The 271,315-nt window shown below is 40.4% G+C and overlaps 2 protein-coding genes, 1 long non-coding RNA gene and 1 pseudogene across 5 annotated transcripts; all 4 read left to right on the top strand.

Annotated features, from left to right (window-relative positions):
* Nucleotides 1-2,988: 2,988 nt before the first annotated feature.
* Nucleotides 2,989-20,045, top strand: tmem248 (transmembrane protein 248). Of its 2 annotated transcripts, none has more exons than XM_086309487.1 (7): nt 2,989-3,342; nt 5,163-5,321; nt 6,037-6,325; nt 10,471-10,621; nt 11,640-11,823; nt 12,814-12,995; nt 15,199-20,045. In XM_086309487.1, exons 1-7 carry the CDS (start codon nt 3,340-3,342, stop codon nt 15,251-15,253), a joined length of 1,023 nt encoding a protein of 340 aa, XP_086165613.1. In that variant the 5' UTR covers nt 2,989-3,339; the 3' UTR covers nt 15,254-20,045. The 2 variants fall into 2 exon arrangements, with proteins under 2 accessions (XP_086165613.1, XP_086165614.1); XM_086309488.1 differs by having other exon boundaries at nt 2,990-3,342; nt 12,814-12,957.
* A 20,716-nt stretch (nt 20,046-40,761) lies between these two features.
* On the top strand, nt 40,762-257,005 carry doc2b (double C2-like domains, beta). Of its 2 annotated transcripts, XM_086309485.1 has the most exons (10): nt 40,762-41,450; nt 138,662-138,741; nt 169,394-169,417; nt 187,722-187,796; nt 208,800-208,909; nt 214,998-215,124; nt 237,603-237,757; nt 249,705-249,786; nt 252,537-252,633; nt 255,637-257,005. In XM_086309485.1, the coding sequence occupies exons 1-10, from the start codon at nt 41,120-41,122 to the stop codon at nt 255,768-255,770; spliced, it is 1,215 nt and encodes a 404-aa protein (XP_086165611.1). In that variant the 5' UTR covers nt 40,762-41,119; the 3' UTR covers nt 255,771-257,005. The 2 variants fall into 2 exon arrangements, with proteins under 2 accessions (XP_086165611.1, XP_086165612.1); XM_086309486.1 differs by lacking the exon at nt 169,394-169,417.
* On the top strand, nt 61,339-64,673 carry LOC147321176 (uncharacterized; annotated as a pseudogene).
* Nucleotides 87,728-92,233, top strand: LOC147321175 (uncharacterized). Its single transcript, XR_015131321.1, has 3 exons — nt 87,728-87,867; nt 90,021-90,120; nt 92,100-92,233. It is a non-coding gene; the product is annotated as an uncharacterized LOC147321175 (long non-coding RNA).
* Nucleotides 257,006-271,315: the final 14,310 nt, after the last annotated feature.

The following is a 271,315-nucleotide window of genomic DNA, read 5'->3' as shown; positions in this document are numbered from 1 at the left end:
CAAGTACTGTTAGGGTCGTTGCCGCCGTTTTAGTTTTCGAATCTCATCTATGCTAAAACTAAAGAATGATATCCATTAAAAATATACCAACATTTTTTTTAATTGATTTTATTTTTCCTACATGAAACGTCCCCAGAATTATCAGAAACTTCGCTAGAAAACAAATGTTCACAAAATAAAACAGCTGTATCACAAAACATGGGCATTTTACCTGTTTTTTGTTTTGTTTTTTTAATTAAAAACTATTGCACATTAATCCCGCATATTTTGGAATACATATACTAACAAAATAAATGAGAAATAGTTTATTTATTTAAATCACAGAAATAATCAATATTCAGTTTAAACCTTCCCAGGCTTTAAATTACTATTGCTATTTTAAAGTATTATTATTATTATTATTATTATTATTATTTCAGTCACAAGGCAGTATTTGTCTGATATGTCTGGTCCATGTTCTATATTTGTAACATGGAATTCATTATAAGATAACAACCTATGGACTGTGGACTTCAGGAAGCACACAGCCCCACTCCCCCCCCCATCATCCTGACTGACACCCTCATCACCTCTGTGGACTCATTCCGCTTCCTGGGTACCACCATCACCCAGGACCTGAAGTGGGAGCCCACCATCACCTCCGTCATAAAGAAAGCCCAGCAGAGGATGTACTTCCTGAGGCAGCTGAAGAAATTCAACCTGCCAACACGGACGATGATGCAATTCTACACTGCAATCATCGAGTCCATCCTCACCTCCTCCATCACCGTATGGTTGTCAGGGACAATCAGAGGCTGCAGCGTGTTGTGCGCTCTGCTGAGAAGGTGATTGGCTGCAGACTCCCATCTCTGCAGGACCTGTACACCTCCAGGACACTGGGGCGTGCAGCTCGGATCAGAGCTGACCCTTCTCACCCTGGACACAGTCTGTTTGACCTGCTCTCCTCAGGCAGGAGGCTCCGGTCCATTCGCACCAGAACCTCTCGCCATAAGAACAGTTTCTTCCCCTCTGCTGTTGGACTCATGAACAATAACCATATGACTGTTCCCACCACTAACACATGACCCTACACTGTGTTCACTGCATCATTCCATGTTTGCACTGATCACCACCTGCACTTATGTATATATCTATCTACTTAGCACTTTTAATTTTTATTTTTATGTTTATGTAAGCGTTGTCTGACAGTATGTTTGCACTAAGTACCGCAGCAATTTCCTAATGTTGTAAACCTGCTCAACATTTGGCAATAAAACCCTTTCTGATTCTGATTCTATCTTCGAACTTGGATGACATCATTGTAGATGATCCATTTCTGGATTAAAATAATTTTGTGTTTTAGTTGAATAACTTTATTGTTCCATATGTAAGATCTGTGTGTTGAGAAGTTGTGTTTAGAGGCCTAGGTCAATGTTCCCTGTTTATGGAAATGATGTGTAATTTCTGGAGTAGTTGCTAAGTTGATAGGCTGCAAACTGCAGTTATGGGGAAAAGATCCATTCAGCAACAGGCTTCTGGTAGCAGTCATTTTTCAAGCACCAGCCGCTTTAAAAAAAAAATAAAAATAAAAAATACACATGTGCAAGTTCGTCTTTTGGTTTAACACCGTTTGTAACCTCCATCGCTTCTCAACGTGTGCCATCAACGAGTTTACCTTGTCGTAAATCCTTTACAGGATCAACTGCTTTAGCAAAACAGTAGCGCTTTATGGGCAAACTTGACTTTGCTGTAAGATAAACGAAAGCATGTAAAAAGCGATTTATTTCAGTTCTGGCCAACTGCATTTGCCATATTTGCGAAAACTGAAAAGCTTGTTTTGGCTAGAAACAGGAGTTTCTAGTCCTTTAGCGACCTCTGCTGCGCCTAAGGCTGAACTGCAGGAGGCAGTATATTTTCTGTCCAGGCACGAATTTAAGACTAATCCATGCAGAAAATACTAAAACATATATTTGGTGTGTAAATGACACCTGTCCTGAGACAGGTGTAATTATACAAAATATTAATTAAAATGCAAAATGTCTCTTAAAACTATTTTCTCTTGTTCCAGCTTCGTGATCACTAAATTGTATTTCAAATGTTATTATTCAAATAAGTTATAAATCCACGTTTTTATTCTGATTTTGTGTCTGATTGTTGAACCACTGTTCAACATATTTTAAAAAGTCAACGGTAGACCGAACATATAAATCAAACATTCTCTTCTGTTTATCCTTTTCAGCGTAGCGTGAGGCGAGGGCTTGGAGGCTTCCCAGCTTAAATCAAACATTCCAAACATTAAAAAAAACCCCAACAAAAATAAAACATTCTGCTTTTCTGAGTATTTATTTGTTATATGCCACGACTCTACATCTAAAATGAAATATATCAATTCAACCTGTTATCTTGTGCAACCCCGTTACTCTAATTTTAGCCCTGTTACCGTAACAGTTAAATGTTTTTATTAGCCCACAATAGTGTATTTGAGCAAAGATTTGAAAATAAGTGCTGAAAACTTTTTTTTTTTTTTTTTTTAAAGAACAAAGCAAAATGTGTGTCTATTAAAAAGTAGGGCTTATTTTGATGGTAATATAAGTTAAACAATATTAATATTGACTTTTTCAGGTTTTAGAGTATTAGTTGTACCAATACTTGCATGACAGACGCCAATAAAATATCTTACTAAAGGTGTACCTTTGATGCCTGAGTTGGAACAAGCTATTTTCTTGATGGTTTATTATTTGGTTTTCGTAAATACATAACATAAATAACGGATCAGTTTTTTACGACTTTTCAACCCTTTACAATGGGACATTTGGAAACATGACAAAAGAAAGAAGAAAAAAGAAAACGTCAGACGTTCCGTTTCAAACCTTTCGTTTCCTATGGTACCTTAACGCTGCAAAATCGCTTGTACTCTACGTAAATTACGTAAGCCTGCGCATCACCGACGTACTGACGTCTATTTTCAGGCGCAGGTTCTATGAAAATAACGCGACGGCGGCGGTGCGACGTTTTTACTACGCAGTGCGGGGGCGCGGACGATATGTCGGCAGAGGGAGGACCCGGAGACATTGACGTTGTTCCAGGCTGTACGAGAAAAAATACTTCTCATTAGTGCAGCGGTGAGCTATAGAGCAAAGAATGGGAAGCAGTACACACGGTGTTTGGTGTGCTGAAAGCCCGGCTGTCTCAAGCGAACACCGATTTTTGCTGTTCCGCGGGATATTCAGCAGGGACTAGCTTCAGGAAAGCGAGTAAGCTAGCAGCACAGGCTAGCTTCGCAGAGAGCTAGCTGCCTTGTTATTGTGATACCGAAACGAACCTTCCAGCTAGCATCCGTCAGAGGAACACACGGGAAAAATGGTAAGGACAGCTTGTGCGTGCTTTCCATCTAATTTAGCCAGCTTTGTCACTTTGTCGAGGTAGCTAGCGACCCGAGTCGTAGTATGTTACCGAGAGCTTGTCACCTGCCTGTCGTTTAAACACAGGGCTGAATTAACGCACGTCTGCAGTTTTAAACGATTTTCTGTCATATTATCGACGGTTTCTTCTGGTAGGGCGTTAATTGTAGAATTAGATGTTCACACTATCTTCCCAATTCTGTTGCATCAACATTTTGCATTAATTCTTTGAAATATTTCAGTATACAGTTGGATGTTTTGACAACTTTAGAGAACGATAAAGTCACATGGCTCCAGCAAATACGCGGAAATGTCCTTGCTTACTGTACTGCATACTCGGTACAGGGCAATGAGTTCAATAAACATGCATAAAAAGCTCACACGGGATCCTTGAATGATGTAGAGGTGCTGTAATTATTTGAGCCAACGGTTTATCTTAGTTCCTCATCGTGGTAAACATCATGTCAAAGGCCGTGAGCATATTGCCTGCATAGTTCCATCTGACTGGGTGTGTATATATATATATATATATATATATATATATATATATATATATATATGTGTATATATATATATATGTGTATATATATGTGTATATATATATATATGTGTATATATATGTGTATATATATATGTGTATATATATATACTCTGTTCCAAAGCATCAGTGCAATTTTCAAAGTTTTATTTGATTGAGTGAGAGGATTTTTTTTTTAAAGGTAGCTCTGCTGCTAAATGTCCTGTTTAAATAATTCCACAGCCAAAGCAACTTGCTGAACCAGTTAAGTGCCGTTTTCGAAGAACCTGTGGGCAATTTGTGTATACCAGTCTGATTTGACTCCGGTGTCATTTAACAACATTAATTCCGTCTTAGTTTATTATCCGAATATGATGAACTGTATCAGTGGGTCTTAACCAGATACAATGCTGAATAATTTTTTTTAGTGTTATTTCATGCTGATGATACGCAGTATTTATATGATGCACAGTTGTACAACAAAATACACAATAAACCATAATCATAAGTTAAGTGTGATTGCAGAGTTGGCGTGTTTGAAATTGGTTGAAATATGTAGCACATTACTTTATTACAACTGGTAATTTAAGTATTCACTTCCCTATGCTTCCCTATGTGTGATGTGTAAAGTACCAAAATAACACCTATATGTGAGACATTCTTAGATTCTAATGTTAGAGATCCTGCAACTGCCGTTGGGCTGTGCAGGGCTCTCTCTCTTCCGGAAGATGATTGAATAAAGAATTATAAATGTTTTGACCACTATGAGTCGGGTTTTCTCTGTTCTATCATGGGGATCAAAGAATCTGGTTTTAATACAAGACAGATCATCTAAATGTGGTTTGCCTAGAATGCTTCACTAGTGATGACTCTGGTGGCGAACTGTCTGCCAGAGATGGCCTCATTTGCTTAAATTTCAGACAATGTAATTGTATGGTGCAGAGTAACTCTGAAGCATAATTTTTAAAGGTAGATTTAAGTGTGAGCCCAGCATATTTGTTGCTGTTTAGTCTGTGCACAATCTTAAACTGGACTCTAAAGCAAACGTCTTTTTTTTTTTTCTTCATTTGAAACTGTGATCACTGCTAATGCTGTGTTTAAAGCATTTAATGCATCACTTTGTCATCGTGAGTGACACGTATGCTCATATGCCTTGTATCAGTCATTTAAGTTGGGTTTGTCTCTTAGTGCAAACCTCGATGCAAAGCAAGTCACACTCTCTCTCATACTTAAATATTAGCTAATCTGTGCTTGTCTGTGTGCAGGTGTACTTGTTAAATCCTATAGAGAACCTGAGAAGCTACATCAACAACCGTCCACCTCTGGTCATTTTTATGATCAGTGTAAGTGCAGTGGCCATCGCCTTCCTGACCATCGGTTATTTCTTCAAGATTAAAGAGATCAAGTCTCCAGAGTTAACCGAGGTAAGGCACACCCGTGCAGTTTTTTGAAGTAGATGAAATTATGTGGTCCTAAAACGGTAAAGTGTGATCACTGCTAATGCTGAATGTCAGGTGGTGGCCTTTGTTGCCTGCTTTATAACTAAAGGGTGCTTTTTTTTTTTCTTTTATTAAAACCATGCTTCAACTGCACTACAGGATGTAAGGCTGAGAACAGCTTTCTTGTAGGATAAAGTGGGATATATATGTATCTGACCCCTTTTCACCTGGCTCTGATGTGAGTCAGATTTAAGGGGCATTTGGAGCACATGGTGCTCTGCCAAGCCCAGTTCAAAAGAAAATGATTTGGATCTGCACATTTCATGGATTCTTCTTTTGGTCATGCACCATCTCTCAGTCAGGATTTATGAAGTTTGATCAGGTAGCTTTTAGATGATAAAGCTGACAATCAAACAACCTGCACTAAGCAACTAGCTCTGCCCTAGCTCTCGGCATGCAGAGGGAACAAGTTATGATATAATATACACATTCTCTGCACAGTGTGCAGCATGTAAATCTGAAAGGAGGCATATGCAAATGAAAAAGGTTGTTCTAGTTAAATAATTGGATGCATTGTAACCAAACTAAATATTGCACATAGGTTAAATATTGTCTACAAATACATACAGTAACAGCAACATTGTACATGAATTTCTGTTGTCATGTCTGGCAGTTAAAAACATATTCACTGTTTTCACAGGACTGGAACACCTTTCTGTTGCGCTTCAATGAGCTGGACTTTTGTGTGTCAGAGAATGAAACGATAAAGCACGGCCTGAACGAGTCGACCACGCCGGAGAGCATGGTGGTGACTAGCGGCCAGGCTCGTTCCAGCACTCAGGTTCCCCTACTGCTGGAGGACTCGGGGTCCATTAACATCTCAGTCCCCATCACCCTCACGCTGGACCCTCAGCGTCCATTTGGAGGGTATTCTCGCAATATCACTCACCTGTATGCCACGGTGCTGGGGCAGCAAGTAGGCCTCTCAGGTAGGTTCTCATATTTCTTTGCTAGGTTTGATTGCTCTTGTAGCTTCGATTAAGGAAGAAGAAAGATTGTTACTTGCCACTGCAGGTGGTAGATGTACGCCTAATACACGCCAGCTCATACAGATGTAGAGTAGCCTAAAAACAATGTTTCACAACAATATGTTGGTGTTTAGGGGTCGTTTAAAGGTTTGAAATCAAAATCGGTCAAGTTCTTAATTGCCTCTATATTTCCCCTAAATTTGTAAGAGGTATTAAATGTGTACAAGGTATTTTAAGACTGGTTAAAAAGCAGACCCTTTTGTCGAAAATCAATAGGATACAGCTAAGTCAGCTGTGGCTCAAACGGCTGTAAGTGTACTATACATCTTCAACTTCCTTGTTTAGTTTGGCCAGCATCCAAAAGTTCAGCGATTCGCTTTAATTTCATGTAAAGGCGAGCCTTAAATACTGTGCTGTTGGGATGATTTTACAGTTAGCTGTATACCAAGCAGCAAAAATATAATACCTTATATCAGTGTTATTTTCTCTTATTTCTTAATTTTCAGGTATTAAAAAGCATTTGTTTCGATTGTTTAAAATGGTGCAGGAGTCTTGATGTGACAGGTGGTGATCAGGCCTTTCAGGCATTGCTTAGCAGAGGATATCTTTGTATCTAACAAATTAGGAATTCCGCATTTGCTCTGAACCCTTTCATGGAAAGGCAAGTTTGGAAACTCGGATGAATTCTACACTCGTTGCTCGTGCTATGCAACAGGTGTTTTCTTTAATTATCATGGGAGAAACCTGTGTTCTCTATAGTGTGGAGAGTTTTTGCGTTGTGGCTGCCTTTTTCTGATGTCAGATGCATCTTCTGTTGGGCTTTTTACTTTACCTCTCAGTGCTGTGACTTTACTTCAACATGGTGAGCAAACAGCAGAGGTGTTGTGTAACGTTAAGCTGATCCCGGCGAGCCCACCAAGTGAAACATGAATTCCTAAAATGCTGTGAAGCTTCTGAATATGTCTGCGGGCTTATCTGAGTGTGCGTTAGCAAACTTTTCCTGATGATGCCCTCAGGGGTCGGTGCGTTGGTGGTTCTTGGTGTCCGGGGCTGGGCGCTCAGGTATGTACCAGCTCACTCCCAGTGACTATTTGGCCTGGTGCCTGTTGCTCGGTCAGGCCTCTTCCGGGGCAAAGGGGGCCCTCGGGACTCCGGCCTCTGGGCCTGCGGCTCGGTTCACTCTGGCACAGCTGGCTGCCGGCAGAGCCGGCGGGCACGCCACTGCAGCCCCCTCTGGCTTCTGTTCTGTGGCTACTGGGTGACCCCTCATCTGGGGCTCTCCTCAGCTCTTCCCAGGAGGGTGGCACGGATGCCCCTCCGGTGGTCCTCCTTGGGCTCTCGCACTCTGGGGCCTCTGGATGTCTGGAGCCTGGATCTCCTCCATGCCTGCTTCATGCCCTGGGGGACAGGGCTATGGCTCTCTACATCCTCTAGCAGACCATTGCATGGGGAAACCTTTTGAATACAAGCGCGCTGATCCACACAGGTGTGCACACGGGTGTTCACTCTTCATAGACATAAACTACACCTTTATTGGCTGCTGTTTCCAAGCAGCCAATAAAGGTGTAGTTGGAATGCTGCACAACAGCATTCAATATTTAGTGTTTACTGCTGTTTACACTTAGCTAGATTAACGTGATGGTGTTGTGTTTAGTAAGTTGCTGTTTTTTTGCTTGTTTTCTCTTCTTTTTCTCTCAACAGGTGATCCAGGAGATTTGTTTTCTCTTCTTTCTCTATTTAAGTGCCCTTTCTCACTGTCCCTCTTCCCTTCTGTTTTTCTTTTCCTTCATCTTTCTTTCTCCCTTTCCTATCCCTCAGTCAGGTCTGTCCCGTCTGTAACAACTGAAAATAAAATAAAATAAATAATAACAACAAAGGTTGATCAAATGGACCAATACGGCAAGGTCTTGATGATCCATTTGGCAAAGTAAATCCATTGGGTATCCTTGTTGGTCTTCAGACATCAATTCTGACGGCTAAAGAACCAAATGGGACAGGCAAAAAAAAAGAAGCAAACTTTTCCTTTTGTCTAAAGTGCTCATACACACTGAAAGACCATGTGTGTTTTCTTGCTGCTTCACTTCTGAGGTGCTGCATGTTGGAATTAGGAAGGCATGTTAAAAAAATGTGTGAAACATTACACTTGGCAGATTTCTGGCTAACAGACTCTGCTTAATGTTGCCAACTTTCAAAGTTCAGGATTTACTATGTCCACATGAAGTCCAATTTTTTAAAATTTTTTTCTATTACTTAGAGGCAAAGTTTTTAGTCAAATGAATTTTTTATATTACTTTAATGCAGCGCTTGTTTGGAGAGAGTGTAAGCCTGGTTATTTGGAAATGGCTACAGTTTACAGAATGTCACATGCAGTCAGAACGCGGTGCTTTTAAACAAGGACAGCTATCAGGAAACGGCTGTTATTAGTGTGTAAGAGGGAGTGTGTTTGTGATTGTGCTTGTTGAAAAAGGGAAGATTGTGGCTTCCTTGCATTTTGATTGTTCTAATTATATGAGTGAATTAAGTCTTTTATCACAGGAAACCAAAACAAATGATGATAAAACAACCGAAAATGTACTTTGTACATGTCCAACTGTATGAGGCTGGGGATACATTAATGTTAATCAGTATTCTCATAAAGAGAGTCAAGCAAACATACCTGTATGTGCATGTTTTCTGACAGTGTAGGTGAAACATTGGCAACAAATAACAGTTTTTACCCAAATTATAAGAGCTGCTCATCCAAACTACATCACACTCAGCACTGAACTTTGTCACAAATTTGCATTTGGGTAAGCAGCAGTGTGCGTGTGAGTACCTGCCAGGTCTGGAGTGAAACAGACGAATGGCGGTGAAAATTGTCAAAGACGTCTGTTGAATTGTCAGTAAGGTCAATTTTGCATTTAAAATAAATAACGGTGATTCAAGTTTTGCTGTGTCTGTTCGGAGTGACCCATTCTCTCCTTTTAAGGTTTCTGGTTGCAGGTTCCTGTTGCCTCAGTCACTTTGCGTCATTGACTGTAGTGTTGAACGTGTCATTTTAGATTCAAATTCACCCTTAAAAAACAAGTAGTCATCTGCAATTCTCTATTCAAAGAAAGTGATTTAGTTCCTGCTTACACAAACCAAAAATTATTGTTATTGTCGATGTTAATGGATAATGATGAACTATTATTGTCACGCATACAGCTGGTTGGAGTAACTTTCTCAGACTTTATGCTGTTATTTCTTGTTGGAAAGTGGAGGGTGGGGTTTGCTTGAGTCTTTCTTGAGGGCAGAGATCCAAACGCTGGCATGACTTTCTGAATGAAAGCGATTGTGTAACATAACATCAAAATATACTCATCTGAACTGTACTGTCTTACCTCAATTCTCGTTTAAAATTATATACTGCAGCCTTATTTTGTAAATTACATTTCATAAAGAGGCCCTAGTTTGTGTTTTATTTTATTGTGCCGGAGTTGTGATTGGCTGAGCTGTTAGCCAGGAACAGCATTATCTTGAATTTGAATGGCAACAAATGTATTACTCGGAGAGAAAAATCAAATGCAAATGCTGCATATTAGTTCTATGACAGGTTTTTTTTTTTTTTTAGTATAAATGCTTATTTTTATCATTGTACATCAAAGTTTCTCATCTGTTTAAACTAGAGTTTATAAAGCACGAGTTGCCTAGTAGAACAGTTTTTGGACTTGGTGAGAATTTCTTTTGTTTTCTCTATTGTCTCCTCCATCTGGATGAACACGTCAGTCCTAAATCACACCCAGGAGTCCACTCAGTTTGACTGATAATCCTCTAATCTCCTTTGCAGTTTGAAAAATATTGCATAAGCCTACAAAATCAGCCTGTCATTAGTTATCAGGGGGTAGCTTGGTATGAGCCTCCTGCTGCAGGAATTGCATTCATACTGTTTGGACTGTTCATACCTCTGATATTCGCTTTAGAGCTCAGAGGTTTTTAGCTTGATCTTGGGGTCATGGAAATGCAACACGAGGTTGCCTTAAAAACATTACATTGTGATTAAAATGTAAAAGAAATGAGTTGGTGACATCTTGTCGTGAAAAGTTTAAAACAATCTGCTGCTCTCGTTGTCTTTGTTTTGCCTGTAGGCCGAGAAGCTCATGAAGAAATAAACATCACGTTTACTCTGCCCGTATCCTGGAACTCGGACGACTGTGTTCTGCACGGTCACTGCGAGCAGGTGGTGTTCAGCACTTGCATGACCATCACAGCGGCCAGCAATATCTTCCCAGTCACAGTGTGAGTTGGACTGCCTCCATAACTCAAGGGAACAAGCGCACTAAATTAGTCTTGAGCTTTCTGATGCAGACTAAATGAAATGCAGCTTTGAGGAGTTTATCATTCAGTAAAGGCAATAAGTCTGCGTTGCCTTGTTTTACAGAAACATGCATTTTTGTTGTTGTTGTTGTTTGTTATTTTGAACCATTTGAGAAACCACAAAATGTGCAGTAATGTGCAGCTTCCTTTTGTAGCTCTGCAGTTAAAGTGATTTGCAAGTACTTTGTTACTACAGCGTTACATTTTGCAAATGATTGACTCACAAATATTTTTGCAGGGCTTGTGCATGCCCATGCATGGAACAGACGTATGCCGCTCAATTTGATTAATTGAATCTGTCAAGATAAGCAAGAGGTAGTCAAGGTGCAAATTGCATCACCTTGCATGTTGCAAATATGATGAAATGTGGGTCTTGTTAAAGTGTAGAGGCAGTGTGAGTGAGGCTCCATCAGACAAATTAAGCTTCATTTGTTATCTTTTACTGAACTATGCCAATTATCAGTGTAGTAGCAGTATTTTTATTATTATTTGTAGACAGTCATATTGTTTCATTGGATCAGTTGCCTTGGATACTGCTTTAGATCCCTCTGGTGGCCCAGTTGTAAACTGCATAATATGAAATTATACATTAAAAAGTTATAAATTGTTATCCACAATTTTTACTTTACTTATTTATTACTATAATTATTTAAAATTGATCAAAACCTCTTGATATGTCTGCTCTTGTGCTTTTTTTCCCCCCCCCTGTCAGCAGCTGTGGCATCTGTGTGTTGCATTTGTTTTCCTTCCTGTCCTGATGGATAATCTGTTGTCACCCAAATAAGCAATTTTTCATAATAAGGCTGTTTGACACAAATAAACATAAGAAAATATACAGAGCAGATAAACAGCAACAACATCTGTACGTTTCTCTGCTATAATATGGTGTGAACAATTCCACTGCACCAGTTAACAAAAGCCCCTGTGTTTTTGTTTGCAGGCAGCCACCACACTGCGTGCCAGAGACGTACACCAATGCCACATCTTGGTACAAGGTGTTCACCACGGTCCGCGACTCAGATACCAAGTACAGTCAGGACTACAACCCCTTCTGGTGTTACAAAGGAGCCATTGGCAAAGTGTACCACGCACTCAACCCAAAACTTACCGTGATTGTTCCAGATGTGAGTCACCACAGCTCCTCAGTTTTTGAATTTCAACAGTAGTTCTTTATGTCTCATTTCATTTAAATACGTAAAGGTAAAAAACAAAGTTTCTGTGATATGCATCCTTTTAGTGTAATTTCCCCATGATTTAAACAAGTAGGATGACTGAGAATAAGAATGGTATACTTTGTTGATAGTATTTTTTTAACCCATTGTAACACAGAGAGATCATTTAGAGGTAAATGTTCCTAAACCTGTAGTTTATTCTGAAAGGCATTTAGATCTGTACTGATGGGCGTAGGTTGTTCCAGGAACAGTGAGCTGCATTTGAGCTGCAAATGTACCAGCAAGGCTGGAATTAAATTATCATTAGAGTGGACCTAATATGCTTTTCCCCAATATATGTACTGGTACAATGTTATAGGCTCACGTTACATACCGCCAGAGTTTCAGATTAATCAGGTTATCGTACGTGTGAGTAATCCATGTGAACCAAAAGCTCAGGCCTCAGACTGCTATAAACACTCTCTCACATCAGTCTTTTGCACATTAGTCCCCCCCCAACGGTTCAAAACTTTTTATAAGGGGCAGCCAATCAAAGAAAGTTGGGGTTAAAGAACAGGAAGTTTTGATGATGCATTTTGAGGAGGAGGCGCAAAGTGAAGTTCAGAGGAAAATCGTATACTGTTGTCTGAGGTATTGACGCAGGCACCACAGTAAGTATGAGCAGCAGCTGAAGAATACACCTGAAAACTGCAGACATGTTAAGACCTCTTCTAATGAGAAATGGCTGATCTGTTTAACATGGAGCTGCAGCTGTTATGAGAAAACACACATGCATGCAGTAACTATTATACGTATTTTTTTTAGTGTACCACCTTCACCAAAAACTACAGGTAACTTGTGCAGTGAGCAATAAAGAAATCAAGCTTGTAGCCTTCTGCTTGAAATAAAACCCGAAGTTACTCTGTGACATTAAACTGTGTCTTTTAACGCTTGTCTTACTAGGACGACCGTTCCCTCATCAACCTTCACCTGATGCACACTAGCTACTTCCTGTTTGTCATGGTCATCACTATGTTCTGCTATGCAGTCATAAAGGGGCGGCCTGGCAAAGTGCGACAAACCAACCCTGACTTCTGTCCTGAGAAGGTACAACAGACACCAGCAGTGCTATATGACTTCAACAGGTAGTTTCAGTCAAGTATCAACTGACCAGTGATCGGTCAAAGACTCGCTCCAATCAATGACTCTGCTGATTTCCTGCTATCTCTGCTTTTTGTTTGTTTGTTTTGGCACATGAACTCCTTACAAACTCCAAACCAAATGAAAGAATATTTAAGCTTCCCTTGAGAGCATAATAAAGACGTCCGAATGCTGTAAGATTTGGTGTAAAAGTCTGGGTGAACATTATGGTAATGATCCTTGACTGTGCCTGGTATATGAAGTAGTTGCATCTCGCTTACAGAGGTGAAGGGAGTTCATCCTCCTTGATCTTATTGTTTGTTGCATGTAGCACAGTTCGTTTTCCCCATACACATAGCGAGTTCACACCAGTTGAGAGAGAGTGTATTTTAACATAGCTGTTATTTTTGTTTGCTTGGATAAGGAAGGTGGGGCAACAGCTGCAGATTTCTTTATCTAAGAGCTCATGTTGGGACTCTTAGTTTGAAATATTGAAGGGAGGAGCAAAACAAACAGAGTGCAGTTTGTCTGTCTTCTTGGTGTGTTTACCTCTGCATGACTCTGCCTTGGTTACACCCAAACTGGCACTCCAGTAACTGGCAGTTTCCCGCATATTCATTGGTCTGTGTGTTTTGTTCTGAAGTGGAGACCACCAGCAAGCAAACAGATGGACTCTTTGATGTCTCTAACGTAACAAACATAAGGAAAAATAATATGTGTGTTTATGTAGCATCGTCTCCAGGTTAGATTGTTGGAGCTTAAATTTGTGAGGCACATAAATGTCGAACACTCAGATCACAGAGACTATAAGCCACATTTAACCACACATTCATAACTATACAAGCAGCATACAAGGTTCTGTTCAACCTCTCATCTACTGACGATTCACCAGATAATTTGAGATCCATGTCTTTGCACTGTGGGAGGAAGCTGGAGGAACCCCACACAGGCACGGGGTGTAGCCCCAGCTTGGGTCTAAACCAGTGATGACCATTACACTGGTGCTTAACATCAACTATGCACTGCTACCTCTCCACACTGCTGTATTTGGTGTTCACACATAGGGACCTGATATTTTGATTGCGCACCTGTCTCGTTTTGCACTTACAAAGCTTGATCTGTGACAGCGTGCTGACCTGCGGGCAAAGCTGTTCAGTTCAGTCTTGCTCTGTTTATTTTCCCTTCATTGCCGGTGGGAAGACAACAGCAAACAAACAGCAGTTTGGAAGGATTTCACAAATGCAGCACCATGTTTGCAGTTTTTTTTTTTTTTTTTTTCTTGGTGGTCCAGTGGTTTAACACAGAGCTTGTCCTGTTTGCTTCTCTTGCTCACTTTCCCCACTGCTTATGTTTGCTATAACAATTGCTGGGAAACTTTACTGCACTTATGGGATCTTAATCATTTTCTATCAATTTATTTACTGTTGTTGTTATTAATATTGTTAAAGTTCCCCTATATGTCATCACTTCTATTTCACATGTGGAAGTGAGACTAGAACAAAAAAGTAGAGTTGAGTAGCAGAAATAGTTCATGTTATTTGTCATTATTTTACTAATGACTTCCTGTTAAGTGAAATTATCTTCTCAATTGTATTTGCTAGCGATAATTTAGCTTCTATTGTTTGGAAAGCAATGTGAAAGGGGAACCTAATGTTGCCTTATACATAAAGGAAAGGTTCATACTCAGAGTAGCAGGAAGTCCAGCTTACTAATTTGATTTGTTAACTTAATTTCACTCTGGCATCATGTCTGTTCTCTGTATCAACAGATAAAGAAGCCAGAGTATCTGTATCATATCAGAACTGGGGAAAAAAACCCATGGATAGTTGCATCCCGAGACAGATATGATGAGAATTGGATACTGTCTGTGTACCACTTTCTTAAGGATGCTGAGATGTAAATTTTCAAAATAAAATAGCACAAAACACTCAAAATATTGCAGCAGAAAACAACAGGGGATGCATTGGAACAGTCACCAATAGCTGATAAAGTCCAGTCGTGTTTCCCAAATAAACATCAGTGAAGTGCATCGATCAGCTGGGGGTGGGGGGTTAAATGCTTGCAAAATGCGTCTGTGTGTAAACAGACAAGTAAACAAGACTCTTGTCTTCCTCTGTCACACTTTCACCGCTCTTTGCTACATCACCAGATTTTGGTACCATAAATTTCTGTAATTACTGAAACTGAATTCCGTTTCTTTTGTTGCAGGTGGCGTTGTCAGAGGGTTAAAAAGACATCAGAGAATGGCAGGACTTACCTGTAACATGGACACAATTAAAGAAAGAGAAGAAATTAATTAAAAAAACAAAAACACGACTTACCAGTTGCCTAGTGGACCCTGGAAATACAATAAGGGACACAAAAGCTCTGTGAATGCATTACTCTTGCAATGTTGGGTTTCTCCAACCAAAGATATACAAGTGCCTGTATCTGTGGTGTAAATATTTCTAGGAACTCTTTAGTTTTGTTTTTTTCCCTTTTTGTTATTTCTTTTGATTTTTGCCTGAGCCCCCCAGTGCCATGTCCAAACATGCAGTACAGAAACAAAGCAGAAGGCCACATCCAAGAGCTACTTCTTTTTTCTGGGGCGATTGGGACTCACCTTATGAAGCACGATAGACAGAAGTGTTTTATCAAAGTGGTAAATGTTTAGATATCTTAAGGTCAAAGTGGTTTTGTCGCCCTGATAACAAAGCGTGATGTTTAATCACCTGGAACATGTTTAAGGAAACAGAAAAGCAGGTAAATAATGATTAAATCCTCAGCGTGCGCTCACCATAGCAGCTTAAGCGAGGAATGGAATAAAGTAGTACTTTTCTCTGCACCAAATTTGATGGTTTAATTAAAATTCTAGTTAGAATCGGGTTCTTTAAAGTCCATTTAGACATCTAAGTGACATTTAAGTGATTTAAGAATTTCACATCTTCCTTTTACGAACTGCTTTTGATTAGCAGTTAAAGAATTACCAGAACTTCCTGTTGTTTGTTGTTGAAATTTGTCACATATTCTTTTCTTCTTCTTTTTTGGCCTTATGCTTTCCTCTGTCAGTTGCTTCTTCACTCACCTGCCTCTTGAATTTAATTTGCTGCCAGTCACTGTGCAGCAGTTTTGGTGTTTGATCCAGTCCTCTCTGTCGCACCCAGGAGATACAGAACATTTGATCTTGCCTTACCTACGGTGGACTTGCTTGCTTGAAAATAGGCGTGGGTCATCACTTTTGTCCCTTTCCCCACATTAACTCTCCGCCCCTTTCTTCCACAGCCAAATATCACATTTTATTTGTTCTGGTATGATGAGCCTGTGGTTTGAAATAAAGCTTGTGCTCTTTGTCCTGTTATTGTAAATGTCGGGTGACCCTTGAGTTACTTTATATCAGACACTTTAGTTACGTCACCTTTTTGAAATGATAAATTATATGAGTTGCACATGTTAAAGTGTTTTCATAGATAGTGCACCTTTGGATGTCTTGCACATTTTGTTATTATCTCCTGTGATTATTTCTTTTCATGTAAATAAACTAATTGGCCTCCATGTAAAAAATAAATATAATTAATTCTGCTGCTCAGACGTTTACAATAACCATCCTTGTTTGTTTTAAAGAAAAGTTTTCATCTAATATAATGTGAAATGATAAAAAATACTGTAAATCATTTAGTGAATCCTTTGGTTATTAATAACTTGTCATTTTTAATACATCTATGTAGGTGTTCAGAAGCCCAATTTCAGCAACCATTACTCCTGTGCTCTTGGGACTCCATATATTAACAAATGCAAGTTAATCATGGTAAAAGTTTGACGTTTCTATTATATGTAAGGCATCAGTCGCAGAGTCATAGTGACTGAAAAATGTGTACTCTGACTGGTTGGCAAGTGGTTTCAGGAGGTTGCTGGCTGATGATCGGTGAAATTGATCGCAAAGGGAGTGCTGCACCAGAACCTGGCAGATCACTTTGGTCTGCTATAGCTTACATGAAGTAGGGAGATTTCACAAGGTGCAGCTTTTAGTTTGACGGTGGACTGTTTCCATTTTCAGTTTGCATCATACTGTTTGGTTTCACTACCATTTGGCAGTTAGTTGGCAAGTGTTTACAGACATGTTGTTGTTCTCCATGCAAACTACAGGCAATTCTTTGACTCTGCTTGCAACCAGCAAGGTAGTTTTTGGTGTTGCACTGTATACCTTGGTGCAGTTTCACCTAATGACAGGCAGCCTCAGGCAATCATTTGCTAACCAATAAAAGAATACACGTTTTTCTCTGTTAGCCAGTGGTTAACGAAGGTTGCTGACACCTCTTTCATACGACAGTGTGCACTACTCCCCCTAGAGGACAACTTAAAATGCCTCCAAGCAGAAGAGAAAGAAGTAGGAGGAGTTGGTCCACCACTGAGTGCATCAGAGTTTGAGAAACGCTGAAGTGGCAGTTTCATTAAATGTGTTTTTGTAAGAGCGAGGTGCTGCTGGTCTCTGAAGGGAGTAGTAAACACCAATGGTCTTCCTGTTCTTAAAACAGGAACACTGAGTTTCACAATAAAATTGTGTTTTTTAAGGAGGCATCCAAAGCACTCTACTAGCCAAGTGTAATACTGGTTTTTGGATGTAATGTATAACAAACAATTTGCGTTTTACCAGAACATACTTTCATTTGAGAATACATTATACCATCAGAACAGAGGGACTATTGCAACATTTCACTATTAAGAACTGTAGCAAATAAGAATGTACTTTTCTTTCAAAAAACAAGGGCAAACTTCTGAGCAGCAGTGAGAATACCATTATCATATTTATCCATTTATTATATATTAATTATTAAACTAACATTTGTATTATTTTGAATGACATGAAACTGTGCAAAGACTCATTTTGTGTGTGAATGTATGAGAGTGAGTTTTGGATGAAGTGTAGCTGCAGACTGCAATTCTCTGAAATCTCGTTTCCGAGTGTCTGATTTTTGAAAAGGATTCTGTTTCAGAGACAAAACAAGTCACCTCCCCCGACTTCCACCTGCAAAACTTTCAATCTGTTGCTGTTTGTTTGCGTTTCTCTCTGAGAGCAGCACATATTAGATCTGCAAAAACAAAAAGACAGTGCTGTATGTCTGCTGGTTTGTTGCATTGGTCTGTGTCCAGAGAATTGAGTAAAAACCTTCCTACAGAAGTAAAGATTGCCTGTTTGTAATTACGTATTTTGTTTCCTTTTCAATAGCATTTACCGATACATTTAACTTACCTCTGCTATATTTTTGCTCCATAATTGATGTACTTGTTGAATGTACTGTTTTTATAAGCAGCGTAATCTAAATCTGAGATGCAAGAATTCCAAGTGATTCAAAATATGTTATATAAATATATAATTTTTTTTTTTCCAGTTTGGGAGGCTTTACTTGAATTGTGTTGTTTGTTTTGATTGGTTTTCCCGTCATGTTGTTGTATGAAACGCTGTACTTAACATTTGCGTTTTTCGTGTGTATGTCAGTGAATGACTGGTTTTGGTTGTAATGGTTACGATACCCCCCAAACATACACACAGAAAATGATGCTAGAAAAAGTCTTCCTAATTCTATTGTTCAGATGATGAGCATGGATCTGTTGCGTTCTCTCATCCATCTATTGTGCTCCCACCTGCTTTTGTTTGTTTTTGTCTTCTTCTTTTGGAAGATCTGGCAGCTCTTATTGGTCTGTTTGGGTATGGATGGGTAGCCGGGATTGATTTAAAGGAACTTGAAGTTGTGAATGAAGCTGTCTTAACACGTATCACTTGCATTTACCTGCTTCATATCCTTTTCTCTGCGATTTTCACCCCCCTCCCTTGGGTTAAATTTGCATCTCTGACTGCAAAAAATGCCTTAACATTGTCTTTGCTTCATCTATCACATATTGTAAATCGCACAGGAAAAACTAAAGCAAATCTTAACTATTGTGAAGTGTACATTTAAAGGATTTTAAAGGAGCAGATGCTTGCTGTTGTAGTTTTCAAATTACTCCACTATATCACTAATGACGTGAAAACAGTTGCGCCATATTCACCTTAAGTTGCACCATGTCGCTGTGTATGGAGGACTGAAACTGCCAAAAAAAACACAAAGCTCAGTGAAAGAAGGTCTTAGTCATGCAGTTTGCTGAGAAAAAAACAAGGAAATTTGAGATGAAATTGGTTGCAAAGACTTATGCGGTGCTGCATTACAAACCTTGCGATTGCTTTGCACCCTAATAGATTGCCACAGTTGCCCATATCTTAGAGGGAAGATGCAAACTTGCCAACTTACTACTGGGTTTCTTACCAACCACAACAGGTTGCAGCGGTAAGGTAAGGCAACTAAAGCAATTGAAAGTTTTTCAGTGGAGTTTGCAATCAGTTGTACCTCCTGGTTGCCAGCAACCACTTGCCAACCAGTTAGGGAATGCAAATTGTTCCCTAGCGACTGGACGGTTGACATGGCTTTGCCAACCAGTTTCCACGCCTTTGTCACATCTATATGCCGCCTGATTGGAGGGAGCTGTTTGTGCAGAAAGTTTACCTAGTAACACGCACTGTATGACTCCTTCAGATGTATATTAAAGCAAAAAATGACTAAAAATAAGAAAATAAAAAAGTAAATTATGAAACAGGTGGCAAATGAAAAATACAAATAATATAAAAGGAAAAGCAAAAAAAGTGAAATTAATTCAAAGAATACAAAATGACAAAAACATTTAAACAAATCAGCACATTTAACTAAACGACGCCTACATTTATTTTAATTTGTTTCATCTGTGCTGTTGGCAGTTTCAAGCTACCATACCAGTGTTTTGTGTTTTTTGCTATAACATGACTCCAATAAAAGGTGCCCTTCCTCCTCTCTGTCATCCTTTTTGTCATGTTAGCAGCGCTTACAGGCAAATATTAAGCCAACTCTGTGCCTTCTGCACTGTCGAGCTGCATCCTCCTCCCTGTACATACAGTAGATAGGACCATAGGTTTTAATGTGGCTAGGATGTCATTCAGACCCTTTTCCTCCCCAGTGGAACTGCTGTAAATGAATTCAAGTTTAAATAAACAGTCTCTGAAGTTCAACCGCTCTTCGTCTCTGACTCTCCCTTTATCCCCAACACCACAGCATTTATTAATTTAGATTAGGGAGATTAATGATCTCCCAGGGAAAATAAACTAATTTGGCTCTACCTAAAATAAGAGGTCAGAGAAATATTAAGATCTGTAAGCTCTAGCTCTCTCTGCATGAAATAAGGATTGTACTGGTGATGTTAACGTATTTCCATGGCATCAAGACACTTTAGCATTACGATAAAGTACATGGCATCAGTTTTTCCAAGTTCTTCACATTATCTGTGTGACTTAAAGGGCAGATGGCAGCAAGGCAGAATTACCAAGTAGGGCCTGACCGCTGGAGATGAAGAAATGCCAAACTAGCCCTCGAGACCCAAATTGCCAAGCAATCCCCTGAATGGACAACTCATGAAGAAGGTGAGGCTCCAAGAATATTTAAAGCAGAGCTGAAGTTCAGCCAATCATTTCGTTTCAATGGTTCATTCATGTAAAGCAGGGATGGGCAACTCCAGGCCTTGAGTGCCGATGTCCTGCAGGTTTTAGATGCAAAGCCACAGTTGGATGTAGAGGACTTTTACTCATGGAGGTAATATAAGTATTGTTCTGTGATGTACCAGTATAGATGTGCCTAGTCATCATATATGTTCTCTTGGCTTCTCTGGTGACTAGAAAGTGCTATGTGAACTGGTATTGGTGTCATCCTAAGGGAAACTCCATTTACTTATTACCAATTCACCTATGTTAACAGTGCATACAGAAAGTATTCAGTGCTTCTCGCTTCCACATTTTGTCATGTTATAGCCTTATTCCAAAATGGATTCAATTCATTTTCACTTCAGAAATCTACACACAATATCCCATAATGATAAAGTAAATCTTGCAAATTCAGTTAATGCAGTTAAAACCACCCCCATCACCTCTGTGGACTCATTCCGCTTCCTGGGTACTACCATCACCTAGGACCTGAAGTGGGAGCCCACCATCACCTCCGTCATCAAGAAAGCCCAGCAGAGGATGTACTTCCTGAGGCAGCTGAAGAAATTCAACCTGCCAACACGGACGATGATGCAATTCTACACTGCAATCATCGAGTCCATCCTCACCTCCTCCATCACCGTGTGGTACGCTGGAGCCACTATCAGGGACAAACAGAGACTGCAGCGTGTTGTGCGCTCTGCTGAGAAGGTGATTGGCTGCAGACTCCCATCTCTGCAGGACCTGTACACCTCCAGGACACTGGGGCGTGCAGCTCGGATCTCAGCTGACCCTTCTCACCCTGGACACAGTCTGTTTGACCTGCTCCCCTCAGGCAGGAGGCTCCGGTCCATTCGCACCAGAACCTCTCGCCATAAGAACAGTTTCTTCCCCTCTGCTGTTGGACACATGAACAATAACCGTATGACTGTTCCCACCACTAACACATGACCCTACGCTGTGTCACTGCATCATTCCATGTTTGGCACTGATCACCACCTGCACTCATGTATATATCATGTATATATCTATCTATCTACTTAGCACTTTTAATTCTTATTCTCATTTTTATTTTCATGTCTATTTAAGCTTAATTTATAACAGTATTTATAACAGTATGTTTGCACTGAAGCACCGCAGCAATTTCCTAATGTTGTAAACCCGCTCAACATTTGGCAATAAAACCCTTTCTGATTCTGATTCTGATTCTAAAAGGACTAGATGTTAAAATAAAAAAACAAAATATAACATCCACCACATTCATAGCCTCTGATCACTACTTTGTTGAAGGACCTTTCCCAGATGTTAAAGCCTTTTTGTGTCTCTTTGCGTATGGTCCTAGAGAATTGGCAACACCTATTTTGGGGCAGTTTGTTCCTCTTTGCAGAAACTTTCAAGCTCCATCAGGTCGGATGGGGTGCATGCATTCACAGCCATTTCCAGATCTCTCTAAAAATGTTCAGTTTTATTCAAGTCTGGGCTCTAACTGAGCCATTCAAGGTAGTGATCCCCAGTCTGAGGTTAAGCCTGGAGCAGGTTATTATCAAGGATGTTTATGTGCATTCATCTTTCATTTCCTGCTGCCGAAAAACATCCCCACAGCATGATACTGTGACCACCATGCTTCACTGTAACAATGATTTCGACCAAACGATGGGCACTGCCTGGTTTTCCCCAAACATGATGCTCGACATTCAGGCCAAAGAGTTCAATCTTTTGGATGGTCTGAGAACCCTCCTGGTGCCTCTTGGCAAACTCCAAGCCGGCTGTCATGTGCCTCTTACTGAGGAGTGGCTTCCATCTGTCCACTCTGTCATACAGGCCTAATTGGTCGAGTGCTGCAGAAATGGTTGTCCTTCTCTCCACAGAGAAATTATGAAGCTCTGTCAGAGTGATCATAGTCACCTCCCTTCTATGCCGTTTGCTCAGATTTGCCAGTTGGCCAGCTCTAAAAGAGTTCTGGTGGTTCCAAACAACTTCAATTTACACATGATGGAGGTCACCGTGCTCCTTTAGTGCTGCAGAAATATTTCTGTACCCTTTTCCATAAACCAACATCCATTGGACAGACACAATACAAACACTAACCTTTTGTCAGTGTACTCCTCAGTCATATGTTGGCCATGTAAACTGGAACTGGCCATCAAAAGAGTATGATTGGATATTTTCTCTCTCTTTTCACACCATTCTCTGTAAATCCTAGAGATGCTTGTGTGGGAAAATTGCAATAGATCAGCAGATTCTGAAATACTCAGACCAGCGGGCGCCAACCATGCCACAAAGTCACTTAAATCACAATTTTGTTTCTTTTTCAACTTCAGCAGATCTACTTGATCTTCTCTGCATGCCTACATGCATTTAGCTGCTACCGTGTGAAGTGCAGAATGGATGTTTGCGCTATCGAGAAGTGGCCAGTGAGTGTATATTTAGTCTTTGTTAAGATCACAGAGCTGCTTGGAGCTGTGCGATGGTAAAATCTACAGCGTGTTCATCATCGGTGCTCAGCCTGACCCTAATTCAAAGGACAAAGAAAAACAAAATAATTCTAACTGACAAAAAGTGTGATTGGAAAACATAGGGTTAGGTTTAGGATTCTTTCCCCTTTAAGTACCCACCACCTGCATTCATGTCACTTTTCCATCAGAACCAACTCTGAGACCAGCACAGTGTTTCAGGACCACTTACATCCTGTGCAGCTTTCCATGCGCCTCTTTTCCTCATTTGCACCTATTTTTGCAGAAATTCAAACTTGCATTCAAAACCTGGACAGATAGAAGCTCATAAGTATTGGAGAACATTTGGCTCCATTGATTTCCTCCTGTCAGTAATATAATCAGAAACAGCAACAGCGTGCTTACCCAGCTCCGGACAGTCTACCAGCAGGAACAACGCATAGTGCATAAGCCCAACATGCGTCAGTGCTGACAAAAGCTTATTCTTATTTTGTTGTGCATAAACTATTTAAAGTGCATAAATGAGTCTTTTTATTACACTGGGTGATGTTCTGTCTTCACAAACAAACAACGCCACTGTGTTTATTTTGAGTCCTCATGCGCCATCCTGCTGTCGTAAATGCTCAACAGAGCACAGTTTGTGTGGGCTTTGGTATCATCCAGGGATTTTCAGACAATAAGAAAAAGAAAAAAAATGCCAGACTTGTGTTTAGAGGAAAGGATGAACACTTTATTTTTTAATTCAAGAAGGCAAGGCATCACATCCCGTGTCGATGAATGCAATTTATATGAAAAAATGGCAAATATGATTCATGCAGTATCAACCACAACACGGAAACTAATCCGTGCAAACAAGGAGGAGGCACAGACTGTCCAGCAACAGAGATGTGATACATAAAAAACGTGTAATTGGATGAAATAACATGTAATTTTAGTCTAAGGCGGATGACTATAAATCAACCACTTAGCAATGCTGAGAAAACAGTATGTTTACTGCTGTTTATGGAGTGGGAGGAGGCAGAGAAAAGCTACACAGTCAAGAAAGACATTAAGAGGCGGTTATTATCCATCATCTGTTTGTGAAGCTCAGTGCTTGTCATGAGGTCCTTAATGGGAATGAAAGTCAGTAAACAAGGAGTGATTAATGTTTTAAATTCACATCCTGTTACTTATTCTGATAAATTCCCACAAAATTAAGAGGGAAAGCCAAATGTCTGCACAGGAGCCAAATGAATGACTACTATGATATGGTGTAATGTGGCGAAACCTCCCTACAAAGTGTGTTTCATCTATTATCAATAGTCATAACCTGAAACTCCAAAACACTGCCAGGCATAGAGCCAGAAGGTCTAAAGCACCATGTCAGTTTTGATGCCAAGTGTTCCCACTCTGCTCTCATTCACGAGCACAGCAAAGAAGCAAATGAAGCTGGTTGGCTCTAAGCAAAAGAAATCTGGCATGTATTTGCACACCTGTAGGAAAGAAAATTTCTGGGGAAAAACTAACAGAAAATCATTGCCGTCCTCCTTAGTACCACTCGTCTTTTCATTTTTAGCTCATTATTTTAGTTTCCTGTCCTGAAACTTTGCTCACAAAACAGCAGGCAGCAGCTGTTTTCAGCAGAAAAGCTCAGATAAGAGTCGTGCACTACAACTAGACCATGCAAGAAACCGTTTTGCAGGAAATGAGATAAACTGTTTTTCTCAGGAGTTACTGACGTGCAAAACAGAGGTCAAATGTGAGTGAATATCGGGTAGGCAGTAGAGTTGCCAAAAACACAACTCCAGATGCATAATGATTTAGCTCCACGTCTGCTGGATGAATAGGCAGCTGCATGAGGTCATAGATTTCACCGTCATGTTTTCAGCTTGTTCTGCTGCCTTAAAGTTGCCAATCAAAGTTGCCAATCAAATGCATATTTAGTAAATGCTACAGGAGACATTATTTTCTTACCTGTGCAAAATAGATAAATAATAATAAAATATCAGATGACTGAGGGCTCACAACCACACAGGAAGCAAGTGACGATAAAAATGTAACAAAAACAGAGCTCGGGTATTGTAATTATAATCAGATCCGGAGAGACAGCTGCACGAAAAACAAAATAAAGAAATCATAAACCACCATGCCTCTCGACATTTAATTCTGGTGTTTCATTCTGTGGCAAAAATGAGGATATTTACCAGTAATTTGTTATGATAAATAAAAAAAAACCCCAGTACACCACATTTATAAGTCACCCATTTTTAACTAGAGATATAGCAATCAACTGGGCATGGACAGCGTGGTCGACATGGAAACAGGCCAGTCAGCAAAGACATAAAGTTTGCTAGTTGTGAATATTTTTGTGAATGAACTGAACAGCAAGAAGTCTTAGCAGACTCAAGTCACTCTCACCTAACTGAACACAGACATAAAGAATCTAACAAAGGCTCGGAGCCAGAAACATGCTAGCAGCCTCGGTATTAGCAATGCATCAAAGCAGTTACAAAACAAGAAAAAGGAAAAAAAGAGTTGGTGTCTTCTTATTTGGGGAAGTTATAAACCAAATACCAGAAAATAACAGAACAGATATTTGTTTTCTTTAATAAAGCTGTGGCACCTGCTTTAGTTCAGTGGGTAAAGTACAGTATGTCCAGTAAAGGCGGAGCAAGTCAATATCTGCTAATTATTTCAGAGCAGAGCACTTTAGTCAGTTATTTCAGTGACAGAAGATTTTTAAAATTTAGTGCAATTTAATAAAATGTATTTAATTATGATTATATAGTTATTAGAAAGAATCAAATCAGGAATCAGTCAAGAAAATCACAGTTGGTGCATCTCTACTTTTAACTCTGTTAAAGCTTTAGGTCTGCATTATTAGAGGCGTGGCCTTTCTGAGTTACAGGTAGGTGCTGACTCAGCTGGCCTTATTCGTAGTTGCACTAAAAGGCTATCCAGTCTTTATTTAAGTCGATGAGAGAAAATCTAGCAATTTAATTGTACGTAACTAAAAGGTATCTGTGTCTGTACCATACACAGTCTGTGGTTGCAGCTTGATAACCAAGCTAGCAAGAGACAACTTACTGGAGATAACGTTTTGTCCAAATGTGATCCACAACAGCAACACTGTGATGGACACGATGCAAAACTGGGATCCTCAAATTTAATGAGTGGCAACATCATAGCTGCTACGTCCATCTTTTGTATACAGTCAAGTAGGGAAGCAAGCACAATAGGCCTGTGTTCTGGTCTTACAAAGCCTATAATGGTCTGCTGTAAAAGCTCCCTCAGTAAATAACAGTTGTGCTGTACCGAACGTTTTTCTGATATTCATCTTTTCTCATATCTGTAAACTTTGCAGGTAAAATACTGGAAAACACACTTTAGCCTCTGCAACCATAATAATATTGTTAAATCAGTAGCTTTGGCAGTCGTAACTGAACATTACTACCTCAATTTACTAAAAATATAATGTTAAGCCCAGGTCATTTTTCTGAAAGGGGGTAATTCTCTTCATCTGTAGCTTGCCGCTGCACTGTGAAGTTAATGTTGCTCTCTTCTATAGTCTAATCTTTGATTTATACGTTGCTCTCTTATGGGAATTACATGAAACACGAGCTTCTTGCAACATTATGCTTTCACAGGGGAAGCAAAGCAATCTCTGTGGAGAGTAGAGTTCAATTTACACCACCAGAGGGCAGGGTTAGCAGATAAAGAGTTGAGAGACTGGATCAAAAGAACCTGAGCTCCAATTTCTTTGCCTTTCAGACGCTGTCCTTCAAGGTCTGAGTGTTGAGTGTTTTATAGCACTAAAATCCTGGAGAATAACACTAACATATATAAAAAGACATAAAAATGAGACACTCCAATCAATAAAAGCTGTAGTGCTGAAATGGATGCAAGTGCTTGCATTCAGACATTTTTCACTGACTCTTTGCCCTCCTGGTTTAATCTGATGAGTTGGTTAATATTCAGCCAAAGTGTAGGGATGAAATTTAGGCGTCAGCGCGAACCATTATGAACAAGAACGTTTGTAAAGGTCACTCTTACTCTTGACTCCCTCATTTGCACGGAGTTTCTGGGTGACTGGAGAGTTGGAGTCTCCTTGCAACGCTTGTTAAGAGACCATTAATCAGATTTCTCCAGGCTCGGTATGCAATTTGAGATTGTTTATCCTTTTGTCATTTGCACCCCTACTCTGAATCAGGGCGGCGTAAACAAAGGGCTCAGTTCTGTTCAAAGCTGCTTGTTAGTGCCCAATATAGCTGACTGCTGCTTAATGGAGAAATCAAGACAGTCCAACACACATTTCCTTCTCTCTCCAGATAAATTTAATCAGAAGTTAACGATCGACGGCACAGCTGGTTAAAGAAAAAAGCCTTTTTTGTTTCAAATATGGACCAAATATAATAATGCAAATGAAAGTTGCAATGAGAATTAATAAGCTTGTACAAAGAACTACAAATTGCTAGATGGAGCCACTTTGCTCTTGTGGGTCGATTTTCACTTAATTTGGCCTAAATTGGCCTAAACTTTTTAACTTTTAACATTTTAACTTTAAGAAAAAAAAAACTTTTTCTTGTTTTCCTTAAGCTCAGAGAGTGAAATGGGTGCAGAATTACCAACCAAATGAACAAAGCACGCTCTACCAGCCGTTAATTTAAGAATAATTCAGATTTAGTGAAATGTAGGTCTCATTTGTCTGGTCTGTCATTACAGTGTCACGGTTAAACATCAACTGCCAGACAGTTCACAAAAGAGAAAATATTGTATCGTGAGTATGTTGGACCGATGCTTTAGCCATGAGATCATTATTGTGTTTGTCATGGGTGGTTTTAAACAGATCAGAACACTTCACCTCACTCACGGTCGTTCAGTTCCAGTGGGGTTCATTTCGAAGCATTTTTAATGCGACCGTCTGCCAAATAAACCATAATGTGGCTTGGTGTGTGTTATAAACCACGTCCTTGACTGTGTTCCAGTTTTCGTGACTAAAATTCTCAGATTTAATTAGTCTGTTGCTTAGCACTAATTAGCAGGAATCGTGTTGATGCACTCATAGAGTTTATGCTTGGTAAACAAGCTTGTTAGCTGATAACTAACATCACAGTGTCTTTTGTAAACAGCCTGTGGTTCAAAACCATTTCAGCAATTGGGCTGCATGATCTGATCAATGTATTTTGATAATCACCTGTTATTTAGCACTATCTACCCATGATCTGAGTGTCACTACTGGCAAAGGTAATGTTGCACAGGTAGTCCAGCTCGTTCAGGATGCACGACATGGCATGGCCTCATGTGGCGAGAGTATGGATGCAGTTCCTTGAGGATGAAGGAAATGATACCACTGACTGGCCCCCATGCTTGGACCACCTGTATGGCATTACTTTTCAGGCCATCCGACACTGCCAGGTTGAACCTGTCCAGGATCCCTCACGACACCATCCGTCATCTCATTAGGAGGGTGCCCTAATGACATCATGTTGTCAGGCATGCATCCAAGAACTTGGAGGTCATACAAACTACTAAGTAACATTTTGAGTTGCTGCAATTAAATTCAGTAAATGGACCAGCTTGCTGAAGCGTCTTTAACTGTGATTTCTGGGGTGTTTTTGAATTCAGCCCTGTGTAGGTTGATAATTTTCACTTCCATCAAACAACTTGGCATCCTTTCATTCTCAGCACATTACCCAGTCCATATCAGTATAGATATGGCACATTTTATTTTCTCATTGAGACTGATATGTTTTCAAAGTGTTCCTTTAGCTTTTTTTGAGCGGTGTACAGAGCCCAACCCAAGAGACTGTGTCGACTGAAACAGGTGGTAAATATTCTTTCATGATAGGAAATGATCTTGAAATCAAAGTACAAATATTCAAAAAGAACTGAACTGATGCTGTTAACAGTTAACAGAGCTGGAAAAGCTCTGTTCTTCCATTTGCGACATGTACACATACATGTATTCTAAACACTGCTACTATAATTATCATGTTCATAATGTATGCAAATAAAAATGCTGGCGTCATCCACTCGAATGACAGGGATGCACTCTGCCACATTAACAAAAATCTGGAAACATGGTAATTCTCACGAGGAAAAGTCGAATTTTCTCTATTTGGTAATTTTATGGTGCATCATGTCATTGCTAAAAATCAACACTTGAAGGGAGAGTGAATACAAATTGTGGGTCGTGGTGTAATTTTGGTGTCCCTCTCATATCATCTCTCAGAGCAGCTGCAGGCATTCGGTGCATTTTTAGTAACTTAAAGGGAAAGTTCACCCCAAAGTCAAACGGTGACAAAACACCGGCTGTACAGATGAAGCTGCAGGAGCTCCTTGGAGTGCAGCAGTAATATCTCTTTTCAGAAGTGATGACTTTGCTGATGCAAAACTTTGTTGTGAGCAGATTTATGGTGGGCCAGTGTCATTGGTGCCTTCACCGGAAGGCAGAAAGAAAGAGATTAGGAAGTGAATCTGGCTTAAGAGTTGTTTTAAAATGATGCTCTTGTGAAACTTGAGTCAGTCATCGACTGACGGTTTGCTCTTCCTCTGTGGCTCAGCAAATAAACTCCTCACCCTGCAGTTGTTTGGTGTGAGGATCAATCTGTTTTCAAATTCTGCTAGATGTCTTTTTGATCCAGCACCCATCCTGTGGAACACTGGATGTGCCCATCTTTTTCATCTTTTCTTTTTTTGGGAGGGGGGTTACAAATGTGAGATATCAGAGGCCTGGCGTGATTTTGGAACATCTTTGCATTGAACATTATTGTGCATGAATCATACCTAAGCTCTCTTGCTCAATAATCAGGTGAATACAAAGGAAAACCTGAAAGAAAGCTGCCAGTCGCTTCAATTAAACAACAAAACACAATGAAGTCATTTTACAGAGGCATATCTGAGTCTGTAGAAAACTCATTACCTGTAACAAAAGGTTCAGACATTATTTATAACTCCACTGAGGGGACAGTGTGCTATCAGCATCCAGAGTAAAACTGCCAGTATGCATCATTACCCACAGAAAACACGGTCACCAAGGTGTTTGGAGTAAATGGAGTATTTATTATGCACTGCGTTTTATATTCAACCTTTGGACCCAGGGGTGCACTGAAGCAATAATTCAAGCTGGGAGTTTAAATCCACCCGTGGCCACTCGGTGCTCTCACCTCATGCGAATCGACTAACCCGATGTGTTATTTAAACCGTCACAGCTCAGTTTGTCTTCTGGCCAAAAAGAATTCACTTTGGAAAACAAGCTTGAATAAACACGGAGAGATAACACACAGCTGAGTGATACACTCAGCTGTGTGTTATCTCTCTTTTTGACAAATGAATTAAACTTAAGTTAGAAAGGAAATCTGTATATATAGCTATATATGGGAAAATGACACCTTTTATTAAGATATTACCGTATTTTTCGGACTACAAGGGGCACTTAAAATCCTTTAATTTTCTCAAAAATCGACAGTGCGCCTTTTGTATAAATTCTGGTTGTACTTACTGACCTGTAAGCACAACCACAACCACAATCTGTCAAAAAATGTTTTAGTATGACTTTGGTAAGCTATGAAGCAGCACTGCTTGATGGATTGTCAGAGCATTACGGCTACCGTAGTCAGGAGCCTCCTGGAGTAATCTGGGTCCAAAACGCCGTCCGCTTCAGGTTCCAAAGTCAAACGAACACTGCAGCATCACTGAGAGTTAAAAACTTTCATCTTTAATAAAATAATCAGTATTTACCAGGTGTAACAATTAAGTTTAACATCCAGGCATCCATGAAAACAGAATTTATTAAATTTAACAGAGTTAGAAGTTAGCAGGAAGTTAGCTCGCTAGTTTCCGCCTAAACATGATATAGCATGTTCTGACTGAGAGATTTCTGAAAAAATTAAAACGTACAGCTCTGCTATCACTTCAAACATAAATGAAAACAGAAAACTAAACAGCAGTGACGTTTGTAGGGTTACTGAAGTTGGACAGCTGGTATATAATGATGCGCTATGTCGCTAGCAACACAGCTATGTTAGCATAACATAAACACAGTGAAGCTGGAGGATGAATGCTAACTTTTTTCCACTCAATAAAAGTTAACGCTAGGGTTTCTGGTGGTTAGGGACAAATGCAATCGCATGGCAGGATGCTGTAAACAGACCAAACTTCAGTCAGGAGAACAACTGAGATAATCCATCCACAATACGAGGTTAGTCATTAATATACTGCAACAACATGGGGATAGAGCAGCTGCAAGAGAATTCAGCATTAATGAATCAATGGTACAGAAGTGGAGGAAGCAAGAAGAATGAGTTGAGTAAAGTTTGACTTATCTGACTGCTTTGTTTCGCTTAATGTGCCTTATAATCCAGTGCGCCTTATGGTCCCAAAAATACAGCATAAGTGTTATTAACATAATATCTTTAACTCTGATTTTGACCACACTTTTCAACAGTTTGAACGTTATTTGGATGACAAATTAAGACATATTAAGCCTATTAAGCTATGGGATCCACCAATCATTACATAAACAGATGCACCGACCAGACAAGAACAACAGAATTAGCTCATGTAAAGACAGCTCTGTATCTGTGGCAAAAGCTTAAAGAAATAACTTTGTGTGTGTGCATGTGCATGTTTTACCTTGTGCTTTTTACTGACCTGCTCCCTGACTGGCACTTATCTTTTAGCACTTAGCTCCATCTTATTCTCTGCCTCTCTCCTCCACCTTTCCTTGTGACAATCCATTTTGTCAGGCATCTATTATGTTTAGAGAGGCAGGCAGACATTGGCTGCTGCGCTGATAGAGAGAGAGGGTGTGATGCCTGAATTCTGTTGATTCATTCCTTGTTTTTATGTTATGGCTGTTCTGACCCTCAGGCCATGAGAAAAAGTCCAGTTTGGACCTCAGGAACATTTATGATGCGGGGGTTTTCCTTAAAGGTGAGTCACTGCAGAAACCGCCCCTAATTTTAAATTCAAATTCAAATTCAAATTTTTATTTGTCACGTACACAGTCATACACAGTACGATATGTAGTGAAATGCTTGGACAACTGCTCGTGACCTAAAGAAAACAAAAAAGGAAAAGGCTATGAATAAGAAAGGAAATAAATATGAAAAATTAAAAAGGGTAAATTTAACTAGGAAGGAATAAAATATAAATTAAGGTTAAAAATGAAATAACTGTACAACACAAATTAGAATGAAGGGTAAATTTAACTGGGAAGAATAAGATAAAGATAAATATATAAATTAAAGTTGAAAATAAAATAACTGTACAACAAAATACACAATACACAATATAGAACTATATAAGAATGTATGAAGAAATCTAAATATAAATAAATATATACACAATAACAGCAGCTGTACAAGTATTAACCGGAAATGAAGAATATAGTGACCAGTGTTGTGCAAAACCAAAGTCCAGAAAGTCCAGTGTGTGTGTAAAAAAGGACTGAAGGCTTTATCTCCCTCTCAGCTCTGCCTTTTTGAGCTGCCATTAGTCTCAGTAACAAATAACCAAAATATTTAAATGGAAATGGCACCAATGGCAGGCCATCCATTGTGTGCACTGCATTTTTCATATGGCCGTCGTCCAGTTGAAAAATGTAGGAAAACATTGCTCACCTGATTTTCACCTCGTATGCACTAACGGGAAGGAAAACACATTTTTTACATTGTAGGTAAGCATCGCTTTTTAGTTCTTGCTTGTCATCTGATTTCATCAGTGTTGGTCAAGTTACTTGAAAAAAGTAATCAGTAACTAATTACTGATTACTTCCCCCAAAAAGTAATCCTGTTACTTTACTGATTACTTATTTTCAAAAGTAATTAATTACTTAGTTACTTTTTAAAAACACGATTTACAACCTGAATAGGTGATAAAGAAATAGATCTTTCAGCCCAATTCTACTTTTTCTACATAATCCATCATACAAAATGTAATCAAATGGAAAAGTCCCTTTTTAAAACTTGTTTTATTAGTTTTAATCTTTTAACTTTATGCATCAAGCAAAAATTTAATTAGATGCAACATTTTCTGGCTGGAAGAAATTTGTTTAATATTTAAACCTATTTTCTGCACATTCCAGCACATAAAATATTTTTTTTGTGTGTTTACACTCAGTCTTTCAAATAGATGCAAGTAAAACACAGCAGAAAATAAATAAAGTCAAAGACTAGCGGTCCTGTTGCTCTATTTTCACCTGTAAAGCAGGAGTGGGGTAGGCGGAGGTTTACCCTGGTGCAGGTGTGCCGCAGCGGTCAGTGGAAGAATCCGCGAGTTTCTCTGTGAATTTCCCATTACGTCGTAGCGCACTCGGTGCTTGCTTGGAAGTTTAGGGGGGTTTTTTCGCTGTAAAAAGAAGTTTTCTTCCCACGCACAACAGACGCTAATGTTTTTGTCACTTTTTTATGGAATCAAACTCAAAGTAAGGTCAGTACTTCCACGCTTTAAACGCTGCACGCATACTCTCTCCCGTACTCGATATGTGATCCATTGTTGATCTGTACACAGCTGTTGTCACAAACGTCACACTCGCTTACGTCACTGTCATGAGACACTCTCGCAAGAAAATCACGGTTTTAGTAACGCAGTAACGCAGCGTTCCTACGGGAAAGTAACGGTAATCTAATTACCGTTTTTGCAATAGTAATCCCTTACTTTACTCGTTACTTGAAAAAAGTAATCGGATTACAGTAACGCGTTACTGCCCATCTCTGGATTTCATCTGTTGTGTAAATTGGACTATGTTTGCTTACTAAGAAGTTGTAGATTATATATCCAAATAGTCATGTTTACATTGTTGGATCTTTCACTCAGATGGTAAAGGTACTGAAATGAAGCCAACTGTGTGTTTATGTGTCCTACAACACTTAAATCATCAGCCTGAGGGTTAACGGTTTTTCTCGGCTGCAATGTGACACAAAGCTAACGAGCACATACAGAGATATGCAGAGATTTACAGTAACTTAGTTCATGTTAAGTTTCCCAGAAGAAAATGTTAGAAGACAGAGACCGACAGCAAAGAAGAGACATCCAGGGTTTTGCAGCTGTCGTTTCAGACTTTGACAGGATTGGACAGCCAGCTTGTTTTAGATGATGACATTTTACTGTCTTTAGAGGTTGATGTCACAAATATTAGAGTAGTAGTGTTACATTTTTAATATCTCTTGTAATCGAATTATACTGGCTTCTATTTATTTCAAACAATAATTTAAAATCATAAATATGTTTCTGGCATTTGTAACAAAGCAAACAGCATGAATCACGGAGAACTGAATGAAATATAAAGTAATACGTCCATGGCTTCAACTTTGTAATGAACTCAGATGGTAAATGGTAAATGGCCTGTATTTGTATAGCGCTTTTATAACTCAGTTGCTTGTAAAATATAATGTACTGATTTTTACTCAGAAGACGGGGAAAGAATACTATCCACACACTAAAAAGGATGCTATTTATACGATAAGGCTTGTATTATGTTTAGAGTAGCTATCATTGTTATCCCAAGCAACAGACTGGGAAAGCAAGAGGTGAAGAAGGAGAGCAGCAAGAGTGAAAGGGAAGGTTTGCAAGATGGTAGTGACCTGCTATGATGTTTGGGTTGGAGATGATAGCACTGATAAAAAGCAATGAAGCCAAGTTGGAGGTGGCAGAGTTGAAGATGTTAAGTTTTTCATTGGGAGTGACCAGGATGGACGGTATTAGACATAAGCACATCAGTGGGACAGCTCAGGTTGAGCATTTTGGAGACAAAGTTAGAGAAGCAAGGCTGAGAGGGTTTGGATATGTGCAGAGGAGGGATGGTGGATATGATGGACATGAAGGTGGAACTTCCAGGCCGGAGGAAAAGAGGACGACCACAGAGAAGATTCATGGATTTTGTGAAGGAGGAAATGCAGAGTGGTGGGAAGGAGGTGGATGCTAGTAGAAGGGTGAGACGGAGGCAGATTATCTAAAGGGAACAGCAGACCACCACTGAGACTGTATCTGTTGAACCAGAAACCCTGGCTGAATGCAGAGGTTCGCTGACAGACAGGGATGCTGCATCTAGGTCCACTGATGCTACGAGCAGGCTTGAGATGGGCAAAAGCCACAAAGACCCAGAAGATTAAGAGACACTTCTCCCACAACAACTAAAGGGATTTATGGAAAGGCACAGGTCCCAAAGTCAAACATTCACTGCAGCATCACTGAGAGTTGAAAGAATTTAGACAGTTTTTATCTTCCAGGTGTAAAAATTAAGTTTAACATCCAGGCATCCATGAAAACAGAACTTATTAAATTTAACAGAGTTTGAAGTTAGCATGGCGTTAGCTTGCTAGCTTCCATCTAAATATAATATAGCATGTTCTGACTGAGAGATTTCTGAAACAAATGAAGACGTACAGCTCTGCTGTCACTTCAAACATAAATGAAGACAGGAAACTAAACAGCAGTGACGTTTGTAGGGTTACTGAAGTTGGGCTAGCTGGTATATAATGATGCGTTACGTGATCGCTAGCGACACAGCTATGTTAGCATAACATAAACACAGTGAAGCTGGAGGATGGAGGATTTTTCCACTCGATAAAATTTAATGTGAGGGTTCCTGATGGTTAGGGACAAATATAATCGCATGGCAGGATGCTGTAAACAGACCAAACTTCAGTCAGGAGAACAACTGAGATAATCCATCCACAATACGAGGTTAGTCATTAATATACTGCTGCATGAGCTGGGCTGTAGTTACATGTAAGGTTTTAAAAACTGAGCTTTAAAATGAATAGCGGTAATTAAAACTGAGAGAGGCCGACAGTGATCACTGACTGTTTTTAGGGGCTCTTTGAGATTAAATAGAACAAGATACAAAGCATTAAAACATGTTAAAAACACAAAAGCCTTATTAAACGCAGGGTAGTTTGGGCCCGGAAGCAGGATTCATCACGTCATCACTTAAAGGGACCTGATTTCTTCCTGATGCTCTTTGAGGACTCAAACACCTCCCCTGCATCAGACTTACTCTAACACCAGATGACCTACTGCTCAGTGATAGTTCGTTAAACGAGGCCCTCATAAAGCTGCAGGCACTGACGCTATTCCAGGACAGGTACCAGAGACTGTCCACATCAGCTGTTAGCGCCATGCATCTCCGCTTTGATCATGTGCTCAGATTCTGGGTGAAAGTGGTGTCAGCTCTAGTGGATGCTCTTTTCCAAAAATATTTTGACTTCATCTTCATGCGTCCCACTCACATTTTCTGTCTTTCCCACAGGAGCCAGTCGCTAATCAGTGAACTCTCGGTTAACCCATTCAGCAGCGCCCGACTGTGATGCTCCTAGCTGCCTTTTCTACTTGTCTCAAGAGAGCCACCAAGTTAAATTACATTCCTTTACTCCGAATGCTCTAGCGGACCTCTTTTGAGTTATCGACCCCGCATGCTGGAGTGGCTGTGAGTGCCGGCATTGATTGATGCTAGAAAAACGTCTTTCATATTTAAATGGTGCTTTTAAACAAGTTGTAGAAAAGTAAATCAGAATCAGAATCAGAATACTTTATTGATCCCTGGGGGAAATTATTTTTTGTTACAGTGCTCCATTTTAAACCAACATTAAGACAAGACAGACAATACACTAACTAAGAATAGTACAATATATACATATATATATACACACACACATACATACATACATAAGTCACTCATAAATAAATGATATAATAATAATAATTCACTTGTCTGCTCTTTAAGGTGGAAATTTGGAGGCAGCAGAAATAACTTGTGACATATCACTTTCTAAATAACTGTGTTGAATTCATTAGCTATAAGCAACTTTTAGAAAAACATTAGCCTTTATTGGAGTTGTGTTTCTGGCAACCTAATGAATGGAAATCCAATACTGACTCTGCTTCAGGTTGGTTTTTGTCTCCTGAGAGAAATGCCTGTCTCCACTGTGTACACCAGCCAATCTCTCAGAGTATCAATGAACTGCTTCATAATTTAGTGATATTTACGGTGTCTGCTGGATGCCAGCGAGTGCCTTCAATTTAAATTCTAAAGCTCTCCTTGGATGCTGCCACTCATTAATGCTTCGTGCTATTCAATATCAGGAGCTGAGCAAACGGTTATTTCAAAGCACCACGGGACTTCATAATGAAATGTAAAACACTGAGTAAGGTTTAAATGACTGCTTAAAGGGTATCAAGGTGATGCTGCAGGGGAAAACAGTGGTTGGAGCCTGTGGCATAACCAAAAATTACTAGCAATTACTAGCGTACTTAAAATCTCCTTACGTTTGGTCGGCTCGAAGAGGGGACCGAGTCTGCAACCACTTGTGTGACTTTGGTGAATCAAGAACAGCAATAAGACTGAATCAGTTCGCTGTCAGTTTACAGTCGAATATGTTAAAGTTGGCAATTACCGTATTTCCCGGACTACAAAGCGCACCTGAATATTAGCCGCACAAGCTAAAATCAGGGGAAAATCCTGTTTTGTACATACATTAGCCGCACCTGACCAAAAGCCGCAGGTGTTTCAATATTGACTTATCATATGTAAGAGAATATGCACAAAGCGAATTGTCAGGAAAGAGATGGCTGTTTGGAGACACACCCCTTTTATTAATATTTTGAAAATCAAGTTATGGGTACATATTTGCACATGTGCTGTGCTTCATAAATGAGTAACAAATGTAGTACATAACAGTAACCTACAGCACACCAGAAAAATAGATTCAGACTACCTTTTAGGCTCAGGTGCAGTGACACGGCTTTAACAAGAAGAAAAGTCAGTCATTCACCACCATCTTCCTGCGCACTAAAACCACCAAAGTCCTCTTCTCCAGTGTCGGATACGAACAGGCTCAGGATGGCTTCGTCATCCACTCTCAGCTTCTTTCCTTCGTTGTCACTTTCAAAACCAAAGATAATCCTCATTGTCATTGTCAGTGTCGGAGTCGAACACCCTCTGAAGGGCCGTGGCGGTGTCCTCCTCTTCATCATGCAGCAGTCCAGCCCTTCGAAATCCGTTGGTGATCGTGGATGTTTGCACACTTTTCCACGCTGTCAGAATCCACCGGTAGAGTTGAGCACAACTTGCTTTTCGCAAGTTTATCGCCGCTCATCATCCACGCCTCCCGCTGAATGCGTAGCGCTACTTTGAAGTTTGTTTTTCGCGCTACTTGTACGGCACTATGTTGCCTGGCGGATGGACATGTGACCAACATACCACTCTTGAACCCCGATCCTTCCGCCAGGCAACGTAGTGCCGTACAACAGCGGAACAAACAAAACAAATCGTCTTATGATATCACAAAAATCATGGACAATCTATAGAAAAGCCGCACCTGACTAAAAGCCGCAGGGTTCAAAGCTTGTGCAAAAAGTAGCGGCTTATAGCCCGACAATTACGGTACATGCAATCTGTTTGTAACGATGATAAAATAGTGAAAATAGCAAATCTGTTGTGGGAAATGACCAAATTATGACCAAAGCCTAGACTTTTATTTAAATCTTACATTCTTGTTTGCTGAATTAAACTAAGATAATCCTCTTGAGCTGATAATCACTGTTTATCTGAACTGCTTTGGTTCTGATAGTGAGGAGATCTTTGGCACATATCCTGCGGGGATACTCTGCTTTTTTATTAGAGGAAGGACATAATCGAGGACACCTGTTCAGACGGCGCAAAATGAGGTGAGGAATGAAATCTCTTTGAAGGCATTGTTGTCGAGCATCGTTGATGACACATAAAGGAGGCATTTTCCTGTAGAACTGAACAAATAATTGATGTGCAGCACTTGTGTCAAATAATCATGTGAAATTAATACAGTTAACGAATGCAAAGGACCGGCCTCTGAACCCCAAAGCTACATTTAGTTACTCACGACTGACACAAGAGGGTGCTACATCATCTGTTCACTGCAGGAATGTTTGTTTTGTTTGTGAATGGGTGAAGGCTGAGCTGCAGAGGCTGGAGTAAATCTGCAGCCAGAATGATTTTCTGTTATGTAATGTGACAAAGCATTGAGCTCATGCTTGGGGTGTCTGAGGGTGAAAGTCAGCTTTGACATGTTGTGAACTGCACTCCTGGATATAGAGATTCACATACACGTAAGGGATTTTTTTTTAACATCACAACTGCTTGGACTTACTTACACATAAATCCTGTAGCTAATGCTTTCTCTATGTGTGGCTCTCTGTAAACACTGATGTGCTATGACAGGAAGGGTCTCACCTAGTCTGGCATCAACATCACCGGGTCACGGTGTCAGCCAGATCCATACACAGTAATGATATAAGCGATCTGAGAGTGTACATATTTCCACCGCCACCTATAATTGTGTAACAGGTGGTAAGGAATTAAATAACATGTGAAAACATCAGGGTGTATAATTTGTACTCGGGGATGGGTGTATATGCACATTTAAACAGGTGGGCCTGCACAAATGAAACAATAAATGGGAAATAGTCTGCACTTGGATAGCTGCGTTTAACTAAAGCGAATTCTAATGTTTCTCATAGAGACACAAACAATTACCAGCTCAGCTGCCACACAAGGTGTTTGTGTGGCATCTGGAGAAACTTGGGATTCAGCGTCAACACTTAAAGGATCTGGAGATCAAACCGTCGAACACTGTAGTCAACAATGTTTCAGTCTATCACCTGAGCCGCATCCGCCCCAACAACATGCTTATGAAAATAAGATCAGGCCTTAAATCGAACCCTGGGGCACTCCACATGTAATGGAAATTAACAGGAAGGACATAACTGAGGGCAGCTGAATGATGTGTAGCAGTTAAAATAAAGCAATATGACACACGATCAGGTTTCCACCAGGATAACTGTTGCAGCTGCCGCAGCTGAGGCACAGTGGTTATGTGGTGCACTCAGTTCACGTAGCTCCATCTGTCCACTTTAACCTCTGATACTTGTAGTGCTTTGTTACTTAAAAAACAGTCCTTCATAGTTTTTAGTACTGTTTATGTGTAAAAATGGTTAACGAAAAATGAGGTACCTTATATAGCTTATAGCTAGTTGTTCATTATTATTATTATTATTATTATTATTATTATAGCCCAGCCAATAATCTAAAGTTTGTAATAAGCTGGTGAAAACAAATCCAATTCACTGCTTTGGCTGTTCATATAGCACCAGTTCACGGCGATAGTCACCTGAGGGGCTTTATATTGTAAGGTAACAACATTACCATCTTACCAGCCTTGCAATATTTGTATAATATTGCAGGGTATTAAGATATATGTGTTGATTAGTGTAATGGAAACAAATTAAACAACGAATTAAAATCTGAATGCAATGGCAGTAGCAGGAGCACATTTAGATATTTTGGGGCCTGAGGGGAGAACTCGCCTTGGTCGGCCCCTCTACTCTTATTGTTTTCTCACTCTGAAAAACCAAATCAGTGTCTGGTGGTACGCTGAAATTTTAGAAAACAGGTGAAATCAGTTTTCTCATTTGGGTGTTTGCAGTTGAGAATTAATCGAGTGAGACTGATTTTCAGCACTAAAACATCCTGGAAGGGATTCACAAAGCGTCAATTCATGCCTCATTGTCCAGGTTATCACAGCACGTGACACGCACAGACACACACGCACGCACGCCCACGCGCTCAAGGAGACACAAATTCACATGCGTCTGGCATGGCTGTGGATCGTCCCTCCCACTGACAGATGGATGGGGTTAATATCATAATTAAGCACCTCGGCCGACGGTTCCTGTTTACTGCTTGGTTGCTAGGCAGTGACATCAGCTGATCCCTCCCTCCTTCCTCTCTAATCCCTTCCCTCTCCCTCACAGTCCCTCTCTCTCTTTCACACACACACCACTCTTATGCTCTCTCTCTCTGATAGGCAGCGCAGACGTGGGCAGAGTGTGGGGGTATAGGAAGAGGAGAGAGCGGGAGGGTAGGTAGTAGTGTGTGTGAGGCTGTCAGACAGCATGGTCTGGGTCTGAGGACAGCACTGGAAGACAAAACAGCCGCCTACTGAACTCCATGTAGACCAGAGTGGTGCCATCCACAGATCACCTGGACCTGTCCACTCATCAGCACCCACCCAAGACAACACCTGCCTCTTCTAGAGAAGTAAGCGGAGTAGGACCAGGGAGGTGGGTCTGTTTATATTCTTTTTCTTTTATTATTTTCTCAGTTTTTTGGTTTTTGGAGTTGGCTCCTGGCTGGACCGCATGCATGACACAACGCAAAGGCGAGAAACCCACCATCAGCATCCAGGAGCACATGGCCATTGACGTGTGCCCTGGCCCCATCCAGCCCATCAAGCAGATCTCTGACTACTTTCCCCGGTACCCACGGGGCCTTCCCCCTACTCTGCCCCACGTTGGGCCCCTCCGCTCTGCCCTCTCCACCTCCTCAGCTTCTGCCTCCACGACTGCTGCTGCTGAGAGTGACCGCCCCAATGAGGATAACCCAGACCGGGCTCTTGCCGGAGCCTCCGCCTCCTTACAGGCCACCAAAAAGGACGAGGAGCCTGATGTGGAGGGATACGACTCAGATGACTCCAGTGAGTGATGATTTCCCCACTTGTCTCCATGCCACTGTTTACCACGGTGTTTCCTAACATTTCTACGTGTGTGTGTGTGTGTGTATCCCTTTCAGCTCTTTCTCTCTGCCTTTCTCTTATTACTGCATCTCCATTTTTGCCACCGGTTGCCAGGCATCCCTCCAGCCTTGTGGCTTTGTGGCTTTATCTGTCACCTTTCTCTTCTCTCAGCTCCCCCGTCCATCTCTTTCTATCTCCAGTCGTCTGGCGTATGTGCGCATGCTAACTCTTTGCCTCTCAGTCGACAGACAGCCAACTGTTGCTGCTGCAAAGAATACCGCTCCCCCTCCTTCTCCACCTCTTCAGCTCTCCTCCAACTGAAAGGATGTGTGATGTTATTGAAGTGAATGATTGCAGTCGTTGTGTGTGCATTTTCCTCTTCCCAGCGTCTACAGGGTGCCTGATCTATACTGTCGATCAGTCTCACCAGACTGCGTTTTCTCGGCTCCTTGATGAAGCCTCAAATTAGTCGCAGTTTTGAGCTCAGTGGGCTGCATCTGTAAAGCCCATCCACATTTTATACTGACTAGTGGCAAGACGGCCACAAAGTTCCTTTCATGTGACTGTATTGTCCATTCGTTGGCTTGTTTTGTGTTAGTTTCTAAAGCATGAAGATATGTGCGTGTCTGTGCGTGCATGTATGTGTGTGTGTGTTTGCATATCTCTCTCCATCACAGAGGGGAGGCTCCTTTTGAGAAAGCTTTTTGCCGAATGTCATTTCTTTTAATCTAACAGCTTTGAGTGGCCGAATAATAATAGGAATTAATATGCAGCACTGCTATTGCAAGTGACAGAGACAGAGCAAGATTCCAGCATCCTGCAAAAACCATTTTCACTCACAGCATAGATCTTGATGAGAAGATAACGTGACAGTCTTCACAACTCGAGTAAATGTACTGCCAAAATAAAAGCTGTTGCTACCTTCTTCTTTTTTTAAAGGAACCTCTGGATCCGCCTGATTAATCAGTGAGACAGCAATGGTAGCTTTCTTCCTTTTTTCTGTTATTGGTAGTGAACTTGTCCTGCCTCGCATCACTCTGAATTACATGTTGCTCTCGCAGCGCACAAAAACAGAACAAATGCTTCCCGGTTGGTTTTTGTCAGACTCTAACAACACACGGAGGTTTGTGTCCTTTGCACAAGAGACTTCTGATTGCAGGTTAATGTGTGACAGCAGTGTAGCTTCTGTGAGAGTTAATCCATGCAGAGCAGCATGCAAGGGGGGGCTTAGGCCAGCTCTAATCCAGAACTGGACAGGAGTAGGAGAGTGGTGTAAGAGAGGGGGTTGGTAGAGAGCAGGGTAGGCAGATGTTGGTCAATGAACTCTGCCAGGCAACCAGAATTTCACTCAGTGTGCAAAAATAGATGGAGGAAGACATTCTTCAAATCTATGAAGGACGGCTTCATTAGAAAAAGAAATGACTCCTGCCATGTTTTCCTTTCTTCAGCCATCACCACCTAGAGTTTTAAGATGTTTTGTGTGGGAATTCATACTATAAACTGCAAAGTGACTCTTATCATTACATGCTTATGAAAACTGCTTTTGTTTTTAGATATTGAAAACTGATTGTGGCTCCTTATACACATAATAAAATACTTTGTCTTTGCACATTGCTACAAATTCTACCTCAATTTTGTGCTTGCTCAGTCCAATAAGTTAGCAGCAGAAGCAGAAGTGCAGCATAATTATATGACCGCAACCACGGGAAACTGCCTTCTGATTGTTATAGTGTAGCTAATTTAGCACTTACTGCTATTTTAAGTGAATACTTTACCAGGAAACTGACGTTGTAGGGATTTGAAGGAGCGAATAGCTCAATAGGCAAACCTTAGAGGACTTACTAGGTTGACTGAAAGCATCTGAAGACACTTTTCTGTCTGTGGAGTCCACAAGGTGGGGCTGTATCGGCCAATTTCAGTCATTTTGTGAAAGAGGCAGTATGAGGATTGTACCTGCTTTGCATTTGCACAGGGACTGGACTGCGGAGGTGTGTAAGAGTAGGCAGCGTTTCAACGTCTCTATAAGGTGCTTGTAATTGCTTCTAGTGTAAAAATGCAACACAAAGAATTCCTTGTGTGACTGTTTGAAAGTGTGCACCATTATATCCGACTTTACGGCTCATCATCCAGAAACTTGAAAGACTTGATAAAGTTAGTGTGGAAAGAGATTAGAGAATCAGCAGAATGCAGGGCGAGCAGATATGTCACCGAGCTTTTCACTCCTTAAGCAAACGCTGTGTGATCCTGGGCAGTCCCAGAGAAAGATGACCAACTGTGACAATGTCTTTGCTCGTGGCTCTAACACTGCGGTCCCGCGTTACACCGTGAGAGAGCTTAAAAGTTAGCCGTTCCAACGGTCTTGTGATGTAAGACAGCCTGGAACAATATTCTAACAGTGTTAAATTTAGGAGGGCTTTCGCACAGTGTTGTTACAGCTATGACCTGTTAAGCAACCATTAACAATGCAGCATGAAATGACTTGAAGATCATTGAGTCTTTATGTAAGATCAGAAATATATAAAGTCTATATAAAGTTATATAAGGTCAGAAAAGTGAAGCCAGTGCCGAAGTGCTTTAAACTTGCATTTTTCCAGCAGTGAATGAGTCTTCTGGTGGTCAGAAGAAATCAGATTTTTAAAATAAATCTATGAGAAAATGACCCTGCGGTGACTTTTTGGTCTCTTCCACTAGTTTCTCGTCTTGTTTAAAGCAAGAAAATGCTCATTGTATGAACTAAGAGTGCATAATGGGTTAAACAGAAGATAAAGAAGCGTATGCTTTAGTGGTTTGCTATGATATTAACATACAGCGTCCATTGGTTTCTCACTAAGGTCCACTCATCACTCACCCCACTCAGTGTCAAAACACCAAGATGGGGATCTCAAAAATGCTTCTTTCAAGACTTCAAAACACAACTTTATAAATCAAGTATGTAATATGTGGCTTCACCTGCAGTCCTTAAAAAAGTCATTGTACTGATTCATTAATACTGATAATAACTGCTGCTTTTACTGCCTGCAGATTGTGCAGCGATCCCTTCATGAAAGCAATCATAGGCGGTGTACAGTGTTGCACACTTAACTTTTGAACTGTTAAGAGTATTTGTAGATCACTCCATGTAACTGATACTTGATAGGATGCATATACTTAAAATAGTGAATCTGCAAAATATGGAAGTATGTGTACGAACTGGTCATGATTACCTTTACCACCTAAACGAAAGATCCACCCGCTCGGACCCGCTCTAATCCTCATATCCAAAGATGTTCTGCTCAAGGCTTCAGAACAAGACTTTGAATCCAGTGAGTGAAGTTTATCGGGTTACATCCATCTTTGATATACAGTCAGTGGAAAACCTGTGCCACTGAAAAACCAACAAAAAGCACAATATACGGGGGTAAAATGAAATAAGAGTCCAAATTGCAAGAAAATGTAGTTGTGATGTGTCAACAGAAGCCTGGCTTCTCCGATGTGTTTTCCAGCTGTTATTATGACCTAGCATCAACTCATAAGACTACTGAACTCTCCATATGTAATGCCTTTGAAGTAAGACCATTCAGAATGAATTCATTTTGGAAGTCGATGAATAAAAAGCGATACGTCTAAGACTTACCGGAGTCTCACAGATTATCTATGCGACTCTGAAAAACAGATGCAACCCTTACAACATCTGGACTGAATGTGTGTTAGTTTTAATCTCTAATGCTTCTCGGTGATATTTGCATAGATTTGCTATCCAATCTGTCCGAGATGCATGAAAAAGCTGCGGTGTGTTTGCTCTGTGCAACAGGTGGCGTGTTGCGGCATGCGTGTTACTGCAAGTTTATCAAAGAGGACTGGGTGCACGGTTCTAATCATGTCAGCTGAGGATTGGTCACACTGCAGGTTTATTCAAACATCAAACCCCAGCTTCCCTCCACCCTCCCTCCTAATAGGGCAATTAGACCCAAACATCTGCCGGTGTAGTCTTAATGATTTTGCAATCACCTGAAGAGTCATCAGTGATGCACGATAATTACAATGTCAGCTCCACTTTGAAAAAAGAAAAAGAAAAAAGAGAAAGGCCAAACAAGGAAGGAGTATGAAAAGTATAAAGTATGTTGAATGCGTTATCCAAAGTATGTATGCTTGTCACCAGCCTCAACTACTCTCTAATGAACGTAGGCACTAAAATATATAATTAAGAAATGAATAACAAGTAGCTGTTTGGGTCTGATGCAATGTCTTAAATAATCCCAAGCTGCTTCTTCTGCTGCTGCCATGGGAGTTTCAAAGGAGATAAAGAAGCATAATACTGCTGCAGCGGCTCACAATCTGCTTTTAGAAAATGCGTCATGGGTTCTGTATAGTGTATAGAAAAAGACACACCAAAACACTGCAACAGTACAGGTGATGAATGCATGTGCTGTCTGGCTCCGATCTGCTGTTGCGTATGAAAGTTAATTCCGAGGTGACATTTTCAAACATGGAAAACGATGACCCCATACTGGGATGCCTGCAGCAGCTCCAGTGATGATTCATATTGGAAATAACTCAGCAGGTTTTGGTGTCAATCTCAGAATCGCCGTTTCGGTGTTGTCAGTCACAGCCACAAGACAAATTATAGTTTACTGCAGCCGCGTGTGTTTTGGATTAAGATGAAAAACTGACTTTTTTTTTCCGTGTCTGGCAGCAAAAGCTACTGTAAATGCTCTTCACGAACTTGTGGCATTATGCTATAGGAAAGCATTTTGCTGGATATTAATTTTCTAGTCCAGTCAAGGCCTTGTGTGCAAAGAAAATGAAAGGACATTCATAAAAGCGAATGTGAATCTCGAAAATGTTAATCAACGTGCAATGACAAATAAGCCCTTGAACACCGTACAAACATCATGGATTGATGTGCATCGCTGTGGATGGATTTTTGCTTTAAGCTACCCTGCTACCCTCATTTGTTTGTGTTGAAAGACTTACTGAAGGACAGCTTAACCCAGGCTATATAATAAAAGCTATCTATAAAAGCAGAGAACATATTATTTTTGCAGACCTAACAGCTTCTACTAGCATATAGGAATAAAACTAATTAAAATCTACTTTCTCCTGTGTTGTCTGCTTTGCTTATGTGTGTTTCCTGCCTTATTCCATCTTGGGTGGTGGCTGACATTTTATCGCACCTGTTGCGAGGCTGATCTGATAACGCTTGGACTCATACATATGAAGCGCGCACTGAGGTAAAGTAATTTCTCCCTCCTGGCAGTGAAGCGAGCACCGCTGTGATCCAAATGAAAACGCTGCTTTACTTTGAGTTTGTTCGTCTAGCAGTTGGAACTTTTGCTCTGCTGCTGCACAAAATTCAAGCCTCTCTTTCTCTTTGCTGTTTGTAATTTAAAAGAGCCAGCGCTGCCCCAAATTGGCTCTTCATTGTCCTGCGGGACTTGATCCAGTATCTGCATGGTTCCTCTTGGGGGTGGGTGGAGCAGCGTGGCAGTGTTCTCCCTTATGAACCAAATCACACAGGGACCTCTCAATCCTTGCTAAGAACCTGCTGGCTAATCTGCATAACGGCAACATTTTCTGATTCGCTGTGACTCAACCTTGATTTTAATTGAAACGGAAAAGTGCATCACCCACCAAGGGTCCCCTGCAAAAGGGGGGGAGGGGGTAATCAAAAGCATTTGAACATCCGGATCCTTGCCACATTAATTAATGATTGTTCGTAGTGAGAGCCATGTCCCTGTCAGAGCCCAAAGAAGTGACCCACATTGGAGAGCTTGTGTTTCTGAGAGATAAGCTTCCAAGCCTTGCTATGTGTTGACGAAACTAACACGGGGTGGCCGGGGGCGCTGGGCGGGGTCGGGTCCACAGTGTCTGCACACACAGGTCTCCCCCGAGATGTCTTGCTCTGGCAGTGCAGTGCTGTCTGCTGTTGTCTCCTCAGCACAAGTTTTGAGCTACAGCATTTGCTTGTAGTTGTCAGACGGTGAAGAGACGGTGTCGGAGCAGAAGAGAAGAGTCTAAAACAGGACAGTAACGCACCAGAAGAAGCAAATCTCTAAGTGTAGTTTATGTTTTGTTGCAGTGAATGTGGAATTAATTTCTTTTTTATTTATGTATGTGACAGAATTAGCACAAACTGTGTGTTTCCTGAGATTGCAGCAGTTCAGCTGTTGGAGCTACTGATATCAAAGGTGCCGAGGATCGAGCTTGAGGACTGTGGTGGTCCACTGACTTGCACAAGGCACTTCTCTGCTTTGTTGAATTTGATCTCTTAATTGTAACTCAACCACCTCAACCTGTCTCCTAATAATCGTGGTCTGACTCTGGCTGACTGCAGTCACCCTCAGACAGATTGGCAAAGGTGTGTAAATAACTGTGGATTTTTATTTATTAAAGGAGTCATTCTTTGCTGATGAGTGCAACTTATCTGTGAAGCATCTCTTTGCAATCTGGGACTCGACTCAACCGGTTGCCAACTGGCTGTATTCTATAAAAGCAAGGTTACCAGGGTTACTGTGCGAGTAAATCACCATCCTTCAACAACTCTTTCCTATTATGTCCTGGTCTTGACTTTGAATGTAAACCTTTGTGTGTATGTTTAGCAACAGATCTGCAATTTTTGTTGATTTATCACAGTTGATCAGCATTTTATCTTAAAGAGTTGCCGTGTTATTGCCAGCTTGACCCTAGTAGACCACAGTCTGACTCTGTCTTATTGCCATTTCGTTGTTATCTTGACTCATAAAAGTCGGTGTGAAGATGACTGTGAATGTTTGCACACCTATTTCCTGTCTTTGACTGTATTAAAGGAACCCTAATTTGCAAAATTAGCATCGTGTTGCCAAAAAAGAGAAGCTAAGACCATAAAATCATCCAGAAAAAGTGTACTATGATCACCAATTAAATAAGAAAGACAGCTTTTTAACTCATGGACTTTTATATAGTCTCATTTTTTTGTTTGAATTTATTTTGTATTTTGTAATTAGAGTTGCCCCCTTACAAGCTTTAATACAAGCTTTAGACTTTTTAAACTTGCCGTGTCCATCTTTTACATGCAGTCTGGTTTCAGTGTAATATAACATCTGCGTGTGGTCAAACGTTTACATCAAGGTCTGTGTCAAAACTTATCAGTGTTAAACAAATTAAAATTATACTATTAACTCAGCAGTGCCTTTCATGCAGAATTTAACATGACTTTCCTTTTTAAAGTTCAGCAGTACTCTGGGGCTCTGCCACGTCGTGCCTTGTAGTTAATTAAAACAATTTTAAGACCGATTCTAAAACAAACTGGGGGACTGAATAACGAGGCTAAAACTGAGGTAATTTTCTTTTTAAAGCCTACAGAACCTTCTCAGGGGCCCAGTGAGAGCACACACAACCCTGCTAAAGCCAGAAAAATAAATGGCAGCACAGTTATCAGGTAGGAGAGTTGAGATGAAGTTATTTCCCTATGCACCATTCCAATTTGCATTCAGATGATGAGGATTACTCAAATATTTGTTGTCTTTTATGAGTAGTATAAGTGCAAAAGTTTGCATGCTCAGTCAGAGAATAAGTTAAGGAGATTTACTGGCAATGCGGCATATTGTAGAGTGACACGTAAGCTAACGAGGATTCTACCAAATTCAATAAACAACCATTTTTAAACACACCGAGTAACAATTTTCCAAAGTTGCTACTATTTGGCGGGCAGTTCAACAGCAATGTTTAAATGCTTCTGGTATTTAGCCAGAGAGATAATCACCTAAAAACTCTGCGTGGTACTTTAAGGACGAGTGCAGGGGAGGCCTTGAGCCATCTGTTGCCTCTCTTAGACCAAAAGCCATTTCCAAACCTTTGATAAACACAGGGCTGCCGCAATCCACTTGAAAACATCCCCCGAGCCTCATAATGCTCAGTTCAATGTAAAGAGTGAGTTCAGCACTGCCATGCCCTGCACACCAGAATCCTATTAAGCGTCTATCTGCAAGCTGTCATGCAGTAGTAATGACTCACTGTAGTGTTCCATGTTTTCCTGTGACTAACCCAGCACTAACAAAGCAGGCCAGATTGTCAGCCTGGTCACATTATGGGTTATTATTACTGGTGCTGTCTCTCAACAGGAGCCACTGAGTGTTTTAAGTTAGCAGCAGCCCCGCTTCATCAGATATAAATTCTGCTCTGCCCTCCCTTCATCCCAGTAAGCACATTATGTAATGATAATGCCGCTATTACACAGATACATTTGGCTTCTGGGGCTGTCATCAATAGGGAGAAATGCTGTTTGGCTTTAGTTTGTCGCACTTCATATGCACGTATTGAGGATGTGTGTGCTCATTGCTGGTGATGCACGGGCTTTTTAAAAGCTTCAGCGTTTTTAAAAAGCTGAATCCACCTGTGTTTAAACCCCACAGAGAGGGGCTAAGAGTAGTACTTCATCGTCCTCCACTGAGAAGCCAAAGACCCACTCCATTTGCCGAAATTAAATCCTGGTGTCTGATCATTTCCCTGCCCACACAATGTGATGAATCAAAACATAACTAACTTAACCACAACTTTATTGAGTGGGCACTCGGTAAGCTCAGTTCACCGATAGCCTTCCATCTCTTTAGGATCCTTTGGTGTGTGCAGTTTAATGAGGCAACATAAGGGATAACTGGAGATGAAAGTTCAAAGCTTTCAACTTGTTACTTCTGACTGCCACGCGAAATTAAGGGTGAAGTTACACAGTGCACTTGTTGATTATATTTACATGCCTGCCTTATTCCATCTTGCCCATATTTAGATGAAAAAAAAAAGTTTCCATTGTAAGTGCTGAAGAGTAGCTTGGCTTTGGAATTACATCCCCTATGTTAAAAATAAGACTGAATACAATTAGCTGCTGATTTTTAAGCTGATTTTATTGGCTATATTATTGAACTCCAGCTGGTTTCACTTCCTGTAGCTACAGCCATGTCTGTTCCTGTTGAATAAGCTGTGGTGAGACCGCCAAGAGCTAGCAAAGGGTGTAAAAAGTTAGCAGCTAGCAGGTGAAAAACAACAAGCATTCCACTTTGCATTGGGCAGCGACAAGCATGGCACATCATCAACATCAGAAGTGTAGTCAGAGTGTTGACAAGCTATAGATTTACATGTTACAGTTTACACAGGGTACTGCATGAGAGTGAATGAACTGAGGTATCTAAACTGAGATACAGTAATTGCACGTGATTTGTCACAACCCGGCTCATAAACTGCAACAAAACAGAGGGAGATTCAACGAGTAGTAAAGTATAATTAACTCTATGCAACATAATAGATAATGATAATGTGTTTCTCAGTGTGCATGGATCTGTGGCAGTGTGTGCAGAAAGCAAAACTTTGGAACACATGCTAAGCTAAGCTAAGTTGATCCAATTCAGTAAGCTGGTTTCCAAATCAGGACAGTGATCAGAAGAGAACAGCTAGCTAAAGAAAGAAGAGAGCTTTATAACCAGACTCACTGGGCCTAGGTGTAGCTCAAACAGCAAATTACTTCCCATGCATATCAAAGCATAGCAAAAACCACAACACAAAACCAAAATAGAGAAAACTAGTGCCCTAGGCCATCACAGTGTTTAGCTGCTTTAAAGTTCTTCTTCCTCTAGTGGCCAAGTGTAGTCAGCGCAAAGTACAGTTTTAATGTTCTTTTAATGTTGTATCTGCATAAATATTTGGACATTATATGTATTTTTGACAATATAGTTTACTTTCACCTGTAGGGGCTACTACAAGAACTGCAGTACAGACACAAATCGATGGCTTTTAAATGTAGTTGCTGCCGCTTGACTGATGCTGAAATTATACTTTTCATGTCTGTGTAACTGTGATTTATCACTACGCATATGAAGACACACTCAGTGCAGTAAAAACAGACTGATAAATACCAAACATGTCCCTATCTGTTAGGGAGTTTGAAATGACACATAGTGTACATTACATAAGTGCTAATGACCCTACCAGATGTCTAGGAAGTCCTACCTAACCTCCGCTTATTCCTACCATATGCTTTAGTTTTAAATAGCTCAAAAATCAAATCAAATGAAAAATCCTCACACTTTCAGTGTGTTTACTGGGACGACTCCAGATTCCATAACAGTGATAAGGAACTGCACATGTCCCTGGATAACATGGTTTTCAATGCCCTAAATACTTGTAGTTAATTGGTCATCTGATCTTAAGGTTCTTTTTCCAGTTGTTCCAACACTTGACCTCTACTGTAACATCTACTGCTGTATTATTTCTCTACTACACACACACACACACACACACACACACACACACACAACCCCACAACGTGTTTTTGTTTCCTCAGTGGACTGAAGCTTGCAGAGCCAAACACTTTCAACCCTCTTACTTGGCTAAAGAGGCTTCACTTCTGTCCTCTGACTTCTTCTAGTTACTCTCTGAGAAGATGCTGAACTCGTGTTTTTCAACCAGGTTTCTGCATCCCACCTCAGAAGGATCAATAAAAGGTCTCTGCCCTGCTGCTTTTGACTCCTGGAAGCGGCATCTTTCAGTATTTCACTCTTGTGCTCTCTTGTCCCGTAGGGGAGAACTCAATGAGTTGTACAATACAGCTCTGCTTAGACAGACCACAATGTCAGGCCTTAGAGAGGAGTGCTGGACAGAGTACGCTTGCTGAGCTCACCTGGACTAATACCAGCGAGGAAGGAGGATTTCCTTTTGTATCTGTATTGTGTGATTGCTTCATTGTCAGCTAAAGTGGATTTGATTTCCTTGGAGTGGGCGATGTCAGTCTTGCCAAGTGGTTTCCAGAAAACTGTAATCTTAAAGATTATGTATGTAATCTCTGATCATACTGTATTATAGTTACAAGGAATTTACATTTTCTAATACATGCAATACATTTTGATTTTGAATAGGAAGAAAACGTAAAGTGATTTGCTAATGTCACAGAGTCATCAAACAAGAAAGGTTTATTTATTTGGGAAAATGCCGGTTCTTAGAAAATATTGCTGATATCGACTTCTGATTTTGAAGTCCCATGATTTGCCTTTCACGAGATAATTTATGTTTTGAATGAATCTGAGGAGTTTGGGCATCAGTTCTAATGATTTACTGAATTTGAAAGAACATTACCCCATGATAAGAAAACTTTCCAGAACTATATTCACAATGTTTGCATGTGACCATAAATATTTCTAGCTTTTTGTAGGTATTTTGGATCAGTCAGCTGAGAAACACAGGCTGTATGTAAAAGGTAGGCACTGATTTATGGATCATTACTTTGAAGCTTATGTGATTATACTTGGACGAGGGTAATCATCTTAGTTATCAGGCAGAGTTACCTTAGTTTGAAAGATAGATTGTTTGGATGACAGACACAAATACTTCTTTTTTGATCCCTTGTTCTCTGTTTGGGTCATAGTTTGTTTCTTCCTAGATTTTCATGTATCCTAAGCTTTGGATTCTTAGTCACCGTTAGTATTAGAGTTAATTTTTTCCCCTCATTCTTTCCTGTCTATTTTCCTAAGTTCATTCAAGTGACCCCCACCCCCCGTCCCCTCACAGACCGACACCACCACCATGTTAATGTCGCTGATTACAATTACCTATGTTTTGTTACCCTCCCGTGTCCACTTCCCTGATTACCCTTTTGTGCGTAAACAGTGCCCCTCTCGCTCTGTCTCAGTGTCTGTTTATTGAATAAAGAGAATTTAGTTTACATTTTCACCGCGGACTCTCTCTTTCGTCTGAACGAGTCTGCATTTAATAATCTTAGAATTCACTCAAAGAAAAAAATCAACTTCTCAGATGGTCTGTTGCTAAATGCACAACACATTAAACGCATTAAAATCTTCTAAATGGAACAAAGACGACAGAGACTCAAATTCGCTGAGGTAGCATTTGGCAGACAGCTAGTGCCGGTAACCACTTTGGCTGAAATCCACTGAGGTCGACCAAATTATATAACTTTGTAGAAAATATGTTTGTTGTTGGTCATTTTCACATGGGAGTCTGACTTGCTTTGTGAGACTAGCCTCGAGTAGCCACTCACAATTTTTTTTGCACATCCACTTCAGCCCTACAGGTTGCAAAACAGTGTTGTGAAGTTCATAATCAATAGGTTCATCCTCTTGAGAGTATACTACTGCTTTCTGTTCCTGTTAAGTGTATCCATCTCAGCTCACAGGGATTAAATATTTGACTATGGAACTCTGTTACTTTCAGTTGTTCTGTTTGCTTGATTTGTATTCTGGTGTGAACTTTATCAGCTTGAATATGGATAGAGGTCCATAACAAGCAGCCCCGCACTGCCGCTTACTGCTCGTTCTGTAACTCCGAAGTGTCTGCAGCAGTGTTGCATTTCTGTATGTGATGTTTCAACACCAGTATTGTGAGCTGGTGTACTACTTTCTAATGCGTTAGGATGTGCATTCAGTTTCAATCTGCACCATGAAACCTTCTAGTTGTATTGTTATTTATTTCTTTGTGTTTTGTGTGTCTGTCAGCATTGTGTTGCTCCATTAAAAATTGTATTCATTAGTATCACGCAATTAATTTGAACTAATTTTCACACATTTCTTTATCTAAATTTGACTATCTTGTTCTTTTCTTCATTTTCATGAGAATCCAAAAGATGGCGGTGGAAAGTATAGGCAGTCAGACGAGGCTGTGCTCATCATTAGTGCCTTAGCTGCCTCATTTGCATTACAAGCTAGCAAATGAGTCCTCAGATTTGTTGGTGCTGCAGTGTGAGGGACTCTTTAAACTACTTCTACAGGCCTCTGAGATACTTCAGTTTCTTGGTTATTAACCCTGTTCTTTGCTTTAATAAATATTGACAGTCTTGCTCCAGTTTTATTTATGATGAAGCCTGATGAAGGTGCTCATCAGGCTCACATCCTCAGTGCTGCCTTGGGAAGACCACCAAACCCTAAAATATCCTGTACAGCATTCATGACAGTTTTGAGGCATCATTTGAAGCTAAACTTCAATGCTTTTTGCTGTTAAAGACGACCACAGGGAATCCCTTCCTCAGATGAAGCCAGGTGCTGTTGCACAAAGCTCTCTTTTCTTCATACCTGGTTGTGGTGGCTGTGATAAAGAATGGATGGTTCTGCCTAAAACTATTGTTCTCCATCCAAGTGAGCGGGTAAATCTGTCAATACAGAATGAGTCATAGTTTAACAAGAATGCGGCTGAAGAAAAAAAGCTTGTCAGAGCAAGCGGTAAGGGTTTTCAGAGAAACAAACCCTGACCTCCGGCATCTGTGCAGTAAAGATTCTCTTTCTGATGATCCATGGATGGAAAATATGTTGCCTGTGAATGTAATCCTGGCAGCAAGTGGTTTTCCTCCATATCAAAGATGCATTTCCATTTCCTAAACAGCTAGGTGCGGACTCAACAAGTGAAAATTTAACTGGATTTTAGCCTTTGGCTGTTTGCCAGTTAGATATATTTCAGGCCTCTAATCAAGAGAAAATTGCTCAATGGGATATTGGTGAATGGCTGAAATTAGGTTGAATTAAAGTCTTTTGTAGCTTGAAAAGGCAACTGTTTAACCTTTCATCTAAATTTAGACTAAAAGGATGTCTTTTTAAAGGCTGTGAGTGGATGAACAAATTTAGCCTGGAAAACAACATCTGTGGATGTTTGGTGTGTGGGGGTGTGCGTATATGTGTCTTACAATTTTCAGGGTGAATGAGTGGGTCAGTTTTTACCAAAACGGTTCATGTGACAAACAGTTTAGGAAGCAGTGGGTAATGTTAGTTTCTACTGCATTTTATAAGATTGGAGGTGTATTTTGCAACTGTAGGCTAACTGAGTAAATATACTTGCCACCACTTCTCAAAAGTAAACTTGAACATAAGGAGGGGGACACGCCTGCAGCACTTTGCTCATCTCAACTCGATTAGCATTTGTTCTCATCCCACCAGGTAGAAATCTGAGTGTTACTGAGCAGAGCAGCAGAACAAAAATCCCACACAGGGCTCCAAAGAATATATCGGGGAGCTACATCATCGCACCATTTCCAAGAACCGATGCAGTGATTTTCAAAGGTTTGCCTCCCTGCAGGTTCTTATCTTTCTGTGTGTGTTCTGACTCATGTTGTCTCTGCAAGTGTCTTTTTAATTGTTTTAGTTTTAAATCTGCAGTTTATATTACTCACCCACAACCTAAATCTGTCTGCAAAAAGTCCTTTATAGTGATCGCCGATCAGAGCTTTCAAACTCTGTATTCTGCCTGTTTATTATTTATTTAGTTTTTTCAGGGAGAGTGGGTTGCTCCTGGACTTCTATCTAAAAGTGAAATAATTTTTAGGCTAAGAAATTTGTCTTCACACACTACTTTTTAAAAAAATATCTCATCAAATGTACGCCAAAGAGGGATTGGGAATATTGCCCCATCCTGTAGGCGGGTAAACTAAGACCTAAAAATATATCCAGTATATGTATACAAAATGAAGCAAAATTAAGGACACTTGGCCGCAGCTTTGGAAGCATCTTAGCGAGTCTGATTGCTGCACAAATGTTGCTCTGCAAATTCCCATTATCGCTTATGTAAACCTCTTCATTTAATAGAGTGGGATTAGAGAATTGTGTAATATGGCGTATGTTTTAGATTGACGTAACCGAGGGATTTCTTTTACTTACCAAGGTAGTCCAGCTCTCGGAAGCTCTGTCGATAAAAACAATAAAATCTACACGTACAAAAAAAATTTATATTCATGTCAAGTGCATGGTACAGCGTTACACATAGACCTCAAAGCTGGCAGCACATGAATTAGTAGAGAAATTAAGTTCTTTCATCTTCTAATTTACCCACCCTGCTCTCTCAAAGTCAGACGCTTATCACAGAGAGACTCAATGCAGATGAAGACCACTTGGTGATGCAGTGGACTTCAAGATATAACTTGGGCACGTAGCCCATATCAACCAGCTGATATTCAAAGCAAATCAGACTGGTTTTATCTACTGTGCTCCGTTGAGAGAGAAGCGGTCGATTGTTAGAATATGAGGTGTGATAAATAAAGTGCGCTGCTTGGGTGAATCATACATGAATCCTCACTCAGCAGGGTAAAAGTACCGAATCGACTCTTCACTGACCAAATGTGCTTCGTAAACTGACAGCTACTCTGCTGCTTTATGCTTAATATTCCTGGAGTTACTTCCTTCTTTGACTGTTGCACTATGTTTACTTCCAGTTCGTGTCCCAAGTTCCCCACAAATGTCCCGAGGAAGAAAACTAGCAGCAGATGGTCTGCTGACAGCAACAGCATTTTGTGAATAAGGAAATCTTTTCCCATAGAAAAACATGCCACAGAGCCTGTGTGAAAATGAGTCTGGCTTTAGCAGTTTTCCTGCTTTGTTCCTTTTGTTATGTCACTGATTTCTCGCCTGAACTACCAATCAGAAAGCCGTCTGTCCCTGACTTCAGTATAGGATTGCAGCAACAACACACAGCAGGGAGTGTTTCCAGTTGTGGTTTAGAAAAATATGCTGATATATGTTTGGGCATATAAAAAAATAACGAAGTTCAGTAACTGTGTTTCTATGAATTCTGGTTGCCTCATAGATGAATTACCGTAGCCATTAACCAACAACTGTTTATTAAGAATGGGTATAATCTGTTTGATTGTATAATAATCTGTGGGAAAACTATTATTTCTCACTTGATTTGTGCCTTAATAAATATTTCCCCAGTTAATTCATGGTCTCAGTCACTAAAGTAGTCACAACATTATTCATTTTGGTCACATAATTAAATGAAACTCTCTAACATACCCATGTATATTTGTTCAATTACAAAACCTTCATCAGGTGTATGGACTCCACATATTTATGTAATCATAAGCGAAGGAGTACTGAGATAAGTCTGACTAATGAAGATTGTAAGTACATTTGTTGTGTCTAAATACTATAAATGTACACAGCATAGGGATTTTTTAAATTAAACAATCAAGATGTGATTGAAGTGAAGACTTAGCTTCAATTTAAGAAATGGCCATTTTTATGCACAGCACCGAACAAAGTTTCCTCCCTTGAGATTCTCTGCCTGCGCGTTGCTGCAGCCACCTTCAGCTGCTGCTTGTTTGTGGATCTCTCTGCAACTCAGTGCTGTCTTCTGTAACTGAAAAGCATGCTCTATTGGGCTCAGATCAGGTGACTGACTTGGCTGTTGAAGAATATCCTATTTCCTTGCCTCGAGAAACTCTTGTGTTGCTTTTGTAGCTTTGGGTCATTTTTCATTTGCATCATGCACAGAATCACATCTGTAATGTCTGGGTTTAAAAACTGGAATAGTGAAGATTAAAATGCCAAATTCAAGTATTCCATAACCTTGGGGTTTCTTCAGTGTCTACCACACAATGTAATGCTGACAGTATTTTTTTTTCTTTGTTAATGTAATGGTTAATCTAATCCATGAGCAAGCTCTTGAATTAAGTTTATAGGTCTAAAATATAATTATTGTTGTTATCCAATAATTGTCAAATTTAATGTTTTACAAAAAACCCTCCATTATTATTTTTTGATTAAGATGCTAATTTAGTTATTTACTTCCATTCCTGAACAGAAAAACTAATTTCACTGGACGAATGTTGTGCTTGATTAATTTCTAACTTCTCAGTAAAGTCGGCCCAGATTTGGGTATATATAAAAAAAAGAATTCAGTTTATTTGCCTAATAAATAACACATGTTTTTGTAACGCTAAGTTATTTAAGGACTAGTTTATGTCAATGGATGAATTTACTGACTGACGCGCAGAAGAAATAGTTCTTTATGGAGCCCAGATGGTGTGAATGATGAGACCAAAAACTGCAATGTCTTGTACCAAAAATATATTGAATAAATAGGGGAAAGGGGAAATGGAACAAAATAATTAACACAACACACAACGTAAATGTCCACAATTAAATAATAAATCAGTGCTGTGATTTTTCTGTGCAAGAGTCCTTTTGCTAAGAGTCCTTTTTTTGGTCCTTTTCTTTTTAAAGTTCACTTTTAAGGTATTCCTCCTTAGGGTCCAGCTTCATAGAAGGGGGAAATATGTCCGTAATCCAAAGACGGCTAAGTGGGGGAAAAGAAAGAATGGTCCTACCGGCTCGCCACTTCAATATGAAGAAGATCAATTCAAAGAGGGAAAAAAAACCTGACCTGTAGGTCAGAAAAATGTCCATTAGCACATCAAGTTCGATTCAGTTTACCGGTAAACAAGTATATTCTTCTGCATGTCTAGGTAACAATGCAAACCATAAATCATCATCAATCCATGTACAACAGTTAAATCATTAATCATCTTAGCTACGTAGCTTAATCTATACAGTCCAGTAGCGTTCGCTACAAACAATACAAAAACAACAATAAAGGAAAACAACTGTCTAACAGACAGCATAGCCGAATTCAAGGCAACACATAACAATAATCATTCAATCGCACTTTGTTTCAAAGTAAGCCCATAAAAATGCTTAAGTAAAGAAAGTGTTCAAAAACAGCGGTTTTTGAACCGGAGTTCTGCTTGCGGTGGGAGCGCTGCCGCACAAAGTCATTTTTTAATCGCGAAAACGATCGGCTGGTTACTGACAACCAAAGGTTGAAAGATATTAAGGACACTTACCGCTGAGTTTAAAGTTTAAAGATGAATTGAGGGGAGAAAACGCTTTGTTTTCCAACACCGTTCTAAATGCCATAAGCTCACAGCCACAGCAGGAGTCGAACCCGGAAGTATCCCTCCACAGCCGGTTTTCAGAGTTGCCGCGACGTGGGAGGAGCCAATCAGAAGAGGGACCTCAAATCAGCTGACGTGGGTCATGTGACAGGGAGTAGTTGATATGGGTTACATTTTAGTTAGTGGTCTAATAAATTTGTTGAGCGCTGCACATCCATCTTTTATACCTGCTCATTGGCTTTAACCAGCCTAAATCCACTTGATGGATATCATATCATAAAATCATCAACCCAACTTTGAGGGAACTGTCACATGCAATAATAATCATATTCTCTAATACTTTCTTTGAAGATATTGAGAAGCACTTGCCTTCAGCCTCGCTGATATTAGCTGCATAGAGTAACTTTTTCTTTTTCTTTTTTTGGAGAAAAGCCGGTTACTGCTGATGTCATTAACTAGTAGTTTTAAAGGTCATACGAGTAAATGAAACTGCATGGAAACCTGTCAAACACAAAGAGCAGGGAGCTGTGATGAAAAGAGGCTGTGAAATGTGGTTACATGCATTTCATTATAAAGGCGACTTTTTCTATCAACAAGCTGATAGAAAACCGAAGTCTTGCAGTCTGTTCAAAGATTCAAGCTGCTTTGCTGTATAGCTCTGTTGTCAAACATCATTTTATCAGCTTTCATCAAAGTCAACTGCCCCCACTCTCCCCTCCACTAGACCCCCACCTCTCTCTTCACTGTGCCTGTAGAGATTGTGGTTTCTCTGAAAAAGCTCCATTTGTATAGATCTGAGTGCAGTTTGATCGGATCCTGCTGGCTCTAATGAGTCGGCAAGACCTCAGTAAGCTGGCCCTTGAGCCCTTGAGAGATGCATTTACACACAATACCAAATAAGGTCCAAAAGTAGCGTGATGGTGCCATGCTGCTGTTTGACAGGGGATTCAGGTTATTTTGTAGGTTTCAGTCTCACTTTTATTCACCTCTCGCCGCAGCAGGCATGTGCAGCTTTTTTGCATTGGTAAACAAAAATGCTGAATGCTACGCTTGCAAACAAAACCAGCTATCAAAAAATAAATAAATAAATAACAAGGTTTAGATGGCATTAAAAACTGATTTTGGCTGCTTACTGCATTTTAAGAGGGATCCCGTTAAAGGCCGGGATAGAGACACGAAAAGATTTCCTCAGTCTCTCTGAAGATGGATTGTTTATACTCTGTGTTCTCTAAAACGCCTCAATGACCTTTATGTTTGCTTTGACTCAGGAATTGAAGTATTGGGTAAAGGGCCTACATTAAATCCTGTGGTATTCTAGCAAGCCCGCTTATTCAAATGTAAAACCAAACCTCATAATATAGTTGTCTCACTTTGGAAGGCTTGCTGGTACGGGCTGAGTAAAACCTCCTACAGGCTGTATGACATTTAGAATCAAAGCAAACTCACTTGGCAGCAGCAAACCAGGGCTCTTCTTTGTTGGATTGTTAGAACGTTAGATTGATTGCTTGGTAAAGTAAGTCATTTTATTCCATTGTAATGCATATTCAACAAAGGGCCACGCTGACACTGATTGTTTAGATATTCTAAAACTGTAGATGTGATTTATGACCATTTAAGATGAAACGGAATCTTTTGTAAATTTGTAACAAATTTACTGTTTGTCATGGTCCGAAGTCTGCGACTCCGTGTTTATGTTTAGTCTATTAGTATTCTGTGGTTTTGGTTACCTTGGGTGTTTGTATTCTTCTGTTCATGTTCCTATGTTCTGTGTCCCCCAGTCTGTGTTTAGTTGGTGTGTTATGTCATTGCGTGTATGTGTTTCCTGTTTTATTGTGAAGGTCTGCGTCTTATGTGAGTGTTTCAGTTTGCCTCCCTAGTCTCGTCACGATAATCACTCCCAGCTGTGTTCCCCACCTGCGTGTAATCTCCCTGTGTTCTCTGGGTGTATTTAAGTTGTGTCTTCTGTCATGGTAGTTGCTGGTTCGTCTGTGTTATTTCCCTTCCACCCTTCTGTGTTGATTCTCTGGTCATTCTCCCTGCATGTCACGTTCGTATTCCGGTTAGTGTTTTATTTCGTTTTCCCAGTTTAGAGTTTTCACCGTTCTGTTCCTCGCCACCCTGTCTGTTGTACCTTTTAGTTGCCAATAAACTCACCCTCCACTTCAGCAGCCTGCAGTTTGGATCCATTATTATTCACACGGCTTGCCCCGGCAAACCGTGACAGTACGAACCAGCCACAACATGGATCCAGCAGACTTGCCCGGGGAGAGGGATCTGATGCAAGTCCAACGCCTGGTCGACTGGATAACCCACACCTCGAATACGAGAGCAAGGATCGTTGGGATAAATGGTATCGAGGCGATCCTCAACAGAAATCCCTATCTCCGCCAGGTCAGAGGATGTTTGGACTTATTGGCCAACTTGTATGAAGCCCGGGAGGCGGCGCAAGCTCGGGAACTGTCGGACTGGGTCCTGCAGCAACAAACTACAGCCACCCCGGAGCAGCCGCGTCTGCCTCACCTATCGGATGCGGTTTTTCCAGGCCCGTCGGAGCCCTCTGCGGGGAGGAGACGCCGATCGCGCCGCGGGCGCGCCACCCCACAGCCGGACGTTCGGACTTCTAATTCGCCGGCTGTGGTGAGTGAGGACTCTGTGTCTGTTCCAGACTTTGTGACTGTTCATTCAGGGGCTGTGTTTTGTGTGGCGGATGTCAACATGAGCTGCTTATCGCCTGTCCAGCCTCTCTCAGCTCAGTTAGCTCCCCCGCAGCCATTCTCAGCTCAGTCTCCAGTGTCACTTTCAGCTCAGTCTCCAGTGTCACTTTCAGCTCAGTCTCCAGTGTCACTTTCAGCTCAGTCTCCAGTGTCACTTTCAGCTCAGTCTCCTGTGCCCCCTTCAGTTCAGTCTCCTGTGTCCCCTTCAGTTCAGTCTCCAGTGTCCCCTTCAGTTCAGTCTCCAGTGTCCCCCTCAGTTCAGTCTCCAGTGTCCCCCTCAGTTCAGTCTCCAGTGTCCCCCTCAGTTCAGTCTCCAGTGTCCCCCTCAGTTCAGTCTCCTGTAGCTCCAGTGCCGCCTGTGGCGCGGGCCCCTGTAGCTCCAGTGCCGCCTGTGGCGCGGGCCCCAGTGGCTCCAGTGCCGCCTGTGGCGCGGGCCCCAGTGGCTCCGGTGCCCCCGCTACCCGTAGCTCTGGCTCCAGCAGTACCGGTTCCACTCATTCACTCCATGCAGGGAGAAAATTTAAGGTCCAGTCAGGGAGTTTCTCGCGCTTTAGCTGCTTCAGGCACCGTTCTGCACTCCAGGGCTTCCCCAGAGGCTAGGTCTCAGTCCCCAGCTGATTCTGGACCCCTGAAGATTAAGCAGCCCTCAGAGAACAACTCCGTGTCAGTGCTGTCTGAGCAGGGCCAGTGCTCAGCACAGCACCCATTGCCTTCATGTCTGCCAGAGGACTCCATGCCTGCTGGCTTTGTGATGGCTTCTGCTGGAGGGTCCAAGGGGCCCGTCCAGCCTTCGTCTCGTGTCTCCGCTGGAGGGTCCGAGGGACCGCTCCGGCCTTCGTCTCGTGTCTCCACTGGAGGGTCCGAGGGGCCCGTCCGGCCTTTGTTTCCTGTCTCCGCTGGAGGGTCCGAGGGACCGCTCCGGCCTTTGTTTCCTGTTTCCGCTGGAGGGTCCGAGGGACCGCTTCGGCCTTTGTTTCCTGTTTCCGCTGGAGGGTCCAAGGGACCGCTTCGGCCTTTGTCTCCAGTCTCCGCTGGGGGGCCCGAGGAGCCCGTTCAGCCACCTGTCTCAGCTGGAGGGCCCGAGGAGCCCGTCCAGCCTCATGCCACGTCAGCTGGAGGGCCCGAGGAGCCCGTCCAGCCTCATGCCTCGTCGGCTGGAGGGCCCGAGGGGCCCGTTCAGCCACCTGCTGCAGCTTCATCATCATCCTCGCCGGCTGCATCATCATCATCATCATCATCCTCGCCTGCTGCAGCATCATCATCATCCTCGCCTGCTGCAGCATCATCATCATCCTCGCCTGCTGCAGCATCATCATCATCCTCGCCGGCTGCAGCATCATCATCATCATCATCATCATCCTCGCCTGCTGCAGCATCATCATCATCCTCGCCTGCTGCAGCATCATCATCATCCTCGCCTGCTGCAGCATCATCATCATCCTCGCCGGCTGCAGCATCATCATCATCCTCGCCGGCTGCAGCATCATCATCATCCTCACCGGCTGCAGCAGCATCATCATCATCCTCACCGGCTGCAGCAGCATCATCATCATCCTCACCGGCTGCAGCAGCATCATCAGCCTCGTCTGGTCCAGCCTCGGAGCCTTCATCCTCGCCTGGTCCAGCTTCATCCGAGTCTTCATCCTCGCCTGGTCCAGCCTCTGCAGCCTCGCCTGGTCCGGACCGCCATCGCCTGAGTGGCTGCCGTTGCCGTCCGCACGGCCGGCCCCCGGACCAGCGCTGCCGTCGCCGCCGTTGCCGTCCGCACGGCCGGCCTCCGGACCAGCGCTGTCGTCGCCGCCGTTGCCGTCCGCACGGCCGGCCTCCCGAACTGTATCCACGTCGCCGCCATTGCCATCCGCACGGTCGGCCCCCTGAACTCTTTTTGTCTTGGACTCCTATGCTGTCGGCCTCCTGGCCGGCCCCCTGACCTCTTCTGTTTTGGACTCTGTTTTCCTGTGCTCTGGTGTGCTTTTCTTTTGGTTTTGGACTCGTGTTTTTGTTTTTCTTTTTGTCTTTTGACCTTCTGGTGCTCCTGTTTTTGTTTTGCCCCGAGCCCGCCGTCCTGGACCCCCGCCGCCCGCCCTGGTCGGGTTGTTTTCTGTTTTTTCTGGCTGTTTTTTTTTTTTTTTTTTTTTTTTTTGTTGGGCTGTCTGGGGCCAGCCTTTGAGGGGGGGGTCCTGTCATGGTCCGGAGTCTGCGACTCCGTGTTTATGTTTAGTCTATTAGTATTCTGTGGTTTTGGTTACCTTGGGTGTTTGTATTCTTCTGTTCGTGTTCCTATGTTCTGTGTCCCCCAGTCTGTTTAGTTGGTGTGTTATGTCATTGCGTGTATGTGTTTCCTGTTTTATTGTGAAGGTCTGCGTCTTATGTGAGTGTTTCAGTTTGCCTCCCTAGTCTCGTCACGATAATCACTCCCAGCTGTGTTCCCCACCTGCGTGTAATCTCCCTGTGTTCTCTGGGTGTATTTAAGTTGTGTCTTCTGTCATGGTAGTTGCTGGTTCGTCTGTGTTATTTCCCTTCCACCCTTCTGTGTTGATTCTCTGGTCATTCTCCCTGCATGTCACGTTCGTATTCCGGTTAGTGTTTTATTTCGTTTTCCCAGTTTAGAGTTTTCACCGTTCTGTTCCTCGCCACCCTGTCTGTTGTACCTTTTAGTTGCCAATAAACTCACCCTCCACTTCAGCAGCCTGCAGTTTGGATCCATTATTATTCACACGGCTTGACACTGTTAATAATTACTTTCGACACTACTGGTGTAAACATGTCACACTGACATACTGATGTCGTGTCATCCAAGACGATGTTGTTCACATAGGCCAGAGATCGGCTGGCAACCAGCTGGTGCCCACCAGTCGCTAGGGACAAAAGTGTATTCTCTGACTGGTTGGTGAGTGTTTGCTGGCAGTTGCTATTGTCTTAATTCATTGCTAAATCAGTTGCTAAAGACTGGTTCTTTGGTGTGTTCCAGTATCCATATTGATAAAATATATCTGAACTGCAGGGTTGCTTTTTTTTTTTTCCTTTGGGAAATTTTATTTATGAAAAATTATTTATGGATTTTTCTGACTGGAAAGAAAAAAAACATAATTTATCCAAATTGAGCACTTTGAAAAAACTGGAAAATGTTAGTCACTAAGTATAAGAGACGTGTCCTCATCACCAGGCAAAAAAATTCAGTTAAAAAAGAAAAAGAAAACCGTGGCTCATCATCCAAATAGTAAATTTGAAATTTAATTTACCTTTATCGCAATGAACCAAACTCACGGATGCTTTCAAATCTTTCTCAGCTACAATTAGAATCTGACGTGAAAGAAATGGAACACAACAATCACATTACACAGAGCTGGATGGTCTTTTGTAAAAAAAAAAATATATTTTTTTGGAGCTAAAGTTGTAACAATCATCTTTGGCATCCTGATAACAACCCCTCAGGCACAAATACTGTCAAGTCAGCATAGTTTTACTGTATCTGCACTTTTATCTGCATTCAGAACGTGTGTGTGTGTGTGTGTGTGTGTGTGTGTGTGTGTGTGTGTGTGTGTGTGTACCTGTTTAGACGTCTTGGTGGGATCAAAAAATTGGAATGTTCCTATACTTGTGGGGACCAACAATTACTTATTAGGACAAAAGTGCCCGTGCTCACAAGTTTGAAGGCATTACTGCGACTCAAAATGTGGTTTTAGTGTCAGGGTTAGGTTTAGGCTAAAGGTTAGGGTTAGGCATTTATTTTTGATGGTTAGGGTCAGGGTAAGTTGCTTGGGAAAGTAATATGTCAATTCAATGTCCTCACTAAGATAGCAAAACGAGAATGTGTGTGTGTGTTTCAATCCAGCTTTGCATCCACGAAAGTCTAACATAAAGTTATAGGTTTACACCAGAATATTGGCAGCAGAATAATAATAATAAGTGACCCCTTTCATCTTACCCATTTCAAGTACTTTAGCATGTTAATTGCAGTTTTTTTTCCAAAGACTTTGAATGCGACTTTAAGGGTCTCTAAACTGCTGTTGTGGTTTTACTCTAGTTGGGCTTATTAGCTCAGTAACCGTTATACTGTTAACTACAGCGCCAGGAGGGAAAGCAGAAGGGGGATACTGCTGTTACACTGCATCGGCAATGTACATAACATTTAGATTACTGTTACACTGAGACCTGGGCACAGCTACACATTGTTTTGGGTAATTACATTAACTTGGCATCTGCAACCATCACACACAAACACACACATTGTCATTACAAAATTCCTGTGAGTGGGCAAATTCTGAACTTTAAAAGGAGTTTTGGGAGGTCAGATCTGGATTTTAAGACTAATGCTCCCAACTTTGAGGAGGCAGCTCTACCATTTCTCCTTCTTTTGCTCTTAGTGTACATTTAACTCATTTACTTTTCCAATAAAGAATAATTATTGAATAACTATTTTCCTCCAGGCATGCTGGTTTCCTGTCACAGTCCAAAGAGATGCCCCTTCCAACCTTAAGTTGTAATCTTAGTAACTTGCTTAAAAAAGGCCATTTAAAAGAAATTTTTTTTTTTGAAATGGCCTTTTTTATTTGCTAATTCTTTTAAAACCTTACCATCAATTTAACCTTTTAGATTCATAATAGCAGAGTTTTCTGGAAGTAAAACTTTACCGACAGCCTGGAAAATGTTTCCTGTTTGCATCCAGCAAGTAGTAAATGATTTCTTTAAAAAGAGTAAAGCTTACGATGCAAAAACTGCACTATAAAGTGGCACCGACATGACAGAAGATGTACGGAGGGAGGCAGGGGATGGGGTGTAACTCTGAAAACAAATATCTTCTAGCATCGAGGCAGTCTCTCTACAATCAGGAACATGAAAAAAAACCCAAGTGGCCTTTCACATTGTGCAGCTGACTCGTCTTGCTTGAATGCACTCCATGATGGAGCCCAGCCTCTAAATGCTTTTGCAGGGTTCGTGTGTGTGTGAATGTCTCAGGCTGTGGCATTGTCTTGCTTTTATTGCTGCGTTTGCTGTGTTTATTTCATGGTTTTTTATCAATGAATCTCCCAGCCCGTGTTTTCTGTCATTACTAGTGCACAGTTTATGGCTGATATGCTCTGGGTGGTTTGATTTTTCAAGCAGAAACTACACATTCTAAAACTATAGCCAATCTGCTCTTGGGTGGGCCTCTGGCATTTTAGCTTTTTTTTTGGGATTGATCTCAAGGTAGGAAGACAGTGAACATTATGAAAGGGAGACAGAAGAGCACAGGGAGGAGGAGGAGGAGGCCATGCGGTGTGGTTGATGCCTGAACAGGCTCGGTATGTTGTGTTTACATCCCCTCAGGCATCAGGATGCACTCGGAGTTTAAAAACACGACATGTACTTCCCTCTAGAAGTCTGACCACAGATCATTTCAAGGGTCAGATAATGTCCCAGAGTTCTGACATCACATAGCCTGAAGCTATGTTTGACCCTCAAAGAAGCACTGCATGAATAATGACCAGTGCTTTATAAAGCACATATTCTCTACGTTTCACATTTAGATTATGTAGATGTGAGACTTGGTTTGTTCCACCACTACTGGAGGGATTGGCACACACTTGCATTTGTTTTTTCTAGGAATAAATCCTGTGTATTCAGGATTTCCCTCAAGCAACACAAGTTTTCATTGATCAAGCAGAATGTGTCACAAACTGCTGACAGATTAATGCACAATTATACATTCGTCCCCCACAACATTAAAGCTATCTGCCTTATTCTGTGTGCAGCTCTGATGGATCGTGGTGGTTACGCACGGGCTCATTTAGTTTTGGATCTGCACAGCTGTAAGGTTAGGGCTGTGCTTCTTTCTGAGCTGTTCTTGCAGCGTGGCAGGGTGCATTACTGCTGGAGGAGACTGTTGCCACTGGGGAGTGCCATTTGCTATTGAGCTTGGGTTAAGAAAAAGTTTGGGTAAGCAATACATGCAGAGAAGAGCCACTAGGATGAGGGATGGTCCGGTCTCTATTCAGATTACACGGCTGGCATGATAAAGGACACATGTGCTATGAATGAACTCATTTTCCCACTGAGTAAATATTCAATTCAGTTTTATTTAAACAGCACCAAATCACAACAACAGTCGCCTCAAGGTGCTTTATATTGTAAGGTAGACCCTACAATAATACATACAGAGAAAAACCCAACAATCATATGACCCCCTATGAGCAAGCACATTGGCGACAGTGGGAAGGAAAAACTCCCTTTTAACAGGAAGAAACCTCCGACAGAACCAGGCTCAGGGAGGGGCGGGGCCATCTGCTGCGACCGGTTGGGGTGAGAGAAGGAAGACAGGATAAAGACATGCTGTGGAAGAGAGACAGAGATTAATAGCAGGTACGATTCAATGCAGAGAGGTCTGTTAACACATAGTGACTGAGAAAGGTGACTGGAAAGGGAAAAACTCAATGCATCATGGGAATTCCCCGGCAGCCTACATCTATTGCAGCATAACTAAGGGAGGATTCAGGGTCACCTGATCTAGCCCTAATTATATGCTTTAGCAAAAAGGAAAGAGAGTGTCTGTCTCCCGAATGCAAACTGGAAGCTGGTTCCACAGAAAGGGGGCTGAAGGGAGCTTTATATGTACAAATATAGTACATATAAATTTGAGCTAAAGTTTGTTTTTATTGTTTTCATCTTATTTCTGTTATTTCCGCCCAGCTTTGGGTTTTAGAAAGGATTCATCCATAGATCTGCATCTCTTTTTGATCCATGTGTGTGTGTTGGCTTCAGTAAACGTGAGAAACAATCAGAAATGCAGGACAGTGCCTCAATATGTGGGGCGTGAGGAAGAAGGGTATAAAATGCTGTGCAGTTACAAGTAAATTTTGACACCTGGTCGCCCTACCTGAACAGCAGGGCCTACAGTTTTCAAGAAGAATATGACATCGTAGCAAGATGATCATTCACTCCACCTGTCAGAGGTTTCAAAAGAAAATTCAAGTAAATTCACACAACAAGAGAGGCACGGCGTATTGGGAGCACTGGGACGTTTCCCAGTGGGAACTTTGACGGGTGATATTATGTCAAACACAAGTGAGTTGGCAGATCTGTCAGAATCAGAATGATGTTCCTGCCACAGCGTTCTTGGTGGATGAGAACAAAAAAAGAGAGATGTGCACATGCAGCCTCTGTCTCTCTTTGCCTCTTGGCAAGAAAGTATTTTCCACATATAATCGGAAATAACCACAAAAATGCCAAAGAAATAAATTTATACTGTTGTAATTTGTGCCAGTTTTACTGAGTGTGTCAATCTTTTTTGACATCTTGCGCTTGGATATAGAAATACTGATTTTATAGTTTGTACCGGATCTGTGTCTCAGTCTCTGTGTCAGTGTCACACCTTGTAAATCTGTGAGCTGAGCCTTAACAGGCGATAACCCAAAACCAACCCCATGCTAATACTTTGGGGAAAAATGAAAGTTTACTCTTAGATTAAATGTTTCTTTGTTCCCTGATTTCCAAGAACAATTTAATAAATACAAAAATGGCATTTTCTGATAGACTTTTGTTTGTTTGTTGTTTATTTGTTTTTGTAACCACATGGACTTGGACTTGCAGGAAAGACACATTGCCAGCCAAATATGCAGAACAGGTGGCACACTAAAAATGTATAACTGAAGGTATTACTCGGCAGGTCTCCAGCCTTCCGTGTCCGCATCTGCAATGGAGTGTAACTGAGGCACTCGACCTAAGAGGGTTAAAAAGCTTAAAGGTATTGGCAATAATGTTGATATCACATAATATTGTCGCCAGAGTCTCGGTGAACACACTCAGACTGACAGACCAAAATGTTCTTATGAATGAGTGGACAGTCGTTAATGATTTAATCAACAGCTGAATTTATGTAGGAGCTCACACTGTTTAAACGGGATCTCAGTGGATATTTGTTCTTGGCTGGTGAAGGACTTCAGGAGATTTAATAAAAAGGCAATGAGCAGAGTCTGTTCCTTCCCTTGTTGCATTCAGCGCTTGCCCCGAGGCACAAGCTTAGTAGCTGCCAAACCAGCAAATTACAAATCACTGCTTTCACGTGAAATCCTTGCAGCTCAGAGAACCTCTACCGCTCAGAAGCCTATACTTTAGATTATAGCGAGAACACTTCAAAAGCAGACACATGCACAGACACAAATTTGCTTTCCTGTGATCCCAGCAAATAGGAGAAGCCATTATCAGAGAGCCGTCACAAGGAAGAGTACGAGGATGAGAGTGAAGCTACAAAGAATTGAATGTGACTGCCAAAATAAAAAAAAAACCTCACAAATTCAATCACTTCTTGAGCTTTGAATCTCCGCCCCATATACAGCGTTTGCAGTAGTGCACATCATTTCATGCACACTACCCACCAGACATCACAAGGTTTTAAATAAAGTTCACTGAGTTTGAACAACGATTCACCATGTGACACGTGGCAGCTCTTCTGCTATAATTTTGTTCGTATTGTATTATATTTCTTCACGTCAATATACGGGCCGCAAGTAGGAGTGACGTGGGGCTCAAGTGGTCCCCGGGCCCCCTGTTGAGATTCCTCTTCCAGAAGAAAGTCTTGCCGCCAGACAGCCATGATGGAAAATGCCTCAGGGTAGTTATTTGTGCGGCTATTTTGAAGCTCCTACCTAAATATGAGTGAATAATCACTTCATCTTTGATGGTCACTGGAATTACATGTAAAGAATCACCAACAAGTCAAATCTTATCAAAAAAACACTTAATGTTATGGCTTGGCCCCAAAATGTGATAATTACTGTGCATGTGGAACATAATATTTTCTTTAATGTTCTAATTAAGAGTGCGTGAACAACGTCCAGAACAAATTTCACGCTAATTCATGTTACAGTCAGACAAGAAAAACAATAAGCACACTTACCTACATCTTCATCCTACAGTAACAAGTAGATACGGCTTCTGTGATACAATTCAGACAGTCGTGCGTGTGCCACTGCAACTAAACATATGAATCAATGCTCATTGTTGAGTGGCACATATCAGTTCTTTCAAAGCAATAGAAAGCAACACCCCAAGTATATCACATCAGTTTACAAGCTCTGCAGCTTGACATGAATGACGTTAAAAATTGTGTTATGAGATAGAATATGACATCTGTAATGTAATGTAGCATACAATAACAATTGAATTGGCATGTATAGCAGTCCATGTGTTTAGAGCTTGAAAAACTAGTCTTCTCTAAGTTGGCAATTCCAAAGTTCAGCTGCTTTCTATTTTTAAGCTCTCAAGACTAAGATTAAGGGAATTCACTCAGACCTCGAAATGTAAATGTCAAGATACATCTTCTGATTATCATTCACCAACCCATTCGTAGCCACTTCCCCAAGCCCTGCCACGCCATAAAGATTGCTCAGCAAAGGTTTGAGAAAGACAGCAATGAGCCAAAGGTGTGCACCCGATATACGAACTCCCCAGAACACAATCTCATCGAGGGGCTGCAGACTGCACCAAAGCCAGATGGATCTCTTGAGACTACAAGCCTCAGAACTGAATGGATAGGCTGCCAGCGTGTTAGTGCCAGACACCGGTGCCACAAAAAATTGCCAGAGGTCTATTATTCCTGCCTCAGTGAGTCAGAAGTCTTTTGACAGCATGAGGGGGGCTGCACAATGTTTGGCCCTGATCAGTTGAAAAACATCTTTTTTGTGTGTGTGTGTCACTAGAAAGTAAACTGTCCTGCAACTTTTAGAGATACCCACTTTATTTGTGTAACTTGTGTAAAGTTGGCAATTGTAATGACTGAAAAGAAAAGCAATTAAAGTGACCAGTAAGTCTCTGAACAGATCAATGAGAAGACATATTGATTTAAGATTTGGAGAAATAGCATCCCATTCTGAAGTACACTTTATTTTGTCACTTTTAAACAGATTAGCTCTTGAAGGCTCATCTCGACGAGCTCCTCAGTAAAGTGAAAGCCTGCCTCCCTCCACATGACTGAATGTTTGGCCTGGATCAGTTGTTACTTTGTCTCCTGCAGGTTGTACAAAATGCAACTTTTGACAGGAAAGAAATCGCATGTTCACATCACACCTGTACTCACCTCTCTACACCGGCTTGTAGTCCATTTCATTTAACAGGAAGTAACCTTTGTCAGAACCAGGCTCAGGGAGGGGCGCCTATCAGCCTATCAGAGGGGAGGAAGACGGGACAAAAGATACACTTTCAGGAGAGACAGAGATTAATAATAACCGCAGAGTGTTGTATAAACACATACTCAGCAAAAAAGGTGAGTGAAGAAGAAACAGTGCATAATGGGACCCCCCAGGCAGCCTCGGCCTATTACAGCGTGACTAAAGAAGGATTTAGGGTCGCCTGATCCACCCCTAAGTATACGCTTTGTCAAAAAAAAACTAAGTTCGAAGGCTCATCTTAAAAATACAGAGGGTGTCTGTCTCTTGAAGCCAAACTGGGAGCTGGTTCCACAGAAGAGGGGCCTGAAAGCTGAAGGCTCTGCCTCCCATTCTACTTTTAAAGGACCCACAAGTAAGCCCGCAGTCTGAGAGCAACGTGCTCTATTGGGGTGATACAGTGCAGTGAAGTCTTCAAGCTAAGATGGGGCCTGATTATTCAAGACCTTGTATGTCAGGAGGAGGATTTTAAATTTGAGTCTACATTTAACAGGGAGCCGATGAAGGGAAGCCAATATGGGACAGAAAGGCTCTCTCTTTCTAGTCCCTGTCAGTACTCTGGCTGGATCAGATAGAGGCTTTTAGGACAACCCAATAATAATGAATTATAATAGTTGAGTCTAGAAGTAATAAATGCATGAACTAGTTTTTCAGCTTTACACTGAGATGGGATGTTTCTCATTTTAGAGATATTGCACAAAAGCCGAGGCAGCAGAGCCTTTTTGGTGGCGTCCCCTAAAATTTGGAACAACCTCACCCTTTCATGTGAGAGCTTCGCAGTCACTCACTCAATCATTTTAAATCCTTGTTTAAAAAAACAACAACAACTCATGCTTGCCAGCTTTCAGTGTTGATGCAGCAGGATATCCTGGCTTTTATTGTGAAAACAGAGCTCATTTACTTCTACCATTGTTTCATTTGATTTTGTTAAATCAAGGTTTATGTTTTTGTGTGTTTTAGTGCACATTTATTGTTAATTTCAGATATATCCTGTGCAGCACTTTGCTGAGGTGATATTGCTTCAAACGTGATCTAGAAATAATCTTTGACTTGATTTTCCAGTGCTAATGCTAGATACTCGAAATACAGTGAAATCTGTGTAAGCATGTCACTGAAACCCTGTAAATTAAATCGCACAAATGCAGCTTCACTTCAGGAAGCGAGGACATTGTATCCACCGTTGCCCTCTGCTATACGTGCTGTCAGAGATCGTATCTTGCGGCTGACGGCGTCTGTTTAGTGGAGATTCAATAAGGTGTGGCAGTGACGGCTTCATCTTCACTCTGTAGACTCGGTGAGAGGCACCACGAGTCAAACAGCACACTGCTCGCCTGCTCTCACAAATGTACAAAATGGATCCGGAGGATAAAAGCAATTAGAGGTTATTTTTTCTCTCTTCTTGGCTGTCTCTCATTTGCTCTCTTGTTCAGAGTGAAAGAATAATCTTTTCTTTGTGCAATCCCCTCCTGATTTCTCACTTTCTGGAAGATGAATTGTGCTAATAATTGGAATTGAAGTGCTGAAAATTCTAATGAGCCCCTGCATATATTTTGTTGCTCATGCTAATTTTTCATGGGCTAAAGCGCTTTTTTTTTTTCTTCCGGTTATTTTCAATTAATCCTGAGGCTCACTGTAATTGGCTTCCACACCCAGATTTAAGACTAAGAAAATCTATTATTTATTTGCTTTTCTCCCACCCTTCCCACTTGCAGCCTATCCTGCTCACTGCCAATAAAAAAAGGCCTCCCGTGTCTTAATTTATTACAAGTGAAGTGAAGAAGCATTAGTAATCATGAGTCATGTCCCCATCTTTTCACCCCAACAGCTCTGCTGTCACTGTGCGGTCACCAACCACCAGGTTTTTAGGGCTAACATCCAATGTGAGCTCAGGAGATTACCTGACTGACTAAAATAGTCTTCTGAGAAGATGTGAAATTAAGATAGAAAACCAGACAGCACCCCTACCACCCTTTACTTCTGCAAAAAATGGGTAGAACCTGTGAAATCCATTCATATTTCTTTGGAAGAACCCTGCAGCCACAGGTATACTGTGCATTAAAAATAAACCTAAAAGCAAGCAATTCGATTCCATATGGAAGACATTTTTATTACAGACAACACACGTGAAGAAGAAAATAGAATTCAGTAGGTGTATCTATGGAGAAAATCTAGTACAGCCCTGCAGAAACACTCAGCAGGCATTTTCCTGCTGGCTCATACAACACAGTGTCTGACCACAGACTCCTGCTGGCTAACATAATGTAATCCGTCTGTCTCCTCCTCGCCGCACACTCAAACCTCTTTGTCCCCCTCTATTTAATCAGAAAACAACGAAAACAACAGCTTCCCTTTATTTTTCACATCTCTGCGCACACGGTATGCACGCTCACACACCTGCTTCTCTTCCTTAAACCTCTAGTATAAAATCTAATCTGGTGGTTGGTATAGCAACAGGATGACAAGGTGTTTAAAATAAATTCTGTTCTTAGCCATCTTTGGTACCAGATGAGTTTTTTTTTGTTTTTTTTTTAAGTCACATCATCAACAGGTGCTGTGTTCTCTGAGGAAAATGATGGCAGGCATCTCGCTGATCCTCAGACAGCAAAGGCAACTGAATCTTTGAGGGACACATCTGGACAGAGGTGGGTTTGTTTCCTGAAAGGTGGATGCTGCTCCAAAGTTGTTCCCCCACATGAACCAAATGCCGTGTTGCAAAATGGGCTCCACTTTAATCAAATAAATGTAAAAAAACAAAAACAAAAACCATAAAAGCAGAGAAAACAACCTTAAAATCATTTAAAATTTTAGTTTCAATCAAATAAATAAATAAATAAATCAGCCATGGGCTACATTCTGACATAATGGGAATCTTTGTTTATCTTAGAAGCACAGTTTTGGGAATTTACAATTATGATGTTAATTTATCATAACTGTGTTCACGGATCTTAAAAGACTTCCCTCATATTGAAACATGTCATGCCACTTTAAAGCCTTCTTGAAAAGCTTTAATTTCAGTTGTCACCAGGATAAAAAACAAACAACAACAACAAAAACAGCATGTATACAACCCCCACCAACACCACCTCCTTTAATTTTTTGAAATTTGCCCTGACCTTTCATTGCTGCACATTTATGTTTTCTTACATTCCATATTGAAAAAATGAACATCACAGTGCATCAATATTTAACATGCCGTACTCGTTACTTTAAGTTTTATGTACATTTTGGACCAAATGAGCTAAAATGAGTCTTTAATTGGTTCTTCTAATACCGTTGTACTTAAACCCTTGTAAGGGAACAAAACCTTCACTCCTGTTTCTGTTTCTTATTGGCAATATTCACTAAACTATTACTTTGTCACTGTGAATGTACTTTGTGTTGATTCAATACAGCTTTTTGTTAAAAAAAGCCCCACCAATGTGTCATGTGGCTCATAGCGATAACCTTTGCTATCTATGCAGCTATACTGAATGCTAGCGTACAGATAACAACACACTTAAAATTATACTCCTGCCATCATCTTTACTGAATGAGAAGGCTACAGATTTCAAGTCTGTGTCCTGTAAGTGCCCTGACTCTATATTTTGTGTTTAGTTTAGCATGGCAGGATGCTAATACTAATTAGCTCTATACATTGTATCCTATCCATTAGGCTGATGGCAAAATCGTTTGCCTTCCAGCACCTCATTTTTATAGAGTGTCTGATTTAATAATAGGCATATCTGTTATCTTCAATGCTTGCTTTTTATGCACTTTAAGTCTTGCTGCTGCACTTCTTGCCTGTGGATGTCACGATCCTGGCTCTCTGACCCAGCGTTTTCAGTTTACGTTTTGAGTTCACAAGTTATTCCTTGAAATATGTTGAGTAATAGGATTATAATTTGGTTCCCTTACATTTGGTCTAGTTGTGTTTCACTTAGTTCTTCTGTGTCAGTTTGTCATGTTTCTTGTCTTCTTGTTCATGTTATCATGGTTGTGTTATCATGCCTATGCTGTTTCCTGTTTTATTTTGAAAGTCTGTGTCCTATGTCAGTATAGTCGGCTTTGCTTCCTTTTCTCGTTGAGTCAGATTAGCCTTAGCTGTTTCCCCATGTGTTTCCACTTCCCCTGATCACCTTCTGTGTGTATTTAGTCTGTGTGTTTCTTGCTGTGGTTCCAAGTTTCGTGTCAGAGTTCTTCATGTTGTTTTTTTTAAGTTCTTCCACTTTAGGTTAATGTTTAGTTTTGGCTCGCCTTTTGTTAATATCAAGTCTTGTTCCACATTCTTTTGTGTCTGCATTTGATCTGCTATTCACAATTCATACAGTCTGCTTCGGCACACTGTTCCCTGTAGGTGCAGACCCATACCATGAAACATAAATTGCTGCAGACAGAAATAACAATTTTCCTTTGACTAAAGTGGACCCAGCTGAAATAAGACTTTGAGTTAGTGATGCTGCTTGATTAAAGGGATAATCAGTGTGGTTGCAGTGCATCCCAAGGGGAGCATGAATGTGAGTTTTCACAACAAGTCATCCAGATGTTATTTGATCCATCTTTCCATGTATCCAATTCAGGGTCATATCCCAGCTGTCACAGAGGCACACCTCTGGGTACACCCTCGAAAGGTCACCAGTCTGTCGCAGGCTAACACACAGTGATAGACAACCATTCACACCTACAGTCAATGTAGAATCACCAGTTAACCTAACCCCACTAACTGCATGTGTTCAGAACCCACTTTATTTGATGTTTTACAAAATATCAAAGTCGTCAACCAATCCATGGCACTAAAGCAGGGTTAGGGAACGTAGAGAGAGAGAGAAAGAGAGAGATGGTGTCCTGCAGGTTTTAGATGTCACCCTGGGTCACCACACCTGAATCAAATGATTAGTTCATTACCAGGCCTCTGGAGAACTTCAAGACATGCTGAGGAGCTAATTTATCCATTTAAATCAGCTGTGTTGGATCAAGGACACATCTAAAACCTGCAGGACACCGGCTCTCGAGGCCTGGAGTTGCCGACCCCTGCACTAAAGGAACGGTCTAAGTCATGACGATCAATCCAGCTAATCCAGTTTGAACCAGTGGACTGGTCTAAAGACCAACAAACCTTACAGTGTTACCAAACCTAAAGCCCCTTTGACAGGGCCAAAACCCTGTAATTATGAAACAGACTTTTATTAATCATCCTTTTATCTCAATAAATCTTTATTGTGCTATGTGCCATGCATCTTTGCTTCCTGACTGAAATGTTAAAGGTACAGAGAACAGCCATCTCTCTGGGTTAGAAATTGAGATGATTAATTAACTCTCTGATGTCTCCAAAGGAAGCAGTTTCAAGCTATCAGTGATGATATATTGGCGCATCTGAGCACCCTCAAATTCTGGTACAATCAAGCGTCTCAAACTGTGAGCTGAGCAGTAGTTCATTGCTAGCCAGAGGATTCAGTACTGCTGTGCTGTCAGTTCTACACTGATCGTTACCATAGACAGCGATGAGGCCTTTTAAACCTTACTGTATACTAACATCAATCTCATCAGTTTATCATGCTATATGTTATGTGTCACTCTGTAACTCTTACAGAGTGACACATGCTGCACGTGTGCTGTGAGGTGTGTGATGAAATAGGCCTGTGAACAGAACAAAAGCTCTAACACAAAGTAAAGTATTATCATGGAGTCCAATCCTTTATTCTATACTAGCATAAGTATACGCTGCATTTCATCACAGAGGTAATGCATCACCTGAGCATGCTCAGGACCACCAATCAAACACGCCAACCTTGTTTAAAGACCAACAGGTGCATGGTGGTGGACATGCTCAAGCTGGGTGATAGGTTTGTAGCTTGAACCCATCCGCTGGAACGTTGAAGACAATATAATTACACTGCTAAGCAAGACACAAATAGGCAAAGTTCTTCATGTTACTCGTGCACGGGAGAGACCGGACAGAGCGCCGTCCCTTCGCTTGACCCCAGTTGCTCTCGTCCGTCCTCCCGTAACACTGTCCTTTTATTGAGGTTACATGAATATGCATAGGTTCATTAACATACGACGTCTACATACAAACAAAGAGTACCTTGCCTGTGTGTGTGTGTGTGTGTGTGTGTGTGTGTGTGTGTTGCTGATCAAAGGGTCAAACATCCTTGGTCAGGAAGAGGGTAGACTAGACCCCCCCCGGTGAGGAAGTCCAGCAGTTCATCTAAACAGAAAAGCACTTAGACTAGAACAGACGTAGCTACGTTAATCCTACCATAAAACAATTAAAACAAGATGCGACCTCTTCCCGTGCTCCCAGGATGTAGGTGTGCATTCTAGTGTGGAATGCACACCAAGCCTCTGTAGCCTGTTAAAGATCACACAACTTATCACTACACAATTGATTATACACCTCTAAGCATCTATGGTTAAATATTTCTAAGCATAAATAACAATCAACAATACAAACTCTAACATTCCCCCGTTTTTGACCTTTATGCTAGAAAGTTCCCAGTTATGCATACCTCATGTCTGACAGTTTCAATGCAAACATTTTTTTTACTCAGCATATGTCAAATCACCCTAAATTACTGTAAAAGTTACACAGTTTAATAAATGTATTAGCAGTTACCCCATTCATTGAGCTCATCTCATGGCAAACTGCATCTTACGAGCAACCAAAGAAATTGTTAATTTAATAGTGAAACTAAGAAAGTAACATTTTCAAAAACTCAGCTTGGTGATGCTTCCTCCGGGTGTGCAAATCACATGTCTCTCTGCAGAGTGGTTTGAGTTCTGCAGGGCGTCATGAATGTCTCTTCTAGTTGTTTCGTTGTCCATAGGACCAGAGTCCAAATGTATGTAGAATAAACATTCAAACATACCAGTTAGTTTTGTTGTTTGTCAACATGGGTCTCAGCTATTTCCAAAGCTGCAGACCTCTCAGCACTCTAGTTTTATGGCCTCCCATCACCTCACTTCAGGCCTTCATCCTGCGAGGGGGATATTTATGACTCCTTCATTGTCCACGCTCTGCAGAGAAACACCTCTGTGGAAAGGGTGCAGGGTTCAGTTGTCTTACTGCTGTTATGATCCCAGCAGCCTTCAGAGTGTCATCGTATGCACAGTATAGTGGCACAGCATTAGGTGATGTTCATAGGAAATTGCTGTCATCACCACCATAGCTTCTGGTTCCTGTGCTTTCACAGAATCATGATGTCATCCTCGAACTCCTTCTGCGCTGTCGATGGAGCTTGGCACGCTCCCCTCATCCCACGAGTTTTCATGTTCCAACGCTGCTGAAGGTTTAAGGCAGAGCACGTCGTACACCTTAGTTGTCTTCCTCAGCGTCAATATTGAATCTTTCATTTTATTTAAAATCTCCTGGAAGCTCAGTAGCACAGCTCTCAGTGTGATGTCTGCTGTGCTGAAGATGATCTCTGATCCTCCTGAAGCCTCTCTCCTGGCCTCAGCTCCCATCTTGTGGACGATCCTCTCCTCTATTTTGCAGGCAGTTTCATGGTCCTTGCTGTGGCTCCAAGGTCTGATCTCATGATGGGCCCCAACCAGCTTGACCTTTGACCTCAACCACTGCCTGGCTGTCAGCTATGCCTGGAATGGTTCACGCTTCTCACTGGGCCTCTGAAGATTTCTCAGGAGATTACTGCTGCACCTGTATTTCCTTGCTAAGAAGAAAAACTTCTATTTGGAGAGCATGTCAACAATCATCAAACCACATTCTTTAGTTCAGTGAACTTCACTTATAGGCCATCAAAGCCTCATCTGAACATGGATGCACCACTTGCATAGGTTTAATACTTGTAAATAAACGGCTAATCACACAAATCACTGCAACAATAATAGTAAACATTGTTTAATGTTAATCCTTGCACTCCACCTCTTGACGCATGGACATTTCCATGCGTCAACTCACCAAACCTGGATCCCTGTCTTAAAGAAAAAGATTAGCTAGATCATGTCCCAGGCAACATCAGGGCACCTCCTCCGGAGTAGCTCCGTAACCCTGCAATAAAAGATGTTAGCGTGTGTTGCATATTAAGTTTGCTTAACACCTGGCTCTCCCAGGAGCCTGCATACACACCATCACGGCCTGGAAAGCAAAATCTGGAAGTGAAATCAAACTTCATACCTGTAAACAATTGTATCATAAGAGTAATAAGCATTCAACATCAGCAAGACAAGTGTCATGTGCAGGTTTTCTCAAATCAGTAACTACAACTATTACCCTAATTCACCTCAGACATGGATTATCCCATGTACTCTGTTAACATTAATGTAATCAGTGACTTCTCTTAAGCAAAGTCACTCCACTCATATATTATTATTATGGGTTCAAAAGTGGCCAGCAAATGAGCCCATAATAAACTATTCCATAATTACCGTAATCTCTTATTTGTTTTACTCATGTCACTTGTCCGCTTCAGCTGAATCTTCTAAATGCAGTCTCAGAAAAACAAACATTAGCAATACACATTGACCATCCTGGTGGGCAGGCGTCGGCCATCCACATTCCAGAGGTGCCATAAAACACCATAAAGTTAACACTCGCTGTGGAAAAAGTAACACTGGTCTCATCACAGTATGTCTCAAACTATATTAATTTCTCCATCAACATATGCCTGTAACTACAGTTTTCTTCACACATAAACCCAGAAATCTTGTAGTAGAGAAACATTAGCCAGTATTCCTATAAATCACATGATCAAACACATGAAGAACCGTAATGCTGTAAAAACGAAAATGCAAATGTTAGCGCTTGCGCAGGCGTATGCATACTTTGTCACAGTTATCTCTGTGAGCACACAAGCTAGTGAATGACACACACATAGTAAATTCACAGACACAGAAAATGGCATTTAAAATGTTAAATCATCACGCAACCTCGAGTGTTGCTGTCATCTTTCTGCTTCTGTAAAGGGAAGCACACACAGACTCATCTGCACCCCTGCCAGGCGGGGGTCAACTTCACACAGTCGTGTTACATCAGTAAAGTCTTGTCAGCTTTTGTCAGCTTTTACCAGTCAGTCAGTTTGTTTTCCTTTCACTCACTCATTCATGCATTCATTCTTTCTTTCTTTGCTGATAGTGGAACCTATCGTCGCATTTAGTTTCCACTCTCAGCAAAATGACGTCATTTCAAAAAGAAAAAGAAGAACTTTAGTTTGGATTACATCGCTGAATCCTTTTGGACTGGGACTGTCATTTAATAATTGTCCCAAATAAGTGGCTTTCTCCAGAGTCCATTTAAATGTGGAGAACTCACTTGGCACAATTTTCTCGACGACGTGTAGCGCTTTTAATTCCCGACGTGCAGATCTGCTTAAAGAACAGAGATTATCAAACAAAACTTTCAGTGCACTGTGAAAGTATCAAAATAAAAAGGCCTTGTTAAGTCATGACACAAGCTCCTCATCTCAGGAGGGTAAATCATACCATTAGCATGGTTCATCATACCATCATACTAATCGGCAGGCTCAACTTCACAACAAAAGAAAAATCATCAGCTAGATTCACTCCAAATCAACCATCAGCTGCACAAAACAACATAACCTTAATGCCTTATTAGCTATGAGTTTAATCCCCAGGTCTGTGCTCTTCACTCATTTAGGTCACAGATCTATTTTATTCAATTTTCCTTTTCCCTTCATCATAAAACATGTGACATGCTGTCATGCACTTCACAAAACAGTCTGTTCTGACGTATTCAGAGTTGTGTATCTAAATACAGGATTCACTCGCACATCAAAGCAGGAAACTCAGTGTTTTAGAGTCTCCACTCAACACACAACAACTCCAACACATCTCATTCACTCATACTAGAATTCAGTCACCTTTCATTAATCTAAAACCGATCAACTAATTTGCATATCAGCTATTAACCCACTAAGTTGACAGGACGACAGAAAAGCATGTTCAAAATAGTATCACAAAAGACAATTTCCCTCATACAGTAAATCACTTGTGCTGCATTAATCAAGCAGGAAGCTTCTCCCAATTTACTATATTAACAACTAAATTTATTGTCTGATCACTGGTTGGTGGTCAACCCAGGATCAAAGGTTAAACTGTTGTCCTGCAACCCAGAGAGTCAGTTTTTTTGCATTGGATACATTCAGTATTTAATAACAAGTGTCTGCTAAATTGACACTAATTTAACACTGATGAAAGATAACAAGCTAATTTTCATTACATGTGTTTGTGTTATTAGGCAGGTCTAATGCATGTCTGTGGAGCTGCATCTCCAGCAGAGCATGTTCTTAAAGCTGCCTTTCCTACACACTTCTCTGCTATTATTTAATCATTTCTTAACTAATGTGCTATGAGTCCACTGGTCTTTGCATCACACTAAGTGACTTGGACAAGATGATAAACAGACTCACATGCTGAAGATGTTGTCTAATCTTCATGAGCTCTCTTGTGTTTGTGTTAGTAGGGTTAATGCATGTTCTGCTTGTGTGTGTGTGTGATTTTGTATATGTTTCTATTTTCGCAATGTTTCAGACTCCGTCTCAATTTTCCAACTTAAGCAGTCAGTTTTCTTTTCCCCAGGTTTGCTAACCCAAATTTTGATTTCCCACATTAAATAATTCCTATGTGTTCTCACCTAGTCTTCTCACTCTGTTGTCCTCTCACTCTTTTGTCCTCTCCCACTTCAACAGTCCCGGCAGTTCTCCTTCAGCTTTGTCCTGTCTAGTAGCTGAAGTGCTGCTGCTGCCTTCTTGGGCGACTTCTTAGCAGCTGCTGCCGGTTTCTTGGCTTTGGCCGCGGCGGGCGTCTTAGCTTTGGTCTCAGTAACCCTGTTCATCTTGAAGGATCCGGAGGCCCCGGTGCCCTTGGTCTGCACCAGAGTGCCCTTCGCCACCAGACTCTTGATGGCGGTCTTGACACGGGCCTTGTTCTTGTCCACATCGTAGCCTCCGGCAGCCAGAGCCTTCTTGAGGGCGGCCACGGCTTTCACAATCAGCTCGCCCACACTGGGGCCGCCCTTCTTGGGATTGGAAGTCGTCGTCTTCTTCTTCTTGGCCTGAACCTCTGCACAGGGCGCAGGGCGTGTTTATGATGGAGCCTTTCCCACCACAGCGCCGGCACGTTGAGCGCATCATGAAGGGTCCATTTCTTTCATGTAGCTATGGTCGCTAGCCAGCATGCTAGCCGCATGTGGCTTGCCCGAGTCACTCAGTCCTTTCTGAGCATTTCGACATGCTGCCGCCGCAGAACCTGGCCTCAGATCCAGCAAGCTTAGCGCGCTGATCTCCAAAAAAGTCCCGAAAGCCAGAAAGACGTCAAATAAGTGTCTCGTGCTAAGCGCTCGAACAAAAACTCCTCTTCACGCCGCCATCTTGCTCGCCCTTCCGTGGAATTCATTCAATCAGACAGGAAGATGGGTTTGCTTTCTTCTTCTGCTGCTTTTGCTTCTGCAGCCTCTGCTCCGATACTGCCGCTGCTGATCAGGTTTTTTCAGGGAAGAGTGAGAGTTTTGAGACAGATCGTGCTGTAAATAAGTCAGCCAGAAACTTGGCTTGAACGTTTCCAATTGTTAAACTATAACTTTTCTTCTGACCGCTGCATGTGGAAAATTGATTCAGGTCTGCTTTTCACCTGAAAGTGACAAACTAAGACATTTTCATTATTATCATCAATGCTTAATCAACACATCTCTCTCTCTCTCTCTCGCTCTGTGTTTTTGTGAACAATCCTTTCTTAAAAGCAGAAAATGAAATTATAGTTGTTTTTTTGGTTGATCAACACAAAACCTTTTTCCTATGATTATTTTTTTTCTACAATATAAATTCTCCCTCTTATTCACTCTTTTTTTTTTTATTTACAATAGCTGGTGACCTGCAAAATCACCGCTGTCACTCACAATCAAAGGCAATTACTCTTGCACAGTGCACAAAAACACTGTGATGTCAGACACATTCACACTCACTTTGTCATCTGCATAAATAAATCATATGGCTGGAGATATGTGCCATGGTGATCCATAGGCATGATCACACGTTTATTTAATTATTTTCAACCCAACAAAACAAATAAACAAAAACATGATGCTGATGCTATGAACACTCCACACACAAGAGTCAAGATTCAGGAAAACTGCTCATGGAAACGCTGCACACTCCAGTTATCACAGTTATCATAGCGCTGTTTCCCTCTCTTAGAGTAGTTCTCAGACAGCTCTCGATCTGATAATGTGTAGCCTGCTCATCAGCTCAGAAGAAAAAAAAACAAACTGCAACGCAACATCACACAGTAGTTGCTCTGCCCACAGCGGCAAAGTCTTACACTTTCATATTCAACTCAGCTTCTCCATCATGTACTTTTAGATGTTTCATACAGGGTTCAGCATATTAGTTGTTTTCACAGGTGTGCTCTACATCTCAACAATGGTTCATAATAAGACGAAAGTCTTCCACACAGGTCAAGTGCCTCTATGCACTTCATTAGTTTTAATATGTACCTATATCACTTCACCTCACATGTCATCGTACTGAATTTAAGCAACCACAAGCGTAATGTAGATGACTTTTAACAACTATCCACCTCAATTACGTCTATGGTCTGGCACACAGGCTGAAGAGTTAACGTTTTGTGTCAGCAAGGGGTGGGGGGACAGCCACCCACCAGAGCATAGCTGCTGATGTGGGCTGGCCTTCTCCACACGCTCTTCAAGGCTGGTGTGTTTTCTGAAAACTTCTAACATTTTAATCTCTTCCATTTTTAAGCCTGCGATTAACCGCACGGCTCAGGTCCGCGTGAAACGCGCGTGACCGCGCTCGCGTGAACCCGCGCAGCTGTGGAGCCGTCGCTCCCTCTCTTTTTTACATAAATACTTTGTGCTGCCAGGAGCAAAGTCCAGCACAAACGTCTGTCTCCCTCCGACTCACTCTTGGTTGCTTAGAAACCCATGATAACAACAACAGTCGGTGTCACAGACCACGTGTTCTGCTCCGCACACACCCACACAACAACAACAACGATGACAACAAAAACAACACAAAATAGGCCTATCGTCCAGCACAGTCTGGACCCCGCGGAACCTCTCAACTCCCCACAAAGTGGCGGAGAACTCACCTCTCGCCACACAAAGTAGTGAGGAACCTCTTGCTCCACAAAGTAGCAAGGAACCTCTTGCTCCACAAAGTAGCAAGGAACCCGGGTATCGCTCCACAAAGTAGCGAACTTCTCAACGCCTCACACAGTGGCGGAGACTGCACAACCACACGGTTATAGAGTCGGGCTCTTCTCAACGCCTCACACAGTGGCGGAGACTGCACAACGACACGGTTATAGAGTCGGCCTCTTTAAACTTACTTGGCGTTGCTTAGAGTGTAATATCAGCCCAAATCCCGCCGACCGTCATTCATTGAGGAGAAAAGACAGACCGCGAATCCACAGGAACTTCCTGGCTGACGTCAGTCTTTCAGCGTGCCTCTCCTCCCCTCGGTGAATGCGATTCCAGGGCTCCGGCATCGAAGGACCAATTAATGATAGGTTTGTAGCTTGAACCCATCCGCTGGAACGTTGAAGACAATATAATTACACTGCTAAGCAAGACACAAATAGGCAAAGTTCTTCATGTTACTCGTGCACGGGAGAGACCGGACAGAGCGCCGTCCCTTCGCTTGACCCCAGTTGCTCTCGTCCGTCCTCCCGTAACACTGTCCTTTTATTGAGGTTACATGAATATGCATAGGTTCATTAACATACGACGTCTACATACAAACAAAGAGTACCTTGCCTGTGTGTGTGTGTGTGTGTGTGTGTGTGTGTGTGTGTGTGTGTGTGTGTGTGTGTTGCTGATCAAAGGGTCAAACATCCTTGGTCAGGAAGAGGGTAGACTAGACCCCCCCCCGGTGAGGAAGTCCAGCAGTTCATCTAAACAGAAAAGCACTTAGACTAGAACAGACGTAGCTACGTTAATCCTACCATAAAACAATCAAAACAAGATGCGACCTCTTCCCGTGCTCCCAGGATGTAGGTGTGCATTCTAGTGTGGAATGCACACCAAGCCTCTGTAGCCTGTTAAAGATCACACAACTTATCACTACACAATTGATTATACACCTCTAAGCATCTATGGTTAAATATTTCTAAGCATAAATAACAATCAACAATACAAACTCTAACACTGGGATTTCTACATTTATTGAGATGCTGCCTCAGTTGTGCATGTTTCTAGATAAATGAGGAGCACAGAGAGAACTTTTAAATGAGTCATGTATGGATGTAACATAATTTAAAGAGCCAACTTTCAAGAAGATATAAAGTGCCTGGTGTCTAAAAAAAATTTAAGGAAATATTATTGGTTTGCCCTGAAATGCCTCTTACCAGACACAGTGAGAGGTTTTAGTGGCCTATAGAGCTGTATCATCACAGTGTATAGTTTTTGGTCACTCTTTACTTTATGGCACACTAATAAAGGTACCGACTTATACTTTGTATTAACCCTTTAAGGCCTGAACCATAAATTTATAGCTAGAAAATTCAAATTTTTTTATTGAACCTACTAACAAATTAAAAAATTAAAAGAAATTAAATATAAATTTAATACATCTGGAGTTTGTGCAAAAAGATTGCTCGCAGTTTATCTTACATAAAAACATAAGGGAGTTAGGATTTAAAAAAAGTCACACTCATGTTATAAATGTCTCAAAAACTGATGTCAACTAAGATACACGTGGCATTACAGGGTTAAATTAGACAAAACTAGAAATAGGTTCTTTATTATACATAAGCGCACACAGGAAATCCCTAGCTAGACACTTTACAGCTAAATTAGCGACTGTTTGGAAAGTGCATGCTATTAGAACTGTCGCAGCAGTGCATGTAGCATGCAGAGAGCAGCCACTGGTTGTCTCTACATGCTCTAGCACTGGTCTGCTAAATGGATAACTATGTTAGCCCAAGCGACAACCTCCAGAGCTGAAAGCTGAAGCTAGTAAGCTAGTAAGGAAATGCTAGCATGTTAGCTTTGCTAGCGAACACTGGAGGCTGACTCAAAATGCGAGTCATTTGATTCAAAATCATGTTTACAGCCGGGCATAACAATCATTTTCAGCCCCTATGGATAATTTCCCCATTTATAACAACTCTAGTGGAGCTGAAGCTTTATTTATCTCATCATCCTGACGACTGGGGTTGTCGGTGTGGCCTCGTTAACTGACAAGTGTCCACACACGGAAAATGTGGCTGATTAGTGTCTGCTAGGCCTCACCTTCACTAATTAGAGTCACTGCACTAGACATTTTTGTGGTGTTTTTGCTGTGTGTAATATGTTTTGTCATTCATATTACACACAGTGTCAACGGGACACTGAATTTAAATCCTCTCATTTATTTTGTTGATTTTTTTTTCATCTGCAGCTTCAAGGCTTTAGAATTTGCAGATTACCTGCAATCACTGTAGCTACTGTGGAAAAAACATAAAAGGTGACCACTTATTAGGTGTTTCATTTGCACACTTAAGAGTTAATTAATTTAGGAACTATCCGTTTCAATGAGTTGAAGTGCTTTGATTTCTTTTTTCACATTTTTTCTTTGCTCGTTGTCGCTTGTGATTTCAGTTTCGTGAGCAGATGAAAGCAGTGTAGGTTGGTACTGAGGCAGTGTTGGTTTGGATGATTGGAGGGCTAAGAGAACAGCATTTCTTCAGGGAATAGCTTGCGTGAGCTTGGGAACAGAAACCAGATTCCCTTTTCCAGATTGTGGCAGTATGTACAAATTGAGGTTCAATGATTGACAGTAAAAACAGGAGGTCAAGGGCCAATCAAACGATCGCAGGAAAGGGTATTTCTATGGTTTCATTTGTCCAGAATCTCTCGCTGCTATACGTTTTTTTTTTTAAACAGGAAAGCACGACAGATGAAAAGACTCCCCTTTCACGTTTTATTCAAAAGGGTCCTTGAGGAGAAAACAGCCTGTTGTTTGGAGGTATGTGCTTTGCAGAGTGTTTATGAGGTTGGAGGAAAAAAAATCAAGATGTTTAGCCTTGCTATTGACTGGGTTCATCTCATTGTTCAGTTAGAAGTCATTTACGCAGGTCCTGCTTTTGTTAAAATAGCGGGGGAGCAGGTCAGCGAGAAAATGAAACACTAATTTTCAAAAGAAAATCAGCTTTTTTGTCTGGCTTTATCTCAGTAATTGATGCAGTCTTAGAAAAAAAATCGTGCACTGACCAACAAGATAAACTTACTTACCGTGACAATGATGGCAGGTAATCATGAGTGTCTTCATATCTATCTGTCTATCTATAAATTTTGGATTAGCCAGCCCTTATTCACAAAATATAATTACTACTGTAATTATATTTTCAATAAACTCATCAATGACTTTCTATCCTTGACATTTTAGTGCTGCATGTGCGTCATTCCATTTCCATTTGCTTCCAAGACCCAGTGTAGCAGCATTGCAGAAGATACGTCCAATTATCTGCAGCCAAACTTAGAAGGGCAAGGGCCAATCAAATAATCAGTGTGAAGAACCCTTGTCCACATTAATTTTGCCTGAGGATCTCACCTGAGGGCTATTGCTTTTTCAACATGAGAGCCTCTCTGAAGGGGCTCTGAGAGACGGAGTCATCCTGTTTGATGGGTTCTTTGGGGAGTGATGGAGAGATGTGGCTGGTCTGTCAGTATAGCACTTCTGGTAATGTTTGTTTGCATTGTTTCAGTCAGTCAAATTATATATTTAGATCCTGACATTTTACCGTCCATACTCCCATCAGTGGAGAGTACCGTTGGGCTATTAAGCCACAACATTTAAACCACAGATGGTAAGTGAACAGTGGCTTAGGAGGTAGAGTAGGCCTGATCTATGACCACAGTAAACACTTTCCTGACAAGCTAGTGGTCTCAATCAGTAGTTTCAAGACTTACTGGAAACAACATGGTGTTCATTTTTTGGTCCTTAGTAGAGTCAAAAACAGAGTTGAACTTATGACTGACAAGTAGCTACTGTGGGAGCATGCAGTGCACCCTGTTTTGTCAGTCAGATCCATTGCTTGCTTGAAAGCTCCACTTTTAAATTCTGCACAATACAAAGCACTCAGAATGGGAGTTCAGTAACTGATGAGTGGTTGAGGAACCCAGTAAGAGACCAAGTCATTACCCTGGTCTCCAAATCCAGTTGCCCATTAACAAGATGGGGTTGTGTGCGTTTGCATTCACAGAGGCCTTTACACGTGAATCACAGGTGCCAAAGCCATCCACTATCAATGTGTAGTTATGAACCAGTGTTGGGAAGGTTACTTTAATTCACGTTACTCAGTGAATACTTTGGATTACTTAAAACACTGTCATGCTTTTTACAACTACATGAATGTACTATTGCTGTGTGATTTATTAGTATTACTGAAGGATACTCACCATACCAATACCAACTAGATTTATAAATCTTAATATAAAATGAGTAACAGTAGGGTGGACATTAGGTAAGGCTGCACTTTTTGCAGCGATCTCATATAGAAAACTATTCTGTGCGTATATATGCTTAAGATGGAAAAACAACTATAATGCTCAGAGCTTTGCATGGAGGACAAAAATAAGTACAAAAAAAGTCAAAAGGAAGATTTTGTGCAAAAAGGGCAAAGAGCTGGCGTTTGATAAGCACAACTGTACAAACCCTGATTTAGGGGAAAAAATAACCCATTTCAAACAGAAAAGAGCTGTAGTAATCGCAGTGTCAGACAGTCAGGAAATGCAGCGAAATTGCAGTACAGTGTTTGTCAGGACTACCTGTCTTCAGGTCCCTGCTTTTAAGCAGTTGTCCAGGTAAGTCGAAAACAGCAGCGGAAAAGTTTTTCACGTCCTTGTACAAACAAGTCTGATAACTGTTTGAATAATCTGTGTGTTCACGAGGACCAAGACGTCACTGCTTTTGGTTGTAACATCCATGGAAGCAGGAGGCTGCACTCAGACCAGGTGTAAACATGTTTTTGAAAAGCCAGCAATCAGTGACATGAATCACTTGTCTCTGCAGCCTACACAGCAATGTCCAAAGTGTCGCTAAAAGCCTTGTTTACTGTATAAACCTTATTGTTGCATTGTAGCTAACATTATTAAAGAGGACCTGTTATCTTTTTTAAGGTGCCTTCCTTGTAATTTCCTTTTTGGTGAACTAGTTGGTGGGATGACAAAGAACGGCAAGCATGCACCTGAGGAGTGAGTTACAGCAGCACTAAATGAGGTGGGACAGAAAGACACACCTGCAAATTTCACCACAGGCTTGGATACATATGCGTCACATATTTAGTGGGAAAATGACTCAGGCAAGCCTAGAATTTGTCAAAGTAATCTCAGAGTTTCAACTGGAGGAACAGCTAAAAGAAAAAGAGGTTTTCTTCTCACCCCTCATATATCCATACTGCTCTACAAGATTAGGAAATAACAGCATAACACACAGTGCAGATTGAGATTATTGTAGCAGAGGGAGCAACGCGCCACCTCAAGTTATCTTATGGGAAAGCAGAAGGAGTTTGTGGTGCAAGACGTTGCTGCAACACTGGAGAAAATAAAGCTGAAGAAGTCTAGATGAGAAGGTGTCTGGGGAACATGCTCAGCACATGCTGTCCATTCTTCAGAGACAAGTGAAAGTGATACTAGAAGCTGTCAGTCATGTCAGTTAACAGTAGTATGCTTGCTAATGTTGGCAGACACATTACAAGTGACAGACATGGCACGCAGAGAAACTTGAATTGTAAGCTGTGGGAGAAATTTACAACAGCAGGGATGGTGGAATCTCTGCTGTTCTTCGGGGGGGGGACCGTTGAAACCTTATTTGGGGGAAAAGTGAGCAAACATGTTGAGGAGTTTTATCAGAGCTGATTGGAGAGCCTGCACATGCAGTGAATTTGGATATTGCTTCTCACATAAGCATCTGCAGGTGTGTCAGGATGGCTGATGAGAGGTGACGTGCTTCTAGGTTTCTGACTATAGTCATTTGTGCTACACATATACACAATTGTTGCTTCCAAAAGCTCTTGTTTCATTTTTATGTAATCCTCACTATTAGTATTTGATCTGTTTCTTACGCGCCTTGATATTTACGCTCCTTGCCCTGTTAGCATGATTCTGCTCTGAACATTAATAATGTTAATGTTTAGACAAGGCAATACATGTAAATGACTGCATTCCACATAAAAGCACACATACAGCACTTAACTTGGACATGACATGGGTGTATTTTCACCACTATAATCTAATAAAAACATTTAAAATTAGTTAGTAAGCCTACGTCCACACAACCCTGGATAAACCTGAAAACGGCGCTTTCGTCTGAAAACGCTCCACGTCCACACTATCGTTTTCAGTCATTTTCACAGAGTTGTGCGTCCACATTGAAACGGCTGAAAACGCTTACGTTCCAGTACTGCGCATGTGTGAAACGCAAGACGATTCGACCTGCCTCATTTCTGTCTGCCGTTTATTTACTTTCCTGCTCTTTGAAACATTGCTGCAAACAATGAGGCGGAGTTGTTGCTGCGAGTATCACAAACGTAAAAAGTTTGAGGAAAGGAATTTGAGGAATAGCTATCTGGAGCATGTAGAACCTGATATTAATCTTTAATAGGGCTGTCAAAATTGCGAGCAAACAAAACAACTGCTGTGTAATGCCCTCCGCTATCTTAGTTTAGTTGGTCACATGACTGCATCACATGACTAAAATGTGTCATTGTTTTCGAAAAGGCTCCGGGTTCGCTGACCACACTGCGACGCGAAAACGGCATTTTCAAATGTATCCGCTTTGGAGAGCGTTTTCAAAATGCTGCGTTTTCCTTGAACGAAAATGCCGTCTCAGTGTGGACGGACGGCCAAAACGGAGAGAAAAAGATGCGTTTTCGTTTGAAAACGCATTAGTGTGGACATGGCCTAAAAGAGCAGCTAACTAGATCTCACAGGCCTAGAGGTCAATCAGTGATCCCTAGCGTACCTAGATGCAAGGGAAAAGTGTGTATTCCTCACCTCTTAGGCAAGTGGTCTGTCTGCATAATTGATTGAAAGTCTCAGTCATGCAGGCCTAGAGGCTGGTGAGTCATCCCCCTGGGAAATATGTTCTCCACTTAAGGGGATAAAAGTTTCGCCTTTTGAAATGTGTTGGTCTAAGCGATGAGGCTCAACTTTTACTTTGAAACCAAGTGGTCTCAGTTTGCTTTTCACCTTTCACAGCGTTGCTGCCGCTCGGCTAGCAGTCTCCGATGCAAACAATAGGTGACCGCTGCCAACCTGCTAGAAACCAACGCGAAGAGGCTTTCCTTGCAGCATCACATACCTCATTGCAACCAGTTTGAACTAGTGACTGCCTTCAAGCTCAAGCAGCCATTCTCCAACAGACTTGGAGTTTTCCCTAGCGACCAGTGGTTGCTAGGGGTGGTCCACTTGGAAAGTCAGTTTTAGTGATGCTTGATTGATAACCACTTGCCACCCATCCTATACTGACATGCTGAAAGATATTATTTATTTTTCACAACTATAATGAATTCTTTCACACTGTTGTCACCCTTTATAGTGTCATAAGTATCACAATAATAAATGCTGCATCAGTAACTGATTTTGAATCTTGGCACAGATTATGGTGATGGTCTCATCTGAAGGTTAGGCCAGAGCCAGATTCACAGTTCTCTAAATAAAGTCTTATTTGGTTTTCTGATTAAGTCATAGCTGCAATCAAATTTTATTGTCAGTCCATTTTATAAATGAAGCTCTGGGACTTCCTTGCCATTCCTTTCACTGACAGGTCTAATGAGCAGTGAAGCAGACATAATTATCAATATGCAAATTGATATCGGGCCAGTGAATTTGCACCCACACCAACAAAGGCAGAGATTCATAAAATGCAACTGTGTGTATTCACGGCTTCATAAATCTGATTGAAAGAATGCGAAAGCGACAATTGCTATGAGAACATCTGGTGCAATTACCTGCCTCATCAGTGAAGACAAAGTCATTTTTAGACAAGCCCAGTGTTTCCGTATTACATCCGACTTCACCGAATTGTCATCTGTGTAACATACAGACCTGATCATGAACCACAGAGAGGCCACTCTCATCCGCTGTCTGTCTGTATACATCAAAGCCCGATGTGCCATCTGTTATTTTAATATATCGCTAAAGGATTATGTAAACACCAAGAAAATGAAGAAAACTGGTGTAAGATTGGCAAAACTCAAAATGCTCAGGGTCAGAATTTTATTAAACCTACATCTGTAAAATGTCTGCTGAATATGTCTTTATCCACCTGTGCTTTCATGGTAGAAACACAACAGGTGTTTTGTCTTTATTGTCTTCTTATCTGCCTACTTCTATTCCAACTACTTTGCTGGAACTATTTAAAACAAATCAGTGGATACAGTCTGTGAGGCTGTCTCAGTGTTTTTAACAGCTTCAGATTAGACCGTATCAACAATGCAGAGCCTCCATTTTTAGTTAATATTACAATGTAATCAGAATTTCCATTATACTGATTATTACAGACTATTGCAGGCCTTTAAAAACACCTACACAGCTATAACCAGACTAAAAGGAAGAGATGGTTTTAACTAATAAGGCCGATCACACAAGCTGGCATATTTACTCAGTTTCTTTTATTTCTAAATTATTTTTTTCCTCCAAAGCAACACATAGAGGCACTACACAAAGACTAAATCATCTCACAGTAAAAATGTATAAATGCTGTTATGTAGAGCAAACTGAAACTACTTTAAACTGTTGTGACAAAAAGAATGAAAAGCGGCCAGTCAACATAAAAAGATCCACAGACTTTGAGCCCCAGGTGACATTATAGTAGCTTTATAGGCTGATGACTCCCTTTGAGCACAGACACGAGATTTATGTTGCATTTTGGCTGAATGAATGAGCCTCAAAAGGCATATCCACCAGGGGAAAGAGCACTCCTAACATCCATTAGCAGCCTAGATGGCTAATTAGCAGCTAGTCAGCAGTGGCACATCGTCCCTTGGCTTGTAAGTTCCAGTTAGCAGCACAGGTGCTAATAAGCCCATGTGCTAGAAGACATTTTGACATGTCATCGCAGGAAAACCACAGGTGTAACTAATAACACAGATAATGGCTGCATGCACTCCATTTAGGTTAACTAATTACAAGGTCCTGTTGCTGTGCATGCTGAGTGTGGCTGTGTGCGCTCGCTCGTGATATGTATTCTGCCTATATGGTTGAACAGTCAAAGAAATGACCTCCTCTGTATTTTTCCTAAACACTTTTCATTGACCACAGTGGAACACACTATGAGGTCATGGAAAGGAAAAACAATAATTATGTAAGAAAAGACAAACATGGTGTCAGTGCAATCTGGCTGCACTTACACCGGGATGCTTATTATGCAACGGTGGACGTTGTTGATGCGCTTCTGGCTGCATTTTCCACTACATTTTGATGCTTCGCCCTGTGCATTCTCTCCGTGTTATTTCTTACAGAAAATGTAAATGGCTATAACACGGTGAAAAATATGAGTGAGTTTCAGGATGAATAAATACAGCACCAGAGTTAAGTAAATACAGGGGCACACCTGTTAGTCTTTGAATTGAGCTGTTTTCTGTCCCATGGCCACAGGTGTATAAAATCAAACACCTAGCCGTGCAGTATGCATTTGGAAAGAGTGGATCGTCCTAAAGAGCCCGAAACATAGTTATGGGCGGATCAAGGTGACCCTGAACCATCCTTTAGTCACACTGTAATAGACCTAGGCTGCTAGAAGCTGATGCACCTCTTATTCACTCTCTGTTTATACACCATTTAATCATTAATAATTAATTTAAAGCTCCGGCTCTCTCCCATGTGTCTTTTGTCCTGTCTGTTTCTACTCTCTTCTCATTCCCCTCACCCCTAACTGGTCACAGCAGATGGCTTCCCCTCTCTGTGCGCGGTTCTACTGGAGATTTCTTCATGTTGAAAGGGAGTTTTTCCTTCCTACTGTCACAAACTGGTTACTCACAGGTGATTGTTGAGGTTTTCTCTCAGCCTGTAATATTGTAGGGTCTTTAATATACCTTGAGTGCCTTGAGGTGACAGTTTGTGATGTGGAACTGGTATTATCAAGAAGTGTTGAGGAACCACAGCAACTCAATAACTGCAGAGGTCCAAACCATCCATCCATCTTCTTCCGCTTTATCCGGGGCCGGGTCGCGGGGGCAGAAGCCTAAGCAGAGAAGCCCAGACCTCCCTCTCCCCAGCCACCTCCTCTAGCTTATCCGGGGAAACACCAAGGCATTCCCAGGCCAGCCGAGAGATATAATCTCTCCAGCGTGTCCTGGGCCTGCCCCGGGGGCCTCCTCCCGGTGGGACATGCCCGGAACCCCTCACCCAGGAGGCGCATCCTTGTCAGATGCCCGAACCATCTCACCTGGCTCCTTTCGATCCAAACTCTGGTATTAATATCAGCTCCAGGAGCTTCATAGCATGGGTTACAATGCCCGAGCAGCTCCCAGAGGTCTGATATGGAGGTGGTCCAGCTCTTTTGTTCTAAGTTGTTACAACTCTAAGTAGTTGCTCACCCTCCAGTCCACTCATACTTTGTCTTCTTCTTCCTAAAGTCTTTGAAGTCAAGTTAATGATAATCCCAAAGGCCAGGAATACAGCCATGCTGTATGATGACAAACTGAGTTATGTTACAGTGCTGACTTCACTTTGATCATTTCAGTGTCGCTTTCTCAATCCAGGACATCAAACACTGTCACATACTTCTGTGGCTGCAGATACACAAAAACTCTTTTGGTCTTGACCTGTCACTTTTGACAGTGTTGGACACTGAGAGATACCAGTCATCTTTTAAAGTGAGGCAAAGCCCTCTGAGATGAGCTTCATTTTCACTTGTTAGTTTGTATCCTTTGCTCTTTTTTCACTTTCTATCACTGGTTAAGTTTAGGGACAAAAAGATTCCAGACAAGAATATGTTTTTTGGCAAAAATGAGATAGGTTTAATTTTGTCATCTATATACTGGGAAAACTGGGGTTTCCCACGCATTTAAATGGTCTTCTATTCTGTCCATTACTGATTTCGTTCCACTGTATAAATATGATGATACAAAGTTTGTCCCACATGATAACTAAATGGACTGGAGCAATAATTTCTGTCTCTGAATATATCTGGACTTTTAACTGCTAAGTCATTTTTAAGTCATCATGGTTTTATACCTTCTTGCCAGTCATAGTGATGGCCTAAGGAGTTCTATCTTGGAGTTTTTCATATTTCAAGGATGAACTGTGCAGTGTTTCTGGACTTAACTCAGTTTGGTAGCTTACAATTAAATTAGATGTGCATGTAAAATGCAACTGGCCTGTAAATGCAAGAATTGCAAGGCAGTAATGACACCTTGATGGATTCGCTAATGTTAAATCACTGAAAGCTACTCTGACACAACAAAACGGCCATTTCAAATGAACTTTTGAGTTTTTGTCACATTTTGAGTATCTTCTGTCATCACACACAAATGCCCGTTTTAACATCAAAAACACATTCACTCATGTTCCAACACATTGATCTTGCGATCACGTTGCAGAGAACGACAAGGTCACACAAAGATAAGCTTGTCCTCTGAGCATACGTTTTATCGTCCTCCTCCCTTAATTTGCCTCCCAATTAAAAGAATGCATCCAGCGGCCTGCTCAGTGTACCATGACATGTTTTGCTATTCAACCTGCGGATAAGCGCAAAATCACTCAAGTCATGTCTGACAGCAGGTTATCGATCTGGAGGCAATTTTATTCCCCCATCAGGAGAAACTAACACCCACCTAATACACCGTGTGACCTACTCCTATCAGCCTGCAAATCTCTAATCCGCTGGATGGCTGGCTCGGGGTAGAACACAGTCGAGATGTGAAAGCGATGTTTGGCATTTTGTCGTTACCGCTGCAGGGCTGATACACTTTGGAGCTTCATTCAAGGATACCTACTGTACACAAAGACACGCACACAAACAACGCTCTGCTTCCTGAATCTACACTCCCACATCATACATTTTGTGGGCAGTTTCCAGACATCAGATTTTTTTTTTGTCCTGTGGACCTTCTGACCGTGACAGTCACGTGATTTCGATTTGCTTTGAAACTATTTTTACTTGAAGCTTTTTAAATAGATGATGTGGGTTTTTGCATTCACTGACTGTCCATTGGACTGGAAAATGTGCAAACAACCTCCACAAGTTCAAATACTGCTCAGCAAAGAAGTGACAGCATCTAAATTTGAATCGTCTGAACATTAAAAAAAGCTACCATCATGTGGTTTGCTTTGTTTTCCCTTTCTTTTCACTGGCTGGTTATGTTTGGACATCCACAAATATTTGGATATTTGGAAAAGATAGTAGTTTTTGGTTAAAATACATCACCCATCAAATAAAGCCTTTACATCCTGAAAAGACAACTCGTGACTAGGGATGGGTATCATTTAGGTTTTATCCGATACCAGTGCTAAATCGGTACTTTTGAAACGATGTCGGTGCTTAAACAGTGCTCGAACCGGTGCTTAAAGAATTTTAGCATATAACCCTTTTAAAAATATGCCTCAGTTCACATTTCATTACAGAAATTCAGTAACAAACATATAAACATCATCTGTGCAAAGATTTATGTTTTTAAAGTGAAACAGTGAAAAATTACAGCCCTGTCAATACATGAATATCCAGACGTTGTACAAAAATGTCGAATTTTGGCACACAATTGGACACCATGCCAGTTGAATTTTTTAGGTATTTAAGAGCAGAAATTAATTAATTTTATTAACATGCCTAAACATGCTTTTTAAAAAATACATTTTTGAAGAATTAACCACACATTTACATGGTAATGGGCCTTTTCTGCCATGCGCATGGAGCGCTTAATTGGCCTCTGGCCCTTTAAACTCTGCGGGGCTGTAACTTTGGTTTCCTTTGGTCAATTTGCATGATTGACACCTTTTTTTAATTGTTTGAGCCAATAGAATCACAGTAACGATGCCATGTCCACGTTACTTCAACCAATGATACTTCCAAGGCCAAAACCCACGAGGGCCCAAATTTACTACATGTGACGTGTGTCCAGTCATGTGTCTATAGGTGGGTCTAAAATGAAGGTTGTTGACGGAAAACGGCTCTGATGCGACTAAGTAGGCGTGGTAACTGCTGATAATCACGTGGCTACTGGCTACCTGCGAAAATAACGAGGAAATCTGGATGGTAAGCCAATTTCTGTCTTAGCGCATTTGCGCCGCTGTGTGTTTTTGTGGTCTTCTTTTGCGGCTCATTCAGTGAATTTTGGTCAGAGTGTAGTGAAACTTGGTGATTGGAGTCAGTGGTAGCTCTGGAAGATAACCAGCCTGTCTTTAGCTGGTGTGAACACCGGTTACATGAAGTCTGGAGAATTTCTGGTTCGCCTTGTTTGTTTAGCGGATTTGTGCGCATTTACCATAACTGCTTGTTTAATCACGGCTTGTTTTCGTTGAGTTTGGTGGTTGTAGAAATGGTTCATATGAGATTTTAGCTGAGAGTCAGAGGTTTCTGTGGATACCACACATGTCTGGACTTATATTTCTCACCCCCTGTTATAACCGATTAAACGTGATCTCCTCCTTTTTGCTCCCGGTACTGGGGGCATGGGGCTTAAAGCACTTGTTCCAGGCTGCTGAGTTTGCATCCTTTGCCGTGGAGTACAGCCAGACTTTTGACCACTTCGCCTTGGGCATTTTTAATCTGTAGCTCTGCTCTAAAAGAACGTACGTACCTGGGCCCACCTACTATCCTTGTAAAGGTAAAATGATCGGCTAGAATCCAAAGTGTATGACATCTCATGAAATAAAAGCACCGAAATGTGGCTTTTCGGTCTCGTTTATGTCAGAACTGGTGCCATAATGGCACCGGACACCGGTACCCATCCCTATTCGTGACAGAACGGAATTATCTGGCACCCTGGGAATGAGATCAAAATGCAATCTTTGCAAATCCTAGAGCATACAAACCGTTTTAATTGTACTTTTTTCAGAGCAGGAATGGCTATGGTCTAAAATATTTCACACTTGTTGGTGAAAGAAGGCACGTCTGACGCTCACAGCTGGTTAGGACAGATTTACTAATTACAACAGCAGTGTTTTTGTTTTATTTTAGGCCTGGTAGCTGCTAGCTGTTAAAACACAATGATGCAGTAACTAGCCTGCGGGTGGTCTTCACGCTGGCATAATGGCAGAAAATTACATCATCTATTTTGAGTGAAACAGAGGCTTTTCACTCTTTTCTGAAGATAGTCATCTCAAAGGAAAACACAAGGCGCCACAGTGGGCCAGCTTTGGCTTTTTGGCAACCAATCCTTATTTAAAATGTGAAACAGAGAGGAGACTCAGCAGATTTAACCCTTTAAGGGACTTCCGGTTTGGCGGGTCGTGTGATGGCTGTGTAGGATAGTTGCTCCCGACATTTTTTCTACCCCAATTTACCTAACTCGAAACATAAAAAGTTTGGATTTATCTTTGTGGGGTACTATACCAAGGAATAGAAATGCCCAGAAAATCCAAGAAAAAGGATGTAGGAGAACATACTGAAGCGGAAGAAGATGCTTCGTCGCAAGCTAGCAGCAATATGGAAGAAGACCAGCAACCCGATGCTAACGCCACAGCGAAGGACCACCCAGCTACGATGGACATGATATTAAAAGAATTACGTGCTTTTAGAAAAGACACAAATGATCAGTTTAATGCTATAAGGGAGAAGGTCGTCGGCATTGGTATAAGACTCGACGAAGCAGAGGGACGCATAGACGTAATGGAGACTCGAATCCAGGCCTCGGAGGAGCTGCTAATTGAAATGGCAAATTTTCAGTTGCGATGCGAATCTAAGCTACTGGAATTAGAGGGACGGTCACGTCGCAAGAATCTTAGAATATATGGCGTGAGGGAAGGGGAAGAGGACAAATTTCCATCCGTTGTCAATTTTGTAGAGGTTCTATTTGAAAAGACAATGAGTCTCTCCCGCCCCACGGTGTTGGGAATTGAAAGAGCACATCGAGCCGGTGGCAAAAAACCCCCGGAAGGAGCCCCTCCACGCTCAATTGTAGTTAAACTCGCAAGTTATCGTAACAAAGAAGACATTATTAAGAAGGCCTGGCAGGCTAAGGGCTTCAACTTTATGGATTCTAGGATATATGTGGACAATGACTATGCCCCGGAGATACAAAGAAGAAGAAAGGAATATGCGACAGCGAAGAAGGTGCTTAAAGAGAACAATATTCGCTTCCAGACGCCTTTTCCGGCCAAGCTAAGGGTGTTCTACAGAGAGGGAATTGTGACATACAACACGGCGCACGAAGCGACTACCGATATGGTGAAGAGGGGATTATCGGTAGAAGTTGTGAAAGACAGAGACTCATTCTTGGATCAAATAAAACAGCACACTTGGCAAACAAGTACGAAGAAGAAAGGTGGAAACTCGACTCCAAAGCTGGGTTTCAAGGAACGCCTTCAGATATTTAGGCACCAAGATGACAGTGGATAAACAGCAAGTGTGTGACGGAGCACTATACTAGAGGTAAACTCAAGAATATTGAGACCTAAGATGAACTGAGAATATGAATTTTATTTCGATTTACTTGTTTTGTTATATAATTAGTTAATCTTATAAAGAGGGCATATAAAATTACATTAAAGTCGGGTCATTTATTTGCACAATAAGTTGGACCCTACAGACCACTGGGCTTTCGGCCTGTGTGCCGGAGAGGGCACTCTTCCACAAGTGGACAGAAGAGTTTTTCCCTCACCAAATATAGCTAATATAGCGATTATGTTTTTGGAAGTCAACATGATTATATGTTTTCGTTGTATAATGTTTTTTTTTTGGGGGGTTTTTTTTTTTTTTTCTTCTTTTCTTTTTTCTCTTTTTTTTCTGTTTTGGGGGAGTACCTTTCGATCTTTGGCTATGTACAGAGATTGGAATTATATAAGGTCGTACATCAATGCCCTGTAAGGTAACTAAAATAGTGTCATTTAATGTAAATGGTCTGGGGAGCCATATTAAAAGAAGTAAAATTATGTCAAAAATAAAAAGAGAACAAATAGAAGTTGCCTTTATACAGGAATCTCACTTATCGAAGCTCGAACATGATAAATTAAAGAAATGGAAATTTAATCAGTATTCCTCTTCCTGCCCTCAGAGTCCTAAAAGGGGTGTGGTAATTCTAATCTCTAGTAGGTTAAATTTTGAATGCATCCAAGAAATCAGTGATAAGGAGGGGAGGTTTGTGTTAGTCAAAGGGTACCTGGAGGGTATACTGATTACTCTTATAAATGTATATGCTCCCCCAGGATCAGAGATAAAATTTTTCAAAAAGGTTTTTGAATTGATTGTTGGAGAGGCACAAGGTACTCTGATTTTGGGAGGAGATTGGAATGTTCGCCTCAACCCGTCCTTGGACTCATCAAACCCACACGCTCCGGGATTGAATAAAACAACCAAAAACATCAAATTAATCTTAAAGGACGTAGGGCTCATAGATGTATGGAGAGAACTAAACCCCAACAAGAAGGATTATACCTTTTTTTCTCACCCTCATTCATTTTATTCTAGATTGGATTATTTTTTTATGTACCAAAAAGATTTTAGCAGGGTGATCAATTGCAGGATAGGAGTGATGGATTTATCAGACCATGCCCCATTGTACCTGGAAGTAGTGCTTGGATACGAAAGAAGAGTTACATCCTGGAGATTAAATACAAGTATTCTAAGCACGATGAAAGAACAAATTAGTCAAGATATAATAGATTATATAGCGGAAAATAATAATGAAGAAGTTTCCCCAAGTATTCTATGGGATGCCCTAAAAGCAGTGATAAGAGGAAAACTCATAGGTTACAGCGCTAATTTAAAAAAGAAGAGAAATGAGCATTTAAGAAAACTCCAGACACAACTACAATATCTTGAAGATGCCCATAAAATAAGCGCAGTTACAAACTTACAATTAGAAATACAAAAGAAGAAAAACGAAATCGATGAAATTTTTTCAAGTGAAATACAAAAAAATATGTTTTTTTTAAAACAAAGATACTATGAGGTAGGAGGCAAATCTGCTAAATTACTGGCTTATAAATTAAAAAAACAACAATTAAAAATACAATATATAAAATAAAGGACCCTCAAACAAATAACATTGTGTATAAACTTGAAGATATACAGTCAGCCTTCCTAAAATTCTACAAAGAACTATATACACAACCTAGAGTGGATATTAAAGGTATGATATCTTTTTTAGATTCATTCGACTTACCAAAGTTGAATGAAAAACAGAATATAACCCTAATCAAGGACATATCTGAATTTGAAATTAAAAAAGCTATTACAAAATTGAAACCGAATAAATGCCCAGGCCCAGATGGATTCCCATCAGACTGGTATAAAGAAATGAAAGAGGTACTGATTCCTTTGATGAGAACATCATTCAACTATATTTTAAAGACAGGAGTAATTCCCCCATCTTGGAATGAGGCTTCTATCTCTATAATAGCTAAAGAAGGAAAGGACAGGCTTGACTGTGGAAATTACCGCCCCATTAGTGTTCTTAACCAGGACTTTAAGATATTTACATACATTCTTGCCAAAAGAATTGAAAATATTCTTGTTCAGATAATTAGTTTGGATCAGACTGGTTTTATTAAGCAGAGACAAACGCAAGATAATGTTCGCCGAACACTACACCTTATTGATTATGTTAAGAAAAATAAAATTCAGATGGCCCTTATGAGCTTAGATGCAGAAAAGGCCTTCGATCGGGTTAATTGGGAATTTTTATACAAAGTCATGGATAAATTCGGATTTCATCAATCGTTTATCAGGATTATACAAGCATTATATAAATCACCAAAGGCAAGAATCAAAGTTAACGGGGCGCTTTCAAATGTTTTTAACCTACAGAGAGGGACACGTCAGGGTTGTCCTCTAAGCCCCTCACTCTTTGCTCTCTTCATAGAGGCCCTGAGTCAAAGTGTAATACAAAGCAATACTATTACTGGAGTCAAGATTAGGGGTCGAGAGCATAAGATTTCCTTGTTTGCTGACGATATTTTGATTTATTTGACAAATCCAAACACTACTTTCCCCAAGCTATTGTCACTTCTGGAGATCTTTAGTTCAATATCAGGTTATAAACTAAATATATCGAAGACTCAGATATTAACTTTTAACTATGAGCCCAATTATGAAATTAAGGCTAAAGCCAATTTGAAATGGGAAACGGAGCAGATGAAGTATCTTGGAGTAAATATTACTAAAGATCTGTCTAAGATATACAATGCAAACTTTAATCCTTTAAGTTATAAAATAAATGAGGATATTAAAAGATGGAATTTATTACCATTTTTAAATTTTGAATCACGTATAGATACAGTTAAAATGAATATCTTGCCCAGGATGCTCTACCTATTCCAAACACTCCCTGTAGAAATAACTGACAAACAATTTCGGGAATGGGACAAAATAATCTCTAGGTTTATATGGCAGGGGAAAAAACCACGGATTAAGTACCAAACTATTCAGTTGGCTAAAGACAAAGGAGGGTTGGGGTTCCCATGTTTGAAAGACTATTATATTTCTGCTCAATTGAGGACATTAGTGTGTTGGTGTAATGTAGATTATCAAGCGAGATGGAAAGAACTAGAAACAGTGACCTTAAAAGATTCTCCAATTCAGGCAATTCTAGGGGATGTGACACTTATTAAAAAACAAATTCATCAAGGAAACCAATGGATTAACCTACCTTTAAAACTCTGGTTACAATTTCTTAATAAGAATGATTGGATTGAAGAGGTTAGGATTTTAAGATGGTGCGCTTTTGACAGTGATTTTTTTACCTAATGAATTAGACGTAAGATATAAAAAATGGTCTGGACAAGGTTTAACGGCATATTGTATGTTTTACGATAAGGGAATTCTTAGGGACTTCCAATCAATAAAAGATCAATACCAGTTAAGTAAAACGGACTTTTTTAGGTTCTTACAAATTAGGCATCATCTATATAATTTTATACCTAAGAGAACAGATCTTTTTTCTTTACCTGTTCTGAGTATATTTGTCAAGGCTTATCAGGCTGACACAGGCCTTAAGGTGATTTCAAGATTGTACAAGGGTATACAAGAGGTTAAGAAGTGGAATACTACCTACATCAAAAAAAAATGGGAAAATGAAACAAATATAGCAATATCAGATAACATTTGGTATGAGCAGTGCGCTTTTCAGTGGAGAATTTCTAGTTCTAATACATGGAGATGTTACGGTTGGAAGAGTATCTGTAGGTTTTTTATTACCCCTGCACAAAGTAAACATTATTTTAATCACTCTAATTGCTGGAGAAATTGTGGGGCCCAAGGAGTAAAACATTTTCATCTGTTCTGGTCTTGCCCAAGGATCAACATTTTTTGGGTATTGATCCACTCTGAGTTGCAGATTATTTTTGGTATGCAGCTTCCCTTTAATTGGGACGAACTTTTGTTTGGATATTTATACTCAGTAAATGTAGATAAAATGTCTAAGCAGTTGTATGGTATCCTGAGTTTGGCTGCCCGTAAAATTATTACCAAGAAATGGCTTAGTGTGAAAATTCCATCACTGGGTGATTGGCATGAGACTGTACATGGGATGTTTAAAATGGAAAGAATTACCTTCATTAAAAGACTCCAGTTTGATATATTTAGTGAAATTTGGGGTAAATGGAAACACTACATCCAGTTAAGGAGACCCGATCTTGTTTGAATCTCTGTAACTATATATGCCACATTTCTGAATCGTTATGTGTTTATATGTATATGTTAGTATGTATGAGACTACAAGTGAACACATATGTAAGTAGGTATGTGTATGTATGCTTAAGAATATGGGTGTGTGAGTGAATATGTGTGTGCGAGTACATACACACTAGAGGGTACACCCGTCTGTTTTTCTTATTTTTATTTTTATTTTTTTTTATTATTTACGTCTGTTCTTGATTATATGTTTATTTTGGATTATTTGTGTTTATATAGGTTGTTTAATAAAAAGAGAATAACAAAAAAATAAAATAAAATGTGAAACAATTATCTAGCTGATGTGGTTGCAGACCTGTAAGTCAGCCTTTCTCTGCTGTCTTAAAATGTGCATCAACAACATAGATGTCTCTGTGCTGTGGTGAGATAGACCACACATTATAAGAAGGAGGATGGCTATAAAGGTTGTATAGTTGTGTTGCAGAATGTTACTGGTAGTGAGTCACATTGTCACTTAATTATTAACCGGCTGCAGCTACTCCAGAGTGCAGCTGCCAGAGTTTTAGTTAAAAGAGCAGAAAAGAAACTAAATGTGACCGTCTAACACGTGTTCTGAGGTCATTACATTGATTTCCAGCTAGTTTTATAATTGATTTTAAATTTTTAATGCTCCTCTTTAAGAACCTGCATGCCCAGGCGCTCTCTGGCATGGTTTTAAGCTCTGAACCACCTGGTTAATACTCAGGTCTCCACAGATACTGGCGAAGCTGATTTGACCTTTTCTGCTCCCCAATGCTGAACAAAATGGGATATTAAGTGTGCAACGAAGTTTCAACACAAAGTAAAAACATTCCCGTTGCTGCCGAGACTTTTGGTGGTCCAGTTCTTACTTTTTGTTTTATTTTTTCTTTATTATTTTGTTTTTTTATTGATTTTACTGGACAATTAGTCCTAATTATTGTATCTTGTACTCATTTTTTCTTGTAATTAATGTCTTTTCCATCCTGCTGTTGTCTTTTTTTAACAACCAATCATTTTTATGATGATTGGTTGGTTATTTGTTTAACAGATTTACCTTTATATGCATCTTCTGATTTAGTTTTACATCATCTATGTAACTCTGTGGTAGCTTATGTTTTGTGCAGCATGCTGTGCTTCCACCAAGCATGAAATGGGCTATATAAAGAATGTTTTCCTTACTTGCTAGACTTATGTGATTTCCATTTAGCTAAGCTGTTAACGAGCAGTGTGTACAGCAAAGTGTTTAATAGGAGGACTGCTCAGGAACAGTCCATTTCTGAAGAAACAAAACCATGATCTGTTAAGAGGATTAAAATGCAGATTCAGACAGTTTGAAAAAGAAGCTTTTAGTGGACTGAAAGTTCAAAAGGGACGCACCAAAGTTTTCCAGAAATAAAAAAAAAAAAAAAAAAAGTGTGAAGCGGGGTTTGCGTTTCAAAGCAGGATTTAATCATATTCAGGTAACTTAACACCTGTACTAGGAAGCCAGTTCACTTCTACTATGTATCGCTAGGGCTGTGCGATGACGCATATTCTGTTATGGATCCAATATCGAGTAAATTCAGAGCTAGTATTGCTGACACCAATACCGATACTTTGAACTTACAAAGGCAGCTTATGTTGGAGAGTGTGTCGTGAATCATCGTCGATTTGTATTTGAGTGACCGTTAAATGAATGATTTGTGTTTTTAAGAAATGTGTAATTTAAAGGTGCCTGTCTTTAAATGACAACTGGGTCTGTTCTTTAAGTGTGCTATAAGCTACAGATAAAATACATGTGACAGTCAACACAAAAGGTTCAGACAGTTTTCATAGTGCATGTCTGAGATATGTCTTTTCAGTTCCAAAAAATAATAAAATAATAATAATAATAATAATAAAAACAACAACACATTTCAGTGGGCTACATATTAAACTTGGAGGATTTTTAGTCCAGACACTTTTCTCTCCAAGCTCCTGACACTACAATGACCTGCATGACTGAGAACCTTCACACATGGTTCAGACCTAACCCTGAAGGCAATGTCCAAGATTAGAGGTTATCATGTACTACTAAAGAGGCTGGTTTTCTGGAAAACAGTGTTACATTCATGGAAGATTCTTCATACCTTTGAGCATGGATTTCCCTGATGAGTATCTGTACTAAATATAGATTCTTAGACGCAACTTCATTCCTCGATTCAAATTCTGCAGTGTTACAGATCTGTAAGCATTAATAAACCTGTTTAGAAAAGTAATTGTGACATTTGTGTCGATGAATGGGATGTCATCCCACAGCAGTGTGTGATCACGCTGGTGACCAGCACGAGGAGAAGGTGCCAGGCTTTTGTGGCTCTGGTTCTTCCATGGTTTGTCACATGAAAAATTGTTAAATGTTTTAAATTGAACTCATTTTTAACAGTTTTGTTAAAGATGTTGTGGTTTTTTTTTTGTTTTTTTTTTTCAGAATTTAATTGTGAAATCAAGTAAACTACACCAAACAGTAGCAGAATAAGCTGTTTGGCATTGACAGAGAAGATTTGGAAAGTTTTTCATAAGTACAACCCACATGCTCAGGTCTGCTGCTCAACCCACAAATGCATTTTCCTTACTAATGTCGCACCATTTAAGGGGAAATAATCCGGTGTCTTAATGATTAACAAAGCATCCAAAACTCAGACACGATCAGGAAACATGCTCCACTGCTCACTAAAGGACTGTTTTCAGATCTCCGCCTGTCTGCTTAGGCTGTCAGCTCTGTGATTGTAGATCGGATACGCTGTAAAGGTGTAAAATATAAACAACCAGGACACAGAGTGTTTCAAAGTTTTAAAAAAGGGAAATAAAGCTCATTTTCTTAATTAGTAGTTTGTGGGAGGAAATCCTCTCGGGATCAGCCATGTAGGAGTTGTACTATGCTGTGCCGCTGAATTTAGTGTAAATGGAAGGAGAGACACATAAAAGAAGTATTTTCATAGTGAGGGGATATCTGAGACATGACTGAGTATTGAAGTGATGAACAAGAGGGTTTCAATCAAACCCCCTCCAACAGGTGGGAGGAACACCTTGGAAGTCTTTGCCCAGGAAAGAAGACAGAAAACCAGAGACGTTAAAAAAGAGATAAACCTTAGTTTCTCCATCACGTGTAACATTTTTCAGCACTATCTTAATTATTTTGTTTTTGCATCCAAATCCTGACAGCTAATTAAATCACAGTCTTCTTGTTGCACGAGGGTACATGATGCAGATTGGAAGGCATGGGTGTTGGTTCATTTGTAGCTACCCATAAAACCCTTTGCTTGTTAGTAACTCTACCATATTTTGTCTCTACATGTTTGTTATAGCAAAGAGTGGAAACCCTTCCCCTCATTTTTTTTCTTCATTCAACTCTCCTCTGTCCTCAACAAGAGAGTGACAGCCCAGTTGGTTTGTTTCAGAAAACCCACAATTTGTAGCAGTTTAAAAATGTCCGGCCCTCTCATGAAAGGCACACATGAAAGTAGTGATAAAAATATAAAATTAAAGCAATGTCAGCCCATGGGGTAATTTGTAATCATTACTTGTGCTTCACGATAAAAATATTTGAAGAAAGAGAGAAAAATGTACACATTCCTAAAGTTTTTGCTGTCTCTCTGATGGGCTGTTTTTGGTTTTCCAGCCTTATGATGGCCTCCCTCATTTGTACCAACATCTCTGCATTAACTAAAAAAAAAAAAACAGTTTCAATGCTCCAGATCTTCTGTCTGCTTAATGTGTTAAAAATAATAACTGAATGGAGGTCAACTGGTCTTGAAATTGTTTGTTCGTCGATCCAATTACTTTTGAGTATCTGAAAGTGGGGAGCTGCATAAAATTGCTTGTATTGTCTAAAATGTTAATGCGATACTTCTGCTAAAATCCTTATAAATTTAAAGCCGAAAGGCACTTCATTCACGTCCTGTTCGATTTAAAATCCTCTGTGGTGCTGTGCAGAAGCAAAATGTGTCTTTGTCCAACTAACTGTGGAGCTCACTGTGTATTTCAACCATTTATCCACCGATATTTATGGAAATTGAACATATGAACAAATGCAAAAAGTATCAGTGTTACTGGCAAAGCTTAAGTGTCATTGTCACCCTGAAAGCCTGCGTTCATCTCCATGCATCTCTGACCACCATTAGCTTTCAATCATTCAGCCACACAGTGACCACATGCAGCCACAGTGCATTTTCTAATATGATTGTTCCCACCCAAATGCATATCCTCCTTCCACTGCCACCCATTTATCCCTCCCTTGATATTAGATCAAGTCCAGTTCAATGTGGGAAGCTATTTGATGGGGATACGATGGATGTCTGTCTCATCCATTCCCCAGCTTGCCCAGTTCCTAGCAACCAACAAGATTAGACTCTCTGTTTCTCAGTGGTTTGGAAAGACCCGTAGCACAGGCAGATACGATAATCTCATTATACTGATTTAATGCATGCATGCATGCATGCAAGCACACCAGATAAACCCATATTGTATATGCCTGCACACACACACACACACACACACACACACACACACACACACACACACACACAGACTGCATCGACCCCCCCCCCCCACACACACACACACACACACACACACACACACACACACACACACACACACACACACACACACACACACACACACACAACCAAAACATCACAAGAAGATAATTTAAAAAAGACAAAAGTCTAGCAAACTTGTTGCAGGCTGTCCCCGTTTTCTTCTGTGGGTGATGTTTGATTAGCTGAATGTAGGATACCGGAGAAGCATCCTTTAGGGCATGTTTGTGATAAACAGCTATAAAAGTAAATGAACTTGAAATCACCACCTCGCCTAGTGGCCGTTCAGGCGTTGGTTTGATCGACAACGCTATCGTCCAACCCAGAGACCACATCAAGGAGCACATCGTTCAGTGGAGCAGGCAGAGAAACATTAGGGCCCAGGCCTGAAGAAACTGATCTAAACCTGGTAGCTGTAGGAAAAAAACAGCATAATAACATGGAGATAAGACAAAAAGGCAGAGAAATAGAAACATGACGATAGGTAGATGGTACTGCTCTCAGTTAGGCTGATACGAAGTAAAATCATACGTGAGTGATATATGTATTCAACAGCATTATACTTGTAGAAAGCTATAATGTTCTGAAATTTGGCATGATGTTTAGGTACTCTGCTTCTAAACACTTATTAGCAGGGACTTTGCTTTTTGAAACAAGCAACAGGTATATGTGTTTTATAAAGGACACTTAATAAAAAGGCAGAATAGAAATGGATAGAATAGGGCTGGAAGCAACCTGTGGGCCATCTCAATCCAGCCTGCAGCATCCTGAAAAAGGACATGAAACGACATGCTAAAAATCAATAAAAAGCACCCTTAGGTTGATGACACTTGAGATGAATGACTGCAGAGTCTGCTATTTCACTCAATCCCATGGAGGGCAGTCTCCTTAATGTGTGCAAATAAACTTTTTCTATGATGGACTGCAGCAATTTCCAGAGTTTATACAATAATGTTGTCTGCTGTGCTGCATATTCAACACCAGGCCTGGCTTTAATAGTTTTAAAACGTCTTTAATATTTCCTCATTAGGTAAACAACATACAGTGTCATTTTGTGAAGTTGAGTTACAACTTATAAACAATCTACAGTGCAAACCACAATAACATCAGAAGTTAACTTTCATTTAAGTTCACTTCCTTTCACTTTCACAGTACTCATTTTCCTTCTGACAGTAAAGAAAACACTGTGAGCTAAAAATTTAAATGAAAAGAATTGAGAGCATCCGATATTTCAGCAGACTCACAAGAAAATTCCAGAAACACTCCTACATTCCCACATGCCAGTGTACGTCTAGTGCCGGACCCAAGCCTGAGAACAAGAATTCCATATTGGATTGGTAGTGACAGATGGTTTTCAAGTGGAGGTGGGATTACATCAGAGATTGACTTGGAGCCACTTCTTCTACAGTGATGATGAACAGGCTGACAGATGAGCGCAGACGGGAGCCTTCATGGACTAAAATGTTTGTAGACAATGTTGTGATCTGTAATGAGAGTAGGAAGCAGGAGAAAAGGGGGCCTGGAGAGGTGGAGGTATGCACTCGAGAGAAGAGGAATGAAAGTTGATAGAATGGTATGGTTAACCTGGGGTAAACCATCCAAAGCAATGGGCAGTGCAGAAGAGAGGTGAAGAAGAAAGCACAGACAGGGTGGAGTGGGTGAAGACGAGTGTCAGGGTTGATTTGCGACAGAAGGATAACAGCTGTCATGAGCAGCTGTGTGCAGGCAGGAGGAGAGGACCCAAATGCAGACTTCACAGAGGCGAAAACATAAACTCAAAAATGGCTTTATTGCTGACACTAGAGAAAAGGTACAAAACTAAACTAGGCTGGGAAACTCTAGGAACTAGCACACGGGGAAGAGCATGGGAAACGCACACAACTATGAGGGAGAACGCAACACTGCACGAAGGGAGACAAAGGCTTAAATACATAGTACAATGATGAGGGAGCAGAAACACATGGGGACAGAATTAGACATGACGAGACCTAGGAAGCTACACAAAGCACACTGACATGGAACATAAGACCTTCACAATAAAACAGGAAATGAATGAACGCAAGACTGACACAAGAGTTAGATACAGGAGTGGAGGAGAGGAAAGGAAGCGAGTGAGGGAACACGATGGAGACACCGAGGGCGAAGACACAAGGGGAAGTCTAATAACCCAAACAAAGCAGAATAACCCAGGCACAACAGAATAAACCTTTAGAATAACAAAGTGACTTAAACATAATACAAAATGACAGAAAACACGAGAAAACTCAAAACGCTGTGTCAAAATGACAAAGGACCGTGACAAGCAGCAAGAGTGAGAGGGAAGGTTTGCAAGGAGGTTGTGAGGCCTGCTGTGATGTATGGGTTGGAGACTGTGGCATCGGACAAAGGAGTTCCAGTATATCCACGATCCCTGGAAATGACAGGAGGGATAGGATGAGATGGCAGCAGATGATCCTTTGTGGCAACGGAGAATGGGAGCAACTGAAATGAGAAAAGAAGAAGATTCCTACTGGGTGTCACCTACCTCGTCATCTACATTACCTGCAAAAGTGAACTCGGCACCTTCATATTTCAACTTGCTGAAATTGCACTTGTTTCATATCTCACAAAGCATTGATACGACTGGGTTTTCTGAAGAAACCCACAAGGTTTGTTGGCTTTGCAATTGGTAGAGCAGCCTCACTCCTTTGAGTTTTAACTCAAAGTTAAAAAGTTAGAGCACACCAAACTAGCACATGCAGCTGAAGGTGGAAAAAGCAATGATACATCCAGCAAACTCAGTTTAGCATAATTCTGCACTATCTAATGTTTTGCTCCAGTTGTCCAATGTGTGGCCCTTTGTGTTTTTCTGCCATAGATAAAGAAAGCAAAACTCATCAATACATGTTATTCAGCATGACAACGATAAGCCCTATGCTGACTCTTGAGGTTTGCTCTTTGTTCTACTTTGTGTCTGTAGGAACTCTCAGCTCTGGTGAAGGTGCTTCACAGTTGATGCCCGGCACTGATCAGGCAAAGATTAAGCACTGCATCAATCAGGCAGTGCTCCATCACACAGACACACACTGTCTTCTCTGTGGTACATCTCAGTCTGTTGCATGCATTTTTATTCGACATACATCTTGTTAATGGAACACATTCCGGCATTACTTTATTATCTGCAGATCTCTCCATAATGTGGTGAGACTCGATTTTCTTTGACTTGATGAGACAAAAAAAACGAGCAGTGCATTAAGAATTTTGCTGAAGTTGGCAGGTGATTTATTATTAAGGCATGGTTAGATTTAAAAAAAAAAAAAAAAAAAAAAAAAAAGTGGAGCAGTGGAGTTAATGATTTGATTAGAGATTTATTTGTAGTTGCTGAGGGCTACTTGTTGAACTGCCGAAGCAGAGGAAGTAACAAACACTGTCACCAATTACACTGAGTGTACAAACCTTATTCTGTACTGCTCTCTTTAGGCTCCCCTTGCAATTCAGTGCATAAAGTAATTTATCTAAGAGGGCAAGACATTTCATTAGCTCAATCTGTAATGAGGAAATAAGCAAACACCGTTTATCAAAAGTATCTTCCCATCTCACAGCTGTCTGAAAACTAGAGTTAAAGTGAAATGTTAAAATGCATATACATACATTTTTATTGCATTCTCAAAAATCACACAAGTGATGCCTAATATGTTGCACGTAAACATAACTGTTTATAATAAACACTGATCATAAATGGTAAATTAAAAGTTAGTTAAGCGTCAGTTACTACAGTAGTTTTCATAGTGGTAACAAATAGTTAAAAATAATAGCTGGTTTGTAAACCATTGTGTTAACATTATAGTAGTTATTTAAATGTGGTTAACTGGTTGTTACGGAATCTATAAGCATTATTTGGGCAGTTACATTAAATTTGTGACTGACACTAATCATTTAAACCGTGTGTCAACGGAAAGGTGAGATGGTATGAGAATGGAGATTATGGTTTGATTTGTCTTTGCTTTCATTTTCTTTTAAAGATAATTTTATTGTTTAAGTGTACAAATACTACCATTATCGTTAGAAAACTTTAATTTGTTTGATTTAATTAATTTTTATTGATTTGTGATTATTATTATTATTATTGTTAGTAGTACTATCTATGTAGCTTTAAAGAGTGAATTGGTAGGATTCTGGTGTGAAAAAGTTACTCTAAAGGCTAGTGTGCATCATTTAAAGAAGTTTTAGTGACGTAAAAGGGCCATGATATTGAAAGGTCTTATGTGGCTAATGAGCTATATGCTATATGTTAGCATACTCTAGTTGGAGTATCTGGATTTCAGTTTGTTAAATTCTCAGGTGTATTTTACAGCTACTAGCAGCACAGATTAAATGTCCCATCCCATTTTTATTTAGTTCCAGTGTGTAAACAGATTGTTAGATCCATGTAAAGAATAACAGACAGCATTAGCAAGGAAACAAGCTTGGCTAACTTTGCCAGCTAGCTGTCATTTATTGCCACTGGAAATTAAGTCTATATGAAAGTCATGCAACACATATTTTAAACAAAAAGTGTAATATTTTTGTGGAAAAAAGAACAAAAAGAAAAGAAGAAAAAAATATATTTAAGGTGATAATAGATTAGCTTAATTATGCATTAAGAAAAATAATGTATATTTTTTTCTGATTTACACCTAGCATTATAGATGTGAATGGTCCTGCAATTTTCAATAATTTCAAGACAATGCTGAGACACAGAGAATGCCAACATTGTATTAAATATAATTTCTCTAAGTGATAGCGGTGGCAGAACGTAGGCATATTTTCGCACTGTGCCTGGTAGCAGCTAACAATTCTGCTGCGTTAACAGGTAAGCGAACAGAAGCTAGCCAGAAGAAAGCCAGTTTTATTGAAGACTGTCTTAAGAAAATGTCATTGACATGGAAGTTTAAATCTTTAACTAAATCAATTTCTACTACTTTCAAATACTTCTCACACAATTCGATTTTTACTGTCTGACAGTTTTTTAAAGATGGTACTTCAAACTGCTCTCAAATGTCTGTATACAGTTTTGACATGCTAGCTTTATGTGCCAGGTTTTGCATTCGATGTTTGTACAAAATCATTAAATCTCACAGCGCTTCGTATGCTTTGTTGGTCTGCTGCGTGGTAGCTAGCTGTGTGTTTTTCTTTTGTTTCTATTGTTTCATGGTACAGTAAAATATAAACAACGGACAGATATTAAGAGTACCAGTTGTTGCAAAACCTACTACTTTTAATGTCCCCTTCAGATGTTTGTATGTTGTTGTTGTTTTTTGTTTTTTTTAATATGATGGTTATAGGAGGTATTTTTCTTACTACAAGCCAATTCGGCACATCATTTTTAACAACAAAAATATGTCTCTGTGCCCTTTGGCTTGTTCTTTCATGTTAAGTTCCTCCTACTTTTCTCATTAAACATTTTGATATATAATAGATATTCATAAAATAGCCCGCAGCTTACACTAAAATATATCACAGCCAACTGAAAGTGGAGACAGGGCCTGTAAGTCATACATCATCTACCTGCTGCAGACTCCCTCAGACTTCAGGAACTAAATATCACTCTGAAATTAGTTCACCAGTGTCCAAAGTCATTTTGCAGAGTCTCGTCACTCTGCTGTATCATATTGTTCAGATTTTGTACCCAGTTGGGGGAATCTTTGACTTATTATGTTGCATATTGCTGTCTGGCAGATGCTTGCTGGGTTGTGATTGCATTCTTTAATAGATGATGGCAACAGCAGATGCTCAGCATCTCATAATAATGTTCCTATCGTGGCATTTTTTATCACCTGATGTATAAATATCTGCTCTGCTGTGCTTTATCAGTATGGACTATAACATCTTGTCCTTTATTTTGAAGTAACATTAGCCTAATAAAAACACTGTAATGTGGAGATAGACTCCAGTAAATATTATATCCTGACTACAAAAGGTGGCAGCTGTGTGTGTGTTCTTATCAAGAAGTCTTTTCTAGCCTTCATTCTGTTGTCACTTGTGTCGACAGAATTTCATATTGCAGGGAGAAAGATAAGAAAAAGTAAAAAAGCCCTCCTCCTTCCGGTTTGATCCACTGGGCTGCAACAGTGAATGTACAGCAGGGTGGAAAAGATAAGTTCTCTTAGGGGAGGTTGCCAAGCAAAACTCTTGATCACAACCTCCCTCCATCTTTGTTCCTGTCTCAAATTTGTGGGGGGAAAAAAAACTGCTGTCAAAGTTTTCCCAGTAGCTGAACGGCGTTTTATCTTCTACAGCCTAGAATGAAGGTTTGACTGTTAACTCCAAAGGGATGATGGATTTTCTATATGCCCACTTAAGTGGATTAACACAGTGTGACAACAGTATCATGGAGGTGTTACACAGGCCAGTGTCTTCAAAGTCACCTTTTTGTTCCTGTAAGTCAGTAGACAACCTGACAGCTTAATCCTACTAAAGGAACGGATGAAGTTACATCTTACTGAATTAAAGAGTGAAAATCCTGTGCAAGCTTTTGCAATAACCCACAGTTTGTGGACGTGCTTTGTTTGAGCACTTATTATTTCACTATTTGCCCGTGAGTAGGTTAAGACAGAAAGCGCAACCATTGTGAACTTAGAGGTCAATTTTAAGGCTGGTTGTTTGTGTTCTTATAAATCACAGTTATGTAGTAAAACTAAGCAATCACAGAAGGCAGAAAATGCAGAAAACGCATCTAAAATTCAGACTAGTGTGTTCATTGTAAAAGAGTGCATTTTACCCCAAACTATTAGGTTGTCTTTTCCTAATATTAACCAAGTGTGCCTAAATTTAATTAGTTAACCAGTGAAAACAAAAGCAAAACAAATTTTTTTTAACTCTGGTGTCATAACTTAGGCGCGTTGTGCCACAACTGTTCTGTCTATTGATTAAATGATTTTAAAAACTGAGAAAATAGCTGGAAGCTGTTCTTTGTAACAAATACCTGCTCACTTTGGCAGTTTGGCAGGAGGCTGAGCATCTATTAACTGCAATATTCTCGCATGGCACCGATTACACCACAACAGTTATTATAGTTTTGTATCTCAGTGATCTCCATCTCATGGTCAAAGTCAGAGATCAACTTTCCTCAAAATCGCCCGTATTTTTAGTTTAGTTTTAGTTAGATAACCTTGTATCACACAGACTTGGGCAACAGGCATGATGAAGATCGTTTATCTGAATACTAGTTTTTTACTAGTATTAATTTTTCGGACTATAAGGGGCACTTAATAATCCTTTAATTGGCTAAAAAAATCGACAGTGCACTTCTCACTTCCAGCATGAATGAAGACAGAAAACTAAACAGCAGTGAGTTTTGCAGGGTTACTGAAGTTGGACTAGCTGGTATATAATGATGTGCTACGTGGTCGCTAGCGACAGAGCTATTTTAGCATAACATAAACAGTGAAGCTGGAGGAGGAATGCTAACTTTTTTCCACTCGATAAAAGTTAACGTGAGGGTTCCCGATGGTTAGGGACAAATGCAATGGCATGGTAGGATGCTGTAAACGGACCAAATTTCAGTCGGGAGAACAACTGAGCTAATCCATCCACAATACAAACAAACACAAACAGACCCGTTCATCGACAGTGCGCCTTATGGTCCAAAAACTAGATAATCTGATTGACAGGTGTAGCAAACAGCTGCGTTCTAGTCCTTGTTTCTGTTAATGTTTGTGGTTTTGTTGCCTTTTGGAGTATTTAATTTGGATTTATTTTACTATGTTAGTATGTTACTTGGGCTTATTAAGTACATCAATTAGCAGATATTTATCTGTTTGTTGCACCAATATAGCTACAATTTGCTATAGCCTCACCTGAAAAATTCAGCTTACATCTGGCATTTTTGAGCAATTTATTTAGATTTTTCAGGAACAAAAATCACTATTGAAGTTGAGGTGTCAAAAACAATATAATACCTTTGGTGTTACAGGAATAACGGTAACTCAACAGTTTCCAGTAACAAGAGCAGCACCTCAAAGTAAAAAGCAAATGCTTTAAAAAAAAAAAAAAAAAAGACGAGATTAAAGATTGAAATTACACAACAGAATTGTCATGTAAGCACAGGGATGGGGTAAAATTTGCCATCTTCCTCTGAAAAGCTAATTAAGCAGCCTTACGGCATGATAATTATATAATATTTTTTGGAAAAAGAGCAGACACGTTGCATAATGTATGAAGGAAAATCTAATTAAAATATCATATCATATAAAAATATGGACAAATTATCCGATAACAGTTCTTAATAAATCACAATAATTGCAGCCAATATTGTATAAATGTAGAATGCATTATCTCAGTACTTGCATGACTTCTGATTTGTTGTGACAAATAATTAAATTTGCATTTGCATGTAGGAAATATAGGCTTGTCTCATATTGTTAACTCAGTGAAACAAGCTGGACCAGGTTCATGTTTCACTGAGCAAACCAAACATTAAGAGGAATAACAATCTTAAGAATTGTGACTCCCTGGATAACAGAGAGTGGACTGATAAATCAAAGAACTGTGTGTGAAGTGTTAATGAGTACACTATAGACTGTTCTTGCAGTAGCAAGATTAAAATCAATAGATGTTGCATTTAACTGAAGCTGAACTGAGGAATTGTTTTATTTTTTCTGTTCTAGAGACATTATAGATGTTAAACAATTGACTGTTATGGTAAACATGAACAGCAAAAGGACATAACTAATATTCATCTTAAAATTGCATACTGAAACATTAGATCAGTACCAAAAACAAAACCCACAAGGTTGCGATTATAGGGTGAACCACTGCACCAAACACCACTGGCATGACTGTCAACAGAGTACAGTGAGAAGTGTGAAGTTATAATAACCACTCCATGATTGGGAATTTTTGCACCTTTTGTTTTTAACTGATCAACCCTTTATCACCCAATGATCATACAGGCTGGATTTATTTTGTAATTCTGGCTGTAAAACTACAAAATAATTCTCATCTTTTCACCAACCATTTAAATTTTCCCTCCAGTCCAAAACGGTCGAAGACTTAAAGTAATATGAAGCAGAAATCTAGGTGGAGCTGATTTTTCTATCTGTGTTCAAACAGCAGTGCCAGTTTGTGCTTCAGTGATACACCAAATATCTCTACAGAGTTCGTCTTCTCTTCTTTCTTTTGTCTCTACCACAAACAGAAATGGAGTTATGGTCATTTCAAGCGCCCATGGTAAAAAAACTACCAATACCTGAAAAAAAAAAGATATGATATACTGGTCACCTGGGATGCTTCAGAAAATTGAGGTCTATGGACCATTGTTATTGATCCTTCAGTACAACAGCTTGGTTGGCATTATCAGTAGAAAGTCTCATCCACTTCCTGTGGCTGTTGGACCATCAGGAGTTGATCTCCCATAGAGACAGGGTGAGGAGCTCAGATTAGAGATGCTACTCTCCTCCAAATCAAAAGGAGCCAGCTGAGGTAGTTCGGGTATCTTCCAAGGATGCCTTGTAGTCACCTCCAGTTTAAGGCATGTCCTACCAGGAAGAGGCTGTAGGACAAACCCAGGACAACCTGGTGAGATTAAATTTCTTGGCTGGTTTAGGAATACCTTGGTGCTCCCTCTCTGGGACAGCAGGAGGTAGTGGCCAAAAAGAGGGAAGTCTAGTCATCTCTCCTTAGACTGCTTCTCTTATGGACTAATAAGCTACGGACGATGGATTAATTTGTCCAACAAGTTGCCATTCTGTTCAGTCTATATATAGATCATGCTCTTTTTAAGTAGATGATCAATAACAATGCTGGTAGATGACGAATAAATACCAGAAGTAAAATAATGAAGCATGTAAATAATGAAGCATGTTCATGGAAGTCAGTGATGATTGTGTTGGAGGGATTTGCACTTTGAGCTGTGGCAGACTTTGCCTTCATATATGCACATTTGAGTGACTTGACACTCGCTGCTGTCCATTAAGTAATAACTGGTGTTAGACTTCTGGCAAATCTTTCAATAATTCTCTATTTAGCTCATTTGAGCTTTTAGTTAGTGAAGGAATTTGCACTATCTTCGTGCGCCCTCTGGCACTGCACTGATCTCACTCATACACTCACAGCAGTCCGCTCCTCCCACACAGAGATTTGGACGCTTGCTTAGTTCATTTGCAGGGCCAGGGGGCAGGCTACAGCAAGACATTTGTTATTATTGTAAATAAAGAGAGCTGTAATATGTCCATGTGAAAGCCTCTGTCTGAAATGGGTAATTAAACATCCTAGCAGCCAAGGTCACTGGAAGGACAGAGCTGCCACAATGGAAGTGATAATTTTCTGTAAACTAAAGAAGGCACCTCTAGAAAAATCTAGATACAACCATTACTGCATAATGATGAAACAATTAAACTTAGAGTTTTATCTGCATTCCAATCTTTAGTCTCAATTGTGTTTAATCTAATCAGCAGATTTATTGAAATGAGGGATCCAGTCTGAATATAGATTCTGCTTCCAATCAAAGTGAGATTATTTAGCATTTGCCTGATTCATTATGATGGGATTTTCAGGATAGAGGGCTTCTCCTAATCAGAATCGGTCTCCATCCACATACATAATCAGTTGCCCTTTACTCTAACCAATCTGTGGCAAGTATTGATGGGGCCAGGTTGGAGCATTGTCAAAACAACCAAAAAACTCTGAGAAAAAAAGTCAGTGAAAATGATCTGAAGTTGTCAGGGACTGTTTGTAGCCCTGTGGCATGATATAAATTGAGAAGTAGAATTTACACATGTAATCAAACACTCTTTCAGCACTCTTATACTTGTAAGCCTCTCCCCTGAGTTATTTGTCATATTGAATACAACACGCTGGGATTTAGAGGGAGGCACTCCAGACAGCCCCAGGAACTGTCTGGAGAAAATCTTCACTAGTGCCAGTTGTGTTTTTGTGTCTAAACATAATGAATACGTCTTGCCGGTTAAAAATGCATTTTTAGAAATATTAGCTAGTCACTTTGGCCACACCTGAATTAATGTAAAATTTTATACAAATTAATGTTTCATGATCCTTGGTGACTGATTTTCAAGTATTCAGTGACCTGTATTGATAACATCTAAAATATACATTGTCATGATTTAGTATAAAAATGTATTTTAGCCATGAAGGAAGCATTATATTTACTAAACATAATGAGCAATGTTTGGATTGTAAGGTTACCATTGTGGTCCGAACACAAACTATATATAATTATACCCACAGCATATCAGTTCGGAGCTGTGATTTTAAAGTGTCTAGTTGTAGTGAGTTTCAAAAATGAGGCACAGCTCTGGCACCCATGGTGTGAAGTCCGAAATGAGGGGCAGTCAGGAGAGAAGCTGAAGATGAGTGCAGAGCACAGGAAGGGGTTTGAGCGTGAAAAGCAGAATCTTCATTTGGACCCATTGGGTAATGGGTCACCAGTGAATCTAAATGATCCGTGGACTTTTGTGGATGATTGTTGGTGCACAATTATGTACCATATGAAGCTGATTAAGGAGTTTTGGGGGGCGAGACCAGAGAGAATGGCATTACAATATTTCCAAAGGAGACGTGTCCAGGGCATGAACCAGAACGTGTGTTGAGAACAAATAAAGGTACCAAGAAAGAGTCCAGAAATGTTACTTACTTGGAACTAGGATGAACGCAAGAAATGATTATTATATGGCCGATAAAGAAGAGCGTGTTGCCAAAGATAACTCCAAGACTTTTAACACTGGAAGAAATGTACAGAGGTGGGACCAAGTCATTGTTTTGCAAGTCTCAAGTAAGTCTCAAGTCTTTATCCTCAAGTCTCAAGTCAAGTCTCAAGTAATGTCAGGCAAGTCAGAGTCGAGTCTCAAGTCACTGGTGTAAAAGTCCGAGTCAAGTCACAAGTCTGAAACTTTGAATTTCAAGTCCTTTCGAGTCTTTAAAAAAAAGAAAAAAGAAAAAATAATGTTGCAGTTATGCTAAATGTAAATATTAGACCATGTAATTTTAAAATCTGTGTTTTTCTCAACACATGACAAAATAGTGAACTTAGAAAATATACACAAATTGTGAAATTGCACCTCTTTAAAATGCAGCTCAACCTAGCTCCAAGAATTATTTTCACCGACAGTTCTGAGATAAGCTGCATGTTATTCTTGGATGCGGTTGTAGGACCGGCTTTAAAATCGCATGACAAAAATATCATACACATTAAAAAAAACTGTATCACCAACGTAGCCTGGACAACATTTGCTAGTTAGATGAAGTCAGCTATCTCATCTTAGCATATTTATATGCATATTTATAATTATACGGTTCTTGGAGTGAGTGCATACACTCATGAAGTTTAGTAACTTCCGGTCACTGCAACAAGCCCAGGTACAGTTTACCGACGGATGGGTGCAGGACCTTGAAATGCACCGTGTAGAACGAAAGACCATCGTACATATCATAAGTTTACCAGTCTCACAAATTGTCGTCATAAATACACATTCCTTAACCGTTTATTAATAGGACCTTTGAGCTCAACGGTAATTAATTAGTAGTGGAAATAATTTCTGGTACCCATCACAGAAATGTAGCAGTGACAATAATACTGTATGCTGTAATCGTACTGGGCAATTAGTGATACAAAAAACCTGTTTTATCCTGTGAATAAAAGTATATGTTTTTGTCAATGTACCATAATAACAGAAGCGAAACGCAATATTGTGTCAGGACAATTCACTATTTATGCACAATAAATAAAGGAGCATAGCGCAACAATTTCTGTTCAGCGCCAGACTTGCTTGTAACCTATCACTAATTATGTTATGAAAATGACGTATTAACTACTAAAAGACACTGACCTTCGTGTAAATGCTTGGAGCAGACTAACATGTGAGCTGGAGTGTTCTGGGACGTTATATTTGATCTTTGAATGGCTGCAATCCAGGCCATCCGTCGCGTCTTTGTTACTTCGGAAACATGGCTTGAACAATTTCTCTTCAACGACGTAATCCGATAACAACCGATCTCTTTACCCGTCGGCTTCCCGTGGCTGTCATGCGACCGGCTATTGCAGTTAATAATACAACAGCTTCTTGACATTTTTGTGTTTCTTTTTATCGCTGTATAACTGATTTCAATTGAAAGCCTGCGTGCGCTAGTACCGCTTGCCACGAGTTCCCAGAATCCTTTGCGGTTCTACCCGTGAATGACGTCACATTTTCAATCTCTATATAATATGCATGTTAAATTTTATATTTGGGGTAAAATATCAAGTCTTTTCAAGTAAACCGGTTCAAGTCCAATTCAAGTCCCAAGTCATTGGTGTAAAAGTCCAAGTCAAGTCACAAGTCTTAGAACATTTTTTCAAGTCAAGTCTAAAGTCATAAAATTAATGACTCGAGTCTGACTCGAGTCCAAGTCATGTGACTCGAGTCCACACCTCTGGAAATGTAGACTTGACAACCAACTTTAGAGACAAGTATATGGGCTCAAAATGTGGTCATAAATATTTTGTACTTGTAAAAAAGATTTGTATGTGTAAAAAAGATTTGTGTGTGCGTAAAAAAGATTTGTGTGTGTGTAAAAAGAGATTTGTGTGTGCGTAAAAAAGATTTGTGTGTGCGTAAAAAAGATTTGTGTATGTGTAAAAAAAGATTTGTATGTGTAAAAAAAGATTTGTGTGTGTAAAAAAGATTTGTGTGTGCGTAAAAAAGGTTAATAGATATATATATATCCTTTTAAAATGTCATTGTAGTCTTAAGAAATGTGACATTGCTCATGTTTCAGTTGTGTGTGACAGAAGACTTCAAGTTATTATTTAATGGTTTTGATTTATTGGCATTAATGCAGATTGGCTTTTCCTATTTTTGGAATAAGACTCTAAATACAGCTTGCAAAAATGACTTTGGGGTTTAAGATGTTGCTTGTGTGAATCTGTGATTTGTACACAGTGACAGAGTGTAAGAATAAGAGCTGATGTCTGGAGATTTGGCTCTGAATGTGAAGTGGTGACAGGATACATACAGTTTTGAGGGAGTTGTTTTTCCTGCGTGTATTTCAAAACGCCTCCTCCATCTGCAGCACATTCAGTATTCGGAGCAGATACAGTAACATTATGCATTCAACAAATGGTTTCCTTCTTCTGTTTTGAAAAAGATGTAGTGACAGAATCCGCCTGGGAAACTTCCAAGTTTAATGATTAACAACTTCACCACAACATTGCTCATTTAACATTTCCTGTTTTTAAACATGCTATGCTGCTGTGAGTCTCCTCATTGATTTTAGCGGTGAGAAGAAAAATAAGGCTATCAAGGAAAAGCAGTATCTGCACAGACCCATACTGGATGCATCAGAGTTCTGGAAGTTAAGGTTTAATCTTAATTTTCCACACACCATCGCAATTATCTCTTGCTCATGGCTATGAGCAACTGTCTTTAGAAATATAGATGTAAAAGCATAATTAAAAACTAGCTATAACTCTCAGTGTGGCATTTCGGCAATAAACATCCACTGGTTTAGATTTTCTGGAAATGCTCTACAAGCAATAGTGAGAAGATGGTTTTATGAATTATGAAGCAATAGTCTGCTTCGTAATTAATAGCTTTAGCACAATACATCCTTACAGGATTGCCTATGGAGTAAGGAGTATCATTGTACTAGAATTTCAAACCAATACCCAGGAAAATACTTGATACAAAAAAAGGACAAAGCATTATTTTTGTGAAGATTGGAACAATCGGTGACACTGTTTGTGTCTGTCATAGTGAAAAAATACTGCAAGGTATACTTTTCACATCTTGGGAGATAAAGTCCAAAGTGGTCCCGGTGGTAATAGGAGGATTAGGAGGCCTAATCCCAAAAGTGGAAGACTGACTCCGGCAAACTGTAGGCATCAGAGCTCCCTGTCCAGAGGGAGCATCTGTTCTAGCAACATCTAAGATACAGTACAGAACTATCAAATTCTCAGGCCTCTGGTAGAGGACCTGAGCTTGAGGAACACACATATCATATAGACCCTCCAGAGGGTGAGGTTTTATATAAATACTGCCTAAAACAATAAAGGAATGCTTTTTTAAGTAGAGCATCAAATCAGTTAAACGTCTGTGATATTGATCTGGTCAGTTGTGTAGTGTGAGGTGATACCGGGACCCTATAAAGGTTGCACAGGTAGTCCAACTCTACCAGGGTGACACATCAATACATGCCAATGCCAGAATGTTTGCTGTGTCTCCCAGCACAGTCTCAAGAGCATGGCAGAGATTCCGGGACATAGTAGTTACTATAGCAGAGCTGCACACGGCTGTAGAAACTCCTTAACCCATCAGTAGAACTGGTATCTGCTCGTTTGTGCAGGGAGGAACAGGATGAGCACTGCAAAGCCCAACAAATTTGCCAAAGAATACCAGAATTGGCCGGTTCCTCCGACGGCACCCTGTGCTTTTCCCACATGAAAGAAGGTTCCCTCTGAGCACATGTGACAGAGGTGAAAGGGTCTGCTGCCTGTACCATCGTTCAGCATGACCAGGATAGTGGTGGATCAGTGATGATGTGAGGAGCCATATCGATGGAGGGATGCATGTAACTCTGAAGGCTGGGCAATCCTGGTGCAGTGGGTCCTGGTGCACCACCATTCCCAGCCTCATGTGGCAAGAGTATGCAGGCAGTTCCAAGAGGATAAAGGAACCCCACCCTTGCCAGATATAAATCCAATAGAGCACGTCTGGGACATCATGTTTTGGTCGCCAGGTTGCATTTCAGAATTTTCAGGAGCTCTGTGATGCCTTGGTCCAGATCAGGGAGGACATGCCCGTGACGCCATCCGTTATCTCATTAGGAGCATGCCCTGATGTTGTTGAGCAGTGTGCACGTTTGCCATATTATTTGTCAGATAATTCAAATGCTCCAACAGGTATTAACACCACAAACATAGTTGAAAGATCCAGTGTGATTCAAATTAGCTGAGGCAGGGCCTAAAGATAAAGATGGGATACACTTTCATCTGTCTGTAGTTCAAAGCAGGCTCGTCTCACACCTTAAGTCTTGATAGTATTCATAAAAAGTTCAAGTGTACACAAATACCTAATAAAAGTGTCGTCCATAGCTGTTTTTTTGTATCATGCTTTTAAAATGTTTTTTTTTTCCTTGTATGAAGCTGGACATTTTTAATCTGGCGCACATGCCACTTGGAACGATTACATGTCCTGTGTCTTTATGGAGGATCTGGGAGTTTCAAAGACAGCCCTTTCCTGTTTCCCAGAAATCAGCCATAAACAAGCCATAGTAATGCTCCATGTAAACAGGAAACAAACCAAATCCTTGAGTTGCCTCTTGCAGCCAGGCTCAGATGGCCACTCAAGGAACTGAAGTGTTTGCTGCTTATGTGTTGGCTTCATTTTCCGGCCCTGGTTGTTTCCACTTGCTTTTACCAGGTTCTTTAAGCCAAAATACCGGAAAGCTAGAGGCTCGCTGCACATCTAGCCACTCAGTTTGGTCACAGCTGCTATCAGAGCATTTTTAATTGCACTACCTGCAAAAACACTAACTCTGCCCTACGAGTGTGCAAGACCAATCAGATAAATCCTTTTGTTTGTTAACATTAGCTAATTAGCACTCACTTTTGCTTTGACAGTGAATAATGTTGTTGTCCTTTACCTCCCAAACAGCAGCATTATTGACTCAACCAGATGCTTATTATTCATTTGTAGTGATTCTTTGCAAGATATGTGTAAACACCCGTAAAGCAGAGCTTGGAAATTCAGGTTTTAGTGATTCATGCACTGCAACGAGTGCTTTAAATGCCTCAGAAGCAGTTTGCTTTGTTTCACTCTTCTTTTGAGAGGTTGTGTAAATATTTTCATGGCTTGAATCTGATGGAAAATTGATAGGCCTGTGCCGCAGTGCAGTGGAGTGTCCAGCGTTGACCGGAGTGTTGTAACATCTTTTCTGTCAGTCATTTAACTGAAAAATATATATAGAACTCTGAAAAAAACACCAAAATATTAAAGAAAAGTATTCTTTAAAAGGATGCTGTATAACATTCTCTGTTTACAGTTAAGACATTATTTTAGGGCCCCATGCTGCCTCACATATAGAGGAATGATTGCATCAGTTCCACACAGTGTGGCAGCATATTGATAGTGAAATAGAGTACAGAGCACTGATATCAGCTTGCTTCTTCTATCAGCCAGTATTCTGACTTTGGGCTGTTCTCAGCCAACGTGATAGGGGAGTGTTTTGCTAGATCTGGATCATGTTGTTTTGGATACTTTTATTTTGTTTCCAGCAATTTAGAATTTGTTAAAAAATAATTTAGCTGATGGTAAAATATCAGAAAATGTGAAAAGAAATCTATTTACCTTCTAGGCAAGAAATTATAATTAGAATCATGTATTAGAATCATTACACTGATGTAAAACTACTAACCACACTGTTATAATAGTTAATGAGCTTTACTCGATGTGCTCTCATAATTGTCATATGTTAAACACAACCAGTTGAGTCGGTGCTCTCGTTACATTACAGTTAAGTAAATGTTCTCATTGTCACAATACTTCACACAACACATGAGTTGGTCTTTTCATTAACATGCAAATGTGCGCAGTCATGAGCTCCAAAATCTAATAATTTCCTCTTTCTGCTAAAGCTACCTTGATAAGGTTGGAAGTTTCTATCATGTTTCAGCAAATAACCCCTGATGTTAAAAACAGATTACTAAAGTGTGCAGATCCGAGCAGCGTCGCCGTGTTCACATTACATGTCGGGTCAAAATCCTTCTTTTCCTTTCATAAGACAACAAATCAGCCCTGTGACAAAAAACCAAAACAAATAACATCTTTACTGAACCCGTCATCCCCCATGAGAGTTTTCCACTCTAATGAGAGGCACACAATGGGATGCTGAAGCAAAGCGTGCAGTCTAATTGTTCATTCAAGCACTGCATAAGCAGACAAATTAACACTTGGGCAATTTGTCCCTTAGACTACAGTAACATAATGTGCAAAGTGGGACCCCCCCCCACTCCCCCTCCACTCCCATCCTTTCAAACGCTGCTCAGCTCTCTCTGATTCATGGTCAGATTTTGAGGGGATTAGAAACCGTGCACGCTACATGAACTTTCAGTTCTTTTGTTCATCAATTCAAACGCGCATTCAGATATTCAGACTTGCTCTGTACTATATTATATTTGTGAAGATTAAGTGATCTTTAAAGCGGAGCTAATATTCTTTTCTTTATTTTCTGTCATATCTAAACTGTTACAAATGTAACAAATGTGGACCAAAAGCACAGGCTGCAGACTGCTCTAAACACAATTTCAGACATTTTTCTACTTTCGGTTTTGTATCGTTTCAATGAAAGCATATATTTCTAATTCAAGCCTTTAAAATGAGGGGTGTTTTTTTTTTTTTATCAGAAAGTGGGCTGAACTGAGGAGATGCCCCCCTACCCGGGATAAGATAAGTAAGGTTTTGAAAAATGAATCATGTAAAGCTGCAGTAGTGGAGTGCAGGAGTTGGACACTTGCTTAATTATTTCCTTTTACAGGAATTTGCTTGTTTTATCTTTACAAAGAATCAGATGAGAAGATTGAAATAATTCTTCTGCCGTAGCTCAGCACAACTAGTGTCTCTAAAGTTCAGAATTTAGCAGTATAAGCTAACTGCTGATAGGGGTTCATGCATCAAACTCTTGTGCACAAGACACATCTACTCAGTTATTCAATTCAATTCAATTCAATTCAATTCAATTTCTTTATTGTCCCACAATAAATTATTCTTCTGTTAAAACAAAAAGTACTTCATTTTTGAATAATTTCATTTGGAAATCTGATATTTTCCAGCCTTTGTCTGTGGGTATTTTTCATATCACAACCTTGAATTCAAAGAATATTAGATGGAAGAGAAATATACGTATTCCTCTTAGGAGTAGTTCAAAAATGTGACTTTGAAGTGTTTAGTGGTGATAAAGTGAGAATAACATAAAAGAACTCTTGTACCAAACATGAGCGAGTAAAAAAAATTCAACTCTAATTTGAACTGAGGAAATACTAGTTGAATTACAATCTGCTGGTCAATTTCAGTCCAGATGGTTTGTTACTCAGAACCATCTGGGAAGTCATCCTTGGAGGCTGCTTGGAAAAGTTCAGGTACTCTGAGAAATACTTGGCAGGTTATTGGATGAACCATCTGTTTAGCACTGTGTAGTGTAGGCTAACTTTAACCAACCAGATCAACACACAACTGGACATTTAAAGCGCCACAGAGGAACAACAAACATCACTCTGAGGAGCACTACCTAACTTTGTACTTCAAATACCAGTCATTGTTTTGATGCACACTTACTGGACACTTTATGTCATGGTCCTGGGTCGGTGACCCAGCGCTTTTAGTTATCATTTTCTAGTTTATGATGATGATTATTATTGTTTGAGTTCTGTGTGTTATATTTGGTCTGCCTTTGAGTCTGTGTCTCTGTCTATGGTGTCACCCCATCTGTTTGTGAATCTGTCTGTTTAGTTCAATGTCTTGTCTGGTTCCATGTGTCTGAGTTTCCTGTTTTATTGTGAAGGTCCGCGTCGTATGTGAGTGTGATCAGTTTACGTTTCCCCTGTCCCGTCAGCCCAGATTCCTCCCAGCTGTGTTGCCCTCCTGTCTCTCATCCCCTGATTACTGGTGTGTGTATTTAAGCCCTGTGTGTTCTCCTGCCTGTTGCCGGTTCGTCTGTGTAACTCCGTGTCAGTCTGCGTTACCCTGTGTTCCACGGTGTCCTGTTCCTCGTCTGCGTCTCTCTGCTTCTCATCCCGTTGTCATATGCTCCCAGGTCTGTTATTTTTAGTTCTCCCAGTTTAGGTGTCTTTAGTTATTTGTTATGCCCCACTGTTTGTTTGCCACTACACCTCTGTAAATAAAACCACCGGTATCTCATCCACTGCCTGCATCTTGGGTCCTTCTTCCAACTCCACACGGCTCGCCTCGGCAGCCGTGACACTTTATTGGTTACAGCTCTCTAGTAAAAGGTTGGCTTTCTTTTGCCTTCACAACTGTTTACATTTTTTGTGTCATAGAGTCAAAACAGTGCTGTAGACATTCCCGTATACAATACTCAAGTAAGCTGTGGAGCTTAAAGAATGCTCAGTTGGTACTAAAGGGTGCCAAGGATATTACTCACTCCATTACACCACCAGCGGCAGCCTGCACCGTTGATATGAGGCTGGATGAATCCATGCTTTCATTACATTTATGCCAAATTCTGACCCTACGATCCAAATGTCACAGCAGAAACAGAGACTCATCACCACAAAAGTGAATTGCTGCTTCTGTTTCCTGTTCTTAGCTGACAGGAGTGGCACCTACTGTGGTCTTCTGGATTCAGAGATGCTCTTCTGCATACCTTGGTTGCAGTGATTGGTTATTTGAGTTACTGTTGCTTTCCCATATTATAGTCTTTCCAATTGGATCTCTGACATCTACAAGGCATGCTCACTGGATCATTCTCTATAAATCCTAGAGATGGACCTGCTGAGCCCAGAGGCTTAGTCAGAACACTAGCTGATGGATTCCTCGCCTGACATGGTGAAATCAGCCTGATTTTAGTTCAGTTTTAGTTTATTTATATAGCACAGAATCACAACAACAGTTGCCTCAAGATGGTTTAGATTGTAGGGTAAAGCTACATAAAGGCACTTGTAAGCAGTCGCTTTCAGTAAAAACTCTGCAGGCAACAGGATGAACTATTTATCTACATGACAGTAGCTGCAACTGGAACATTATTTTGCCAGTAGTTCCTCATAAGATGCTGATTTATCTGGACAAATTGTTGTTCAGCTACAAGTGCATAACTTGAGCCCTTCAAAGATTCTGGCTTTTTCATTGAGGCATTTTAATCTTGGGTAATCTGTAGATAAAAAAACAGTCCGTCAAACTTTATTATAGGTAAAGGGAAAAAATGTGTGTTTATTAATTTCGATTCCTTTCCAGCTGAGTGATGTGAGGAAATCAGAAGGTGTTTGACCTAGTTTTGCAAAATGCATTACTTTGCACTCAATTTATTCAACTTGACTTTGAGCAATTTATTACTAATGTCTCTCTAAGTGCGTCTTTATTCCACTTCACTGTGTCCAAAACATCGCTGGTGCTAATGTTCACAGGGTGTACTGATTATTTCCTGCATGCGCTCATAGTGGCTTTATTTCAGTTGCTGCTTGAGCAATGTTCAAATTAAGATTTTTTTCAGATGCCATCCAAATAATAGCTTTGAATTTTTATGATTGTGCACAGATGATATTAGTGTGTGCATTTAAGTGCGCAATGTGCACAGAATCGCAGCGTATCATGAACGTGGCTCTCAGCTGGGAGGTGACTGCTCGGCCAGCGTCACTCAGTGGGAATTGCCTCTGCTTTTTTGCCTGCAGGCATGTAATCGAGCTAGTGTGGTGCTCCCCTTAACTGAGCATTGTGGTTGCCACTTTGATAACAGTCATCGCTCAGATATCCTCCCGTCCCTGTCGGCTGTTTCTCCTTCAGCAGCTCCATTAACACTATAATCGCCAGCCAGATCATTAATATAAAAAGCACTCTGTGTTCATCACGCTGCTTGGCCATGTTGTCATGTCAGGCACAGATGTATGAATGTGTAAAAGCTATCCTCCCCCGCGTAACCCTGTGCTCGAGGCCAGAGGCTGTTTCATAGTTGTACCCATCTTTGTATGGCTCTCTCAGATCTCTTTTGAAATCAGATTTGCAAAATGTCACTCCATTCGCTAGTTGTGTGGAGCCATGTGTGACTCAGGGCTATCTACCTTTGTATTGTTTGATGTCCGGTTTTTGCCACACTTCGCCAATTTTCTCAGGTTAAAGTGTCTTCTCAGATGAGCCCACGTAAATGGAATGTGAAATAGATGCTATAATTTAGTGCATATTCATAGGTTAATGAGCAGTGCTGCTTCTGGCAACACTTAAAGGCTCATAACTATTAAAATGTTACAAAATATACACTTACTACACTTTTTTAAAGTACACCTTGCTAGTACTGGGCTGGACCCTCTTTTGCCTTCAGACTTGGTTTAATTCTTCAGATTCAGCACAGTGCTGGGAGCTTTCCTCTGAGATTCTGGTCCAGAGTCACATGACAGCGTCACAGTTTCTATAGATTTGTTGGCTGAACGTCTATGATCAGAATCTCCCATTCCACCACATCCCAAAGATTCCCTATTGGATTAAAATCTGGTGACTGTGGAGGCCATTCGAGTACAGAGAAGTCCTTGTCATGTTCAAGAAACCAGTTTGAAGAGATTCAATTTTCTACCATCTGCATGTTGCAGTAGAAATCGAGACTCATCACACCATCAACAGCAACAGTTTTACCAAATTCTGGTGAAAGTGTACAAATTGTAGCCTCTGTTTCCTGTTCTTAGCTGACAGGAGTGGAACCTAGTGTGGTCTTCTGCATACCGTAGTTACGATAAGTGGTTATCTGAGTTACTGTTGCCTTCTTCTCAGCTCAAAGCAGTCTGACAGTTCCCCTCTGACCTCTGGTATCAACTAAACATTTTGTCCAAGAGAACTGACGCACTCGGGATAATTTCTCTGTTTTTGGACCATTCTCTGTAAACCTTACAGATGGTCGTGTGGGAAAATCCCAGAAGATCAGCAGTTTCTGAAATACTCACACCAGTCCATCTGTTACCAACAACTATGCCACATTCAAAGTCCCTTATATCTGTTTTCTTCTCCACATTGAAGCTCAGGTTTAAACCAGGTCATGTTGACCGTGTGTCTACATGTCTAAATGTATTGATCTGTATTAGCAAGCATTTGAAGAGGCATATCTAATAGATTATCTTTGTTTTCTGATTTTCTTTTTTTCATAACACAGTTTATGTCCACACAAGGAATGTGATTAAACTTTAATGTTTGAAAGTGATAAAGTGGTGCTGACACATAAAGTGTGATGTGGTTTTGCGCTTGACTTTTAATCGATGGCCTGACTAGCAAATGTTCCCTCTATAAATGCCCATGTCACTTCAAAGCCTTAATCCATTGTTTTAGAAAATAAAAAGAAAGAAAGGAGCAAAGGTAGATGCGTCTTCTTCAAAACATTGCTTCGAGCGCTATCTTTGATAACAGGCAGTGTGATCGCTCTGTACATAAATCATTAGACACAGCAGGAACAACATACTTGGTAGAGGAAATGATGACGCTGTAAACATTTTAACAGCCTTTCAGCACTTGTCATCATTCACTCACTTGGAAACAATCACATCACCTGATTCAGCCTCTGTTTTCAGTATTTCAGCATCTCATTGATTCAGCATATTTACTGGCATCGCACAGACAATATTTCTTTCTGTGCTCAGAAATCAGGAAACTAAAGAAAGTGTTTCGGCTTCTAATAAAAGACTGCGCTATCAATAACTGTTACATTCATTAATTCTTTTCTTTACTGGCAATTATGTAATTAATTAATCTTTTCAGATAATTGCGTAATGATCGCTTTCAGTGCTGCTAAGTAGCTACTTGAAATTGAATTAGACCTATCACCTTTTTTCCTGAGAGCCACAGAAATTAGGGCACGCAGCAAGACTGGAACATGATTCTGCCGCACGAAAAAAATGACTCCACTTTATTATACTCCTGTTGAGTTCACAGCACTGTTGCATCTTAGTGGGCTGTACCCCACAGCTAGCCAGATGGCTCATGCATCTGGGGTGCAAAGTAGTGTTACAAGCACCACCTTTACAAAGTGGCTAATAGAATCCTACTGTTAGCCTGAATTTAGAGACAAACGCAGGCAATGTCACAGTAAATTAAACATTAATGTCCTGACGGAGGTCATGGGAGGACAAACCGTGTGTTGTTCTTTCGGCTCCGTAAAGATCCTCCTGTAAAGTACACCTCTGTTTGTCTTCATGTCACAGTGAAACTCGTTGACTCATTAAATCTGTTTAACTATCCATTAAGAAACGGAAGAGACCCTTTTAAAGGAGGATCACAACTGTGTCGCCACTGAAGACCTAATTTATAATACTGTGTAGCCTGCTGTCATAAAAATATTATATCACAGTGTCATTCCAGGGTGGTGAGGCATAATGTAATATAATCTTCTACAGATTTCACATCACACAGCTGCAAACATGATCTTTTCCAAAAAGCAGCTAAGTAGTTTTGCTGCCTAAATCTGACCAAACCCCAAATAATAGTAAAAACTAAGGTTATTATAGTTAACTGAAACTAATCTCAAAGCTAAAACTAGATGTTTAAAAAACCTTAACGAAAACAAAAATGGGGAAAAATAAAGTAACTATAATGATTTTTGTGAACTTTAAAAAGAAGCTACAATTAAATTAAAATACAAGAAATAAAAAAATAAAATTTTATTACAAGTTCCCTGATGTGGCTTTGATGGACGTGTGTATTAACACTGATTTTCCTAAATCTCACCTCTGACATATACCCTCCATGCAATAATAATTAAAAGAGACTAAAACTAACACTAATAAAAAAAACTTCACTAAAACTGAGCATTTTAAAACAATAAAAACTAAACTTAAACAAGAAAATCCATGCTGGAAACTAAACCGACCCCCAAAAAACAACCAACCAACCAACCAGCCAGCCAACCAACCAAAACAAAACAAAACTAGAACATACAAAAATTTTGTAACTCTGGTAAAAACTACTTGACTTACTCTAAAAACAGTGAGATCTGTGTGTGATTTGAGCTGCAAGAATTTGTTGGTCTTCATGGCTGTTGCAACACCATGACAAAGGCCTGAACAGACTTAATTTGAACACATCAGAAAGTGCCTTCATGTACTTTTTGTAAAATCTATCTATTATTGCACTTTACAATAACTAAATGAAGGAATTTTCAAAGTGTTAAGTCTTGTTAAAGTGTTCATTATAACTCATGACACAAATGTTTGGAAACAAGGCCGTAACACTACTCGATTTTCACTACTCGTAGAAGATTTCACGATGATGTTGATATTGCGATATCTAGAAAAAATGTCCAAAAATGCATGCTGGTGTTCTTTTTTTTTTTTTGAAACATTTTTTTCTGTGTGTGGCTTTTTTGGTTTGTTTTTTTTGTTTTTTTTTAAATAAATGAAGCTACTTTTGGGTGCTTGCTTATTCACAAAGGGTCGTCACAGTGGGTAGCTCAGCGTGTTTGAGTTGGCACATTTTACATCAGATGCCCTTCCTGACACAACCCCAAAGGGATTCGTGTCTCCTGCTGGGATCGAACCAGGATATAAATGAATAATTAAATAAAACTGGGACTTGGTTATTTATTTTAACTTGCAATATTTCAGTTTTTGAAATGTTGTTTTTATTGTCAATAATATTGCGATGCGCACTTACCGGCCATGCTAATACCAGGTTGGGCCCGTTTTTCCGTTCAGATCAGCTTTAATTCTTTCTGGCATAGATTCAGAAATGTTCTGGAACCATTCATCGGTCATGACAGCATCACACAGTTGCTGCTGATTTGAAATCTGGTGACTGACGACGAGTTCATTGATACTGAAGACGTAATTCATAATACTGTGTAGCCCGGTGTCATAAAGAAAGCCGTTTAAGATGATTTGAGCTTTGCTGACATGCAGTGTTAACCTGCTGGAAGCAGCAATCAGATCAAGGGATGGACACAGTCATCGCCAATTCTCAGAGAGGCTGTGGCATTGGAAAAATGCTCAGCTGGTATAAAGATGTCCAAAATGTGCTAAGAAAATATGTCCGACAACATGAGACATTAGACGCTTTCATGTTGTTTAAGCCGATTCCTGATGTGTCCATTCAAATGTTACAGCAGAAACTGAGTCTCGTCAGACCAGGCGATGGTTTTCTAGTCTGTTTTCCAGTTTTGATGAATGGTAGCTGCAATTTCCTCTTCTTAATTGACTGGAGTGGTACCCAGTGTGTTCGTCTGCTGCTGTAGCTCATCTCTGACATCACCAAGACACTGTCACCCAGAAAGGTGGATCACTGGGTGCTTTCTCTTTTGCAGTGGTTGTTTAGGAAAATTCCAGAAGATCAGCAGTTTCTGAAATATTCAAACCAAACCATGGTGCAAATAAGTAATATGTTGTATGATGAGTGTTTATTGTGACACTAATATTTGGGAAGAACACCATAACTTTTAATCTTCTTAGATAAAAAAAAACCACATTGTGTCCAGGACTTTTTCAGCATTAAAAGTACATCAGATGTCCCTTCAGTGTCTGAATGTTTCTCCATGTAATGAAACAATCTGACAAATCAGTGCTTGGATTGATAAAAACAGGGAGGTTACAGCCTGACTCAATTGAGAAAATGTATGCGCATGAAAAAATATTTAGTTTAAGATCACTGCAGCTGCATCGTTTTCAAGCTACAAAATGGCATCACTTAAATTTTCTTCAAAGTACATGACAAACGTTGACTGTTTGACAGTTAAGGTAAAAGGAAAGCACAAACTGACTGCGTATTTAGCTCAGCTCTGCAACATTAATTTGGTGAATCCTCTAATGTTTGCACATCGGCTGATATTTTCCAGGATGTCGTGGACACAAGTCGAAGCTTCAGTGGGCAGTTTTGCAGTTTGGCATCGCAAAGCAACAATGACTGTACACAGTGATTGTAGAACAATCCCCATTAATCATGTCGGTAAACTAAAAGGAAGCTAAATGCCTTCATCTTTGTGTGTGTTGGGGTGGGAGGCGGTAAAGAGGCTCAGTCACTGCTGATGAGCTCAGCTTTCTCTGGAGCAGCATTGATTCTCTGCCCTTTAGGAGAGTGCTCTTATCACAAACTGGAACTTAATTCCTAACTCGTTGTATTTAATGCTTTGGAAACTAACCAGCTATTGATAGCAAAATCTCTTAAGGGGTAATAATGTTGATAGCAATCCTAGCCATGTTGTCCGCTGGTTTAAAAAAATGAAAAGCATCCTGCATCTTATCAGCTTAGTCGAGCTTCATTTGAGAAATATGAAGAAATGAAATTCTGTAAACAGGTTTAAAATAAAGGGCTCGTTTCCAACTCTTTCATTTTATTCTTGGCTTCTACAGGAATAGTTTTACATAATTCAGAATTAATAGTAGTCTTTATTTATCCTACAGTCGGCCTTTGAATCAAGCCATTTTAGCTTCTCTTTCTTTAAACCAGCTTTCCTTTGATTGGCTGCCCCTCACAGCTAGTATTGACCATATTAGTGATATCTGCTCTCTGACATCATATATTGCTGATACTTTTTCGGAAAAAAAAATGAACTTGAGAATTTAGAGCACTCTGCAGCGTGGATTACACTAATTTCATTATTTGGCATGCTGGTTACGTTTAACGTTAGCACGCAACATCGCAATTGCGATCGTGGCTCAAGAGTTGGGAGGTCGCCTTGTAATCGGAAGGTTGCCGGTTCGAGCCCCGGCTTGGACAGTCTCGGTCGTTGTGTCCTTGGGCAAGACACTTCACCCGTTGCCTACTGGTGGTGGTCAGAGGGCCCGGTGGCGCCAGTGTCCGGCAGCCTCGCCTCTGTCATTGCGCCCCAGGGTGGCTGTGGCTACAATGTAGCTGCCATCACCAGTGTGTGAATGGGTGGATGATTGTGTAAAGCAGGATTAAGGATGAGGAACAAAATAAGTTTTGACAAACACATTAATGCTGTCGTTAAAACTAGCTGCTTTTATCTCACAAAAGGGAAGCTATTCCTCTGTTTCAGAGACTTTGAGAGAGCACATGATGTTTTTATGTCATCTCGAGTTGATTATTGCAATAGTTTGCTTCAGGTGTCGGTTTGTCTCTGTTTAGCCGACTGCAGCTGGTCCAAAAACACTTCAGCACGGTTATTAAAAGGCACATGCAAGTGAAATTACATATGCATGGCATGGGTTGGCACCTTTTTAAACTCTCTGATCATTTAAGTTTGCACACTTCCTCTATATCCCTGAGGTCTGTTGAGCGAATGCTCCTAGCTGTCCCGAGGCCCAGAGGAGATCGGGCGTTTGCAGTTGCTGCTCCGAGACGGTGGAACAAAGTGCCCTTTCACATGTGGACGTCTCCAGCATTAGCCGCTTTTATTCTTCAGCAGAGTTCTGTATAGTTTTATTTGAGTTGTTTTACACAACTTTTCTCACTTTTATGTTTTCATTCTTAAACTCTGGTTAAATATTTGGATAAATAAGTGTGTTTCCATGTGGTAGCTGAGAATCAGGTGTTGCTGTTGTCATTTCTGGTGTGTTCGGTTTGACAGCACTACCCTGTCAAGCTCACAAACCATGCAATGGAGTGGATACTGTACCACATGGAAGTGTGCTGAAAGTATCCACATTCAGACACAATGTGGATTTTTTTAATTTTCATTTATCTGATATTATTGTGTAAACATAATCATACAGTTTTGGGTAAATAAAAATTCATCCACAGTTTATGATGTAGTGAAAAAAAAAATCAACAGTGAACACAAATGGTTAAACAAAAGTTAAATTTTTCTGTCTAAAATCCCAGAATGCTGTTTTTCCAATGTCCCGCCGCTGACTGGCGGTGGTTGTGATAAGGACATTACAGTTCTTTAATCAAGATGTTATTGGCTGAGCCCAACAATGCCGATACAAAACTCCTTATCCCTCTCACTGCAGTTGCGATATCGCGGTTCAGTGCGTCCATCCGTGGATATAAAATCATTCTAGAAAAGCCGGCTTGTGTTTCTTCCCACATAGCACGAGTTTGTAAGAGGAGGTAAAGTGTGGGGGAGGTGGTAATACTTAAAAGTACAATTGCAAAACCATGAAACTAATGTTCCCTGCTCATAAATATCAAAGTGTGACTGAATTTATTCCTTACGAACTGCTCAATCATTTAGAGTGTGTGAGGTCTCTTGAAACCCACACACGCCTCAAATCTGCTTCACCCAGAAAGCCCATTTTATCCGAGACGTCAACTGAAATACGCACGCTGATTTTCGCATTTTTGTTTCTTTACACTTGAGCTGCCCACCTGCAAAGAAGAGATGTTGTTTTTTAGCTTTCTGCACTTGGCAGCTTTCTGCTCCACTTTCTCTAATTAAACACATATTTTCTCACCCTTCCTCTTCACTTTCTTACAATGTGGTCAACTTGTGAAGAGTACACTCACGGGTCAGCAGGATATGAGTTTTTGCTCTATTAAGAGCAACAGGTTGGACCACATTGGATGGGAATTGCAAAGTAAAACGATGCTAGCCCAGGGTTTATCCTCAGTTCTCCAATCAAACTAAATTGGGATTATGAAATCTAAAATATTTTTGTTAACAGGATTAAGGCGTGGCCCTGAGTACATAACTGGATCCCCCTCAGATTCATGCTGCTTTCTTTTATGTTTACTTCTGTGTTGCTTCTTACAGTTACATGTTGAAGAAGAAATTAGTGGCTGAAATGCGTTCTTTTCTTCATAATGATCAAATCAAAGCAAAGCTGAATGTCTTCTCTCCCCCGGCAACTCTGTTTATGTGCCATTAAGACTAATTTCCTGCTTCTTTCTCTGTCTTTACAGCTACACTGGGAACCTTGGAATTCAGTTTGCTGTATGACCAGGAGAACAATGCACTGCACTGCACCATTAACAAAGCCAAGGTGAGCTACCAAGACGATGCTGATGATGATGACTATTACAAGATTTTGCAGTCTTTGCATGCACACTCGCAGTCGAGTGTCTCTGCTTTGTTGGTGTTTGCCTTGCATTTGGTTTATATTTAGATGAACAGATGATTCACTGCGCAGCCATCCGTCACTACTTTCTAACGAGGTTATAAAGGGCAGATCGATACAAACCAGCTGACGTGTTTTCAGTATTTTCTCAGGTTCGGTAAGATAACTGTCGAGTTAAATATTTTTGAAGAAGCCGCCTCTCGTGTCAACCTACACATACTGGCAAAAAGGCTGTGGAATAGCAACTTAACACATCCCACTGTTAAAAAAAGTGAAAGAGATACTTACAACTATTTTTATCCCAGAAGTATTTCTAAAGCATATTGCTAAAAACCAGATCATAAATGGTACCACGCCAATAAATGTCGTCTTCTTTTTTTTTTCTGAAGTAATTTGCTACTATTCAGTTGATTAATGGGGATTTAGGCAGCTAAAGAGTCCGATATGTTTGTTATTGGTGGAGATCAAACCTACGGAGCCCCTCTGATGACATGGTCCAAAAAATAAATAAATTGTGGCCACAAAATACTACTTCATGGGCACGAAATGGGTATAATGTGCCCACGAAATACTTATTTGTGCCCACAAAATACTATTTCGAGAGCACGAAATAGGTATAACGTGCGCACGAAATGCTAATTTGTGGGCACGAAACACTTGACCGATAACCGTGATCCTTCCCAGGCCCTTGCAGTTGGTTGACAATAAAATCTATCCCGGCATCCAGGTCGTACTTACGTCTAAAATAAAACTCAATCATACCGTCTCTTATGCTTATGTCTCTACGCAGCTGTCCAGGAATTGTATCAATATGGTGTGCACACGTTATGTATTTCGTTGCCACAAATGCGTAACTCGTTGCCACGTTATACACAATTCGTGCACACAAATTAGCATTTCGTGCGCACGTTATACTTATTTCGTGCCCTCGAAATAGTATTTCGTGGCCACAAATAAGTATTTCGAGGGCACGAAGTAGTATTTTCGCCCTTGGTGGCCTTTAGTGTTAAAAAACCCCAACATATTAAAAAATGCTAATATTAGAGCAGACCTTTACTTTTTATTTCCTCCTATTCCTGGGTAAATTTTAATATACTGCACTGTAAATCCTTTGTTTTCTGAGGTGCTCCCGTTTTTCTCATCTCATTTTCTTGCTGTTTGCTGGGAATGCAGGTTTTACCTTCCACATCCAGCTGTTTTCCTGGTAAATTCAGGGCATACCTTCAGGAGTTCACCATACTTGTCTCTCAATTGTTGGAAGTTTCTTAAATACTGCTTTTCTCACTAATTAACTCCTGTGTCTTTCCATTGAGCTTCTGTCAATTCAGCTCAACTCTTCCTGCAGATTTTCCAAATGACCGATAAAAAAAAAAAAACGCAGCTTTTCCTATTTTTGTTCTTAATTACAAAATTTTTGATTATATTTTACACATCCCTAAAAAATCTTTATATCGTGTATCTCTATAGCCTTGTATTTCCTTGTATATTAATGTTGTAGCTGTGAGAATACTGTGAAAATGCTTGCAGGGACCGCCGCAGTGGCATTGATAAATTTTTCGATAACTACATAATTACCAAACATAGCAAACTGAGATAAACCATATCTCATTTTTAATAAAAGCACCATTTTTATCTGATGTATAAAGGTTGAGCGAAGAGGTGTCGTCCTCGCTCGATCCCTTGCTTGTGGTTGTTGTGATGAAGTGATGGTTTTGACAGCCATGGCTGCTGTCAGCAGCTATAACTCTTCCTATCTGTCTGTGTGAATAGCTGGTATGGAGGAAAGTGGGCATCAGAGGAGCCTGTCTTGGCGGGAGTGTTGGACAGCAGAGTGGGCATCAGGCCATCTTGATTTATGGTGTTTATTTTCTATACCGCTCGGCTCCTAGGCTTCAGCTGCCGACCAGCCAAGCAGAGGAAACGATTTTTCTCCCTTGAATAGTGTGTATATAGCAATTTCCATGATTTAATTTGTTTTCTAAACCCCTTACTGATCCTTCTAACCACAGATTGTTTTGTTGGGTTTTCTGCCAAAGCTTCAAGCTTCAAGCTTCAATAGCAACTTCAGCTTCAGCCTCAATTGAGGATTTTTCTAATGAGATGTTATGGATTGTGGCTTAATGAAGATTAGGAGATTCATACAAAATCAACACTGGGAAACTTTCTTAAACTTCTGTGGATTGATGTTGGCGGCTAAAGAGGCAGAGTGCAGCAGGCACAGGGTTTTTTTTTTTCTGTGCAGCCGTGACAGCGCACGTGACAGTGCCTATTATCACAGACGAGCTGGCATTTGGTCAGAAAAATAAATGCCATTCATTGCCGAAGCTGACAAAAGGTCACCTGACAACATGACACAAACAAACAAAACAGGTTGAAGAAAGTGGAAAAGGCTGCTGATCAGATAATTATTCTAACATAGCAAAAGATCTGAATTTAACTGGTATAAAAAGGCTTTTATAGAGGAACAGGTCAAATGTAGAAAATTCAGAAGGGCTCAACTCTACCTGCTCAACTACTCTTAATCACATTGAACCTCTCAAGAGAGGAAAACAAAGGAGGCTGAAGTAGAGCCAAAGAACCTGATGCAAATAAAAGATCAGTACTGTAGAGTCGAACTGTAAAACTGTGAAACTGTTTACAATTTCATCCTGTGTGCACTACAGAGGCATTTCTAAAGGATTCTCACTTAGTTTTAAAGAGAGTGGTACATTCTCTGGGTTTTTATCAGCTTCAAATTATATCCTCAAATTTAATTTAATTTAATTGGCAAACTACAAGCTGTTAGCCAATGAGCATGTGGTTTCACAGTCAGACCATCCCTTCTTTGTCGCCCGAGGCTTAAGAATGAGACATCAGAAACCAATGGGTGAGCTCACAGTAGCTGCATCCATATTTTATATTATCTATGGTCATTAACCAGTGGAGATAAACTTGATAACCCTCCTTTCCCAAACACAGAATTAAGCAGAATTTACAAAATTGGCTGGATTTTATTCAGTGCAATCCAAACCGAGTGACTGAGTCCATGAACTCATCATGAAAGTGCTTATGGAAGTCAAAGTCAAGTTCAAGAGCCGTTTTCCTTTAGACTTTGACAGGACCAGAAGTCTTTTGCAGCCAAAGCAGCCACAGTTTCAAAGCAGGCCTTATTCCAGAAATTTGTTCTCTGAAATTGTTGTAATTCTATCCAACTCAGAGTAGCAGGGGAAGGGCTAGAGCTCATCCCAGCTGTCATAGTGTCACACACTCACACCTTCAGTCAATTTAGAAATACCAGTTAATCTAGCATGCATGTCTTTGACTGTGAGAGGAAGCTGTGTTACCCATGCAGGCACAGGGAGAACAAGGAAGCTCTGCACGGAAAAGCCCCGGCAGGCTGGTGGATTTGAAACCTGCACTGTCTGTGCTGTCTTCATAGCTCCTCATAGCTTTTTTGATTAGAGAGGCCTCGCCCTGCAGCTCAATCAGCAGACGGAAACCTTCCCACAGTATTTTAAGATATTATTCACTTACCCAGCACAAAAGCAACAAAACGCTATCTGCATAATTTCCCATCCATTAAGTCACTAATCATTACCATGGCATTTTTTTCTATCTCCTCACGCTCCTATCACAAAGCAAACTAGAAAAATTTGCATTTCCTGCGAAAATGCAGTGTGGATGCTTAAAGCTGAAGCTGTATGCAAAAAGTAGCTGAAAAAGCTGAAAAGTTGCAGAAATTGTAAAAACTTTGCAGAAGCAAAAGAAGTTTGCTAAAATGGAATAACTTAGCAGAACTGCAATATCTTAGAGGAAACATAATACTTGGCAGAAATACAATAGCATAGCAGAATTTAGCAGAAATATTGTAACTTACCAGAAACATGATAACTTCTCAAAAATACAAGAATTTAGGAGAAATAGTATAAGATAACAGAAAGAATATATTTAGCCAAAAATACTTAAACATTACAGAAACACTATGATTTAGAAAAATAGTACAACAGAGCAGAAATATTGTGATTTACCAGAGACACTGTGATGAACTATGAATATTGTAATTTTAAATTGAGACTATGTTTTAGCACAAATATTATAATTTGGCAGAAATACTATAATTTAGCAGAAATACTATATTAAGCACAAATCCTATAAAAAGCAGAAATGGTATGATTTAGCAGAAATACTGTATTTAGCACAAGTACCGAAAAGTACCAGAAATACTATGATTTAGCAGAATAGTAATAACTTATTGAAACACAAATGCACAGAGGGACACACAAACACAGGCTCTAATCCAGTCAACCAGTCTAACTATGTTCAATTTAAATCCTACAATGACATGCTGTCAAATAAGGGCAGGGTCCTCTCTCTCCCACTAAACACACACACACACACACACCAAAACAGGTGCATCTTTTTACACACGCAGCACAGAGACATAGACCTGCTTCTTTCAGTTTATTTCACATAGTGAGGATTCCCCTCAAACAAATGACCGTAATTTCCTAACCGTAGGGGCTAGAACGGTCATTCTTACACCGTTTTGTTCAGAAGAGATGGGGGAATCTTCAAGTGTTGACAATTTAATATTAAAATATGAATTTTTAGAGATATATGACATGGATGACTTGTTGACTTAGAAGCCACGAATTCCCCAATATGCAAATTTGAATGCCTGAGACCACATATGTGATTGGCTGGCTGGGAAGCCGTGCAGGCCCTGATTTGTGGATTTGAATTCCTCAGCCCTCAGATATGATTGGCTGGCTTAGAAGCCACGAAGGCCCCAATATGCAAATTTGAATGCCTCAGGACACTTATTTGATTGGCTGGGAAACTGTGCAGGCCCTGATTTGAAAATTTGAATGTCTCAGTCCTCACAGAGGATTGGCTGCCTGGGGACCTGGCAGAAATATATAGAAATACTATTATTAAGCATAAATACTACATTTAGTAGAAATACTATGTTTTAGCACAAATATTATAAAAAGAAGAAAAACTATAATTTAGCAGAAATACTATATTAAGCACAAATCCTATAAAAAGCAGAAATACTATAATTTAGCAGAAATACTATGTTAGGCACAAATCCTATAAAAAGCAGAAATACTATAATTTAGCAGAAATACTATATTAGGCATAAATCCTATGAAAAGCAGAAATAGTATGATTTAGCAGAAATACTGTATTTAGCACAAGTACCGAAAAGTACCAGAAATACTATGATTTAGCAGAATAGTAATAACTTATTGAAACACAAATGCACAGAGGGACACACAAACACAGGCTCTAATCCAGTCAACCAGTCTAACTATGTTCAATTTAAATCCTACAATGACATGCTGTCAAATAAGGGCAGGGTCCTCTCTCTCCCACTAAACACACACACACACACACACACACACACACACAGGGAGAGAGGACTAAGTTTCTAGGTCAGCCTGGGAGCTGCTGAATTTGAATCCACCAATCAGAGAGGCTGTTTACGTTTTCCCGCCAAAACAGGTGCATCTTTTTACACACGCAGCACAGAGAGGCACAGGATTATTGCAGCCTATTTCTCATAGTGAGGACTCCCCTCAAACAAATGACCATAATTTCCAAACCGTAGGGGCTAGAGCGGTCATTCTTACACCGTTTTGTTCAGAAGAGATGGGGGAATCTTCAAGTGTTGATAATTTATCATTAAAATATGAATTTTTAGAGATATATGACATGGATGACTTGTTGACTTAGAAGCCACGAATTCCCCAATATGCAAATTTGAATACCTGGAGCCCACATACATGATTGGCTGGCTGGGAAGCTGTGCAGGCCCTGATTTGTGGATTTGAATTCCTCAGCCCTCAGATATGATTGGCTGGCTTAGAAGCCATGAAGGCCCCAATATGCAAATTTGAATGCCTCAGGACACATATATGATTGGCTGGGAAACCGTGCAGGCCCTGATTTGAAAATTTGAATGTCTAAGTCCTCACAGAGGATTGGCTGCCTGGGGACCTGGCAGAAATATATAGAAATACTATGATTAAGCACAAATACTATAAAAAGCAGAAATACTATAATTTAGCAGAAATACTATATTAAGCACAAATCCTATAAAAAGCAGAAATAGGATGATTAAGCATAAACACTACATTTAGTAGAAATATGTTTGAGCAAAAATCCTATAAAAAGCAGAAATACTATATTAGGCACAAATCCCATAAAAAGCAGAAATAGTATGATTAAGCATAAATACTACATTTAGTAGAAATACTATGTTTTAGCACAAATAGTATAAAAAGCAGAAATACTGTAATTTAGCAGAAATACTATATTAGGCACAAATCTTATAAAATAGCAGAAATAGTATGATTTAGCACAATAGTAATCAGTTAAACAGAAAAATTGGAAAAGCAAAATGGACAGCTGAAAAAATGCTGAACATGCTGAGGGTCCCTCAAATATACTTGTTAAATGACAAAAATCAGCAAAAAAATGCACAGGGAGAGAGAAGTAAGTTTCTAGGTCAGCCTGGGAGCTGCTGAATTTGAATCCACCAATCAGAGAGCCTGTGTACTTTTTCCCGCCAAAACATGTGCCTCTTTTTACACACGCAGCACAGAGAGGCACAGGATTATTGCAGCCTATTTCTCATAGTGAGGACTCCCCTCAAACAAATGACCATAATTTCCAAACCGTAGGGGCTAGAGCGGTCATTCTTACACCGTTTTGTTCAGAAGAGATGGGGGAATCTTCCAGTGTTTACAATTTATCATTAAAATATGAATTATTAAAGATATTTGACTTCTAATGCACCATAACTGAGTAGAGCGAAGCAAAAACTGCCTTGACTTGCCCTCAAACAACGCTTTGTAACTCGAAATCTATTTGGAGTATCGATATCATTCTTTCACCGTAAGAGACAGCAGGCTTTGGTGAACAGTCATGGAAATTTTCAGGTCTCTGTGGAAATCCAAAAAAAAGTTATGACGAGAGAAAAAAGTGGTTCATTTCCAGAGATTGAAATCTGAAGAAATCTGAGCGAAGGACGAATTTCCTACCCTCAAACAAGTCCAACTCATTTCAGAACGGTAATACGTGAGAAAGAAATTCTTGAATTGTGAGCGTCAGGGGTGTCTGAAGATATTCGGGGACAAGCCTCATGTCTTAAAGTCGCTTCGTTAAGGAGATATGACGATTCGAATATGCCTCTCATTACAGAAATCCAGCGATGATTTTGAACAAGCTCTCCATTGACTTTATATGGAGAGTTTTGAGACCTTGTGTTGGTCTGAGGAGATTTGCAAAAATTCTATAAATCACACAACAATGATAGTGACATTTTCTGAAAGCCAGCAAAAATACCTACGTTTTGATGTATAATTTGTGGAAGTTGAGTGAAAATTGAGCAAGTAGCAAGAAGTTGTTCGGACATGAAGTGAAAATTGCAAAACCTTCAGTGGCACACTGGAAGCCAAGAGCATAGCAACCATAACAACGCATGTATTTTGTGAAAAATCACAATTTTGCAACTCAAAACTTTAAGAGGCATAAAAGTAAAACAGTAAAAGATTTCAAAAAGCTGAATCATACCTGAATAGCCCAATAATTTATGAACATTTTAAAGTTTGAATGGTTGTTCTAGGTGAAAATATGAGGAAGTAGTTAAGTTTCAAAAACAAGCAAATTTTAGCAGAATTGCAGAAGTTTCCCATTCATTTCAATGGGACAAATTAAAGGAAAAAAGTGGAATATTTTAAAAAGTATAATAGTTAAAAATAGCAAAAATCGTAGCAAGAAAGAGCAAAAATAGCAGAATAGTTTAAAATTTGAACGGTGAAAATCGGCTGAAAATTGTGGAAGTAGTTAAGTGCCAAAAAGTGTACGGAAGCAACTAGAATAATAATAATAATAACTAGAAAAATTTGCATTTCCTGCGAAAATGCAGTGTGGATGCTTAAAGCTGAAGCTGTATGCAAAAAGTAGCTGAAAAAGCTGAAAAGTTGCAGAAATTGTAAAAACTTTGCAGAAGCAAAAGAAGTTTGCTAAAATGGAATAACTTAGCAGAACTACAATATCTTAGAGGAAACATAATACTTGGCAGAAATACAATAGCATAGCAGAATTTAGCAGAAATATTGTAACTTACCAGAAACATGATAACTTCTCAAAAATACAAGAATTTAGGAGAAATAGTATAAGATAACAGAAAGAATATATTTAGCCAAAAATACTTAAACATTACAGAAACACTATGATTTAGAAAAATAGTACAACAGAGCAGAAATATTGTGATTTACCAGAGACACTGTGATGAACTATGAATATTGTAATTTTAAATTGAGACTATGTTTTAGCACAAATATTATAATTTGGCAGAAATACTATAATTTAGCAGAAATACTATATTAAGCACAAATCCTATAAAAAGCAGAAATGGTATGATTAAGCACAAATACTACATTTAGTAGAAATACTTTGTTTTAGCACAAATCCCATAAAAAGCAGAAATACTGTACTATGATTTAGTAGAAAAACTATAATTAATCAGAAATACTAAATTTAGCAGAAATACTATATTAAGCACAAATACTATGAAAAGCAGAAATAGTATGATTAAGCATAAATACTACATTTAGCAGAAATACTATATTAAGCACAAATCCTATAAAAGCAGAAATAGTATATTAAGCACAAATCTTATAAAATAGCAGAAACAGTATGATTTAGCACAATAGTAATAAGTTAAATAGAAAAATTGGAAAAGCAAAATGGACAGCTGAAAAAATGCTGAACATGCTGAGGGTCCCTCAAATATACTTGTTAAATGACAAAAATCTGCAAAAAAATTTATTACAGCCACACAATCACAAATATGTACACATGAGGAAACACACATGCACAGAGAGACCCACACACAAGATCCAATTCAGTCAACCAGTCTAAATATATTGAATTTAAATCTTAGAATGAGATCATCCCATTAAAAGCCTTTCTCTCTCTCTCTCTCTCTCTCTGTCACACACACACACACACACACACAGGGAGAGAGAAGTAAGTTTCTAGGTCAGCCTGGGAGCTGGTGAATTTGAATCCACCAATCAGAGAGGCTGTGCACTTTTCCCCACCAAAACAGGTGCATCTGTTTACACACGCAGCAGCACAGAGAGACACAGGATTTTTGCAGTCTATTTCTCATAGTGACGACTCCCCTCAAACAAATGACCATAATTTCCTAACCGTAGGGGCTAGAACGGTCATTCTTACACCGTTTTGTTCAGAAGAGATGGGGGAATCTTCAAGTGTTGACAATTTAATATTAAAATATGAATTTTTAGAGATATATGACATGGATGACTTGTTGACTTAGAAGCCACGAATTCCCCAATATGCAAATTTGAATGCCTGAGACCACATATGTGATTGGCTGGCTGGGAAGCCGTGCAGGCCCTGATTTGTGGATTTGAATTCCTCAGCCCTCAGATATGATTGGCTGGCTTAGAAGCCACGAAGGCCCCAATATGCAAATTTGAATGCCTCAGGACACTTATTTGATTGGCTGGGAAACTGTGCAGGCCCTGATTTGAAAATTTGAATGTCTCAGTCCTCACAGAGGATTGGCTGCCTGGGGACCTGGCAGAAATATATAGAAATACTATTATTAAGCATAAATACTACATTTAGTAGAAATACTATGTTTTAGCACAAATATTATAAAAAGAAGAAAAACTATAATTTAGCAGAAATACTATATTAAGCACAAATCCTATAAAAAGCAGAAATACTATAATTTAGAACAAATAGTATAAAAAGCAGAAATACTATAATTTAGCAGAAATACTATGTTAGGCACAAATCCTATAAAAAGCAGAAATACTATAATTTAGCAGAAATACTATGTTAGGCACAAATCCTATAAAAAGCAGAAATACTATAATTTAGCAGAAATACTATATTAGGCATAAATCCTATGAAAAGCAGAAATAGTATGATTTAGCAGAAATACTGTATTTAGCACAAGTACCGAAAAGTATCAGAAATACTATGATTTAGCAGAATAGTAATAACTTATTGAAACACAAATGCACAGAGGGACACACAAACACAGGCTCTAATCCAGTCAACCAGTCTAACTATGTTCAATTTAAATCCTACAATGACATGCTGCCAAATAAGGGCAGGGTCCTCTCTCTCCCACTAAACACACACACACACACACACACACACACACACACACACACACACACACACACACACACACACAGGGAGAGAGGACTAAGTTTCTAGGTCAGCCTGGGAGCTGCTGAATTTGAATCCACCAATCAGAGAGGCTGTTTACGTTTTCCCGCCAAAACAGGTGCATCTTTTTACACACGCAGCACAGAGACATAGACCTGCTTCTTTCAGTTTATTTCACATAGTGAGGATTCCCCTCAAACAAATGACCATAATTTCCTAACCATAGGGGCTAGAGCGGTCATTCTTACACCGTTTTGTTCAGAAGAGATGGGGGAATCTTCAAGTGTTGACAATTTATCATTAAAATATGAATTTTTAGAGATATATGACATGGATGACTTGTTGACTTAGAAGCCACGAATTCCCCAATATGCAAATTTGAATACCTGGAGCCCACATACATGATTGGCTGGCTGGGAAGCTGTGCAGGCCCTGATTTGTGGATTTGAATTCCTCAGCCCTCAGATATGATTGGCTGGCTTAGAAGCCATGAAGGCCCCAATATGCAAATTTGAATGCCTCAGGACACATATATGATTGGCTGGGAAACCGTGCAGGCCCTGATTTGAAAATTTGAATGTCTAAGTCCTCACAGAGGATTGGCTGCCTGGGGACCTGGCAGAAATATATAGAAATATATAGAAATACTATGATTAAGCATAAATACTACATTTAGTAGAAATACTATGTTTTAGCACAAATACTATAAAAAGCAGAAATACTATAATTTAGCAGAAATACTATATTAAGCACAAATCCTATAAAAAGCAGAAATAGGATGATTAAGCATAAACACTACATTTAGTAGAAATATTATGTTTGAGCAAAAATCCTATAAAAAGCAGAAATACTATATTAGGCACAAATCCCATAAAAAGCAGAAATAGTATGATTAAGCATAAATACTACATTTAGTAGAAATACTATGTTTTAGCACAAATAGTATAAAAAGCAGAAATACTGTAATTTAGCAGAAATACTATATTAGGCACAAATCTTATAAAATAGCAGAAATAGTATGATTTAGCACAATAGTAATCAGTTAAACAGAAAAATTGGAAAAGCAAAATGGACAGCTGAAAAAATGCTGAACATGCTGAGGGTCCCTCAAATATACTTGTTAAATGAAAAAATCAGCAAAAAAATGCACAGGGAGAGAGAAGTAAGTTTCTAGGTCAGCCTGGGAGCTGCTGAATTTGAATCCACCAATCAGAGAGCCTGTGTACTTTTTCCCGCCAAAACATGTGCCTCTTTTTACACACGCAGCACAGAGAGGCACAGGATTATTGCAGCCTATTTCTCATAGTGAGGACTCCCCTCAAACAAATGACCATAATTCCCAAACCGTAGGGGCTAGAGCGGTCATTCTTACACCGTTTTGTTCAGAAGAGATTGGGGAATCTTCCAGTGTTTACAATTTATCATTAAAATATGAATTATTAAAGATATTTGACTTCTAATGCACCATAACTGAGTAGAGCGAAGCAAAAACTGCCTTGACTTGCCCTCAAACAACGCTTTGTAACTCGAAATCTATTTGGAGTATCGATATCATTCTTTCACCGTAAGAGACAGCAGGCTTTGGTGAACAGTCATGGAAATTTTCAGGTCTCTGTGGAAATCCAAAAAAAAATTATGACGAGAGAAAAAAGTGGTTCATTTCCAGAGTTTTAAATCTGAAGAAATCTGAGCGAAGGACGAATTTCCTACCCTCAAACAAGTCCAACTCATTTCAGAACGGTAATAGGTGAGAAAGAAATTCTTGAATTGTGAGCGTCAGGGGTGTCTGAAGATATTCGGGGACAAGCCTCATGTCTTAAAGTCGCTTCATTAAGGAGATATGATGATTCGAATATGCCTCTCATTACAGAAATCCAGCGATGATTTTGAACAAGCTCTCCATTGACTTTATATGGAGAGTTTTGAGACCTTGTGTTGGTCTGAGGGGATTTGCAAAAGTTCTATAAATCCCACAACAATGATAGTGACATTTTCTGAAAGCCAGCAAAAATACCTACGTTTTGATGTATAATTTGTGGAAGTTGAGTGAAAATTGAGCAAGTAGCAAGAAGTTGTTCGGACATGAAGTGAAAATTGCAAAACCTTCAGTGGCACACTGGAAGCCAAGAGCATAGCAACCATAACAACGCATGTATTTTGTGAAAAATCACAATTTTGCAACTCAAAACTTTAAGAGGCATAAAAGTAAAACAGTAAAAGATTTCAAAAAGCTGAATCATACCTGAATAGCCCAATAATTTATGAACATTTTAAAGTTTGAATGGTTGTTCTAGGTGAAAATATGAGGAAGTAGTTAAGTTTCAAAAACAAGCAAATTTTAGCAGAATTGCAGAAGTTTCCCATTCATTTCAATGGGACAAATTAAAGGAAAAAAGCTTAATATTTTAAAAAGTATAATAGTTAAAAATAGCAAAAATCGTAGCGTAAATTAGCAGAAATAGCAGAATAGTTTAAAATTTGAACGGTGAAAATCGGCTGAAAATTGTGGAAGTAGTTAAGTGCCAAAAAGTGTACGGAAGCAACTAGAATAATAATAATAACTAGAAAAATTTGCATTTCCTGCGAAAATGCAGTGTGGATGCTTAAAGCTGAAGCTGTATGCAAAAAGTAGCTGAAAAAGCTGAAAAGTTGCAGAAATTGTAAAAACTTTGCAGAAGCAAAGGAACTTTGCTAAAATGGAATAACTTAGCAGAACTGCAATATCTTAGAGGAAACATAATACTTGGCAGAAATACAATAGCATAGCAGAACTTAGCAGAAATATTGTAACTTACCAGAAACATAACTTCTCAAAAATACAAGAATTTAGGAGAAATAGTATAAGATAACAGAAAGAATATATTTAGACAAAAATACTTAAGCATTACAGAAACACTATGATTTAGAAAAATAGTACAACAGAGCAGAAATACTGTGATTTACCAGAGACACTGTGATGAACTATGAATATTGTAATTTTAAATCAATACTATGTTTTAGCACAAATACTATAATTTGACAGAAATACTATGATACAGCACAAATACTCTGGTTTAGCACAAATATTATAACATAGCAGAAATACAATTATATAGCAGAAATGCTATATTTAGAAAGAAAAATATAATATAGTAGTACTTAAACATTACAGAAACACTATGATTTAGAAAAATAGTACAACAGTGCAGAAATATTGTGATTTACCAGAGACACTGTGATGAACTATGAATATTGTAATTTTAAATTGAGACTATGTTTTAGCACAAATATTATAATTTGGCAGAAATACTATAATTTAGCAGAAATACTATATTAAGCACAAATCCTATAAAAAGCAGAAATGGTATGATTAAGCACAAATACTACATTTAGTAGAAATACTTTGTTTTAGCACAAATCCCATAAAAAGCAGAAATACTGTACTATGATTTAGTAGAAAACCTATAATTAATCAGAAATACTAAATTTAGGAGAAATACTATATTAAGCACAAATCCTATGAAAAGCAGAAATAATATGATTAAGCATAAATACTACATTTAGCAGAAATACTATATTAAGCACAAATCCTATAAAAGCAGAAATAGTATATGAAGCACAAATCTTATAAAATAGCAGAAATAGTATGATTTAGCACAATAGTAATAAGTTAAACAGAAAAATTGGAAAAGCAAAATGGACAGCTGAAAAAATGCTGAACATGCTGAGGGTCCCTCAAATATACTTGTTAAATGACAAAAATCTGCAAAAAAATTTATTACAGCCACACAATCACAAATATGTACACATGAGGAAACACACATGCACAGAGAGACCCACACACAAGATCCAATTCAGTCAACCAGTCTAAATATATTGAATTTAAATCTTAGAATGAGATCATCCCATTAAAAGCCTTTCTCTCTCTCTCTCTCTCTCTCTCTCTCTCTCTCTCTCTCTCTGTCACACACACACACACACACACACACACACACACACACACACACACACACACACAGGGAGAGAGAAGTAAGTTTCTAGGTCAGCCTGGGAGCTGGTGAATTTGAATCCACCAATCAGAGAGGCTGTGCACTTTTCCCCACCAAAACAGGTGCATCTGTTTACACACGCAGCAGCACAGAGAGACACAGGATTTTTGCAGTCTATTTCTCATAGTGACGACTCCCCTCAAACAAATGACCGTAATTTCCTAACCGTAGGGGCTAGAACGGTCATTCTTACACCGTTTTGTTCAGAAGAGATGGGGGGATCTTCAAGTGTTGACAATTTAATATTAAAATATGAATTTTTAGAGATATATGACATGGATGACTTGTTGACTTAGAAGCCACGAATTCCCCAATATGCAAATTTGAATGCCTGAGACCACATATGTGATTGGCTGGCTGGGAAGCCGTGCAGGCCCTGATTTGTGGATTTGAATTCCTCAGCCCTCAGATATGATTGGCTGGCTTAGAAGCCACGAAGGCCCCAATATGCAAATTTGAATGCCTCAGGACACTTATTTGATTGGCTGGGAAACTGTGCAGGCCCTGATTTGAAAATTTGAATGTCTCAGTCCTCACAGAGGATTGGCTGCCTGGGGACCTGGCAGAAATATATAGAAATACTATTATTAAGCATAAATACTACATTTAGTAGAAATACTATGTTTTAGCACAAATATTATAAAAAGAAGAAAAATTATAATTTAGCAGAAATACTATGTTAAGCACAAATCCTATAAAAAGCAGAAATACTATAATTTAGAACAAATAGTATAAAAAGCAGAAATACTATAATTTAGCAGAAATACTATGTTAGGCACAAATCCTATAAAAAGCAGAAATACTATAATTTAGCAGAAATACTATATTAGGCATAAATCCTATGAAAAGCAGAAATAGTATGATTTAGCAGAAATACTGTATTTAGCACAAGTACCGAAAAGTACCAGAAATACTATGATTTAGCAGAATAGTAATAACTTATTGAAACACAAATGCACAGAGGGACACACAAACACAGGCTCTAATCCAGTCAACCAGTCTAACTATGTTCAATTTAAATCCTACAATGACATGCTGTCAAATAAGGGCAGGGTCCTCTCTCTCCCACTAAACACACACACACACACACACACACACACACACACACACACACAGAGGGAGAGAGCTGCCGAATTTAAATCCACCAATCAGAGTGGCTGTTTACGTTTTCCCGCCAAAACAGGTGCATCTTTTTACACACGCAGCAGCACAGAGAGGCACAGGATTATTGCAGCCTATTTCTCATAGTGAGGACTCCCCTCAAACAAATGACCATAATTTCCTAACCGTAGGGGCTAGAGCGGTCATTCTTACACTGTTTTGTTCAGAAGAGATGGGGGAATCTTCCAGTGTTAACAATTTATCATTAAAATGTGAATTTTTAGAGATATATGACATGGATGACTTGTTGACTTAGAAGCCACGAATTCCCCAATATGCAAATATGAATGCCTTAGACCACATATATGATTGGCTGGCTGGGAAGCCGTGCAGGCCCTGATTTGTGGATTTGAATTCCTCAGCCCTCAGATATGATTGGCTGGCTTAGAAGCCATGAAGGCCCCAATATGCAAATTTGAATGCCTCAGGACACATATATGATTGGCTGGGAAGCCGTGCAGGCCCTGATTTGAAAATTTGAATTTCTCAGTCCTCACAGAGGATTGGCTGCCTGGGGACCTGGCAGAAATATATAGAAATACTATGATTAAGCATAAATACTACATTTAGTAGAAATACTATGTTTTAGCACAAATACTATAAAAAGCAGAAATACTATAATTTAGCAGAAATACTATATTAAGCACAAATCCTATAAAAAGCAGAAATACTATATTAGGCACAAATCCCATAAAAAGCAGAAATAGTATGATTAAGCATAAATACTACATTTAGTAGAAATACTATGTTTTAGCACAAATAGTATAAAAAGCAGAAATATTGTAATTTAGCAGAAATACTATATTAGGCACAAATCTTATAAAATAGCAGAAATAGTATTATTTAGCACAATAGTAATAAGTTAAACAGAAAAATTGGAAAAGCAAAATGGACAGCTGAAAAAATGCTGAACATGCTGAGGGTCCCTCAAATATACTTGTTAAATGAAAAAATCAGCAAAAAAATGCACAGGGAGAGAGAAGTAAGTTTCTAGGTCAGCCTGGGAGCTGCTGAATTTGAATCCACCAATCAGAGAGCCTGTGTACTTTTTCCCGCCAAAACATGTGCCTCTTTTTACACACGCAGCACAGAGAGGCACAGGATTATTGCAGCCTATTTCTCATAGTGAGGACTCCCCTCAAACAAATGACCATAATTTCCAAACCGTAGGGGCTAGAGCGGTCATTCTTACACCGTTTTGTTCAGAAGAGATGGGGGAATCTTCCAGTGTTTACAATTTATCATTAAAATATGAATTATTAAAGATATTTGACTTCTAATGCACCATAACTGAGTAGAGCGAAGCAAAAACTGCCTTGACTTGCCCTCAAACAACGCTTTGTGACTTGAAATCTATTTGGAGTATCGATATCATTCTTTCACCGTAAGAGACAGCAGGCTTTGGTGAACAATCATGGAAATTTTCAGGTCTCTGTGGAAATCCAACAAAAAGTTATGACGAGAGAAAAAAGTGGTTCATTTCCACAGTTTGAAATCTGAAGAAATCTGAGCGAAGGACGAATTTCCTACCCTCAAACAAGTCCAACTCATTTCAGAACGGTAATAGGTGAGAAAGAAATTCTTGAATTGTGAGCGTCACGAGTGTCTGAAGATATACCGGGACAAGCCTCATGTCTTAACTTTGCTTCGTTAAGGAGATATGACGATTCGAATATGCCTCTCATTACAGAAATCCAGCGATGATTTTGAACAAGCTCTCCATTGACTTTCTATGCAGAGTTTTGAGACCTTGTGTTGGTCTGAGGAGATTTGCCAAAATTCTATAAATCCCACAACAATGATGGTGACATTTTCTGAAAGCCAGCAAAAATACCTACGTTTTGATGTATAATTTGTGGAAGTTGAGTGAAAATTGAGCAAGTAGCAAACAGTTGTTCGGACATGAAGAGAAGGCTGCAAAAGCTTCAGTGTCACACTGGAAGCCAAGAGCATAGCAACCATAACAACGCATGTATTTTGTGAAAAATCACAATTTTGCAACTCAAAACTTTAAGAGGCATAAAAGTAAAACGGTAAAATATTTGAAAAAGCTGAAACATACATGAATAGCCCAATAATTTGTGAACATTTTAAAGTTTGAATGGTTGTTCTAGGTGAAAATTTGAGGAAGTAGTTAAGTTTCAAAAACAAGCAAAATTTAGCAGAATTGCTGAAGTTTCCCATTAATTTCAATGGGACAAATTAAAGGAAAAAAGTGGAATATTTTAAAAAGTATAATAGTTAAAAATACCAAAAGATATAGCCGGCATTAGCAAAAATAGCAGAATAGTTTAAAATTTGAATGGTGAAAATCGGCTGAAAATTGTGGAAGTAGTTAAGTGCCAAAAAGTGTACGGAAGCAACTAGAATAAAGTATAAAGAATAAAGAGAAACAGGAACTCAATAGTGTGGATGCTTAAAGCATCCACACAATAATAATAATAAAGAATAAAGAGAAACAGGAACTCAATAGTGTGGATGCTTAAAGCATCCACACAATAATAATAATAAAGAATAAAGAGAAACAGGAACTCAATAGTGTGGATGCTTAAAGCATCCACACAATAATCTATCATCTTCAGTCACTTGTTTTCTGGGACTCAAAAAGGATGAATGAGTTATCCACTGTACCTCCACTGCACAGAAACAAGTTACCACGCAGTGTGAAGTTCCTTTTTCTACTAATTAATTCACTCATTAATGCTTATAGAGGCTGCTGCAGAGCCGTTTTCAGTTAAACTGTACACATAATATAAGAGGTCTGTGGGTTTCTTGGCCGCTACACATAGTAATCTACTTTTAATTTGTAAGTGGACCTGAAAGGCTCTGAACCAAGCAATAAGTATGAAGGTAATAGGACACAAAAGCCCACAGACTCTCTCTTATTAACATTTAATTAAATTCTTGCCGTGACATGTCAACAAGAAGAGAGCCAGACCTATTTGATAGGATTACCTTTATGAAAGCTACTTTTACAAGGCAAAATTACTGTGATTAAAAACCTTTTTCTCTCTTTTTTTTTTTTATACCATTGAAGAAAAAAAAACCCACTGATCTTTTGGCATTACGCCTTGAATCTTCAGACTGTTAATAAAACCATGTGTGAGTTCACCTTTCTGATTTCTATCATGTTGAAGTGAACTTAATTTCCATATGGCAGGCATGTCACTAAGCAAAAGGGGAGGGAAACTAGCACTTACTCAAACCAGAAATGTGCTGACTTCAAATAGTATTTCCATTAAGTTCCAGGTATAGATACAGATGTTATAGCAAGAAGCAATGATGACTCTCTGGGCTGTTATTGGTTGGTTATTGATTTTATAAAGACCTGTAGCCCTTCTAAACGAGGGAAATTCATCTACTGTCAACCATATGTTAGACTTCTTTGTACTTGTCCATCAGTTATGGATATATTTGTCAAATTTCTTACACTGAACTGGAAGTTTTACAAGGTTTTCACAAGGTAACTTTCACGTCATCAGCAAAGCATCAAACCTCTAACCCACTGCAGGTTTAACCTTTCCTACGCATGAGCAAAGCTACACAACAGCTGTGTCCCAATTCCTAGGCCGCATCGTTGGTAGGCCACTATTAAAGGCAAGGCAAGGCAAGGCAAGTTTATTTGTATAGCACAATTCAACAACAAGGTGATTCAAAGTGCTTTACAGAGACATTAGAAACAAGAACAAATAAAAAGCATGATTTAAAATTGAATAAAACAAGCAAATAAACTAACTAACTAGTTAACAAACAAACAAACAAACAACAGTATATAAAATCAAAACAGATAAAATCAGAACAGTAGATAAAATCAGTAGTTAAATGTAAGTTTTGAAATTTAAGCTTAAAGTGTGGATTTGGTGCTTTATTCAAATGCAGCTGAGAACAGGTGAGTCTTCAACCTGGATTTAAATAAACTGAGTGTTTCAGCTGATCTGAGGCTTTCTGGGAGTTTGTTCCAGATATAAGGAGCATAAAAGCTGAATGCAGCTTCTCCGTGTCTGGTTCTGACTCTGGGAACTGATAAAAGACCGGATCCAGATGACCTGAGGGATCTGGATGGTTCATACTGGGTCAGGAGGTCATTGATGTATTTTGGTCCTAAACCATTCAGAGCTTTATAGGCCAGCATCAGAACTTTAAAGTCTATCCTCTGACGGACAGGCAGCCAGTGTAAGGACCTCAGAGCTGGACTGATGTGGTCCACTTTTTTGGTCTTAGTGAGGACTCGAGCAGCAGAGTTCTGAATGAGCTGTAGTTGTCTGACTGATTTTTTAGGTAGACCTGTAAAGATGCTGTTACAGTAATCAAGCCTACTAAAGATGAATGCATGGACTAGTTGGACATTAAAGGCCGATTACATCACAGCCAGGCGACGAAGGCTGTCCAAATTCGAAGGCTGCTCCAAATGCGGCCGACAAATGCGTCCTTCATTTCCCCGGATTTGAAGGATGGGCCGGGTGTATCCTTCTTGGCCCAACCTATCCCAGAATGCATAGCGTGGCCCAGCCAATTCCAGTTTCCAATAATGGCGGCAGCTACTTAGTTTTATCTGCTCCATTTATCAAGAGATCACATAATTGCAATAGCGCTCCGACGTTTTCAGAGACGTCTGGATGGTCAAGGCTCACTATAGCCGCCGAGAACACGGGACTCCCGGGACGTCATTTTCAGACCCCCCGCAGTCTTTTTCTACTCAGGTTAAACATGATATATAAGTCACTTAGATAATTACAAATGTTATTGTTTGGCTTTTTTCAGTGTTTTATTTGTTCCTCAGTAAATCGGTTTGGCTGAGATTAAAGTTATAGTTTTCACACAGCTGAATAAATGTTGAACAGAAAACCGATTAAACAGAAGTGCGAGATGTTCGAGACTTTACGCCGGTGTCCTGTTATATTTTAGATAGCAAGGAGCAGACGGCTGAGTTTATTAAACTCCACCGAGACACCTGGTGACGCAAATCTGAAGGCTAGACTGTCCAATTTTACAGCCGCTCACTTCCACCCTTCTTGGTCTTCGAAGGACCCCGCCCACATAGACTGCGAGGGCAGGGTCCTTGGATGGATGCGGCCTAGGTTTTGGGACACAGCTAACATTAAAGCTTCTTTAATGGCTGAGACAGCATGATTGGCTTGTATTACTGCAGGTTAAGCTGGTGATTGGGTCTTTGGGAGAAGGGGTGGAAAAACTAACATGCTTGCTACAGTGAAATTTTGGATTTAGGTTTGCGCAGTGCAGGGTGACGACCATAGTCTCTCGAATAAGACACAGCCGTTGTAGAAAACATATTCATACACCAGTTTGGCCTTTGAGTTGTGGAACTGTTGAAGATTTATTTTGGGTCATTTTTGCAGACATAAATGTCAACAGCCAGGAGCTAAAGGGCGGGGAAATAATTATTTTATGGGACTGGATTGTGTAATGTTATATTGATCAGTTCCTCATTAAGGTTTATGTAAGTATATGATAGCCATTCCATAACTGTATATTTATCAGGGGTGTTAGTAGGCTTTATTAAAATGTTTTGCTCATTTTTCATGTTTTTTATAATGTGACAACACAATAACTTAACCTTTTGTCCCATCCTCAAGAAGTTTTGCATTGTAAGTGCTGCAAATCCTGTTTTTGAGGTAAAAACAATACATAGTGGATTCCTTATATGGCTCATGAGAAGTCCAACGTGGTACAAGGTGGAAGCAATATACTTGAGTTTGAGGAAACAGGGGAAGATATGTGTGTAAACAGCATGAGAAGCGTACTGAAGCAAGCTAAATGCTACACTAGCACGTGTCAGTGACAACAGCCAGTACACGAATCAGCGAGTACACAACACAAAATGAAGGAACTGGGGTTGTGATGGGTTGCAAAGCAGCTTGCAGATGCACAGGTAATTAAAAAACGTGACTCGTGGGAGATTCACTAAAAAGGTTATCGCCTGATCTGACGGGAGTTCACCATTACTGTACATTATCAGTGCAGTGGTGGGCTACAACATCACAGGATCAGGCTTTAACATTTGTGAAAGAAGCTATTAAGTTTTAGGTCTTACATCGTTAACTTCTCTCCTTTCCTTCCCTCAGCAGAACCAGCATCCCAGGAAGCTTACTAAGCCAAGTGCATCAGAACACATCCATTATCTCACTTGAGAGAAATAAATTAATTTAGCCTGCTTGGGCTTTAATGCATTATAAGAGAGTGCATACATGTAGATGGCCAGAAAGACAAAAATAGCTCAGAGCTGGGAATTCTTCCTCTACATGGTTGTTGGCTGAAGCAGTCAGAATGTGTGGCATCATGATGACTCAAGTACTGACAAATAAGTTCTCTAAATCTCTTTCTTTGGAGTGTTTCATTTCCATCACCCCTGGTGAGACTTTAGCAAATGGCACAGAATGACTCAGTTTTCATCTCCGAGACCTTGGCCATCAACAGTGTTGGTCAAGTTACTTGAAAAAAGTAATCAGTAACTAATTACTGATTACTCCCCCCAAAAAGTAATCCCGTTACTTTACTGATTACTTATTTTCAAAAGTAATTAATTACTTAGTTACTTAGTTACTTAGTTACTTTTTAAAAACACGATTTACAACCTGAAGAGGTGATAAAGTGATAGATCTTTCAGCCCAATTCTACTTTTTCTACATAATCCATCATACAAAATGTAATCAAATGGAAAAGTCTCTTTTTTTAACTTGTTTTATCAGTTTTAATCTTTTAACTTTATGCATCAAGCAAAACATTTAATTATATGCAACATTCTCTGACTTGAATAAATTAGTTTAACATTTAAACCTATTTTCTACACATTCCAGCACATAAAATAAAATATTTTTTGTGTTTACACTCACTCTTTCAAACAGATGCAAGTAAAACACAGCAGAAAATAAATAAAGTCAAAGACTCAGCGGTCCTTTTGCTCTATTTTCACCTGTAAAGCAGGAGCAGGGTAGGCGGAGGGTTACCCTGGTGTAGGTGTGCTGCGGTCAGTTGAAGAATCCGCGCGAGTGTCTCTGTGAGTTTCCCATCACGTCGTAGCTACTCGGTGCTTGCTCGGAAGTTTAGGGGTTTTTTTCGCTGTAAAAAGAAGTTTTCTTCCCACGCACGATGGACGCTAATGTTTTTGTCACTTTTTATGGAATCAAACTCAAAGTAAGGTCAGTACTTCCACACTTTAAACGCTGCACGCTCATACTCTCTCCCGCACTCGATATATTATCCATTGTTGATCTGCACACAGCTGCTGTCACCAACGTCGCACTTGCTTACGTCACTGTCATGAGACATTCTCGCAAAAAAAATCACGGTTTTAGTAACGCAGTAACGCAGCGTTCCTACGGGAAAGTAACGGTAATCTAATTACCGATTTTGCAATAGTAATCCCTTACTTTACTCGTTACTTGGAAAAAGTAATCAGATTACAGTAACGCGTTACAAGTAACGCGTTACTGCCCATCTCTGGCCATCAATAGAGATGCTCTTTGTTTTACAGCTAGTTGATACTGATAAAGCTCAGTAAGGTCACTACTTTTAAAGCCACAAAGGAAATGTGCAATTTTTGTGTCTTACTTTGGTATTTGAGATTGTAAATTTCCTCCTCAGAAGAAGTTCATACCAACACGTCGACAGCCTAAACAGTAGAAGAGGTAGAATGTCAGTGCCCACCCAAAATATGTGACTGTTTCCATCCATATTTGAAACTCTACCTCCTGTAGTGAGGATGTATACAGAACAAATCTGTTTTCAGATGTCGAGATGTTTTTATTACTACTTTCATTTTCAGACACTGCTTGGTTACATTTAAGCATCCAGTTGAATGGTAAGTTCTGGTAAAACAGACTGATTTGGGTTAAAATATATCATACTACAACACTGACTACAGGATGTCACCAGAACTGATACTCACAGTTCCATTCGATATTCTGAAAACACAACAAGAATTGTTTTTCTGTGGTACCATACCATCATAGGCAGTATAAGTACTGAAGCAGCTCTTCTACCAGAACTGAAGGGGCCAATATACGCCTACAAATGTTCTGGTCCTTACATGCTGAACAAAAACAGAAGGAAGCCTGCAAGCCCATGAAAAAAAACTACAAATGGTGCTGTAGAAACTACATATGGAAGATGGCAGTTAGTTCAGCTGCCGAGATAGCGCCGCTTTAACTCTAATAAAATCACTGTGTCCTATCAACAAAATATAATTCTAACATTTTAAATAAATGACCCATGAAGATGTCAGTAATTTAATATAACTTTCTGATAAAGCAGTTTTTGTTTAAATACTTGAGATAAACATATTATTAAGAATCGTCTACTCATATGGGTACCTACTACTAAGTTTTTGGTATCGTGTTTTCTCTAATGCTGACTACATCTGACCACTATTGTTTGACTAGTTCCAGCAGAGGCAGACTGGGTAATGTTACACTTAGAATTCAGAACAGGCGTTTTTATTTATATTAACATTTTAGTACATCTACTTTGCCTAAAATAAGATGCGGTAATGTTATAAAAGTGCCATTTTAAACATCTTTTTAAGTTCTTACTGCCCTCGTGTAAGAGAACACTTATAATATTATAACATAATAATAGACAAATAATTTGTCTTTCACAGTTTCATGAGTGTTTCCTTCCCACTCTTGCTAAAGTGCTTGCCCATAGGGGTCATATGATTGTTGGGGTTTTCTCTGTTTCTCTATATTTTTGTAAGGTCTTTACTTTACTATATAAACCACCTTAAGGCAACTGCTATTGTAGATTGGCACTATAAAACTGAATTGAACTGAAACTTTAATTATTCTATAACATATCACATTTTACAACATTATTTTGTGTACTGGAAAAGCACAGAAGCTAAATAAAAGTATGTGACAATGCATTAGTTGTGTAATCAAATCAGGGGTGGCTCTACAGGGGGGCAAGGGGGGGGGGGCAACTGCCCACCTCCTATATAGCCCTGCCCCCTTAGCTGGCCCCTCAACTTTTATGTCCTTACAATACTTGTAAAAACGAATTGCTTGTTTGTTCAAAAGTCTCTCATAGCCTTTATTTTTTTAGAAGAGATGATTATACTTTTTGATTATACTTCGCTGAATATGAGAAACAATCTATTAGCACCTGAAAACTGAGTGCTGTTTCAGCTTTTGATCTCCCCGACTTCAGACACAGCAGGCCGGACGGCTGCTGGAATCCACAATCACTGCTTCTTAGTGCTTCCACTCACACCTGACTCTTCCAATTTATTATCTTAGCAGGTAACAGTCACAGTTGATCTGGGTTATTTCTTTCAGATCTAAAAGGTTCTTGCACCTCGTTGCCTGCTAGAATGATCTGCAGGCCCATGGGCAAAGCACAACACGAGCCACACATGTTCAGAGTTTAAAAATGAATCAACGCCTTTGTTCCTTTTTGTCCTTGTAGTAGCACGTCATACCAGGCGGTCTATCAGCTTGTCTATCCATCTGTCCGAAGATTTGGCACATGGTAGGAAATGCCGGTCAGATTGTCCTCAGATTTGCTGCAGATTCTTCTCGACTTCATATAGATAGCAGCATCCAATTTGCCATCTGAAAGAATGTTGCACATCAAACTTCAGTGCAATATTTTGTCCCCATCCTTTTAACCAAGCAAAGTGCATGTGTAGGTTCCTGCAGGAACTGGATTTCCAGAGTTCTTGAAAACCTGCTTTCATGGAAAGGTTACTATAGCCAAAAGGGGCTGTTTGCTTTCTTCACTGCTGGCTTCATCTCTGGGTTGCTGTACTGCTTTATCAAATCTTTGCCATCAGTGTTATTTTCACGGTACATCATATTCCTCGAGTCACTCAGAGCGGTATTGCAAGTTATTGCAAATGCATATTGTTTAGAAAGCACAGAGGGTTTAAAGAAAATATATTTCTCCTGCTTTTGTTGTATATTAAAGAACCGCTAGTCATGCTTGCACTTCTGTAAGACTTCCTCATTTTTCTTGTTTTGAAACAGTAGTATATTCCCCCTTTAATATTTGCAGAGAATGGTTTACTTTGTCAGCAATCTACATCTAGTCAGTTTCTCTCACACTAGAAAACAGTCAGTTAGCCAAAAGTCAGAGATAAAGGGAAAAGAGGTAAAGTGTGAAGGAAGAGTGGAGAGACAAGTCTCAGCCTGCACAGAGCAGGGTCGAACAGGCTAGATGAAAGGGAGGGAGACACAGCGGCCGCCTTGGAATCAGAGCATCAGGTGGACAACTTTAACACATTAAAGTGGGGAATGATGGCATATCTCTTGTATGATTGAATTTCAGTGTTGGGGCCCACTCTTTTAGTTAGCCTGTATTTGGGTGTGTGTGTGTGTGTGTGTGTGTGTGTGTGTGTGTGTGTGTGTGTGTGTGTGTTTGGATCATCTTTTGAGATCATCTTTTCCCAGGCATGAGAAAGACACACAGTGAGTCTGAGCGCATCATCGAACAAAATCCATAGTTAGATGAAAAGTCAGAGGATCACAAATTTCACAACACTCCAATTCACTCAGCAAGGAAGTGTAGTCAAAGCGTAGATTTAAATCCTGTTTCAAATCCTGCACTTGCAAAAAAACCCCCACAAAAATCTAGGAAATTAAGGAATTTGTTACTGAAGTGTGTTTCGAAACAGTGGTGGAGAATAAATAAATACTGAAAGCATCGTCAGTCGGGGTTTCCCCAACTGTTTTCCCAGGTCTAAGCCGACCTCCTCCTGTGCAATACAAATTTATGTGTTTTGTTTCTTTTTTAGAGATACAACTATTATCTCAGCTTACACATAATGTTATCCTGGTGTTTCTGTGAACCATTTTAAAATGTAAATACACTAAAATTACAATAAAAAGGAGTAAAAATAGAGAATAATTAACTGGACAGATGTAGCCTGTTCTCATTATTGGGATGCCAATTTAAACCACTATGTCAAAGGCACTTTGAGGAACAAACCTGTTTGTCTACAGACGGTGACTTAGTGTGTCTATTATTTAGTTTTGTATTTCTTGCTCTAGCTCTTTGCTCTGTGATTTCTAGTTCTTCAGTTTTGCTAATAATAATAATAATTGAAACAATCTTTGAAAAAATGACTTACCAAGCATGGCAAACAACTCAAATATGTAGAGCAAAATGTTCTGAAACTGCTTCACTTCAGCTTCGATTGGAGCCTATGGTGCTGGGGGCGGAGTCTGTGAATTTACTCTGTTGGTGTCATAGCCCCTGTAGGAGTTCAGAGTTAAGAGGTCAAGAGTTAATGTTTCCATTGTAACACCTCCAGATTTGACATAGAAACACTCATTTTTAACACTCGGTTTTAACTACTATCATTTTACACCTCAGAGTTACATTAAAAGAATGTGACTCTACTTAGATTAAAATTAACTCTACTTTTGCAAGAAGACTACTAACACCAAAACATTTAACACTTTTGAATTTGCTGTGTATGTTGTGATCTCCCTCATCCCATACTGTGTGTTCCATCAGCCTGCCTGTTTAGTTGTCTGTATTCTCAGTTTAGCCAGTTGTTTGTTTTTTTGCTATCCAGCAATAAAGCTGCATTTGAGTTCACCTTTTTGCCTCTGTGAGTCTGCACTTTGGGTCCACCATTCCTGCCTACTCCACTCAGACATGACACTCGCATGGTTCAGTTGCAAACAAGGTGTCCTTTCTGGAGTGTGCCGTGATGCACTGAGTGGCCAATCACTCTCAGGGAAACTGATCGGTCACTCCTAGGTCATCACTTGTCAGTGATCAGGGTTACCGCTGTGTGTGCAGTGTGTTTTAAAGGTCCAAATGGGATGTGCACCATGGCATGCTAGCTGCAAATTACGCCAACACAACCCCTCCAATCTCCTTATAAAGACTCCACATGTCAGCTAAATGTGGACAGTGGCATTTTTGGTGAAAACACAGCACAGTGGTGGAGGGCTTGATTTGCAGCCTGGGTACCTTCCAGTCATTCAGCAACAATGTGAGAAACTGATAAAGTCATAAAGAAAATGATGACTTCGGGTTACTGCTGCTCAAGGTGGTTTTACAAGCTGCTGAATCATTTTCACATCACTGTGAGGAAGAAACACAGTTGGTGATTTTTCTGGAGTTTTTTGCACTTATCAGTGAGCCTCACATTGTCTTACAATGCAGTTGCAAAACCCAGACCTGCTAATTTACCACGACCTACACTAAAACCTACATTAACACTCCACATAATCTTCCAGTCTCTTCTTTCTGCTGCAGAGACTCCTTTTATTTCCTAGTACACACACTCATGTGAGAGCACACACACACTTGGTTTCTTAGAGATATTTTTGGTCTTTTTCAAAAATTCATTATCAATAATTGCAACTGTTTTCATGTCACAGCTTTTACATAATAAGGGTTTATGAAACAACTTGTCTTCATTTTTATTCCCCACATCACAGTAAACGGAGGAACATCAGAAACATTAGAGAAATTATTCATTTCGTACTTTTCAACTTGTCATATTTCAGCTGTAAATATTGATAAAGTGTCCGGCAGACATTCCCACAAGACTATTCAGAAAGGATGGAGTAAGAAGCTGCTATATCATGGCTGCAGCAAAATCAATTGTTATTCATATCTGGTGCTGTAAAGCCTTAGACCGCAAGTGTCTGCTAGCTAAATGATAAATTATAAATGTTATTTGTCAATGAAGGCTTTTAAGGTCATTTATTGTTTGTGCGTCATCATCCTTAGAATAACTTAGAATAACCCCCCAAAGATTAATATCAGTCTTCTTTCTGTTAAGTATAAATTAGGAGCCAGGAGATAAATACCTTAGCTTAACGTAATGACTGAAAACAGGAGGTTGCAGCATGCCTTCTTGATGTTCAGAATTATATCCTTACTCAATGCATCCATAATCAAAATCATGAAATATGCACTAATATTTAAAAAGTAAACTACAATCTGCCTCTGAAGGGAGAGACTAATGCTTATTGATTGTCTGCAAATACATACTAACTATGAGCGACATTGCAACTTGAAAAAGTGCAAACCAGAATTGAAAATGTTAACTTTCAAAGTAAAAGCTGTGCCTCAGCGCTCCAGTGAACATGTTAACATGTTTAAAAGGTGCAGCTTTTACTTTGAAACTGAACCTCCTCTATTTTCGGTGTGTGTGGCACCTTTCACATTTCACAACAGCTAACAGAGTAGCTGGACCGTGTTTGTAGACAAGTCCATCACATCCATTCACACTGCTGCCGTAGCAATATGCAATATGTCAAACCCATCACAAAGAGGGTTTTGCCAACTGGTTGGGGAGTACACATTTTGCAGAGCTACAGGTGGCTGCCAAGGGTTCACCGACTGATCCAATATTGTCATCATGCTGACAAGTCAATGAAACCTAGTTAGTGGACACAGAATCTGCAAAACCTCAAAAGAAAAGACTGTTCAATGCAGCTGGTGGATATGCAGATTTGATATGGTGTCTTTATACAGGAACGAGGGCTCATCGTACAAAGATACCCAGAGTCAAAACACAAGTTAGAGCATAATATGTTGCTTTTACATTTCTGCTCCTTTTAAGCTTAAAAATGTCCTGTGGTAAACAGCTTAGGAATACCCAGGGTAGGTGTCCATACATACCTTAGCTAACCAGATCCCAGCTCTGGCCAAAGAAACAAACAAGCAAACAAAGAAGCAACTTTTACTTACTGTGAGCTTGGATAGATTTATTTGTTCTCTGTGGAGCAATATTAAGATTGTTATCAGATTAATCATACTCCTATTTCATGCCATGCTTTTCAATGCAAGTTTGAATTCAAGCTGGTAACTGCTACTCTTAAACAAACAGTGAATATGTCCTACCCCATCAAAGTGCCATGTTATTACTACAAGAGTCACCAAAATACTGTAAGCAGCTTGGTTCTGCAGCCTGCTCTAATTGCAGTGTCCAGGATTCTCACACAGCTTTTAACTAACACATTCTTTAATGTCAAGTACATTTAACAACATGAATTAACAAGATACCTTTTCAGGGTGATCTTTTAACTTTGACTTAACTAAACTAAATTAACAAATTTGTAACTAAACAAACTTTCTTTTTGTCATGTCTGACAATGAAGCGATCACCTGTTCATATTGAACGTGTTCTCTCTAACTAGGAATATAGCTCTGTGTCAGTAGCTAGCAAAACAAAGATATCCTAATCTTTTGTTTTAGTGATCCCACTTCATCGACCTGCACATATGAATGCATGACAGGGATGAGAATCAAAATGTGAGAATGCATGTCTTTTAGGAGGATTATGGGTTGAGTGTGCCCATAGTATTGACTGGAAGGCATGTCCAGCGGTAGCAGATAGAAAGTGCAGCACATTTTCATCCAGGGTGTTGTGAAATCCTTCCTTGGTTTTTTTGTTGAGGCACAAAAGTCTTGCTGGTTAGGTTAGCAAACGATCAAACAGACCTTGTCACAACAGCGGCATTAATGAGGGGTTATGAAATGAGTGACCCGCTCACAAAAGAGCCACGCCAGAAAAGAAATGAGCTGAAAAATAAACTCACTTAAATTACAGAGCATGAATCAACCGCTCAGACTTATTTACTTATTAATAACATAGTCTTAAATAGTTCCAGCCCACTTTAACTCCTGACTGTGAGAAACAGCCATGAGTGCCACTGAAGGTGTCCCTCTCACCATATGGACGTGTTTTCATGTTGCATGTGTTGAAATCCTATTTTTCTCTACTATGATCTGGATACTGTGTGAGCTGTTGTGTTAAAGTCTCCAGCAGCACAACAACACAGAGCTGTTTGCGTAACTCAGACTTGTCTCAAACTGTCACTAACTATTGTCTCAAATCCAATTAACATAGCCAAATATAAACAAATAAATTAATGGATTTTCAATTATATTCACTGTATCAACAGGCCATTCAAAGCCACTATTGCTTTAATCATTTATTTTCCACTCAGACTGTTTCCACATTTGGCATTTCAGCAGCGCTCTGAGCTGTGTAAACCAAAAAATCTTTCTGAAACACTGCAGACTGCTTTGTTTTTGTTTTTCTCCTCTGTTGTTTGCACGTTTTTGTTTTTTTGTCACCTATAACTTTAATTTCATATGATCAATGTTTTCTTTTTTTTCTTCTCCACCTTACTCTTTTGCATGCTGTCATCGACTCTGTGTCTTGGTGCTTTATGTTTTCTGGAACAAAACAGCTTCCTGTCCCCAGATACAAAAAGGTAAGCCAATGAAATGAGCCCAGATCCCAACCAGTCCCTGCTAATCAATGCCTACTTTATCCCTCCTGCGTCCAATCCCAGTGATCCCCGACTGAAACAATCACCAACCCTGGCTCCCTCTGATTCCGTTTCTTTGGAACAACAAATCTAATCCTGAGTGAATGTTGAATGCTTTGTCTGTATTTGGCCTGTTCTTCTGTAGATGCACACTGGTGCTTAAAGAATCAAGTCAACTAGTTAAAGGTGAACGCCTAGAAAACAAAGACAGAAGCATGTAAACCAATGTGGTGAATGACTACACTATAGTCAAAGGTCAACCAGTTTACTGACTGAAAGTAAATTCCATCTTTAAATGCAGGATGCTGTTACATATCATGAATCTGTCACGGTCTGGTTGGCAGACTGTGGAGATGTGGGAAAGGAGGACCCAGGCGTGGAGCTCTGTGTGTAGACAGTGCGTTTATTTAAAGTGTGGTAAATATAGATGCACAATTAATCCCCGTGCTCCCCAAGGCTCCCGCGTGTGTCTTCCAGTGGCGTCCGTGTTCGTGCTCCCCGCTGTCGTGACTCTGTACACCCTGTGCATGCTGCCCTTCCTCTCCACGTTCCTCCTGTAGGAACAAAATAGAGGCAGCCGTTAAACACTGACCCCCGCGGGCACACACACGATCTGCACTTCCTAAACACACACACGGACTTGGGAGTCTAACGTAATGATCCTGCGTCGGTGGGAGCGCCAAGACTCTCCTAAGTAGCTCTCCCGACAAGCCCTGATCAGCAGCAGGTGTGTGGCTTCGGGTGTGGCCAGTCCTCTAGCAGGGCCACACCCACCAGGCCTGAAGGCGCCTGTAAACAAGAGTTCAGACACACCTGCACCCACCCACACACACACTCATATCTACAAACATGGAGAAGAGGGGCAGCAACACCAAAAATACATATAATATAACCAGTCCATAACTGCTCAGGGATCCTGGGTCGCTCAGACCCAGGATCCCTGACAGAATTAGTGTTATTCACATAATTGTATCTGAGTTAGTTTTTTTTTAATCTACCTTTTCTCAACTGAAGTTCTACTACTTTTCTTAAAAAGCTTATCAGTAATAGTCAATTAAGTAGCTGGCTTTGCACATCTGTAATAATCTCTACAATCAGATTGTGCATAGGAAAAATGCGCAACCTGGTTGCAACCCAAAAGGGAAGTTAGATTTATTTGAAATGCATTGGATTGGTTGTGATCTAACGATTATTTATATTTATATTCACTTTAAAAAAAACAAAAAAACAAACAATGATGCTTCACACTCAGGAAAACAGTGGCTGTGACCACTTGCAACTCATTGTTGTCTTCAAAGTAACTTTAGTGCATCAAAACTGCAATAAAATGGTAATAAGACAGAGTCTGGTATCAGTTTGTGATTGAATAGGATCAAGTTGGCAATTATATGGAATCTGTTTGTGATAATGTGGCAATTAACTGATAAACTGTCAACAATTGCAACTCTGTTAGCAACTGCATACTCGGAAATTCACATTAGTCACTTAAATATTAGAGTCTGGCCAGAAACTTGTAGATTTAAAATTGAAATCTAGAAAATCCTCCACAAATAGTGAAACAGATGCTGCAGGAATCAGATTAAACTGCTTGATGTCACAGGAGCTAGACAAGCTTGATTTTATATAGGAATGTAACCAGAGTGCAACCACCTCAAGTGGCCCTTGAAGCATTAACCCCCTTCTTTAACATGACTTTGGTTTAGCCCCCCAAGGATTCAATCAATGCTTCTCTCCCATCCATTCTGTTATCTGCTGCTCCTGGTGATTGATGCTTCCTCCACCTGCGTGTTAGCGGGCCAGTCAGATATGGTAATGAAGACATATGCCCCAGTGATGAAGAGGCTGATAGCACTGCAGAAAAACAAGCAGCCATGTGGGACATACAGCTTGGAGAACACACACTCAAAATAGACGTATGTTCTTAGTTCTTAGGCGTCATACAAAAAAGATGAAACTGACTTGTTGGATCACAACATCAGTGACAGGGGATTGTTATTTTATTAGCTACTTACCAGTCTTATCAAAATCAGTTTTAGCGAATGTGCTTAAAATGTCAGTGATGTCTGCAAAGACAAAAAAAACCTGCATTAAACTCACAATGATTCTCCAACTGTTTTTTATTTTTGACTTCTTCGACTTATTTATATCTTCCCACACATCAGCAATAACCTTTCACACCAAGACAACACAAATAAGACTCAAGTTTTAATGCTTTCTTTTTGTTTAGGTAGTTTGGCACTAAGTTTTGGTTTCACTGTCATGTAATAACAAAAACGCTAAAGCTAAAGAAAGTGAAATGATTACATCTCTAGCTAGTGTTTGCGCTCAAATTTAACACATACAGTACTGTGCAGAAGTCTTGTATTAGCTCTTATACTTTGCTAGAATTGCACTTCTGTGCTGACATCATTTGCCAGGCATGTATGTTGCTGTTTGAATATAAAAGTAACTCAGACTCGTTGGTGTAAATTTACAGTAGATCTAAAGTCTAAGGAGCTTGGAAAGAAAAGCGTCTGGACTTCTCTAAGTTGCTTGAAGACGTTTCACCTCTCATCCGAGAAGCTTCTTCAGTTCTAAGGTCAAATGGTGGAGAGTCCCAGATTTAAACCCTGTGGAAGTTTCCCCCAAGAGGGACAAAAGGACCCCTTAATGATCCTCTACCTAATCACATGAGCCAAGGTGTGAAAACGGGTGTAGGTCACAATCAGCCAAGGTTTCGGGTGAGCTCGTGCAACCTAGCCCCACCATATCATGTGATTTCCTGAGTGGGCGTTAAGGCGTCTGGGAAGGGATCTCAAAACTGGATTATAGATGGCAGACGGTGGGTGGGGGTGGATTCCCATTCATTTTCTATGGCGGTCACTTTTGACTGGGAACACCACAGATGTAACAAAGTTGATTAAAACACTCAAAATTTAACAAAAGAGGTGCTCACCACTTTTATATGTTCAAGTGTGTAGTGTTGAGGATGTCATAAGGTCTCGAGGCAATTGGATGTAAAACACAATATTTATGAGTTTTTAAAGTTGTAAATCGGTCGGTTTTGACCTGAACACGACAGGAAGGTGCAGCTATGTACACACATCTTATTTAAAGTCCACACTCTTTTCTTTTCATTCAGATGTTTTTCACAAATGCCAAGCACGACTTCTTCTGAACACAGATTCTAATGATCTCACCCAAAGGAACTCGACTTCATTTAAAATCATTTAAGGCTGTTGTTCAGGAGGGCTGTTATGAATGAGTGTGAGATGGGAGGTGTGTGGATACACTCCCATCTGCCTTTCGCAGTGGTCATTTTTCTCCAACCCCTCAGTAATTATGATCAACCGAGTATTCACAGCGTGCTCGCGCAATCAGCAGCATGATGCAGCTGTCTGTTTATCCCGGTCCAACCCCACAAAACATGCCTGAGCTCACTGACGGTTCAAGTGTTGAAGACAACAATAGAAGCAGATGAGGATGGCACGTCAGCCTCTCCAATCAGCTTTCGCTGTGCCATCTTAATAACTTGTTTTTGCAGGAAACACGGTTTAAAAGTGGGGCTAAATATCAGCAAGAGATTCCAACATCCAGTGACGCATATAATGATAGAAAATGAAAAGCAGTGAAGTGGAAGTTTCAGGGGAGGTTACAATTTTAGAGGCCGTTAAGCTTTAAGCTGGTTTCTGTTTCTACTTTTTGCACATACATAAAAGAAAAACTTTACAGTGTTTTTATTTCAAATCAAGCTTTTTTCTTCAGTGCTGACTATTTTACACGCGTAGTTCACTCAGGCCTCTTTGGCTGAAGGAAGAGAAAATAAAAAGGAAGATTGAGGAGAGGGGATCACGGCTCGGTCACAGCAGAGACTTGTGGTTGTTTCGTGTTGCCTTTTTCTGTAGGCAGCATTTTTTCTGTACATCTCAGCTTTTCCTTGCATTTGCATGGAGCATTATCTCTGCTATCTAAATGCACGTCTCTTTGTAGCATATAACAATTTATATAACAAAGTATATAACAAAGAAATACTGATATATTTATATATTTATGTGATGCATGTTTCTTGTATCAGTAGCCTTATTTATACTATGATGCATTAAATGGTACCATTTAAAAACTTTAAAAATAAATAATGAATTCCTAGCAGCTCAGTTCACCCCTCTGGCAGCTCACGACTTGGCTATCAAACCAAATTTCAATAGACATGGGTTATATTTATTTTATATTTGTGTGGGAAGTCATCGTTTTACCACTGCACTCTCTCAGAAAACAAATAAAAGCCTTTGGCAGTATTTGAATCTGCTTTTGAGAAACCATGAGTGAAAGGAAAAAGAAAAAAATAGCTATCCCCTTTGTGAGTGTGGACGCTTCATCTCTTTGCTCTTGAATGCTTTGCTTCTTATATTGATTTTTATTGATTTTTATGCTGATTTTTTCCCTTTTTTCCGTGTGAGCTTACCTGCGATAACTTCTGGACACTTGTAGATCATTAGGACTAGAGTGTTCTTAACAGAAACAGCAACATTTTATGGTTACCTTGTCCTCAGCGCTCCGTGTGTCTGTGGCCTAGACACAGCTGAAGCCTGATTACAGGGTCTGGGCACCGAGCAGCCTCAATAGCCTGGAAAGGTGCTAACCGCTAGGCTAACTAGCAACAAGATGCCTTCCCTCTCCACAGATGACTACCACAGCCTCCTGCAGAAGATTGCAGTACTGGAGACAAAAATTCATCGCTTAGAAGTAAACGTGGAGGTAAATGGACTGTGTGGAAATGAAACAACCTTGCCTTTGATTCAAAACAATGGCGATGAGCAAGCTAGTACACAGCTAAGGAGCACAGATAACATGACCAAGAAAGTAGACTCTGTGCATTATTATAAATCCTCAAGTGATAATCCCCCCTTAGACTGTCTTGGTGCAAAACCAAGACATAAATCATGTCTCCTGGAAGGGGGAGGACGTATCACAGGCAGGGCACAGCGAGCTGAAATCTCTGAAACCGACTGGCCTTCACTTCCTACGAGACAGAGAAGCTCTTCTACCCCTGTATACGGGAGGAAACAGGACTGGACAACCGTGAATAGGAAGGTTAACAACAAACCTCCAAAACAACTGAATGTGAAACTGCAGAACAGATTTGCTCCACTATCAAAGGACCCTGGATCTATATCGGACAACCATCCATCTAAAAGCAGCGAAATAAGGTCTGAAAATCTGTTGAAAAGTGAAAGGCCACAGGGAAAGCTAAAGGCTAGGCCTGAAACTCTGATTGTGGGTGACTCTGCCGTAAAGGATGTACAAAGGATGTGCGGTAAGAACACTAAAGTCCTCTGCTTTCCTAACGATATGGTCAACAACCTGAAGGAGAGAATTCTTCAAATTGCAGATGAATATCCAACTGTGACAAACATTGTTCTGCATACAGGGTCAAACGATGTGTCCAAACAACAGTCGGAGGTTCTGAAACGGGACTTTACTGGATTATTAAATACTGTAAACTCTCTGAATGCAGCTGTATTCATCAGTGGACCTGTACCGCCGGTCAGAGGAGGAGACGAGAGATTCAGCAGGTTGTTTACACTGAATAAATGGCTTATATCAGCATGTGCTGACCACTCAGTGCATTTTATCGACAACTTTAATATTTTTTGGGAACGCAGGCATCTGTTCAAAGCAAATGGATTTAATTTTAACAAGTCAGGGGTGAAACTGTTCACCTCCAACTTGTTTTATTCCATACGTCATCCATCCGTGCTTGGTGCCAAGGCTGAGATAAACGAGGAGTTATCTCATAAAGAGGAACAAACAGTACTCCAAGAACAGACAAAGCCCAGCAGAAACCTTGAGGAGGAGCTCCATTTGCCCCCACCCGGGAAGAGCCTCAGAAAGGAGAGACATCCATGGCATCTGAGGAAGAGCCTCAGAAAGGAGAGACATCTAAGGCAAGAAGAGGGGTCCCTATTTGCCTCCAACTCTCTCAACAACACCAACGACCAGGACAAGGGACCACGACCTTCCCCAGTCCCCCAAACCCCTGACAGGCCATCACCCTCCTCCCCCTCCCTTTCTCCCTCCTCCCCACACCTGAAATTCACTGAGGACATGATGGAGCGGGTCAATGCTGGGCTCAGATCTACCCCCCGTCCCAATCCCTTTTTGTCCCCCATAAACCCCCCACCAGAGCGGCCAAAGGTTCGCCATCGAGCCCCACCCTCAACAGAGCAATCGAAGTCACATTGCCCAGCCTCGCCCCCCTTAGTTCCTCTTCATGCCCTGTCTCCGCAGTCTGATGCGTGATGTGTGAAGGGTCCGGGCTGTGAGGATTATGGCAGTGATGACTTTTCCCAGGAGAAGCTGGGACCCTGTTTACTAGAAGGTTTTAAAATTTCTGTACTTTTAGGTGACAGGAGACATGTGGCCTGGTCAAAACACAGAGAGCTGCACTCTAAAAGATCTTTAAACATAGTAAACATACCTTGTGTGCCACAGACTGCTCCCAAACACGAGGGGACAAGTAATACCTCTAAAACACTTAAGTTGGCTTTATTAAACATTAGATCTCTAGCTGGGAAAACATTTTTAATTAATGATTTAATCACTGAGCACAGCCTTGATTTTATGTTTTTAACTGAAACTTGGTTGGACCAAAGTAACAGTGGAGCTGTTCTCATCGAGACGACCCCTCCTAACTACAGTTTTATCAGTGAGGTCAGGGCGAGCAGGAGAGGAGGAGGGGTTGCTGTCTTATTTAATGAATCATTTCAATGTAAGCAGCTATCTCCTGGAAGTTTTCAGTCTTTTGAATATGTGGCTTTACAGCTGAAGGCCCCATCCAAAGTTGTGTTTCTTAATGTTTACAGGCCTCCCAAATACTGCACAGACTTTTTTAATGACCTCAGTGAACTGCTGTCTGTGATCTGTGTTGATTTTGACTGTGTAATTATTGCTGGGGATTTTAACATTCATGTGGACAACCCTCAGGACAAAGGGACTAAAGACCTGAGTAACACTCTGGGCAACTTTGGGCTGACTCAGCATGTAACAGAGGCCACACATAATAGAGGACACACTCTTGACCTACTGATCTCCAAAGGCCTGAGCATTTCAAAGGTTACTGTGTCTGATGTGGGCCTGTCTGATCATTACTGTGTTTTCTTTGAAAGTAAAATCTCAGCCCACACAAATATATCAACAACAGTGATCACAAAACGGTGTATAACTGAACACAGTAGTGAGATCTTTAACCAGGTCTTCCCATTAACACCTGACCTGTCCAGAGGGTCAGTCAATGAGCTCGTCAATAGCTTCAATGCTAACATGTTAAATGTAATGGACACTATTGCTCCCATTAAGGTGAAGGTTATCTCTGGAAGGAAAAAGTCTCCATGGAGAAACTCCACACTGGTGAAAAATGAAAAAAGAGAGTGTAGGAAAGCTGAGCGCAGATGGAGAAAAACAAACCTCCAGGTTCATTATGACATTTATAAAGAGAAACTTCACAATTATAATTTACAACTGAGGAATGCAAGGAGGTCCTACTTCTCTGACATCATCACTAAAAACAGCCATAATGCTCGGGTCTTATTTTCTACAGTTGACAGGCTAACAAACCCCCCTGTGTCAGTGGCAGCTGAACTTCATTCGACCATGGCCTGCAATGACTTTGCCAAATTCTTCACTGAAAAAATCCAAAAAATTAGACAAGCAATTGGTACATCAACAGCAGATCCAGGATATGTACTGTGTCCACCAAAAAACTGTTTAAACACCATGAAACAGTTTCAACCTATTAACAGCAAAGACCTGGAGGACATCTTAGGTCAACTGAACTCCTCCTCCTGCTGTTTAGATGTCCTGCCAACAAGTTTTTTCAAAAAGGTCTCAAAGACTTTAGAGTCAGACCTGTTACAGATCGTCAACTTTTCTTTATTATCAGGTGTGTTTCCAGAATCACTAAAAACTGCTGTAATCAAACCTATACTGAAAAAGGACAATCTTGACAAGACACAAATGAACAACTACAGGCCGATCTCAAATCTCCCGTTTTTAAGTAAGATCATTGAAAAAGCAGTTTCTCAACAGCTCAGTTACTTCTTAAAACAGAATAATTGCTACGATGCCTTCCAGTCAGGTTTTAGACAGAACCACAGCACTGAAACCGCTCTGACCAAAGTGTTTAATGACATATGTCTGAATACAGACAGTGGAAAAATGTCAGTCCTAGTTTTTACTGGATCTCAGTGCAGCATTTGATACAGTTGACCACAACATATTACTCAAACGACTGGAGAACTGGACAGGTCTTTCAGGAACTGTACTAAACTGGTTCAAAACATACGTAGAAAACAGGAAATACTTTGTATCAATAGGTAACTTCACATCTGAGCAGACAAGTATCACATGTGGAGTTCCCCAAGGTTCCATCTTGGGACCCCTTCTGTTTAACATCTACATGCTCCCACTGGCACAGATTATAAACAACAACAAAATAAACTATCACAGCTATGCAGATGACACACAAATATATATCACAATGTCACCAGGAGACCGAGGCCCTGTACAGGCTCTTGGTAAATGCATTGAGGAAATCAATGACTGGTTGTGCCACAATTTTCTCCAGCTAAACAAAAACAAAACTGAGGTAATAGTCTTTGGCGCCAAAGAAAAACGATTACAGGTCACCAGAGAACTTCAATCTATACATCTAAAAACCACAAACCAGGCGAGAAATTTGGGTGTAGTGATGGATGCAGACCTAAACTTAGAAAAACACATTAAGACAATAACAAAGTCAGCTTACTATCACCTCAAGAATATATCAAGGATAAAAGATCTGATGTCTCAACAGGACCTGGAAAAACTAGTCCATGCATTCATCTTTAGTAGGCTTGATTACTGTAACAGCATCTTTACAGGTCTACCTAAAAAATCAGTCAGACAACTACAGCTCATTCAGAACTCTGCTACTCGAGTCCTCACTAAGACCAAAAAAGTGGACCACATCAGTCCAGCTCTGAGGTCTTTACACTGGCTGCCTGTCCGTCAGAGGATAGACTTTAAAGTTCTGATGCTGGCCTATAAAGCTCTGAATGGTTTAGGACCAAAATACATCAATGACCTCCTGACCCAGTATGAACCATCCAGATCCCTCAGGTCATCTGGATCCGGTCTTTTATCAGTTCCCAGAGTCAGAACCAGACACGGAGAAGCTGCATTCAGCTTTTATGCTCCTTATATCTGGAACAAACTCCCAGAAAGCCTCAGATCAGCTGAAACACTCAGTTTATTTAAATCCAGGTTGAAGACTCACCTGTTCTCAGCTGCATTTGAATAAAGCACCAAATCCACACTTTAAGCTTAAATTTCAAAACTTACATTTAACTACTGATTTTATCTACTGTTCTGATTTTATCTGTTTTGATTTTATATACTGTTGTTTGTTTGTTTGTTTGTTAATTAGTTAGTTAGTTTATTTGCTTGTTTTAATCAATTTTAAATCATGCTTTTTATTTGTTCTTGTTTCTAATGTCTCTGTAAAGCACTTTGAATCACCTTGTTGTTGAATTGTGCTATACAAATAAACTTGCCTTGCCTTGCCTTGCCTATCCAAGAAGCTCCTTTATTGTTTTTTGTACTTCTTAGGGTAAATAAAAGGTTCCCTAACAAGGTGTATGGCGACACCCCACTGTATAATAAGTATTCTGGTATATTTCAGGTGATCTGAATGGGACTTTTACATGTTGTCACAAAAAATCTGGATTTACACTGCAATTGCGTTAATGCAGCAAACTGATATAACTGCACATACTGCTGCCCAAGCGAAAACCTGTAGTGATCCCGTATGTGTCAGGAGTATCGGAGCAGTTGAGATGCATTTTTTCTAAACACCGGGTCTCTGTGGCTTTTAAAGCCCAAAACACGCTGCGCCAAAAATTGGGCCTCACCAAGGATCGGGTCCCCCGACACAAACAGAGTAACATAGTGTACGCTGTTAAGTGCCAGGAGGATTGGCAGGATTTATACATCGGGGAAACCAAACAACCTCTGGCGAAGCAGATGGCACAACACAGAAGAGCTACCTCGTCAGGCCAGGACTCTGCAGTCTATTTACACCTACAGGCCAGTGGACACTCTTTAAATGATGAGGATGTACACATCCTGGACAGGGAGGAACGCTGGTTTGAGCGCGGAGTTAAGGAGGCCATTTACGTAAAAAGGGAAAGACCATCTCTGAATCGAGGAGGGGGCTAAGGGTACATCTTTCGCCATCTTACAATGCTGTGATTGCAGCCATTCCCCAACTCTCTGTGAATGGTACTCATGGCCACTGATCAGTGGGTTTTGGTCAGTGGTTGTTGATCAATGGTCATGAGAATTTGCATAATTAAAGATTAAGGAACTGACCTCCCAGCCGATTGTCCCTTCAGTGGGCTGGTTTCAGTCATTATGCATTAGTCATTTATAAGATTGGGGGAACCTGCAGTCAGCTGAGACTGAAGAAGTCACTCGGATGAGTGACGAAACGTTTCTCCCACAAAACGCTACGTCCAGATGAACAGAATCAATTTTTTGGAGATTTACTTTCCTGGATGATTGAGAATGCATCAAGACATAACTGCACATAAATGCAGAAAGTAACATTTGGTCAAAATTAGAGTATTTTCCTTTCTATAGTTCTTTCTGGTCCAAATCAGATGAGTTTTCCCAGCAGTTTTGGTTTATTTTCACACAGACATCACTTCAGATCACATGAGTGTTCAGTCTGCTTACAGGGCAGCTGTGACTGATGAAAGATTAACAGGAGTGAAAGCAGGAAGAAGGTGTGCGTTCGGCACTCTGCCTCATCACCGTACACATGTTAGTTGTCTCCGATTGAGTTTGAATCCCATTCTCGCCACAAATGAACCACTCAGGAGTTTGTTTGGAACCACACTGAGGCCACCACCTCCAAAGGGATCTCAGATTATCGCATTCACATCTGCACAAAGGAAACCAAACCTTGAGCTGGATTTAAACCGACTAAACATCACATGTGTGAAAACACTGAGTTATGGTTCTTCTTTCATTATACTTCCAGCTTCATTTTGAAGATTAGTTCCTCGTGTGGATTTCTGTGTTCTTCACTTACCTCCTTGATCCTTTCCCAGCCTCATTATTGTGTTGACTGAGTTCACCTGTGCTTTTATATCCCTCCCCCTGCTGTGCATTTACTCTGCACTTTCTCCTTCACTCTTTGCCCCTTCTCAAACTGCACATACTGGATTCCTCTCCTCAACTCCTCTCTCCTCTCCTTGCATTTTAGTCCTTCCACCCTAAGATGTAATTGAAGGAGGAGAGGACGCGATATGAAGGGGACAAGATGAGGCAAAAGGGATTCAACAAAATGAGACCCTCTTGCTGTGGAGGCTCATTTTAAAGCAATGTCGATTAAATTTAGCATCTACCAGAGTGTTTTCATGAGGAGAAATACTCTCTGTCAGGTCATTGCCTAGCCTCTGTCTTGTTCTTGTATCATCTTTGTGACCTTACATTATAGTCACACTATGGAAAATAGCGATTGGAGATTGGGACATCGCAGTTATTGCAACTATATGCAATGATTCTCATTTCCTTTGCAGTGGTTGCTTTAAAGACGGCAATCAGTCTGCTCTTAGTCTTTTTGGGGGTTTAAGTTGGCACTTACATGCAATCTGTCTGTGACAATATGATGATTAACGCTTACAACTCTATTGCCATCCAGGTACACAAAAATCAGACCCATCCAGAACAGAAACTCGTGAATTTCTCCTCAAACAGCGACAGCAATTTAATTTCAAAACGACATAAGTGCTCGACAACTATGCTTTTATTTATTTATTTACTTTCTTAGTTGGCAACCAGTTGAGTAGAGTCCCCCACTGCAAAGAAACGCAGACTACACAGGCTGACTGAGACTGATTGTTGGCATTTCAGGGCTTATAAATTAGGCGATTATTTGCAGACCTTCTGCAGTCTGTCTGAGAATGTTTGCAGTCAGCCCGAGTTGTCCCAGAACTGTTTGGACACAGTTTTCCTTCCACCGAACAACCTGTGAAATCTTTTGAGATCAAAAGCTGTCACCCAGATGTTGAGGATGTTGCACGTTCAACTTCTGGGTGACCTGTTGGTCACCTTGATTAATTAAATGCAGTCGCCAGGCAACAGGGCTTTTTTTTTTTTTGCTGTCCTATTTTTACTCTAGTGTAATTGAGTGTATGGAAGCAGAAATCTTGGGTTGAATATCCACTAGATACAGTGATAGCCTCATAAAATTGACCTTTGCTCCAAGAGGCAGAGCAAACAACTAGCCAATCACAGTCACCGAGCAACCGCTAATTTTTTTGTAGTAACGGGCCTATTTTTAGTCAGTGTGACTGATCCGTTAGTGTTTTCTGTGCTGTCACTGTGTTTTTGATGATTTGCTTTTTAAAGAAATGTCTCTATGCCTGTTACTCATATTGTCAGGCATACGGTGTGTGAGACGTAAATGGTAAATAAACTGCATTTAAATAACAAATTTTATAGTCTCATCAACCACTTAAAGACACCTTTATGCATACAGAGCTTCGCCATCATAAAAATACTCCTAATGTAAGTGAAGGATAAAAATAATAGTAAAAACCTGACACATTGGATTAGTTATATTTATCTAGTCCACACAAAGTGGAGTTTAATACCATATTACGTGAGCAACCTTGTCAGCGACATTTCGGTTTTTGTAGTATGGTCACAGCAAATAAACCACGAGAGCGACGACAAAATCCTCAAAAGGCAGAGAAGTCTTATCCAATCGGAGCGTAAACAAATTAAATGTTGAATTGTTATGTAGACGTATCTATGTCTGTGTAATGAAAGGAGAAAGACCTGAAGGAAGCAGCACTCGTCTCCTTCGTCTTTGTAACTGTAACTTCGGTCGTTGCTGTGCTTTTTGGAAGTCGAATTTCCCAGAGGAACCCACCCGAGGGATTAATAAAGTTCTATCTTATCTCTTATCTTCTTATCTTTCCCCTTAAACTGATTACATTATAACAGCAGACAATGAAATCTATTCCGTCTGGGCGTTCAGCGTCCGTTCTTCAGATGTCAGAGAACTAAGTGTGTCCGGCACATCAAAATGTGGACATGTTTATGAGAGTCAGCTAAAGAAATTAGTGTCACTATGGTTCTATTCTGTGACAGGCAGGATCTAAAGCAGCAGTGTTGCCTTATTAGAGACACAGTTGAGTGTGTCATTTTGCTGCCAGTAATTCCTGCTGAGTGCTGGGCTTGGTGCCGAGTGCCTCTATTAAGCCTGATAATTGTGGGAGAATAGACATCGTATTTGTTTTATTTTTCCATTTTTGGTCCATTAAAGAAAAAACACAGACGGGAAGCGATTAAAATAATGGTGCTAGGCTCATAATAAAGTATTCTTTCCTTTGCGTGATGGCTGTTCTCTGTGATAGGGGATCTTTATTGTTACTCAGATGAGAAATAAAAACTTTGTATTGCGTGATCCTTAGGCCGTGGGGTTTTTAAGCCTTATTGTCCTTTATTACTCAAGATGGTTTATTATTTGGGCTGGCTTTCTTTACTGTGAGTGTTTGTGTGGGATTCAGAAGCACGTCCAGGGCAAAGACAAACTGGAGATCATTATTATCTGTTTCACTTCACATGTTCTCTGTTTTCCGCACTATAAGGCGCACTTAAAATCCTTTAATTTTCTCAAAAATCGACAGTGCGCCTTATGTATGAATTCTGGTTGTGCTCACTGACCTCGAACCGATTTATGTGGTAAACAGTGCTCAAAAATGGCTACCGTAGTCAGGAGCCTCGCGGAGTAATCTGGGTCCAAAACTCCGTCTTCTTCAGGTCCCAAAGTCAAACGAACACTGCAGCATCACTGTTCAAAAAAGCCTAAATTCTATAATCTTTAATAAAACGATCAGTATTGCTGCTTTACCAGGTGTAACAATTAAGTTTATCATCTAGGCATCGATGAAAACAGAATGCCTTAAATTTAACTGAGTTAAGTTAGCAGGAAGTTAGCTCGCTAGTTTCCGCTAACTTGATATAGCATGTTCTGACTGAGAGATTTCTGAAAAAATTCAAACGTACAGCTCTGCTATCACTTCCAACATAAATGAAGACAGAAAACTAAACAGCAATGACGTTTGTAGGGTTACTGAAGTTGGGCTAGCGGGTACATAATGATGGGCTACGTGACCGCTAGCGACACAGCTATATTAGCATAACATAAACACAGTGAAGCTGGAGGATGAACGCTAACTTTTTTCTACTCGATAAAAGTTAACGTGAGGGTTCCCGATGGTTAGGGACCAATGCAATCGCATGGCAGGATGCTGTAAATGGACCAAACTTCAGTCAGGAGAACAACTGAGGTAATCCATCCACAATACGAGGTTAGTCATTCAAATTTGTAAAATTTGACTTAACTGATTGTGTTTTGTTTTGCTTAGTGTGCCTTATAATCCGGTGCTCCTTATGGTCCGAAAAATACACATTTATTTATGACCTTACATTTAATTATTTTCTATCATTTATGCACCAAGAGCAACATTAAATAAAAACTTGAGTAACCAGCCTTTGAATGTGGCATTATATCAAACCAAGCAGCAATCTCCACAGGCTTTAAAATTAAGCAACTGCAATTCCTTTAGCAGCCACTTGGGGCTAGCTTGAAAAGTGAGTCAGTGCTATGAAATTAGCGTGTTTGATGCTGTGTACAAGTAACAGTTATGCCAAACTTCACAAGAACTGGACTGAAAAATCAGTGTAAACAGGTCTGATGCAGAGATTAATCAACTTTGAATGTTTTGATGTAAGTCATCAGTATGTACAGAGGAGATCAGGAGAAAGAGGCTACAGTGGGTGTCTGAATCCATCTGTAAAACACGGTGGAGGCACTGTCATAGTTTGGGGCTAGTTATCAATCTGTGGTGTTGTGGATCTTCTTAACACTCATGAAATTATGAACTCGGAAAAGTAACATCAGATTTTGATCCATCTGGAAAGCATCTGATTAGCAGCAGCTTTATTTTTCAGCATGACAATGATTCCAAACACACCGTCAATGCAGTAACAGCATGCCTGGATACAAAAAGAAGAAACACATTTGAACACTAACAGTCATGGACTGCCTTCACTAGAGCCAGGCCTCCTATTTTTAATATGAATAAAGCCATGGGTCTTGGTAATTAGCATCATTGGTTATAAATCCAGTGAGCTGTTGTTGCATGTCGGATACTTTTCTCTCCAAATGAAGATGCGAGCTCATGACTCATCTGGTCGAGTGAAAAGGAAGTGATGCTGCGGACCTCTCCGTTTCCTCCACTGGCTTTTCAGCAGTCTTTGACATGTACATATGCATCCTCTAATCTGTCATTAATCTTATTTTTGGTGCAAACCCTTCACCATATTGGTTACGACAGAAACAACACGTTAAACAATAATTCTTGTATATTAATGACTTCATTAATATAGAGACTTTTTTGTGTGAAATGTATACTTTGAAGTCATTATAAGCAGCTGATATTCAGAAGAACTGGGGAATAAAAAGCACATTTTCAGATGGTTCAGGAACAAGCTGTAATATACTGAATATTACACTTTTTAAAATAAACCGGTGTTCGGCAATCACACAGGTGAAATTGTTTCTTTGAAGAGTCACAGATAATTTCACATGAGTAGAAATTTCAGACGATTAACTTTTGTAAGAGACTCCTCCTTATTTTCTTCCTGCGTGATTACTAAACGACTACAGGAAGGACAATTTACGGCAAAAGAGTTTAGTTACTGATGAAAACCGCAGACAGAACTGCTGATATCAAGCTTATACGCCTTCCTATGAGCTACTCATTAAAATGTAGAAGAAAGAGCACCTCAAAAAACTAAAAAAAATTACCTTGGACTTCCTATTTTCTTATTTTTCAGTAAGAGATAATAGCCTTGCAGATTCAAACTGTAATGTCAAAGTAGCAATCATTATTAGACTGTACTTGTCTCTTAGAGGGGGATTGCTTTCAGGCACTAAGTGTGATGTTTGCTGCTTTAATCCATTTTGTCTTGGAAAAAATAAAGTAAAACTTAAAGCTTAATGAGTGGAAAACAAGCACGTTTTGCTGATATTTATTTAATCAAAGTTCAGTCCTGATATTTTCTTGTTTTTCTGTTATGGATTAAAATTGTGATGTGTTTTTTTTTTTTAGCTTAAGGCAAAAGAATACATTTTTTTTAAAAAATGTTACCAGGACATCTTCTCCACTGCTTCGATTTTGATCAGTTCTAAATCTGAACTTTATGAACTAAATCCAGAGTTCAATTTTAAAGGGATTTCCATTCCTTTTACACATAAAGGTCAGTTTAGTCATGAGGATAGTCACTCAGACTGAAAATCTGATGTATAATATCCTTGGGGGTACTTCCTCAGGCCTCAAAACAACGCAGCAACCAAACTTTAATCATCTCGTGGATTGTGTCGTGCAGGATTCGTGCAGGCTTATTGTGTGCATGTTTTCAAAAGGCCCATAGATCAACCCACTGATCTGTCCACCAAAGTTTGTGGAAAATTAGAATTGAAAACTGCAAATAGTGAGAGTTTGCTCGAGAAGAGGAACCTGAAAAAATGAAAATAATATGGAATCCAGCATTATTTAGGCTGAATCCACCCTTCTTCTCACAAGAATTGCTATTTCTCTGAGTGTACTGGTCAGATTTTAATGAAACCTAATAACGTGAATACGATTTATGCTGATGTTAAAATAAAATATCCAAACTGCTGCTCAGCTACTTCAAGGACTTCAGTTTAAACTTTTATCTCAGGAGGAGTCGGCAGTGTGAACAGTTCCGTCTCCAGAGGAGGTCAAAGACGACTTGCTTGAGGTTTTAACAACTTCTTTGTGTTCGTACCGCATTTGATTCAGGAAACACTTTAGGTCCTTTCACTTCATGAAGCGGGCACCCACATGGTGCGGTGTTGTCCTGCTTTGGTCATTGAATGAGTGGCCTTTACATCTCCTGCTCTCTCTAAGCCTCATTGATTTGCTCTTCAAAGAAATAAAACATTTCTTTTTTTAGTAAGTTCCCTTCAGCATTCCTCAGCAACCTTCCAGCTGATGTGGCACTGCGCTGGATCTCTCAGGCACTACAGATTTTATGCAATGATTAAAAGTGTAAGAAGCAGCATGCAGAAGATTTTTTGCAGATTTCCAGGTTTCAGTAAGACATGTTAATGGTCTTCATGGTCTATTCTCATCCTCAGAGCATGCAGCTTTTACATTTTTGTGATTTTGCATATTTACATGCTAGTTTAGCAACATATTCGGAGATTTCCCTTTTACTGGATTATTGGATATCATTTTTCTTCCAGAGAGCAAATCATAATCTTTTGGATCACCTCCATAAAAAGCACCTTTCAGAGTATTCACAGACGGCCCCTTAGTTGGCTCTTTCCCCCCGTGTTTCATTTACACTGCAGTAATGTTCCAACAGCTTTGACAGCATGAATGAGCAACTTTGAGCACCTAAATAAAAACAATTGAAGTAACTGCATTAGTTGCTGGATTGTAGCTTGTTGTCTCACTGAGTATGGTGAATTTTACACTTTCCATCAAAAGAGCTCTTCAAACTTTTCTGAGACTATTAGACTGAAACTATTTAAAATGTTCCTTCAGACAAACGGTTGTATGAATTTTCAGTGCAGCCTATTTACACTTCATTGGTCTTTTTGACACATTGATCTACTCCGGCACAGTATGTGGCGGTAATGCAGAAGAATAGGCAAAATGACACCATATGACTCAGGGGACAGTAAGACTGCAAAACAGTGTAGTATGAATAAGATTTGAGTCATTCTGTTGCTGATTTACTGCTTGGTAAAAGGGATCCTAGCTCTGTTCCTGCTTTCACTCATCAGTAGACATAAAGTAAGCAAATGGATTTAATGTGGTACTGACTGTGATATAATTAAAATGCGGCAGGGTTCCGATAATTCAAATTTATAATGTTGCTGCAGGAAACATCCCAAAAATTTCAGAATTTTCAAAAAGTATCCCCTCCAAAAAGAGGTGTAAAATAATTCCAGTTTAATATAATTTAATGCTGCAATGCCCTGAGCTCCTTTAAAGATCCCTAATTTTTGGGAAATCTTCACCGGTGGAAATTTGACTGTCAAAAACAGGAGTAGTGTCCAAAACAAGGAAGTGCTAAATGTCATTTTTATTACCATGATTCTTCTTTTCTTTCACAGGGGCTCAAGCCAATGGACCACAATGGGCTGTCAGATCCCTACGTCAAGTTGCACCTACTGCCAGGCGCCAGCAAGGTGTGTTTTTTTGTTTTTTGTCTGTTTCCTTTAAAACAACAGGCTTGCACATTTGTCACCACACAGCCTGGTCAGTATTGAGTTTGCTTGTTCTTCACTGGACTTCCTTTTTCAGGTTTGCATGCAAACACTAGCTCGCCTACACATACTGCATCTGTAATCATAATATCTCATTTGTTAATTCTGTACACAAAGAAAAGAAAAAAACATTCGTCACAAGTATAGAGTACCCTGACATCACCCGTTAGCTTTGGGCCTGTCGTTTTCAGGGCTTGGAGCCGCCTTACCCCTGCACTCTCAGGTCATGTGACCAGTTGCTACTACATATACAGCAATCTAAGTTGAAGCTCAGGTGGGACTGAGCATTCTTTATTGGTGCGCCTAGGTTATGGAATCAATTGTCTTTGCACATTAGACAGTCACCTACATTCTCCTTTTTTAAAAACTAGTCTTAAAACACACTTGCACTCTCTGACTTTTGACCCAGCATGTGACAATGGTCTTACTTGTTTCTGTTGTTTTATTGTGGTTTGTTTCTGCTTTTATTTTATTATTGTTGTTTTTATTCTTCATCGTTGAAATGGATTTATTCGTTTTTATTTACAGCACTTTGCTTTTAAAGCACTGTGTAAATAGAGTTGGTATGGTACAGGATTTCTCTAAATCTTTGAAAGGGAATGTGAGTTAAGATCTCAAAGAAATTTAACAAATCGTTCTTTTTCTGCATAAAATGTTTGTTTTACAGACGTTTATCGAGAGATCTTTGTTTTTATGAAACTGTTCATTCAAGCATTCAGGATAAAGTGGCATTAGAGCATAAAACTTAATAACACATAAAGGAACAAAAATATACTCCCTATAAAAAAGTCACAAGTAATTAGCAAAGGGATGTAAAATGTTGCCTCTATAACATAGTCGCACTGCAATACTATATATGAATACTTCTCAAAATGCAAATCCCTCTAGGTCACAATTTAACGTTTGCAAACACACAAAGGAAGAGATAACACGAGCAAGCAGAAGAAGTTGTGATGAGAAAGAATAAAAAGAGATTAACAATGACCACTCTCTGCATTTCAAGAATTACAGAAACAGATTTTTTTTACACTCTAAGCCGATCACGCTTTTACACGAGCTTTGATGGGTCAGCAGTGTTCCCTACTGCACATACAGTCTGTCCTGAGGCATTCTTGTGGTTTTCTCAGACCCGCAATAAAAGGAGACGAGGTCTAATAATCTATTTCATGATTCATGGAGCACCGCAGTGTGGATATGTCAGCGCAAGGCTTCATCAGTGTAAACATTAACTGACTGACCTAACGTACCCGCTTACCAGTGACGTGCTCTGCTTTTAAAGCTCTTGCTGATCTGCTCAGAGTCGCGGAAGCACTCGTACAGGCGTAAGATTTAAGTTTTAAACTGTTGCAGAAAAGCTGTTGGAGCTCTCACAGTTTGCAGACAAAATGATCTCAAACCCATACATATAAATTAAAGACTGAAATGTTTCAACACATGAAATGACTCACCGGTTGTTTGTGAGAACTGGTGACTTCTTTAACTCTCTTGCACCTCACAGTCGTCCTTGAGGGTGACGTAATCCTTTCATTAAAACTATCAAATCTTATATAGATCCTGTGAATACGTACATTCTACAAAAGCAGCTTAATGAAAGCCAAAGCTGTGATTATCCAGCTATCTGACTCACATCTTCCTTTCTTACAATACCTTTTCAAACTCATCTCTGTTGAAATGACCTTTGTAATTGGCTCTGCTCTTGCTGCGTAACTTCAGCTTTGATTTCACTCTGCTGTTACGTTTGTAGTTATGTCTGTGTGAAAGAAGGAACAATGTGAACTTGGATGAAGCTCATGACCTGGTCCTTTGGGGGATTCTGCAGAAGTTTAGGGCCATCAGATCTGTGTCTCAGTCCTTGACACAATGTCAAAAACTATTTTGGTTCTGGCTTCTGCTCAGGAGGTAGAGCAGGTCATCTACTAATCATAAGGTTTGTCACTTGATCTCTGGCTGCTCCAGTCTGCATGCCAAAGTATCCTTGGATATGTGATAGGTGAACAGTGGGAATGTTAAATAGAAAAGTGCTTAGGAATGGGGAAGTTGTAAAAAAATAACTGTGAGGGCTCCAGTAGAGTAGAAAATAAAGGTGCAGTCCATTTTGTGGGTACTGGAATTTGTCACTGTTGCCGCTTGTCCCCAATCCTGTTTGTGATATGCAGGAACTCCAGTTAGTTTCCACTTTGGGGTGAGAGTCAGCACCTCCAACTCTGGGGCTATGGTCCACTGCAGGAGAGCAGTGGATGCTTGCTCTGTGTTGGGTGGGAGGTTTCTGGATGATGGATGTAGAAGCTGAAATGAGTTTCCTTTGTAGAGCTGCTGGTTTCAGCCTTTGAGGCATCTCAAGGTCCACTTGGGTGCAAATGACGTAAGTTTTAGTATCACAGTGAGGCAGATAATGCCCATAGATACATCCCAAGTTTTTGTGACCATGTGGATTTGACAATGAGATATTAGCTTACACTTCGCCAATAACGCATGCACCCTTCAGGTGGAGTTCAAGCAGATTTCAAAGAGCTGCAAAGCAAATAAATACTCATTCAATTCAATTCAATTTATTTATACAGCGCCAAATCACAACATCAATCACCTCAAGGTGCTTTATATTGTAAGGTAGACCCTACAATAGTACATACATCCATGCTGTGTACAGCTGTCTGTATCTGCAAGTATAAGCACCACTTTGGACATATAGTGAGGTGCTCACAGTCATCAAAAGGAGTAAGCTGAGGAGGTTTATGCTTTTGATCTGGATCATGGGCACTTCCTCTTGGAGGTTTTCTGGGTTGGCCCCACTGGGGGGAGACCCCAAAGTGAGCCCGGAGGTTTCTGGCCCATTGGGATCTGCCAGGAAGAACTGGACAACATAAAATATCTGGTTAGCATGGTGCTAACGTGATCATACTTTAGACAAGCAGGGATGGATGACTAGATGGATGGTTTATGGATGGAGTTATATGAAAAAAGTCATAAATAGCCATGTAGCTATTGTACCACCAGTAGTTAGAGGAACACTACTTAACTATTGTTTCCATCAGGTGTTGATTTCCTGGGAAAATTCTGTACTTTCTGATATTTAAAGTACCATGAAAGACGAAAACACAGAGCTGACACACAACTGTATTGAGTTTGCTCAGTAACAATGAGAAACTGTAAACGATGAACGACTTCTCATCTTCCTCCTATAATGGTCAAAAAATAATCAAAATCTAAACACATGAAAAAGCATCTTAGGGCTTCAACACATAAGATTCAGTGGCACCAGGGTAAGGGCATGTTGTGAACTCCTATATCCGGCTGTCGGTGGACATTTTTGACGAGTTACTTTTGAACTTGTCTTGGGAGCTTTTCGGGCTCAGTTTTCATCAGTGTAAGATTTGTTTTGTCAGCTTCAGCATTAGTTGAGCTCTGCTGTGCTTTGAGTTGATTTCTAAAGTTGATTGATAGTTCAAACTTTGTGCTTTCCACTTTGTGTTACACAGCACGATTTATTGAAGTGTGCAGGAGCTACTTTAGTGTCGCATCATATGGCCTCCTGCAGTCTGCAGACCGTCGAAGAAGTTTGTACCTTAATGAGAGTTAATTACAGTCACTGACAGTCACTCCTGTTCAGAGGTTTTCTTTGGAAAGGACCACACTGACAGATAATTTAAATTCTGTTACAGACATGTTGTAGGCATTTTACCAGAAGATAAGAAAGAACTTTTTGTTTCTAAATGTTGATTCATACCTCTTGCAATGTTGCAATGAAAAGATTACTTATAGCTACTTATAGCAAGATCTCACCTAAATGCTGCATCAACTTTTATATTAGTCTACATCTTACAAACTATCTGGGATAATCACTGTATAGACCAGTGATAAGCACATTTGGAAATCTGAGAAGTAAAGCCAAAGCAGCAGTTACTAATTATTCTCTTCAGTGGTTGCCAGTTCAGTGACTCTTTTCCAGTCATTTTGAATAAAGCTTTGGTCATTTAGTGTCAGAAAGGAGGGTGTGCTCATTGGCTAATGACTTGTGATTGACAAGTTGTTAGCCAATCAACGTGCAGTGTCCCAGATACACCCTTTACTCAATGTCTCCTGTTTCAAAACCTCAATGAAGCTTTATTACGGTACTTCACTAACCAATGACATCATAATAACTAAGTCCATGTTTTATAACAGGGACTGTTGTGGAAGGCCATGCACATGCACAGGGTCCTCCACAACAGTCCCAGTTTTCCATGCAGCCTCTTAGGGAAAATTAATTACCCATCCCTGTTTTATAGTGTACATGACGCGTGCATTGTCAGGTTTGACATTTTTTTTAACTCGGCTTGTATTATTTTCTATTATTAGACATGAGTCAGAATTGCATTGCTGAAAAAAGAAAAGATTGCACTTATAGTTATTATTTATGAGCAAACATATATTTTACGTGAGTAAATGAACAATAAATGATATGAGGCAGTGAGCTACACTGTGGTCATTAATCATCTCCATCAGCACAGGATTGTTTCAGCATATCATATCAATAGTGGAGAAGCACGAAATGCTTTCAGCATCCTAAAATGCAAATGTCTGCTGTTAGCTTAATGTAACATGTATGCTAAACATGTCTGAATTTCCACTGAAGGCTACTGTACACAGAGGAGAGAACAGCTCTGCTTTTCTATTTGCTTATGAAATGTTTTCATTATGAAAGTGTAAAGGACTATTTTTTCTTGTTTGTCAGAGCTCAGGAGAGTCATGCCTACAGGGGTGTCAGCGCCTCTGAAACTGGATTTGTGAAATTTTGGAGGAGTCTCTAAATTACTGACAATGCGCTGTCTTTTGTCCATGCACTACTTTTCTGCATCTTCCTTTTGTATTGATAATGAATACAATTAGGTTGTTATCAGTGTATGACTCATGCATGAGGGTGATTCATCACTAATTTACTAATTCTGTTTTTGCCAAGCTTGGTTTTCCTTCTCAACCTTTTGTGAAACCGAAAATAAAATAGTTAACTAATGTACGAACCACAACATTCAAAACAAAGGTGTGCTGCATTTTACACAGGAGGGTGCATTAGTAAACTGCTCTCTCTATAGGAGCAATAATGGTAGTACTATTATTTCAGAAGTAATTAGCCTTTCTCTCCTCACGCTTCACAGAGGCAACAGCAGCTACTTTGTGTTTCTTGTTATTATTTGTATTCACATTAATAGAGATTGCAAAAATTCAGCGCTAAATCTAGCACACTAAAAAGATTGTCTGTTTTTTCTGGCTAAAAAAAGGGAAAAATGGAGAGGATCGTTAAAGCTATGCTATAGAGTATTTTCTATACCCCCATGCCAACATGCACAGATGGCAACTTGTCGTGAACAGCAACTGATTTAAGTTGAAAGTGTCACATCAAGGAGTAGCCATTACTGATAAACACCTGAGAATGTAGTTCAATCATGATCTAACACGGTCAGAAATTGCATTGTCGCTGCATTCAGATTGGTCCAACTCGTTTAAAGCAAAGACGGGCCCAACAGATCAGAGACTTCTTCAGTAACTAGATAAGGGCAGAGCCGAAACTACTTTTTACTACGTTTTCGATACAGACACATTTTAAAATAATACTAACTATATTATACACTTTGAAAAAAAACGAATACCTTTTAAATTGTTCAGTGAGGATTACAAAATATGCGTATTATACAAGCATGTATAATGCCTACTTAAGTGATAAGACTAAGTGACTTGTAAAATGGACTATTACCATTCAGAGATCTGACACAATGTAAATAAAAATAAATAAATACAAAAATAATCAATTTCTTCCAGTAGTTATCCCAAAATATGAAAACAAAAATCACGTTTTCATTATAAAAATTCCTATTATACTTTTTTCAAGATGGAAAAAAGGTAGTTACCAAATCTGACTGTAATAATTTGAGTGTAATAAAATAATAACTACATACTGAGACAATAGCAAGAAAATAAAATTACATGTCTCCCTCCTAATTACATTTTACAATGAAAAGCTTCATCAGTGTGACAATGTTGCACATTGGGATTAAGTAATAGCAGTTTTTCATATTCATATTCACCATACAGTAACCATAAGTGTACAGTAGGCTGTTATTTTAGTTGATAATATTGCCTTAAGGCTGCACAAAGGCTACTAATTGAGAAAACTAATTTGATTGATTTAATTAATTAATTAAATTGCTTATGATTTGCCCATGAATCTAATAATTTTAATGCTAAATACCCATAGTAGACCTACAAGCATTAGAAAATTGAAGGTTTAAAATTGTCACCAGGATTAATTCGTTGGCTACCACATAATTTTGTGATTTAGATATTTAACCAAAGACCAAAGTGTTGGAAGGACAGATGTCCCAAGATCTAAGGACTGGTCTGGAGAGCCAGTACCTGCAACCCTGTTGCCTTCACACTATGATTTAACACACCGCCTGAACACCAAGAGCCATTCTGTTGGGATATTCTGAATTTAAACTCTTAATAAAACACTCTAACTAAAACGAGTCTGCTATCATATCAGCCATGCATGTGAATGCCATCTCAGCTACGACACTTTGTCCACTGTGTGCTCAGATAGCGTGCAGTCTGCACAAACATAGTGTTTTCCATCTCTTCATAACAAACCCGAATCAATAACTGACTGCTCCTGTGTGAGGATAGCGAGGCGATGGTGTTGAACTGAATTAATTAATGCTTTAATTCTTGTGATGAGTAGGGATGGGTATTGATAAGATTTTAACGATTCCGATTCCATTTTCGATTCTGTTTAACGATTCGATTCCTTATCGATTCTCTTACCGATTCTTTTTTTTTTAAAAAGGAGAACACTAAAGTCGATTAGCTTAGAACTGTGTTTTATATCTTCTCTTTGAACAAGATAGAAATTTAGGGGTAACATGGCCTTACAAACCCAACAGTGAGATCTTAAGAGATCCACAGCCTACGGCTCTTCAATGGGGTGTCACAGGGTCCCCAGGAAAAAAAATGTATATGTAAAATAATAAAATAAATATTCTCCTGTAGCAATAACAAAGTTTAACATAAATTATTCTGTAGCAATTACACAAGAATATCCAGTAATGTCCCTGCCTACAATTAAACACATTCACTTACCAAAGTGAAATCGGGGGCATCTGCTGTGGCAAATGGGTGCAAGCCTTTGACCACAAACTTAGACACTGCTGGGTGACATTCGTCTATCCTGGCCTGAAAGGAGACGCTACCGGTAGACTGCAGCGAGAACTGCCAGCATCTGAGCCAGCCAGACTCTGTCTCTCTCATCATGGTTATCTAAATGCAACGCACAGTAATAGCAGGTTTTGTAATAAGGTAAATCGCGCTAACATAATGTGCAATGCTAATTGATTAGTTACCTGCAGTATTAACGGGAGAGGACGTGGAAACGCTACCGCTGCTGCTGGGTTGAGCTTCGCTAGTCCGGAGCGGATCAAAAACACGACATTCGTTGAACGCAATCGCGTGTTTTTTGAGCAAATGCTTTTGCATGTTCGTAGTGTTTCCTCCCTTTGATGAAATCTCTACTTTGCAAGTATTGCACGTTGCCCTGTTGTCATCCTTTCTCATAAAGTGTAACCAAACTTTTGAGCGTTTGTGCCGCTCAGGCGCCGTGTTTCCTACTGGGTAAAAGACGCTACTCAACGTGATGACGTCATTCGGGGCGACTGGAATCGATAAGGGAATCGTTTTTAAAAGTGGCAAACGATTCCAAGGAATTGAAACAGTGGGAACCGGTTCTCAACAAGAACCGGTTTTCGATACCCATCCCTAGTGATGAGAATCTCAAATATGCCAGTCGAGTGAGAGAGAACCCAGGGCTTGAAGACTGCAGTGAAACAGTAGCGTAGTAATCGTCACACAACACATGGAAGACTTGCATAAAACAAATCAACAGTCTGCCTGCTGCTTGTTTGAATTGGAAAGTTCCTCCCCTTTAATCGTTTGAGTTAAAGAAGAACTGTGCCAACTGTGGATGTCATCTGTGATCATATCCATCCAGCAGATTTCATCCAGAGAAAGATCTCTCAACAACTAGTGACCAGATTGCCGTGTATATTCATCGCACCCTGGAGTCGATTCAAGTGATTTGAAGCTTTGAAGCAAATTCAGTGTGTTTTTTACAGAAATGCTTCTGTTTGGTCTCAGCAGCCGCTTGTGTGCTCTTCGTTCTGCAGAGATAAACAAGAGTTTAGAAATATCATGTACGCAAACTGTGGTTTAGAATTGCTCCTGCAGAAGAAAACAACATATGCTAATGTCAGGTATGAGTAATCACTTTCAGTATTCCAAGTGGCTGCATTAAAAATATATGTATTGGCATCGTTAAGTACAGGTAGAAGGCCTCAGTACTCATTAACAGACGTGTATCCAAGCCTAGCCTGAAATGTAAAAATACTGAATTTTTATATTGTAGGTCCTTCTTAACGAGGTCTTGGATCATTATAATTATAATACAGTTAGCAAATTTGATTCAGTGGTACAAGGATAAAGCAAATGACCAATTATATCAGGTAACCTGCTGCATACTCAAGGATAATCCACTGGCCAAAATACAAAGCATTGTACAACAATAAATAAATAACATAATTTAATGTTGACTAGAGACATTTTTAAACTTCGGATGGAACCAGCTGCTAATACCAATCTACTCTCTCTCACTGACAGGAGAAAACCTTTCTCATTACATTTCAAAATAAACATCACAAAGCGCTTCACAGCAAAAATAGCAGAGCATGAAAAAATTCAAAGCAAGTATGCAAGTATGATACAAATTATAAATGTAAAGTGATGATGATGATGATGATGATGATGATGATGATGATGATTATTATTATTATTATTATTATTATTATTATTTAAAGATTCAGCAAACACTCAACTTTAAAAAGTGATTTGAAGTTTCTGGCAACTTTGCAATGGTTCAGGCTTTACAGGGTAAAAGTACCGTGCACCCCAGGTTAGAACCCCCATGCAGCCCAAGCCTACCTCAGATATGTGCTATATATAAAAAAACACCCAGCACGCCCCTGCGGGCGGTTTATCCTTCAAGCTCGGGTCCTCTACCAGAGGCCTGGGAGCTTGAGGGTCCTGCGCAGTATCTTAGCTGTTCCCAGGACTGCGCTCTTCTGGACAGAGATCTCCGATGTTATTCCCGGGATCTGCTGGAGCCACTCGCCTAGCTTGGGAGTCACCGCACCTAGTGCTCCGATTACCACGGGGACCACCGTTACCTTCACCCTCCACATCCTCTCGAGCTCTTCTCTGAGCCCTTGGTATTTCTCCAGCTTCTCGTGTTCCTTCTTCCTGATATTGCTGTCATTTGGAACCGCTACATCGATCACTACGGCCGTCTTCTTCTGTTTGTCTACCACCACTATGTCCGGTTGGTTAGCCACCACCATTTTGTCCGTCTGTATCTGGAAGTCCCACAGGATCTTAGCTCGGTCATTCTCCACCACCCTTGGGGGCATCTCCCATTTTGACCTCGGGACTTCCAGGTTATACTCGGCACAGATGTTCCTGTACACTATGCCGGCCACTTGGTTATGGCGTTCCATGTATGCCTTGCCTGCTAGCATCTTGCACCCTGCTGTTATGTGCTGGATTGTCTCTGGGGCATCTTTACACAGCCTGCACCTGGGGTCTTGCCTGGTGTGATAGACCCCAGCCTCTATGGATCTTGTACTCAGAGCTTGTTCTTGTGCTGCCATGATTAGTGCCTCTGTGCTGTCTTTCAGTCCAGCTTTGTCCAGCCACTGGTAGGATTTCTGGATATCAGCCACCTCCTCTATCTGCCGGTGGTACATACCGTGCAGGGGCCTGTCCTTCCATGATGGTTCCTCGTCTCCCTCCTCTTTCTTGGGTTTCTGCTGCCTGAGGTATTCACTGAGCACTCGGTCAGTTGGGGCCATCTTCCCAATGTATTCTTGGATGTTCCTTGTCTCATCCTGGACTGTGGTGCTGACACTCACCAGTCCCCGTCCCCCTTCCTTCCGCTTAGCGTACAGCCTCAGGGTGCTGGACTTGGGGTGAAACCCTCCATGCATGGTAAGGAGCTTTCTTGTCTTTATGTCAGTGGCTTCTATCTCCTCCTTTGGCCAGCCTATTACCCCAGCAGGGTACCTGATCACGGGCAGGGCGTATGTGTTGATGGCCCGGATCTTGTTCTTACCATTCAGCTGACTCCTCAGGACTTGCCTGACCCTCTGCAGGTACTTGGTGGTTGCAGCCTTTCTAGCGGCCTCTTCATGGTTCCCATTTGCCTGCGGGATCCCCAGGTACTTGTAACTGTCCTCTATGTCTGCAATGTTGCCTTCTGGTAGTTCTGGTATATATATATATATATATATATATATATATATATATATATATATATATATATGCATGCATGCTCCCCGGGCGCTGCATTGGTGGCTGCCCACTGCACAACGGATGCTAATGTTTTTGTCACTTTTTATGGAATCAAACTTAAAGTAAGGTCAGTGCACGCTCATACTCTCTCCCGCACTCGAATGTTATCCACTGTTGATCTGCAGACAGCTGTTGTCAAGAACGTCGCACTTGCTTACATCACTGTCATGAGACATTCTCGCAAAAAATCACGGTTTTAGTAACGCAGTAACGCAGCGTTCCTTCGGGAAAGTAACGGTAATCTAATTACCGTTTTTGCAATAGTAATCCCTTACTTTACTCGTTACTTGAAAAAAGTAATTGGATTACAGTAACGCGTTACTTGTAACGCGTTACTGCCCATCTCTGGTGTCAAGTCTGCGTCTTCGTTTCTTGTTGTATTGTGAAGGTCCATGTCTCATGTGAGTGTATTCTGTTTTGCTTGGGTCTCCCTCCTGTTTCCCATTCCCTGATTACGCCTCAGTGTATTTAAGCCCCGTGTTTCTCTGTGTCAGTGTTGCGTCGTACCCTCAGATTTGCCTGTGTGTTGCAGTTATAGCTTTCACGGTTTAGTTTCTGTTTCATACCAGCAATAAAGCTAAGGTTTTTGAGTTTGCCATTTTGTCTCCACGAGTCCTGCATTTGGGTGACAGATCCCAGTGGAAAAGGGTTACATGGAGAGGAAGGTCAGACAGCCCTGAACTCCATGGATCTCCTGAAGGGCCCAGACTGTCTCAGCACAACACTGAAGCTCTGATCTTTCAAGTTGACACCAAAATGCTTCATATCTTTAAAGAAACTATTAAAGAGAAAGATAATGAGCTGCTTAGTTAGTTAGAAATAAACTGTGGACTATTATAATAAGCTGAAGTTATTTGTGCCCAGTTATTTATAAATCAATACCGATTATCCATTGCCTACTCCTACAAGTTTGTGTAATCAAAGCAAACATCTGTCATGCTACTCTTATCAAACTTTTTAAACTATGTTTAAAAAAATCAGATACTCAAATGTCCTTGAGTTTTTCCTCCTTTTAAAGCAGACTTTGTCTATCTTTGTACTGCTGATTCAGAAAATGTAACTGGGAATTGGTTTGAATAACTTCAAATCGAATTTTTTTGTTGCTTTTGTCTTGCTGCCACATACTTTGAACAAATTTATGCCACCTCCATGTATCGCAGTGTTAGGAGGTTATGTTTATTTCATGTATTTCTGTGAAACCGGGCGTTTTCTGCTCTGTTACATTTATTCAGACTGGAGAGCGCAAAGTTAACATGAGTTGAAATAAAATGGAATTTTATTTCGTAACACACTACCCACTTGTGCACCACTTCAGCCTTCACTTCTTTACTTTTACAACCGCTACATTAAGGGTTCACTACTTCCTGCTCAAGTACTGAATATTGGCACTGTAAGAATCATCCAATCAGAGGGCTATTTCTGGGGAGACTGGACTGTTTTTGCCCCGCCTGCCAAACTGTTTCTACCCCTCACTGGCTATTTCTTCAGATGCTGACAGAGGTCAAGATGGTTACTACTTATTATGTAAAACACTGAAAACACTGGCTTTGGATCACTCTGCATGCCATCTGCTGCTCCTACTGTCTATCAACTCTGGCCCTGCTGATGAAGCGGTGTGCTCCATTTTCTGTGAATTAATGGAGTTTTTAGCCTTTAAATGTGCTTTCTGAAGACTAGGCAAATATCTTTAGGGTCTGACAAAGGATCTGCTCTCATAGTGTCATACTGTCTTGTATCATTTTCCACTTGGAGTTTATGTAAGGGGTTTTCCATTGTTTATATGTTCTGCCGAGGGCATCAGCGCTAATGCCAACTATCCAACTCCTTTCATGTTAATCGCATACATTTATATGGATATGTCATGGATTATTTGACTGCAACGTCAAAAACTCTCCATGAGGGCATGCTGCCTCGTGGATTTGTCTCCTGTCTCATCAGGCAGCATCACAGATCCCTCTGCATTTTTGTGCCAGTAAAGCAAGATGCTGTCACCTTCTCCCTCCTCAAAGATTCACTGCAATCATTCTCAAAATAATCATTAGGCTCATTCTAAGACCCTCATTAGGACCCACACAAAGAGGTCAAGTCTGCTTGCGCTCTAATCAGAAGTGAAGTTTCATGCTCTGCTATAAAGCCAGATCACCTCCGATGAGACTCACGGAGGTTATTATGACCGTAATCAGACACAATAAAATGCCGTAATTGTTCCAAATTAAACCTGTCAAGTCCAGAGACGGACTGAATGGTGTAAACTGGCGTTGGTGACGTTTTGACAGCCCGCAGTGTTAAAAATGAAGTAGTGTGGCTGATGATGATGATGATGATGATGATGATGATGATAATAATGATAATAATAATAATAAGAAGAAAATTTGATGATTGGATTATTTTAATTATGATGATGATGATGGAAGGGTTAGGGTTAAAAACAACAAGCACACCGCAAACTTTTAAAGAGAAAGATTTGTATTTCTTATATGTTCATTTTGTTTTTTAAAGATATTCAGTAATTGGTCAGAGGTTTTAAATCTCTATACAGTACTTTCTATATGATGACAAAGGCTTTTTGTTGATTTGCTGACCTTGAAGACCTTGGTGGATATAAGCCAAATTTTAATGGACTGTTTACACGACCCCATTCTACACCCCTGCAAAGTTTTATCATCATTTATTGAAAACATTTCGTGTTTTGAATGATTGTCTGCGTTTTTGAGCTACTGTATTGTGTTTACAGACAGAATGACACACACACACACACACACACACACACACACACACACACACAGGCTACCAAAAACATAACCTCCCTGGCATTTTAATTTCCTCGTAGGAACCGATTCCAACCTGATGTCTCAGATGGTTTTGTTACAGAAAACCATCCTTGGAAACTGTTAAAACGTTGTACAGAAATTTAAAATGAAAATATAAATATCTGGCAGGTGCAGGTGCATGAACCATCTGTCCTTCACCGTTTACCCCGGATTATCTTCACTCGTTTAGAAAGTGAAGAAAGGAAAAAATAAGCTTTTTATCTAGCACAAATTTGTTGTAGCTAGCTATAAAGAGCCAATATGTTCTTATAATGGATGTCACATTACATGCACCAGCCATGGCAATATTGACCAGCACATAACTGTAATGTTTGCTTTATCCATTTCATTCTATTTTCATTTGCGTTACAGGTTCACATTCACTTGTTCACTCTAAAACCTGCTTAGTTTTAGATGAGGGAAGGTGCTCAGTTAGGGTTAAGAAAAGATTATAGATTTGGTTTAGACTCATGGAAAAATGTTTCTAGAATTATATGCAGTCTTGTGAAAAAATAACTAAATCCCATGAGTCGATTTCACTTTAGGTAGCAGTAGAAGTAAATTGGAGTAATCATTTTTATTACTTTTTGGGGAAACTGTGCTCACTCGTCTTGGCATTGCTTCGATTCTTTGAAGTTTGCAGGCAATCATTTATTCACAGCTCTCTTAAAGTCCCTGATCATTCACTTTTTGACTTTGACTCGGCTTTCGCAGCATCTTGATTCTTCTTTTTCAGCCATGTAGTTGTAGATCGGCTACTGTGCTTAGGATTATTTCCCTGTACCATGATTTTATGTAAGTTTTAGAGGGTAGCTAGCCTGACATTTGACCCTAGAGTACTTTGGTATACAGAGGAGTTCACGTTCGACTCAGTGACTGCAAGGTGCACAGGTCATGTGACTGCAAAACAGGCTTAAATCATCATCTCTGTGCTGACAATTAAAATTATCTGAGTTGATGCTGTGTTAGGTTTTCTCCAAACATGGAGCTTTGTCATGGTGCATTATGTCCAAGCATCTCCGCTTTGATCTCATCTGTCCAAAGGACATTGTTGAATAAATCTTGCTGCTATATTCTTTTTAGAGAGAAGCTTTCTCCTTGAAACCTTTCCAGATAAACTGTATTTCTTCAGTCAGTCTTTTTCTAGTTGTTGTGAAGTTTAGCATCATGCTAACTAAGCTCTGTAGAGTTTGGGATGTGCTGTAGCTCTTGGGGTTTTTTTGCAGCTTCTCTGAGATAAGTATGCTGGGATGTTCAGTCCTGGGAACATTGTGTTGACCAGATCACCAAACTACCCAAACTGCAGCATTTAAAGAGGTGCTGACAATCAGTCAATCAAGTGCACTTGACTAGAAGCACATGGCTGCTACTTACTGTCTTCATTCCTAAAGAAGCAGGAAGGATGCACTTAGTTTTTCACAGGACTGCAAAGTCCTTTAGTTATTTTTACAGCGAGAAAAAATAAAATCAAAAATATCAGTCCTCCCATAACACCCCCAGCATAACTATGTCCCTTTAACAATTACATTTTACTTTCAACAGAAAAAGATCTATAGGTAAGTGTAACATCATGTTATAAGACCTTGTCCCAAAAAATGGTAAATGGCCTGTATTTGTATAGTGCTTTACTAGTCCCTAAGGACCCCAAAGCGCTTTACAGTTAGTCATCCACAGATTCACACACTGGTGATGGCAGCTACATTGAAGCCACAGCCACCCTGGGGCGCACTGACAGAGGTGAGGCTGCCCTGTCACCCTGAATGACAAGGAACAAAAAGGAACAAATGAAAGCAAAGCCACTTCTGTCTCTTCTTCTTTGATTTTAGACCATCCTTTTCTAAATAAGTGGAATTCCTCTTTAAGTTTAATGGTGTAGAAAATGTGCATCATTATGCCATTATTGTGTTTAGTTGTTTGGTTCCACTGAGTATTAGCATATTCACTGTTGGGCATAAAGCGGTATAAATAAGACAATGTCAGTGAGATTTTTCTCAGCTTGAATAGTTTTATAGAAAAATAACAGATGTCAGAGTTTTAAACGAGCAATTTTTGGGCGCCGATTACTGAACTGTGATAAAACTGCAGCGCACATCTGCAGCTCGACAGGCCTCTGCGTTTGCCTTGTTACTTCTCTCTCTGCCTCATTCAGGTGTGCAGGCTTTTTAAACAAAACTAGTTAAGTATAGCTTATCAATCTATACATCCATGCAAAAACGCTGGAATAATCAGCTATGGAGCAAAGCCTTTTTAGCCTCTACAGTGGAAATGTTTGTGACACCAGTTGCTGATTTGTAGCACCGCCCTCCATCTATGAGCAGGTGGTGGCGGTGAATTATTTCCCCATTAATGCACGCTGATCACACGTGTGGAATAGAAAGCTACAGCTCCTCTGCAAATGGACTCATTATCTATTTAATTCACTGCTTTCTTTCATGGCTGTGGATAAAGCCAGCAGCAGCACTCTAACTCCAAGTTTTTTTTTTCTTTATTTCAGGGATCTGAACCAGTCAAACCTTTAATTAAATCACACCCTCAGATCTAGCTGCTTCACTGTGTTTTAACAACATGCCTGCTCACAAGTCAGTGTATATGACTGCATTGAAATTCAGCTGACCACTTCCTCTGCTCTTCACATCCTGTCAACAATCCACTTAGTAACTCCCATGAGAAGCTTGTAGAAAAGTCAAGGTGCCCCACCAAAAACAACAACACCTTGACTTTCACATAATGCAGGAGGAGCTGTTATCACTCATTCCCATATTTATTTATATTTCATGTACGTTTTCTGCTCCTATACTGGAAAATAGTTTTGAAATTTACCATTGTAAGGTATGCACAGTATCTGCACACCTTATATGCAAATACTGTGCTGGTAAACACCTCTGTGTGTCCCTGGGTTGCGGTGGCATGTAGAGTCTTTATATACAGTTGTGGTAAGAAGTTTGCACACACGGGCATGAAAATTAGATTGGAGTTTCTCTAATCCACACTCGGTCAAAAACGTACATATGCCCTCAAATATATACATATACTCACTTCAGTCTTTTAATGAGTGGTGCTGAAGGTTCTATAATGCCATTCAACTTGCCAAGGCCAAGGCCTGTTAACATCTCATTAGTATTCATGATAGACTGCAACTGATAAGTTCTCTTTGCAGCATAAAGAGCATTTATTTGACAGCCCTCATTGGATTTAACTCAGAACAATAAATAAAGCTGAATATGTGATTAACAAGCGTGTGTCACGGCCAAGCAGCCAAACACAAGGAAATGGACTCGGATGCGGACACTACTCAGTTACGCAGGAACTGTGAGCAAAGTTAACTTTATTACAGAATTCAAAGAGCAAGACTAAATGCACAAGGATGCTGAACACATCTAAACACATCTAAGAAAGGCAAGACAGAATATTTAATACGTTACGGGAGGCAGAATTAGCATTGCCTCGCTGAAACAAAAACAACTTAACTCCTTGAGGGGATAAATACTGTGAGCGGGCACTCAGCCACAATACTATGAACGCAATACTATGAACGCAATACTATGAACGCAATACTATGAACGCAATACTACTTCTTCTTTCACGAAGATACTAAGAACAGAAATATGCTGTTAATCTACGAGCAGAATTCAGGCGCTTTAAAGTCACACATAGAGAGACACCACAAACTGACGGACTGAACTATCCAAACTAAAAGTGGAATGCTGAGTTATCACTGGGTTACCAGGGGAGTGGGGTCCGTGAGGGAGTCTTGGGGCTGTCGTGGACCGGAGGGGGGAACCTGACACCGGGTAACATCCGGAGCAGGAACCGTGAGATGAAGGCAGGGAAAAGAGATCTTACAGTCATTGGATGCAGGCGAAAACAAAGCGTGGAAGGGGGGGTAGTGGTCCGGGTGCGAGAACAGGTGAGTCCAGGAAGAAGCTCCGTTAATTTCCGAGGCCAAGCGGGGGGGCAGGCAGGTAAAGAGTTATGGAGAAGCTGCGAGCTGACCAGCGGATAAACAGCAGCTGTGACAGTAGAAAGCACTGACGTCCAGGAGATAGTGATTTAGTAGATGTTCTGGCGGGGAGTGCATGAGAACGCTGGTCATAAAAAGCCCGCAACCTGATTACTCGCAGTTGAGGTGATGACAAGGAGGCGCGGCGGCTCCGCCCCGAGGTGGAATCACCAGCACGTGGGGCGGAGCCGCACTAACCCGGACCATGACAGCGTGTTACCCTATGAGTGTGGTGTCCCTCTATTCTCACTCAGATTCAGCATTTTGTCATCATGTCCAAATCCAAAATACCAAGATAGTGAAAGGTGATGTCACAGTGACTACAGCCATCTTTGGTATACAGTCTGTGTGCTGTACTGGTAATCAGTTAGCATTTTTGTTGCCGTGCAACAGTAGTGGAAAATTATGAGGACAGAACAAATAACCTTTGCTGAATTTGATTTGAAGACTTTTGAATTACGCAGTATATTTTTAACCATCAGTACCCACGTTCCCACAATCTGTCTGATTCCATTCATTTGTTCGGCATCCGGTGCACTACTCTAATGCTTCAGAGACATTTTATTCAATAAGATCAAAAATCTGGAACAACAGAAAGAAGGGAGGAAATACATGAATAATTAATGAAAACCATGAAAGCTTTCAAATTAAATTAAACGAGTTTATTAAAATGATTTTTTATAAAACATGTTGCTATCAGCCTTAAAAAAATTATTTTGAACAGTCACTGTGTGTGTGTGTGTGTGTGTGTGTGTGTGTGTGTATATACACATAGTGTGTGTGTGCCTATTCAACAGCCTTCCTCGGGGGAAACAACCGCTGATTGAGGGAGAAACAATCAGCGAGAGCCTTGTTATGTGGAACCCTGCCATCAGACTTGCAAATAATCACAGCAGCTAATTGATTAAATTCAACAAACTCACATGTCCTCACACATGGCACAGGGTCTCCATCCTCATCATGTCAGCAGCGTGCTCCCAGGATTTCCCCAAACAATATTCCGCCGATAAAGCCGCGTCACTTGTCACAGCGATTTTCATCACCTTGCTAATTTGCAATCGATGAAGTGACAAAGTGTACGTCTGATGGCTGCTCCAATAAACAGCGATGCAGATCTTACTAAACAAGCCACTGTCTGACGTTTGGACTCATGTCTCATACACCCAGTGGAAGGAGCAACGGCTGATTTGTACTTGAAGTACTTTGATCACAGATTTACATCTTTTAATGTGTCACCTTTAGCAGCACATGTCTGTACACACTTATTTTAGCTCTGTTTTGTTCCTCACCACCTCCTGAGGGAAATGTCTGACCGCGTCTGTCTGCCGCTTGGCATTAAGCAGGTAGAGTGCAGTATATTTTTAAGGCTTTTTCACTGAATTGGAGCCAAAAACATTGTTACGAGAGCAGTGAAAGAAAACTAAAAGGGCCAAGTTGTGTGCCAGAAAATGTGCTTTTGTCAAACTCAGATGAAAAGTTTTAAAGAAAGCATTCAGATCTATTCATCAAACTCAAAAATATATTCTGCTTTAATGTCTTCAGCTGAAGCTACTTGTCAGACTCTGTGAAAGAGCAGAAAATGCTTTTATTCAAAGCTTTAAAAATAAATAACAAAAAAGTTTTGCTTGTCGAGACCTGTATGTAAAGCCGGTGCTATAAACAGTTTTTAAGATGGTCAAAGCTAATACACACCGGGTGCAGCCACTCAAAGTTTTTAGATTTTAGAAATTTGGAAGTAGACGAGGCTCCAAAGGCAAGAACAACTGCCAAGAACCTGACCTGACCGTTGCACCGAGCTTTCTCCTAGAAGAGGTGTTAGTAACTACACTTATCCAGACACGATTCTTTTATCCAAGTGTACAAAAAACAAGATCAGCTTAGAGCCCAAAGAATTGAAGAGAACCATTGGGGGACACTGCAGCCAAGATCAGCTCAATTCAATTCAGTTTTATTTATGTAGCGCCAAATTACAACAACAGTCGCCTCAAGGTGCTTTATATTGTAAGGCAGACCCTACAATAACACATACAGAGAAAAAACCCAACAATCATATGACCCCTTATGAGCAAGCACATTGGTGACAGTGGGAAGGAAAAACTCCCTTTTAACAGGAAGAAACCTCCGACAGAACCAGGCTCAGGGAGGGGCGGGGCCATCTGCTGCGACCGGTTGGGGAGCGAGAAGGAAGACTGAAGGATAAAAGACATGCTGTGGAAGAGAGACAGACATTAATACCAAGTATGATTCAAGATGAATATGCTGTAACCCTTCTGCAGGTGAAGGCTAATCTTGTTGCCTCTGGCCCACTCAGGCGAGGCTTACAGGTTAAACATGTGTGGAAAGCTTCCCAACAAAGGAAGCACTCAGGCCACCTCACTAAAAGACGATCAGGAGTAGCATAATATGTGTTAATGCTTCATCAATTTCAGCTTGCAGCAAAGAATCTTTGATGGGGTGGCTGTAGCTCAGGTGGTAGAGCAGGTCATCTACTAATTGGAAGGTTGGTGGTTTGATCCCTGTCTGCTCCAGTCTGCATGCCAAATATCCTCGGGCAAAATACTAACGTCAAGTTGCTCTCTGATGCAGTGTTAATGTTAGATAGAAAGCAGTGCCTGTGTGAATGAGGCGAGCTGTGCAAAGCTCTTTGAATGTCAAAAAAGGCGCTATAGAAGAACCGGTCCAAGCACCTGAGCTATAAATGTGAAGGGGCTTCTCTTTCATGACTTTAAATCTGTAAACTGAAAATGTAAATTGAACACAAGTTCAAAAACACTTGATGTGATTATGAACTTGTGTTTGAGGTTTCAGATGTCAGTTAAAACATATTTTGTAGATTATGCTCACCATTGCAGTCAAAAAGGACAAGAAAGCAGTATGTGCTGTTTGCATTGTGGGTTCTTTGTGACTAACAAGCCCTGTCATGTCAATTGTGATATCTGGTTTGAAAAAATATGGCAAATATGTTTAAGTCCAGGATTCAAAACAGTAGTAGGAGTTGTCACTGTGCCTGGATCCATCTTTTATATACAGTGTATGTTTTCGACCACCGTGTCTTTGTACTGACCTAATCTTAGCTCTTCACCTCCTGACTTCAGTGCCATACACTCACAGCAGGCATCAGTTATGAAAATATTAATTTAAAGTTGTGTATGGTATTAGCTGGTTAGGTGGTGCATTTGTTTTTGTTTCAGACTGTTTTTTAAGTATAAAGATTTAATCCCAGTGAAAGGTCAGTGACTGGAAAATTTTCTCAAAAATGTGCTGTTGACAGAAACAGAATCACACTGAGCCAGAACAACCATGGTGTCTATCTTTTAACTTCAGAGCATTCATCACATTGTTCTCAGTGTTTTTACCCACTTCCTGCCATGCTTTGATTATGCCTGTCACTTCATGTAAATGCAGTCTGCTGCTGATATTTCATTCCTGACAGCGTTCAGTATGCAGCAGCACCGAGCTCGTGTTTGCATGCGTGGCACCAGACGTCAACGCGTTGACAAATTTTCACCCTGGCAGAGAGGCTTTGTACGTTTTCAAGGATGTTTATATAATTCTGTCAGTTCTTCAATGAAAACCTGAATGAACACCTGAGGGATGAGCTCTCCTGAGCTGTAGGAGGAGCTCAGTGTTTTTCACTCATGAATGATGTTCAGCTCTTTTTAATCACAGTCTTCCTTGTTTGTCTTTCAGGCCAATAAACTCAGAACCAAGACCCTGCACAATACACTCAACCCAGTCTGGAATGAGACCCTGACCTACTACGGCATCACTGATGAGGATATGGTCCGCAAAACACTCAGGTACTGTCAGTGCTACTCACGTGTGTCCACTTAATGAATGGAAAGAGAAGAAAGGGATGAAAGATGTGGAAAAAAGAAGAAAGGAGTGGTTGGACATATGGATACAAATGAAGAAATAAAACGAAGGAAGGAGGCATGGGAGGGAGGAAGGAAGGAAAGAAGGAAGGAAGGACGTATGGGAGGAGGGAAGGAAGGAAGGAAGGAAGGACGTGTGGGAGGAGGGAAGGAAGGAAGGAAGGGGGTGTGGGAGGAAGGAAGGAAGGAGGCGTGGGGGTAGGAAGGAAGGAGGCATGGGAGGAAGGAAGGAAGGAAGGAAAGAAGGAAGGAAGGACGTGTAGGAGGAGGGAAGGAAGGAAGGAAGGAAAGAAGGAAGGAAGGACGTGTGGGAGGAAGGAAGGAAGGAAGGAAGGGGGTGTGGGAGGAAGGAAGGAAGGGGGTGTGGGAGGAAGTAAGGAAGGAAGGGGGTGTGGGAGGAAGGAAGGAAGGAGGCATGGGGGTAGGAATGAAGGAGGCATGGGAGGAAGGAAGGAAGGAAGGACGTGTGGGAGGAGGGAAGGAAGGAAGGAAGAGGGTGTGGGAGGAAGGAAGGAAGGGGGTGTGGGAGGAAGGAAGGAAAGAAGGAAGGAGGCATGGGGGTAGGAAGGAAGGAAGGACGTGTGGGAGGAAGGAAGGAAAGAAAGAAGGAAGGACGTGTGGGAGGAAGGAAGGAAGGGGGTGTTGGAGGAAGGAAGGGGGCGTGGGAGGAAGGAATGAAGGAAGGAAGGAAGGGGGTGTGGGAGGAAGGAAGGAAAGAAGGAAGGAGGCTTGGGAGGAAGAAAGGAAGGGAGGAAGGAAGGAAGGAAGGGAGGAAGGAAGGAAGGAACTGGGTGTGGGAGGGAGGAAAGAAGGAAGAAAGGGGGCGTTGGAGGAAGGAAGGAAGGAAGGAAGGAAGGGGGGTGTGGGATGAAAGAAGTTAAAGGGAAGTAAGGAAGAAACCCCAAAAAAGAAGGAGAAGGGTAAACGAGTAAGGAAGCAAGAAAATAAGGGAGCATTACATAGTGAGGTAAGTAAGGAAGGAATACAGGTAGGAAAGATGAATAGAGGGATGGATGGATGGAAAAAGCAATGTAAGGAAAGAAGCAGCAGGGAAAGCAAGAAAGGAACCAAGGAGGCAAGGAAGAAGAGAAGGAATAAAGGAAGAAAGGAAGAAAGGAAGAGGCAGGAAAAAATGGGGAAGGGTGGAAGAAGGTTTAAAGGGAAGGAGCCAAAGGAAGGAAGGAACAGAGTAAGCAAGGAATGGAACAAGGAAGAAAGGAAGTAGCAAGAGATACAAGGAAGGAAGAGAAAAATGAAAATAGAGGAATAATAGGCAAGAGGAAGAAAATGGAAGAAAATAAAACTTAACCAAAGAACGAAAGGAAGTGAAGGGGAAATAGAAGACAAAGTAAGAAAATAACAAACACATCTTATAAGGACGGATATAAGGGGGAAAGGGTGTGTGTAGTGAACAAGAAGAAAAATAGAAGGGAGAGTTGAAAGGCAGAGAGGGATAGAATAAATCTGTCTTTTGTTGTTTTGGTGTGCTTAGCTGCCGTGGATCTGTTTTTAAAGGCTTCAGAAGATCATTTTCAGGGAGCAGTGATGTTTGACAGTTTCTCTTCTTCTTGGTTTCTGTTTTAGACTAACTACATTACAGCCTGTGTTTAACCACAGCCTCTCAAGCAGAAGTGAATGATGATGTTGCTTTTCCTCTTTCTTCCTTTTCACTGCGAGTTTGCATGCCGAGTCTGGAATAGCTTCAGATCGTAATAACAGTTGGGAAATCCTTTATTTGTCAGATTTCCAAATAGCACTTCTGTTTGGGTGAGAGGACTTCCTGTTTGTTTGGTTATTTGTGTTTCACTACAACACCTGAGAACACACTAAAACTCCATCTTCCTGAGATAAATGCGGTGCCCTTATGCAATGAAAGCACTTTGTTTTTATTACTTCACCATTCTTTGCTCCTGTATTTTTACCAAAGTGTTAACACTGTACAATCAAGTGGCGGAGGTAGGTTATGCAATCATATGCATAATCATTTCGTACATCCCAGGTGGGCCGTATGCAGTGGAGGATTTCAGTTTGCTTTTGTCTTCACTTACCCCCAAGCACCCCAGTCGCAAATGTGTTTCTAGAGTTAATGTTATGTGCTGGAATGCCGTGAAAACATTTCAGGGACTTTCACAGCATTTCATTTACCGGCTCCATCGATTTGTCCTCCAGTTCACTTCCTCAAGATAAATGTGGGTGGAACAAGTCCTCAGCTTAATGATCCTTTTGGTTTGCTTGTTCCTCCTCTCTGAAAAAAAGTGTTGTTCCTGAAATAACACACAGGTGTGTTTCTACTTCAAAAAGCTGGAAAAAGTCCCCACTAGTCTGGGTGGTTAGGGATGTTTTACATGTTTTATATTAAAATACACCCTTGTAAAATAAAGCATTGCAAAAGTTGTTTTTCCGTTAGCAGCATGCCGAGGTCCACCCACGAATCTAAACTGACCCCTTGAGCCGACATTTGACATGCACTCATTGAAAGGGCGCCCAATTTTTAGAGCATTGTCCACATGTAAATACTGTTTACTGTGCATGTGCATGTTTATCTTGTTTTTCGACAACAGACTTGCACCATGTTACTGTTAGCATGAGACGATTTTCTCCAAACGTAAGACTTCTCGCTCTTTGTTCAACTTTGATAATAATAACCATTATCTCCAGACTTCTGATTGGCCATCATTTCTATATTTTTTTAGAGTAATAGGGTTTTCTTGCCCTTGACAGTGCTGAAATCATCTTTTGTGTTTCCATGTGGAAGTGGATATTTTGCACATAATCACATAATCTCCACTTAACTGTTTTCTCTTTGAAGGTCTGGTATTCACACCTCAAGTTACCTTTGGGACTTAATTTATTAAAGATCCCTATTTATGTCCTTTTGGGCTCTGCTGGAGGTCTCTTCCTGTCAAAAGGGAGTTCGCCCTCTCCACAGTTGCCAAGTGCTCCTCATAGGGAGATATTGTAATTGTTGAGGTTGTTGAACTTAGTTAAACTGTAACTTCTTTTTTTTTTTTTTGCCTGCTTTTTCTAATTTCACTAAAACCTCGACTGTTGTTTGGGGTAAAATACTCCTCTTCACAGCTGTAATCTTATTTAAAACATGAGAAACTGGTGGTGACAGACAGATCTCACAAATGCCATAACCCAATATGTCAGGGCACAGATGCCAAACGACAAAGCGGTGTTCAAAATGTCTTCAAAGATTTCCAGCCCATTCTGAGAAGCAAGCGCTTGCTAAGAAGTGAGGTTTCTCTGAAAGTCTCTCTTCTTACAATCAGTTAACACTAATGGGAATGTTTTATGCTGCTAACATTTTGCCATTAAATACAATGTTTATCTAGATACAGTACTGTGCAAAAACTTCTTCATATTTATCTAGGAAGATTAGAAATGGGTGCAATGATTTATTGAAACATGCAAGCATGCATGAAGCTACAGTATAAGCTACAGTTCTAATGAGCTTTTCAGTATTTGGTATGATGACCTTTGTTCTTCAACACAGTCGAACTTTCTTACAATTTCTTTAAGTAGTCTTCAGGACTGGGTCTCCAGCCTTCTTAAAGGACATTCAAAGCTCTTCTTTGAATTTTAGCTGGTTGTTGGGCAGGGATAGCTCAGTAGGTAAAGTGGTCGCCCCATGATCGGAAGGTCGGCGGTTCGAATCCACTTAACGGCTACCCTGAGGTACCCCTGAGCAAGGTACCGTCCCTACACACTGCTCCCCGGGCGCCTGCTTAGTGGGCTGCCCACTGCTTCACTGAGTGAATGGGTCAAATGCAGAGAAAAACAAGTAATTTCCCCATGGGGATCAATAAAGTATCCATTATTATTATTATTATTATTGTTCTTCTGTTGTCTGTCACGATCCCACACTGCTTCAGTATCGTTGAAATCTGGGCTCTGAGGAGACCAGTCTGTGACTGATAGTGTTCCTCTGTGTCTTCTTCTATCCAAGTAGTTTTTTAGTCTTTCATGATGGTATTGTGTGATGGATTAAAATCAGATGGTTCCTTTTTGCGTTTATAATTCTATTGAATTTTGCACCAATGGCTGAAATCAGCCCCAAACCACGACAGACGCCATGTTTTTCAGGTGGCTCTAGACCCTCACAGTCATATCGCTCTCCTGACCTTCTCTGGACCTCCTCTGTAAGACCTGATGATCAGTCTGGTTCTTGTTTAATTTGGCAAACTTCACCTCTTTTCTTCCTGTTTCCCTTCCTCAAGAATGGCTTCTTCACTGCTCCCCTTCCACTGAGGCCATTTCTGATGAGGCATAAACAAACAGTAGGTGGATCAGCTGAAGAGCCCGATGCATCTCGCTGGTTCTATGTCAGGTGTTTGCTGTATTTTTTTCGCATTTCCTCAGGACGTGACTTTCAGATACTGTTTTTTTAGGCCTGTCACTTTGTCCTCCATTTGTCCAGCAAACAAGACAGAAACAAGGGACACAAAACATTTTTTATCACCTCCATAAGTTTACACAAGTGACTACCAAATCATCACAGAATGTTTGCAAAAGTTTTATTGCATTACTTCTAATAGCTTAAATGTATTTTGTGAAAACATGCTTTCCTACTACACAATATAAGCTGCAAAGCGCTCGCTGTACTTCTGGGACAGCTGGAGTAATTGCTGGACTGCAGTGACCGACTGTCAACCTTATCGACACGCTGCAAATATGTGACTGTATTTTGCTGATTATTTTGTGTTGCGGAGCAGAAAAAAAATACTGTATTGTTACTGGACTGAATGCCACAACAACAATGAAGGCCTGAAGCAAATGTAGCAGAGATGAGATGTGACAGACACTGTGCACACAAGCCAAAAGATCTATTCACACACAGAAAACACCTTTATTAACCATTTTCCAGAAACAATAGACTGCGAGAAAAGCATCCATGCTTCCAAAACAGCGCAACCTATTTCTTCTTGGAAACTGAAATTTGAATTCAGCACCTGTCCAGTTATTTTCACTGAGAGTCTGATTGCATCACGTCCCATACAGTCTACTGTATTAGTGATGCATATTAACGTACATACAACATCCTAACGCTGTGCGGTTCCTAAAGGCTGCATGTTTTCCTCAGTATTGCAGCTGATTATGCAGCGGAAAAGCACTTGAAACAAACAGTATTCCCCAACACAGGCATGCTGGAGCCGTGAGTGTGAATCATGTCATGTTAGGGCGGTGGGCGCTCTCTGCATTTATTGAAAGCATAGGTCTGCAGGGAGCACCAATAATTGGCTTTCATTATAAACTTAATGAAATGCTGGCGAAGAATATAGATCTCCAGTAAAACACAAAGCTCATTTTGTGGCCCCGTGCACCTTTTGACTGCAAGAGACCTTTCGGTTCCCCATCAATCATTAGCTTTTGTGACTGTAGCCTACTGTGTTATATTATAAATCCACGTCTTTATTGTTGTTAAGAAAGGACGCCGTCTTGCACTGAAAAGAGGATTTGTTTTGTTTGTGTGTTCAGTGGAAACAAATGCAAAGTGGGCACATAATAGAAATCAGTAAACAGGCGGAAAGGACAATGCGCCACAGCACAGTTCGATTCGTGCTGCACTAATTGAGTAAATAAGACGAGCAAATGGAGATGTGTTCAAGATGAATTCGTGACTGGGTCTTAAATGACTTTGACATGATGTCAAATTTTTCTCAACGTCTTCTCACGTAGAGTTTCCCCTTCCATCTTAGTATGTTTGAATCTTTTGATCCGTGCACGGTTGAACGCGTCCTCGTGTATAATTATCTCATCATTTCCTGTCATGCTGATAGAGTCTGACAATGATCCCTGCAGAACTACTTGGTTGTAGCTTCAGTGCTCTGAGTGCTGTGGTCCTACAGATTTAGCAGCTGTGACTACAAAGTACAAATTGAAGCCCTGTGAAGGTGGATGGTGGAAAATGACTGGTTTTATGGCTTTAAGCCTCCTCTCAGCAACAAAGCCTAACCTAAACCTCGCTCTACTCATGTCCTCCTACACTTCTCTGTTCTTGTCATCTCAGGATTTCAGTGTGTGATGAGGACAAATTCCGCCACAACGAGTTCATCGGGGAAACGCGAATCCCTCTCAAGAAGCTGAAGCCCAATCAAACCAAGAATTTCAACAACTGCCTGGAGAAACAGTTACCTGTAAGTTCACTCCATCCCACACACACAGCTGCATTTTTATGTTGTTTAAACGTGATCGTGTTGTTGTTTCTTGAGGGGCTGTACTCACAACAACATTTTAGATCCTAAAGATTGTGCCAATATTACAGACATGGCTTTGCTGTCTGATAGACATGTTATTAAATGCCATGTGGAAGTTTAAGTCAAAATTTCCACCAAACAAGAAGTTCTGTATGAATATGAATATCATATCGTATCATTTTATCGATTATAACAAAAATAAATAAACAAAATCTTCCTGATGAAGAGAAAACCAAACACATGATTTGCATTACATTGATGACATTCTAATCCATGTTTGTTTTTCCAAATGTGCAAATCACCATGCAACAAGTGACACTGAATTTAGATGCAAATATAGGTGTGACAGCCCTTTAGTTATCAAATTAGTGGGCAGTTTAACCTAATTCGATTTGAAAAACAACAACATACATTTCACATCTTTACTGCAATAATCTGATAGATATTTCTTGCTTTGTAAAGCTCACTTTTCCTCTTTTTGCACATAGAAGCAACATATTTCTGTCCCAGGTGCAGTTTTTGCCAACGTATCTCAGTTTTGACCAGACTGCTGTTTCACCCTACTTTCATATTACTTCTTACTTCTTGGATCCTTAGACCAAATTGTAATTACTGTGTCCGGTATACATCTGCCTAGCTTAAGATTAAAGAGTAATTTAGTCATCATTACAAAGCATAAGGTTGTTCCAGTATATTTCCAGTGGAGTCACTTTATTCTGCTAAGAAAAACACTTCAAATACAAATCTGTGAATAAATAAATTGATCATAAGAAAGAAGCTAACACTTCTGATAAACAGCTCATGTCAGCAGAGCAGAGCTGACATGACCTGCTTAATTAAATAAAACTGCCTTGAGAAACAGTAAGCTTGAAGTCATTGTGTTTTTTCATTATTTATTTGTGTGTAACAGTGTAACTGCATAGCATGTAATACTCAACATTATACTCTGCTCAGTGCAATATCTTACGTGTAGGCCGAGACCATAATCATCAGCAGCAGTCCATCATTTTCAGTGTATTAAGTGACTCAAGTGTGGGTTAGACTTGGCAAGCTTGCTCATGTTCACAAAGACCAGCACGGGAACAGCTTGATTTTCCACATCTGTTGCACTGTATGACCATCTGACCGGGAGTGATGGGCCGTCAAGGCGGTGTAACTTTGACGACGTCTCTCTTCAACATGCATGAATAATTGATTTCATAATGCTGTGCCGATTTGATCTCTGCTTTTACCTCCCAGGTTTCACAGTCCGTGCCGGTGAACTTTCAAAACATCTTTATCCTTCACCTACGTTTGACATTGATGCCTAGGAAAAGTGGGAGAACCTGTGCAATTTTAAACTGCACCAAACTTTAGTTTGCATTAAGTAAAAGGTGACCCGTTATTATCCACATTTTAATCACAGTTAGTGCATTATGTTGTTTAATTTTGGTGGGGGGTTTTTAAAAAGGGAAAGAAACTGTTTAGGTATCCCCAAGAGATCGGAGGTCTCAGACCTTAATGAGCTTGTTAAGACTTTGGTTTGTTCACAATAAAGTTCAGGTTATGTAACTTTCAAAGCTTTATAAGCACACTGACTCTTCAAACCTTGGCTCTTCTGGCCTAGCACTCTCAAAACTGAAATAATTGATACCCACTAACCAGACGAAGCAGCTAGTAAAGTGTTTTCAGGTATCTGTTTCATCAGTTTGTAATGTCAACTAAGAAACAGCAGTTGACAGGAACAATGCACCTGAAGGTAAAGTCTGAACCACTAAAACCATTTCAGAGAGGGTCATAAACCCTTGTTTTGAATGTAAAAGTCTTTCAGGAAGATTTATCAAAATAGTGGTGCACTGTCCTACCGTTCATTAACACTAGGGATGGGTATCGTTTAGGTTTTATCCGATACCGGTGCCAAACCGGTACTTTTGAAAGGGTGCCGGTGCTTAAACGGTGCTCGAACTGGTGCTTAAAGAATGGAGAACACAAAATTGGTCCAAAAACCTCTCATGTTTAGCTGTTTTGAAAATTTCCCACTCGTGGGACTAATAAAGGTATCTTATCTTATCTCTTATCTCTTTTTATGTAAAAAGATAACAATGTTAGCCTTTTCTGCAGCTATGTGGCATATATGGTATCACTCTTGGCTGGAAGCAGTGCTTAAACAATGGGAAAAAAACACAAACTTTGTCCAAAAACCTCTCATGTTTAGCTGTTTTCCACTTTTTCTTTGGTCATTTTAGCCTTTTTGGCCAGAGTGAAGGGAGTATCTGCCATCAAACAAGAAGACAGCCGCATGTAACTACGACGGTGTTTGCTAGTTCACCTTACATGCATTAGTTTAATAACGTGGTTAGCCTACTCAACGTAAATTACACACGAACAATATTAAGCTACTCACGCAGAGAAGAACGGCTGCTGCTGCCATCATCATCCATCATCATTTCTGCTACACTGCCAGGGCTAGGGGCCAGGACTCTCCTCTTCGGGTTCTTGGGGGATGTTGCTAACTCCGGGTCCGATAACAGGCAACCCACCCGCAGTAGATGTGCACGGTGTGAGGTCTTGCAGCAAGCTATCAAATACGGTGCATTTCTCGGCTTTTAAAAAACGCTATGCGTCACCAGGTGTTTCATCAGATTCGAGGAGTTACCTCCTTTGCACAGTATCACCTTAAAGCACTTGTTGCAGGCTGCTGAGTTTGCATATTTTGCTGTGGAGTACAGCCAGACTTTTGACCGCTTCGCCTTGGGCATTTTTAATCTGTAGCTCTGCTCTAAAAGAACGTACGTACCTGGGCCCGCCTACTATCCTCAGAAACGTAAAATGATTGGCTAGAATCCAAAGTGTATGACATCTCAGGAAATAAAGCACCGAAATGTGCGCTGCTTTTCGGTCTGGTTACTACCGTTTATGTCAGAACCGGTGCCATAAAGGCACCAGATACCGGTACCCATCCCTAATTAACACCTGCCGCAATTTGGCACCCTAGGAAAACTCATCATAGAAGCATACGATTATTTGCTCATGTCAAAGTTCAGAGCCAGAACAAATGAGCAAACACATCTTTAAATGCTGATCAGTTGAACCAAACTCTTGGATCACTAGCAGACATTTTGGGGGGGGGGGGGGGTGCAGATTTCATTTAAAAATAAACAGAGTTTTCCAACTCTTAAACTCAGGATAAAATCAGTCCTGCAATCTGGCTTATTCATCCAAAACAAACCTTAAAATCCACAATAGGCAGTGTAAAGAAGCAAAAGCTGAAGACTTAGCAGATATTTTCTGATGTTTAGCAATCATTTCACTGTTTCTGTTCAGATACACAGCTGCATGTCAAAGCCTGAGCTACAGTTCTGCACGGAGAGTAATTAAGGAAGGCATGCGGTCTGTTTTATTGATAACATGTAACTCTAATTAGTTTCACTGGGACAGAATGTGTGTGCGAACAAATTTAAATATCTGGTAATACTAAATCCAGATAATAAGTGGTGCATTATAATAGTATAACAAAAGCTCCCAACAGGGCATGGCATGGTGCTCCATATAATAGATGTTGGTAATTGCAAGAAACAACAGGACCCGCGAGGATTTAGCTTAAAGCACATGACAGATTAGAGCCTTGGGTTTTGAGCCCATAAGTGGGGTGCGGGAGTGGATTATGCGTTATGAGAGCATGGGAGTGGAGTGAAGTATCATTGAACTGTGATTGAATATCCTTTTGAAAATGCCTACACAGTTTATGGTTTAAAAAAAAAAAGTGGATGCAGTGTAATTCTGGACCATCCATATTTGGAGTGTGGAGCACAGTCTTGTGTTTGGAGAGACAACTTCCTGTTGCTTCACTCATATGCTTTGTTGTCTATGTGGGAGTGAGAAATAGCATCCAAAAATAGAAAAATATGCTTTGTGCATAAACTGGGACCAAACAGCTACTATTCATTGAACAATCTGGGCTTTGATTTTGTACCGAGGTTTGTTTATGTAAGTGCTTCCAAAAATGACCACATTTAAAGTGTTTTGTAGTCATTTGCCATTCAAAGATTTGAGCATTTTCGGGAGCAGAAAGCAGTATTAGTGTTAAAAATGCTATTATTTGTGTTTAGTTAGTAGTTTAGTAGTAGGTTAGTAGGTAAAGCGGGTAAGTTTACAATTTGCAACGTTGCATCTAAATGTTTGTGGCAAAAATCTGCATGTCTAAGAGATAACAACCAGATGAGGGATTGCAAAGTGTGATCAGTAGATACTGTCAGTGCTGACATGAAACAACGTGACTCACAGGTATATCTGCATGACACTGCTGCCTGCAGCTTTACAACAGCTATCTACAGCAAAGAATACCTATCCACGCACAGCAGACATGCTCTTTCATTTACGTTACTATTCGTTTAGTAAAACTAGAGTTGATTTTAGAAGATGGGTAGCTCAGATCATCGCTGTATAGGTTTTTAAGCAGAGCAGATATTTGCGTCAAAGGTGACAAATGTTTCATTTCTTCTTCAGATAAGATTCATGCTATTTTGGACCACCCTGTCGTATGTCATGTAACAGGGCCTCATAGGCCTTTTTCACACAGATTGCTTCAAGGCAAAGTGAAGTGAAGCTATGACTGTTGCTGGTTAAAAAGAGAAAAGGGTGTTCTGGCAGGTAGCTTTCTGCTCTGTTTGCGCTTGGATGAGGAGCTCTGTCTGAAAACAGGAAGTTGTTTTGTGTGCCGGGGAGAATAGAGCAACCATTTAATCATCTCATCCAGCAGCTCACACTGCCTGTCTTATTGATGGTCTTGACAGTGGAGCCTTTTAACTGGCTTCTTCGGCTTATATAAAAGTCAGTAGATTGGGTAGAAAACACAGAAAAGCGTTGATGTAACCTTAAAGTCTTAAAGGTCATTTTTCAGGGTCATTCTGGGTCAAACGCTGCCTGAGGGAAGCAAAGGACACCTACAGGAGGAAGGTGGAGCAGAAGTTGGAGAGGAACAATATGAGGGAGGTCTGGAATGGTGTGAAAACCATCACAGGCCACAACACCAAGAAAAGCACAGTGGGGGGGACTGTGGAGAAGGCAAACGAACTCAACAACTTCTTCAACAGGTTTGACCAGCCCACAACCCCCCCACCCTCACCCTCACCTTCACTACAGAGTCCTCTCCCCACTCTCCTGCCTCCCTCGCTTCCCCCCCTTCCTGACACCATGACACCCCCCTCCTCCAATCCCTCTCTCAGCAGCAAGACATCTCCCCCCCTCCCCTCCTCCCAAACATCTCCCAGTGTCACAGTGGATCAGGTCAGGAGGCAACTGAGGAAGCTTCGCCCCAGAAAGGCAGCAGGCCCAGACAAGGTGTGTCCTAGGATGCTTAAGGCGTGTACTGCTGAACTTGGGGAGCCGCTACAACGAGTCTTCAACCTCAGTCTGCGACTGGGGAGAGTGCCCGCCCTATGGAAGACATCCTGCATCGTCCCGGTCCCTAAAAGGAACCGGCCCAATGAGCTGAATGACTTCCGACCGGTGGCACTGACGTCACATCTTATGAAGACTCTAGAGCGGCTCTTCCTCAACTTCCTCCGACCACAGGTACAACATGCCCAGGACCCACTACAGTTTGCATACAAGGCGGGTGTCGGAGTGGAGGATGCCATCCTGTACCTCCTACACAGAGCCCACTCACACCTGGATGGGGGAAAAGGCACGGTCAGGATCCTGTTTCTTGACTTTTCCAGTGCCTTTAATACCATCCGGCCCTGTATGCTTCAGGAAAAACTGAACAGGATGGAGGTGGACCCCTGCCTGGTGGCTTGGATCTCCGACTACCTCACCGACAGACCACAGTACGTCAGGCTGAAGGACATCACGTCTGACACTGTGGTCAGCAGCACAGGAGCACCACAGGGAACTGTGCTGTCCCCTCTTCTCTTCACCCTGTACACCTCTGACTTCTGCTACAACTCTGAATTATGCCACATTCAGAAGTTTGCAGACGACACAGCCATCATGGGGTGTATCTGGGATGATCAGGAAGAGGAGTACAGAAGTCTGGTGAGGAACTTTGTCGCATGGAGTCACACAAACCACCTGCAACTCAACACCTCAAAGACTAAGGAACTGGTTGTGGACTTCGGGAGGTCCAGAGAAGGTCCACTGCCGGTTCAGATAGAGGGGGAGGAGGTGGAGGTGGTCAACAAGTACAAGTACCTCGGGCTGTGGGTGGACAATAAACTGGACTGGTCATGCAACACAGAGCACCTGTATAAAAAAGCCCAAAGCCGACTGTACTTCCTCAGGAGGCTGAGGTCTTTTAACATCTGCAGGAAGCTCCTGAGGATGTTTTACCAGTCGGTGGTTGCTGGAGTACTTTTCTATGCTGTGGTGTGCTGGGGGAGCAGCACAGCAAAGAGGGACTCATCCAGGCTGGAGAAACTGATCAGGAGGGCTAGCTCTGTGGTCGGCATGAAGCTGGACACTCTGGTGACAGTGGCAGAGAAAAGGACATTAAAGAAACTGATGGACATTATGAACAATGCTGGGCATCCTCTGCACACGGCCATAAACAATCAGAAGAGTCTGTTCAGTGACAGGTTGCTTCTCCCCAAGACAAGAACTAACAGACTTAAAAACTCCTTTGTCCCACACGCCATCAGACTGTTTAACTCCTCTCTGGAGGGGAGAGGGAGGGGAAACAGGAGGACAAAGGAGGGGGGAACAACTAAGCTGTAGTGCCTCTTCACCTCACTGTACAATACCTTGTGCAATACTTTTTGTAAATAGTCAACAGTGCAATAGACTCAATACTTGAAATGTGCAATTCACTTGTATTTTTATTTTTTATTCCTATTTATTCTATTTATCCCCTTTGTATATTTTATTTATATTGTCTCTGTATTTATATGTGTGTGTGTGTGTGTGTGTGTGTGTGTGTGTGTGTGTGTATATATATATATATATATATATATATATATATATATATATATATATATATATATATATATATATATATATACATAACAATTCTGTAACTGTAACTTTGGTCGTTGCTGTGCTTTTTGGAAGTCGAATTTCCCAGAGGAACCCACCCGAGGGATTAATAAAGTTCTATCTTATCTTATGAAAATGTATATTGTATTCATGAATATACATAGATTAGTGTGTAATTTCATCTTCCAACAAACTGATGCATTCTCATAAACTTAAAATGAATCTATTAAAAATACATAGGAGGAGATTTGTGGTTCATGTAAGCAGCCATGTTACTTCACCATATTTGAATACAGTGGTCGGAAAGGATACCTCCCTTCTGACTAGTAACGTTTTACGTGTCTGGCTAGAGACTGGCCAAATATATAATGTAGTACACCAAAGGCAGAAAAGAGAAGAAAAAAAAAAGGTGTAGACATTCGAGTGCAGTGGAGGGACAACAAAGAAATTAAAATGCAAAGGAAAGAGACAACGCGATCATGATCTTAATAAAATGTGTCGACTTCCTCCTCCTCAAGTCTCGTGTAGTCAGTTACAGTCTGACAACATATGAGAGTTTATTCACCAAGCGTGAATAAACGCTTGGAGAAATCTTACACCCTTACTACAAATATAGTTTCACTAACAGCGGCTAACAGCAGCTAACAGTGGCTAAATAAAGTTGTTACTGTTTTACCTTCTTCAACAGAAAACTACTAAAATCTTTGTAAATACTATGATTTTGTAGTGTTTTTAAATTTCAGACATCTTCCCCTTAGAACTTAATTGCACAGTGTTAGAGATCAGTGGGTGACCTTAGTCACAAAGAATATATAAGTTTTTCCCCCAATCAGTTTAGTGAGTGTTTGCTGGAGGTTTGCAAACCATTTGTATACACATTTACAAATGACACTCAGACATGAAAACATGAAGAATTCTTAATTTAAAAGCTCTTACAACGCTATATTCAAGGCAGCACTTCATCTATTAGAATATAGAACCAATGAATATTTTGTACATGCTGACATAAAGACTGAGGAACACTTTGTATGTTTTGGTAATTTCAATGAGGCTGGACTGCTGTGCCTGCCAACATTGTGAGTTTGACCAATTGCCCATTTTCAATTTAATGGATGAGTCTCCAAGCCTGGACTCTGGATCTGCAATGAGCACTGGCACCAGGAGACGGCAAGAGGCCCTGAACAGTAGAAGCCAGCAGCCTAATCTGGCAATGAATCTTGGATCAGTGTCTCTGTACAATACATTTCTGTATTCCCTCAACTCAGTTGGACAATGAAAGGCTTAGCTGTAATAGAAGGCCTCAAATTTGTAGCTCACCCTGTTGCCACATTTTATGTAATTTCAAATTGTATTTTGTTTCATTATGTAAGCCCGTGTTTAAAAGCCGTTGATCTGTCTTTCCTGGAAACAGTTACTACGGCATCACGCCAAATGCTTGCTGAAAGCATTCAGCCACAAAAGAGTATGGCACATGTGGCTAAAGGGTGACAGTGTTAATAATGATGGATGTGATGGCCTGTACAACTTAGAACATGAAATACCTTACAGACCTTTATCTTTCCGTTCTCTCTGACAAGGTTTTCTCACATTTCTGACATCCAGGGGTTCTAACACTTCACTTCCACACCGATATGTTAGTGTTCTTAATGCTATATTTTACGCAAACTATATAGTTTTACATTCAAGGAGACATCTTTACAGTTGGTTGGAAACTTCAGTGAATTTTATCAATTTGTTATCTTCAATTTTTTTGGAATGATAAGTCAGAGGCTAGCCTGCCAGTTTGTTGTTAAAATGCATGAACCACAATGTTAGCTGTTTAATATTTAAAAACTCCAAACAGCTAATCATTCACTTACACAAGGCTCCAACTATCTGGCAACCGCAGGAAAATACGTGTATTCACCAATTTCTGAGTAGTTCCTGAAAACTGTTGGCTGTCATTGGATGAAATCATTTGCAAACTGGATGCTGAACAAGAAAACCAGTCGAGATAGTTTGCATAGCAGATGGAGTCTGACTTGTCCGCAAACACTTGCTAGATATTAGTCGAGTTTGGAAAAAGTGAAACCTAAACCAAGGGAAGGGAGGAGCCTCTTCCCATATACTTGTACAATAATAAGTCTTTTTGCAACCTCAGCAGTCTGCCCCCGGTGGCCATTTCAAGAAAAACAGGTTTAAGATGCTCCTATGCTGGCTTCACTGTTTTGATCTGATGTCTGTGGCATTGTCTTGTTTTTGGGGGCAGCCTCTTGTGACGGTTCAGAGAGCTGCATTTTTTCTCCCTTGAGCTTTGGCTTCATTTGTTCGAGGCTGCTGCTTTTACCTCATTGAAATCTACTGCAGACATAGACATTTTTCAGCATTTCCAGCCAGACGTGGGAACTGAAGTTTGAATGAGGAGATAATCACATTAGTACAAGTACAAACGAGGCGCTTTGTGTTTTTTTTTCCTTAAAGGCGAGAGAACCAGAGACTGAGAAGCCTAAATATTCCTCTTAAGCCTCTGAGCAACAATTTCTCTCACCTGTTTTTACCTCTGCTGTTACGGGCACAGCTTTATTTATCCTCTCTGCGTGGAATATGTGTGTGAATGCCAGTGCTCTGTATGCCTCAGCCGCTTCTCTTGCATCAGCACAATAGTTAGCGCCCCACTGTTTTCAGAGAGGTGTTGATCTAAGAGATCCTACCAGGACATTGGCAGGAGATGTATTTCAACCCAGCTTCCTGTTGCACACATTTAAAGCCTCAAATCCTGAACTACCCACTAGGGCTGGGCGATATATCGAGTTTTTTTTAAAAATATCGATATATTTTCATACGCGATATAAGATGTGACAATATCGTTTATATCGATATAGCCTATGTTACGTTATAATTATACTTGTGGAGCCGCAGGTTTGCCTCTCTTTCGTCCACTTTTGTCTCTACGCAACGTTACTCGGCCTCGCCTCCCCCATAGCTTCACCTGCAGGCAATGACAAGATGAAAGCGGAAAATCTCCGTTAGCGAGTTACCGCGGATGGCCCCGTGCGTGGGGCTGGACGGCGTCAACGTGTTAGCGAGCTAACCGCGCTAACGACATGCAGCCCGGAGGGGCTGCACGGCCTAAAATCCTTTCATTTTCTCAAAACTCGACAGTGCGCCTTATGTATGAATTCTGGTTGTGCTTACTGACCGCGAACCGATTTTATGTGGTACACAGCGCTCAGCAATCTGTCAAAAAATGTTTTAATATGACTTTGCTAAGCTACGGAGCTGCACGGCTTGATGTCGGAGGATTACGGCTACCGGGGAGGAGCCTCGCGGAGTGATACGTACTGTGTGTGTATAAGGACCACAAATGGCACCTGTTTAGAGACGTGGTGCAGCTGTGAAATCTGTCTCTTTGTTATTACGCTCAGCGTCTATTAGTTTACATTTTGACTGCACAATTGTGAGCTTTTTGTTATGCACAAAAACAACATTGTTTTCTTTTATTTATGGACCATGATTATTTAATAAATGCTGATAATTTATTTTTGAGTAATTTCTTCATGTACATCTACGCTGTATGTAAATAAAAGTGCCCGTGTGACATCTGGGACACAGTGTGACTAAGAACTCTCTTTTTGTTCTTAACTTATGGCTTAAAAAAAAAAATCGAGATATATATCTTATATCGCCATCCAGCTAAAAAATATCGAGATATGAATTTTGGGTCATATCGCCCAGCCCTACTACCCACGCATTCTCTCAAAGAGATTCAGACGTGACCTGTGTCACAGACTAACACTGGTGTTCCTCTTAGCATGTCAGAATTTCTTTGTTGTATTGTTACCATAAATAAGATGGAGGCTTGTGGGAAGGGGTTTCACTTTAAAGTGCATGGCTAAATTTTTGAATTGATTACTGGGAGAATAGTGTGAACCAGTCAAAGACACCCTCCCCTTTATCCTGGCATATGATCAGACATTTTTCTTGGTAATACCTCTGTTTCCCTGGTAACCCCTGAGGGGCTGTGTAATACCTGGGACCCAGTCAATACACTTGGAATATTATTGTGCTGGGTTGCTACCTACTGTATGCGCTGCTTTGTTGTCAGTCTTTGGAGAAAATAATGAAGCGAGCACAGAGTGAGACATATTTCACTGTATTATTTAGCACCGTGCCTGCTTTCATTCAGAGTGATGTGGAGATGGTCTCATCGGAGGTATCCGGTAATGCTGTGCATTAAATTCAATTAATGGACATCCTCTAGCCAATCATAATTGAGTTTTCCCTGAGGCAATGGTACATGTAGCTGGAAAATGTAAAGTAAACACCACTGCACGGCGGTGTGTTTGGTTATGTTAATTGATTTTATGTTTGAACAGATTAATAGAAAAAGGAAACGGGGATTCATAAAAGCTGCACGAGGAGTCACATCTTAGGAGACATCCATAAATTTTAGTTTGAAAAGCTTTTACTACATTTAGGCTTTGCATTCAAACCACTCCAGTGTATTAGGAACCCTAAAACCACTAAACCATATGCTGCTTTTAGTTTGAAAAATGAAAATTGAGCCAAAATGTTGCAGTTAGGATTTGCACATCCTTTGTGATTTCCTTCTTCTCCTGTGGGTGCTCCTTTCCTGCTGCTGTTCCCTTATTTGCTTCTAATCTGTTTCACACCTGCATGAGCACCTTACACATGCGTGTTACTATCAGAAAGAATTTTCACCCCATGGTTGATCCAAGCAAAGATACTCAAACCATTTTGCCATTGTTTTTCTTCTCTAGTATTTCATACAAAGATGGTATATAAAAGATGGATATTGTCATTGTGATGCCATCAGTTGGCTTGTAAAGTCCTGTTTAAGGGATTGTTTGACATTTTGAAAATTAAGTAACAGATTTATTCATCATATAGTGATTTTTGGGGTGTGTGAGATGAAAAGGAAAGAAAATAGTGCCAGCATCCTCCTCTGTCGCACCAACCCTCTGCAAATCCTCCTCACTACATCTATGAATATTCCCTGTGGGATTTCTCTTTTCTTCCTGCCTGGAAGACCCATCTACAACATCCTTTGTCCAATGTATCCACTATCCCTCCTGTGCACATGTACAAACTATTGCAGTCTTACCTAAGCGGTCCCTCTGAAACACTCTTATCTACCGTATTTTTCAGACTATAAGGCACACTTAAAATAAAATAGACAGTGCGCCTTATGTATGAATTCTGGTTGTGCTTATTGACCTTGAACCGATTGTACACGGCGCTCAAAAATCTGTCAAAATGTTTTAGTACAACTTTGGTAAGCTATGAAGCTGCACAGCTTGGTGGATTGTCGGAGCATTACAGCTAAGGAGTTAGAAGTTAGCAGGAAGTTAGCTCGCTAGTTTCTACCTAAACATGATATAGCATGTTCTGACTGAGAGATTTCTGAAAAATTAAACGTACAGCTCTGCTATCACTTCCAACATAAATGAAGACAGAAAACTAAACAGCAGTGACGTTTGTGACGTTGGACTAGCTGGTATATAACGATGTGCTACGTGATCGCTAGTGACACAGCTATGTTAGGATAACATAAACACAGTGAAGCTGGAGGATGAACGCTAACTTTTTTCCACTTAATAAAAGTTAATGTGAGGGTTCCCGATGGTTACGGACAAATGCAATGGCACGGTAGGATGCTGCAAACGGACCAAACTTCAGTCGAGAGAACAACTGAGATAATCCATCCACAATACGAGGTTAGTCATTAACAGAGATGGGCAAACCTCCGCCTGCAATCCAGTGATGACGCGACGAATCCTACTTCCGGGTCTAAAGTAGTCTGCGTTTAATATGGCTTTTGTGTTGTTAACATGTTTAATGTTATGTATTTTCTTCTATTTGATCTCAAAAAGCTCCTAAAACAGTCAGTGATCACTGTTGACCTCCCTCGGCTTTTATTACCGCTAATCATTTATTTAAGCTCAGTTTTTAAAACCTTAGGATGTAACTACAGCCCAGCCCATGCAGCAGTATATGAATGACTAACCTCGTATTGTGGATGGATTATCTCAGTTGTTCTCCTGGCTGAAGTTTGGTCCTTTTACAGCATCCTGCCATGCGATTACATTTGTTCCTGACCACCGAGAACACTCACGTTAACTTTTATCGAGTGGAAAAAAAGTTAGCTTGTTTATATTATGCTAACATACCTGTGTCGCTAGCGGTCACGTAGCACATCATTATATACCAGCTAGCCCAACTTCAGTAACCCTACAAACGTCACTGCTGTTTAGTTTTCTGTCTTCATTTATGCTGGAAGTGATAACAGAGCTGTACGTTTTAATTTGTTTCCAAAACCCCGCAGTCAGGACATGCTATATTGTATTTAGATAGAAGCTAGCGAGCTAACTCCCTGCTAACTTCTAACTCCGTTAAATGTCATAAATTCCGTTTTCATGGATGCCTGGATGTTAAACTCAATTGTTACACCTGGTAGAGCAGAACGCTGATTATTTTATTAAAGATGAAAGACTTTAGACAGTTTTTCAACTCTCAGTAATGCCATCGTGATCGTTTGATATATGGACCTGCAGTGGAGTTTAGACCCAGACACGGCTAGTGACGTCAGACTGAACAACCGGATACAGGTGAAAATAGAGCAACAGGACCGCTGAGTCTTTGACTTTATTTATTTTCTGCTGTGTTTTACTTGCATTTATTTGAAAGATTGAGTGTAAACACACAAAAAAAAATTATTTTATGTGCTGGAATGTGCAGAAAATAGGTTTAAATGTTAAACAAATTTCTTCCAGTCAGAGAATGTTGCATATAATTAAGTTTTTGCTTGATGCATAAAGTTAAAAGATTAAAACTGATAAAACAAGTTTTAAAAACAGACTTTTCCATTTGATTAAATTTTGTATGATGGATTATGTAGAAAAAGTAGAATTGGGCTGAAAGATCTATCGCTTTATCACCTCTTCAGGTTGTAAATCGTGTCTTTAAAAAGTAACTAGGTAATTAATTACTTTTGAAAATAACTAATTAGTAAAGTAACGGGATTACTTTTTTGGTGAAGTAATCAGTAATTAGTTACTGATAGTTACTTTCAAGTAACTTGACCAACACTGGTCATTAATATACTGCAACAACATGGGAATAGGAAGTGGAGGACGCAAGAATGAGTTGAGTAAAGTTTGTTTATCTGACTGTTTGGTTTCACTTAATATGCCTTATAATCTGGTGCACCTTATGGACCGAAAAATACTGTCATTTTATCCATTGTGGTCACTCTCGCAGTGAATGCAGTTTACTTGCTACTTTCTTGGTATGGATTATTTATATGCTGGCATAAAAAAGAGCTGTTAGCAAAGGGCTGGTGTTCAGGCTAAATGAATGATCTGTGAGTGTGAAACTGAAAAGAAGACAGTGAGTGCTGTAAAAATGTCAGTGCTTGTCAGGCATGCTGGGCTTGTTACTATCCAGGCAGAGGTTTTTGCTTCCTCCCTCGCTACTGTATGTGTCTCGACGCTCTTGGTTTGTCGTGGATTCCTAAAGTGCGCTCTGTTAAAGGATACAGGCAGACGGAAACTACAAAATCACAACTGGACAAAATGGATTTGAGAGTAAGCTGAAGTGGCAACTGAAACATGTTGGCACGCTAGATGAGTTGAATGTCGTCACCAGTCCAGTGAGACGTCTTGTAAAAGTCATGTGTGATTCATGTGGGGAGAGTCAGCTCCTTGGAGATATCTGATTAGTATCCTGCTGTGGATACTGCTAGACAGATTGTTGAGCCCTGTCTCCTACACACAGTACAAGAGTGTGTGGTGGAGGCAGCAGTCTGCGTCTGCAGAGCTGTTTCTTTATGCCAGTTTTGCTCTTCATTTAAATATTGTTTTCTGATTATTGTGGGAGTTTTGGGGGTGTTGGCAGCAAAGATCATAGATTGCACAGCTTGTGAGGGCACTTTCTTTTGGATTATTTTTTGGGCATTTCTGCCATTATTTGATGGTGAAACAGTGAAAATAGACAGGAAAGTGGTGAGAAACAAAAGAGTGCCACGTGTCAGACTCAAATCTGGGCTGCTGTCTCCAAGTGGGCAGCTATGTGGATACGTATCTATATACATGTATCCTTCAGGCTCAAGTCCTCTACCCAAGGCCTGGGAGCTTGAGGGTCCTCTGCAGTGTCTTTGCTGTTCCTTGGACTTCTCTCTTCTGGACACAGATCTTGGATCATGTTCCTGGGATGTGCAGAAGCCACTGTTTCCTGTTTCCTTCACCTTCCACATCTTCTCGAGCTCTTCTCTCAGCCCTTGGTATTTCTCCAGCTTTTCATCTCTTCTTTCTCATGTTGCTATCACTTGGTATATCACTGCACCTGTCTCCTTCTGCTTGTCCACCACTACTATGTCGGTTGGTTAGCCTTGACCAGTTTGTCTGTCTGTCTAGAAGTCCCACGGGATTTTAGCTCTTAGGATTTTGCCTGGTGTGGTAGACCCCAGCTTTTATTCATCTTGTGTTCAGAGCTTGTTACTGTCAATGTTGACAATGTTGCAATGTTTTTAGGTATATTTTTGTGTTTTTACATCAACAACTTGCCAGTGGTACTGGTCATTGTCTCTAAGATTTTTGGGGGGGTTCTTGCCACTTGGAGGCAGAAAAAAGAAGTTGTGATAATGCATTTCTACCCTGTGGCATCAAATAATGCTGTTCTGCCAGATAGTGCTTGCAACTCACTATGGTGTGCAAGGGTTCTTTGATGCACCAGCTGCAGCAACGCTGGGCGCTGAGAGATCACAGCCCCGAGCTACAAAATCTCCATTAGTGAGTTGGCTAGGTGACGGATGGGTGGGTTGTTTATTAGCCACAAGAAAGAGGACTGCATCCCGTTTGGAGCTTTGTCTTTTGCTTTGTTTGTTTGTTGGGAGTGACAGACCTGGCTCACTGCTGCTTAAACGTGATGCATCCAGGCACTGGTGCCAAATTATACCATGTCCTTTTCTGTGAGACACCAGCAGCATTGAAAATGCACACAATAGGGACATGTGATCATATTTTAAGCTGATATCTTGACTTGTTGGCAAACAGGTGCTTATTTATACATCCAGCTGCTTCAGAGCTCATTGTCATTCATTTACAGTCATGGTTCTGGCCACCTGTGAACTCCTGAAGGACATTTATGGCTGGTTATCTGATAAACATGCATTTTATTCACCTGCTTGTTGATGTATCTGAAAAATGCAGAAAAATGTCCATTCAACTGAAACCAGTAATATTTAAAAGTTGTGAAAATTTTCAGAACATATGCAAACTTTTTTTTAATTATTTGGCAAATCGAGTTAGAAAGAAAAAAAAGTTTTCTTTTGACATATTGACAGCAACTTTCAGTCAAAGTAACAGGGACTGTAGTTGTTGTCTTGTACATAGTTTTCATAATATATCTATGTACCATGTACACTCTGTCTCTATGACTCCATTTACAAGTATGTGAGAAATAACTAATAATAATAATAAACTTTATTTATAAAGCACACTTATAAACCAAGGGTATGCCAAGGTGCTTAACAAGTAAGATAGAGAATAGGAGAAGGATAATAGAAATGGGACCAAAGCAAGTACTAAGTATGCAAGCAGGTAGCTGTCACTGATACATAGGAAAGCAACAGGTACAGAGCAAACAAGAATTTAAATGAGCATAAAAACTAGTCCAAAAAATGCTATGACCAAAATTAAAGGACATTTTGCTACTGCACATACATTAAAGTGGTTTGCCTGGTTCTTAAATATTATGGGTTTTATACGGTGGCCCTGAGAGGTCAAACGCACTGCAAATTAAGGTCACACACAAAAAAATTAAAACAAATTGCTGAAAACCAACAGAAGTTGGAAAAATCTCCCAAAAGCTCACAAAATATAAAATAAATATAGCTCACATAACACAGCTGAAGTGATTTAGGGGAGATAATGTCTTTTCCAAATCATCTTAAAATGTCTGTGATTTAAATTATGTTCCTGACCAAGTCAGGCCCACAAGTGATTAATTATGAAATTCACTGTGACTTCAACAAGAGAATCACTGATTTAAGTCGGCTGTTACAGTGAGGGGAAGAGAAAACCACATGAACTAGCTTACATCTAAAAGCTGATGCTTTTTATCTCCTGCTGGGGGTGGTCGACACACAATCCAAATTCCGGCAACTTTCCTCCCCGTCTAACGTAAACTGAGATGTGGATGTTTTGATGGGTGTGTTTTTTTTACTATTTGTTTATTGTATAGCTTGCGTTTTACCTTGTATTTGTTGCATTTCTGAGATGTTTTGAGTTTGTTGCCCTTGTGTAAGAGATTTGATCTCAGTGGGACTTCCTTCCTTGCTCACAGTAAATCGTTCCCCCACTGGCGCTCCAAGGCAGTGACGGCAGATCCAGACACAATCAAACCACACAGCTATATCAGCGTTATCAGTTATTTTCTACAACATATAAAACTTAGCACCTGAAAAGTAAATGAGTCAATGTACTGTACTATGTTATTGCAGTAAAATCAAGGTTTTTCAGTTTGACTTCACAGTTTAGCTGTAGCATCCAGTCTGTCAGAGATGAGAGAAGGAAATGAGACAGAAAATCTAATGAATATTAATTTGAAATGGCACAAACAGTTTTCAGTGGTCCAGGCACTTTCAAGTAGCTCTCGATTAGCTTAAAGTTCTTTAGACTCATTTGCTTTTGCTATGTTGATATGAGTGGCTTTATCCTGTGTGTGTGGTTAAAAATAAGTGCTGAGGTAAAGGGAAAAAATGATGAATTACTCACATAATCAGCAGCTGTGGAGGAGTTGCTGGTAAATTGCATTTCTAAGTCACTGGACATGGAAAAAAAGCTCTTTCGGCTTCTGAACTGCCTTTCTGTCATTTTCATACACTCAAGTATTTTTTTCTTTCTAGATAACAAGAAGTGCTCTGTGGGCCAACACAAACTTGTATAGTAGAAGAAAAGTACATTCATAAGATTGTCGTGAATAACTGGTAGTTGTACAGGTCTGTTTTACCAATAACTTAACTAACAAGCACTGATGTAATAGGTTGACTCATACTGTAGTAAATCAGGCTGTTTTTTTTTTCTTTTCCATTGTAGTCTCAGGACAAAGTGTGTCTACTTTGCTGGGTCTTTTTCCTCTTTTACTCCCCATATTCCATGGAGTTCCACAGGGTTCCAAATTAGTTCCCTTTTAATTGTAGATACCTTTACATTCCTACCTTTGAAGTTGTTCAGTCCCATTTAAACCAAGTTAATGTTAAATACAATCAACTCAAAATTGCTGCTTTTTAAAAACAGACAACATATAGCTGCTCTTTGTTTTGTTTTGTCTTTTGCAACAAAGCACCACATCAAAGTACTGTATTCTCAGCATCCATCTAAGGATGAAGAACTGAGTGAAAGAAACTGCAATCATGGGGAGATAGGCAAGTAGATTAATTCAGTGTGGAATTTACCGAAATCAGGATGTAATCTTTGAGGTCAGTAAGAAGTAGAGGTTGGTGGAGTTTGTTTAAAAGATTGCAGGTAAAAGTAAACATTGTATGAGAGCAATGTTTACATTATATGGAAAATATGCATTGCATAAGTTTATCTATTTGCATTGTTGCAAGCATAATGTTAAGGCCATATTTTAATCATGCAGAAATTATCTTTAATCTTCAGAAGCTGCAGATATTTTTTTTTAAATATTTAAAAAAAAAAATCATTATGAGAATATTTTATCAAGGACAAAACAGATCATTACAGCTGATATGATCACTGATATTCCAAAGTTTATACTTCAACAGAGTTTTTTTTGTTTATTTGTTTGTTTCATTCCCTCCTCAATCGAGGAGTGTGGTTCTTTACGATTAACCCGCTTTCAGGCTGCCATTGAGGCCTCTAAATGGCAGAGCAACTGTAAGCACCTTGAAGCAACTGCAGTTGTGATTTTGTGTTATATAAATAAAACTCAGTTGGACTGAAGTAGTGCAAAAAGAACATGAAACGGCAAGGATGTTTTATAAGACGAGGATTTGTGATGACATTTTGGTATCTGTAAGGCTTCCCTTTTGTTGTTAAAGTGAACTTGTGTTCCCTACTGATTTATTTGATCACGTAAAACCAGGGAGATCAAGAATCTCTTGAAACCGAGCTCCTAGATGAGACTTGTAGACAAATGTACTGCTGTAGGATGCTCATATTATATTGGCCTAGAGTTTCACTCTGAGCCGTTTCATACCACTCTACATGATCAGTTTCATGGAATGTTTTCTGTCATTGGATCTGTATGATGTCACAGGGGATAGATTTTAACAGGTCTTTGGTTCAAATCTTGTATTTATGAGGGGCAACCAATCAGAAGAAAACTGGCTTAAAAAAAGCTAAAATCAAGTGTTTCAGTCAGAGGATGAAGTGAGGGGCTGTTTCTGTAAATAAGGATTATTTTTGAACAGTGAAGCATGCAAAGCTACTGCAGGAGTCCAAGAATACAATATGGAACTAGCAAAGAGTATAATAAATCCAATCTCCCTTCTAGGAAAATTTGTGAAGTTATTTTCATTGGATTATTGGATCACACTGAAACTTAAAAAAACACAGGAAAAAAGAAAAATGCTGCAAAAAGCACCGAAAATACAACTGAAGTTGAATAAAATACAATAGAAATAGAACATAAGAACATTTGCTCACTGATGCTGGTCCGTCACCTTATTGTGTCCCCAGAAACACTTTTGTTTTGATTTACGTTGTGGTTTATTCAACTTATGTGGTGTTTTGTGTGCTTTTGCAACATTTTTTTAATTCGCTGGCGTTTTCTTTCCGTTTGACCTCTAAGGGCCACGGAGTAAATGAATAAATGAATGTGCACAAAATTAAACACATATTTTTTAACAATGTGCTAACAATGTGGGTAGATCTAGAAAATTAGAAGTATAGAGATAAGGTTATTCAGACAACATTTTTTTTCTTTTGTTTATAAAAAAATGTTTTATTTAAAACAAATGTATATACACACATACACAAATCCATCCAAAACCATTCAAGAAGCCTGTTTTTTTTAATGCTGTAATGTTATTTTTGTGCCAAGAAAGCTACATATTGTGTTGCTTTCTCCCAGGATGGAGGGAGAATTGGAAAATTCCTGGACTTTTAAGCACAGTGGGAAGAAATTGTGGAGAAGCTTGTTTCCTATTTCAAAATACTTGATTTACACAATGAGAAAGTGGAGCTGTGTATCAGCAGCTTGCAGAACCCATCGTGAGCCTCCTGCCTTCACTTGGTAGCCAGCCACGCGGTGAGAACGTTTCAGTGGCTAGGATGTGGTCTCTTTAGTTTCTCTGTCCTATTTTGCTACTGTTCCTGAGGCATGTCATCACATTTTGACTGCACCTTATGATCATTTAACAAGCTATCAAGTTGTGTACTGTGCATGATTATGATTGATGCAGTTGCAATGGTGTCAGTATGACTGATGCTATCCAGCAGCCTAAGAATGAGACTTCCTGTTTAAAAAGAGAATTTGTTTATATAGAAATCTGTGGTAGGGGGGGGGAGTGAGGTGCCGCGTTTGGAGACACACTTTTAACATCATGTGTCAGTTCCGATGTTTTTCTTGTCTCAAGGAACATGGTAAATTAATTTTGATGAGGCCATTAACTCATCATCTACAACGGAGATGGGATCAATCAGCCAATCAGTGTTTGGCTGATTTTTAATGCACGTACTTGTCTAGACAGCTACGACTGTAGGTGCTGGAAACTTTACAGGTTACATATGAACAGAAATGTCCTGGCAAAGACAGAAGCCGAGCTACAAAGAGCCAGAGCAAACCAAGAATAGACTAAGGTAAAATTAAAAGAAGGTAAAAAAAAGAAAGACCTGTCCTCCCACTCCTGATGAGGTAATGTTTTACTGCTTTTATATAAGCAGCTGTGCAGCAAAGGTTCAACATCCCTGAGAATTCAAGTACATAACATGGGAAAGCAGTACGTGTGTAATCAATGGGGGGCTGCAAGTATTTTACCAAGACATAAAAGGAAAGACACCCATGTGACATTTCTTAGTAGGACTCGGACAGATTTTGAAGACTTGAGTGTAGGTGGATGATTGTAGTGGCAATGAGAGAGGCAAAGGCCAAGACATCTAATTTCTTTTTAATAAATTCTGGGTAATTCAGGGACCCTTCAAAATAACAAACGAGCAATATGCAGTCTCTGTGCCAAGGACATGGCATGGTTACAAAGATGTTCTTCCAAAATCCTGGAAGTTTCTAGCTTAAGCAAAAGGTATGGGTCAGATGAGATGGGGTTTAATCACATCTTTCACTGCATTTCGGCTTATGTAAGTGAAAATGTTTCAATTTTAGAAAGCGGAGGCGGACACAAGAAGAGAGATGGTTAGCCTGTGAGTTCCCTTTTTTCCAGCAGAAGACCTTAAATCAACTTATATCAAACTGCATTCCCAGTTTGATTTAAGTCATGGAGTAAGGAGAATTTTAAGGATTAAGTTATATTGTTTAGATCCGGGAATCCGTCTAGCAAAGACTTAAATCCAGCTCACTGGATGGCTTTGGAAAATGTAAATGAGGGCATAAATTTTAGACTTCTAACTGTATTTTCATAAGTTTTACTGCTTTTCCTACTGATAAAGACATCGCCCACTACCATTCATACCACACCTAATAAGTAATAGATAAACAAATAAATGACAGAAACGACTATAGAAATGTAGCTTTTACACAGTGGATCCAAACAGGAAAAAGTTTTGTACAAATTATCAAAAACTCTCAGTTTTATAACTACAGGACAGTCTAAACCAGCGGTCCTCGACCTTTTTTGCGCCATGGACTGATTACAATATTTTCATGGACAGGCCTTTAAGTTGTCGTGGATAAATACAACAAAATAAAACCAGTACCGGTACCAAAAAAAAGAAGATTTACTCATAACACACAAAAAAAGACCCAGGGAAAACGAGTTAATGATAACAACGCTAAACAAATAATGATAAAACCCCTGAAACATAAACCATAAACGACTCACGGACTGGTACCGGCCCGTGGCCCGGGAATTGGGGACCGCTGGTCTAAACAATCAGCTACTAGAACTTTAATTCATTCATTTCTTACTATTTAAACCCAAGAGGTTTCTTTCATTTGCTATCGCTGCATCTCTTTTAATGTAGAAAAAGTGAGACATATTGTTGAAACTGCACTTTTTCTACATTATGATATTGCAGAGATTACATGTGTAGTTAAACTTCTGACCTAGAGGTGACAGAAAAAGTTCATCCAAGCCTGATAAAAATAAAAGACTCTATGTTAAAGATGTTTGTGGTCACACCGCCATCATCCTTTTGTTGTGAGTCGCTTGACTTTCTTCAATAATTGCGTTTGATTTTTGGCCAAGACGCTTGTTGGCATAACTGTCAGTCTTTTGAAAGCTCAGCTGGTTTTGAATCCTAAATCTTCTCATTTCCACCCTGCAGGTCAAGACGGAAGACAAGTCTCTGGAGGAACGTGGACGAATCATGATTTCTCTGAAGTACAACACCCAGAAATCTTGCCTGGTAGTGGGCATCATACGCTGTGCTCACCTTGCCGCCATGGATGCCAACGGCTTCTCCGACCCCTACGTCAAAACGTCAGTATGCAAACACTGGCAGGCACATCCAAAAAGAAACTGGGGCTGTTTTACCATCTCCAGGGAGCAGATTTAATAAGGTTAAAAACCCCAATTAAGCAAAAAGGATAATAAGGGATTTACTTTGATAGTTTTGGCAGTCATTATCTATCAGTAGTAATTTTATTTTCATTTTATTCACCCCTGAGATCTGCACCAACCTCTGACGAGGGAGCAATCATAGAACCAGACAGGTGCTCCAGATTAACTTATTTGGAAAAGGGAAGAAAAGCAAACGTGTTTTTACCACGAGCGTGATGCTGCAGTTTGTTGTACTGTACTTAATATAACTTCATACACAGCCATGTTTACACACCTTTGAAAGCACTCACTTTCAGGTCTACCTCTCCGTGCTTAGATAACAAGGACAGAAGTGTTTGCTACAACCTGTCAGATGATCTTCTGTTTCTCGACTTGCCAGATTTCAGTGTATCTCTGGTGACTGCAGTGGGCACTGTTGTGAGGAACAAGAATTTATACAGTCATGTACAGAAGTTTGAGGAAGTAAAACTGTCTAAGCTTGATAATCAGTTTAATCAGAGCAGAGGAAATAGAAAAGAACATACACTACTCTCACTTTTTAGTCAGAGTATAGCATCAATCAAGTCAATTAAACCTGTGGGATATTGATCTGGTCAAAGTAGCAGAGGAGGTTGTTAATCAGTTTCGGCTGCTTTGATGTTAATGAAATAAACAACAGGTGCACTGGAGGGGCAACAATGAGACAACCCCTAAAACAGGAATGGCTTTACAGGTGGGGGCCGCTGACATTTTTATCCTCCTGATTCTTTCTGACTGAAGAACACAAGCATGGAGGAGATACCAGGAAACAGGCAGTTACTCTGGGATAGATGTTCAGGGCTGTAGAAGGCCCTTATCCCATCAGGAGGACTGGGTTATGAGGAGCAGGATGAGTGCTGTTGGAGTCCTACCAAATAACCTCCAGCAGGCCAGTGATGTGAATGTCTCCGACCTCTGAGCCCTCTGCTCACCCCCGGCCTGATTGGCATAGAACGCTAGAACTGGCAGGTCCATCACTGGTACCCTGTGCTTTTAACAGATAAGAGGAGGGTCACCATGAGCACGTGTGACAGATGTGAAGCGGTCTGGAGAAGGTTATGCTGTAATGTTGTTCAGTATGACCTCTTTAGGCGTATTCTCAGACATCATGCTAGTGCAGTGGTTCCTGGGTTCCTCTTAGAGGACAACAATATCCCTCATGTCCAAGATTTTGCACGCAGTTGCTGGAGGAAGAAGGAATGGATACTATTATCCAGTCCATATTAGTATAGATAATCCAGCATGATTTATTTTCCCATTAAGATCAGATTGTGTTCTCAAAATATTCCTTTAATTTTTGGGAGCATGAGCATCTTAGATGACTTGATAACATTTCTATGTGGATTTTTGGTGGCTCTATGTTGTCTTTCAAGAAAAGTTTTGTAGGACTGAGTCAGAAAACAGGCACAATGGGTGACCTTCTATTGCTTCTCTGCAAGGTTTTAGCAACAGATTGAAAGCATTTTTTGTAGTACAGCACAGAAACATCAGTAGGATATGGTTGTGGTGCAGACATATATAATAACCAGGTGAGACACGACTTTTCCATGTTTTTCTCCCAGTTAAGCACAACAGATCGAGTAAGTCATCGTGGCTGAGGACCTGTGATTTAGTGAGAATAATCCTTTAATTGTCCCACAAGGGGAAATCTGGGTGTAACAGCAGCAAGAAAGACACATATACAACAAACAGTACACAAGACACAGAACAGAAACATACACAATTACATATTTACATCAAAGACAAAGTGGTTTCCAGCATGAACCAACCTTTTGGCTGCAAACTTCTTTTACTAGCACTTTATATTACTGCTTGCTAATAATGTGGCAGTAGGAAAAGCAGTACCATGTAATTATCAAACTTTACTGCTGGAGCTTATAGTCAGATAATTCAAATGCCCACAACAAAGTACATATAAAGTAAAAACATTAAAAATGCAGACAAAGGCAAAAGAGAATTGTAATAGTTTAGTAACAATATGATTACTTGTTAATAACAGGTTGAAAATATGTAAATATGATATCAGTAATGATGTTATAATGCGGAAATAAGTGCTAATAGATGATTTTGAAGGTTATCACACAGAAAATACAACAAGGTGAGCAATCACAGCAAAACAAAGTTAGCTTAAGCGAGGATGAATTTTAGCATTTCCCCCATTATTAGTGTCATTTTTTTAAAATCTAAATATATGACGATATAATTTGAATTCATTCAGCATGAAGAAGAGTGTCATTAACCCTACACTGCAAAAATGATTTTCAAGAAAGTTAAAAAAACCTTGTTTATGGACGTGTTTTCTCTTTTTTGTCTAAAAACAAAACATATTCTTAACAAGAAAATTAAGCTCATTCTAGGAAAATAACTTTTTCATAATAAGATATTTCAGCTCATCTTGAGCTTTATTTACCAGTTACAGGGTACACTGCAAAAGGGCTCTACTTGAAATAAGCCAGATACTCTGAAAACTGACAAAACGTTCTTGTTTTGAGAACAACATCTGCCAATGGGGTAAACAAAAGTTGATTGGCTAGAATCCTTAAAGCTCGCAAATGAATCTCTTCCTTAAATCCTTAATTATTACGTAAGTGGAAGAGTTCAAATTTAGATTTTGAACCAGAACAGAACCAATTCTGCATTAGTGGAAATGCCTTATCGTAAAAGTTTTGCCTTTATGTATAATTTATATGAACTGATTTCATGATTTTGACTTTCAGGCTTTTGGGTCATCAAACCATAACTTCCACGCTTTCTTGTTTATGAAGTTTATGCACCTGACTCTTGATGATGAGCGTCCATAATATCAATGCTTTTGTGTGATAAATAGAGATCTAACCTGAACATTACTGTATGTGATCACAAATCACATATATTCTGTAGGGAGACACAAATTGCCTATTAAAAATAAAATATTATTAGTAGTAATAGTAGTAAAAGTAGAAATAGTAAGTGAAAAATCACACAATGCCAATCAATCCAAATCATAACTATAGTTCCGATAAATCAACTGAAGAAGGTTTTATTTTGTCTCCATAGCTGACCAAACGCTTTAAACTTCACCTCAGGACATTTCTGTGTTTTTGTAAATGTAATCCTCGTGTTATAAATGGTCATCAAAGCACTTCTGTTTCTTATCAGAAAATATATTTCCATCCTTTTTCTTGTTACATTAGCAGACTGCTCTTGCTGTTGCAGGTTGAAATGCCATGTTCACAGTGATTTGCTTATTTTGTACCGCTTTCGTAACAAAAACCCAGCAGGGAACCCACTCACGCCATTTATCTCCTCCTCGATTTAGGCCAGTGCAACAGGAAATCAAACACCCAGGCTTTGTTATAAAAGTGGATTCATTAAATGTTTGGGCAAAGTCATTTTTATGAAAAAATTTAAGCTAACATAGGAAAATAAACACTGCTGGAATGGCACAATAATAACCCATGCAACTATTTTATTGTTAAAGCAGGAACAACTATGAGTCACATTTGAACCATTTTCTTGAATTACCTCACAATTTCATAGTAATGTATTGTGCCTTCATTGACTCATGCAGTAATTTATTCTACAATCTGTTATTGAGTAATTGAATTTTGAATCATGCGTCTGCACATGAAATTGCAGGAAAGAGAAAATTAAACCATTCACTGACAATCACGATGTTTACACTTTAAATTACATCGACCGATCTGTGTCACTCTTAAAGGCCTTAAAATAAGACAAAATATGATGTAGGCGCCAAAAATACTATAATTAATTTTTTTCCATATACACTCACTCTGCCACATTTTTAAAGTTACACCTTACTAGTAACAGGTTGGACCCTCTTTGCTTTCAGAACTGCATTAATTATTCATGGCACAGATTCAGCAGCATGTTGACATTACATCATCGAGCAGTTGCTGCATATTTGTCGACTGCACATCCATGATGTGAATCTCCCATTCCACCACATCCCAATGTTGCTCTATTGGATTGAGGTGTAGTTACTGTTAAGTCCTTTTGAGTGCACCGAACTCGTTTTCTATTCAATTCAATTTTATTTTATTTATATGGTACAAAATGACTTTAGTCGCTGCAGTTGGCTTTTATAATGTAAACTAGATACCATGAGTTATAAGGGGATGGACATAGTAAGCAACAATATTCAGGTAGGCACACAAAGCCAAGAAAACAAAGTGTTTTCTTGGCACACAAAGTGTGCCAAGAAAACAATTACACCACCACCAGCAGCCTGAACTGCCTGACCCACCGTCTGAAGTTTCATCAGGCCAGGCAGTGTTTGTCCAATCTTCTGTTTCCTGAGCTCGTGTGAATTGTAGCCTCAGTTTCCTGTTCTTTGCTCATAGGAATGGAACCTGGTATTCTGTAGTAGAGCAGGGCGATATGACCAAAAATATCTATCACGATATACATTAGAAAATTTGCGATAACGATATAACTGACGATATAATTGACACTAGACAAAATACTTTACAACTCCTCAACTTTATTAGTGCAAAAAACCCCAAAAACATCAATGTATTTTGCACTTACACAAGCAGCTTTTTAAGTGCATTAAAGTTATATAAAAAATTTGCAGTGCAAATGCAATTCCTTGCTGACAGTTTAACCAAAAGGCATTTCCAGTGGAAATTGGCCGACATATCATCAGCATAACCATGTATAATATCCACAAAACCTAAAAAGAGGTTATACACACACACAATACGGTAATATTATGTTGAAGTGCAGTACGTATCACTCCGCGAGGCTCCTGCCTACAATAGCCGTAAAGCTCCGACAATCCATCAAGCGGTGCAGCTTCGTAGCTTAGCAAAGTCATACTGAAACATTTGACAGATTTTCCAGCGCCGTATACGACATAAAATCGTTTCAAGGTCAGTAAACACAACCAGAATTCATACATAAGGCACACAGGATTATAAGGGGCACTGTCGAAGTGTGCCATATTTTCCAAAAAACACGGTAATAACGACGGCCCGCTAGCATGCTCTACCAAAAATAGTGCTTTGTTGTGTATCTGACGGACGAAAGCCAAACCAGTTCCACACCAGTGAAGTTGCAGCATTTTTACAAACCAGTTCTGGTTCATCCGTTTCATTCAACGATCCACTTTCGCTCTTCTCATTCTGCGTCGCAGCCATGTGCGTATGTAAACAAAGGCACTGCGCATGCGCGTTTTACCCATATTCTATCGCAATATTTCATTTTCTTATCATTGCCCAACATTACACCGGTTTACCGTGAACAGTATGATATAGCCCAGCCCTACTCTGTAGTCCGATCTGTATCAGTCTGTTCACTCTCCTATGACATCATCAAGGCATTTATCTCCAGAAAACTGCTACAAACTGGCTATTTTCTGTTTCTGAGCACTTTTTGTGAACCCTACACATGTTCAGAGCCACTTAAATCATCTTCCTTCCCCATTCAGTTCAAACTCCAGCAGGTTCTCTTGTACATGCCTACACGCCTAAATGCACTGAGTTGATGCCATGTGATTGGCTCATTATTATTTGCACTAATGAGCAGTTGAACAATAGCCAGTAATAGGTTTACTGACTAATGCATTAGCTGGTGAGTGTATATGATGTTGCAATGGTGGATGCTCATATTAAGCATGGCCAAAATTCCAAACAATGGCAACCTGAGGAGCGAGCAGTTCTCTTTGAAACTCCTGATGCTCACATTAATGCTGTTCTCCATTGTTATGTGGCACATTTTAAAGGTGCTGAAATGGATTAGCTGGCTGGCAGTGCTGATGTTACACTACCTGTGCCATCCACAGGCTACAATTCGAAGGACAATCCTGTTTATCACACAAACATTTCCCAAGTCTTTCATCTGGCTGAGCAATGAAAGTGCAATTAATTTCCGACTCTGCTGTGCACACCTCGAGAACAAAAGCGCGACTCCTTTCAGTGGAGAGGGACCGGCAACAATTTTCCAACCATCAGAGGACGGATAAAAATCTTCCCCAAGCTTGAAGGACACCGAGGCTGATAATAGATTTACTGACTGATTCACGTGAAGGAGAATAAAGAAAATGTATAATCTGACACATAAACGGCGCCACAGGATTTCTCTGTCGCTACCTGATTTCTTCTAAGTGTCTATCTGAAGGATCAAGTCACAGCTGTCAATGAACGTTAAGCCATTTGCTCTAATGTGCTGGTAATGTCGGGGATATTCGGAAATTGCGCGAAAGTAGAATTCAGACACGCATTAGTCAACAAGGTAGTGGAGTACTTTACACTCTTTAATGGCCATTCAGTCAATGACAAGTACATTTCATCGGCTTTGAAGTAAAGAGTAGTATATTTTAAAACTCATAGGCATAGTTGTACTCTACAATCATGGCATACGCACACAGGGAAATAACTGCATCATAACTTTCACCCTTAGATTTTTTTTTTTGCCAGGGGGTCAGTAATCCCATTACGTGATAACGATTAGGTTCGCCGCAGTGTCCTCATCAACAATTTCAGCTTCCACTCCCTCTGGGGTACACTTGTGAGGAATAACCCACTTAGCCTCCCTTTAAGTCTCTTTGTTACCTTGGGAAATTGAAGTCTGTGAGGGTCCAATGGGCACATAACAGAAGAGAGGGATGTGATGAGGTACTGTAATTGCAATGAAATATACCACATCAGAATGAGCAATACCACCCAAAAACTGTTCTTGGCCAAAAGCACAGAGGTGCTAAACAACATGCACTATGCTGGTTTTGAGATAAGTACAAGTTGCCTTGTGCATCATTTATGAAAACAGAACAGAAGCAAAGGTCTAACCTTCACTCGCGCGCACACACACACACACACACACACACACACACACACACACACACACACACACACACACACGCCTTCTTCCAGAGAAACAGCAGCACTAAGGCCCTGTTTTCTCCTCTGACTCACAAACTGCAGCGAATGCAAACTGAAAATGATAAGCACATTGTTACATTTTGTGAGCACACCAGGAACGCCTCGGCTAATTTAAATAAATATGAAGTTTAATTTCGTTTGCATATTCCACAACATACTCTCAATTTTCTGTGTGGTACATACACTTCAACAAGGATAATGGAGTCTAAAATAACATAACATGTTCGTTTATGATGATGTTCTGAGCAGTTTTAGAGCTAGTTGTTAAACTGTTATGCATTATGCTGAGAGTCTTTAAATAATGCGTTCACCCATTTCATATACTAAGAAAACAAGACATCTAAGAAAATACTGCCTGACTGTAACTTTTAGGGTGAAAAAGCTTGTTACTGGAGCACTTCCCTCTAAGATACAGCCTTTTCACCCCTGACAGGAGCTCTTGTAATTGATATTGATATTTGTAGCCTTCATTTTCAAAACCAGTCTTAGTTGCCAGTTTTGCTCTTTAATCTAAAAGTTACAAAAATCTACCTTTTTAAAGGGTGGAGAGAAAAAAGGTGCAAAATTGTGCACATATTAACTTTATTATTATTGTACACTGATACATTTGGAGATGGATTGGCATTTGTATATAACTCAAAACTATCAACTGAAACTAAACACAATGTATTAAATTGTTTTTAATTTACTTAAAAGAAACAAAGTATCAGAGCAGTTACATTTTTATCTTATATAGCTGCTCTTTATCTTGTTATCCACGTATCCAATTGCCACATTACACACTCTTTTATGATACTATTCCTTAAAATCTACACTCAAAAATGATTCTTAACCCTCAATAAACACAAATCAACAATGAGTTTATTTATTCCAGTTATTAAACATTTTGTGCTTGGTATGAACTGAATGTATACCAATCAGGTAAATGTCATTGGAATACTGAAAACAAAGAACACATAGTGTAAACAAGAGCAGTATCACTGAAGGGCGAGAGTCAAAACTTTGATCCTTTATTATAATTTTATTACAGTTTGATGACATCAGCCTGTCATGGCTTCATTGTAACATCATAGGGTGTTGTGCAGCTCTCTCCATGACACTTCTTATGATATATTACTCATAATGACCTTTGGCCATAACAATTAAGGTCAAGGTCGAACGCTTAGCCAGCCAAGATGCTCATGTCCCCCAAGCAGTGTTGGTCAAGTTACTTGAAAATGGTAATTAGTTACTAACAGTGTTGGGACTAACGCGTTATTAAGTAACACGTTACAGTAACTACGTTATTATTGTGGTAACGAGCACGGTAACTAGTTATTATGCCAAAATCAGGAACGCGTTACTCGTTACTGGGATTTAGATAGGGTCGTTACTCGTTACTTCGTGTGGTGGCATCGCGGAGTTTCCACAGATTCAGTAACATTAGCAAGTGGTGGAGGCCAGCGGGTGGATGAAGGAAAAGGGACGCAGAAGGAAAAGAGACGCGAGGCGGCCGCCGGTCCAAGTGTGAACTGAACTTCAGGTAAGAAGTTATGACCTGCAGTCTCTCTGGGTCAGATATGAACCAAGTTTAAGTGCAGTTTATTTTCGTTATTCTAACTTTTTCCGTACTGCGTGCTAGCTAGCATGACGGAGTTTCTATACAGCTGGGTGGGTGCTATGAAGTTAATGATGTTGAACTTTATTTTGTTCATAAGTTATTAGAGTTGCCAACCGTCCCGTCTGGTATTCAGAGAAAATATTACGCGTTTCGTATTGAGGTGAAAAGGAACAGTTTGTCCCGTAATTCAGCTACAATGAAAAAGGCACAAAGCTGGAGTTACTCTGTGTCTTTGCTGCACAGCTGCCTCTTCTTCTCTCATTCTCTCCCCTCCCTCTCCTGTTTCTACTTCAATCATGAAAACTGATCAATGATCAGCTGATCGGCTCTCTTATTTGTTTATTCCCCACTTTGCGCCGAAAGAGGAAACCAGCCGATGTCGCGCTAAACAACAGCAGCATGTTTAAGCTTGATCAGCTATTGTTAGAATTTATTTAATATTAATTTCTAGTATCAGCTGATGTTTGCTGGAGCCACAGCTGTAAAAAAGCTGCTGGTCAGGATGTCGGTTTGGATATGTGGTGAGAGGGAAACATGAAGATGAAACCAGGAGATGTCCTTACTGAATCATCAGAGCTGAACAGGTGATGGAGAAACAGGTTTACCTTTTAGGTGACATGAATGAGTTGAAGGGAAGTTCTGAACTGTTTCTGAGAGACAAATAACACCAGGATCCTTTTCTAAGTAGCTGACAGCTGGTAACTGTGCAGGTGCAGATCTAGCAAAGTGTTGCCAGGGGTCCATGTAGGGCATTAACAGGGAAAAGGGGGGCACAAAGAAATACTTTTCTTTCTTATTCTCATTTAAAATGTCTAGCTTTTAAAAAAATAATTATCTGAATCTTACAACAAACGATTGATAGATTGATGCATATATACCATCAAAACAGTGTACATCACTGTCACAATAGTGTTTATTTTCATTCAAAGGCTTTATGATTTTTCCTATAATGGTGGGCCAGTCTCTAGTCAAAATGTCCGGGCCAATTTTCTGTCCCAGTCCAGCCCTGTATGCAGCTCATCTGCAGTCTGGTGTTACCTACATCTTCCTATTCAGAAGGCAGAATTTCCGAGTTCTGAGTACAATCGAAAGCACCACGACTGCAGTTTTTGTGTTGGATGTAAAAGGCGCACATGACGCTGTGACGTAGGCTAGAATCATGGCAGCAGTCAACGACGGTCCAGGCGTGGGATTTCTCTCGTGGAAATATGCACATTATCTTTTCCTTTCTATTGGTAGGTGGCACAGTGCACTTGTGGCAAGTAAGCAAGCTAGAAGACTGGCAAAGTTATGGAAGAAACACATTAACAAGAGAATTCTGAGTAAAACCAAAGTTACTTTCCCTAGTAACTAGTTACTTTGAAAGTAACGAGTAACTTGAAGTAACTGAGTTACTTTTGAGAGAAGTAACTAGTAATGTAACTAAGTTACTATTTTAAAGTAACTTACCCAACACTGGTTACTAATTACTGATTACTTCTCCAAAAAAGTAATCCATTATGTTACTGATTTTATGTTTTATGTTACTTTATGCACATTGCATCAAGCAGAAATTAAATTATATGCAACTGTCTTTGATTGGAAGAAATTTGTTTAACATTTAAACCTATTTTCTGCATATTTCAGTATATTAAAAGAATAATTATATATGCTAAAAGTAATGTCAGTACTTCCGAGCTTTAAATGCTGTATGCTAGTACTCTCTCCCGCACTCCATATTATCCATTGTTGATCGACACACGTCTGTTGCTGCCACGCACGTCGCACGCTTGTACGTCATTGTCATGAGACACTCTCACAAACAAAACCACGGTTTAGTAACGCAGCATGCTTACGGTGAATGTAACAGTAATCTAATTACTTTTTTTGCAATAGTAATCCCTTTAATTACTCGTTACTTGAAAAAGGTAATCAGATTACATCTCTGCCCCTCTTGAAAGCTTATTTTTGTAAAGTTAAATCTGAACATGATATGTTGAAACTGTGGACCCTGGAGTGCTAATAAAGAGACACACAAACAAACAGAACGATTGCATGCTCCCTCCCTTCATCGGCAGAATAATGTGTATGAAAATTATATTTTTAAATAAAAAAGTTAATTTGGTAACACTTCAAAATAATTCTTTTTTTGTCCTGCAAAAACCTGGCTTAGTATATTTGTGGGTCAATATATTACATTGTAATTTAAATAAAATACCTTGATATTCCATTACATTACAGGGGAATTACTCCTGAGTTGAGGCCACATTATAAAGTGTTACTGGCCATTTATACTGTGTTTATCAGCTATAAAACGAGAGAGTTTTTGAAACTGGAAAATTAGTTTTACCCTCTGCAGTCCTCAAGCTTTATTGACAAATCACATTTGAGCTGGCTTTGGATGCTTGCAGGTAAACAGTCCCTGTGATGGCCAAATGAAGCACTGCATTTGCCAAAAAAGGAGTTTATTAACTTTTCAAAATGTGTCACCGGCACACAGCATAGTAAGCTTTACCCCGCCATATCCACCGGCTACACTGGAAGCCCCCAGATTTTGGCAGTCAGCAGAGAATAGTTTATAGGTTACTGCTGCATGCCTGAGTCACAGTAACAGCAGTACATATCACAGGCTCTAAAATGTTCATCTCGCTAAAAACCTAAAGAAATAAACATGAATTAGTTTTGTCTAAGGTCTAGCAAAGTGAAGTGTGGTATGACTCCCAGAAGCTCCACAAAAAAAGGTTGGAAAGCCAATAATAGGAACAAATGACCAACATCCAGAAACCTCACACAGAGAATCTGAGATGAAGGGTTTAAATAAACTAGAGACTGGAGACCTTCTCTGCAGTAATGCGCAGGAGTATCGACTGATTTTGGAAATGTCTTTTTGTTATGAGGTGAGATGTCTTCTCCACGGTAATCTCATCAAGCAGACACTAGAGTGAAATGTTATTGTTTAACTAACCACGTGTGGGACATCAGTCTTGATAGAGTGGGACTGCAGCTGCAGGGGAAAGCACCACAAGGTCTTTGGATTGCAAGCTGAGAAAAGAAAAGCCTTAATAAAATCTGGAGTTTCTAAAAATCAGATGATGTAGTGATTTAGTGTGTGTGTAGTGTAATGTAATGCAGCTGTGTGGTTGAATGTAGGGCAGTCCCACAGCACCCCCTGGAGGACAGAACAATATAACAGCTGAGAAATGTACAGTGTGCTGTCTGACCACTGTGTGAGGCTTCACATTACTGATGGTGGTTTCAAATAACACATGAGCACCGTGTGCTCTGCAGGGATATGTAATATTTTCATTTTTGCTGTTTCACTCATAAATATAAGCATCAGAAAATTGTATTAAATCTTCTTTTCTTTCCTCCCCTCTCTGTCCTGCAGGTATCTGAAGCCAGACGAGAACAAAAAGTCAAAGCACAAGACTGCTGTGAAAAAGAAGACGCTCAATCCTGAGTTCAATGAGGTATAAACCACAGCTAAACCTTGCAGCATTTCTTTCTATTTTATTCCTGTTTATTGTTGCCTGAGCTTTATCTGGTGCTTTATGTGCTGAGCGACCTTCATAACCCTGGGACCAACAAAAGCCACTTTGACAGGGCAACACTGTTGGAATTTTTCTTAATTCATAACAAGATGGCTTTTTAAAAAAGCTGCAGAACCAAAAAATAACTTAAATAATTAAAGTCCTGTTTAGCCAAGTGTTTACCACTGAAGACGGGCTAAAACTCAGGTGTATTTTATCAGGACTGAACTTCTATTGATCTTCTCTTATAAAACCGATGAGCCAAGTTACTGACTGGTTAACTTATTAAGTGACTGTTTAGTCCTATCAATGCCTGAAGCTCTGAAGCTTTGAAAATAAAGTTTTAATGGCTCTATCTGCACCAATAAATACTTTTTGCAGTGGTAATAATAAGAGAGAAAAATTCATATTTAATGTAAAAGTTTTCTTTATAGTGGCAAACCTTCAGATTTTATAAAACCTGTAGTTTGTCTTCTCCTTTTCCCTTTTCATAGTGTATGCCTTCAGGATTCTGATATTTTATTGCAAATATTACATATAAGAAATATAGTTTCTAACCTGATACATTTAATGGTAAAAACATTAAACAATGATATAACCCAGTCATTTGTCGGCTTGGTTTTAGAACTATAAACACTCCTTTGGTTTATTGAATCTATAAGTGGGCATATTTTGATGTGAGAGCGCTAAGCTGACAGCTAACACTAACAAGCTTGGTTAACCTAAAAAGTAAAACCAACATGAAGGGGTCTGTTTTACATTGTTACATTGTTGTTACATTGTTGTTACATTGTTGTTACATTGTTGTTACATTGTTGTTACATTGTTGTTACATTACTGTTACATTACATCTACATTGTTTTAACCCCCATGGGGTTGTAAAAAGGCTTCAAGTTATATAGAAGTGTATCAGAAAATGTGAGGCTTCAAAACATCAAGATGGCGATGGCGGTTTCATCATGAGACACCGTGTGCTTTAATCCCACAGGTCTAGAGACCAGTCAGCTACCTGCTGGTAGCTGATAGGTGAAACTGGTTCCAAAGAGACATACAGTATGGTACTGCACCAAAAGCCTCCCTGTGGTGTTTGTGGTCACTTGCAGATCAGTATTGTCACATTTAATTTGTATGGAACACACCAAGCTGTCTGCAAACACTTGCCAACTACTCACCAAGCGACAGTAAAAGTTGCACCTTTACAAATGTTAAGGCACAACCTTTACTCTGAAAGTTCAAGTTTCACTGCCACTCAGCAAGTAGCTGATCAGTGTTTCCAGACACGTCACCGTCTTCCATGCAAACTGCAGACAACCACAGCAATCTTCTAGTGTCCAAGAAGGTTTTTATGCATCACCCTCTTTCAACTAGTCTCACCTAGTGACAGCAGTTGCCAGGGTTTTGCCTAGTTTGTCTGTTATTGGTACTCATATCCATCGTTTATGATGGACATAAACATCATAAACGATGGCTGTAAGATTATAATATGTATGTAAAAACTGGCACTGTACTGACAGTTGCAAAGTACAATTAACTTTAACTTTTAACTGTAGTTTGCAACTGTGAGTACTTTGCAAACATTTAGCAGCTGAAAAGCCAGAGTTAAGAGGACAATGCGTTTTAGTTTATAAAAGCAAGTCAGTATTTCTGGCCCAGTTGTCCAAAAATGTAAATAATGTTTGTTAAAACAGGGAGCTTAATATAATTTTGAACGCTATTGCATTGCCTCCAGACCTTTACCATGCTGTATACCGCTGCTTTGACCGTGAAGGAAGCAATTTAAGTAATCAACCTTTATGTTCTTCTTAGCTGAGCCGGAGCTCCTCAGTCTCACAGCCAAACACCTCCCTTCATGGCTGATTTTAAATTGTATTGAAATCAGACAGGTGCTGCTTCGGCCACGTTTTGAACAAGAATGCCAAACATGTTTTTGAGGCTGAACGGGCCACAGGGCAGCTCGGCTCGGACGTTTCTGCTTGTATACGAGTGGACGTACCCCAGCCGAACGCTCACACAGGCCAGCGACTTGACATTTCCTCTGACATTTTTTTGCGCCCATACTCTTCCATCACCTCCTGGCCTTTCCGTTGGAGACAAGCAATGAGGTCCTCCTCCATATCGAGGCTCTGGTTTCATTAAGGTGATTGAACCGCAGATTGTTGCTTCGCAAACTGCAAATTGATTTCAGAAGAAAATGCTTGTTTCATTTAGTGGACAGTGGACTGTATCGATTACACTGTCATGCTGTTACAGAAGCCGTGTGTGTATTCCGCATTTAATTTCCTCCACTCCAAGTTTAAGATACGTTGACACCTTTGCTGTGCTGTGAGTTTCCTTAACTAACGAAAATGAGTCTGGTTATGTAGTGACTGAAAAAAACATTAGAGCGAGAAGAGCTAGATTAAACAGCGTCTTGTTTAAGGCACTAACAAAATATTAAAACCTAATGAGGCGTTCTGAATGAATTTCAGCAGGAAATGAAACAAAAGCTTTCAGAATTGTTTTGATAATTATGCAAACCGAAAAACTGCACATTAGAGTGTTTTTGTGTGTGTGTGTGACGATGGTCCATCAGAATAAATAAACTCTTAAAGCCCCAACGTGGTGATCTGAAAAGATGAGGTATTATTAATCATGTGTTTTGAGAGAGAAAATTGTGGAGCTCTTATTTTGCCCTCTTTTATTTTCTGCAGGAGTTCTGTTATGACATAAAATATGCAGACCTCACCAAAAAGACCCTGGAGGTGACCGTATGGGACTACGACATTGGAAAGTCGAATGACTTCATAGGTAAGCAGTGCTGGGCTTCACTGTGCTGACACTTTGAGACTCCCTGAGGGTTACTGGGGTCTGCATGTTTTTAAGGACTTGTTTCGGTTTGCATTTCCAACATGAAAAGGAATGCAAACACAAACTAACTGCTGCTACAACAAAAAGATGGAGATCAACACAGGTGGGATTGTGTGTTTGTTGTGTAATGAGACTTTTAAGGGCGATGGAAAAGCTGTGATTGTGTGGCGTGGATATTTCACAGTCTTAAGAATAATTGTAACATTATCCATAAATTCCAAAAAAGGGTAAAGAAATCTAAAGAAGTAGCTATTAAACGAGGTCCAACTCAAAAAGATGTCACAACTGAGGTTAATATAATAACATTATGAATAACCCCCCCCCAAAACAATGTAATATAACAAGTAGGGGTGCAACGATACACAAAATTCACGGTTCGGTTCGGTTCGATACTTTGGTGTCACGGTTCGATATTTTTTCGATACAAAAAAATGTTCATGCATTTTTAATTTGTCATTTATTAAAATTATAAATATATATTTTAACTCAAAAGTACAGTTTTTAAATTTTACCCCTAACCCTTGTGCGTGTTTTTTATTTTGACAGCGAATGCGCACCTGCGGACCACTTATGTGCAGCCCTGGTTATTTAGCTCATCATATTGCAGCCACAGAAATTCTTTTGTCCATGAAACCATAAAGCTGCACTTTCTTTTTGCCTTATAGTCTGATTTGTCATAACTTCTCCGTTTTGTGGTAAGCTTTTCTTTGGCTGTCACTTCTTCACCCTGACCTGTCTTATTTGGCTCAGCAGAACTGAAATGCTTTTACACACTCACTCACATAAGCTCAGCGATTCTCTGCGCGATCAACCTCTCACATGTTTAAGCTGCGGGAGATTTCACTTGTCATGTTTGCATAGTAAGCTAATGATTAATAAGACGATGTCAGAGGAATTGGTGCACAAATTATCATCACTCACAGATCAGTGCTGTCATTGCAAAGTGAAAGCAAAAACACAAGCGCAAATTCAAACGCGATTTCAATATGTCACATATTGACAGTGGCTCACCGATGCCAATGACATAATTACCCAGCTACATTTCTGAAAGAATGCAAAAGCATTGACATATATTTTTCCTACAATAGCCCGACGGGCAGGGCAGAGATAGATTTTGGTAGCCCGACTGAAAAAATCGCTAGCTCCGGGACGTCGGGCTAGCGATATTGCAAGCCCTGTATCTGATTGAGGAATCACTCATCTTTGGAAAAGAGAGTTTATTACAGAGAAATGTCTCTTTCCAAAATAAAAGCTATACTATCCGCTTCTTCTGGGCTATATTCTCAGCAGCATAAGGAGAATCATGTGCTAACAGCTGTCTAAATGACTCGGCTAAAGTTAGTAGCATGCTTGCTTTTTTTGTCTGCTTCCACTTGTCTTTGCACTAGGATGATGTCGGCGTAAATGTGCAGTCATATTCGTTGTGTTCCCACTAGTGCTTTCAGGTTAATCTCGTTGAAATGACCTTAACGCCACAACACGGCAAATCTCCGTTAACGAGCTACCGCCGATCGCTCCGTGCATGGGGCTAGACGGCCAACACGTTAACGAGCTAACTGCGCTAGCACACTAGTTCACACCAATGTAATTGAGCATTGCGTGGCACATCCAACATACTGTTTTACTTTAGTCCATGACTCGCTTACCTTCAGGGTCATACGTCACATGAAAACCAAAATAATTCCAAACGCCAGATCTGAATGAGGGTGGGGGAGGTGCCCTGCGCTCTTCCTTCTGACTATGCTGTCTGTGTTGAGCGCTCAGTGGATCTGCGCTGGACAGTGCAGCCTAGGCGGAGTAGTCGAACACAGATTCACTGAGCGCTCAACACAGACAGCATCGTCAGAAGGAAAATTGATAAAATAAATTACAAATGTTGTATTGTTCGATACATATGCGTACCGAACCGAAAGCACTGTATCGAACGGTTCAATATCGATACGAATATCGTTGCACCCCTAATAACAAGTCAACACATAATATGATAAATCATAATGAACTTACACATTATCACAATATATATGATCACATTTTGAAAAATGTGCCATGTCCTGTGCTTTCAAATCACAGCTGGAATCTTCTGTTTCCTGTTTGTCTGTATAAAAAGCCAATCAGATCTTTGGAGCTCAGGGGAAACACAAGACCTCAGATGTATCTGCAGTACTTTGACAAAGTTTTCACAGCACTCTGTGCAGCCATGTGAAAAGCTAAGTACGTCCTCACTGCTTCCAGAGGAATATAAAGTGTAAATAGCAGCTAAGTGCTAATCAAATGCACTAAATCAACCGATCATCAGTTTGTGTGAGCACCACGGTTAAAGCTTTGGCAATTTTGCTGGTCTGGAGCATTCAGATGTATGTTAACACAATGGCACAATCTTCCGAAGAGAGGACGTCCCAGCAAATTCACCCCAAGGTCGGATTGTGCAGCGCACAGAGAAGCTGCAAAAAATCTCAGACTCAACAGGCCTCAGTTAACATGTTCACTGCTGAAGTGCATGACTATAGCATTAGAAAAAGACTGAACAAGTAGGGCAGCACAGCTCAGGTTTGCAAAGTTGCATCCGAATAAACCAAAAGACTATTGTAACAACGTTCTTTGGCCATATGAGACTAAATGTTCAACCATAATGGACAGCACTACATTTGGCATAAATTTCTGGAGGGTGCTGTAACTTTTAATATAGGATGAACATATAAGGATTTTTATTTTAATGTGAGCCGTGCAAAGTCCAGTGATGCAACACACAGAGCTGGAAATGAACATAACTGATTCTCTTTAGTAAACCAACTTATAAATAATTTGTAAAAGGTTTTTCATCTTTAATATTGTTTTTCAGCTGTTTTATGATGCTAAGAATATAAACTGATATTATAATGTGATGCATTATAAGTCTCCTGTCTTTCTAATAAGAACTCATTCTGTGTTTGTGCCTCCTTTTAGGTGGTGTATCTCTGGGTATCAATGCAAATGGAGAAAGGCTCAAGCACTGGTTTGACTGCCTCAAAAACAAGGACAAAAAAATTGAACGCTGGCACACGTTGACCAATGAATTACCTGGTTCATTAAATGACTGAACACACACAATCCTTCGTCCAACCTGTTCGCCGGCTGCACCAGGACTCCCGCATCCTCCCCGTCCTCTCCACCCAGGTCGTCTTCTCTGGGTCGCCCTCGTGTTGCCCGCATCGACCTGAGACGCCTCTCTTTGGGAATACACAGTATTTCCTCTCCACAGGGCTGAGTTTAAAACATACACATCTCATGTTTGTGTTCAACAACACTTTCACACATACAGAAAGGAGGTTGCACCGCTGCTCATTTCATGTTTTTAAGAGAAATTCAATCCACAAGATGACTGACAGGGATTGTAGTGTTGACTTTAAAGGATTCTTGTATGAACGGTGGAAGATAAAAGAAGCAAAATCTATTTGATGAGATCTTTTACAGCAGTTAAAGAATTTCCACTAATCCATAAAGCTGCACAGGAAAAACCTCATGATTTCAATTTCATGGCTATGAGCAGTCTTAGGATTTAAAGTAGTGGATACACTAACAAAGGATGTAGCAAATATTTCGTATTACTAATACAAGTTCTAGATTTGGAGCATGTATTTTCCATTTGGGAAGATGAGAGCAATGCCATAGAGACTTCGTGTAGTTTATGGAGAACAGTCTTTAAAGGTTGAGGTCTCATTATGCTTCAAACCATGTCTGAACCATAACTCTAACTAAAAAACTGCTGTTTTGTTTGTTTGATAGAGTTAATAGTGAAGCTTGTGTAAAGGCAAAAACTCCACAGAGAAAGAGAGCTGGGTTGTGGCAAGAGTTGCCTAAAGCTACTTTATATTGTAAGCCAAATAATCTACAATAATAAACAGCAACCTCTAACAATTAGAAGGCCCCCAATGTGCAAGTAGAGTGACACTAGCGAGAGTGGGAAGGAAGAACTCCCTTTAAACAGGAAGAAACCAGAGATTAATGAGTAAATGCAAAGTGGTCTGCAAACACATCGAGAGTGAGTCTTAAGTAGAAAGGAGTTACAATGCCCTCCAATACTCACTAACTTTATTCTGTAAAGATAGTTTCAGTTATTTTAAACCATAAGTTAATAAAATAATTTTTGCTTTTTGCAGTTCTAAAGCAGAAAACCTTTTTTTTAAATTGTGGGTTTTACTTGTTAAGAAAGATATTGCAAACAATATCAACCTGCTGGCATCATATTTAATCCATCTGTGGCCAGTTTAAAGAATATAGTTACATTTGATTTCAATATGTCTAAATTACAACAAAAAAGTATACTTTCACAGCCTCCACCTGTCAAGGCTCGGCTGTGTGGCAGGCAGGAGGAGGACCCAAACGCAAAACTCACAGACACGGGGATGAACTCAAAATCACAGCTTTAATGCTGGAATGGCAGAACATAGGAAATACAAAACTAAACTGGGAAAAGTAAACTAACATACGCAGAGAGACACAGGGAGATCCACACAACATGAGGGACGACGTCACACTGAACAGAGGGAGACGCAGACAGAAATACACAGAGGGTTAACGAGGGAAGTGGGAACACACGGGGAACACAGGTGACACTGATAATCATAACGAGACAGGGCGGGGTGAACTGAACACTGACGGGAGAGGTGAAACAGGGAGCACAGAGGTTCAGACAGGAGGAGAGAGAGCACGAGTAGAACACCAACATAACAGGCAGGGGAGACACGGAATAAACACGAAAGGGGACGAGGGCTCATAAATACATAGAGGGGCACACAGGGAGACATGAAGGGCAAGGGATCAAAACTAGAAGCCATAGAATAAATCACACAAGTACAATAATATGAAAATCACAAAGAACTAAAAACGCTGGGTCAGGAGACCCAGGACCGTGACAGTACCCCCCCCTCAAGGGCTGGCTCCAGACAGCCCAAACACAGAAAAACAAAACCAAACAGAAAACAACCCAGGGCGGGCGGCGGGGGCCCAGGACGGAGGGCTCGGAACAGAAAACAAAGAGCACAGAAAACACCGGAGCCCAAGAAAACAACCCAAAACACAGAGCAGTTCAGGGGGCCGACCGTGCGGAAGGCAACGGCGGAGACGCGGAAACAGTTCAGGAGGCCGACCGTGCGCAAGGCAACGGCGGCGACGCGGAAACAGTTCAGGAGGCCGGCCGTGCGCAAGGCAACGGCGGCGACGCGGAAACAGTTCAGGAGGCCGGCCGTGCGCAAGGCAACGGCGGCGGCGAAGGAGACGACGGAGCAGTTCAGGAGGCCGACCGCGCGGAAGGCAGCGGCGGCGGCGAAGGAGACGACGGAGCAGTTCAGGAGGCCGACCGCGCGGAAGGCAGCGGCGGCGGCGAAGGAGACGACGGAGCAGTTCAGGAGGCCGACCGTGCAGACGGCAGCGGCGGCCCTCCAGTCCCAGGCGTGCCGGCCATGGCCCGGTGGGCGCAGGGCCAGACGAGGCAGCTGATGAGGATGCTGGACCAGACGAGGCAGCTGATGAGGATGCTGGACCAGACGAGGCAGCTGATGAGGATGCTGGACCAGACGAGGCAGCTGATGAGGATGCTGGACCAGACGAGGCAGCTGATGAGGATGCTGGACCAGACGAGGCAGCTGAAGAGGAGGCTGCGGCAGACGAAGGCTCTGAAGAGGAGGCTGCGGCAGACGAAGGCTCTGAAGAGGAGGCTGCGGCAGACGAAGGCTCTGAAGAGGAGGCTGCGGCAGACGAAGGCTCTGAAGAGGCTGCAGCAGACGAAGACTCGGAGGCCGGGCCAGGCGAGGTTGCAGAGGCTGAGGCCGGGCCAGGCGAGGTTGCAGAGGCTGAGGCCGGGCCAGGCGAGGTTGCAGAGGCTGAGGCCGGGCCAGGCGAGGTTGCAGAGGCTGAGGCCGGGCCAGGCGTAGCAGAAGCACAGGCGGATGTAGCCGGGCCAGGTGATGACGAGGCGGTCGCAGATGGCGGCTGGACAGGCTCCTCGGGCCCTCCAGCTGATGCGGCGTGAGGCTGAACGGGCCCCTCGGACCCTCCAGCGGAGACAGGAGGCTGAACGGGCCCCTCGGACCCTCCAGCGGAGACAGGAGGCTGAACGGGCCCCTCGGACCCTCCAGCGGAGACAGGAGGCTGAACGGGCCCCTCGGACCCTCCAGCGGAGACAGGAGGCTGAACGGGCCTCTCGGACCCTCCAGCGGAGACAGGAGGCTGAACGGGCCTCTCGGACCCTCCAGCGGGGACGAGGAGGTGCTGGCCGGGCTCACTGGAACCCCCAGCGGATGAGGCAGATGGCGGCGTGGGAGCCACGGAGTCCTGGATGAGCTCATCCGAGCTTCCAGCAGGAGCCGATGTAGAGCCAGAGAGGATTGGGACCCCGGGCTCAATGTTAAGCTGGCTAGAAAACCGCACTGCTACGGGGAACTGGGCCAAAGGTTCAGGTGCGAGCTGAGCTGCTGGACACACGGGGACCTGAGCTGCTGGACACACGGGGACCTGAGCTGCTGGACACACGGGGACCTGAGCTGCTAACGGTGGAGAAGTAGATAACTGCACGGGGAACTGAACTGAGGGCGTCTGCACTGGCACAGGGGACTGAACTGATGTCTGTTGTAACGGAGGTGGTGAGAGTGGAGTAGGCAGTGGAGTAGATGACTTCACAGGAGAATGAACCAGAGGTGAGTGCGCAGGAGATTGAGCTAGAGGTGGTAGTGATAGTTGAGGGGAAAGTGGAGCTGGTGATTGAGTGGATGACTGTGCTAAAGGAGGCTGCACTGGGGACACTGGAGACTGCACTGGGGACACTGGAGACTGCACTGGGGACACTGGAGACTGCAGTGATGGTTGTAGTGGAGGTGTAACGGGTGAAGGAGTGGCTGAAGTGGCTGTGGGTCGGACGGCTAGTGGCTCAGCTACAGGGTATGGTAACGGCAGGGCTATGGGTTGAATGACTGACTGAGTAGCAGCCTGAGTGGCTGGGTGTAGGGACGGTTGTGGTGGAAGAGAAACAGGTGGTAGAGTGGATGATGGAGCTTGTGGTGGAGTTAATGGCTGAGCTAGCGGGGACACAGGAGACTGAACTGAGGGTGGCGGCGAGGGAGCTAACTGAGCTGCGGGTGGCGGCGAGGGAGCTAACTGAGCTGCGGGTGGCGGCGAGGGAGCTAACTGAGCTGCGGGTGGCGGCGAGGGAGCCGACGGAGCTTCTGGCAGCACAGAAGGTGAATTAGAAGGCCGAATGTCCGGCTGTGGGGTGGCGCGTCGGCGGCGTGAATGCCGTTTCTTTTTTGATGATGGCTCTGACGGGCCGAGCGGCTCCACATCCGGCCCTTCAGGCAGGTGGGTAGTAGCAGCTGGGGGATGAAGGTGGAGCTCGTTGCGGATTAAATCCTGTTCGAGTGGGTGGAGCGCACTGAGTAGCCAGGGAAGACCAGAGAACAAGCGCTGTAGTTTGGTTTCCACAGCACGGCGAAATTCCTTCCCCTCATGTTCGAGCCACAGATGCAGGAGTCTTTCCACGGAGTAGATTATGTCCAGACGCAGTTCTTCTGGTGGGTTGAGTGCTGCTGGGTCCATATCTGGTGACGTCGTACTGTCAAGGCTCGGCTGTGTGGCAGGCAGGAGGAGGACCCAAACGCAAAACTCACAGACACGGGGATGAACTCAAAATCACAGCTTTAATGCTGGAATGGCAGAACATAGGAAATACAAAACTAAACTGGGAAAAGTAAACTAACATACGCAGAGAGACACAGGGAGATCCACACAACATGAGGGACGACGTCACACTGAACAGAGGGAGACGCAGACAGAAATACACAGAGGGTTAACGAGGGAAGTGGGAACACACGGGGAACACAGGTGACACTGATAATCATAACGAGACAGGGCGGGGTGAACTGAACACTGACGGGAGAGGTGAAACAGGGAGCACAGAGGTTCAGACAGGAGGAGAGAGAGCACGAGTAGAACACCAACATAACAGGCAGGGGAGACACGGAATAAACACGAAAGGGGACGAGGGCTCATAAATACATAGAGGGGCACACAGGGAGACATGAAGGGCAAGGGATCAAAACTAGAAGCCATAGAATAAATCACACAAGTACAATAATACGAAAATCACAAAGAACTAAAAACGCTGGGTCAGGAGACCCAGGACCGTGACACCACCATCTATTTGGATTCAGCTGTAGACTGATGTATAGTATGTGGGAGTCAGATTTCATCACAGCACCAGATGGCGAGTCATCCATCCATTTGTTTTTTCATGCTTATCCAACTACGAGTCATATTGGAGCTGCGCTGGGTACACCCTGGACCCTTCGTGTGAGTCCATCATAGGCCTAACGTGAAGAGACAGTCACACGCTCCCCAATTAATATCAGCAACGATGGATAGCTGAATGCGAGACTCCTGCCATGCAGTTGTCATTTGAGAGTGTATCATTCACTTTCACCGTGACAGAGAGCAATGATCATATGAAAGGTTCAGCTTTGGAAGATGTGGGTGAGAAACTTGAGAAAGATCCAGATCCCAGTGTGGCACATCATGGGCTTGATATACAGTAACTGTGCCTATCTCTGGTTACAACAAAGAATCTAAGTAGTATAACAGAAGAAAAGGCCCAAAGGTGGTGCATCAGGTCTGAATTGAGCTTTTTTCACATTCATAGGGTTTTGCACTGTAAAATTCAGTTAAAACAGAGTTACCTTTACCTCCCAAAGAGTCTGAAGAAGAACATTTAGCAGACACAGCCTCACCTCTAGTGTTTTTCTTCACACGCTAATGTTTTTTAGCCACAACAACAGAATCGTACTTCTTTCCAAATTCACTATAGTGAAATTCAAGGCAATGGTCGTCATTTTGAGGGAGTGGAGCATATCAAATACAGTGTCTACAAAAAGTCCTGGAAGCAGTGCAGGGATTCAAAAGGAGACAAACTTAGAGGGCACAGATGTGTTTAAACCAGGCATGCACAATGTGTCTCTGTAGCTTCTTAGTCATCCAGGTCACGTTAGTGTAGAAAGCCTGAGAAAAGAGACAACTAGACTTCTTTAAATTTGTGAAGATGTTTGACTTCAATAGGTCACATGATGGTCACATGATGGGTTGGGCCAAAGTATGATGGTACCGACCCTCTTGTGACTCGTGATAAATCACATGACCTTTTGTTTTTAGAATTGAAGAAGTCCAGTTACCTCTTTTTTTTTTTTAAAGCTCTTTAGACTTTTTAGCTACGGTGTTGAAGACACACGTGTAAACAACAAGGTTAATATGGCTGCTACATATAATTATATAAAGATGGGATCGTTGTTTGAAGCATGTTGAGGCCTTGATAGGCAGTATCACAACTGGAGCAACCACCCTAACCCGTCCCTGAAATCTAAGGCACTCTGGGTTACTAAGGTAACAAAGTCTGGCTTTAAATCCATGTAAAAACTGATGCTCTCCTTTAAGGTTAAAACAAGAGGTTAAAGAACTAATACGCTAACGTTGAACGTAAATTCCTTCTTAAGGCTTCTTTACAGCAGTTATTCATGGCATCCCTGCATGTTTCTGTATGAGACATGACAAAATGTCACCAACTATGTGAACCAACCACCGATTAAGTTCCACCCGTCATCTGCTGACTTTTATGGTCGAGGATCGAGGCTCTGCAAGTGTTTGCTCCATTCAGTCATCTCATCCAGACTTAAAAAAAATCAGAAAAACTGAAACCAGTGAGCGTTATAATATAATTGAGAGGTGAATCATGGGTACAAGGCCGCAGCGCTGTTTTCAATCAGCTGGATTTTCTTTGTGGTCAAAAATAACTTCTTAAGTTTGAGACTTCTTAAGAGTGAAAGAAAATGGGTTCAAACGTCAAGGGCATGATTACATTTCTTTCGAACTGCAAACAGCAAAGTGCCCCTGAGTCAATCTGAGGCAGATGGTCACTTAGACAAGTGCAAAAAACACAGAATAGTAACGATACTGTGGGGTTTTGTGATTATCCAGGAGCTGCATGGATATGAATATAGGCAGAAAAATCTCATTGTTCTGATGCTCTGTGGTCATATTTCATGCAGAAAATAAGAAACATCCATAGTCGCTATGTGCAGTCGTCACGCCACACAGCGTGCTCCAGTGTTGGAAAGCTGAGTGCAGCTGTAATCAACAACAGAATGAAGTTCAGTGGGTGACCCGTCTGGTGAAAATCACTTGTTGAGCCACAATGCCACCTGATTGGGAAGCTCTATTGTGTGTGTGCGCGTGTGTGTGTGTGTGTGTGTGTGTGCAGCTTATTGTTTACACTACTGAAAATTAGTTTCGCTGATGGCATTTTCAGCTGGATGAAAATGTACCTGCTGTTTGTCAAAAGGGCCGAATTTCAAAAACAGGAAGTTTACATCAAATGTTTAAAAAGAGAAAAAATAGAAATTAAAACACAAAAAGCATGTATTGTTTACAACAGCCTATTCCTGCTGAAGTTCAAGTTTGCTGCTAAACGGGCAAACGCGCCCTCTTTGGCTGAAGTCACTGCGGTCGTTCAGTCGTGCAATGCGACCTTCGCTAAGACGGATGAGAAGGGCAGCATTTTTAATATACTAGCAGTGTATGTGTATTGTTACTATATTGTTGTTTTTTTATGTGAGCACCTCCACTAGAAATGTATCAAACAGAATGTACATGTTTAACCCCTTCTATTCCACAGTAAGTCCTGCACCTTAGTGCTCTGTAGTGTTCATATTGTTCATACGTCGGATCTGAAGCTCTGTATTTGAGCACACGTATCTGGGAATAGAGATGGTTGAACTCACTCCCCTGCAGCGGACTACCAGGGCTTATCTCGCTCAAAAAATTCTAAGTGAGTTAACATTTTACTTTGAATGACTTATGATTGTTTTAATTTTAATATATTTTGTCGAAGTGGACCTACTATGCTTATCCTTGCTTTCTGTCACATACATACTGTTCCAATGATCTCTGCTCGTATTAATTACGGTCAAAGGTTCAAATACTGAGCCCAGCATGCGTGCAGGTAATTCCTGTGAGCCAATTTCATTCCTGTTTTTCAGGAAAGTATGATGTGACATCATTCTGGGCTATTTCAGGATAAAGAGAGTAAGTCCTGAATTTGGTCACTGGGAGCTGCTCTGGTTGTGTGATTGAAGGGGACGCTAATCCTACGTGAGCTGGATTCTGATATTCCAAACTCCAGGAGAACTATATTCTCACTTTTTTTTTAATCAGTCATTATAAATAAAAACAGATCTAAGTTATATTTTAAGTGTTAGTATGTTAGCTAAGTCTTGCTTATTTGGTTGACCTGCAAATTTTCATTCAAGTTAGATGCACGTCATTTCGTCTTGTGGTCAGTGGCTCTGTGCCCTACAAGTGAGCCCTGCCCCTCATTTTGAGAACCACTGGCTCAACAGACTGGTATGTTTGTGCCTGGGTCCCATACAGCAACCCCCGGGACTCGGACCGTGAAATTTATGGTTTTCAGGGTTTTTATCGGTTTTTTAAGCGTTATTTTTTGATCTTTTTTTTGTTAACTCGGTTTCCCTGGGTCTTTTTCCGTGTGTTATGAATAAATCTTGTTTTCTTTGTTACCGGTACTGGTTTTGTTTTGTTGCATTTATCCGCAACACCTTAATGGCCGGTTCCTGAAAATATTGTCGGACATAAACCGGTCCGGGGCGCAAAAAAGGTTGGGGACCGCTGCCATACGGAGCCTACGCACCGCTTTTACGATTACTGATGGCATGTTGTAGTTGTGCACTGCCATTAGGGGGCAGTGTCAGAAATAAGTGACACAGCACAGTCTGTGGGCTGGTCTTGCTTGTGTTGTTGTTGCGATATAACCAGAGGTGTTTTACCTGGCAAGGCAGGACAATGCTTGCCCCGCGAGAGCAGACAAACTTTAAACTACAGCAGTGCCGATGTTTAAAGACTGTAATGACAGATGGAGAGCCCATCCACGTGACCACACTGTCGTTGGTGGTGTCAGATTCTTTAGAGCATATTACAGCTAAAGGGGCGCCTTTGTATTTCATGCCTAAGGCTGCAACAGACTTTCACCACTGGATACACAAAGAGGGGCTGAAATGTTAAAAACAGTTAAAACTGGCCTCTACAGGCACTATCTTGCAACATTTTTAAATCTTTGATGTGGTTTTTTCGCATTTGTGATGAACACCACTTTCACTCCCGTTCCTATTCAGGCCCACTTTTAAACCAATCAGTATTCAACGTGCGACCTATAAAAAAGCATTGATTTGAACCATGATTCATTCAGAGCTTCTCTAGTCCAGAAATAAAAATACTGAGCTGGAAATGAGCATAGCAGGTCCACTTTAAAGTTTACCCCGAGTCCCTGTGCAGTCCTGAATCCCAGGACTCAAACCTCAGATCACCAGGTTGGGATGCATGCCATATATAGTTCGATTCCCCAGTACGACCCTTTTTATGCATGTCCTCCACCACACCCGGCTTTCATCCACCGTGCACAGGCTGGTGACCCAGAAGCAGCGCACAAATACTCCTCACGTAGCGATCGGGATTCCTGTCAGGCTTGCAATTTAGCTAACAGCTTTTTGTCATTACCTCACGTCACTGTAAGCGATCGAGCAGGCATGTTTGGGCTTTTTCTTTCAGGAGCATGTCGACTCTGTCGGTGTGGCTGGCTGCTTTTGCAGTCGTATCATTTTAACTCACTAGTTGCAGCTGTTGGATTGTGAAGAACAGCTCTAATGTCCATTTGTTATACTATTTGACCTTCTTCACCCAGTTTCATTACTGACACAGTGCTGTTTGAATAATTAGATTCCTTTTCGCGCTTGCTTCCGTTCATTTTGAGGAAAAATTTGATTTTGATAAGTGATATCGCACCTTCAAAGCTGGGGAATGAAATCTTTAACGCATTTCAGCTGGCCTCACGTCTCCGTTTCCTTTAAGTGTTAACAGTCTCTTCAGCCCCATCGATACGGGAGACACAAGGCGGCTGTGAAACTTTGCTGGCATCTCAATATACTCCTTAACACAGCAGTGGTCCCTCTCCTCCCCCCCTCCCCGATTAATATGTAATGAATAAAACTGACATGTGATTTTGATTTTGTAATCTGTCTGCCTTTGTATGCAAGCTCAATATTATATAAAAAAAAAAACAAATGCATGCATATGTTCTTGGTTTTGTCATGAGATGACTTTGCCTAATGTTTGATACTGTTTTCTGTATGAAAAAAAAATATGACTGTGGATGCTCTAAGATTATGCTACAAGTCAGTCTTTCTTCTAGACTACATTTTGTACCTTTGAACACTATCGCATTGCCTGTTTGGCTGCTGTATTGACTATCTGGAAGCGTGATTTGATGTGAATTAAATTCTCTCCTTTGTTGTTTTTCGTTTCCTTTTGAACACTCAGGCACTTGTTTTCATTTTTCTGAATTTGTTGAATGTATGACTATAAATGCTTGTCTCAAATTATATTTTAGTCCTATGCCAAATGGAAAGGTTGTTGTGCCTTATTTCTAATAACATGGGTCATTTCACTCATTGCAAGGTGCAGGTGAAAGTCTGAAATGTGGCATAATTTCTTTAGCTCCGGTCAGAGTCCATGCAAATGATGCTTCCAAGCAGCAGCAGCAGGCGCTTCCTGCCAGATCACCGACACTAGTGTTCTGTATTTTGACGGGAAAGCAACAGGAACTCCGTTACAGCGATACTTCCTGCTAATTAAAGGCCAGTATGATCACGCAAGGTTTTTGTCACGGTCTGGAGGGCAGACCGTGGGGGATGTAGGAGAAAGGACCCAAAACGCAGACTTAATGGAATGAACAGTGGGTTTATTTACAGTGAGGTAATTGTACACCACACATTAAATCTCCAAAAGTGCTCCCTCGACTCCCGTGACGTGTCTTCTCCCAAGTGCTGGTATCCCGTGCTCTCTGCCCCTGTGCCTTCACACACCCCGTGTGTCTTGCAGTCCTGTGTTCCGCTGTCCTCCTGGGGAAAAACACAGACACAGCCGTTATGGCACCAACTCCGGCAGGCATACACTTTAACAACACTAGAAACACTGACATGGAGTCTAACTCAACGATCCTGCGCCGGAGGAAGCTCCATCGCTCTGTTAAGTAGCTCCCCCGACGATCCTGATCAGAAGCAGGTGTGTGGTAAGCTAGGCGTGACCAGCAGCTGGCAGGGCCACACCCATCAGGCCTGCAGGTGGCTGTCCTTCATCCTCCAGCCTCACACACACACACACACCAGCATGGAACACAAGAGCACAGTGCAGCAAACATACATCCAATACACTAATAACAATAAAGGTCCACACTGTTCACGAACCCCGAGTCCCCGGCACCGGGTCCGTGACAGTTTTGTCTGCAAACTGCATAAAGGCAGGTGACAAATTAAAGAAAAAATAAACCCTTGAGGCTTTTTGTCTCACGGAATCCAGCACCTCTATAAAAAAGCAGAAGTCCACTTTGCACCTTCAAAGACTGTATAAATGATAGATGTAGCCATTTTGATGTCACTCAGTCACAAGTTGTTAGTTGATATTCTGGATATCCTCCTTTCTGCAAGTCAAAATGGCCAAACTTTAGTAAATGGACTTTATATTTTATTCAGCTTGGTAAAAAAAAATATGTGAATGAGCCTTTTTTGCAACTGCAGCTATCGCCCCCTGGTGGTCGTTAAAAAGAATCCAGGTTCAATGCACTTCCCATTTGCAATTATTATGAATTTGTTCAGACTAATCTTTATCCTAGAATTGTCAAACATATGCTGGTGGTTTCTACTCCCCACGTGTCACCGAATGGTTTGTGAAAACTTGTAACTTAGATGCTGTTGCCTGCACAGATAGATATTGCAGACAAAGCTTTCCACTACCCGCCATTAAAACATGTAATAAAGGAATATAATTTAAAGAATATAGATGCCAGAGGGGAAAATATTTATCAGCTCTTCACCAAAAGTGTGTTGCACGGAGGTCACTCCTTTGGAATTCTATCTGCTATCATGAGACTGAAAGCTGCCGTGTGGTGCGCAACCAAAACGGTAAATAATCCCAAACACACTGTCAATAAAGAACAAGCAAACATGGATAGAAAAAACACACAATGAAACACTACCAATCATGGATTGGCCTCCCCAGAGCCTAGATGTCAACAATTATTGAGGCAGTGTGGGATTATCTTGAACGAAAGGCAGCAAACATCCAAAGAAGATCTTTGAATATCCATCAGGAAGCCTTAGAACTATTCCTGAAGGCTACTTGCCTAAGAAAGTTCAGGGTGTGTTGGAGAAAATGAATGTTGGACTTCTGGAAGTACCCTGTAGTGTCTTTTGGGTCTTGTAGGTTTTCTTTGTGGCCAAAGTTTGACATGAATACCCTTCAAATGCTTAATTGAATTGGGATTTGAAGAGTTTTCACCGTGTAGTGTTCATCAAACTGTTGCTGAGTGTTTTCTTGCAATGCAGCAGGGCGTGTTGTTACACTTATGGGTCTGCAATGCTTAGGTGGGTGCTACATGTCAAAATAGTGCACACATAAGTCAGCACATAAGCAGAACACTCATTTGCAACGAGATGATTCGTATTATTCACTCCACTGTGCCGTGGCTTTAATGTTGTAGGTGATCTATCTTGCAGTGGGAGCTGTTTTTATTCAGAGCACAGCTGCATTGTATATGGCTATAGAAAAGACGAGGCAATTTTTCAAGCAGTTTTCCTCTGAGACATTATAAGACAATTCAGAAAGATACAGATCTTTTCTTTCGTGCCTTTAGCTGCGTTGGTCTTGCAGAAAACCATATGGCTGCACAGATTCAGAAGCTGGGAACAAAGAAAAATCAATTAGCTGTGTGACTGCCTATTTCTGTGTCCTTTCTTCCTCTAATACAACCCATTATAGGCAACAGTGAAGGAGTCTGAACTGTCTGCCACCTTCATTCAGGTGTAAATATGGTGTCCCAGATGATCAGTGATACTGCTGGATGGATAACAAAAGTTCTCTGCAACTGTTTTTATGTAACCACCTCAGATTACCATTGTGTTTATCAAGAGGAAGAACCTCGAGTGCTATAATTAGATGAACTAGTTTAATTAATGTATATTTTTGCTGCATGAACAGATGATTATATGTCTGGTGAATGTGTTAGAGAAAGCCAGTTTCTTCAATAGTATGGACAGTACACACACAGGGGCTTAACTACATTTCCCAAGATGCATTTTAAAAAACAAAAACATACAAAGAGTGCTCAAAATTCAGCTTTGTGCAACAGCATGCACAAGGGTATGCTCTGCAGAAACCCAGTAACCCAGTTTATTTGCTTACAGGTTCTGGGGAAAGTGTTGAGAAGTTGCTTTGAACTTTAACATGTAGAAGTAGCTATTATGAATTTGTCTATTGGTTTTTGAAGTCCTGTCTTAAAATCTCAAGATGAGTGTTTTGCCAACACTTTCTTAGTGTTCTGAAACTGGATGTGGTGAGCGAGGGCAAGTTTGACTGTGAAATTATCCGCTCATTGTCACTGATCAATCACAAGTCATGAGGCAATGAACATACTGAGAGTAATCCTCCTTTCTGAATCAGATTATGACCAAGATTTAGAAAATGGACTTTAATTTTCTAATCCAGTGCAGCCTCTATCTCTGGCTATCAAGCAGTTAGCAACGTTAGCAACTACAAAAATAACATCACATTTAGAAGTAACAGATTGTGGACTGGAGTTAAAAGATGTGCATAGCCACGATGTCACTACCCCTTTTGTTGCACAGTGTGTTGCTAGCTATAGGCCGTGCTGCTGTATTTCACAGGCAGAGAAAAGAAAGCGAGCTAACTTCACTAAGAGATGGAGAAAGAAAGATAAGAAAGACGAGACAGGAAAGGAAGAAGAGAGATTAGATTTAAGGGTAAGGACTGCTCAATTGTATCTGATAAACTGGACATCTTAAGCTTAAATGGAAGTCTTCATGTTTTTAAATTAAATATCAGGTCACTACATGTGGCATTAGGCTTTTTTCATATTGTGATACATCTGCAAATCAAACTGAGATGGACTAACTGTGTTATTTAAATGTTGCAGGTTAATCCTCTGCAGGTTAGTGCAGGATAAACAGGTTTGTTTGCTGTACTGTGATGGATTTAAGAACGATGTGTGACGGTGACTGTGGTTTCATGGGCAGAGTAAATAGATGCTGACATCCATTGACTGAATTCCACCTTCATGCCAACTTTATCTAGAAATCATCTAGAAAAAAAAGAACTCTGTTTCCTGGCACAAAACAGACCAGTGTCCCCCCTCCAAGTATCCTCCCGGGACCAACCAAGTAAGCCATCTCACACAATCTGAGCAAAACTCTCTGGGACAGCTCTGTGGTTTAACCTGGGCTAACCTACCTACCCCTCTCTCTGTAAACCATCCCCAGGAATTCCTCTGACTGATATCTCCTTCAGTATTTGTCATTACGCAAGAAACCTTTTGAACTCTGAGTCCACTCAGCTTTATTGAAATTTTGGCATAGGACAACAACACCACAAACATGGTTATTAGGTTGAGAGGATCCAGTTCAGTGACTCAAACTAACAAAGAAAAGAATTCACTTTTTATGCTATCTATTGGATTCACTTGGTTTAAAGGGCAATACAGGACCTCCAGGTTCTGAAATTTTGGTGCTGACTTCATTTTTTACCTCTTGAGGTTGCGCCCTTGCTAGAGAAATGAAATTGAAATTTACACCAGTTAATATTGTGTTGGTTCCCCTTTTGCTGCCAAAACAGTCCTGACCAATTCAGCTATTGGACCCCTGAATGTGTGCTGTGGTATCTGGCACCAAGACGCTAGCAACAGATCCTTTGTTGCTAAGTTGGGAGATGGGGCCTCCATGGATCAGACTTGTTTGTCCAGCACATGCCACAAATGCTTGATTTGATTGAGACCCTGTAAATTTGGAGGCCAATTCAATACCTTTAAACTCATTGTTGTGCCCCTCAAACCATTTCTACTTTTTGCCAGGGAGCATTAATCTGTTGAAAGAGTCCACAGCTATCAGGGTATACCGTTAAAGGGTGTAGATGGTCTGCAACAATGCTTGGGTAGGTGGTACGTGGCAAAGTAACATCCACATGGATGACAGGACCCAAAGCTCTTATTCTCAGATGCCCATTGTTGGACATTGAGTGGTCTACAGCTATGTAGTTACATACCCAACAAAGTGTGATGCACTGTGCACTCTGACACCTTTCTATCAAAACCAGCATTAGATTTTTCAGCAATCTGAGATAGTGATCAGCGTAATGATCAGTGTTGCTGCCTTACCAGGTGTAACAATTAAGTTTAACATCCAGGCATTCATGAAAACAGAATGTATTAAATTTAATGGAGTTAGCAGTAAGTTAGCTCGCTAGTTTCCACCTAAACATGATATAGCATGTTCTGACTGAGAGATTTCTGAAAAAATTAAAGCGCACAGCTCTGCTATCACTTCCAACATAAATGAAGACAGAAAACTAAACAGCACGGAGTTTTGTAGGGTTACTGAAGTTGGGCTAGCTGGTACATAATGATGTGCTATGCGATTGCTAGCGACATAGCTATGTTAGCATAACATAAACACAGTGAAGCTGGAGGATGAAC

This window comes from Aulonocara sp. 'chitande type north' Nkhata Bay, linkage group LG10 (assembly GCF_057382095.1).
Source record: "Aulonocara sp. 'chitande type north' Nkhata Bay isolate Kocher_YH1m ecotype deep benthic linkage group LG10, A_spYH_male_GT1.1, whole genome shotgun sequence".
NCBI classification, from domain to species: domain Eukaryota; kingdom Metazoa; phylum Chordata; class Actinopteri; order Cichliformes; family Cichlidae; genus Aulonocara; species Aulonocara sp. 'chitande type north' Nkhata Bay.
This window is presented reverse-complemented; position numbering and strand designations above follow the sequence as displayed.

Excerpts from the sequence above, each read along its gene's own strand:
- tmem248 (XM_086309487.1), top strand. Across the intron at positions 11,824-12,813 it reads TTACCGTGATTGTTCCAGAT|GACGACCGTTCCCTCATCAA; the intron begins GTGAGTCACCAC and ends TTGTCTTACTAG. Across the intron at positions 12,996-15,198 it reads GTGCTATATGACTTCAACAG|GTGGCGTTGTCAGAGGGTTA; the intron begins GTAGTTTCAGTC and ends CTTTTGTTGCAG.
- doc2b (XM_086309485.1), top strand. The coding sequence starts at position 41,120 with ATGACACAACGCAAAGGCGAGAAACCCACCATCAGCATCCAGGAGCAC. Across the intron at positions 215,125-237,602 it reads GCCTGGAGAAACAGTTACCT|GTCAAGACGGAAGACAAGTC; the intron begins GTAAGTTCACTC and ends TCCACCCTGCAG. Across the intron at positions 237,758-249,704 it reads TCCGACCCCTACGTCAAAAC|GTATCTGAAGCCAGACGAGA; the intron begins GTCAGTATGCAA and ends TCTGTCCTGCAG.